Below are 288,358 nucleotides of genomic sequence, written 5' to 3'. Positions count from 1 at the left end.
TATTGCATATCTTAAAAAAAAATCAGTCCCACATCTTTTTGAAATCCCATGAATATCTAGGATGTAGGGAAGACATAAATTAACTTTTTGAAAGTTTTGGATCCTGTCACAACAAGCCCTGACATATGGGGTTTTAAGTATCAAACCCAAGCGGCTTCACCACACACTACATCATGGTAGGTTTGATTATACAGCTCAACACCACCACCCACAGACTCAGAATATTAGAAGAGGGCGTCTAAGTGAGGTGGTCATGAGACACAGTGGGACCCAAGGGGCTTCCGGGTAGGAGGCCCTCAGCAGGACCGGGAGCGGAACTCGTGGTCATGACTCAGTGTGACCCACTTATGATTTATTGAAGACTTTAAAATGAAAAGTGGCGGTGCTGAGGCTGAGGGCTTTACTTGCGTTTTATAATCCTTGCAAATCCTGTTAGCTATCTCCCTGGCACAAATGAATGCAGAACATACTAAGAGATGTGATTTAAGTTGTCCAAAGTCCTAAGACCACTAAACTAGACAACTGGGACTCACCCCCATAGCACCGAACTCAAACCACCCTTAACTGTGGTTTCCTGCCCACTGGGTTATTCCCACGGGATAATTCCATGAACATCTCCCCACAAAGTTCCAACGTACCATATGACCAGCTGGATGTAGCCAGCAGGCCAACTGTGAAACCTCCAGACGTCCAGGCTAACACAAAAGGTGTCTTGATTCATCTGTGCCAAGACTTAGTATGGAGCAATATGGCACTGGACTATTTGGGCAGACCTCTCTGTAGGCTGACTCACCGTCTTAGTCACAGACTTGCACACTATGTACTTACGGTCTGGTTTCAAGTACAGGCAGACATGTTTACTTATTGTTGTATGTACTTAAAAGTTTTCCATAATGAAAGGCAGGGCTGGCTACTGAAAAGAAAGCTGCTGGCACTCCCATGTCACCTGGGACTTGGCAGCCAAACTCCTCTCTTAAGCAGTGAGTGAAGTTAGTCAGAGGACATCGGCAAGCCTCAGATGTCAACAGCACTCTGCGTTTTGCAAAGTAGTTTCATGGAGGTGTGTCTGTTATGGCAGGTGCTCTGTGCTGGCCAGGCCACAGAGGAGTTTCAGCCATGTTTGCCTTTAGTGGGTACCAAGGACTGTGATAGACTTTGAGTGTAGCCACTGGGAATACAAGAAACCTTCCTTTTGCATTTTGAACACCTTATTTAAGGGTTGTTCCTGAAACTGAGTCAGGACTCATCAGAAGTCCTGCTGAAAGACAGGGGGCCAGTTTCCAGTGGTCACTTTCTGGCTTGTTTTGTTGTTTGCTTAGAAACTTGATCATTGAAAATAGTTCAGCTTTGTTTCTTCTTTTTAATCTAGATTCCTGGATAAGAGCATGTTGAGTCTGTGAAGCAAATGGACCTATGAGAACAGCCATTAAGTCTCAGTAGCACATGGCCTGTTATTAATCTGACCTACATGTTTTGTGAAAACTTGTCTCCAGAAAGTATGTAAGAGGTGGAATGATCTGGATGTGGGTGCCACTCATTGGTTCATGGTCTCCTGCAGTCTACAGCCTGATTTTCTTTAAAAATGTTGGGTAGTAACATCCAAGTAGTTAGTCCAAGGTGGGAAACAGGATAGTATAGTGAATGATTTGCAGAGAGTTAGATTTGAATTCCAGCTCCACTGCTTCCTCAATGTGCCTCTTTGGGGTAGTGACTTAGCCTCTCCTCATCTTAGCTGGTCCACTGTGAGTGGGAAAGATGCAGATTGTTAAAAATAATAAGCCCCAGATGATCAGGAGTGGCTCAGGTCTTTAGTCCCAGTACCTGGCAGGCAGACCTCTGGGTTGGAGGCCAGCCTGGTCTACACGGTGACTACAGAGTGAGTTCCAGAACAACCAGAGCTACACAGAGAATCTCTGTCTTGGAAAACCAATCATCATCATCATCATCATCAACAACAACAACAACAACAGACCCCATTTGGATTCAAGAAAGCAACAGAAGAAAGGCTTTGGTCCTTTCTTTGTGACAGGCATTGTGGTATGTCCTACAGAAGGCACAAACTATCCAGTAACTAACAGAAGATGCAGATCCAGACAGGGAGACGTGTGAGGGGCCTCTGGTGTGAAAGAAAGAAAGAAAGAAAGAAAGAAAGAAAGAAAGAAAGAAAGAAAGAGGAAAGAAAGAAAGAAAGAAAGAAAGAAAGAAAGAAAGAAAGAGGAAAGAAAGAAAGAAAGAAAGAAAGAAAGAAAGAAAGAAAGAAAGAAAGAAAGAAAGGAAGGAAGGAAGGAAGGAAGGAAGGAAGGAAGGAAGGAAGGAAGGAAGGAAGAACTCAGGCACTACAGCAATTCCCTGGCCAGTCGTTGACTATTGAGTAGGCTGTCCTGAAGTTTTTAAAGCAAAAATAAGTAAACAAAACCCCAAAATATTTTGGTCTTTACACATACAAGTTAAATCAGATTTTTAAAAAAGTGATTTTAGTATGGAACAATCCCACCCCCCATGTGTGTATATGTGTGTGTGCTCTCTGTGTCTGTCTGTCTCTCTTTGTACACTCTTCCCTCTCTTTCTGTGTGTTTGTGTGTGTATGTATGGTCTCTGTCTGTCTGTGGTCTCTCTGTCTCTCTCTGTCTGCCTCTGCCTCTCTCTGTGTATAGGTATATGTCTATCCTCTCTCCTCTTCCCCTCATTTCTCTCTTTGTGTGTAGATTTGAAGTAGAACACAGCAGTTGGGCAGGGACCTGGAGAAGGAGGCAGATGAGTTAAAACATCTAGATCCAAAACTTGGTTTTTATTCCTAAGCAGTGGCTTGCATGAAGGAATCTGGCAGCACACAGCATAGCTCAGAGAATGACAATAATTGCCTTCAGCAAATGACACCTGAACTCTTAATACCAGTTAGGCCAGGAAGGAGGGACTTTCTGTCTGCTGAGAAGTGACATGGGAGCACAGCCTCTCAGAACATTGTAATCTAGTAACCCCATGAGCAGGGGATGATGCCTTGGGTCGCTGGTCTCACCATTGAATGGCTCCCATAGAGTCCAGCAAGTAAGGAGTTCCTCACTAGACTTGTGTGGGAAGCCACATGTGCCGTTGCAGGGTGGGGCTGGCTACCGCTGGCCACCACGCATACATAGGCAGTAAAGTTTTTTCTGCCAAGATGAGGTTTTGAGAATTAACCAAAATTAACCAATCAGATGAGAGACAAGTTAACCAGTCAGATGAGAGACAAGTTAACCAATCAGATGAGAGACAAGTTAACCAATCAGATGTGGGCATGCAAATGAGGTGGTAAGCATAACCCATGCACAACCAATCCGGGTGTGAGACACGCCTCTCCAAGGCCTATATAAGCAGCACCAGTTCTGGGCTTGGGGTCTCTTCGCCTCTGCAATCAAGCTTTCCTAATAAACGTGTGCAGAAGGATCCTATTGCAGCATCGTTCTTGCTGGTGAGTCAGGCGCACGCAAGAGACTTGTAAATTCATATGAGATTGATCACTTTATGCTTTAAGGGTGTGATTAAGAACATTCATGTTGTTGTACACCCCCCACCCCGTTCATCTCCAAACAATGTCTCCTACCTTAACAGAGGTCTGTACCTATTAAACAATCACTCCACTTTGCCCTCCCGCTAGCCATGCTGACCTCTCTTCTGCCTTCTGCCTCTCTGGATTTGACTCCCCCAGCTACCTCATGTAGTAGAGTCACCAGTATTTGACCTTCTGTGATTGGCCTGTTTCATTAGCATAAAGCTCTCACTAGAGTTTATTTTTTCTGAGACTTCACAGATTGACTTATAGCAATACTGGGATAGCTTAGATGTTCAAAACCCTACTCTCTGACACTGTAATACATGAAGATCTTGTGTCAGGAGACTCAGAATATGTTAGTATACCACCATATAAAGTGACTCAGCCAGAAAAAAAATCCCAGCATAGATGGAGAAGGTGGACACAAAATCTACCACTAGCAGAAGAGACATTGGCATTTGATATCTGTTAAGAGAGAGGAGAGTCAGTTTTCTTTAGTGATGATATAGATTTATCACACACTGGGGCAGCCTCCCAAGATGAGGTGGGCAACAAAACCTGATCTAAGTGAGAAAAGAAGATGGGGAAGGAGGAGAGGAGGAGGAGGAGGAGGAAAGGAAATCTCAAAGTTGGGTGGGAAGGTGAAGATTGTGGTAGTTGAAAGTATTGAGTGTATTTAAAATACCTTGTAAAACATGTTCAAGTGTTCAAAGAATATGAGTCTCTCTCTCTGTCTCTCTCTGTCTCTGTCTCTCTCACACACACACGGAGACAGAGAGAGAGAGGGAGAGAGAAGGAGAGAGAGAGAGGAGAGAGAGAAGGAGAGAGAGAGAGAGAGAGAGAGAGAGAGAGAGAGAGAGAGAGAGAGAGAGAGAGATCCAGTAACATGCATGGCTGCTCTGGATGGAATACAAACATGGCCTTAGTACATACCTTTAATCTCAAACAATGAAAGTAAAGTTAGTTTGTAGAAGGAAGCACCCATGTTTGAAAGTGATAGCTAACTGAGTGGCATACAAAGCGATAAATCAGAGAAAGATTTACCAGACTAGGATATGCCCAACTCTCATGAGACCAGATAGGAAAGAGAGGCAACTTAAGAAAGAGCAGTACAGAGAGAGGAAGAGTTTTACCAGGAGAGTTTTACAGAAACAGGCTGAAGAAAGAACAAGCTACATACAGGTAAAGACAGAATGGGCCAGAGAATGAGAAGGATCCAGAAGGTTAAAAGCGATTGTTAGAGCTAGTTTGAGGTCAAGCAGGGCAATTCAGTGAGAAGCAGAAAGAAGCCAGCTTGAATCAGTCAGTTTGAAAAGGAATTTTGAGCCAGAACAGCTGAGTTGAACCAGAGTTCTGAGTTAGAGCTCAGAAAGAACTAGAAAGGGTAAGCTTATTGAGCTGTAAGTCTCAGAGGCTGAAAATATTCTAGGCCTAGATTAGATTTTACAGAGACTAGAAGCTTCCAGAACTAAACCTAAATTAGCAGATAGAGGCAGTAAGTCTCCAAGATGAGATATCAGGAGAATAAAAGCTACTCACACACACACACACACACACACACACACACACACACACACCAGCAACATCTACATTGTGTGTAAAAGCTTGCTGAGTCTTCTTGTCAATGATTTGCATGTTGTCCATCATCCACAATAGATTCCTTCACAGAAGGACCAGCTGTAGTTTGCTGTCTTCTTATGACCCACCCTTCTCCCTCTCCAGCATAGTTTAGTAGATGCATTGGTTTCTGGATGCATATCCCTAAGTGCCAAATACTGTGGACTTTGAGATTCCTCTGTTTTTCAAGTAGGATAACAAACACACAAGAATCATTTTAAGATAATCTCAATCTCTACTTATATTAAAGCTGTGCTGTAGCTTGAATCTGTTGTATTCTCTAATGGCTCCTGTTAAAGGGCTAGTTTCCAGCTTGGGACTGTTCAGAGTGAGTGGAAACTTTAAGACATGGAGCCTACTGGGAGAGAGTCTTGTCACTGAGAGCTTGCCCTTGAGAGTACTGTGAGATTCTAACTTCTTCCTCCTCCTTTTCACACCTTGATCATAAGAAAAAGAACCTTGCTCTCCACATACCTCCTCTATGAAGTGCTGCCTCCTCCGACCATGGGCTGAAACTTTCCAAACTATGAACTACATACACTTTTCCTCTTTATACATTTCTTATGTCAGGTATTTTGTTGCAATAACAGAGATTTGACTGATACAAACAAAAGCAGCTTGCATCTTAATATTTTTGTACTACAATTAATGACATAATATTTTGTACTCCAATTACTTGACTGATTTATACATAGTTCTCTTCTCTCTAAAAACTTTTATGAGTAGCTCCAGATGGTTAGAAACCACTTGACACGATAACCTTATTAAAAACGTCACTTCTCATCAGTAGTTTAATTTCCTGGAGAGACATTGGCTTTAAATCTTTCCCCCCTTTCTTAAAATTTAATTCATTTGAAAATACTTCTCAAAGGGCTAGAGAAACAAAAGAGCCGTTAAGAGCACTATGGCTCTTGTAGAGGACTGTAGAGGACCCAGGTTCAATTCCTGTCACCTACCTGGTGGTTCATCACCATCCATAACTCCAGTTCCAGGGGACCCAATGGTATGCTTGTATGCTCGTGATACTCATACATACATTCAGGCAGAACACTCAGACACAAATATTTAAATAAAATAAATAGACACAAATATTAATGGAATGCTTCTCTTTTTAACTTTTTAATTTCTTAAAATCTGCTAGATATTATAAGATAGATATAGGGCCTGTTTTTGTAATGTCTAATGTGTTTAGTGTTGGATTTTGATTTGCAGGGCTCCTTTCAGGTTCAAATAATCATCTAGTGTTAAATTCATAGAATAATAAGACAATTATGTATTGGTAATCTTTTAAAAAAATTTTTTTTTGACACAAGGGACAGGATTCCCAAGGGGGTGGCTTAGCCAGCTGGTTTTCTTGCTGAATCACTGGATAGTGGAAATCCTATTGTCTGGTCTGATTTTAGATTTGCAGTTCCAGAAGTTTCTGTGCTGGTACCCCATGGGATACTCCCTGAGGAAGCGAATAAGATAGGCTCATATTAACTTATGAGAGAATGGTGGGTAAATATGCCTGTTGGTTTATTAATTTTAATGGGACATTTCTTCCCAGTCACTAAAATATTCATTTTTTTTAATCACCTAATGAGTCCTTCCAGTACTAGGGTGCTTGAGAGACTGAATTCACAGTCAGAGAGCTGCTAAGTGAAGGGAAGATTGAAGTGAGTTTATGTAAAAGGTTCCAAGGGCTTTCTTATCCTTGCTGTGGGGACAGCAGGGGTACATTTAGGCCCTGCAGGCACCTCTAAGAGACATGATCCTGTTGTGACTGACGCTGCGGGTCTTTATCACTAACTTTTCTGAGTACCCATTTCCGGTTGGGCTGTTACTCCACCGAGTGACACATTTCTCATCAGCTATAATAATATCAAGGTCAAGTTGAAGTGAGGTCATACTGCCTCTTCAAAGTGGCATTATTTCTCATATAATCTGGGATGACTTATGGCCACTGGCCACTCTCAGAGTTATTATAGATGGCCCTGATCACATTGTTCTCTTTGCCTCCACTTATCTGTCATTGCATCCAAAAAGGAGGGAGGTAGCTAACGTGGCTTAGGAACAGAGCTCTTACTTAGACACCATGGAGCCCTGCATTCCACACTTAGCCCTGAAGAAATAAATAAATAAAACAAGAAAAGCAGCCAGGCATGGTGGCGCACACCTTTGATCCCAGCACTTGGGAGGCAGAGGCAGGCGGATTTCTGAGTTCGAGGTCAGCCTGGTCTACAGAGTGAGTTCCAGGACAGCCAGAGCTACACAGAGAAACCCTGTCTCAAAAAAACAAACAAACAAACAAACAAAACAAAACAAAAAAACAAGAAAAGCATTCCATTTTGTTAGAACACAATATTATCCATTAGTAATCTGTGGGCTTTTCTGCTTTCTTTAATTAGGTTTCTAATTCCTTCATTTATTATACCCACCTCTGCTATATTATTCTATGGACTATGTTCTTGAGAGGTGCTTGGAACTAAAGTCAGTTGGGAATTTAGCTTCAAGCAACCAGAGAAAGAAAGTCTAGTTCTTAACCATGGCCTGACAGCTACAGGTTTATTTAAAACAAAGGAATATCAACTATTCCCCAGTTTTTACTTTATCCCTTTCTCAGTGGCCCTTCGTAGTTCTGCTGGGCCTGTCTCCTTGGAGCTGGGTGCCCACTTTCTGCCTCTTCCCACGCGCCTACTCTAGAGAGCCAATGTCTCCTGGGACACACGCGAGTTCTATCCATCTCAGGGTAATGTTAGGTTTTGCACAGCTACATGGAATTACGTTTCTTTTGAATATGAACTTCTAACAGTGACTCTGGGCCTTGGATCATATTGTCATTCTGCTAGCCTACATGCAGACTAGAAGCACTCTATAGTTCCTTCCCAAGAAGCAGGCCCTGACCAGGCGCCACCCTGGTCATCACTATTGATGTTGCTTATCTGGCGCAAGTGAACATGCTGGCTAGGGGTGTTTTCACTTCCCATTTAAGACTTCTGGGTGTGGTGTGGTGTGTGTGTTTAAAAAAAATAAAAAACAAAAACGATATCTAGTAGATTTTTAAATGGACAAGATGCATCTTTGATGATTACAGTCTTTGGATCCAGAAGAGCAAATGCTATCGAGTGGAATTTATGTCTTGGAAAGGGAGCAGATGCTATAATGAATTTTTAAGTTAGCAATTTGTTTAGTCTCCAGAGGCCCTGGCAATGTGCTAAGGTTATGGGGCGGGGGCGGGGAGTGTAAAAAAAAAAAAAAAGTACCTGCAGAGAGGAATTTCTCAGTCAGAACTGATGTTTTAAAGTAGCAATGTGTTAATGCTTAAAAAGAACCCCTGTGTGCATTTGTCATCAGCTTCCCTGTTTGCAGCTGGGTCTGATGAATGAGATTGTACCAGCTTGCCGTTCTCCAGCCTCCAGCGTTCATTATTTATATGCTTCCCAACTGAGCCCATGGCACACTCTTAAATCAAAGACTTAGTTTTGCTGGAAGTTCAGCCTCATGCCTGAATGGAAGTATGAGTCAACTGTGGCCAGGCTCCATTTTATTTATGAATACTTAGCCGTTTAGCTTCAAGCCAGAAACAAATACAGTGATTTTCAGTGATTTCTGGGGTTTGTTCCTTGAGAGTGAACCTTTAGGTGACCAGTGTTTGATTAAATATCCAGAGAAGGCAGACTTCTTCTTCTTCTTCTTCTTCTTCTTCTTTTGCAATGTCAAATGAAGAAATGTCATAGAAAAGATGATTATAAACTCGAAGGTAAATTGAATAGTTCATGAATTTCTATGATCTTATCGCAGAGAAATTTGAGTTTGAGAGACAAGCTCCATAGTCTGACAGGCTCCACCAAGAGGCTAATGAAGCCCTGACCTAAATTCAAATGGAGTTGCTATGGGTTGAACCAAATTTCTTGTGGAAATTCAAATCTCAAATTGATGATATTTGGAGAGGACCTTTGAGTGACAGATCATGGGCGGGGCAAGCATGATGAGATGAAAAGCTTTAGAAGAAGAGGAGGAATATGCTTGCCTCGTTCTTGCTATGTACACCCTCTGCTGTGTGATACACAGCACACGGATCCAGCCCCTTGATATTGGACTCCTAAGACTCTAGAACTAAAACATAAACTTATTTTTGTTAAACATTACACAGCACCAGATATTCTGTTAGACTTAGTCAACAGTCCTATGGACATAGAAAAGCATAGTTTTCCAAGGACCAAGAAGAGGTGTAGAATCATGCTCTTGGGCAGGCTGAAGAACTGATACCACATTTGAAAGACTCTGTGAAGGCCTCACGTGGCCCAGCTCAGGCCTCTGGTGACAAATCAGCTTGACTCATATTGGTATCCGAACTATGGATAGTGCTTGGTGACCAATTGACTTTTGGTGTTTGTTTTCTGCAAGACAGGGTTTCTATGTACAGCTGAGGCTATCCTGGAACTCACTGTGTAGACCAGGCTAGCCTCAAACTCACAGTTTGCTCACTTGCTCCTTCTTCCCAAGCGCTGCGGATTAAAGGCTCATGCCTTTAAAGACTGCCTGTCTGCCATGACCAATTTCATTTATTCTCTGGGATCTTCCTCATTATCCTGATGTCCTCAGGAGTTACTTACTTGTGGTTAGAAACACATCCACTCATTTTTTCCCCACTCCTTCCTGTCACCCAGGTCTTTTGGCCTCCCTGAGGACGATTCTTGGCAGTGTCAACTCCACACTGTGGTATTTTAATCTGCTGTGGGGGTAGGGTGGGCTTCTCTATGCCCTCCAGTTGTATGGTTGAGCTCTAGGTTTTTAATCACTAAGACCAAAGGAATTTAAGGGAGGAAGGGTTATAGTTCGGCTCACACCTTCAGGGGAGACAGTCCTGCATGGCAGAGAAGGTGTGGCAGAGTTCACAGTGTGAAGGGCGTGAAGCTTTGATTCCTCACATCTGGGGAGACCAGGAAGTGGAGAGCCTGGAATGATGGTGCTCAGCTGCCGTGCTCCATTCGATCCTTATCCAATCGCCCACATTCCCTCTCAGGTTTCCTTAGGAACTCCCTCAAAGACCTACCCAGAGAACTCTAGGAGATTCTAAGTCCAGTTGACTTGTCAATTGAAATGTATCATCATATCTTCTCTCCATCATGATCAAAGACCAGAACCTTGGGGCTGGGGAGATGATTCAGTTGGTAAAATGCTTGCTTTGGGCCTGGGTTTAAGTCTAATGACCCACATAAACAGCTGGGCATGGTGACATAGTTAGTCACATGCTCCCAGGGCCGGAGAAGCAGAGATCAGCAGCTGTTTGGGGCTCACTGAACAGTCAGCCTAGCATTTTGGGCAAGGCCCAGATCCCAGTGAAATTTTTTCTCAAATTTTTGTTTCTGGACAAAAATAAAAAGAAAGAAAGAAAAGTATCATAACCAAGAAAAAGGAACAAAATCTGAGGTTGATTTTCGTCTCCGTGTACTCACACACCCAAACTATCTACCAACCATGAAAAATAAGACCCTTCTTTGTGATTCTCCTGAGTTACAGTTGAATACTGTGAAAAAGAAAGGCTGAAGAAACTTTAAGGTAGGACATGCAGAATTTAATCCTCCAGAAGTAACCCCAGAAGCATCATCTATCCATCTATGTCTGTCAAGTAGTCATCTATGTTTGTATCACCTATCCATCTATCATATTTGTAACTATATAAATATCTATCATCTATGTATTTATGTATTTATGTCTCTATCTTGGCTGCCCTTGAGGAGGATCAGATTCTGTTCCCTGAACTCTATCATCTACCTATTATCTATATTCTATCTATCTATCTATCTATCTATCTATCTATCTATCTATCTATAATCTATCTATCTTAGATCTATCTATCTTAGATCTATCTATCTATCTATCTTAGATCTATCTATCTTAGATCTATCTATCTATCTATCTTAGATCTATCTATCTATCTTAGATCTATCTATCTTAGATCTATCTATCTATCTTAGATCTATCTATCTATCTTAGATCTATCTATCTATCTTAGATCTATCTATCTTAGATCTATCTATCTATCTTAGATCTATCTATCTTAGATCTATCTATCTTAGATCTATCTATCTTAGATCTATCTATCTATCTATCTTAGATCTATCTATCTTAGATCTATCTATCTTAGATCTATCTATCTTAGATCTATCTATCTATCTTAGATCTATCTATCTATCTTAGATCTATCTATCTTAGATCTATCTATCTATCTTAGATCTATCTATCTTAGATCTATCTATCTTAGATCTATCTATCTTAGATCTATCTATCTATCTTAGATCTATCTATCTATCTTAGATCTATCTATCTTAGATCTATCTATCTATCTTAGATCTATCTATCTATCTTAGATCTATCTATCTATCTTAGATCTATCTATCTTAGATCTATCTATCTATCTTAGATCTATCTATCTTAGATCTATCTATCTATCTATCTTAGATCTATCTATCTTAGATCTATCTATCTTAGATCTATCTATCTATCTGTCTATCTATCTATCTTAGATCTATCTATCTTAGATCTATCTATCTATCTTAGATCTATCTATCTATCTATCATCTATCACCTTTTTGCATCCACTTTCAAGTTCTATTACTTGACTTAATAATATCTTATAGGCACATGTACATGGATGTGAGTCATTTTAAGCAGGCACATTATATGGTATTCTGTATATAATTTTATCAACTAGTCATCCACTCAGTCAGTTTGATAATACAGTATTACATTTAAAAGCAGCATTGGATAAGAAGATTCTATCACAATAACAACTTTATACTCACCCAAATCACATCTGTAGTGTTCAGCAGATTCCACTCTGACTGCTTTCTGCTCTGAGGACTCCATTTAGTGGTGAAGGTAAGAAAGGACCTTTAAAAGAGGTCCTGTTTGTGCCTCTTCTCTTCCTTCCTGTGGATCATTTGTGTGTTTTAATTCTAGATTCATTCAAGTTATTCAAATGTAGTCTAGAGCCCAAGTTCTGTTCCAAAGTATGCCTGGAATTTTGCAACTTTCTAATTCACACCAAGAACAATAGGGATGCAAATCCTTGCTAATAGCTAACACCCTGAATGTCTGTCCTACTTGAGGCAGTCAGTGCTAATCCTTTGGGTTACAGTTGGAGCAGAGCTGGGGTAAATGACCTTTCCAGTCCTTTCTCCCTGTGGTGCCTTCACTGCTGGTTCTTCCTAAGGGCAGATAGAGGAGGCAGTCATACTCTGTCTTTTGATGTACTGTGCCATGTTCTGAGGTCCGCATGAGAGAATTAATATCCAGTGGCCTCATGCTGTTCAGCTTGACCTGGGCACCCACCCTCTTGCAAAGACTTCTCAGAATTAACGACATTGTTCTTCACAGCCCACCTGCAGGCCATGCCCACCCACCCTAGACCTTCCATATTGTTTGCGTCTCTGGGTCCTTCTGTATTTCCTCACATCTAACCCAGTTTCATAGCCCTCTTAATTTCCTAAGCTCCCACCCATCTTGCACTTTGGAACTTAATGGCCTGTCATAGCACACTCTCACATGCTTCTCATAGTCACAGTCACTGCTCTGATGGTCCTTGCCTTTTGCTGGGTCTCCCTGAAGCCTGGGTGCTTCTACAGTTGTGCCTGTCCCTACAGTCATCTCCATTGGAGCTGTTTGATCACTATAAAGACCCCATCTTCCAAAGCCACTGTGGTTGTGCTTTCTCTGCTGCACGAAGCATTCTCTTCTAAGATACAATGTTGCCCTATTGTCCTCTTGTCACAGGGTCTTCTTCTCACTATCACTTGTGACAGCACAGCTGCTTCATGCCCCCATGCAGAGGGTCCTAGGACTCCTCTGTGCAACTCTGCTTACATGGCCTCATCAAGTCTCATCATTTTCACTGTCATTAGCATCCCAGCTCAAGACCATTATGCCCAAATGTGACTCTTCCTTCTTGTAGTTTTCCTGAGCTCCATAGACCCAACCTAGACAGTTTGTCCTTCAACAATCGATGTTCAAAGAAGAAACCAATGGGGGAAACTAGAAAAATAACTGGAGATGACCTCATGTACTTCCCCTAGTGTCTCTGCATTAAGGACTAATAGATTCCATTGGTTCGGAGAAGAGTCTCAAGGCATAAACATAAAAATATGAAATGCTTTTATTTGTTTTATTGTTTTACTTGGTTGGAAATACCCTTAACATGATCTTAGGCCAATTCCATAATTATGCAATCATTTTCAGTTGGTAAAACTTAATTCTCCTCAGTCTAATGCTTCCATCCTTAAATTTGTCTTCTTCCTGTGTGCTGGGAAAATCTAGAGCTACGACCTGACAGCCACTTGGGTAGAGAGGTAATGTGATCTGTCTCGAGATTCCAATTTCCACTCCAGTTTAGAGAGGCAGAGATGAGGTACAGGGGGCCTGATGGTCTCTTTAAGAGAAAACCTGACTCACCTCTTCAGATGCTCTGTGGATACTTTCCCTTGACAGTGCTGACTTTCACCTTCTTGATGGTCCCTCCAAAGGCTATCTCTGAGGCAACCCTCACGCCCCACCTTTCTATTGAGGTACCTGTTTCCCCACCAAATCTAAAGCAGATTCTGTGATCTCCCTTCACAAGCGCTGAGCACTGTAGAGAACAGAGAAGCCATGGGGCCCCAAGTCATCTCTTTTCCTATTAGCTTGTGTCAATAGAGTATCTGGCTTAAGAACATTCTAGATCAGAAGTGATTCTACAGTTTCTACTATACCACACATTTGGGAGCAACTGCCATGCCCTCCCAGGAAGCTTTGCTTCTCCATTCAGAGCCTCCACTGGGCCCAGGGTGAACATTTAGTTCAGGAACAAGAAATTGTTCTCCTCCTCCTCCTGAGGGAAGCTTGTTGACTCCATTGCAGGTTCTTCTTGGAGCTTTCTGCTAGTCAGAGAAAATCTTCCATACCCAAGAAAGTAGTGTCTTACCTCTGCCATGATTTCTCTTCAAGGCTGACAGCCTGCTTCCTCTAGGGATCCTTCGGCTATGGCAGTAAGAAGGAGAAATGGGACTGTAGGTAGTAGCTGTGCTCCGCCTGGAATATCCTATGGGAGACATCCCTGGTCACAAGGCTCTGTGGCTCGGACTGTCTTCAGAATGTGGGGTCATGTGGGCCTTTGATTTAACTGCAATCATTCTGTCTAGATATACCCTGCAAACTCTGGTTTCACACATTTCTTTCTCTTGGGGTTGCTCATCTGTTTGGCCCACATAGGTGTTGGGTAGGCGAGTACTGGCTGCTAGAGGTTCTGTGTACGGGATGGCTTTGCTTCGGGTGCCTTGGGGATGTGCAGTTCTGCTTGCCTCTCCTTGGCTCTTGAGATCAGTCACTGATAGGCATGGAGGAACACCAGGATAGACCAGAGCTGTGCATTTGGAGACACTGTCAAGTTGTAGCCTCTGGCATTCTGATGACCAAGGAAACGCTCATGGTAAACCTGAAGCCCATGATCTATGACTGGGGAAAGTATGTCCTCTTTAATGGAAGGTTCTGTGAAGTTGTCTGTCAGTGAGCATTGGTGGGTGGTGAGGAGAGCAGAGACAGAGAGAAGGAAGGAGAGAGAGAGGGAGAGAGAGAGAGAGAGAGAGAGAGAGTGTTAATTTACCACTCATAGACATTCCACTTCATATAGCTTGTTCTGCGTGTGTGAGATCTTCTCTGTCTTTTTTTGCATGGAAAACTCCTTCCTACTCAAAGTCCACTATTACCTCCTTATGGGGCATTGGGCTATGCAAAGACAGGCTGGTCTCCAGTCGAGCTGGGATGCTCAACCCCCCAGGACCCGGTGGTGATAATTCGCCTACATGGGATGGAAGGAGTTCTCTCATGCTCTTGGAACTCTGGCTCCTGCCTAAGTTACCGCCCCCCACAGCCTCCACAAGAGAAGCATGGCTAGAAGTCATGTAGACAATGTCCCAAGCTTCTGACCTTCAGGCTAAACTCCTCCCCAGTTACCTAGCAACAGAAAAGATAGCAGCATACTTTAAAAGGGGCTGTTTGGCTCTCTCTCACTCCTCTCACTCCTCTTGCTACCTTGCTCTTACTCCTTTCTCCTCTCTCTCCTCTCTTCTCTTTGTTCTCTCTTCCTCTCTCTCTCCCTCTTACTCTCTAGCCTTTCTTCTCTCTCTTTCTACCTTCTCTCTTTCTCCCTGCTTTTCTACAATAAAGCTCTAAAACCATAGACTGTCTCTGTTCAGCTACTCAGGCTCTCGCCTGTGTGGGAACCTCTCTTCCCTATGCCCTCTCTCCCATAACCCTGGGGCTACAGGGTATAACTCAGGGGCCCCTTTTGGTTTTGGGGGCTGCCCCTTGTCCACCTCCTGTCGAGTGGGTCAGAAGCTTGGATGCCCACCCGGGGCTGAGTGGAAAGCGTCTGGCAGCCACCTCTGTCTAGGAGGTACTCTGGCCCAACATGGGCTATCACCCCCCCCCCACCGCCCCCGCTTCCCCAGCCCCTTTTTAGTTCCCACACCTCCTGACTATTGACTTGTAGGTAGCTTTATAAATAAGGTACTATTGTTTCCAGGGCAATTTTCAGTTACATGGCAACTGTTTCTTCCTTTTCATTAAAAAAAAAATTATGCCAAGCAGTGGTGGCACACACCTTTAATCCCAGCACTTGGGAGACAAAGGCAGGCGGATTTCTGAGTTCAGGCCAGCCTGGTCTACAGAATGAGTTCCAGGACAGCCTGAGAGAAACCCCGTCTTGAAAAAAATATTAATAATAATATAAAAATCAATTTATTAAATATCTATCTTAAATTCTTTTTATTCTGACTAAGTCACAAATAAAATTGTCACACAGGTAGTTTAAGGAACACACTCAAACATGGTCACAACCCCAACATTCCTTTCTTCATTTATTTTTCAGCCCTTCATTTTACTTAAAAAAAAAAACAAAACTATACTTTTAGAGCACTTGTTACCCAGAAGACAGATCTAAAAGCCTTTCAGATTCACCACTGAATCAATAAAATGCTTTTACTTTTTCTCAAATACTGCGAAACTTGGCAAAAGAAGAAAATCTAATTAATTTAATTTTTTCATCTGCTCAATAAGAATGCACAGATAGAAAAGGATGAGGGGGAAAAGCCATTAGTGGAGCTTTAGAATTTGTGAGTTGAGACAGCCTGAATTAGCTTGAGAGAGCATCAGAGGCTAAGACTTGAGATGGCTTAGGCTCCGTGAGTGTTTAAACCGAATAGTTATTTTCTAAGTAGCTTGAAGCCACTTTTGTTTTCCTTTATTCGTATTGCTGCTTGGTTGGTGGTCAGTTGGGTGTGGATTTGCCTAGTGCAAGGCAGGCACGTGTGGGATAGCCTGTGGTTCAAGGCAGGCATGTGTGGGATAGCCTATGGTTCAAGGCAGGCACATGTGGGATAGCCTATGGTTCAAGGCTGTGGTTCAAGGCAGGCATGTGTGGGACAGCCTGTGGTTCAAGGCAGGCACATGTGGGATAGCCTGTGGTTCAAGGTAGGCATGTGTGGGATAGCCTGTGGTTCTGGAGAACAAGGACGCAAAGATGGAAGGCTCAGATGTGTGGAGCTGAAATGGAGGGTAGGCTCAGGATCACTTTGTCCTCAGATTCACGGATAATGGTGACTAGCTGGTGCCGGGGAGTTAAAGCCGCTGTACTTGTTTTGGGAAAGAGAGAGGGTAAAGTTTAAGGCCTCAGGGAAAACATGCTGCTTGCTTAAGCCACAGAGTTAGACATTCTCAGTACCACCTTCTGGGGACCCCGACCCAGTGGGAGTGGTCCTCTGCTCAGCACAAGTACACCATCTCTGTTCATCACTGTCACCATGCGCAGCCAGGGCAGTCCTTATCATTTCCGTTTCTGTAGTGAACTAAAGGAGGGTGGTGGGTTACTGAAAGGGAGTCGCCAGGCCAGTGATGGTTACAGTGTAGATTTGTCTAATGGTGACACCAGGGTGTCCAGTCACTGAGCTGTACTGTCTAAGGTGCAGGGGTGAAGAATGGAGATGCTAGGACCCACTACAACACGAGGGCCTCTCTTACTGCGGTTCCCACGGAGTGCATCTCAGCACACGGACTCTAGGAAGCTGTAAAAACTCAGCAGGGAGCAGAGGTGCTCAGTCTATAGATTGCCTCTGAGCACATAGTCTCAGCTTTAGGGTGGAAAGGTGCTATGCGAGCATGGTGACTTGGGGTGGATTTCAATATGTGGCAGAAGCAGAGATCTGGGTTGACAGCTGCATCCTGACAGTCTGTCAGCCATCCTAAGCCAGTGTTACAGAGTCTGTGCTCCGGAGAGGCCTGTCTGAGTTTCAGTAGTCAGGGAGTCCAAACACTGACCTGTTCCGTCATGGGTTTTTGTTGTGGTTGTTGCTCTTGCTGTTGTTGTTGTGATGTGGGGTTTTTTGTTTTTTGTTTTTTAAAATCAGGATCCAGCAATAGTTCATCTTAAGTAGACACCATATATTCTCATTGTATGTCCTTTGTTATCCAGGGACAGAACTACACTGTAGTTTCAGATACTCTCTTTAGAGGACCATGATGGGTCTCTTTGCTTAAGTGAAAATTTAAAAAATGCTTTGAAAATATTGGTGCTATTGAAATGTATATATTTCATAAAATAAACTCTCAGCTATTTTATGACTATTACTTAAAAGTGTAGCTCGATCAAAGAAAAGTAGAATGGATTGCAAGGTTGTGTGTATGGGAACACAGTGAAACTCTTTTACTTTGTGACTTAGGGTTTTAATTGTTCCTTTGCATAGAGGGTTCAAGAGCACTATCAGGAAACATTCGGCTTCCTAAGTCACAGGTTTCCTGTAGAAAAAAAATACCTGTTAACCTTTATTTTTATTTTATGTGTTAGGTATGCTGGCTAGTTCTATCACAACTTGACACAAGCTATTGCCATCGGAGAAGAGGGAAACTTCAGTGGAGAAATGGCCCTTACCAGACTGACCTGTGGGCAAGCCTGTGGCATGATTTCCTAATTGGTGATTTATGTGGATGACCCAGCCCTTTGTACAGTCTGAGACCTATGACTACACTCACTACTTGGAGAAGCTGAGTCACTTCTTTCAGACTTGTTTTCCATGTAGAAATGTGGAAATTTATACAGATACTTATATTTAAATATGTACTTATAATAGTACATCCTTCATTGGAATGCTGTAGATTAAATAAAATAAGAGAAAACCTTATCATTATTCTACTTCCGGTACCTTAAAATGGTGCCCAGCAATTCATAGCTAGTAAGTATTTGCTGAATAAGTGAATGATGGAACGTATAGTACAGATAAAGAGACTAAAACTGATGTATAAAAAACATAAGTTTGCATCTATTTCTGGAACCTTCTCTTATTCTGCCATTCTCTCTGTTCTTGGAGCGCCTCCAGATCAGGCAGGCCAGTAGCATTGTGCGCATGCTCAAGCGTCAGTTCTTCAGGAAAGATTCGTTTTTAGATTGTATAACATACGATGCACGCTATAGCTAATACATCTTCTGCATCTCTGTGTATTTGTTCTACATATGGCTCATGTTCTCACCACAACTTATTTCAAGGCAGCTACCTATAGCATTATCTCTGAATGAGGACGCCATTTGACTAGACTGTGAGGCGAGACTAGACTAGAGACACTTCAAGACTATTCGCCGAGCAGCCTAAAAGTAGCTCAGTTTATTTTTATTCCACTTTTTCCCCCCTTCATTTGGATACAACAGTATTCAGAGAGCTCATTTGTGCGTATGCCTCCTTTTTACGTCATGAACTTTTTTTTTTTTTATAAAGAGAATGAAGGCTCAGAGAAAGGAAATAAGAAACACAGACTACTTTTGCCAGTAGGGAGTCTCTAATCCAAGAAGAAAGACAGACCACAAAAATGCATGACCCACTTAGTGAGTGAGTATACGCTGGATAGAGTTACCGCATCCCCACACACTGGGAGAGAGAGCAGAATATGTCTGTCTGCTGAGTCCCTAAATCAAGGTGTAGAGAGTCGAGCTGATTGGTGCCTTGAGTTGGAGCCACACCTACTAGGAAGGCCTGTTGATCTTAAGTTGCAGACTCAGGTCACAGGCTTAACAGCATCTGAGAAACAGGAATCTGCCCCTTTCAAGCACCTTTGCCAAGAATAACCATGCTATGATATAATACATCAATTCCAGGGGGGGGGGGGGAATCAGCCATTGTTGATGCGGGCAGAAGCGACTCCTGTGTGACTGGTCCAGCAGCGAGCAGTGTTGCGGAAACTCTGGCATTTCCTGTCCTTTCCATGAAGGATCAAGAAACACTTTGTGGGAATTTTTGCTATTGTGGTTTTGGAGTCTGGGTCTCATGGCCCACGTTTTTCTATGGAGAGAATGAAGCCACGGCGACAGGGCAGAAGGAGTGAGGTAGGTTAGAGGGGGACTTAGCTTCAGTGCTTAGAATCACTTCTAATTGGCTCTGTAGCTCCCGAAGCTGTATCAGAGCACGCTCGGTTCTGAGTGATGTAACCTGTTTCTAACTGCTGCAGCCTTGACACTAACATCTGACCCACATAGGTGTGCTGGGTACACCTAGTTCCAGATAACTCAACAATATGCTTAGATCACCTTGCCTCACTCAGCCTCCTGCCTCAGCCTTTCCCTTCCTTCAAGAGGACTCTGACAGCCAGGAGACCAATCAGCAGCCGGTCTGCAGATGCAGCTTTCTCTGTTACCAGATTCTCACACTCATCACCACTGTGCACCTGCCTCTGTGATCGCCGAGTCTGGTGCTGGCTGTCCAGAGACAACCCTAACAGTCTCCAGCCTGTGGGAAATAGTCAAATTAGCCAAAGCCAAAGCGACTTATCCCCTGCCCCTCCAGACCCTCCCCTGGACCTAAAGCTCTCTGGCCCTCAGCCCCCATCCGTCTACACCGTGGTGGACTCTGGTACTTTCTGGGACAGCTGTTGTCAGGAGCCATCCTTTCAGAGCAACCACCCTGTAATAGGGTCTCCTTGTTCCTCAGATTTTCTACCACTACACTGTATTTGAAAACAATTGGGAACTGGTCTCTTCTAAGCCCTCTTAGCTATGGTGGGAACTCGGAAATATGAGAATTAGGAACTATGGGAGAAAATGTCTTGGTTGCGAGGACTCTTAGCTTTGCTTTGCTGGGAAGACTTCCCCCCAACCCCCACCCCCATGTTTTTTGAAGAACAGCTTCTTGTGGGGTCAGTGTTGTCCTCAAATGATACCACGCCTGACAAGACCTTCAATTTCGGAATCCATGTCTATCTGTCATAGGTTTTCCTCTGACCTTGTTCTAGATTCCCATGAGGAGAAGAAGTCTAGACAGCTCACTACAGACTTGAATTGGCTTACTTTAGGTCTCCCTAAGCAGTTTAGGCAGACCACAGAGAAAACCTGACTTCAGAGCTCAGACAATGGGAATGGGAAGATCAGGAGAACTACCAACCCCTGTCACCTAAGGCATTTCTTGGTAATAATTCAAAAAATAAGTAAAATGTTCTTAAAGAATCGTGTAATTATTGTGAACTATTTGGCTCCCAAACAAGTTTGCTTGGTCAAGTAGCCACTTACTGGAGAGCAAAGAATAAAATGGAAATTTAGAATCGTATTACACCCAATCTCCCAGGAAGAGTTACAAATTGATGACTTCTGAAAGTGCAAAGCAAATTCAGATAAAAGCCACACCCACTGCTGGCATTAAAACTACTTTAGAGTGTGTGGAAAGCTGAGTCCTGGAAATTACTTCACAGTGAGCAATTATTTCTGAGACATTTTTGAAACTCATGGACAGCTAACAGTTCTGAAAAGAAATAGCATGTGTGTTCAGCAGTGTGGACACACATTTATCTTTCCATCCACGTTATTCTTTGTTATTTTCATCAGTTGTGAAAGCTTTCTTCGTATTAGCTTATAATACTTTGTTATCTTTATACCAAATAATTTCATTTTGAGAGGTGCTAATGTGAATGGTACTATGTTTGAAGTGACGTTTTTCACCTATTCACTCCTGGTTTCTGGCAAAGTGACTGACTTTTACACTGTTAACTTTGCATCATACCATCTTGCTATAAATGCTTATGGTTACATCATAAATGCTTATTGGTTACGTCAGGTTTTCAGTTGGTTCTTTAGATTTTTTTCTTTAGGTCAAAAATTTTATCTTTAGGTAAAAGATATCTATGGTTTGGATATTAGTTAACTGTGAGCATGTTTGAAAAGCTTGGTTCCCTGGATGGTAGTGTTGGGAAATTCTGTGGAACCTTTGAGGAGCAGAGCCCAGAGCATGTCCTTAGGTCAAGGGCAAGGGGTTATTGTCCTTAGGTCTGGGGACATTGTAGAAGACACTGTGAGGTGTCAGCCTTCCTCTCTCCCCAGTCCTGGCTCAAGATGTAACTGCTTGCCCTACCCCGTGTTCCCAACCATAGAAGCCCCACGCAAGCCTCACCAATTCTGAACCAATACAAGCGCATTGCCCTCGAACACCCAAAGTTGCAAACTAAATAAACCTTTTCTCTTAATAAAGGAAGCTGTCTCCCCATGCATCTCATTTAGTAATGCACGCTGACTCATACAAAGCTCACATTTTCCATGGACAAAGCCAGTGTTATTTCTTCCTTCACAGTAAGCATTTGCTCAGCGTTTATTTTTCTAGTCTGATTGCATTAGCTCAAACTCCCAGTACTATGTTAAGAGGGAATATCTTTATCTGATTCTTGATTTTAGAAGACCAGCTTCAAGTTTCTCATCATTAAATGTGAGTCAGCTGGGGAGCTAGAGAGGGGGCTCTGTGGTTAAGAGCACTTGAATGTTCTTCCAAGAGGTCCTGGGTTCAATTCCCAGCAACCACGTGGTGGCTCACAACCATCAATTATAGGATCTGATTCCCCCTTCTGATGTGCATGAAGAGAGAGCACTTACATACATAAAATACATGAGTAAATATATCTTTTTTAAAAGACTAGGTAAAATTTAAAAAGTGTAAGTCAGTTATGGGTTTCTATAAATGGTCCCCTCTGTTCTCTATTCTCAGTTTATTGGGAAATCTTTTTCTTATTGTGAATAGGTAATGTATTTTTACATGTTTTAATTAATTAATTTATTTGTAATAATAATTTATTGATTGTGACTTTTCTTCTTTAGTCTATTGAGATGCTGAGTTGTGTTAACCGGTTTTCAAGCGTTGAGCCTGATTTGCACGCCCGGGATAAGTCCCACTTGGAAGAGTGTGTAGGGCTTTTATACACTGCTTGGGTTAATTTGCTGATATTTGTTCAGGATTTCTGCACAATGCTTTTGAGTGATGTTAGTCTGTAGTTTCACTTTTCTGCCATTTTGGCCTGCTGTAGCAAAATATTATGACATAGGTAGTTAGCAAACGACAGGTGTTTCTTTTTCAGAGCTCTGGGATATATGGAACCTAAGCTCGTGCTGGCAACAGAGTCACCATCTAATGATCACCGTTTCCTGGTCCATACATAGCACCTTTTGTTCTGAAGTGAAGACTAGGAATTAAACTCCCTTGGGCATTTTTCCTAAGGATCCCAGTCCATCCAAGAGGCTCTGCCTTCATGACCTACTTGTTTACCAAAGGTCTCCCCTTAAACATGTAACAGTGGGACTAGCTTTTGACATGTAAATTTGGGGAGACACAAACATTCAAACCAAAGCACAGTTTTTGTATTGTGTTGTCTGGTCTTGATATTAGAAACTACTGTTGTTCATGGAACCCTGGGCTCTAGGACCCTTCCCCATGATACCAGAATCTGTGTGTGCTCATGTCTCTCATGTAGAATGACACAGAATTTTCAGATAGCCTTTATATATCCTCTTTGATGCTTTAGATTGTCTCTGGATTACTTATAATACTTAGTACAATATAAATGCTATACAGCATAGTTAACAGTGTATAACAGCATGCAAAGAGTCACTACACTGAATCGTTTAGGAAGTAGCAGTGAGTTGAGTAAAAGGAGCCCCTGTGTTTGGTACCATGAACTTTTCTCAAGTATTTTAAATTAGTGATTGGTTGAATCTGCAGATGTGGAACCTGGGAATGTAGAGGCTGAGGGTACTCCCTTCAGCTCAGAGGAGGTTAGAGTTCTTCCTTAAATGCTTTCTAGAATTCACCAGCAAACCCTGAGTCTGCTGTGTGTGCATGCGAACATGTGTCTGTGTGTTTATATGTGTGTCTCTGTATGTGTGTGGTATGTGTATGTATGTGTGTGATGTGTGTATATGTTGTGTGTCTCTCTGTGTTGTAGTGTGTATATATCTGTTTGAGGTGTGTGTATGTGTGTGTTTGTGTGTATGTGCATGGTGTGTGTGTCTCTGTGTGGTGTGTGTGTATGTATCTCTGTGTCTGTATGTGCATGTGTATTTGTGTGTGTATGTGTGTTGTGATATGTGTCTGAGTGTTATGTATGTATGTGTGTGTCTGTGTGTACATGTATGTGCATGAGTATATATGTGTGTGTATATGTGTGTTTCTCTGTGTGTATGTGTGTATGTCTTTGTGTATGTGAGTGTGTGTGTGTGTGTTTGGAAGGTTATTGATAACTGATTAGTTTAAATCTGTTCTCTTGCAGACTTGGGTTTATTCAGATTTGATGTCTTCTTGAGTGAATTATCAAAAGTATGTACTTAAGGTTCTTTCCATCTATTGAAGTTGTAGATAGTGGGCAGAGTAGATTAAAGGTGTTTGCCACCAGGTCTGAAGATCTGGGTCCAGTTCTTCAGATCCACACGGTAGAGAGAAGAGACATGTACAAATTGTCCTTGGACTTTCACATGCAGGTTGCGGTACACGCAGACGCAAGAGCACTTGCATGTAGAAACACAGATGTATTTTTCATCTGTGAATATTAAGTTGTTGATCATACTCCTTTATTAGTCCTTTAATGGCCATGAGATCTCTTGATTCACTTTATTTCTGGATGGTTGTTGGTAATTAATCCACCAGGTGGTGCTCTGAAACCAAATTGACTTCAGTCCTAATTTGAAGAATATGTCACCTGGGATAATACTCAACCTATCAACTATTATCAAACTGGAAAACAGTATATGACAAACTAGCCTTTATATTTAAAATATGTATGTTCTGTAATTATGTCAAATATGTTTGTTAGAAACATTTTAAGATAAAAAAATTACATTGCTTTTGTGTTTCTTAGTATGTGAAATCAAGAGAATATCAGTGGCTGTTGATACAAAGACCATCTATACTGACTGTCCTCTTCCTGATTCTTAGTGCCTCGGGCTGGTCCCTATCAGAGCTCACAGTTTGCTGTGTGTTGGGAGAGGCCCTGGGATGCTATGACCAATTCAAGGAATGTGTTAGCTACTTGTTTGGACTTACCTGGCAAGAATCACTTTAAAAGAAGAACGCTTTACTTCAGTGTACAATTCTCGGGATAAAGATCACCATGGCGGGGAAGACATGGAGGCGGGAGCATGAGAGGTCAGAAAGAAGAAAGTGGGGAGGGGAAGGGAGATCGAGAATGTGAGAGTACTGGGGGATTGGGGAGAGAGAGAAGAGGGACAGGGAGGGAGAAGTAGCTGGTGCCCCCTCCCATTTATTCAATCTAGGACTGCAGCCCATTTAGGGTGTTTTTTTCCACCTCAGTTATCCTAATCTAGAAGTTACTTCACAGATGATATACCCAGAGATCTGTCTCCTATGTGGTTCTAGTCCCAGTCAAGTTAACAGTATTAATTAACCTTCACACTGGTTAACCTGGTTTCATCAAACCCCCTGATTCTGTTCCATTCTTTCGTGTTACAGTCTCTTCTCTTGGCTCAATGCCTTCCTCTGTGGGTCCCTCTGAGGCTGTTGGACCTCATCTGAGGCTGTGTGCTCTGGCCTGCTCATCCAGTACTCTGCTTTCTTCTTGTCTTCCTTGAAGTAGGATTCATAGATAGGTGTAACCATTTCCCACTTTATCCATTAGAGGGGAACAGAAGGGGAATGCACGGGGGTGGGGGTGGGGGAAGGGGCCTGTGTTCTCAGAGATTTGGCATTAAATAAATTGTAATTATAACAGCGGCCCATGGGACTACAGTGCCAGTATCTTTGGAGTCAAATTGTCCTGAGTTCAAGTTCTGGCTGCTCTGGTTGTAACCATTGTGATTTGGATAAAGCTAGATGGTGTCTTTGGATTTCAGTGTTCTCTCCTATATGATGGGATAATCCCCACTTTGCATGATTGTTCTGGGGAGTGAGAGAAGTCACCTGCTGAAGGTGTCTCAGTTACCAGAGTGCCCATCAGTCAGGGCCCTTCTGCTCTTCTTCCTTATTCCTTTGCTTCACCTTGTCTTCAGTGCCAGGGACAGTGGCCCCCAAGTGCCACCCCTGCCTCACAAGCTGCTCTGTTACTTCCCAGGGACCACACCTTTATCTCTACTGTATTGGCCAATATGATGGTTAGCGACAATCATCAACTGGACAGAATTTAGGATTACCTGGGAAATGGGTCTCTGAATAGACCTATGGGGGTCATCTTGATTACATTACCTAATATGTAAAGACCCATGTACTGGGTGGTTTTGAGTGTCAGCTTGATTCAAGCTGGAGTTGTCACAGAGAAAGGAGCCTCCCTTGAGGAAATGCCTCCATGAGATCCAGCTGTAAGGCATTTTCTCAATTAGTGATGAAGGTGGGAGGGCCCATTGTGGGTGGTGCCATCCCTGGGCTGATAGTTCTGGGTTCTATAAGAAAACAAGCTGAGCAAGCCAGGGGCAGCAAGCAAGCCAGTAAGTAACATTGCTCCATGGCCTCTGCATCAGCTCCTGCTTCTTGACCTGCTTGAGTTCCAGTTCTGACTTCCTTTGATGATGAACAGCAATGTGGAAAATGTAAGCTGAATAAACCCTTTCCTCCCCAACTTGGTCATGATTTGTGTGTGTGTGTGTGTGCAGGAATAGAAATCCTGACTAAGACAACCCATATTAATAGTGGGCAATATCTGGGCTTATGTAAGTGGAGAACATAAGCTGAACACCAGCAGGCATTCAGAGATCTCCTCTAAAGTGACCAGCTGCTTCATATCCAGCTGCTGTCACATCCCCCACAATGACGGAGTGGGAGCTAAGATCAGCCCTTTACCCTTAAGTTGTTTTTGTTCATGACAAAAACAGAAAAAAAAACCCAAACCCCAATATGGTTAATATCGCATTGTTTATAACAGAGAGCCTGAGGCAGGCTAAATAAAAGAGTTTACAACTGAGGATTGAGTCTAAGATCAGAGAGTCCGTTGGATCAGGCGAGGGACTTGTGACATCACACCATAGCAGAAGCATACTGGGAACAAATCCATCACTGAGTGAGAAAACAGAAGGAGACTCAAAAGCCAGCTCAGGTTTTTATACCGCTCACTCCCAAAGCCAATATTCTTTCCAAAGGCAGGGTGTATAGTCACCTAAGTGTATAGTCACCTAAGTGTATAGTCACCTAAGTGTATAGTCACCTAAGTGTATAGTCACCTAAGTGTATAGTCAGTCACCTAAGTGTTTCCCATGATGCACTACCAGTGAGAGGTCCCATCAGCTCCTACATCTCCATAATAAAGACAAAAGTCCAAGTCCAAGGCAAAGTTTTGTGAGGCATTGCAACCATATGCAGAACATATATACCCTCATTGATTCCAGCTCCATATCGCCCTGTGTGCTATGCTACTTGGCCAACTACCTGCTGTGGCTTTCAGTACCAATCAGTGGCCACTTGCTTACTTCTCAAATGGTTACTGTGATGGTTTGTATATGCTCAACCCAGGGAGTGGCACTATTAGAAGGTGTGGCCCTGTTCAAGTAGGTGTGGCTTTTTGGAGTAGGCATAGCCCTGTGGGTGTGGACTTTAATACCCTTGTCCTAGCTACCTGGAAGTCAGTATTCTGCTAGCAGCCTTCAGATGAAGATGTAGAACTTTCAGCTCCTCCTGTACCATGTCTGCCCAAATGCTGCTATGCTCCTGCCTTGATGACAATGGACTGAACTTCTGAACCTGTAAACCAGCCCCAATTAAATGTTGTCCTTCTAATAGTTGCCTTGGTCATGGTATCCACAGCAGTAAAACCCTAAGACAGTTGCAATCCCTACAGCATGGCCTCTGGCTATACCTACTTCACTCCCTACCCAAGGAGATCCCTATTCTTGCTGCCCAGTTAACCAGCCTCTACTCCCAGACAATTGCCCACGTATTTTAATACTTTTAGCCTCTAAATCACATGTGCAAATCACATACACCTTTTTTGTATGAGGAGTCAAGACGTTTTTGTTAAAATTTAGCCTCACATTTTTAAGGAGAAAATTCTTTGCTTTCAGTAATAGCCACATTTTAATAGGACTTTTGCAAATGCCCCCCACTTTATCAGTGATGGAAATGGCCTTGAAAATCTACTGCCCTGTGTAAATATTGTTTATAGTTACAGATACAGAAATGTAATTATCAGCATTTGGTCAGCTTTGGGGTTCTGGGAAACTTGATTCTTTTTTTTTTTTTTTTTTTTGAACATATGAAGCTGTTTAATTAGGTTAACAATTTAGAAGACCAGTTTGTGAGGATACATCCTGTTTGTCAGGGAAAACTGAGATCGCAGGTAGCCCTGGAGCTGAGGAACACCTTTAATCTTTGACAAAATCTGCGAGTCCACAGCTTTCTGATCAGCCTTTCGCTGCTCTGTAATCTCGTATTTCTTAACTATGTTTTATTTGGGCTGCTCTTAAGCCCAATTGGTCAGCCCTAGGGTCATGGTATTATGGCTCACCTAACCCTTGGCGGCTTCTCTTCCTCCTACACCTTCTTCCTTGGCATCATTCTCCTCCGACCCCAAGCCTGAGAAACCTAAGCTCCACCTTTTGGCCCAGATATTGGCTGTTGGCATCTTTATTTACCAATCAGAAAAAACTTGGGAGAAGGGGCACAGGTCTACATGAAGATTCCAGGTCTTGGGGGTCGGCACTTAACATTACAATAGACAGCAAGGCCAAACCTCAACACCCCTCAACCACACTATTCTCTTCCCTGCCTTTGCATCACAACTTGTCAAAGTGAAACTTGATTCTTAATGTAGATTATGTTTACAAAGTAACTCTGCTCTTAAAAGTAGCTACAGATATTTGACTGATGGAAGAAAATGGCCATAGTTTCCTGTGGTCCTGATGTTACAGTGTGCTGTGTATTACTGATGGATGAGTGGTGGCACCCCTGAGCAGGTGGTCCTGGTGGTACAAGAAAGTAAGGTGAGCAAGCCATGAGGAGCAAGCCAGTAAGCAGCATCCCTCTCTACTCTCCACGACAGTTCCTACCTCCAGGGCTTAATACTACTTCTAGCTCGTGCCTTGGCTTCGCTCCTGGTGGACTGTGATTAAGAGTTTAGACCACCTTCTCCACAAGTTATTTTGGTTTTGATCTTTATCATGGCAATAGAAAACAAACTAGGACATTTCCCCTAATCTTGTGTAAGGTTTTCCTGACCTCGTTGACCATGCACAGAGCACTAAGTCTTGAATGCACTGCTTAATCTGTGACTAATCCTTTAACTATTCATCCTTCAATCCTTTTTCTGGTAGAACCTTCTGTTTTTTCCAAAAGGAACTGATTCTAAAAGATTTCCAGGGAGACCTATATTGATTCGAAGGAAATATTTTCAGAGAAAACTGTGATAATTTACTCCTAAGAGCCTCATAATTCCATAGCCTAAGAGTTCCTGGAAAATGGAGTGAGCAGTTCCATATTCCTCAGTGTGACACACTCATCCAGCCATCACCTTCACACAGGACCCATGCCAATATGGACACACAACACCGTCCGTCCATCCATCCATTTATTTATTTATTTATTTATTTATTTATTTATCCCTACCAATTTTCATGTTTGTGATTTCCAGGCAGGAGGTAAGAGGATTGAGTCACACTTGGTTCTATTTCACTTGGCACTTGGCAAGTTGATTGATATATTGCCTACTTGAATGTCTCAAAGGACCCAGGGGATCTAAAATGCAGACTCCCACTCCTCTCCTACTACCCCCACCCCCATCCTCCTCTTCTTTCTTCTTGTTTTGGCATGTCCAAAGTGAACTAGATTTCTCCAGCACAAACGTTATGACGATGAGTTCCTACTCTTACTCAGTGGTGGGCTATGTCTTTCATTTAACTGCCTACAATGTATCTGTCCATCTGAGGCCTGTGAAGTTAAGTAAAGAGGAAGAGCTGAGGATGCAGAGCCTGTCCTCAGGAAGAAAGGAATAATAAAAGGTATAAATGTGTTTACTATAGTTAAATTATTGTTTCACATAAATATGATGTGCATTTATACATAATATATAATTTTCATACAAACATTACATCTAATTATATTTTTGTGTTTAGAAAATTGACTATATATGAAATGGTATTAAATACGTTTATGGGGCTTGTGGTTAAGGTGGAGAGATAAATTTTATGTATAGAAGTCTTCCCTGATTATGGTTTCATGCCCCATGATTTCTGTTGCTGTTCTTTAAAAGTATTAAATGGGAGATTCCAGAAGTAAAGCAGAGAGACCATGTTTACATAACTTTTATTTCAGCAAATTATATCTATTTTGACATTAGCCATTATTAATTTCTTACCATGATTAATTTATAAACTTTATCATAGGCAAGTATAGAAAATACCATAAAATGTACAGGATCTGATACTATCTCCAGTTTCATATCTCCTGTGTATAAGTGCAGACTACTGTATATTCTGTAACTGGGAACAGCTCTTTGGGGATAGAACGTGCATGACTATGTAGTAAATAGTATGGTTTTGAAGGCTAAGATTGTCATAAGGAAGCTGGTTTCACTATCAGCTGTCTTTCACAGAGGACCTTTCTACAAAAGCAAAACAGCCTGAGGGGACAAATAACTGGAAACTCTCAAAGAAATCCAGAGAGGAAATCTCTGTGTCCATGGCGTGGAAAATTCCATTCTGATACAGAAGGCAAAACTATCTACAGGGGCTGTCCATTGGTAGACAGCCATTGTTGGACTAGCTAGACTACAGCCTATAAGCCACTCTAATAGATCCATAAAGATATATATGGACTTAATAAATATTAAATTATATATTAATACACACACACATTAATGGAAAATTCAAGAGTCCAGTAGGAGTTCAGTCCATGAGGCTGGATGAATCAACAGGTTTTTAGTATACACTGGAATCCCAAAGAGGTAGGCTCTAATGCCAGTCAAGGAATGGACTTGTCAGCAAGATCCAGGGCAAGCAGACAATGAGCGGGAGCTTCCCTCTTCCATGTCCTTTATGTAGGCTGCCAGCAAAGGGTGTGACCCAGATTTAAGGTGGATCTCCCTACCTGGAAAGATCCAAATTAAAGGTGGTTCTTCCTCCCTCACTCACAGATGCACACAACTCCTTGGGTTTTAGTTAGTTACAGATGTAGTTGAATTGACCACAAGAATAACCAAGAGAGGCTATCACAGCGTGTTGGAAGTCACCATGGAACCTCTCCTGGTTCCTCTGTCTATGTGACTTCTTCAGCCTTTGAGCTCCATGACACATTTGTATGTCCCTTCCCGGGGACAGTCTTCTTATTTTTCAGAACATTTGATATACTTCTTTATACGGTGCATCAGGTAACAGCATGGTTGCAATTGTCTTACACTTTTATTAAAGAAAACTTTCCTCCAAACTCTCTGAATATCTTGGTAACTCCTCTCTTCCCTCTTTTCAAGTCCCATGAGCTTCTCTAGCTACACAGTGAGGCCTTTTCGACAGCTGGGCTGGGAGACATGGGATATCTTTGGGGTTTTTTTGTTGTTTGTTTGTTTTTTGGTTTGTTCTGTTTGTTTTGTTTTCAGGAAGCTTCCATCCCCACTTAGGGGTACTTGATACATCATAGCTGATCAATGAACCCCTGGTAGATTTTTCATTAGGTCCCAGCGGCCCCTGAGAAAGAGAGCTCATTTCTGTATCCTGCCCTGGACACTGGCTAATGTAGCAAATGAGACGAGGGAATAATCCTTACTTACCAAATGATGTGGGAGCAACCGGTGGCACCTGCCCACCATCATTTGTGACTTGGGGCAAGTGTGGGTGGAGGATTATGACTGCACAGATGTATGGGACTGTAGGTTCTCACGATTGCAACATAAAAAGCTACCGATAGCCCCAAATCACTACCTCATCTCTTTATTTGTCTAAAATAATTATGGAGGAAATTCCCTTCTAGGCCATTTTAAAAAGTAAAGCAGATCTGTTAAGAAAGCTATAATTGTAAAGTGTGTTTACTCTCACTTTATTTTTTACCATTATGTGTGAACAAGAATGAGACAAACTTAAATTAGAGTGTAATTCTCATCCAATTTGACCTTTTAAAATTGTATTTTTTGCTACAACTATCATCTCAAATAATAAACTTGGATCATACATTTTTTTTCCCTCAGAGGATCTGTGTTTTCAAAATTGCTAGATTTTTGCTGCTCTGTTTTCAAGATTAAAATTAGTTACTAATTTAAGATTAAGGGGCTGATTGCTCTTCTATGAATTACAGTTTACTCTGAGGAATGTGCAGAAGTGTTCATTTTCTAGGTCTTTTTCACCATTATATAATGAAGTCAGTACTAAGGACTGGAAACTCTGGTATAGATTGAGGGCATTGTGGACCATTCTTCTAAAAATCCAGGTCCTTGTGTTTGTCTGCAGTCAGGTTTGCTATCGCCAGCTTCAGAATCTGCTACAAAGTGGCCAGAAAAGGTTGAAGCCCAGGATGAACCGCAACATGGAAGAACTGGTTTGCAAACTAGGGCCTTGTACCTTGGCAGGCCATCCTGCTTGGTGATGCTCAGAAGCAACAAGGTGGCCTCAAAACTCAGGAGGCACAGCAGGAGAGAGAGCTCAGTGGTTAAAAGAAATGTCTGCATCCAAGAGGACCCAGGGGAGACTCCGAGTACCCATAGGGCAGCTTATAACCATTTGTCACAGAGTCCCAGGGGATCTGACACCCTCTTCTGACTTCCACAACACTGCCTGCACATGGTGTGCAGACACACATGGAGACAAAAATACATTTTTAAAGAGACAGAGGGGGACTGGAGAGATGGCTCAGAGGTTAAGAGAACTGTCTGCTGTTCCAGAGGTCCTAAGTTCAATTCCCAGCAACCACATGGTGGCTCACAACCATCTATGATCAGATCTGGTGCCCTCTTCTGCCCTGTAGGATATTATGTATACATAATAAATAAATAAATAAATAGATCTTTTAAAAAAAGACAAGGAAATAAACTAGCAATCTAGAAACAAGTGCTAAGGGGGAATGAGAGTAAATCTGTACAAGGTGCTTTCTATCTTGAAGCAAATGAGTGGTCAATTGGTGGCTAGATTTCTCTGGTCATTTTTCATAGTACAACTTCTTATACCAAGGCCCAGCCTGTCTCTCACCATGTCAGGGTTTGAGGAAGACCCTTGCCCCAGCACTAGGTTAGGTGCTTTAGCATTTTCTCTTCTCGTAAGTCCAATGACTTAAATATGTTGGTAGGAAATTTACTGAACTCGTAGAAACAAATGGGTGACTATAGACTCTCCGAGAGATGGGAGCGGTGTGTCGAAGACGGTGCCATCGCCAACATTAACAACGGAGGACACGGTTCCTGGCTTTAAGGAGACCGAAAGCTTTTAGGAAATTGGAATGTGATCTCAAGACAATAAAATATCACATTTAGCGGAATTAAATCAAAGCCAATGAAGAAATAACTGATGCAAATACAAGTTAATTCTGAAAGTGTTGGCTCAAGGCATCGATAGTTAACAGTTAAGTTGCTTAGTGAAGATAAAGCCACTAGCTTCAGAGTGAGGCTACAATCTATAGACAGTTGGGAATTTTCAACGACAAAGATATTGTGGCACTTTTGTTTAAAATTCTCCTCTCCCCGGGTTTTCTTTCAGGGCTGGGACAGCCATTACCTCTGAGTAGAAAATCTCCTACTTCATCATATCTACATGTACATATCTGTAGCATTAACTTTCTGAGCTGAAATTCTGGCAGAGAGGTACAGCCCATGATTATAGGCATCCTTTAGTATTTTTTGGTGACTGGTTCTAGGATCCTTGAAGATACCCAAATCTGTGGATACACAAGCCCTCTGAATAAGAGTGTTTACACTAACCTACAGCCCTCCTCCAAACTGCCCCTATCTTCCAAGTCATCTCAAGATTACAAATGAAACAGGAATGTGATGTGAATGGGTGCTGTGCCCTGTTTCAAGGGAATGATAATGTCAATACAGAAGATAACACACTTGAACTCTTAAGTTTCTTTGGCACTCACCTTCCTTGATGATGAAGGCAGATCCTTCCACACTCACTACTCTTCCATCATGAGGAATCATGGGTAAACCTAAGCGAGTAAGCATATCTCAGTTCTTGGCCCGGATCTGCCAAGTTATATTTATTTTTAGTAATTATATAAAATAATGTACAATAATAAAAATCAAGAAAACTAAAAATGGGCTTCCATAAAGGCAAGAGAAATGAAAAATGAGCACTCCATTAGTTATCCTCCTATATTTCCATCTCACAGGTGCTCTGTATTTTATCTAATGACTGGATCATAGCATGAATACGTTTCAAATGAAATCTGTAACAGAGCATATTCATCAAGTATCCACAGTTTCTCCCAAGACTCCCACCTGTGTTACGGAAACAGCCACACTCCTCACAAAGAAATAACAGGTCTAGGTAAAGATCCACACTGGACTGGATGCTTCATTAGTCTTGAAAATATTGAGGATCATTCTTCAAGGGGGGGCTGAGTAGTGAGTACCTTTGGTCTTGTCTTACCAAGAGAATTCTCAATTCCTGTATCCATGCCTGTGGTTCTGTTCAGTCATAAACAGTCTTAGGAGTCAGGAAGATTACAGGATGAGAAAGCCACCCCTTCCCTGTGAGATAATCTAGAGAAGACCCAGAGAAGACAAACAACAAGACTGTCAATGCTCTTTCTTGATTATATTTCATGTATAGCTACAATCCCTTGTTAGGCAGCTTTTTGTTGCTGGATCTGGGCCAAAAACAAAACAAAACAAAACAAAAACAAAAATGAACAAAGGAAAAAAAAACAGAAAAACACAAGTAAGACCTAGTTCAGTAAGGAATATAATTTTTAATTTCCATTGGCAAAGTGACTCCTTAATTATAGAGTCTCTGTGAAGGGCAAATTGTTTCCAGATAACACATGTGTGTTTTAGAAATGCAACCACGTGTGTATTAGTTATCCCACAGGCATATGGAGTAGCCTGGCATGATTCTTGAAAGAACTTTACATTTCCTGTGCTGAGGGTCCACCCCTAGGCCTCTAGGCCGATGCCATATTTAAATGCTTTTAATAAAAACTTACCAGGGCAAATGCTTAGTAACTGTGGACAGAGATCTAGATTTGCCATCCTCCCTCCCTCCCTCCCTCCCTCCCTCCCTCCCTCCCTCCCTCCCTCCCTCCCTCCTTCCCTCCCTCCCTCCCTCCTTCTCTCCTTTTCTTCCCATTTTCCTTCCCTTCCTTCCTTTAACAAGGCCTTGCTATATATATCTTGAACTTGCAAGCACTGCCTTGCCTGCTTTGGTGCCATTTCTGAATATCTTAAAACATTGATCTTCGGGCTGGTGAGATGGCTCAGCGGGTAAGAGCACCCGACTGCTCTTCCAAAGGTCTGAAGTTCAAATCCCATCAACCACATGGTGGCTCACAACCATCCGTAATGAGATCTGACACCCTCTTCTGGAGGGTCTGAGGACAGCTACAGTGTACTTACATGTAATAAATAAATAAATCTTAAAAAAAGAAAAAAACAAACAACAACAACAACAAAAAAAACATTGATCTTCTGTATCTAAACGCTGCATCCTTCTTACTAATGGTGTTCCCACAGCCACTATTAAGATTGATTTAAGCCAGATGTTGAGGCATACACTTGTAATCCTAGCATTGAGGAGGCAAATGTAAACTGATCTGAGCTCAATGCCAGCCTGGTCTATATAGCTCCAGATCAACCAGGGCTAGATAGTGGATTTCTGTTCTAGAAATATTAGGTACTTCTTTTAATTTATTGACCCCCTTATATGTTTATTGACCACATCTGCAGTGCTTCTGCTTTCTGATTATGTCAGATTTGTTGGGTCCAAAGTATTTCCATATTATTATGAAAGCCAAGAGTAGTTGTGGTGGAGATGGATAAAATCGGGCTTTTGCAGGTTAGCCGAGTGCTATACCAATTGACTACAGTTCTGGGCCCAAAGTCAACTTTTAATGATCCTTTCTCTGAGTATTCAAAATGTACTAGAGATTTTCCTGGGTACTTGGACTATCAGTAAAGCAATATACATCAGGTTTAACTGACCTAAGAGCATCTTACTTGATTGAATTAATGAAAATTATAAGCAATTAAAAGTTTGTATTACTTTAGCATAAAAATCACTTAATTAATATATCGTTTATTAGTTCTCATTAAGCCTTTGTTAATTAAGTCAGATGAGAAAGTTAAATTAAAAAGATAAATGATTTCCTAAAGGGAATAAAATTGTGATTTCAAGCATCTTCGACATTGCTTTGCTTGGAAGCGCACCATTGCACAGTTGAGCAGGGACCTGGAGCAGGAGGATGAAGGATGCTTATACAGGTGGAGCCTTACGACCGCTTTAGAGGATTACTTCCAGGCATGGCTCCTCTGTTCCTCTTTCTTCTATTCCAGTAGAAATAGCTACTCAGGTTCTTGATTGAGAATTTGACACACTCAGACAGCTAATGTTTATAGATTATCTCTAGTATGTAGGACAATTTATTTGGCAGGGAGATGAGTATTTATCTGAACAAAAATAAGCTTCTTTGAGAATTTGATGGAATCTGCAGACTTCATCCAATAGAACAATAACTACTTGGTTACACATTTATCACCACCCCAGACTTATTCTTGCTCACACTCAGAAATCATGTAGACCTCTCTCCCTGAGCTCCACCCATTAAGGCCCTTTGTTTTGTGGACCCCGTACTCTACTGAAGCCATTCAAGCTAGGAAGACTGTCCTTGGGCTTGTCATCTGACCTCTCTGGGTCCATGCCTTTGTTGAAGGAGAGTATAGATGAAAGCCTTCTATTTCTGTAAGTGTGCCAGTCTGTGATGGATGGCTACAGATGATCCTGTCTGCTTGTATAATCTCTTTCTGTCACCTACATTTGTTCAGGTGGTGGTGCCAGGAGTAAGAAATACTGGCACGAAATATTAGAGGAATTATCTAGAATGTAGAAATTACACCAGCGTCTTAATAAGAAAGGAATGTGGCAATCTAGGTGACAAAATGGTCCCAGAGAGTACATGGTGACTGTGAAGGTCGGGGTTTAGTTCAGCGTCTCTTAACCTCCTGTCCACAACTCTTTCTACCATGCTGTAGTGTCCGTGGAGAGTTATCCTTCACTAATGCCCACACCTGGGTTATAGTAGATTAATGATTCTATTTTGAAGTGCTGCCAAATATCAATTATTGTCTTAGCAAATGGAGAGATTTGCCTCTAACTAGAGGTATCACTAATGAAAATGTTTATATACTGGGTTCCTTGGTATAAAGACAATTATACAACAAGGTAGATCAAGGAGCCAGCAAGTGCTTCTCACCTGTAGCAATGATCTTGGTGTTATGAGTTGGACTGTCTTCCAAAATTCATAGTCCAATCCTGCAGAATGTGATTGTAAGATCTTAAAAGAACAACCTACTTAGGGATAGAGCCTCTCTCAGTGGAATGGACCCTTCTACATCAGTCAACAATCAAGCAAATACCCACAGATCAGTCTGGTCAAGGCACTCCCTCAATTGAGACTCCTTTGTCAGGTTACATTAGGCTGTGCCATATTGACATCATGGCTCAAAGACATGAAAAATATCAGTTTCCACAGTATATGTCATTATACCTCCTTCCTTTTGTCTTAAAAAGGGTATAAAGGCTGTTTTTGTGTGTCCAGCTGTGAGGCATTTTCTCAATTAGTAATGGGGGGTGGGCATTGTGGGTGATGCCATCCCTAGCTGGCAGTCCCGGGTTCTATAAGAAAGCAAGCTGAGCAAGCCAGGGGCAGCAAGCCAGTAAGTAACATCCCTCCATAGCTTCTGCATCAATTCCTATCTCCAGGTTCCTACCCTGTATGACTTCCAGGCCTGACTTCCTTTGGTGATGAACAGCAATGTGGAAAGTGTAAGCTGAATAAACCCTTTCCTCCACAACTTGCTTCTTGGCCATGATGTTTTGTGCAGGAACACAAACCCTGACTAGGACAAAGGGTTGTGGGATTTTCAAAAGCAGCTGTCAGTGAGGTTTGGAGAGATTCACACATGCACATTGGTGGGGGAATCTAAAACGAGGCTGAGTGCTTGGAACACAATCTGCCAGTTCCTCAAAAACGTCGAATGTAGAATTATCATGTGACTGAGATATTCCACGCAGATATGCTCCATGAGAATAGAAATATGTGTTTATAAAAATAACTTGCACATGATTATATGTTATTATTCATATCTTGCATTCTTATTCACAATGGCAAAATATTATGGATACAACCCAGACGTGTATCAACTGGTGAATAGTTAGATAAGATGTGATATGTATCACACACTGGAATTTTCAGCTGCAGAAAGGGAGTAAGGTGTGATAAGTTGCCATAAAAGGATAAACCTAAAACACAGTGTGCTAAGTGAAAGAAGCCAGCCACGAAGGGGGATTATGGTATGCAGTCATCCGTATGGGATGTATAGATTAGACAAATCAATAGAGAAAAGAAGGAGATCATTGGTTGGTCATGAATAGGGAATTGAATGTTGTAGGAGGTCATAGCTAAAAGACACAGATGGCATCTCGGGCTGATGGGGTTATCCTTTTAGCTGAAGTTAATGTCTACATAGCAATATGAATATAGCAACAACCGCATACTTGACCACTTTAAAGGAGTCGGTTTTACACTATGATAATTATGTTTTAATTTTTAAAACTTTCCGGAAGAGAAAATACTTGTTTAAAAGAATGGTGTGGTGGTGTGAATAAGAATGGTCCCCAAAGGCTCACAGATTTGAATGCTTGGTCACCAGGGAGTGGCACTATTTGAAAAAGATTAGGCCTTGTTGGAGAAAGTATGTCATTGGGATGGACTTTGAGGTTTAAAAAGCCACAGTGTGGCTCTCTCTTCCTGCTGCCTGCAGATCTGGATGTAGAACTCTCAGCTGTTTCTCCTGCACCATGTCTGCCTGTACAAGGTCATGCTTCCTGCTGTGACAACAGTGGACTGATTAAACCTCTGAAACTCTAAGCCAGCCCTAATTAAATGCTTTCCTTTATAAGAGCCCTGTGCTCATGGTGTCCCCTCACAGCAGTAGAACACTGCCTAAGACAAACAGCAAGTTCCCGGTTTTGATAGTGCACACAGAAACTGTGCAAGATACTCACTGTGTTTACCTGTATTTAGAGGGACTTCCAGCAGAAGAAGAACTGAGCACATGGGAGACTTGTGAGAAAATGAGATTTCTTTCAAAAACATAAAATTTAATATTTAATGTGATTTGTAGCTTTAATATTTTAGATTGAAATTTAAGCCATAGGGGAGTATTGTGTTATTAAAATTTTAGAATAGAAGGTATGTATCCTGTATTTGGGGATTCTCTTATGTGGTAACAAAGAGTAAATGCAGATCTCACCTTCTATGCAACGTTCTAACACTGGGCTTCATGTCTAGCCTCTCCATCCTTTCTCACCGTTTTTTAAATCAAATTCTTGCTAACTTGACTAGAGCCTCATCTCAGCTTCCTCCAGAGCTGAGGTTATGGTTGTGTCTCACCGCACTGGTTACATTAGAATATTATCACAGTTAGTTTGGTCTCCTACATATGAGAAATTGAGTACACATATGTACTTTTTGTTTTAAGAATATTTGATTAATTTATAAGTTGTAATTAGTGTTAATTTCTTTTATGACCTATAGTGCTTGATTTACATCCTGAAGAAGACTTTCTTAGAAATGCAGGAGTTTTCTAACACTGGCTCTACTTCTCTCTTTCTTTCTTTCTTTCTTTCTTTCTTTCTTTCTTTCTTTCTTTCTCCCCTTACATTGAAGAGAAACAAGTCTATGTCATACATATCTAAATATGCATATATATATATATATATATATATATATATATATGTGTGTGTGTGTGTGTGTGTGAATATGTGTATACATAGACATGTAAACACCCATATATGCAGACAGATAAGTAAAGCAAAATACTTTCACATAATATTCATAAAATTTTTAGGGTTACTCAGAGAAACGGGAGATATATATGTTTGTATATGCACAGATATACACATAGATATTATCTCATAGTAATTATGAATATTTTAACACTTTAGGATTATCACTTAAAAAATACAATGTGTTCCTATTTGCATGAAACATCATACATGTTTTACCCAAGTAGCAATTCTGTCTGGTCTGGGAGCCAAATGAAACCAAATCTTCAGCTTACAGTCTATGTCTCCATCTGAAAACTTGTTGGCAAGCTCCTGGTTCTGAGCATCTCACCCTGTTTGTCTCCACATCCGTCATGTGACAGCTGAATGGCTGAGTTCCAGTGCAGGCAGTTGGATTTCAACCTGTGAGGCTAGCAATTACCTAAGTCCACGGCGCGGTGATGGAGGCCCTCGCTAGGATATCCCACTGTGACTGGGCCAAGTATGTACTGAACTCCACTTCCACTTAAGCCAGACTTTCGGGTACTTCTGGCCTTTCCTGCACCATGCAAACAATGAAAAGTAACGAGGGAAAGTCATCAGAGAGAGAGAGAGAGGTTGGTTAATGAAAGGCTCACTTTTGCAATGCTTATGATATATATATTTAGTGATATCTAAGTTTTAGGGTGTAATACATTTGGTGCATGTATGCATCCTCTATGTATCTTAGAGAGCCAATGAGATGGTTCAGCAGGTAAAAGTGCTTGCCACCAAATCTGAAGAGCAGAGTTTAATCCCCACGACCCATGTGGTAGAAAAAGAAAACCAACTTCCACAAGTTGTCCTCTGATTTCCATATGTGTGCTGAGGTGTGCACATGTCTCCCACCAAACAAACAAGTGAAAATCTAACATGTAATTTTCAGGTGTGCGTATCCTATATGTGTGTGTATGTGCAGTTGGGGGAGTTTGTGTGTTCATGTATACAAAGGCCAGACTACCATGGTTTTGTGCAGATAGAGTCTTGAAGAGCCTAGAACTAACAATTTAGCGAGATTAATTGGCCAGTGAGCTCCAGAGAGGCTCCTGTTCTCACGTCCACAGTACTCCTTATTACAGATGCTCAACACCATGCTGAGGATACAAACTCAGGCCATAAGGCTCACGTCACAAGCACAGTACTGGCTGGGTCATCAGATCAGCCCCCAAACACGTAACGCATGACACTTATGACCTAGATAATTTTTTGGAAAGTTATATGTGTGTGAGTAAATATTTTAAATATGTGGGAGTCAATTTATAAACAGTATCTATAATACTCTGTTACTCAGTAAGTCTTACCATTAGAAATAACTAAATGTCAGAATGGGATACAGCTCATTGTTGGCGTGTTTGGGCAGCATGTGCAAGGCCCTGGTTTCGATTCCCCCTCTCAAATGTAAAACAACACAAAACAAGACGGTGTCATGTAAAGATATGATATAAAAAGATCACATTTACTGAGTGGGTGTTTTTTTATAAGCAGTGCGAGAGTACATGTCCTAGAATTTAACCCACTGAAATATGTACCCTTCTTTTTCATAGTATGATAATGAAGGCTGTGCCTCTTTAAATGCCCCACTGGGCTCATGCCCTTACTGACACAAACAGTATTTGAGTTAAAGCTGTGAGTCTCAATATTAAATAATTCCACCACATTTCACATTACTTTTATTTATTTACTTTTACTGTCTTTTGGGAGTGTGTACTGTATGTGTCTATATGTGTATACATGTGCAATTGCGTGTGGAGGCCAGAGGTTAGCATCTCCTACTATTGCTCTTACCTTAACTTTTGAGATGGTGTCTCTCGCTGGTCCCTGATTGGCTACCTGTCTCTCACTGGTTGCTGATCGGCTACCCAGGTGGGCCATGGAGTTCCAGGGATGCCTCTGTCTTGATCGCCCCATGTCGCACACGACCTGCCCCAGCTTTTATGGAAGCGTCAGGCATCTGAACTCCCACCATGTTTGCACAGTAGATACTTTCCTGACTGAACCACCCCCCCAGCCCTTGAGTATCTTTAGAAGAAAATTGTTCAGCAACTACTTTAGTAAAGGCAAACAAAATAACCAGTCAAAAATCTTCCAAATATAACTATATTTCCTGATTTAAAAATATTCCCAGTACCCACAGTTGCATATTGTGACAGCCCTGTGACTCTACCATAAGCAAGGCATACTCTTGGTGCTAGAAGATACCAAGGGGGCAAACGATCCTCTTGGGGGAACTCATTTCGTTTGTGGATGAAAATCCCTTCAAAACAGGCAGAGTGATTTGTGTAGGTGTATTTAAAATGGTTTCATCATATCACCATAAACTTACTGGCGAATGTCCTGAGCAGTGTGGTCAGTCCATTCTAAGTATTCTAAGTGTGATTGGATGGATCAAAACACAAATTTGGAATTCCAAGGAATGAACATGTGGATAGCAAAATCAGATTAATGGCCATTTTTAAACCGATAAACATAATATATCTGATTTGCACATCCTAACTGTATGATAATGTTTACATGTGACTCACTCTAGTCCATTTAAATAAGTAATGTTATTTATGCAAATCACTGAGGACATCAACTGGCCCAAAGAAAATATGTTAGCATGTTAATGTAACCACTTCCTTCTATAAATTTAATAAAGACACTAGTTAGGAATCATTATATCCAAAGCTATGCTGGACTGTCTGAGAAAATATATCTGTTTAATTTAAATATAAATGTAGCTCATGATTTTAAAGTCTGGAGAGTTAACTTCCATTCTAACAAAATATACATTTGGGTTTCAATCCTGTGAGAAGCAAGAAGAATACTCCCTAAAAGATTATAACATCCTCTTTACCTTGAGGAGTTTATAGCTTTTTGTCATAATTTCTGAATAAAACTGTGTGAGAAGCAGTCTTTTGCTGTTACTAAACTTGGAGGCCGTCACTCAGTGAGACAGAGTGGAAGCTGAACTCTTATTGAGTGGGTGGAGCTTTGGGCCAGCAGTGAATGGAAGTCTTCCTTCCAGGAAAAATGTTTAATTCAACTTGAGCCTTAGGAAACTTGCCTAAGACAAACAAGGGCTTGACAGGTCTATCACCTCCTAGGATCGGGGAAACTGAATGAGAAGTCAAGATCCAAAGTCCCATGTCAGGTGGGACTCAGGTCTGAGAAGAGCTGGGACTGGTAATATGGTCTCGATGAATCTCATCTTCAGAGACCTTGGAAAGCTTTGCTCTTTCAAATTCACTAAATTTCTATTTATTTTTGCCCCTTTTTGCATTCCTTCAGATGAAACCTAAGTACCCTGTGTGTCAGGTAAGTTATGCACACAGTACTAAACACTGAGTACTACACACTGAGTACTATACACTGAGTATTATACACTGGGTACTACACACTGAGTACTACACACTGAGTACTATACACTGAGTACTATACACTGAGTATTATACACTGGGTACTACACACTGAGTACTACACACTGAGTACTATACACTTTCTCCAGACCTTAGTTTTTAAGACAGGACTGCATTTTCAGCCCACACTGGCCTCAGACTCACAACTGCCCTGTCTCCATCTCTGAGTGCTGGATAGTACAAGAAACTGCTTAAACAAATATAGAGAACAAAATAAAATTAAGTTTTTCAGTATACACACACACACACATATATATATATAGAGAGAGAGGCTGATTCTCTCTCTCAGAAGTCATTAATAATTGCCTGCAGCTCTTCAACTAGGGATGGGTCTTGTAAGATATTCCCCAGCTGGCTCTGCCATTGTTCAAGTCTTTTTAGGCAGCCATACTGTTGAGGTTTTCTGGGTTGAAGATTCCCTGTCTTGTATAGAAGACATGATCTCACAGTAGAAATCCTGGCCCTCTGGCTTTTACAGTCTTCTTGGTGCCCACAAAGTGAATCAGAACTTCCTGAGCACAGCAAAATGTTGCCTCTGCTCCATCTCCAGTTGCGTCTCTGTGTTTCAGCCAACTCTAACTACACACTGTTGCTTTCCAATACCATGCCATCCATGCTTAAGTTTAACTGTCTTGCCCTGCTTAGGACACACTTCTTTGTCTCAGACTCACGTGTACATTACCAAGACTTAACCCAAGCGTCCCTTATTCGTGATGAGCACCCTACATCTTTGTCACTGTGGCAAGAGGGTAACTGTGTGTCCATTTCCCTCTGGGTATCCATGCCCTCTTCTTTCTGAGTGCTGCAATCAGAAGCATTTCAGCACAGCGCCCACCATCTCTTCCTGCATTGGTTTCTATTCCTCTTGGCTGTCTCTCCTCCGCTGTGGGCTCCTCAGGAGCAGAGTACAGGTTAGCTGTGAACTATTTTAAGTCATGGCTGGGCTGATGCTCCATAAATATATATTGAAGTAAATGTTGAATAGATCTATGGGTAAGTGGATGGTTGTGAGGAGGGGAGGGGAGGGGATGGCTGACTCGGCCTGGCTGGTTATCTAGAGTTCTACTCAATTAAATGTGACAGTGCGGTGTAAACATCATGAGATGATCTCACAGCATCTCGCAAGCTAAGACTCAAACCCAGATCTTCCAACTCAGCACTGGTTCCTGCCTGCAATATGCTACCTAAATTCAAGACGCTGGATCTGGGGACATAGCTCACTGGCAGAGCCATCACCTAGAGCATGCAAGATGCTCAGTTCAATATCTACTGCAAAATATAATATGTAAGTAAAATAATAATAAAGCTAAAATGGCAAATTTTAAAACATTGCATAACAGGTCAGTAATACAGTTTGTTCAGGTTATTAAGCTGGGTCTTTTTAATTGGGAGAGACAAAGAATCTCTTCCTTCAGTACATTTAATTACCTTTTGCTTGCTTAGGGCCCTTTCCTGTCTCATAATGAAAGGGTTCATTAAATTTTAGTTGCAGCTGTCCTTGGTTTTATTAGTAAAATGTTAATATAGGTATCGTCCAAACCCAAGCTAATACAAAAATTTGCTTCATTTTGAGTTTATTTCATGAAAATTTTCTCTCCCCACTTCCTCTATGCTGCCTTCTTAGTGGTAACGGAAATGTCAGGACGCTGGATTCAGAGATCCTGGCCAGATGTTGCCTTCTTCATAGCATCCTTTTCTAGTTTTCTATAGCCCACTCCAGGGAGCACCCTTGGTAGGCGCTTCCATTACCCTATCTACAAATCGAAAGTAATTGTATCTGCTTCCCAGCAATGCTTGAACACCACATGAGAATCCACCCTATGAGGTTCAGCACGCAGTAGATATGATAAACGTGTCAGGTCTTCCTTCTGTGAATTCAACTCATTACAAAATGGACCTTTGAGTTCGTCGGTGCAATTAGATCAGCTCAAAGCACAAATCTTGTCTTGCAAAGCATCCTGGGATTTCTTTCCCCAATAGATGAGATCACACTCATCCTTCCCACAGCTGCCTCCATTCTAAGGAATTCCTGACTGCTCCTTACTCCCCCCCACACCCCCCACCCCCAGGCACGTGCAGGGATAAAATGCCTCGCAATGATGTTTAGTGGGTTGTCATGTTTACAGACTTCAAATGGAAAAAGACCCTCTCTTAGGGTTTCAGGTTGTCACCACGGAAATGAGGAAGTTGATTACGGAAAAGTCGCGTCCCCTCAGCATACTCTCACCGTGCTCCACGTCTGCGGGTGAGGGTCCGACAGAGAATGAGAACTAAACCTCATTTTGCCTCACTTTGTGCTGAGATCAGAATGCCTCCTTTCCCGGCGCTCTCTGGGTACAGGAGACTTCCGACTTGATTATGTAGTCTTCCCAGAGCCTGCTATTAGAGTCTAATATAGGTAACATTTCATCTTTAGTTGCACATATGCAATTAAAAAAGACATCTACATTTTTGCGTGTGCTTCTAGAGACTAGACAACTATCAATTTTGAAGTCAAGGGCGTCTGTGCTATTTTATACAGAAGAGGGAGTCTCATAAGTGCAGCAACAAAGGGAACCCATACCAGAGGTCTGGGAAGCATTGTGCTCCCTATTCGATCCTCACAGTGGCCCTGGTGACCCCCTGAGTCAAGCATTGCAAAACTCATTTTACAAGTTTGACAGAGACAACAAGACAACTGGGCTCCACAAAAGTTAGTGTTTGGCCAGAACGCTCTTACACTCTAAACGGCAAAACAAGGATCCAGTTCCAACTTTACTTTTTCTTTCTGTTCCCTCTCCTCCTTTCCGCTTCCTTCCCCCTCCTCTCCTCTCCCTTCCCCTCCCCCTCTCTTCCATTCCCTTCCTTCCTCTCTTGCCCACCCTCTTCTCCTCCCCTTCTGTCCCTTCCCATCTTTTCTATGCACATGCTAAGCAAGCACTCTACCGTTGTGCTATGTCTCCAGGCCCCAACCCCCCACTTATAGTGATATCAACATTTTGCCATAAAAATTCAAACACACAACTATGGATTCAGGTAAGCTGGACTGAGGCCCGAAAACTTAAATTTGAACCAAGCATCTCACAAGTGCAGGTACACTATGACAATACAACAAATTCAGACACATGAACCTGTCCACATAAAGTGAGGACATTTTATGTGGAAGAGATGATAATTATAAAATTTCTCTTTTGGCAGAGCTTATATTTGCTCGTAATAAATAGTTTAAAAATAGAATTTAAGGGCTAAAGAGACCACAATATTTTAATTAATAACTAGACATAGCAGGCTTACTAAGTTGTTTCATAATCTCATGCCCAAGGTATTAGAACAACTCTGTCCCCCTCCCCCAACCAACATTTGATACAGGAACATTAGGGGCATGTGGTTATAATCTCAGCCTTCCCCTGCTGAGGCAGGAGGATCACTATAAATTCAAAACCAGCCTAGTTTACAAAGTGTGTTGTAGTCTACTCAGGGCTGTATAGTAAGGACCTGGTATGTGTGTGTGAGAGAGAGAGAGAGAGAGAAATATGAATATATTGTGTATGAAGTAAAAGACTCATTAATACTGAAAATTAATAAAATGGGAATAAATTCAGACTATTTTCCCTCTGCCCCCCAAGTAAGAACTTCTTTGCCCTGTGTGTTCCTGCTAACACCTGACTGTCTTACCAAAAAGTAAGCATTAACTTTTGCAATTGGAATAACTTTCTTAAGCTTAATAAAAATAGATCCCCCTGCTTGGGTATGGTAAATGATATTTTACTTAGTGACCTGGCCAGTGTACGTGTGTGTGTGTGTGTGTGTGTATGAGAGAAAGAGAGAGTGAGAGAGAGAGAGAGATCACACTTTACATGGTTGTTAGAGTAACAGTTTCTATTTCGATTTTATTTTACTTCTGAAGAACCAAGTGTAGTTCTATTACAAAAATCCACATTTTATTTTAAAACATTTTTATTTTACTTATTTTTGTGTATATGCCTTGTACACAAATGAGTGTGGAGATCAGAAAACAACTTGTGGGTTGGTTCTCTCTCTCCACCATGTGGATTTGAAGGACTGAACCCAAATCATCAGACTTGGCAGCAAGCACCTTTATTCACTGAACCGTATTGTCGGCCCCAAATCAACACTTCTGATTTGACTTTTTGGCCTGGTCTTTACTTGATAACAAGTTACCTTTGTTGCTTAGTGATTTAGGTTCTCTTAGAATTTTAGGACTTGGCAGAAAGAGTGGACACACCACGTCATCTTCCTGTCTGTCTGCTAATACCGTGTCTGTTTTCCCTTGGGGGGGGGGGGTCTCTGAGTCATTCTTACAAAAGCCATCTGTTATGTCCAATATGAGAAAGTGATTAGTCCTAAGTTCACAGTTATGTCCCTGGCCCACACACACATATCTATAACACAAAAGTGTGCAGAATAGTTCAGAAATGCAGAGCTGAAAGAACGGAAGAGAAAGTTCTGGATTAAAGCATTGTGTCCCAGAGATGAACAATTAAGAGACCCACAGTCCGTGTCACCTAAGTAACATATATGTAAACTGTGTATGGTCTGACCCATTTGGCTTCACAATTTCTGAAAGAAACTCATCTTGGTTCTTCCACAGAATCTCTTAATACATCAGCAAGGAGAACACTGGAACCCAAGGACCAGAGTCATTCAGTCGCTGCCTGGGTTCCCAGATTGGGACCAGCCAGTAGTACTCTTTCTACAGAGTCCATGCATGTTGATAGCTTAGAGCCTTTTGTGGCTCGGGGAAGATTGACCTCTTCAGCTCTGCCCTGCAGTGCGTTTTCCTTATGCATTAAATGACTCTGTATTCTTTCTTCTAGATCAGAGAAGGATCAAGCAGCATTTTTATATCCCAGATCCAGGAGAGCTCTTAGAGATGCTCAGAGCTTATCCTGCTGAGGAGGCCACTTGGAAGCACCTGGCCGGGCATCGAGCATGGGTGAACACACAAGGAGATGGCTGTTGCTAAATTCTTGAGGCCTCCTCCACAGAGATCAGGGCGCAGCCTTGATTTAATGTAACTTTCTAAAACTGTGCCCCCCTACCCCCCAACTGTTTGCTCAAACCTCTATCCCATCATCTCATCTCATTAAGAACACAGATGAAATCTGACGGTTATTATGTTGCTTTTCTTTGAGTGACAGGTTCAAGGTTTAGTTGTTAACATGGTATCACATCATATCAGAAAACTTTCTCAATAGATTTGTTAGTAATAAAGTAAGCTATAAAAGTTATGGCTGAAAGGATTTCCATAAAAACTACTATAGCGTTTTTATAGCATACAAATGGGTTTTGAAAATGACTATCTGTAAATTATGCGGCTTTCTATTTTTAAGTCTTCCTTCTCTCCCTATTTCTGCATTTTCATGATTCTTTTCATAACAGATAAGTTCTTTTTAAATGTCTAATTGAATTTTAATTCTACATAAAATTGTGCACACTGAAAGCTCTTTGCCTGAAATTTAATACATATCCTCTGTTTTACCTGGCAATTGCATACAAATGGAGCCCCCCTTTGTGGAGACTACAAATCCCATCAGCACCTGGGGCTGTATTGGTTTGGCTATGGTACACACAGCAGAAAATATTCAGCTGAGCTTAGTCAGCACACAACATCCCAAGAGAAGTTAAGTAGCTACTGCTAGTGGCATTTTTTTAAAAGTACAAATGGACACATAAGAGAGAGCCCAGATGAGCTTTCCCTCTCTGCCTGAGACATTGTTGCCAATACTGTTCACACGGTGAGACATTGTTGTCAATATTGTTCACACGGTTTCCATGGTGTGGAGAAGCAGAGAGACTGAGTTGGTGCTCTGTTTCTCCTTTTCACTCAGTCTGGGACACCAGCTCACTGGCCAATCACCTTAAAGACAGTCCTTTCCTCTTTAGTTAAACCTTTTAGGAATATCCTTATAGATTTGTCCAGAGATGCATTTCCACGGTAATTCCAAATCGGGCTGACAATGAGTATGAACCCTCCCTGTCTTGGGCAGATCCTTACTCTGCGAATATGAGGTAACCCCACATTTCATTCTTCAATAGCTGTATTCTGAGAGTGAAACAACAGGATTCTCTTAAGTTCTTATTGCACTCTATTGGTTTAAACAAACAAAGGTAGGGCCAGCGCATAGGCTCAGCAGATAAAGGCTCCTGCCGCCCAGTCTGAAGACCTAATCCCAACCCTCAGGCACACGTGATAGGAGAAAAACAACTCCTGCAAGTTATCCTCTGACCAACACATGCTCTGAGGTACAGGTACATCAACACACGCACATACACACACACGCACATACACACACACACACTATATAAATAAAATAAACAATAAGAATCCATGTAAAAGAAGAACAAATGCAAACTGTAAAGGAATTACAAATACAGATTGCTTTCAAGTTAGTTTTTTTTTTTTTTTTTAAGGAAAATTCTGGAACTTAGTCTCAGCATAACTTTTCAAACAAGTGGGAAAATTTGTTCATGTCCTTTCTGTCTGCTCCAAAATCTTATTCCGTTGTTTCTAAATCCAACTGTATCTTCAGTCTATCTCTTATGCTCTGCTTTGAGAAATAGTCATAGCCAGGATTTTTAGAACAATAATATGTAAACAATTCTTCCTGTGCACAAAGTTCTTGATAAAGTATAGGATTGCAATCAATATATGTGTTCTATGATGTAGGTACGAAGGCAATATGGACAGAGAGAGAGCAGTGACTGCCAATGTGGACTTTAACCCAAATGACCCAAGGTCAGAAGCTATAAACCCTGATACTATCTATAAACAACTTCTCATTGGTCATCTCTAGGCAGGATGTTACAAAGTACATAATAGCAGAAATGTATTTAATAATAGATTGAATCTTTCTCAAGCAACTCTGAACAGGTCAGCCATAAAACAATCAAAACCAATAAGAAATTACAAATACGGCAAATGGTTCATTTTGTCCCCTTTTAAGCACAGAATCAATTCTGATTCATTTCTTTGTGATCATCCTGTTCTTTCATGGTTCTTTTTCCCTCTGCCCTGACCTAAAGACTTACAAGCTTGACATCATTCTTTCATCACAGGTAGAAAGCTTGATCATTAAAGTTGCAAGTTGAGAAGCTATTGATGTTAAATAAAAAGTTTTGATGACAACGCCCCAGAGGGATTTGGACGTTTTATCGTCTTGGCCTTACATATTTGAACACTTGGGAAGAATTCAGCGCAAGGCACCCCTGACAGGCTTGTGTATTTAGAGGATCCTAAGACCTCACCAAGGTGTTTTCTCCTTTCAGGTCTCACGGTTGTTTTTCACAAGATAGTGATTCAACTCTCCCTGCCCTGGTCTCTGGATGTTAAAGTGATAGCTTCTCTAAGCTAAATCCAATATTCAGTGAAATTAGAGATGCCTGTGGATTGCTAAGGAAGCATGGTCCAGACTGTGGCATAGCCTCACCATTTCTTACTTTTTTTGTTTTATGAAATTAAGTGGATTTCCTTTATTTAATTGCCAGTTCTTAGGATATAGAGGTCCCTTTTCTATAACTGGAAAGCCTGGCTCTGTGTGCAATACCTAGCAATTTGCAAATACTCACTAAAGAGCCTGGTGTAGTCTAGTCTTCCTACCTAACGAAGAAACGTGTTCAACTATGGGCCTCTGAGATGGTTCTTCATATCTTCTGCTTACATCTTTCCAGGTCCTGTACAGTCCCCCCCCCCCTTCTTCCCATCCTTTCTACAGTGGATCTATTGAATTCTTACTTCAGGCCTTGCTCTGAGTATTGAGAGTTAAAAATCATTCTCTTCCCTTGCTCAATGGATTAATAAGAATTATCTAGAATTGTCAAATTTACAGAAGCAGAATACATAGAATATAGCTGTCAAGGTCTGGGAACAGGGGCGTGTTATTGTTAAACGGACACAGGATGTCAAGGCAAATGGAGAGTCATTCTGTAGATGAATAATGGTGGTGTTCCCACAGCATGTCATTGAAGTCACTTAAACGTGGCTGCAATGGTAACTTTCATTATATATAGTACATGTATGCAACATGTATCTCCAACAGAAAGGCAGAGGACTGAGTCTATAAGAGGTAACGTGGAGCACCATGGGACATTGAGCACCACGTGACACGGAGCACCCCAGGTAGAGTCAAAATGCAAATTAGCCCCTTCCTTGTGGGCAGGAGTCTTTCCCAGTGGATGGAAAAACAGAGCTTCGGGGTGAGCGAGGGGATTGATGGAGAGAAGAGCGAACACCAGGCACAAGATGGGCACTCTGAAGAGCTGGATAGGAATCTTCGGCACACCAGGGATTCACCGCAAAGCTGTTCGGTAACTGTAGAAAGGAAGTAATGCGACCAATGTGTGTCCCATTTATCATTTGTGTGTGTGTGTGTGTGTGTGTGTGTGTGTGATTGTGTCTGTGTGTTCGACTGTCCTTTCTTCTATTGGTTTCTCTCATCAGTCTCTAGTCTATCTTCCTTCTGGAAGTGCATGGAAACAAATGTCTTCCTTCTTCACTGGGGCTCTTCAAATTCACACTCTTATACCCTGGCTGAACTGTCAATCTCCCTGGTAAATCTGGCTCCTGCCGTTAATGGAACTAGTGGCTCCTGATTACAGTCCCCCAGAGTAATGTAGGAACCTCAGAATAGTGTATGATCTAGATATTGTACTGGAACCCCAAGGGCACTGACTGGCTCACATTGAATTTGTTGTCAACTAAAATTTCTTGCCCTCAGCTTTCCCACGTGTAATATCAATAAATCAGAAGGCCTTTCTCATATCTATTTTTGCTCCACTGATTTTTGTTTTGTTTTGTTTAAATGTAAGTTTAGCAAGAAAAACAACAACAACAACAAAATACCCTTTGTTTCAGCTGTGCCACTGACCCATCAAACAACCTCTTCAAGAAGAAACTGACCCACCGGGAGCCACCTGCTTCTTCTGCTGTAAGTGCCCACGATCATCTCAGAGGGATCTGTATTGGACGCTCCTGTTCCCTGACAACTCAAGCATTTCTATATTGGCAGCTCATCTCAACAGTACTTTCCTTACCTCCATACTTTATTATTTCTCTGTTCAGTTCATTGTGCTACAACTGAGTCCCCCACCGTGCCCCACAAACAATGAGATGATCAATAATCAGTGTCCCTAGGATGATGTCTTAACATCTAGTCCAGAAAATGGCCTTAGGTTGACTTCAGCTTGTTTTTTTTCATTACAATGAAAATGAATATTAATTGGTCTGCAGGAGTCAGTTCCTGTCCTTAACCAATTAGCTAATTGCAAAGAAATGACCTTGCAATCCCGGCTTCAGAAGAACGCAGTATGCTGGACCGATGCCATAGCAGAAGAACATCAGTGACATACTAATAATTCCACGGAAGGCGCCGGTAGCTAGATGTCATTTCTCAGGAAGTTCATGCAGTGTAGGGTTAACCCAAAGCACAGGAGAGCGCATCTGGAACGCCATCATAATCGGAGGCAACCAGGTGGGCTGCATGCACTGTGGGGTGGGTTCTGGAAGCTCTGAGACGGCTGGAGCTTTTCCTTAGTTGGTGATTGAAGACTTACGGGATGAGCATCGATGCCAGGTTTCAAGACGTTGGTTCACTGCTTGATGAAGAAGCGTGGAGAGCAGAATTGGATAAAGAAGTTCATTCCAGGTATTTCTGCCTTTGGAGGCATTTCCTACGTTTCTAGGATTTTCTAAAAGAGGACACATGAGAGATAATAAATAAATAAATAAATAAATAAATAAATAAATAAATAAATAAATCTTCTTCTGAGGCAATCAATAGCCACTAAAAATGACGAATAACTCCTTAACCCAGACACAGAGTGTAAACTTGAAATACGAGGCCAACACAATCACCTTTCATCTCCACGCTACAGACAGCTCCCAGCTCCTGTAGAACGTGATGCTTTACTTGGGCACTATACGTAGGCTTTTAGGTATAGAGAAACTTTAACATTGAAAGACTATTGCCATACTTTATCTTAAAAGCTTAATAAATTAATACCATTACAACACAAAGGATCAGCTAAAGGCCCTTGTCCCCAAGCCTGACCACATAGATTTGATCACTGGAGTCCAAATGATGGAAGGAGAGAACTCACTCCCTCAAGATCTCCCATGTATACACATGTTCCCCTGTAATTAAATAAGTATAAAAAATTTGTTAAAACCTTAGAGTATCTACCTAAGAAGATTGGAGATATAAAATAGAGTCATTTTTCACTAGTTTTACTAAAATAATACAACTAAGGAGGAAGAGGAAGAAGAGGAAAAAGGGGCTAATTTGCATTTTGACTACCTGGGGTGCTCCGTGTCAGGTGACACTTGGTGTCACATGGTGCTCAATGGCCCATGATGCTCCATGTTACCTCTTACAGACTCTCTTCTCTTTTGCCTCCTCTTCTCCCTCCTCCTCCTCCTCTTCCTCTTCCTACTTCTCTTCCTCCTCCTCTTCCTCTTCTCCCTCCTCCTCCTCTCCCTCCTCCTCCTCTCCCTCCTTCTCTTCTTCCTCCTCCTCCTCCTCTTCCTCCGCTTCTTCCTCCTCCTCCTCTTCCTCCTTCTCCTTCTTTGCCTTCTTCTTCATTTCTTTGTGTGCACACATGTCTACCCAGGATGTGTGAGGATCCGATGTTTGGAGGGTTAGACCACGTGATAGCCTAGCCATATAATTAATTAAGACAGGGTCTCTCACTCAAACCCATTGGCAAGCTTGCTTTGGGGATCCCTATGGGTCTTCCTGCCTTCAGAGGCTGTGACTAGAGATGGCCACCACTGCTCATCTGATATCGACATAAGTCTGAAGTGACCAAACTCTAGTCCCCATGCTTTCCTTGCAAGCACTTTAGCTGCTGGGCCATCTGTCTCCCCAGTCTGGCTTTGGGATGATCTAAAGGCTCAAAACTATCTTCAAGGGCTGGAGAAGACTCAGGAGTTAAAAGACTTGAGAGGGATCAGATCCCAACATCCATTTAAAAACAGAATGACCCACATAAGATAAACTCAACTCCAAGCAAGGTGGAGACAGGAGGATTGCTGGGGTTTGCTGGCTAGCACTGCAGCGAAGGGAAAGAAGGCTCAGGTTCACCAAGAGATCCTTCTGGCATACACCACATTCAAATAAATATTTTTTTAAAGCAGTCATCTTCAGAAGAATCTTTTTTTTTCTTTTTCTTAGTAAATATTTCTTTGTTTAATGGTTGGTGGCTCTAGGTCAAATTGAACCCAGCAAACTTTTTCACTCAATACATACATACATACATACATACATACATACATACATACATACATTCTACCCTAGTCTAAAATGGAGAGGAATCTGAAAGCAGGCAAGTGGGACCCACATGTGCCTGCAGTCTCTCAGAGCATATGCTCACAGAATAAGGTACAAACCGAGGTAACTGCATGGGTGGGTAAATGCTCACACTGTGTGCCAGTCCCCCTCTTTCCCGTTAACACCATCTTCGTTGAACCGGGTCTCAACTCTATCTCCTCTCCACACCCACAGCCTGAATCAGTCTTGAATACTCACAGTACCCAAGCTCCCACTCATGTCTCCTCCGCCCAGCTTCCTGCATGGCATTAGAGCTATCCTTCTAAAACAGCTCTTACTTTGACAGCTGCCCACTTGAAATTTTCAATGGCTTCTCTTCATCCCTTCCAAATAGCATCCTACTGTCTTTGAAGAGCAAACCGGCCCCTTTGCCTTGCATGAGTGGGTCTCTGCAGCCCTGCCTCTATTCTCCCAGACAGATTGTTCACAGTTGTATAGCAGCACAACCCGGCCACATTTTAAACCTCCTCTCTTTCTCTCCTGCCTGAAATTCTTGTCACTGCCCCTCACACCCTGAGCTCTCCTCCACTGTAAAGCAAGAATAACCACTCCTGCTTTGCATGCGTGCTTTATGTGATGCTAAACATTTATGATAGCCTATAACTTACCACTCGGTTCTATCTGCTTCTCTTTATTAGCCTAAGGGATGAATGGCTTTCTGGGATGAAAATGCCAAGATAAAACTGAAATATAAGGAAAGGGATTGAGTCAACAGAGAAGGCTGAGGTAGCTATCCAGACATGCCTCATTTAGACCTCAGTGAACTAAAGTGTAGGCTGGAGTCTTCCTAGTCCTTTCAACTAATCAAAACAATTTCTTCCCTTCTGGCTGACAGTGGCTTTATGTTGCTCTCAGTTTTCACTTTGTATTATTTTAACAAAAAGGAAGACATGCGCTAATTTATTACATTTAACTAATTACTTTAAGGATATGTTTATTTTGTGTGTGTGTGTGTGTGTGTGTGTGTGTGTGTGTGTGTGTGTGCACTCACCATGGTGTAGCATGGGGAGGTTTGAGCACAGCCTGTGGCTTAGCTCCATGTGGGTTCTGGGGTTTTACTAAGCTCAGGTTTTCTGTCTTGGTGTCAAGTGCTCTTACCTTTTGAGCCACAAAGGAGAAAACTGTAAGAACCCCAAGTTAATACTGTCAGCACAAAGAATTTGACATTCAGAAAGTTGAAGAATTTATTATTTTCCCTGTGAAGACCACATGATGAAAAGAATATTTCATAAAACGTTACACTGTGAAGAGAGAGAGAAAAAGAAAAGACTGCTTCTACTCTGCATCGTTTCTTTTTGTTGTTGTTGTTGTTGTTTTTGTTTTTTGAGACAGGGTTTCTCTGTGTAGCCCTGGCTGTCCTGGAACTCACTTTGTAGACCAGGCTGGCCTCGAACTCAGAAATCTTCCTGCCTCTGCCTCACGAGTGCTGGGATCAAAGGTGTGCACCACCACTGCCCGGCTTTTGCAATGTTTCTTGCTGATAAGATGGAGCTCCTACAGGGTAGACAGGTTAGCGTTTGCTGTCATGGCAAAGGAAAGGAGAGATTCTCAAGGGACCTTGCCTGCTCTGACTCGGACACTATCCACACTCCCGGGGCCGCTCTGCAATGTCTCAGTCCACCAAGTTCAAAGTCCGTGGCATTTTCACCTTTCTGAAGGAAAGTCTGAATGATGTAATGGGCAAGATGGTGACACCCCCCCCCCAGGAAAATCAGGTCCTGACTCCAATTCTGATGCTAGAAAGTTGGGTTGTTTGTTTGTTTGTTTGTTTTAGTGTAGATGGTGATATCTAAGAAATATTTTAGAAGTTGATTTGCAAGACATCTGTTCTTTACACATCTTAACACCATGTCCCCATTCTGAGCCCTTCTTTGCCTAAGTCAGATGGAGATCCACCCTGTTCTCCAGGAGAGGACAATCCTATGATTTGTGTGCCTCCGCGGGTCCTGGATGCTGTGATAAGAGCAAACTTCACTGCAGAGTCATATGTTAGTCAGTGCAAACAAATAGGTGGCAATGGTCCCATCGTTGATATAGAACTGAAATTCCTTCAGTCTAGTGACGTGGTAGCTGTGGTAAAGTGTAACATATTACTCATGCATTAGTGGGATGGTTTTGTAAATACATCCACTGCCTGCCTGTCGTGTTAAAGCATTGCACAGTTGCATATAGTATGCAATACCTGACAATAACAGATAAAACAATACTGCTTTGTATATTCACTATATCATACCTTGTATTATTTTAGAGTGAACGCCATCTACTTGCTAGAAAAAGAAAAAATAAAAGAAAGTTATTGTCACAGGCTATGTGTGTGCGTGTGTGTGTGTGTGTGTGTGTATGTGTGTGTGCCACCACAGGAGTGGCCTGCTAATTCTCATTCCCCAAATTGCAATCTTGTAAGTTTGTCTTGTGTCTAGATTAATCTTGGGTTGTTTATTCTTCCCAGCCAGGAGAGCACAGGCTGCCCCATACTACAGTCATCTACCCCAGGTCTCTGCAGAAGGGTATACAATTCTGGTCACTGTGGCAAAATTACCTAAATGATGCATCTCTCAACACATGACTCCAGGGTTAATCAAGTCATCTGTGTGCCACGGACTGTATGGCTTCAATAAACATGCCATTCATTAAGTGCGTCTCGGGGAAACTCCCAAAGTTAGATGTGTTCGCTCAATCGGTTGGTTTGTCCAGGTCATTTTTTCTTAAGGTCATAAGGATGCTTACTGTGATTTTCAAGGACAATATTTATCTATGGGTATAAGTTCTTTTTCCAGCAAGACTGGATGTTACAGTTAATCCCATTTCACAGATTACAGTTTAGGAACAGAGTGTCTTGGTCATCCTCTCTCTGGAGGCTGGCTCTTCAGAGTCTAGCTGGCCCACTTTGTATGTAAACCTTGGCAAAGTTTTCCTTGGCATATGTTTTACACGTGTGCTGCTAATGTGGGTGCTGCCATCCAGTTTGAAGGTGCAGGGGCCAACTGGGTGGGGGTTGGGTGTGGGTGTGGAATCACGGGAGGGGTGGGGGTGGAGGGATATCTCAGTGAGCTAATTGTCCCATCCACACGAGTAGAGTGTGATGCTTCAATGAGGACATTGGTTTTCTGTAGTCAGGGGGCGGGTGCTTCTCCCCCGGACAATTTTCCATGATGGATTCTGCTGACGGCAGTTGTTCTTAGCTGCGCTTCTGTATTTTTGCATAGACCACCTCTGACATCGCAATGATTCTTTTAGGAAATATTAAGGAGGAGGACTGTGGTTCAGTGATAAAGCAGTCTCTTTATCACGCACAAGACCCCAAGTTTGCTCCCTACCACCAAAGAGAAGAAAAGAGACGAGGGAGATTAATATCGTTGAAATAAATGCCCCCTCAATTTGGTCCCGAACTCTTTAAAGGCCTCTTGTAAAAATCTGACTACATTTTATACACGTGTTGATATTGTTTTTAAGTCAAATCTGTTCTTCCTCACTTTCCCTACCTGTTTTGTGCTCAGATATCGCTTGCTGGGGAAGGCTAAATAAGCCTACTCTGTGCAAGGGGTTATTTTTAAAGCTTGCATCTTCCTTACCGTAGCACTAACTGCCAGGGAAATCAAACGCATAATACAGAAGTATCCCCGCGAGTTCCCATCCAGGCCCTGGCTCCTTGTGTTTTCCCCTTATGTTGGTTTGTTCTCCATAAAAGTCCCTCACGATGACCCAGAAGAGGTCTTGAGACAGTAAGCACAGTCATGTCAAATGGCCACTCAGGTTTTTTAATATAATTTTTTTTCTTTGGGGTGTATCTTTCCAACCTCATCTGCTGGCTCCCTTATTAACTAGATCTGTCAATGTCATTCTGTTTACTCAGCTAACTCCAAGGCTACAGGCCCTGCTCATCACTTGCTGTGAGTATTCATTTCGCTTTGCTAAAACCAATCCTGATTTATAGTAGAAATAAGGGACTCACAGGGCTGTTCATCTACTCTTTGAAATTATAAGCTCATCTGTCATGCCAGCACAATACCTATTTATTTTGACTTTTTATCCATTGGCTCTGCCTTTGCTCTACATACAGATTCCAACTACCAGCAGTGAGGGGACAAGCACACAGCTCTGCACTATCACTTGAACAGCCTAAGCTGGCTCACAGACGTGCTAGAGACCACAACGCAGGTGAACTTGGGAATCATGGTTCTGACACAAAATGAATTTCAGGACTAGCCAGTAAGCAATGGAGTTGAGGGTTTATTATTATTATCATCATCATCATCATCATTATTATTATTATTATTATTATTATTAAAGATAAAGAGAATCCTGGTCAGGAAAAGGGTGTGGGCTTCTCACCCACATTTAAAGAGTCACAGTTTATTAACAGACATGTCAGTAGATACTTTACACACAGATGCCTGTGTGTGGGCCTCTCTGGGGAAAACTGTATGGAACTGTCTTAGTATTGTACACACCATTTTGATGGCTTGAAGGCTACACCTCAAAATATGCCCAAGAAACTTTGGCCCTTTCTCTCTCCATCTCTCTGTCTCTCTCTCTTGATAAGTAAATTATACGGAGGCTCCAGGAGTGTTTTCCATGGAATCACAATCAGAAGCCACTAGGATTACCCAGCAGGGTTTGGACGTGACCTTCTACTGTAAGGGAGGTTTCTGGTGACATTCCAGGAAACTGCTGGGGAAGAAAGGCTTCCAGCGGGTGCTAACTGTGTTGGAATTCTTGCCTCTTGCCTGTCCAGAGTTTTAGCCAGACTCCTGGGGTTAAGAGGCCCTTTTTCTTCCCAGGTCCCTGTAATTTCTCCCTGCCTTTTTATCATCTCTCACAACAACCACTGTTCTTTAGCTCTGACAATGAAACTCATGTTCTGGGAGTCAAGAAACTGGTGTCCAGGGAGAAGGACTCGAAGCCATCTAAGTTCCCTCCTCCCCTTTCCTTCGCCACAGTCGTGGGAGGTCCCACAGCAGCAGGCAGTACATGCAGAGAGTCACCTTCACATACCTGCCTCCTCCTGCCCCTCCAGCATGCTCCAGACACGTTCCCTAAGAATAGTTCCAGGAACATGTACTCTGTGAAGACATGAAGTGATAGGTTAGAAAGAAGGAAAAGAGAAATTAATACCCGTGAGAACTATCCACCAAGAATGACGGGGCACCATATACACCTATCCAACAACCTCTTCTCAATGGTCAGTAACTCTGAGAGCATGCCATAGCATTTGCCTAGGTTCCCAGCTGCCTGCAGTCACTGCTGGATTAGACTACTTCCTTCACTGTTTCTTGCCCTGTAACTCTGTCCCTCCCTACTACATCTATCAGTGCTTCCTGTCCATCAAAGCTACTTACTCTTTAAATCCTTATTACAGGATCCTGGGGTGGGGTGGGAGTCTCAGACCAAGGTGTGTGACAATGGAGAAGAGAAAACCCTCTGCCAGAATTAGTGCAAATCAGGTTACTTAGCTCGAATGAGCACAGAGTCCATGCTATGTGGCACTCACTCAAGACTGTTTTCTGAATAACTATTATTACTTGTATAGCTTCCAGCAGTCGAATAGCGGAAGTTAGCATTCATACAATGAGACTTTAATACGGTGTAGTTAAGATCACACTGGAAGTGGGAGAAACTTTCTATGGATATCTGAGATGAGCCACCAGCCCTGCCAGGTAAGAGTGGATAGTTGGTAAGTCCCTTGACACTTAGACACCTAGGAGTTCCATGACTCCTAGAACACAAGTTTGATTGTCAGAGCTAAAGAACAGTGGAGGTTGTGAGAGATGATGGAGAGATGAGATGGAGGAGGGGTTGGGGGAGTTTTATCGATGAGGAACATTAGACAGGGGGCCTGAGAAAGGACATTTCACAAACGAGAGTGTGGAGAAGCAATGGGGAGGGGAGATGCAAAGCTGACTGGGGAGGAGGACAATAGGGGGAACAGGAAGAAATGGCTTGGGTGAGGTGGGACGAACCACGGGGTCACTTTAAGGGAAACTGGCCTCATCCAGCAGATGATGGGAAGAGATTGTTAGACCAAAGATTCCAAAGTAAAGGTTAGTGCCATCATAGCATGACACTAGCAAATCCTGCTTCTCCTTCGACCTGGAGTAACTGGTGAATTCAAGGTTATTCTTTGAATTGAACATAGTGGCTCAGGCCTGCAATCCAAGCACTTAGGAAGCCAAAGGAAGACAATTCTGAGTTCTAGAGGGTACCCAAGACTCCATCTCTAGAAAGAGAGGAGAGGGCTCCCAGTTCAGTCTAAGTGGAGCTGTAGAAGCAGTTAAATATGTGACATAATATCTCTATTTTCATCCTAGAGTGTGGCAATAGCAACTAAGATTTCTCTAGGAGCTTTGCACTGTTGGAAGTGTTTATGCTAATCATGCAAGCCTTCATCTCTCATGGCCCTCATCTGCACAAAGGCAACAGCATCGCATTATACTAGTGAAAGGCTATTTTAAAACAGTGTTTTAGGTAGCCACCTCACAAAGTAGTCAAATAGAAGAATTAACTTATTTGCCCTTCCTAGAACAGTGCCTAGGTGTAGCTGGCACTCAGAAGTATTGTTGTTCTTGTTGGGTGTTCTCTGTGCTTTAAGCAGAGCATACACAAAGGGGAAAGGGTGACTTTGGATCAGGTCTCCTATATACCTGACGTGTGGCATTATTGAATAGCTTGGTATTCACCTGTAGTCACTGGTAGCCAGGGGTTCCCAGTGGGAACAAAGCTATACTAAAGGTAGACACTTATGCCTCTCCCTGTAACTATCAAGTAACTGTGGCAATAGGTGTCCGTTTAAATAAGCTTGGCCCAGGTAGTGGCACTATTAGGAGGTGTGGCCTTGTTGGAGGAGGTGTGTCACTGTGGGGATGGGCTTTAAGACCCACTACCTAGCTGCCTGGAAGCCAGGAAACCACTCATTTGTTTGCCTTCAGAACAAGATGTAGAGCTCACAGCTTCTCCAGTGCCATGCCTGCCTGGATGCTGCCATGCTTCCCACCATGATAACAGACTGGACCTCAGAACCAATAAGCCAGCTCCAATTAAATGTTGTCCTTTTTCAGAGTTGCTTTGGTCATGGTGTCTCTTCACAGCAATGGAAACCCCAGCTAAGACAATAAGTCCCAGCCCCGTTGCACCTCTTCTGTTGCTGTTAATATCCATCCTCTGTGAACTAGGCAACAGCTTGGAAATAGTAACCCTTTGGAGTTCTATGATGTGTGAGTCCTGGAAACCTGACTAGGGGTATGAGGAAATGAAGAACAGAGAGAGAGACAGAGAGATAGAGACAGAGAGAGAGAGACAGAGACAGAGACAGAGACAGAAAGACAGACAGAGAGAGAGAGAGAGACAGAGACAGAGAGAGAGAGACACACACACAGAGAGACAGAGAGAGAGACAGAGACAGAGAGACAGGCAGACAGAGAGAGACAGAGACAGAGAGACAGGCAGACAGAGAGAGACAGAGACAGAGAGAGAGACACACACACAGAGAGAGACAGAGAGAGAGAGACTAGCATCTTAGCATGTTTATTATATAAGTTGACAGGGAGGTGGGCTTATTGCATACAGCTGAGCAAGTGGGTGGGGTTATGGCATATGGATAGGCAAGGAGTCAAGATTATTACGTACAGCTCAACAAAGAGGCAGGTTTAGCTAGTCTCAGTTCCCTCCATCACTCTGTTGCCTAGGATATTTTTTTTCAGAATAATAATGACTATCTAAGCTTAGAGCATTTATATTGTATACAGTTGGGTGTCACCCACCCTTGAAGCATCTAGAAATCTCCAGAGCAAAGAGCAGGAATTCTTTGGCAGAGCCCAGGTGAGGTGTTGTCTGGTTACACCTGTGTAAAGCTGGTTGCCATTATGATGCCAGTAATAAAGTATGAACAGAGAGGGTGTGAAGCTGAGCCCATGGCAACCCATCTCTTGCCCCATCAGCACCTATAATGTGCCCTAGATTAAGTCCAGCCTAGAGGTTTCAAGACAATGGAGGGCCACAACTTCTAGGAAGACTCAATTCAAAACCGTGTAATGGGACGTGTAAGTCCACATACTCCCAAGACTGGAGTCTTTATTCTCTGCCTCCTAGTCTATTCTTGATTCCCTTTGCCCCGGCTCTGCACCACAGCAGGGAAAGCATGCACTAGAGCAGGGGGGATAGGATTCTACAGAAAGTGAGCATCCGGAATCTCTGATGGGAGCAACACAAAATGTGTTGGCATTTTAATAAAAATTGAACTGGCTGACTGCGTTGCTCTGTTGGACCTGAGGCATGGGAGCCACCGATGACAGAATGAAAATAGCTATTTTGTAGATTATAGTTACTAGAAGAAATACTTAGCCTACCTTAAGTGTTCTGGGGGCAGAAAACAGTTGGAGACTACTTATTTAGAAGGGAATTAATATCACATTTAAATTGTGCTCAAAGTTTTAAAATTGTCTGGCAAGTGAAAAGAATATACTACAATTTTGAGACAAAGAAATACATTTTGTGCTTTTAGAAGAATCAACACTGTCATTTTCTTTGTAATCTAGAATCTTGTTCAAAATCACTGGTCACTAAGACCCTGAAATATTATAATGATCTAGCTGAATCAATACAACTGAACAAAATATATGCCATCCTTTTAAAATGCAAACCACTAAAGATATTTACATTTAAGAAAAATTCAGGAAAATATCTTTATCTATCTAACACACACACACACACACACACACACACACACACACACACACACACTGATGTTATTTAAATTCTGGTTTAAATTAGTATCCTAAAAAGGAAGGTAAAAGTAGTTTGAGATCAAGTGAACAATTAACTAAAGGACCTGCTTCTTCATCCCCTCTCTTTAAATAGATAACCAGGGCAAAAATATCCTGAGAAATTAGGAAGTGTTGATGTTATGATAGCAAATGTAGAAAGATAAAATTTAATGTATACTTAAATCATATGGATGATATCAAACTTTAGAATGCAAGATTTCCCATAGTTGTTGTTCTTTTACATCTTTTGATTTGTTTTGTGTGTATTAGTGCTTTGTTTTGCATATCTATGCACCACATGTAAACCGGACATGTTCTAGCCAGTAGACGGCACTGGATCCCCTCTAGCTGAAGTTAGAGATTGTATGAGCAACCATGTGGGTGCTGGAAACCGAACCTAGATCCTCTGGAAGAGCAGCAAGTGCTCTAACCACTGAGCCGTCTCCCCAGCACCTCATTATTGTTTCTACTAAAAGAAATCTTCAAGTCTGTAAGTTTCTTGTTAAAAGCTCTTATGTCAGGTGTGTTTCCAAATTCATAATTTAAATATAATATATATCCTATAAGCAATATCACACATTAACAATGTTCTATAACAACAAGCACCCTTATTTCACCTAAGGGAAGAACCCTGTAACAGATACATTAAGATTTATTCAGCCATTGTGTTAAAATTCACGCTAACTGACATAAGTAGAGGCCCTGAATGGTCTTTGCATTTCAGGCTATGCTCTGCCACCAGAATTCAGGTCATGTTGAGTTTCACTGCTGGATGCATTAGGAAAGCTGGTGAGAGCTTTTTCGACTTCAAAATTGCAGATGCAGGTTTGTGGCCTCTATCACCATCATCTTTGTATAACGCAGGCTTGGATCACACAGGGGAGATTTTACCTGAAGAGCAACTGCCCTCAGCAGCCTTAGGATTGTTTTCTGAGAGACCGTTTGTTTTGCCCATTTGCTAATCTGCTGTGACTCTCAAGACGTGGCCACCGTCTGGACAGGTAAGCTGAGTTTTAAACATTACTGCTCCAAGAACAGTTTGAAAGATGACCATGATTAGTTTGCTTTGTTGTCTTAAATGCTATCCATCATCCTTGAGACCCACACTTAGCAGATTTGCAGCTTAATCTTGCTTTGGGTGTGGCATCTTCAAATATGCAAATAAAATACTCAAAGCCTTGGCCTGGGCTTTCCTGTGGTCTGGAGGACATAGGAGAGATGGTAAATATTTTTGGATGATGGTTGCTGAAGCAGAGGCATTTAAAATACATAAATGTGCAGAAAGTTCATTCCTGAGACAAACTTTTATAAACTGTGAAACTTCCCTTTCAAGTTACTAGTGCTTCTGGTATAGACCGTCATGTAGAAATAGCTGTTTCATTGATCCAATTTTTAATATAATTCACCAGAGAATAATTTTCTGATGTTTAAGAGTCCTTCACTTTGGGGAGATACAGGCACTCAGGACTGTCTGGAGCCGTGTGCCTTGAGTGTAGCTTTTTTTTCTTCTTCTTCTTCTATGTATAAGAGTCAGAAGTGAATAGAAAATGAAGCAAGATTTTGCAATTAACAATGTCTGAAGAAACACTTCAGTTCTATCCGCTGCCTAGAGAACTGTACTGGCTCTTAGGAAATCACACCAACTCAAAGGAGACTATGGCAGAATGAAACCATCAATCAAATTTGATATTATCCACTTGATATCGTTGTGAGTTTTAAATGGGGACTTTGTGCACTTGGAAGTGAAATCTGCAGGCAAAGACATGGGCAGGCAATGGGAGCCTTCCCTCCCCCCAGCCCAAGAGGAGAGTGTGCTTTTAGAAATGACATTTGGAGTGAGCTATTTTCTGACCTCATCAGAGCCAGGGTAGTCCGCTATCCTAGGTGACTGGCTAGCCAGTGTCCTGATTGCAGTGTTTTAGATGAGCAATGCTCATTGATAAGAACACTGACGTTTGGCAAGTGGGGTATCACTAACACTGACTTAAAAAAAAACTAACTTAAAAAAAAACCACTACAACTTATTCCCCCCAAAACTGTTTCTTTATCTGTGGCTCATGAATGATGCTGCCAGTAATGGCAGTGTTTAATAAGATTTGATTACAATGCTGTGAAGAAAAGTCCCATGCTCCTGGGATCCCAAAGCACCAGAGAGGGAGGAAGATGGGGCGACTGTGAATATTACTCCACCTCCTTACCTTCTCCTAAAGAAAACAAAACCTCTGCTACAGTCGGTCTCCCTCTCCCGGGAGCTGGCTCTCTGTTTTCACTCAGATTAAAACAAGAATCTCTAAATGACAACATTTGCTCACCTGTCAAACCTCCCTCAACAAGCATCAGGTCACATGACATGACTGGGTGTATCAGCAATATCCTCTCCAGTGAGACTCATCTGAAGGACAAATTGTGTGCTCTATAAAGCACCCATGAGGACTTGCGTTCTAAGACCGTTATTTTGGATTATAACATGTTCCACGATGGAGTATTAAGGTTGGCTTGGCACTCTACTTAGTTCCTTTTTTAGAATATGCCTGTGCATTTTCAACTTTTATTTGTTATGAATATTTCAAGCATGGAATTACAGAGAGAGGTTAAATGAACCCTCGGGCCTCCATCTGTCAGCTACACAACCGTCCATTCATGGCCTCTTGTTTCATCTAACTCAACCTCAACCCTGACCCAGTCCTCCACTGGATTTAACCTGTACAAAGCTTAGCATTATTCCTAACTGACAAGGGCATATAGAAAAGGCATGTGTGTAATGCTATTTTTTAAGAGCAATAAATTAGAAAATCATAAATTACAAAGATTAATGCTGGAAGTCCCTAAGGATATAGGCACGTAGAACTCCTGCGCCTCTTTGCTGGGAGAATAAACACCAAGTGAATATCTACTGTCATATTCCTCAACAGATGAATGGGTAAGCAAAATATTGGTTGTGCATATGATAGAATGATATGAGGTCTCAACCGATGCCACATGTAAATGAACCACAAAAATACTGTCACTGAGCAATCTCACTTCCAAAAATTAGCCTCAAAAAACGCAACCCAAAGCATATACTCACAAAATATGTGTGCAATAATATTTACAATGTCTCTCTGATAATCTCCCCCAATGGAAAGGCACTCAATTGCTCATGGATAGAAAAGCGAGGTTTTTGTTAAGATGAAACACTCCAATAGAATAATAAAGAAACTATGGAAGAAAGAGCTACTAACCTATACACAACATAGATGGGTCTGAAGAGCATTCTTGGGCATACTCATTAAGATGGCTGTGATTAATGAATATAATAATGAGAATTAGTAAGGGACAGGAAAGTCAAAACCCCCATGTATTGCTGGCAGGAGTATAAGATGACACATGTTGGAAAACAGTGTGACAGTTTCTTCTAAAGTGCCACATATACTTCCCTTATTGTTTTTCTAGTGGACTATCCAGGAAGAGTGAAGAAACATATGCTCAGAAGTTGTACATACAAATGTTCATAGAAGTGTCATTTACAGTTACTGAAAAAGATCACCGAAAATATTCCTCAGCAGACGAATGGAAGAGAGAAACATGGGCTGTGCATAGGATAAAGTTATTACTGGGCTATAAGAAGGAATGAGGTCTCTATCAACACCACATGGAAATGAGCCACAAAAATATCATGAAATGCGAAGGAGCCCTGCTTTAAAAGCATATACCGTACAGTCACTCTGTATAACACATCCAGAAAAGGCAAACATAAAGAGATAGAAAATAGATTACAGTCTGCCTGGGTTGGCAGTGGGAATGGGCATTTGGGTTTTTTGGGTTTTTGGGGTTTTTTGTTTTGTTTTGTTTTGTTTTTCAAACTGAGACTGTGGCAGGCCCCCTTTGGGATAATGAAAGGATCCTAATCAAGGCAATGGTTTCACATGTTAGTAAATTCCCTGAAAGGCCTTGAATCTACTTCGAATGGGCGAATGGAAAGATGGCTCAGTGGTTAAGAGCACTGACTGTTCTTTCCAAGGTCCTGAGTTCAATTCCCAGCAACCACATGGTGGCTCACAACCATGAAGTTGTGATTAGATGCCCTCTTCTGGTGTATCTGAAGACAGCTACAATGTACTCATGTACATAAAACAGAATGGGTGAATCTACTCACATGTTAGGAGATAAAAATGGTTAGAAGAATCTATACATAATGCTCTCTGCCAGCTCAACCTGAGCTTCAAGCAGCCCACCAAGCTGGCCAGGCTAAGTGAGGTGCTGGGCAGGCAGGACTATTTCACAGAGACAGTGCATGCAGGTGTATGTGGAATCTATGGACGATACCAGCTTCTCTATCATCCGAAACGCCAGAGGCCTGTTGAAGAGGGTGATGTGCTTGCCCTGTTGGAGTCAGAAAGAGAGGCTCAGAGGCTGTGCTGACCTTGCTGCTGGGTCCTGGACCTCTACTACTTAGCCCACGGGATAATCTGCAACTGTTAAATAAAACATTTGTATTTTTGTTGTTGTTTGAAAAGAATCTACACATATGATGAAAATGAACTCTGCACACAGGTACAAACACAGCATGTATGTACAATTAAAATCTTAATAAGCCAGGCAAGGTGGTGCATGCCTTTAATCCCAGTACTCTGGAGGCAGAGGCAGGAGGATTTCTGAGTTTGAGGCCAGTCTGGTCTACAAAGTGAGTCCCAGGACAGCCAGGGATATACAGAGAAACCCTGTCTCAAAAAAAAAAAAAAAAAAAAAAAGATTAAAATCTTAATAAACTGTATGACTTGGACTAATATACCTATTTCCTGGTTTTGATATTGTGTTAGAGCTATTTTAAGATTCTCTCTCAATAATAAAACAAAAAAAGGATGTTTCATTGATGTCCTGGCTAGTTTTTAGGTCAAGTTGACACAAGTTAGACTCATCTGAAAGAAGAGAACCTCAACTGAGAAAATGTCTCCATAAGATCCAGCTGTAGTACTTCATTAATTCCTGCTCCCCTGGTTAAATACCCCAGTTCCTAACAAGGTGTCTATGTTTGTTTTTACTTTATATGATTGGTATTATCAATTCCAGGTTTCTCAGATGGCCTAAAACACAGTAGGAAGTAGAACCCAGGGAGAAGCTGAGAAATGGCTTGCCTCTCATTTCCATACCATGTAAGGAAATGCCATAATTTATATGGTGTGTGTGTGTGTGTGTGTGTGTGTGCATGTGCACATGTACTTAAAGGCTGCATAAATTTTAAATAAAAATATCATAAATTCAGTTATTTTCCTTGTTCATTTACATATATATATATAATATAGCATGCAGTATCCACCACGAGCTAAGCTTCAAACACTACCAAAAACTTGAGATATTGAAACACTAGGAAAGTGATATAGAGTAAAAGAGATAAACCCCAGAATTGTAATTTTCATTCTACTGGAAGAAGGCAACTATGCACATGTCAAGTAGATGCATTCACATACATATACATGCATGCATACATATCACCATCTACCAGCGGGTGGTAAGTCTTTCAGAGAACAAAGAAAGCAACTCAAGGAAGATAGGGAATGAAGAGTGGAAAGAGGGTGCCATTTACTCTCAGGAGATTGTGGAAAGATGATGTCATCAAGAAGGCAGTCTGTCACAGGAAAACCTTGAATGCTTTCCCCACCCTCTGCTGGCACAGTTCTCTGAAGGTCCACGAGAAACCTTGCTGGTCAATTTTTGGCAACTTGACTCAAGCTAGAGTTATCTGGGAAGAAGGACCCTAATCTGAAAATTGTTTGCATAACATTAACCTCTAGGTGTGTCTGTCAGGGCTTTCTTTCTAATTCATGATTGAAATGGGAGGGCCTAGCCCATTGTGGGCGGTGTCATTCCTAGTCAGGTGGTCGGGGATGTATGCAACAACAATCTGAGCAGACCACAGAGAGCAAGCCAGCATGCAGCACACGTCTGTGGCCCCTGCATCAGCTCCTGCCTCCAGGTTTCTATCCTGTTTCAGTTCCTGCCCCAACGTCCCACAACGATCACAGCTGTGATTGAGTCACGTAAACCAAATAAACTCCTTCCTTCCCAAGATGCTGCTGGCCTTTTTCACAGCATTGAAAGTCAACTAAGACAGAAAAGAATGCTGATGTGTCAGGAGGAGATAGGTGGTAGAAACAATTTGTTGATTTTTATTATGAGAGAGAATAAAAATATAGGAGGCAAGAACGGTGAGAGAAAGCAGTTCGAGCTGATTTTAAGGACCAACAGGTTCTGCTCGGGGCTGTTGAACCAAGAGATGAATGTACAGACGTCGGTGTCAGAGAGAGTTGTAGAGGTGGCCTGCCGGAAGCCTGCTTGGTTAAAGAAATGAGTAACTCGGCTGTGTTTGAGTTTCCTCTAAGAAGTAAATGGTTTTTGTGTGGTTTTCTTTTTCATTATTTTAGGGGGATGGGCAGGGATTAAGGAACAGGGGCCCTCCCTTGCTGGGCACTTTTCCAGTGAGCTATATCCCTAGCCTTTAAATTTTTTTCTGTTTTTTGTTTGTTTGTTTGTTTGCTTGTTTGTTTTAAGACAGGTTAGCCTTAAACTCTTTGGTAAGCCTGGGCAGACTTCAAATTTGCAATTCTGAAACCTTTATCTCTTGAATTATTCTCTGTGTGTGTGTCCCCATGTGTGTGTCCCCATGTGTTCTCAAGTGTGAGTTTGAGACAAAGTCTCTTTATGTCCCCTGGCTGTCCTAGAACTTATCCCAGTCCTGGCTTTTTGTACACAAACTTTTAAATTATTGTTGAGATTCAATAACATTGAAATTAGCATCCATCAAAAATCACACTGCTGGATAAAAACAGAAAAAGGTTTAGGCAAAGCTCAACTATACAGCCCAAGTTGGACTTGCACTCATGATTTTCTGCCTTAACCTTAGGAGTTCTGGAACTAGAGACACACACAGATTAATTTTTGACAAAAAAAGAATTTGATTATAGATGAACAAAGACTAAACTTCTCAAAATTGGCTAATCTTAATTTTATTAGAACACAAACATCTTAAAATAATAGCAAGTGTTACTTAACTTAGAGCAGCCTGACACATGTATGGGAACACAGACACACAAACACACACACATACACACACAGCTTATAGCATCCATGTCTCTCTAGTCTACTTTAAAAAGCTGAGTTAAAATGAAAACACATGAGATTAAATGAGCAGTGACCCTCTTTTCTGACATCCACTTATATTGTGCTTGTTTCTATATTTAGAAATTCATTCCAGATCTCTTGATTATTTTAACTTTTTAAAGATGTCAAATTATACTGTTTTTCCCCTTTTCAATTAAATTCAGCTAATACACAATAAATCTTAATCTGGGCATGTCCATATAAGGAATTTATGTATTTTCATAATAACGGACATTTTAGGGACTATAAAAATTCATTTATTTTAGGTGGATTAAAAGTCAGTTTAGCCATTTAAAAATGGTAATGCAACGTATTCTGTAACAAAAAAAATACTCTATCTTTCCTTGTATTTTCATAGCTATCATTTAATTTTAGGTCCAATTTTTATAAAACCTCATAAATCTACAAGAATCTGTTTACCTGCCAGCCTTATCCGGATGTGATTCACAAATGTGTCAAGAAAAACCTAATAAATCTTTTATTAGTGTGTATTAATATTCTAATTGCAACTTAAGTAACAGAGGAAAGAGGCTGCTTTCAACGGACTGGAATGTTTTAATTCGGTGTTTCAAATTAGCGATGCATTGTGCCTGTTATAATGGCTTTACACTCAGAACATCTATAATGTGAAAAGCAAGCCTTGTGGGCATCAACCAGCAACAACTGTGTCTTTGCTCTTTTAACATTTCTTATTGTCTGCCTGCCTCCCTCTCTTTCTTCAACCCTCTCTCCCTTCCTCTCTCTCTTCCTTCTCCCAGGCTAGCTTGCTATGTAGCCTAAGCTGGCTTTGAACTCCTTATCCTGCCTCAGTCTTCTGACAGCTGAGATTTTAAGTGCCATCATACCCTTGAGATAACTTCATTCTGTTATATCTCAACCTGCTCTGACCTCTACACAGGAAATTCAGAAACTAGACACCTACCCACGAATGCCAGCTGACTTCAAGAGACCCTAAACCAGCCCCTTGTGCAGAACAGTAGCCAGGGTGGCTCTGGACTCCCACATGGGCCTCTCACTTGTGACTGTTCTCTGTGGCATACTACTGCTACATACATTGGATGAAAATGAAAATCACTCCTTGGGGAATGGCTTTGAATAGCATGGCTTATTATTTCTGGAAAGTGCTTAAAGTGACTGTTAACAGTAATTACCAAAAGGAGGCAAAGCTTCCCTCTTGCAGAAGATGTGATATTTCTCACAGTTCTGTGCCTTGCTGTCTCACCAACATTAATTACCCTACCGTGGGAATTCTTAAACAGCAATGACCTACTTGGCTTGCCTGCCTCCCTGTCTTGTATTTCTTGTACTTAACTTTAGTGGCTTGGTTTTACTTTGGTTTACTGTTTCCTGAGACATGGTCTGGTTGGTTTAGGCTCACGTTGGAATTCTGCCTTAGTTTCCCAAGTGCTGATTGAGTGACAGATGTTTAGCCCTACCTTTTGTAAATTTAGTTGTCCTGTGCACTCAGTCTCCAGCTGATCTGTAGTTGCATGAAACAGTCTTGTTTGAAGTGCTGTCTTCATTATATAGAATACTGGCTTTGATAGTCTTCTGGAAAGTCTTTCTCTGGTGGTGGTGGTGGGGTGAGTTTCAGTACAGAAGCTTCCATCCAAAAATCCTTCCAAGTTGGAAGCCTTGACTTTGGAAGGGGAGAGAGTTAGAAGAGATTAAAAGAAAATATACATCAAAATATACAATATACAATATACATCAAATATATAATACACATCAAAAGTTGGATTCATATTAAAATTGATATATTTTAGTTTTAAGTTGCAAAACTTGTCAGTATACAACCTGTCCTCATATTTAGTCCTGACTTCTTTCTTTTTTAGAAATTGAGATATAATCCTGATCTATATATATATATATGTGTGTGTGTATATATATATGTATGTAGATATATATACACATATATATATCTACATACACACACACACACATCTTCCATTTAATCATTTATTCCTGACCTTTGCTCATAGGGAAATAAAAGCCTACCTGCCCCTGTTCACCCATTTACCTTGTCTTAATATCCACATCTCAGAATGACATGACCTGAGAGTCTGTTTCCTTAAACACATCTTTAAAAATATAAACTCATATAAAGATAGTAAAGAAGCCACAAGTAGGAAGGAAACGCCTGCTGTGTTTAAACCAATAAAGTTTCCACAATGCTTAAAGTCTCCATGTAAATCAATGGAAACACAAACTACCCAAGCAAAGGGGTAGGTGAAAGAGATCAATGGATGTTCATTGAAGAAGAAACAATGATGGCCAATAGGCTTTTAAAAAGACAGCCAGTCTCACTGATAAACTAGGAACTTTAAAGTACCTCCACAGTGAAATGTCACGCCCACCCGGCTGGCAGAGATTTTTCCACGGGCTTCATTCTCTGTTGCTGGAAGTCTTAGTGTAACCGTTTGAAAGACTATTTACAATAGAGTTTAACTAGGTCATCCCCTTTGACTTAGTAACTCCGCCCCTAGGTATACACCTCAGAACACTCTCACACACGTGCAGCAGGAACACATTTGAGAGCACTCAGAGCAGCCCAGCTCAAGTCAAGCATGCATTTCCTTTGACATTCCTGGCACTGGGGGGAGGTGGGGTGTGGTGAAGACAGCACTGGGTGGTCATGGGAAACTCATACCATACTGGCTGCTGAGACCTGGGATCTCTCAGAGACCTCTGGGAGACATGAGGCACAACGTTCCTGTCTCCTGACCCCCTAACCCATCCCTAGGTCCCTTAGATACAATGTATCAATCGCATCAATCCATTTATTGCTTTGGGAGTAAATCAAAATGTAAGGAATCTTCAATAAATATGTTCTCATCCATCAAGTCCTTATGATCTTGCCTTTCTAATGGTTTCTTGTATAAAATTAACTTAAAAATAGTAATGGTATTCTTTTAATTGATCTTCAGGGTTTCATTCCTACTACTCTCTGTATTTCCAGTAGCAGCCCATTCTCCCTAGAACTGCGCAGCTCTTGGGTATGATTTGGCAGTACCTTACCTTTAGTTCCCTAAAGGTAAATGCTCCTCCTACTAAACTGTGATTCCCTCAAAGTACCTGTCTTGCTTATGTTATAGTGGGTCACACATTCATGCCAGATGCCAGGAAACCGAGGCGAGGAAGAAACCTATGTCCGTGCTCCTTCCCAGGCTAGGTTGTCTGAAGAAAGATAGCAACAGTGCACTCATATACATAAAATAAATAAATAAATCTAAAAAAGAGAAAAGAAGGAAGGAAGGAAGGAAGGAAGGAAGGAAGGAAGGAAGGAAGGAAGGAAGGAAGAAAAAGATGGAAGGAAGGGAAGAAAGAAAGAGAGAAAGGTTGCTAGGAATTGAACTCAGGACCTCAGGAAGAGCACTGACTGCTCTTAGCCGCTGAGCATCATTCCAGCCCCCTCTTTCTTTCTTTCTTTCTTTCTTTCTTTCTTTCTTTCTTTCTTTCTTTCTTTCTTAAAAAGAACTTTACACTGCAGATATGTCATGAATATTAAATGAAATTGCACGAGAAAGTCCGTGGCTACATGACCCCAAGATGCCCCGTTCAAAAACAGCAATGTGCTTCCGTCCTGCCCTTTCCTCCGAGCTCCTCGCCTTTCAAAAGGAGGTTAAACAAGATCAGATGCCCTTTTTTTCTGCAGAAGGAAATTAGAATTGTATTTCTCAGTGTCCTGTTAAGAGGTTGGTTCCTGGAGTGTGGGAATAGCGGAAGTGAGGTTCCAAAGTAAATTAGAGAGAAGAGCATCCTTCGGGCAGAATGGCCACCTGAGCCTTGGGTGCCCCACCTTCTAACCTCTGCAACTGCACCCAATCCCAAGCCCTCCCCATTCCTCAGCACCATTTTACTGCGTCTCTAGGAATGGATTCGGACTTTGCAGGCATTTGGAGGTTTAGATGGTATCATCTTCACCCACATTGTGGTGGAAGTAGCATCACTCTGATGCCCTGGGCATTGGGCGTTGTGTTTCCCAGGGAAAGAAGAGAAGTGTGCCTAGACAGCAGGGGGACAAATGGGCCGGCTGGGTATACTGTGGCATCTCAGGCGACACAAGGGAGAGTGTGGCCACCTCTTCCAACTTGACCACCCTGATCTCAGGCTCTGGGAGGCTGCTACCCCCTCCGGCTCCCACCCAAGTCCTTCCACAGGTGGGAGTGGACCGCCATGGTTTAATTCCATTCTCCAGCTCAGAGCCAACTGCGTGGTGTCCTGAGTCAGACACTCGGCCAGGGAGCGCGTGTCCTGCGGGGGCGGCAGCAGGTCCGGGTGACGCCAGGGAGCCAGGGGCGGCGAGGTCACGCGTGAAGACCACGCCAGCCCAGCCCACGTGTGCGCCAGATTTAAAAGTTGGTGGCGCGCGGAGATGGTCACTTTGGTGTCTGAGCTCAGCAAGAGGAGGCGCACAGGACACGCTGAGGGACAGCTAAAACACCCGCACAACACAGGGTACCAGGTCCCCAGTCCAGAGCCGCTTGGAGGGAAGGAGATGTCGCGAGCAGCGGGTCACCGTCCAGGGCTGTCCGCAGGACAATTGGCTGCTGCAACCGCATCTCCTCTCCTGTCACTGCTGCTGCTGCTCGCCTGCTGTGCAGACGCTTGCAAAGGTAAGATGCCGCCCTCCCCCACCCCCATCCCCCCAACCACTACCACCTCACGGGACCCCCTCAGGCTGCCACTGCACCGATTTCTCTCCTCTACCTTCCTTGCTTCTTCTCTGGGCTTCTAGAATCCACTTTCCACTGAAGCCAGGATCTGGCCCAGGACTGCAGACGTCTCCGGCTGAGGAAGGTGCAGGGCGGGCTGCAGACTCCATAACGGGAGTTTAAAAAAATTAAAAACATTTTCCCTTTCATTGCAGTTATTGGAGGGACTGATGGTTGAAACAAAGGTTCGCTGCTCCCCTTGCTGAGGCAAGATAAAGTTGTGCTGCACTGCACCTCCTGGGAGGCGGGCTGTTGAGTTACAAAGTGGAGCAGAGACCCGGGCTTACAGGTTTTCAGGATTAGAGTTCTCATCACAGAAAGTTGAAGGAAGCACTTGAGGCTAATCCGGGTTTCCAGTGATGGGCACTTAAAGCTGGCAAGGCAGGTGGGATTTGATGGCAACAGGGACCTCCCGAATGTGGCTCCCAGGAAACAAGAAAAGCAAGACCAGGGAGGGAGGTCCAGATGAGTGGCAGAGCAAATTGTATCCTTTGATTCTGTCAAGGACATTTAGTTACCAGGTAACCTGGTTGGGGGCGGGGGGGGGGGGCTGTCATTCCTGCTTTCTGAGGGTCCTTTAAATTCTAAACACTACCTTGTTACAAATGTGAATTCTCCGATTGCTGCCCAGGTCAGTAGGCTGTTCATTTTTTAGAAATGTTGAGGATTTAAAACATCACAAACCGCAGAGAACTGTGGAAGCTCATAGATGAGCCAGCCCTCAATTAGAGCTGGACAGAGACGAGTATTCTTTTCCTGGCCTGTCTTTGTTGCCTTCATTTCATCATTTTAATTTTTGTTCCTGAGACATTGAAGGAGAACAGGCTCCCTTGTCTGAAAGCCTGTTCAAAAGAGACGGTGGCAGGGACAGTATGATAGCCCATCTGATAAAGGTGCCTACTACCAAGCATGAAGACCAAAGTTTAAGGCTGGGTGTGGTGGCGCACACCTTTAATCCCAGCACGTGGAAGGCAGAGGCAGATGGATCTCTGTGAGTTCCAGGCCAGCTTGGTCTACAAAGTGAGTCCAGGACAGTCAGGGTTACACAGAGAAACCCTGTCTCAAAAGAGAGAGAGAGAGAGAGAGAGAGAGAGAGAGAGAGAGAGAGAGAGAGAGAGAGAGAGAGAGAAGAAAGAAAAAACAAAGAAAAGAAAAGAGAACTTGAGCTCAATGCCCAGGGCTCACAGTTGTCCTCTGAAATAAAGAAAAAACAAATTGCAAGGTGGCAACCACACAGTAGCATATTATTCTTGTGTAGTAGTGATTCACCATGATTTATACAAGCTAAATTATCCTTTTCTCTTTTAAATACTTCATTAGAAATATTAGAATGATAATTTCATTTACCTTCTTAAGGAAGAAAATAATTATAAGGGTTCTTTGTTTTCTTTTTAAAGAATTCAGATGCAACTCTTTGAATATCATTAAAATTCTTTATTGTGATCATAAAAAAATAAAAAGAAGTCAGGTTTATTTACTATATTGCTAAGAGATCAGCAGCCAGGCAATAGTAGATAACTCCCTGTAGCCAGATAGCCATAGTCTTTATTTGTATTTATTTATTTAAGATATATGGGTGTTTTGTCTGCATGTATGCCTGTGCATTACCTGTGTGCCTGGTGACCAAGGAGGTCAGAAGAGGGTGTGGCATCCCTTGGGACTAGAGTTCCAGCTGGTTGTGAGCCCTGAGAAGTAAACCCAGGCCCTTTGGAAGAATTCACAGTGCTCTTAGCCATGGAACCAACCCTGGTAACTACAGCTATAAAGATTGTTTTGTTAGGGGGGAAAACTATGTTTTCTATGCAGGTTGCATGCAAGTGGCTTGTGATAGCTACTGCAGCTATAGGAAATGACTGACTTGGATAACTGAGTGGTCCATAGGTTCCTAAAAAAATAGATGAGCCTTTAGTTTTATTTCCAAAAGAGCAAATCCGCTGGCTAAGTCACATCACATCATAAGTAACCTTGGTATTATTCAAACAAAAGGCTCCCTTCACTCTCAGGAAGTGCCCTGGCTGCGCATTTCTGTCTTCATTCCCTTTCAGACATGAAAAAAACAAATTTCATTAAAAAAAAATGTAGTGAGGTCAGGCAGAGGGGGGGGGGGGAATCAATAGCCAGTGTAATCTGCATTAGTCCCCAACGTGGGGGTGGGGGCATGCATGGCATACACATAAGTAAAAGTTGGCGGTGATCTAACAAGAGTGATCAGTACATAGGTGTATCTAGCTATATCTAAAAATGACACAAACAAATGTCATAAAACCAGAAGAAAACAAGTGTCGGAAAAAGTATCATCTTTAGCAAAAAACAAAACAGAGCAAAACAAAACAGGAGCAGAGTACATGAGGACAGAGATGGTAAGATGATAAAGAGAAGCCAGACTTGCAGGGTGGAAACACTTCACTCAGAGAACATGTTTGAAGAGGGAAATTTCTCATAAAGAGGAACACATTTTGGGTGTCTGCCAGTCATTCGACTATGCCTGCAGCGGTAAGAGATCACAGCCAAGACTGATTTAAAGCATGTCTTCCCTGCTTAGTGCTTTCATTCATTGACTGATTGGAAACCTTCAATTAGTAGTAACTGATTCTCAGATGCTAACTCTTCAGGGAAGGGTTTGGGAGATCGCTGGTGCCACCTTCACAATAATCAGGTCTGTTTTCTTACATAGCTCATAAGTAGAAACAGCTCACTAAAGGTGAGTGGAAGCTTCCATTTTAGTGACCTAGGGGAGAACAGTGGTGTTGTTTTGGGGAATATGGATAGCAGTACAAATACTGATTTCTTCAAGCGAGGTGTAAGGCCTGCATGCAAGGTGACATGGGTTGAGTGTGCCTTCCAAAGCCTGTGCTTTCGGATCTTGGTTCTCAGTGTGATAACTCTGAGAGATAATGAAACCTTGAGAAGTGGGGTTAGTGGGACATAGGTGGAAGACTGGGGACACTGCCCTCAGAAGGGATTAAAGGTGTTCCCTTGGAACTCTGGTTCCTTGGAGAGTGGGTTGTTTAAAGCTGAGATTGGTTCCTCCCTGCCCTTTGGCTTGGTCTCTCATTACACAATTGTTCTAGCTGGTTCTCTATCCACCCACAAGGCCCTCACCAAAGGTTGGAGCTTAGACCTTCAGTTTCCAAAACTGTGAACTAAATAAATCTCCTTTCTTTACAACTTAACCCAGCAGAAACCAGACTATGCCACCAGGTGGCTTAACAAGAACACTGTATCGACTCTAGTAAACAGTCAGAAAAAGGGAGAGAAAAGGCCATGTTCCTGTGTTAGGGTTCAGTTCAATGACCATGGATTTCTATCAACTATAGCAAACCATTTTGATGTGGGGGTTCATCATATCCCAAGACTGTGCTTCTGTGTCTTGCAGAAGGGCCACAAGAGCACCCCCTCCCTTTTTATTTTGATATTAGTGGTTAGAACTGTTAAACACAATGGCAAATTCTAAGTGGCTCCTGGATACTTAGGGTTTGGAAGGAGTCATCCTCCCAGTGGAAGTATGGGCCAGTGAGGACTGGCTCTAATGCGGAACAGCTGAGTTGGAGACTTCATTTTTGTCCTGGGGTGGAGAAGAGTTGGGACCATAACACTGCATTCTTTAAACAGAAATGCCAGCTTTGGGGAATTAGCTGAGAGATTAAAGGCATTTGCTGCTCATGCAGAGGACCTGGGTTCTGTTTCCGAGCAACCACATGGGATCCTGTAGCTGTCTGTGACTCCAATTCCACGGGATCTGATGGCCTCTTCAGGCACAAGACCTGTGCAGAGTGCACCTGTACACATGCAGACAAATACTCAAACATAAAACGAAGATAAGTAAGTGACAGAAATGCCTGTCACATGGAATCTCAGAATCAGTAAGATCTCCAAGTACTTGACATGAAGATTTAAAATCACAGATTAATCCTTTCGCGCAAGCAGAAAGGGCTCAGAATGCGTGACTCATCAGGCAACTGTGGCCTGGCGTGAATGATTGTGATATGGTGAGCAATTTATCACTTAAGAGTGTGAAGGACTTTTCCATAAAAGAGGGTTCCATAAAAGGGGGTTCTTAACAGGGGGTCCCACCAGGTTCTGAACTTAACCAGCTCTTTATATAATGCTTCTAAGTTGTTTGTAAATCTCACCACCACAGAAAGGGCTGCCGTTGCTAGTGAAAAGTCTTATATGTGTATGGCCCTTGGTTTGAGTCCTAGGGCACACAGGCATGCACACATGTGATCTGTGCACACATGCACCCACAAACACACACCACAGCATAATTAGGTCAATAACACAGAAAATGTCATTAATTACTATAACTTAAATAATAATAGGAAAAGCCTGCTAGAACTTGAGCCAATATTGAGTATAAAGTAGAAGACTTAAGGAAAATAGGACTCATCCGAATTTATAGTCAGTCAAAGATGTTTGGCAATATTCATTGAAGCCAAGCACAGAGGTACACATCTGTAATTACAGCACTCAAGAAACTGAGGCAGGAGGATTGTGATTTGTGGGCAGCTTGGGAGACATAGTGACTCTGTCTCTAAAATAAAACAAAACTAATCACATGGTTTTTGCTACCCATTTACTTAGGTAGCCTTAGGCAAATCAGCTTGCTTCTGTTTTCTTCTCATGAGTTAGAAATAATAATAATAAGAATAATATTTCTCTGGGAAGTTTGGCATGAGGATTAAGGACATTATGAATTTGAATTGCTTATCATAGCTTTGCATATATTATTGCATTGTTTCCTCTTTCAGGCAAATTGAATAAAAAAGCAGCTATGAGCATTCAAATGAGTTTTTATGTAAAGATAAGGGCAATTCATTCTTGAGAGTATTATCTCCACTATGTTACTGGGACGTTTTTGTTAAACATGACTTTTTATATAAGGTCAAATGTTGAATTAGCTTGGTAGTAATTTATAGCAAAAAAAAAAAAAAAAAAAAAAAAAAAAGACAACCAGAATCTGAAAAGGAATTGCATAGAAATAATTAATTTGAAAAAGAAACATAATATAATAACATTAATGTATATTCAAAACTTTATTTTTAGGTGTGCCAATATCACCTCAAAGATTGCAGCCAGAACAAGAACTACAATTGTGGAATGAGGTAAGTTACTCTTCCAAAAAGTAGGAAAAACTTCCATCTTCTTTAAGATTATTACGGTAAAGTGAAATGTTGTGATTGAACTTTGGGGGAACTAATTTTACCAACATTGTGGTATCATAATTGTTAAGAGTGTTTTATTAAAATAAAAAGTAAAAAACACCTATAATTCTAGCACTTAGGAAGCTGAGATGGGAAGAGTCCTGTAAGTTTGAGACTAAACTGAGGTACATAATGATATATAGATATACAATTCACATATTCATATGTGTATGAATCTATATGTTCCAAGATCCTATCTCAGGTAATACTAAAAGAGAAAAGGAAAGATAAAATGAAGTAAAACAGTAAATGGTAAGAATTAAAAGGCAGAAGCAAACTTTAAAACGGGGTAATTATAATAAATGTGAACATGCTAAAATACACCACTTAAAGACATAGATTCTCATTTGCATTTGTGTTCTAGCTGTTAATGACTCAGGAATAACCACCTATTAAGACTCACACCTAAGAGCTGAAGGTGCACCTTGTGAACAAATGCTTGCTTGCCTAGCATTTGTGAGGCCCTAGTTGAATCTCTAGGTACCCCTTCCATCATGCACACACACATACACACACACACGCACACGCAAAGAACCACACACATCATGGGTAGTGATTAAGATATGGAAGAATGGAAATGATATATAAAGCAAATATGAACTGAAAGAAAACTGGTGTGGTAGTCCTAATAGCTAATAAAATAAAATTCAGACATGCAAGCTATCAAAACTGACAGTTAACCATTTACATACATATAAAAGATGGACAAGAAGATGTAGCCATCATTATTAATGCATACCAATGAGTTAGCCTCAAGTTCTACCAGCCTAACAAGTGGTAGAAAATCATGGGGAAAGTAAGCATTAAAGAACAGAACATGTTAGGTTAGAAAGTAAGGTTTCGTATACATTTCATAAATTCTAGTAGAGTTTCCCAATTATAATGCAATACAATAAGAAAATAGCAAATTCATGACTTAAGCTTCCCATTTGTTTGGGAGATAAGTAACATTTATGACAAATAGCCCTTAAACAAACAGGAAATTAGAATTTAATGGTAAAAACATTAAAATCAAAATTAGTAGGCTATAGCTAAGACTGCAGAGAACATTATACTTCATTATAAAAGCACAAAAGTGTAAGATGTGTGCAAGGCTACCTGTGCTTCAGAAGGTGGCCTACACCTATGCACACACCAGCAGCACTGGAAGAGTGCATGCTCGTGGGAGGGAAAAGAGTTGGGAGGTGGGGGATGGGAGGGAATGCAGTAGCTTTGATCAATATACACACACACACACACACACACACACACACACACACACACACACACACACGTTAGTTCTTAAATGCCCTGAATTAAAATTTTTTCTTATGTCATCCGCCTACCTAGCTAAGTACCTTCTCTACTTTTTCTGTCTTCCTAAAAGTTTTGTTAATCTTCCATTGCAAGCGTAATCAAAGACTTTAACCAAGTTCGTTTGAGATCAGCAACAATCTTTTCTTCCACTTCACTGTGACAGTGAAGACTTGCATTAAGTTTCTTGTGGTTGCAATGCTTGAACTGATACAAGAGTTCACAAGACTTTTGTCTGTAGTGCCAATATATAAGAATCGGTGACATTTCTTTTCACTAGAAGAAAGTAACATAACAATATAGTTTAAAACATAATTGGCTTTCTGAATCCATGAGTTAGCTGTATGTCTGCAGATTCAACCAACTATGGATTGAAAAAATTTAGCAGTGAAAAAAAACGTATCTTTCCTAAGTCTATACAGACTCTTTCAGTTGTTATTTCCCAAACAATATACTGTAATGACTATTTACATAATAGTCACATTGCATTAAGTGTTACAAATAGTTTAGAGGATATAAGTTTAAAGGATATAAGAGGATATGGCTTATACTCAAGTATAAGTATACACTGCTTTGTTTGAGGAACATAAGCACCTATAGATTTTAGGGTTCTCAGGGGTGCTGGAACTCATCCCTACAGATACTGAGAGACAATTGTGTATCACCCACAATGACTATAAAAGGCAATAAATAGTAAAAATACACAGTACATAAAGGAAGGAAAAAGTAAATGTTAATAAAAGATAACCACGTGACTAGATGGAGAGATCTTTTATTATTATTGTTTTTTACACTCCAAATTTTATTCTCCCACCCCATAGCCCCCCCTGACTGTTCCACATCCTATACCTCTTCCCCGAGGATGTCCCCACCCCTAACCCCACCTGCTCTCTAAACTCCCTGGGGCCTCCAGTCTCTTGAGGGTTAGGTGCATCTTCTCTGACTCAGCCCAGACTTGGCACTCTTCTGCTGTATGTGTGTTGGGGGCCACATATCAGCTGGTGTATGCTGCATGTTTGGTCAATGGAACAATAGTGTATTGGGTGGGGGTTGTTGTTTTTAAGAACGTCTGTCGTGTGTGTGTGTGTGTGTGTGTGTGTGTGTGTGTGTGTGTGTGAGACAGGGTCTCTCACTGGGATCTGGGGTTCACAAACAAGACTTGACAGGATGATTGGTGAGCCCATGATGCTGCCCATCTCTGTTTCCCCAATACTGATTTCAAATATGGTGGCTTTTTATGTGAGTGTTGGGGATCCAGCTCATGACCTCAGCCTTGTGTGGCAAGGACTCAGAATAATTCATCTGATATGATAAGAGTACCAAACCTTCCTCAAATTAATCAAACCAAAGCCCATGACATCAGCATGTTTTTATTTAGAATAATTCCACTTACTATATATGTGTGTGTGTGTGTGTGTGTGTGTGTGTGTGTGTGTACATATATGAAACATATGTACTTAACCTAACACTGTCTTGAAAAACTAAATCTCTAAATTTACTAAGATGCCCTCTGGATTTCGAGGACATCTTAAATACAAGGAGAGAACTATCTGTCCCAGTTTACAAAGACTACTTATAAAACTGCAGTAGTTTACAGTTTGAAAATTCAGATAATGACACAAAAATAAAGGCATGAAGTGATGGAATAAAACTTAGAGCATGGATAATCCACCTTTGACAGTCACAAGCCCAGGTAGCTTCTACTGCAACCCTGTGTGCAGTCTTTGCTTGCTCTGCCCACCCTGCAGGCACTGGCTTCCCAGAACCACCACCACCACCACCACCACCACCACCACCACCACCACCACCACCACCACCACCACCATGGAGAGCATCACGCAAATGTTGGAGGAAGTGAAGTGGTAGGAATTTATTCCCTCAGCATGGCTGACGGCAACCTATTCTACACTGCCTCTCAGCCTCCCCAGACAGATGAATCCCCAGCCAGTCATGGTGACATTCCCTTACCAGAGTCCTTCTCATCTCGGTTTCAACAAACACCCTGCACTGAAGCCTCTTCAGTTTCCCCCTCTTCCTTTTCCGTTTGCTTATTTATTTATTGCAGCACTAGGGATTCAAACCCCCCCCCCAGCATTAGGCATGCTAGTCATGTGTTCTACTCCTGAGTTGGAGCCCCAGCTATATCATTTTCTAAAAGTCTGTTTCGGGGGGGGGGTAGAGGGGGAGCGAGCCCAGAGGCAGAATGGACACACACATAAACAACACTGTGAGGCAAAGAAGGAAAAGAACAGGCTGAAACCGACTCACTGAATCGAGAGACACGAAACCCACATTGTATACAAAGGCAATATAAGGGGAATTAAAGATCCAAATCTAAAAGGTAAATCATAGAGGACTAGGAGGGAAGTACCTTCCTGAGTGAAGATCAGGGGACAACATCTCAAACAGAACTTCAAGTGCTCCAGCACCACCTGTCCTGGGAAGAGAGCCCCAGGGAGTTTTCCACAGGCAGAGGACTGAACACTGTGTGAGGAGACTGGCGGCGGTGACCTTCTTCATAGTAGAAAGGATTACACGGGATCCAGCTGTGTGTCCATCCCTGGGAAGTAGTTAGGCAACCCATTGCCATATACAGTCTAGAAGGCTGTGTCGCTTCTAGGATGGGTAGAAGTTACACATTAGATGCACACAGCACCATGGATAAATCTCTACATAGCATAATAAGTGAAAAATGAAGGAAAAGTCTTAAGGGTGCAGACAGAACAGATTTTACAAGAACATACAAAAATAAAAGGCACACATCAAATAGAAGACAACATAGAGTTGTCTATGAGAGGATGGTGGTGGATAATAAGTGGTAGTATTACAAACAAGGCTAAAGGTTATTGTGCACTTCAAGCTGAGAATATTCTTTGTGCCTCGGCCACCCCACCCACAAAGTACATAAGGGAAAAAAACCTGAATAGATGGTAAGTACCAGATACCAAACATTCTTTAACAGCGCAGGTATTCATGGGGTCTATTAGAAGGGTCTCTGCTTCAGCAGATCACCAAAGGACATGGGGGAAAACAAAAGGCAAGGTGAATAATTGGAATAGCTCATACTAATGTACAATATGGAAGATATTTTAGCTTGAAATGATCTCTTCCTGTGAAGAGCTTTGAAAAATATTTTAGATCATAATGCTAGGAATGAATCGTGACAACATTGTCCTTCTTTTATAGGAAACAATATTTTAAGAAATTAACCTGCTGGCTAAGTGTGGTCGCATACATTATTGTGTCAATACTTAAGAGGCAATTTCAAAGCTAGCCTGGGCTACATAGTACAGTCCTGTGTTGCTCCCTGCAAACAAAACAAAATCCTAACAACAAGTGAACAGTAGGCAACCTGCTAAGCACAAAAAAGGCAGCATTTCTTTTTTCCTGCTGGAGAGTTTTTTTTCCCAATTTTTAACTGGTATTTACTTCATTTATATTTCAAATGGTATCCAGAAAGTCCCCTATACCACCCCCCCAACTCCGCTACCCACCCACTCCCACTTCTTCACCCTGGTGTTTCCCCTGTACTGGGGCATATAAAGTTTGCAAGACCAAGGGGCCTCTCTTCCCAATGATGACCGACTAGGTCTGCTACATATGCAGCTAGAGACACGAGCTCTAGGGGTACTGGTTAGTTCATATTGTTCTTCCACCTATAGGGTTGCAGACCCCTTCAGCTCCTTGGGTACTTTCTCTAGCTCCTCCATTGGGGGCCCTGTGTTCCATCCAATAGCTGACTTCTGTGTTTGCCAGGCATTGGCCTAGCCTCACAAGAGACAGCTATATCAGGGTCCTTTCAGCAAAATCTTGCTGGCGTATGCAATAGTGTCTGGGTTTGGTGGCTGATTATGGGATGGAACCCTGGGTGGGGCAGTCTCTGGATGGTCCATCCTTTCGTCTCAGCTCCAAACTTTGTCTCTGTTCTAAGAAGGGGTGAAGTGTCCACACTTTGGTCTTCATTCTTCTTAAGTTTCATGTGCTTTGCAAATTATATCTTAGATGTTCCAACTGTTAATAAGAACACAAGCTCCACTATGTTCATAGCAGCCTTATTTATAATAGCCAGAAGCTGGAAAGAACCCAGATGTCACTCAACAGAGGAATGGATACAGAAAATGTGGTACATTTACACAATGGAGTACTACTCAGCTATTAAAAACAATGAATTTATGAAATTCCTAGGCAAATGGATGGATCTGGAGGGTATCACTCTGAGTGAGGTATCCCAATCACAAAAGAACTCACATGATATATACTCACTGATAAGTGGATATTAGCCCAAAAACTTAGAATACCCAAGATACAATTTGCAAAACACTGCTGGAGGGTTTTACATGACAGAGTGGCCCAGATACTGGACACATGTGATTTTCCAGCCATGTGTAGAGGCCTGTTCACTTCAAACAGACTCACCAACGGACCGTGCAGAGGTCTGAAAAGCCATTAGTGGCCCTAGAAATCACTGGAGCCCTCAGCTGAGGAAAGCTGGCAAGTGTTTATAGAAACAGTGAGGGAGTGAATGGGGCTGCTGTCCCCTTCCCAGTGAATGAGAACAAAGACCAGAGGCTTTACAACGATCTCCTAATTGGGTTAGTGAAATCTCCGATGTTTTTATTGAAGCAGCTGAAGGCATTGATCAGTTAGCAGAGCTCCCTGTTCTTGGACACCGGCCACCTCACATATATGGACAGCTTGGTTTGTAGGAAGGAGAGTTACTATGAAAACATTGGCCTCCTTTGATAGGAAAAGATGTTTAAAGAAGTTAACAGGCTAGCCACGCGTGGTAGCAATGCAGTTGCAGTACCAGTCTTACCCAGCAGTGCCCTTGCATGTGCAATGGCTTCAGGTCTCTCTGTTCCTTGGCAGAAGGCATTTCTTCCCAGCCTACTAAAGCAAACACTTAGAGATGATGGTGTTCTCTACCAGTCAGTGTTCATGGCTTCAGAGAGCATAGCCTTGTCATCTTACCCTCAGTTAACTTCTCTTGTTACATTGTTACTTCCCAAAAAGTCCAATTCAATTCAAGAACTTTTACTTAAGGTTGGTTCTGGTCAAATTCAATACAATGTAACATGTAACTTTTGACTCAAAAAGTCTCTCTCCCTCTCCCCATCCCACCCCGTGTGTGTGTGTGTGTGTGTGTGTGTGTGTGTGTGTGTGTGTGTGTGTAGAAGTAGGAGCAGGTACAGGGCACACAGGATAAGTGGAATTTCTAAACGTTCCTTACATTCTTGGGATATGCAGAGATGGCGGGTCCCATGGGCTGTAGGGGACAGACATGAGGTAATGCTTTTCTGCACTAGCTCATGTCCTTGATGTTCTCTAAGCTAAAGAACCGTATATTTTGGGATGTTCTCAACTCGGAAGCAACAAGGAGCTTAAGAAGTTACAATTGACTCAACATAACTCCTCTCAATCTGGCCTGAGAATACAGCTTCAATTAAATAGACCAATAAAGAATGCTAACACTGGAAGAGGCTCTGTAATGCTATGCCATCAAAAGGATTTGGTTAAAACTGTTCTGGGCACGCAAGTATCACTAAGTATATTTTTAAGGACATCAAAGAAGTGTATGCCACAACACTGTAGACACACAGCTTAGGGCTTAACTTTCCAGCCTAGCTTTTTATGACTACTATAAATCTTTGCTTGTATTTTATTGTTTGTTTGTTTTTGTTGTTTTTGGTTTTTTGTTTTGTTTTGTTTTGTTTTGTTTTGTTTTGTTTTGTTTTGTTTTGTTTTGTTTTGTTTTGAGACAGGGTTTCTCTGTATAGCCCTGGCTGTCCTGGAACTCACTTTATAGGCCAGGCTGGCCTCCAACTCAGAAATCTGCCTGCCTCTGCCTCCCGAGTGCTGGGATTAAAGGCGTGCGCCACCACGCCCAGCTTTATTGTTTATGACAGTCTCACTACATAGTCCAGGCTGGTCTAGAACTTGCGATCCTCCTGCCTCAGCCTCTCAAGTGCTGGGATAATAGGCTTGTGTCATGGCATCCAGCTGATACAGCTGTGTCCTACAGTGTAGTCCTACAGTCTACCATTTTCTCTTTAGGATAAAGGCTGAGAACAGCCGGCTGCCAAGCATAGTTGTGTAAGCATTCATTAGGAGATGAATATCTATGCTTATTCTGTCCTAAGATTTTTTTCCTTCATGCTGGGTGTCATTCAGTTATCAGGTTAAGTGAGGTGACATTAGAGTCCTGTCTGATGAGTAATTGTACAGCAACCAATGGCACTCCTTTATTTTAAGACCATTTGGGGTGGGGGTCATGTTCTCTGGCTGAATGAGTTCAGAGCACTTACCTTTACACCAGTGTCTGAGGAAATCTTCACACACCCTGATTGTCTTTACCAGCTATTAGTGGGGACATATATTCCAATGGCTGGGGGTGGGGGTGTGAGTCTTGGACAAATCACAAGTCTAGGACTTCCTTCTCTTCCTTTGGTCTTTCGCATCCCTCCCTCCTTCCTTCTCCCTTTCCCTCTTCTCTTTCACCCTTTCCTTTCTACAGGATTTCACTATGCATCACAGCCTTGAATCTACTATGTAGTCCAACCTGGCATCTAACTTAGAGCAATCCCCTGCCTCAGAGTTGGGACAATGGGCATCTACAAGCATGATCAGTACCCAGGACTTTCTTATAAGTTTCTGGAGTCTGCTCTTCTCTGAACTTAGGGCTCAAGGCTGCCGTGACTCTTTGATTGCTATCTGTATGGAATGCCTCTGTAAAGTCTATTTTTCTGGTTTGGGCTCTTTTCTCTTTCTAGGATGTAACTGATATTTTTGTTTTCTACAGATTCATGAAGCTTGTGCGTCCTTTCTGTCCATTGATTCCAGGCCTCAGGTAATTCAATCTGGATGGGTTTCATGACAATGTAGGCATTTCTTGGTGCATAAAAATCTCCATTTCTCCCTTTGAACTTTTCTTGAACTCACTAAGACTTGTCACATATTAGATGCTACTGCGTTATCTCCATGTAATATCAGTGCGATAGGCCTGTGCTTTAGAAGGCTAGCTTTTCCATCTTTAAGTAAAATAAATTTATTTTTGGAAACTGTGAACTATTCAAATGCTAATTTTTAAGATCAAATTTTGTTTTAAAAAATACAATACCCAATAACTGTGTGGTTTTGCACCAGAACCAAGTTTTCTAGACCTGCTCAGGCAGTGGCCCTGGGTCTTCACAGAGCAGAAGCCGACCCACAGGAGTGTAGCAGACCAGTGTGCTGGCAGATGAGACAAAAGGCTGAACTGTGTGTTCCCAGTTTCCTGCTTCCAGGATGTCCAGGAAGCAGTTCACTTCTCTTCCCACGGGAGTGGGGAGGACTGAGGGCTAGCATTGCTCCTGCACAGGGGAAGATGGGGAGGACTGAGGGCTAGCATTGCTCCTGCACAGGGGAAGGTGGGGAGGACTGAGAGCTAGCATTGCTCCTGCACAGGGGAAGGTGGGGAGGACTGAGGGCTAGCATTGCTCCTGCACAGGGGAAGGTGGGGAGGACTGAGGGCTAGCATTGCTCCTGCACAGGGGAAGGTGGGGAGGACTGAGGGCTAGCATTGCTCCTGCACAGGGGAAGGTGGGGAGGACTGAGGGCTAGCATTGCTCCTGCACAGGGAGAGATGGGGAGGACTGAGGGCTAGCATTGCTCCTGCACAGGGAGAGATGAGGAGCAGGAAAGATGGTGTCATCTTCATTCACTGATGCTTCCACCTGCAGCTCTGAGCGCAAGGATGCAGAGTTCACCTTAGCAACTTTACTTTCTTAGTCAGCTCTGCCAGGAACCCGGAGAGAAACGTATGTGCCTCAAATACACCCTCTGGCCGAGGCCAAGTGACTTTTCCTATGGTCTCCTGATGGGGTCAGAGTCGGGGAAGCACAGGAGTAGCCCTGTGTAATGCCTTTCCTAGCTGTAGAGGTTCCCCTGCCAGAAGTTAGAGGCACTTGCTTAGGGAGAGGAGAGGGAAGCAAGATCTTTTTGGGCACTATTTCAAATCCATTCTTTAAACCCCGATTTCTGCTGTAGTTACTTTCTCATTGCTGTGATAACAACATCCCAAGGAAAGCAACTTGAGTGGAGAAAGGTTTATGCTTGACTCACCATTCGGGAATACTGTCTCATCATGGCAGGAGGCTGGCGGGTCACACTGCATCAGCACACAGGAAGCAGATAATGGCAGGAAGTGACTCCAGGCTACAAAGCCTCATGGCCCACCTGCCGGGTGGGACCCTCTTCCTCCAATAAAAACTCCACTGCCTAAAGGCTCCACAGACTCCACAAACTCAGAACCAAGTGTTCAGTGAGTCTCTGGGAGACATACTCAAACCACAAGAAGCACCTTCAGATGTATGTCATGGGGATATTAGCAAGTAAGCCTTTGTGTTGAACTTAAGATTCAGGAACAGCTTCAGAACCATTTTTATATCCATAATACCCACTGTATTCCTTTAAAAAAAACTTACTTAAACTCTATCAATATAAATTAACTTTAAAAATATTCTTTTTCTACTTATGGTGTGTGTGTGGTACCTGCATGTATATGTGTGTGCATGTGTCTGGGACAGGAAAGGAACACGCTGTACATGTGTGCCCATGCATGTGAAGGCTCAATACTGATGACAGACATCATCTTCCATCACTCTCCTGCCTTATTTGCTGGGGCAGGATTCTCAATCAAACACAAATCTTGCCTATGAGGCCAGTCTTGCTAGCCAGCTTGCTCTAGGGTTTCCCTGTCTCCACCTTATGAGGTTGGAATGAGGCTGACACACTCGCCTAGCATCTATGTGAGTTCTAGGATCCAAACTCTGGTCCCCTCGTTTATGCAACAAGCCCTTTAAACACCGGGCCAGCTCCCTAGCTTCACAAACTAACTCTTTGTTGAACCTCATTTCTGTGTGGCTTTTTATAAAGAGCCTGGCATATATATGTACTATCCCTGTCTTTCACATGTAAAATGTATATTTCAATATATTCTGAGGCTTTAAATATCACTAACTGTTTATGAAGTGATATTTTATTAATTGCACAACTATCAGGTAGTGCTTCCAGATACTTTTGTCAAATAAAAAAGTAAAAATCTTTAAGGTCCATTAATATGGGATAAATTATTACCTGTCCCATATATGAAAGTCTTTAAAGAATTGTTGAGAATAATTGCTTCTTATAAAGAAAAGCTAGGAAAGTACATTTATTTTGAAATGTTCCCAAAGGTCAGTGTTCTTGCCAAACCTCATTCAGCCCAGTCAGTTTCCTAAGGTGAAACAACCTATGTATATAGTATAGTCCTCTTCAATATACAAGCATAGTCCTCTTCAATATACAAGTATAGTCCTCTTCAATATACAAGTATAGTCCTCTTCAATATACAAGTATAGTCCTCTTCAATTGAGATGCATCTTTGACATGGAACATAGCCAACTACCTTTTGGTTGTTGTTGTTACTTTGGATTTTGTGGCATTTCTATATGGGCTATTTGAGGGGAAAAACAAACAAACAAACAAAATCAAAAGGAGTTAGGAGTTTTTATTACCAGATTGTCATAGATCTACCTGAAGGGGCCAAGTAGGGAAGAACTTACCAGACTCGGTACTTTATTCAGCCCCTCTTAGCTGCTGGCTGGGCCTCAGTGGTAGAGCATTAACCAGCACGTACATACGAGATACCCCAAGACCATGAAACAACTGAGAAATAGTCAACTATACATCAGTGGACAGTGATGAGCCCTCCAAAGCATCTTCATGGGTAGAAGGCCTGGCTCCCAGGCCACTCTCTGTCAACTATAATCTCTTAAGGTACTGGAGAAGTCACCATCTTGTAGGCCCTCACTTCCTCTCTACAAAAGAGCAGCATGCCCTGTCCTATGTGCCTTGTGTTTTAAGAACAGAATGGAAATTGTGTACAGGAAAGTATTTTGTAACGCGTTGAAACTCCATGTATACATGGTTCATCTTGTACTATCAATATATATCCCAACAAGTTGTCTGGAAGACAAATAGATGGGAGGGAGGAGACAAAACCAGACCTCTGTGGAGGAAGGATCTGAAGGGTACTGCATGGTAGCTCCAACTTTGTTTCTCACCTCAGCCATCCTAAGTAGGTGTGGAACGATCTTCTCTTACAGCTTCTGAATCGAGAGTACCCGCAGTGGTAAATTAAACCAAAGGGCTTGTCCTGCCCTTAATCCGGTCAGGAACTTCCTGCAGTGACATCACCCCTGATTTCTGGCTAAAGAAACTAAAGTTTTGAGAGATTAAGTAACCACTGTAGAAAGGGAGTAGCAATGGGATCCACACTTCTGATCTCAGGCTGTTCACCTTCTCAGCCCATGCTTTAACACTATTCACATTGCCTCTCTGTGCCCCGGCTTCTCATTACTTCAGAAATGAACTTATTAAGGAACCATTGGCTCACAGCAGACTCTGCTAGGTCCTGTGCAAAGCTGGGTTTGCCCTTGCTTGTCCATTTGAGCCACTCCCTACCACGCCCAACTGACTGCCAACCACAGGATTCCTGCCCTAATTCTGCCCTCTGATGCTCTGACAAACCTGATCCTGGGGTGTGCAGTCAGCAGCCTGCAAAGGGTGGAACTCAGACTAGCACCACACACGGGCTTCTTGTCCTTCAATCCCCATTGTTTGAGAGCAATTGCAGGATTTTCAAATTAGCCAGTAATGAGTAATGTTCAGTGAAGCTCACAGCTTTGGCATGCACATGCATTTCCCTACAAGCCAGGAGACTAATCCCTAGCTGGCACTGCCCAGGTTGTCTTAGTCATAGAGTTCCATGGTGTCTCTGTGAGTGTTGAGAACTGTGTAAGTGGGCCACAGTGTAACCTCAACTGCCTCAACTGCTGCATAGCTGCTGCAGAGAAAGATTTGTTTGGTTGTTTGTTTTATGTGTGCTCAAGTTTATGTGCGAGTGTGTGTGTGTGTGTGTGTGTGTGTGTGTGTGTGTGTGTGTATGTGTGGTCTATGTACACGGGAATGCATGCCCATGTTCACCCGAGCAGACACCAGAGGAAGACATGAGGCATCTTCCTCCATTGCCTTCCACCTTGTTTTCTGAGTCGAGAATCCCACAGAACCCAGAGTTTGCCATTGTGTCTAGACTGACCCAACAGCCATCTCCTAGTATCTACCTGTCTCCATCCCAGTGCTGGAGTAACATACTCATGTAGCTATGCAAGACTTTTATGTAGGGGCTGGGGATTTGAACTCGAGTTCTCTTGCTATCTCAGCCAACTTTGCCACCTGCCCAGCCATCACCTTGGCCCGAGGATGTTTTAGATCGATCTGAGAGCAATCAAGAGGACTCCTGCAGAGTTTCACAGTACTGCAGCAAGACACCTTTGCAGTGCTGATAGGCTATCCTTGTGCTTCCAACATCTGGAATCTCACCCCCTGTGCAGATATAGTGCAAAGTGAAACATAGCCCATGTGTTCTCTTGTCTGCCTTAGGCATCTGTTGCACTGAGGGAGCTTTGCCGTATAGTGATGGAGATTTCCCAGAAGCCTCAGGTAAGGCTCTGCTTAAGTCCTGTAGGCAGTCCACCAACCAAATGACTTGAAGTTCCTTCTTGAAATGTACACAATTTAGGAAGGCTGTCAGCACTAGCTACAGGACACACTGACTGGAAATAAGAAGCGGATACTTCCGTTTCTCTGTTAGGATAGTATTGGTGGAGTTCATACTCAGCTAACTGGGAAATCACACGTCTCCTGCAAGCATGAAATGTGGTCTGATAGAGGAAATTTATCATCATACTGTTTTAATTTTTCTCACACGTGTATATAATTGGGGACAAGAATGAAACTAAGTTGCTACATTTTTATGGTCTGCACTTAGGACATGATATTTTGTTGTGGCCTAGGACCTAAGAATAGAAAAATATAGCTGGGGAGAGCACTTGGCTGGGATGTGAGGCCTGAGGTTTTGTTCTGGCACTGGGAAAAATAACCAAGCAAACAAACCAACAAGCAAACAAGCCAACAAGGAGGAAGGACAAACTGGCCAACCGCACTGTCAGTGTTGGTTTGAAAGTTCTGTTTGTGTCTGTGTCCAGGTTTCTGACTGGAATTATTTGATTCTTCCGGGAGAATGGTTTGTCCTAGGTGAAGCCTGGGTGGGAGAGGGAGACATCACATACCATTAGACTTCAGGTTCTAGCCTGTGCCTTGGTTGAACGAACTTTAAACCTCCCTTGCTAAAGGTGAAGTCTTAAGTTCTGAATGATGTTATTTCATCAGCATCTCAAACACATCCTGTGACTGCTGATCCACTCCAGCTTCCACAGAGAGCGACCCAAAGAAGGACGCTTGGATAGTTTGAAGGCAAATTACTCTTCCTAGTGATGATGTTCCCCCAAGATGTAATTTTCCCTAATTAAGATAAAACAAATAACAGTAAAAATTATCCACCGTCTTTCTTTGGTGCTGAGAGCAAATGAGATTTAAAAAAAAAAGATATGACTCCTATAAGCCACAGACTTATGGCAGAAAAAAAAAACTCATGGCCTTATTTAGTGATGACAATTAAAAATATTTTACTGTTTACTCTTTAGTTGTTTACTCTGCATACTCCATTGTGTGACTGTAGTGTAACTTCCTGTCCCACCACTATTAAACATTAATAATCCTTCCAACTATTTTCTTATTAATAAATTTGTAGAAAAGATCACTGTCCACTTTTAATCAGTTCTTCCATTGATTTTTGAGCAACGGATGCTTAAGCAATTTTAGTCCTGTGTTTGAAATATAACATATGTGTCGTTTTACATTTTTACATAATTCATAATATATTGTGAATTTCAAAGTATGTAACATGAAGTTTTATAATGTATAATAATATATATCTCTTCACTAGGAACAAAGTGAGAAAGATAATACTAAGAGGGTAAGGTGATTTTCCTGAATATATATAGACTAGCCAGAATAAAGAAAGCCATAGATCTTTTATGGATAACTCACTCTTCCTGTCTTAACAGTTCTTATTTCACTATTCAAAGACACAGAAGTTGGGAAATTCAAATGTTGTGGTAAGTAGTCACAAGTATGTGTCTAAGAGAAAACTCATTTTTTAAAAAAGATTTATCTAGCACGTAGTAAGACCAAACTCATATATTTTACTCTATAAATTATGTCTGGGTCTGATGGTGTAGCCCAGTGTTTCATTCTTCAGTACCACGTGGAGGAAAATAAGTTTATATGTGAATTGAAATGAAATGAAAATTAATATTTATTATATAATTACTTTACATGTCAGTATCTACATGTGCCTTATATTCACTCGCTCACAATTATTTATTTCCTAGTGTGTTTCAAACACAACTCTAAATGTTTGAAATATGGTAATAAATAAGTAAAAACCATGTAAAGAAAATCCATCCTTTATCAATTTGTATTCAATGACAAAATAAGTCTAAGAACAAATGAATAGAGTAGAGCAAATTATTTAGGGTGATATTAATATAAGAGAAAATTAGTCTCATCTGGCAATTATTTCAAAAGACAAGTATCAGTGCGAACTGGAAATATCACCTTCTATTCTTGTTCATTATCATGAGGTAGATGTTCATTATGAGAGTTTCTATCAGAGTAATGAGAAATGTGTAGCCCGGTTTTAATTCACATCAAATGCACGTGGCCTCTTTCAGTGGTAGTTTTTGGTTTGTTTGGTTTTGGTTTCCTTTCCTTTCCTTTCCTTTCCTTTCCTTTCCTTTCCTTTCCTTTTCTCTTCTCTTCTCTCTTCTCTTCTCTTCTCTTCTCTCTTCTCTTCTCCTCTCCTCTCCTCCTCTCCCCTCCCCTCCCCTCCCCCTCCCCTCCCTTCCCTTCCCTTCCCTTTCCTTTCTTTATCTTTTTATTCACTTTACATCCCGATTGCTGCCCCCATCACTCTCTCCCACAATCCCTCCCCCAGCCCCTTCCTCTTCTCCTCTGAGAGGGTGAAGTGCCCCCCCATCCCTCCACCCTGGTACATTAAGTCTGTGTGGGGCGAGGAGTACCCTCTCCCACTGAGGCCAGCCAGCTAGAAGAACATAAATATCCCACAGATAGGCAACAGCTTTTAAGATAGCCTCCCACCAGCCCCCCTCGCCCCCTCGCCCCATCCACACCCCCCACTGCACTTGTTCAGGACTCACATTAACTCATATGTTCAAGCTGCACAGCTGCTACATATGTGTGTGTATGGGGGGGTGGGGCTAGGTCTAGCCCTCGTGCGCTCTTTGGTTGGTAGTTCAGTCTCTGGGAGCCTCGAGGGTCCAGGTTAGTTGACTCTGTTGTTCTTTCTGTGGAGGTCCTAGCCTCCTAGTGACCACATTTCTTCCTCTTATTCTTCCATAAGAGTCCCCAAGCTCCATCCACTGTTTGGCTGTGGGTGTCTGCATCTGTCTGAGTCAGCTGCTGGGTGGAGCCTCTCAGAGGACAACATGCTCCTGTCTGCAAGGATAACAGAGTCTCATTACTAGTGTCAGAGATTGGTAGTTGCCCATGGCATGGATGTCAAGTGGGGCCGGTTATTGTTTGGTCATTCCCTCTGTCTCTGCTCCACTTCCCATCCCTGTATTACTTGTAGACAGAATAAATTTGGGGTTGAGAGTTTTGTGGGTGGGTTTGGTGTCTCTATCACTCCACTGGAGTTTCTTGCCTGGTGACCTCGTCAGGTTCCATATCCCCACTTCTATGAATCTCAGCTAAGGTTACCTCCATTAATTCTTGGGGCCTCCCTTATCTCAGGTCCCTGTCTCACCCTGGAGATGCCCCTCACCTCCCCGTCCCTGTCACTTGCAGATTCTCATGGACATCTGGCCATCCTTCCTGACCCACACCTGATCCTGAACACCCTCCCCCCACACACACACACACTCCCTTTCCCTTCTCCCACCCAGACCCCTCCCTCTATTTTCCTCCTATAACCATTTTGTTCCCCTCTTTATCCTTGCTTGGACTTTCTTTCTTGTTTAGCTTCTTTGGGTCTGTTGAGTATAGCATGGTTATTCTGTATTTTATAGCTAATATCCACTTATAAGTGAACACATACTATGCATGTCCTTTTCTTTTTTTTTTTTTTTTTGCATGGACTTAAAACATACAAACTGGCTAGGGCTGAGGTGTAGAAGCAGACCCCTCACCTAGCATAAGCAAGGACCCGGGGTTTGATCTTCTGCACTGGAAAATATTAATAAATATGGAATTTATTTTTTGACCATAATATTCCTTTTAAGCTTGTGATCCACTACTAGGTGCAGTTTAGAGAATGAAAAGGAAAGTGTGTTTTAAAACATGTATGTGGAAAGGTAAATGAAAATTTAAACTCCACTCTAAGTGCGTGCCTCATGGGATAATCCTACATATGAACAGATGGAAGTTTTAAACAAGATTAGCTACATACCAAACACAAGTTGTATTCATGAACAGATAACCATTATCTAGGGCTAAAACTCACCCATCTGTTAAATGAATTTAATATTAGCAAGGAGGCTCAGCTCAACTTAGACCTTAAGAGAGCCACTCTGTCAGGTAGCTGTGTCTCAGGTGTGCGCTCATTTTCTCCTGCGTGACATCTCATTTTTAGAAAGTGCGTCTTCGTTACCTTTTTTGCTACTAGAGCGCATTGTCATCTTTGTGTCCCCTGTTGTCTTGCTCCTGGTCCATTTTAAATGTTTAATTTATGAAGGAGATTTCCAGGCATGTGTGCTAGAAGCATCCAGATAACAATGTTTGTAAGGGAAAACTGATACTTGCAAGTGGCCTTGGTCTGGACCGGGGATTATTTTGAGTAAGTGTAGACATTGACAGATGGCTTTTTGCCTTCCAGAGAGGTGACCTGGGGCTGCACCTGTTGCAGTTGTAACAGATCCGAGGCCTTCAGCAAAGTGCTTCTCCAAATAATGGGCCACTGCTTAGTGTATGACTAGCCATCTGTCCTACCCCTTGATTTATTCACTTTAAAGGGCTCTCAATGGGCTTTCTTAGATAATACCTTTCATTTCCTTTTCTTGTCCTTTGACCTGGGGTGAGAATAGTGGGTAGAAACAGACAGACAGACAGACAGACAGACAGGAAGCCATCTTAACGCCCAATGCTGAGGAGCCCCCGTGCTCATCGTGTGTGTTCATGTCCTCCCAGTCCTCTGTTGTGCATCCGTTGCTGCAGCTCGTCCCTCAACTGCATGAGAGAAGAATGAAGAGATTCAAAGTGAGTGTATGTCATACCAACTGCATGCTGGCTTTGCCACTCTGCGGCAGCCCTTTCTGCTAACCACAGCTGTTATTAGCTGTTATTACAATCCTTTGTAAGATTATCCCTCTTCAGCTGGGCGGTGGTGGCGCACGCCTTTAATCCCAGCACTTGGTAGGCAGAGGCAGGCAGATTTCTGAGTTCGAGGTCTACAAAGTGAGTTCCAGGACAGCCAGGGCTATACAGAGAAACCCAGTCTCGAAAAACCAAAAACCAACCAACCAAACAAACATATTACCCCTCTTCAGGGTGAGGCCCTTGCATTCGTACTCAGTGTTAGCTTCCTGTCACAATGACAGTAAGTCGGAGAAAATGACTTAAAAGGAGTATTTGGGTTCAACACATTAGCGATTGCAACCTTTGGTCAACTTGATAACTGGATTACCTTGGGCGGTAAAGCAGAGAAGCACACAGAGTGTCCAGTTAAACAAAGTATCACAGCCTATGACAAAGAAGACGAGAGAGGAGACAAAGTGAGGTACTGTCCCCGATCTTCAAGTGTAACGTCCTCCTCAGAAAGATTCTGCTACCTCCCAACAGCACGGTTAACCTGCTTAAGCGCATCCTGCTGTCTCTCTCCCTCTCCATGCTCTGATCCGAGCTAGCGCAAGCCCTTCACACTGAGGAAAACTGGGCTTCCGTGCCCTCTGAGACCCTCTAACCGAGAAAACGTGGTCTTGCTTTAAGAAAAAGGGAGCAGCTGGATGTTAGGTAGGAATGGGAAATCCAGTCGAGGACAATTTATCACCCCTGAATCCTGTTGACAAATAGCTAGGGTGGCATTTTTTTTTTTGTCCAAGTGTTAAAACATTGATTAAAAATAAGGATTTGTAAATATACATATCATAAAACAAATGTCAACATTTCATTTTTTCCCATGGCTAACAAAACTAGGACCTAGGCCTAGCACCAACCTGTAAGGTAAAAGCTAGCACAAACATAACCAACAACTGCATTTGCAGTGTCACATCAAAATAATCCTCATGCTCTTAGTGTTGAAAATCCTGGGTAACATTTTCAAGCGAGCCATCACATTTTTGATCTAGCGTTGCCATCTTTGATTTACTGGGAAGTCTCCTGGACTTTCACGAGTTCTGCTACCTCAAGAGAAGGGAAAGTCGCAGTGGTTAAAGAAGGTTCCATGAGCTGTCTAGGATGAGAGGTGACAGTTCACTGACCCTTAGTCTAGGGAAGACACACACACACACACACACACACATACTCTTCATTGTGATATTCCCTTTATGGCTTAATGATGGCTACTTCATTATTAAACTGTTACCACTACTCAGGTCTGGTGTTCCCTTAACCTTGATGCTGTATTTTTTACTCTTCTTAAATCATGTTTGTTTGTAAGCACACAGTTAGATAAGTAAACATCCTACAATGTATTTTTATGATCATGATTTCCCCCTCCCCCAAAGTCTTCCTATTTTAGCTTCAATTGAATACAGCTATCTGCTGTTATCTTAAAGAGAAATCTAAGAAGGGATTTAATAGCACTTTAAATTTATAGAACTTCCAAAGCGAGGTTATAGCTCAGTGCAGAGCATTAGCCTGACATGTGTGTGTGGGAGGACCTAAGTTAAGTTTCTAGTACCACTCACCCCCAAAATGGTAGAATTCCCACAACAAAGAAGAAAGTCAGTTGACCTGAAATTAATTTTCTAGAAATAAATTCATCCTTATAAAGCTTTATTTTATTTCCACCATGTCTATATTAGCCAGTGATAATTATTTTGACTATGTTATTTCAGTCTCACTATTTACACAAAGACTGAGTAAGAGAAAGACTGAGTCATATTTATTCTTAGGACTAATTTGGCACATGGTCACCATTTTCTGTCTTGAGGAAGACTATTGTAGTTGCAGGGGGTATCTGAAGTCTTGGGACCCGATGTAGGCACAGAACAGGCTAAATGAAGGTAAACCCTGAAGACATTTTCCCATAAGGGAATATCCTTAGGAAATGCTGGGAGCAAAGAATGCAAGAGATAAATGGAAAAACCAACAATAACAACACCAACACCAACTACATTAGACGCTGGCTGTGATGGCCAAGATCATTAATTTTAAAATATAGTTTTCTAGTGGGATATCTTAACTCTGAAAGAAAAAAACTTGGACTTTAATGCATTCAAACATTTTTGAATATTGTTCATTGGATACATTCCCTTTCAGCTCGCCTTTCCAAATTCTTTCAGGTATTGACACTTCTGCCTCTGATGAAAACACCCTGAAAACCTTTGTCTTGGTTTGACTTTAAGTAATTAGTATATTTTGATTTTCACTGTGTTCTTTTTTTCTCTTGAATATACACAGGAACTGTTTTTAGACAAGGGCCTAAACATGTAGTTTCTGTGTATACATTTTAAACATCAATGCTTCAATCGTAAGTAATTTGAGGGGTATAGTAAAAATAAGAATTAAGTACAGATTTTGAGAGTAAAAGCTATATGTTCTATTAAGTAAAGATTTATGAACTTAAATAGATATCAGAGGCATTTAGTAGATTAAAGAATATGACCATACTTAAGGAAGTTTTGAAAACAGTTTGACTGATAAATTTAATGCTCCCCATGAGTTATTAATGCACACAGGAAGCTACAAGTCAACACTATAGACACAATAAAGTGTTGAATATTCTTTCCATGAAGTTTAGAATGATCTGCTTGACCAATACTACATAATACGCTTGTTATAAACACATGGTTGTTCCTATTTAGCATTCTTGTCATTGAAGCTCTACACATACAATAATATCAGAAAAATGTCTTCTGACAAATTGACTAAATATACATTGGCCAAAGTTGTCCCTCAGTTTCCACTCACTGTATCCTCGCTTTAACAGCAACCCCAGATTATATTTTCTTTGTTCATATGTGACCACATCCAACAGATTATTTTATTCTATCAAGATGTCAAAAAGGGACTTTGAAGCATAATAACCCTGACATTATCTTTCTACCTACTGATGAACACGCATACAACTGACAACAGTTGTTAAAACAGAATCTATAATAGTAATGGAAATATTTTAGATGCACCATTCTGGGGAATACTGGTAGCTGTTAAGATGATTTAGATGTAAACACAATGATTCTCTCCTGACACGAGTCTTTGGGAATAGCTAAAAGTAATATCGAGCCTCACTCACCGCATCCTTAAGAAGGATTCGCCCTTGTTCTGGTGTCGCTTAATTTGTTATGTCATCCTTATTTCTTCCAGGCAGAATACCAGAGTCCTTCCGTGGGTCAAAGTAAGGGATACTTTTTATTCAGGGTACGTACATACACTATTTTATGATCAATAAATATGGAAATTGGCAAAGCATTTCATTGTATGCTCATTGAATTGACTCGAGCTTTAATGAAGCCTTGCTGTGGCCTCACGCTCATTTGACATTAAGTGTCTCGATGTGGTTTCACTTCCTCCACTACCCTGTTGTTTAACCACAGCGCCTCTAATCTCCCTTTTACTACCCCTGCATATGACTACTCCGATATTCATCTACTTCACAGTCTAATTTTGTGATATTTTGTACATGGGAAACAAATTTTTTAGTGCTACTTCACAAGTCCAAGGAGTCGACTACTAAGGTTTTGATTGAATAGGTTGCAAGAGTTATTCCTGTGCTGAAAAGCTCTTAAAATGAAATGATGATAAAAAGCTACCAAGAGAGATAGCTTTGTGACTGTGTTTATCATTTTGCATTTGTGTATGAAATCTGTTTCTAAACAGCTATGGGTTCTTTGCAATATTTACTTTCTTAACACATAGCCAGGAAAGTTACACATTTAGTCAATGGACTCAGCAATCATTTACTGAAGCTCCGATTGGTGCTAAGCAAGATACCAATGGATGGGAGTAAAAGAACAAGGAGTAAGAGCACATACTACTCTTACAGAGGGTCCATTCAGTTCCCAGCACCTGCTCCAGGCAGCTCACAGTCTGCAGCTCCATCTCCAGGGGATCTGGAGCTCTCGTCAGGCCTCTGTGGGCACTTGCATCCATATGCATACACCAACATACAGATATATCCATAACTTAAGGTAAAATAAAATACTTTAAAAAATAGAGTTCAGCTTCTATACTCTAGTACTCTATAGCCTGATTTAACAAAGAGACAGATAAAAAGCTAAGATCAGTCATCCCTTGGTACATGGGGGATTGTTTTAAAAACCCCAAATCTGAGGTTGCTCAAGTCCTTTATATTAAATGATGTGGTATCTGTGTAAAACCAACCACATCCTTTGTAAGTTATCTTTAGACGAGATTTGAGGCCAACACTTTAGCTGGAGAAAGGAGGTAATACAAAGATGGCATTATGTGAATCGAAAATTAAACAAGACATATTTAACATTTAGCTGAACATTTTCAGCTTTATACTCAAGTCCCATGTGGCGATCCTGTGGTAGGATTTACATTAGCAGATTGGAGAATGGGTTGTACTGGATTTCAGAACTAGGTTGATGGCAGGAATATGTAAATCAGAGAGGTCATGACTTCAGAAAGTTAACTTTGGGCCATTTTAAGATGAAACTTGAGAACAATTGTTATCAATGTTGGTTCCCTATAAGCAAAACAGAATAGTTTCTAATTCATCTTGATCCTAGCGGCTTTAGCAGTGCTTCAGTACTTGGTAGAAATACACATTTTCAGGCTCCACCTCAGCCTTAGTAAATCAGAAACTGCAGCTGTGGGGTCCAATGAGCCCGCTTCTGTTGTGCCCAAGGCCTGTCAGGTGACCTGGATGTACATCAAGAAAACTCTTCTTTGTATCAGCAGACTTCTTTGTATGGCATCTACCTCACATCATAAGTTACAACCATTTCTTTCTAATTTATTATTTCGCAGCCACGCAACGGGAAGAGGTCAACAAGTTTCATTTAAAATGGTATGTGCTTACACACAAAAAAAAATCAGTAAATAAATATGAAGCAGCATGTGTTTCACAACTGAAATCAACTTGGAAGTTTCCATTGGTCATAAACTAAACCACACTCAAATATGCTTCTAGTGTCCCATTGCTTATATGCACTAACATTATATACAAATACTACAATTGTAGGAGCAAAGCAGGCTTCAGGAAATGGGAAGCACTGGTATTTTAGGGCTAGATTTGCTTTGATCCTAATATTCCTTGGTCTGTGACATGCTCATAGTCATCCGAAGTGATTTTGGCGATGACAACCTCGTCATCAGTTACTGAGCACATTGTCACCGATTTCACTCTGTGCCATAAGTCAGCGTCCACTGGAATGGGCCAGGATTCCCTGGCATACTGGCTTCTGTCTTCCAAATAACTCAGACTCAAAAAAAATCTTTATAAATAAGTGGATGGGGGTGCAGCTCAGTTGGTAGAGTGGTGCCCCAGCATGCCCCAAATGGCACACAGCCAGTCTCAGGCCAGGAGGAGCTACATGAGACCCTGTCTCAAAATGTGGCAGCAGGAGGACCAATGCTGGAGAGATGGTTCAGAGGTCAAGGGTGTTTGCTGTTCATGCAGATACTCTGAATCTTATTCTTCCACTTCCACAGGCAGGTCACAATTGCCACAATTAAGACTAGCTCCTGAGAATCCAACAGTCTCAGACCTACACAGGCACCCACATAGCGCCCGGCGCATATACAGGAGCACGCGCCCGAGCGCACACGCACACACACACACACACACACACACACACACTTAAAAATTTAAGAAGGGTAAAGCATAAATTTCTTAAAGCAAAAAGAAAATATGGGTGTCTGAAAAAAATAAAACGTATTTCATCCAGATTATCCTAGAAAGACGGCAAAACTATAAATAAACAAAGATGAAAATGAAAAGACAGACATTAAAACAACTTTAGAAGTGCAAATCACCAAAAAGTTTGCAAACACTCACAAAGTGAAATGGAATCTGACCTATTTGGTATGAACTTTTCTCTGAAGTTGAGAAAATATAACTTTATGATCTATTCCCTAGGTTAGGGTCTATTCAGTCTACTTTGAGCAGGATTTCATTTACTTTGTTAATAGACAAGTCATTTCCTCCTTGACTTGGTCATCTGATTACCTAAGGTCTTTATCCTGATAACATATTTATTAAGAAAATAAGTATAATATATAGATGCTGTAATGGCAGATGTACAAGTAAATAAACAGGGAAAACTTTTTGATAGCTCTTATTTTATTCAGATATCAATTTCATTACACGTGGCCCAAGAACATTCAAATGAGAACTCAAACAGTCAAACAAAAATCCAATATAAAAGATCAGTCCTCTGGCCTTGTCAGGCATCAATGGGAGGAGAGGTCCTTGGTCCTATGAAGGCTCAATTTATGCCCCAGTGTAGGGGAATGAAGGGCAGGGAGGCTAGAGTGGGTAGGTGGGTGGAGGAACATCCTCACAGAAGCAGGGGGAGGGAGGGAAGGGGGGGGAGAACCGGGTAAGGGGATAACACTTGAAATGTAAATAAAATTTAAAAATAAGTATATTTTAAAAAGAAGATCAGTCCTAACTTTATAGCCAGGGATTCGACATTTGCTAATGAGATAGAAAAGCACAGCCACACCCAGTGACCACCCAGCCATTCAGCATGGATTCCTCAACTGTGAGCTCTTTGAAGCCTCTGGTCTCATTTTTGACACTTTCTTTTTCACATCTGAATGGTTGAAAGGAGTTCAGCAGGGGTTGGGGAATCCAGCTTAACCTTGGTACAGAGCCAAAATGTGGCCAGTTGTGGCTTAGAGAAAGCCACAATAGTATTCACCCATGCTGGGGCTTTCTCCACCCATGCTGGGGCCTTCTCCGCAAGCTTTCGGGTGAACTGGACCACGGTCTAAGGTGGAAGTAGGAAAATCTTCCAACACTTGTAATGCTTATTGGTATTGATGAGCTTTAGAAAATGACTTTTATATTATTAAATACTATAACGTATTGAGACATGCAGATGTGTAGAATAAATGTCCAGATTTATTCTACAGGTACAGAATATATGTACATATTCATAGCATCACATATATGTGAATCTAATTCATTTTTTTTTCTTTTTTGCAGGATGTGAAATGATCTTTCATTGAAAACTCTGCTATGGGATATAAAATGTACTCAAATTTTGTTCTCACAAATGATCCCTCCTAAATTTACTCTCTTGCAAACCCCTGTATTGTAACATTCTCTGCGATGGTTGAGATTATAAATGTTTAATTTGTTGAAAATAAAACAGCATCTTGAAATGTATTGCTACAATGGTCGATTGCGCACAGCAAAACTGTACCTGAAGATGCTCCAAAGGTGCCCACACCTCTGAATGGTGTTGGAATATATATATTTTAAAGCATTTACTAACATCACTAGTAGAGAGTTGGGTGAACTATTTTAGCTTATCCAATTTGGATTGTGTCAATGATAAAACCATCAGCTTTTCTAAGTATCAGAATGTAGATTGTCACGATGGTACACACCTGTAATTGAAGCATTGGGGTGCTGAGCCAAGATAAAGGTAGGTTCCAGGCTAGCCTGGGCTGTGTAGCAAGGCTCTATCTAAAAACACAAATGAAACAACTTCAGATTGCTACAAATATGTCAGAAGACTCTGCCTGGCGATTAGTAGTAGTTAGCTTATCTGTAATTGTTTCACCTTGCAATCGGTGAAAAGCAGCCAACCTTGTTCAGTACCAGGAAGAAAATAACCTTACCAGGAGCTGACAGGAACCATACTTAGGGAACTTAAATAACACATTTCATAAAGGAAGTTCTTGAATTACTCTTCTCACCAAGCCCTGGGAATGACATAGACTGAGAAGAAGCTGAGAAAAAAAAAAAGTCACAATCTTGCTTTAAAAGTGAATTGTGTTGGCAGAATGGGCCTCAGAATGGCAAGGCTCCCCTATTCCACAGTCACGAATGCATGGGGCAGCGTCAGCTGTCTGTACACAGTAACTCTATTAGCCTGGATTTTAAAATTATTTCTTTCCATTAATATACATCCCATCTTGTGGTACTTCATACATCTTTATAATTGTCCTTGTTCATATTACCCCTATTGTCCCTGCTAACCCTTTTTGGTTCCCTTCTCCCAGCCAAATAATCTGTCTTCTGATTTTATGTCATATGTGATAGGTATATCAATACAAATTCTACATATGAGAAAAGAACATGCAATATTTTGCCCCTCCCATTACCTTCATTTGTCAAAATAAGAAAAGTTAAATATTATTAGGCATCAGAGTCTCTTTTAAAAATCCAGAAAGACGGGCTGGAGAGATGGCTCAGCAGTTAAGAGCACTGACTGCTCTTCCGGAGGTCCTGAGTTCAATTCCTGGCAATCACATGGTTCTCCAAACTGTCTGTAATGGGATCTGATGCCCTCTTCTGCTGTGTCTGAAGAGAGTGGTAGTGCATTCACATACATGAAATAAATCTTAAAAAGAAAAAAAAAAACTAGAAGAAAAAACCCAGACAGTCATGAATTGCTTGTGTATTTTAAGAATCTTCACATAAAATCAGGGCAGGGAGGAAAGTAGAAATACCCATACAGTTGAAAACACTGCAGTGTTTTTGCTGGGCAGGGCCACACACAAACGCTATGGGATGCTTGGAGTGCAGAATCCATATTAAATACTAACTGATCACTGCGGATGAATCGCTCCTTTGCTGAACCCAAGTTTAAAATTGTGTTACTTAGTACATTTTTTTTTTCTTCTTGTTTTAAGATCCTTTCCAGGATATTTCTGGGACTGCTTACATGGTAGTTTCTCCGTGTTCCTAGAAAATACATCCTAGGAAATTCCTTGTCTTAAACACAGTGGAACCCAAATGTCTACTTCTTATAAGCCCGAGCTCCTAAAGTGGGTAGGGTTCTTTCTTTTAGTGATTTTGGTTTTGTTTTGATTTTGTTTCTTTGAAACAGGGTCTCAATTTGTAGCCCAGGCTGACCTCTGCTCACAGGTTCCTTCCGCAGCCACCTGAGGTAGATCACAGGTGTGTGGTGGCAGGTCCTGACGCTTATGGTCTTGTTGGGAATCAGACGGAAAATTTCGGTCCAAGCTCCAGAGGGAACAGGAGAAAATGTACACACACACACTTGAGGCTAGTGCTTAGATGCCCCTTAAAATTCTATCTTTAGCCAAGCAGTAGTGGCCCATGCCTTTAATCTCAGCACTTGAGAGGCAGAGGCAGGTAGATTCCTGTGAGTCAAGGTCAGCCTGCTCTACAAAGCACATTCCAGGACAGTCAGGGCTACACAAAGAAATCCTATCTCGAAAAACCAAAACTAAGTAAATAAGCAAACAAATAAACAATAAGTCTATCTCTAAACAGACAGTGGGTCCAGGTTAAGAACTCCTCTGTAGTGCTGGCCACCCAAGGAATTTATATTTTTCTCTATGAATACTGGATTCAACCTTGCCTTGTCTTGGACATGGCAGTAGTAGACGAGAAGATGGAGCGCAACAGGAGCATCATGTGACTAACAAAGAGAGACACTGCTAAAGTCAGATGCCCCAGAACTTGATGCACAAGGGCCCATAGACCCAGGAACTAAACCTCAGCGTTGCCTGGCAACTGAGCTACCGTTGCACATGCGCAGAGGTCCTGTTCGCTCTTGGTCTGCCCCTGGAGCGTTAGAGACCACTAGCCAGAGCTGGCTGGTTCCCTCTGCCAGCCTGGAGGAAGTTTGAGGCCCTGATCCCAGTGAGGGGCACAAGAGAACATCATGCAGGTGAGGGTCAGGCCTTAGGGTGACCTTGGAGTCCTGAGCTGGATCAGCCAGCTAGCTCCAATCTCAGGGATGTGAATGGAGTGGTGTGGGCCGTCCGCAGGGGTGGGTTCTAAGATTTGTTCTTGGTAGGTGCTATTTTGTGCGTCTCTGTCTAGTTTTAAGAGAATGTCGTTTGGCGATATTCTTGAGTCTCATGTGAAGCTGAAAGAAACACTTAGTGGTTCAGTATCGCCTTTTACCCCTGAGTCCTGGAAATCCAAATGCTGTGCTATTTTTGAATTATGATTGGCCAAAGGGGATTCAATTGCGTTCATTTATGTTCTTTTAAAAGCAGGTTCGGGGTGGGTGGTGTCCATCGATGTGAAATGTCTCAGGGGTTTAAGGTGCTTGCTGCTGAGCCTAAAAAGCTGAGTTCGATCCATGGCACCTACAAAGCAGTAAGTGAGAACTCTTCAGGTTATCTTCCGAGCTACACACACACACACACACACACACACACACATGCGAGAGCGCAAACAATTTTCATTTTAAATAGAAAAGTTAAATTACAGCTCGACATTTCAAGACTTTGGTCTGGGTAATTTCACAGGGTGATGATGTTTTTTTTATTTATGAATTCTTTATCTTTGAAATTAGCTTATTTATTTGTATGGGCATTTTGTTTGCACGAATGTCTGTATACCACATGGTACCCACGGAGTTCTGAAGAGGACGTTGGATCCCCTGGAACTGAAGTTTTACAGATGGTTGTAAATCAGCACTTCGGTGCTGGGAATTGAACTCCGGTTCTCCTTTAAGAGCAGTGAGTGCTTGTAAAGGCGGCCCCTCGAGCGCTTTATAATAAAGTTTTAATTTAGAAAAATAAGAATCTCCTCCCTCCCTTCCTGTCCCTGCCCCCTTCCTCCGTTTCTCCCAGGAAAATCCTCACTTCCTGACAGAAGAAATAGCTTTCCTCTTCCCTGCTCCCTAGTGAAGGGAATCGGGTTTTTCTTGGTTTGTATATGAACTTTGGGTGGTTGGGTAGGTCATACAATTTATTAAGCTATTGAAAGCGCAATTCACATGTCTTTGGGTCCTTTCACGTTGGGCTGGGTGTTAGCAGGCACATTTGTACAGCTAGCCCGGCCCTGCAGTCTGTCTTGCATTGCATCTGCCTTTCAGGAATTCTGCTGAAGTGGAGCCAGCAGGAAGCAACAGATCACTGACCTAATAATTAATAGTATGATTACTATTAATAATAGTAATACTATTACTATTGCTCCTTGATTTATTCAGCAGGCATTTCTGAGGCTTTAAACATGGGCCTGTTCTCCAAGAGTGTATTTGAGAGGACAATAAAGATAACACACAGCCAGGCAGAAATACTGTCACCATTTGTGAAAATAGACTGTGGGTTCTATCTCTACTAGGTAACATTTTATAAATAATTCTAAAAGCCAAGGTTAGCACCCCCTCGAATACTGTTACATTAAGTCACATTGGAATGAAGTCTAGATCAGTTCAATACGAGCAGTTGAGTAGGTTGAACACATCTGTAAGAATATACTCTGATGACTCCCAAGAAGAGTCAAGAAAAACCCACCTTCGGATGCAGTTCAGTGCATAAGGGCGGCTCTTTTACGTCAACAACAGTCTTGGACACAACAGCCAAGACTGGGTTGGTTGGAGTGAAGTGGTAGAATTGGCTATGACTCTTATTTCTTTTCAGTCATCTCATTCAGGAGTTCTAAAGGAAAGAAAGTACCAGGTGATCGTGAAATGCAGAAAGTGTTCTTAAAAGGTGATTGTTGGACACTGTGGTGTGGCTCAGTGGTCTTGCGCGCGCTCGACTGGCCAGGAAGAACGACGCTGCAACAGGATCCTTCTGCACACGTTTATTGGGAGAGCTTGATTGTAGAGGCGAAAAGACTTCGAGCCCAGAACTGATGCTGCTTTTATAGGCCTAGGAGGGGCGTGTCTCACACCCGGATTGGTTATGCACTAAGCCTCATTTGCATGTTCCTCACCTGATTGGCTACTCTCTCTCAGTACCTTACAGAACCTCATTATCATACCTCATTTGCATGTCTCACATCTGATTGGTTATACTCTCAGTACCTTACAGAACCTCATTATCATGCCTGGGCCAGGCAGTGTCTTTGCAAAAAACTTTACTGCATATGTACACATTGGTTGTTTGTCCAATCTTATGCGTGGTGGCCAGCAGTAGTCAGTGCCACTCAGCAACGGCACATGTGGCTTCCCACACAGTGGGTGAAGGTGCCTGCTACCTGGCCCCAGTGATGCAAGTCTTTGGACCTGAGATGGATCCCTGAGGACCATGTAAGATAATGCCCCATGTATCTCACAGCACATGTGACCCACCCTTAATTTACACACACACACACTGAGAGAGAGAGAGAGAGAGAGAGAGAGAGAGAGAGAGAGAGAGAGAGAGAGAGAGAAAGTCTAAATATCAAGAAAAAAGATACTAGAATTGTTGTTAACAGTTACTTAGGTCAATATATCCTACTGAATAAAAATGTCTAGAGTGGGAACTGTAGCAGAAGCTTCTAGAAGGTCATCTAAGAGAATGAAAGGGAGCCCCTACAAGTGTCAGATGTGACCCAATAGGAAGAAAAATTTACATCAGAATCAAGGGGAAAATGGAAAAGCATGGAACCTTAAGGTGCCTAGGACCTCAGAACAGGCAGGTCTGATCCGACGGTAGACGACGAGATGCTAAGAGCCCAAACCTCTTCAGCATAAGAATTATTTTGAGCTGGTACTGCAAGAGAAGCTCTGAAAACCAAGAAATCATTCTTTTGAGAGAGAAATTGACATCCATAAAGAAATCTCCACTTGTGGTACATTAGCCGTTGTGTGTGTGTAGCAGAAAGCTGATTCTAATTCACCGAGGGATGATGCCTACTGAGGTACCCACCTGGGCATGAACAAACTCCTCCTCCCTGTTGGCTAACCTCGCCCTAGAAATCAACTCCTTGGAACATCTCTTTGTTTCAGCGGAAGACAGTGAGTAAACCTGAGCTTGAGCCCGCCTTTTGAGATTTGCTCATTGTGATATTCATCTTAACAAATTTCTGTTTTACTGCATTATATTCCAGAATTTGTGTCGCTCCCTACCCCCACCCACCTCCCCCGCCACCCTCCATCCCTGTTTTGCAATCTTCAAAGCCAGTTTTACCACCAAAGATTTACACATGTGCAGTTTGGTCTTGGGTACAATGTGCAGAGTAAGTGAGAACTGGAGCCTATGATGTACCCAAGGATAGGAGACAAGCAGGAGGTTGGAGTGGGACCTCTGTGTGGGGAATCCAAAGCAGGTTGTCCTTACAATTAGTGGTCAGGAACCAAACCTGCCCCTCAGGTAGTGTTAGCCCATGGCAGCTTTCCCATGGACTTATAATAACATTTTATGTTCAGTCTTTACAAATTCCCACCAATCAGTTTTCAAAGACAGCATGCAGAAAGACCAGGGGCGGCACAGTCATGAGCCATGAGGACAATGACTTACAGAGATTTCCAGGATTAGGGTGGATGGAAGCCAGCTATGAAACAATAGTGCTCATTGTAATCCAAAAACATCTACAGGAAGGAGTTGAAGAAAGACCATAAAATTTCTATAAAAATGTTTCTACACGGTAACAATAAAGAAAAAAAAAACCACAACTCTCCTATTTATCTTAACACCAGAAAGAACAGAATACAGAGGAACAAACTAACAAGGCTGAAGACTTACATGAACAAACGTATAAAACGGTGCTTAAACAAAGAAGGCAGAAAAAGTGAAAATACGCCCATACCGGGCATGGGGAAACTCCTTTTGCCTAGCTGGAAAGCTTGGATTTGAAAACAAATGCTTGCTGCCTTCACTAAGAAAAAAAGATACAAAAGCAACTAAAGGGGAGCAATGAGTTTGGTAATAACTTGGAATGGAACTGAAGTGATATATATCCCTCTGTCTCTGCCCAGCCCACAGCAATGGGAAAGATGATATGAAAGCAAAGAGATTCATATCTGAATGGCGATTTGATCGTGTGTCTGAGCCACTATGGTGGTTCTTGTGGGAGATGGAAAGCTGGAAAAGATGGTGGGGTGGGGGACAGCAGGCAGCTTGTGCTTTATTACGCTGTAGCTGAAATAAACCCTTCTCTTCCTGAATTCCTTGTGGTCGTCATGCTTATCACAGCAATAGAAGCCCGAGTAGCACAGCAAACATGTATGTGTCTACACCATGTGCATGCCAGTGCCCCTGGAACTCAGAAGGGGACAGTGGACCCCCACAACAGGAGTTCGGGATGATTGTGAGCCCACATTTTGGTGCTGGAAACCTAATCCAGGTTCTCAACATGAGTGGCAAATGCTCTTATATACGAAGCCATCTCCCTAAGGCCATTGTCTGAAATTTTAAGTTGCTACTTAATAAGAAATAATTTCTAACATGTCAGAAAAATGTGTTGCTTTTGACAATGAAATAAAACAGATTTGCAATAAAAGACCAAAACTTGTAAAAGGCCAAGTAGAACTTGTGAAAATTAAAAATAATCCATGGATAAGGTTTTTTTTAAAAAATATTAGTAAAATAGGAATAGGAAAATTTTAGAAAGAAGTTGAGGAATATTTGGATCTGAGAATTTTTCTAGAGTTATTAAAAGATACTATTCCATAGCTTCAAAATTCCCAGTGAGCCCATGCGAGACAAGTGAAATGAAGAACTTGATGCTTCATGGGGAAACCATAGATAAAAATCTTACAGTCTTTAGCATTTGGATTGGCTAACTGTGCAACAGAGAACATGCAGTTGCTGGTAGGATTTAGTTATATTTAAATTATTTTTTTAGTTTATCCACAGTCATGCCTTCTTTGTTTTGTTTTTGTTTCTTTCTCATTTTCACTTTTTGTTGTTGTAGTTTAGCTTTGTTTTTTGGGACTTTGTTTTTGTTTCTTTCTCATTTTCACTTTTTGTTGTTGCAGTTTAGCTTTGTTTTTTTAGGACTGGGTCTTGTTGTGTATGTTGGCATGGGTCTTACTAGCCAAGGCTGAACTTGAACACCTATCCTGAGTGGATCACAGTCTTTCATTGCTGCACCCAACCACACCCTCTTTTATTCCCCTCCCTTGAAATAGGGCCTCACCTGGATGGCCTGAAACTCACTATGAAGACTCCGCTGACTGTGGAGACCAGGCTGGCCTGGAACTCACAGAGACCTGCCTGCATTCCAGGACACATTTTCTCAATATGTAATTCTCTCTGTAGGACATTTCACAATATGGTAGCTTGCTATGAGGGTTCTTGAATCTGTGTGCCTCAAAAAAGAAACAAGTTCACCTGACAGTCTGGCACATAAAAAAGAAACAACATACTTTGGACATCGTGTGAACTGGGTTTGTCCACTGTAATCATCAATGTGTTTTTTGTGACTTAAAAGCTTACTTTCTCAATACTTTATATAGATGGTCTAAATTGATTTTTAAAATGTATTATTACTATATGTATGTGCATGGTGTGGGTGAGACATGTATGATAGTGTGAGTGTGTATGATAGTGTGAGTGGATAGCAGTCCTCTCTCTCTACCTTTATGTGGGATCTGGATCCTGCCTCAGGTCCCCAAGCTTGTGTGACAAGTTAGTGCCTTTACCAAATGAGCCATCTGGCCATCCTCTAAGATAATCTTTTTATAAACTTCTCTGTGATGCTGAGGACAGATGTGTCCTGTGAATCAAAGCATGTGGCCCCATTCTTGGTGGGAGAAGTAGGCTTGTTCCTGAAACCTCGGCTCCAGGAACAGCTTTGTATGTGCACGTTCCGCCGCCTGTCAGTCAGTTTTATCAGCCCATTTTACAATACATGACTATGCTAAAAGACTCTCTCTCTCTCTTTTTGGGGGATGGGGGTAGGATCCAAACGAAGATACAGAATGGAATGAAATTTTAAGGAATTTTGGCATTCTTCCTCCAAAAGAAGAACCAAAAGATGAAATTGAAGAGATGGTGTTGCGCTTACAGCAGGAGGCCATGGGTATGTGCGCATCTGGTGGGCTGCAGGAAGGGGATAGCGCACTGAAGGGAATAAAGTACACTTCATGAAATATGGGGGAGCGAACTGGCTATTATTTCATACAAACACTGCCCATCCACTCAGAATGAGGAGATTGCCAGGAAAATGGCCGATGTGTATGTTGAAAGGCACATGCCAATTACTAAAATGCAGAGATATGCTAGGAAGCCAGTGACACAGAGACACTCTAGGAACTCCGTGACATGTATCTACTATGTCCCTCTACTTTGGGATCACCCTTTCTTTGTCCTTTCTGTATGCTATCTTATTCACCAATCATTCCATGTACTCGGGGGAACCTACATTTATGGGATGGAATTGATCTTCCCCTTCGACTCTTGAAAGTGTCCTGCCAGTTTTGAGGGAATCAAAACTGCTAGCATTACAGTTTGTGTAACGTGTAACCATGTTTTAGCTGGTCACTACAGGTTTGCTAACGGTGCTGTTGATCTCCATTATCTATACTGTGGGGGTTTGTTTTGTTTAATTTCCTAGAAGTTGATTGTAAAGCAAAAATAATGTTTGGACAACTTGATTACCTAAGATTTCTGTTTTAGTTAAACCATATGAGAAGATGACACTGGCACAACTGAAAGAAGCAGAAGATGAATTTGATGAAGAAGACATAAAAGCTATTGAAATATATAGGTACAGCACTGCGGTACTGGGGCGGGGGGGGGGGTCTTTATGTGAGAACATGGCTGACAGGCTTACGAAGAATCTCCTTTATGCCATCACTTGCTTTTCTCTTGCTGCTTCCACGATTCTGCCGTTTGACAGATTGCCTCAGCTGTGTTAGCACGTGGGTATCTTTGGGTTCATCCTACTTGAAGTGTAGCTGACGTGCTGGACTTGGAACTTGCATCTTTAGTCACATTTGGGAAGCCGTCAGCCAGCAGTTCTGAAAACATGAGACTCTGTGTGTCTGCTGCTTTGGAGACTCTCACAATATAATGTTGACCTGCTGGACATCGGCGCTCTGGCCCTTTGGGCTGTGCTCACTCTTCATTCTCCTTTTAAATCAGTGCCTCTGGATTAATAATAGCAGTAGTCCAACCTTTTGGCTGATTCTTTCTTTTGGTTGCTTAAATTTGTGAAGCCCTCCAGTGGGTTTCTCAATTTAGCAAATTCTCTTTAATTTCCCTGGAGGGTTACTACCTACAGCACTTGTAATATGAAATGTGTAGGATTTTTTTTTTTCTTCTCAGGGGCTCAGATATTTGAACATCTGGTCTTTATTTGGTGATAATATTGAGGAGGGGTTGGGGAAGGAAACAGCCTTGCTGGGGAACTACATCACTGTTGGTGGGCTTTGAGAATTCCTAGTCCTGCCCTGCAAAGTAGAGAGAGGTGAGGGTGTGAGCTCTCAGCTTCCTGCTCTGGCTGTGTGGTGCTGTACCTCTTCACTAGGATGCACTCTCAACCCTGTGGAACCACAGGCCCAAATAAGTCCATCTGCTTATCAGCTGCCTGGGTGGTTACAATAGCTACCAAACACATTAACTTTGAAAGTATTGTAAGAGAAAAAATCAAGTCAGAAAAAAAAAAAAGGCTGTATAAGTAGAAAGGAAATTATTAGATACCAGCTCTTGATACAAATAGGAGGGAACAGTAAATGGAAGCAGGACTTATTTCTGTCAATCAAAAAGTTAACTGGGACTGGAGAGGTGGCTCAGTGGTTGAGAACGCTGGCTTATCTTCCAGAGGACCTGGCTTCCTAGCATGAACAAGGAGGCTCACAAGCATCTCCAGTTTCAGGGGCTCTGACCCCTTCTTCTGTCTTCCATAGAAGTACAAGTGGTACACAGATATACATGTAGGCAGAACACCCATACACATAAATAAAATAAAAATAAATTTTAAAGATGTTTTGAGTTATATCGTGGTGGTGGTCTCTCAACTGTTTTGTTTTTTGAGACAGGGGTTTTCTGTGTAGCCCTGGCTGTCCTGGAACTCAGAGGTCCACCTGCCTTCTCCTTTCAAGTGCTGAGATTAAAGGTGTGCTGGGCGGTTCCTTCACTTTTTGATCCATCTCCTGCAGCTCTCTTGAGCAGCTTTTTCCCAGGCAGTGACTGTGGCCTGGACAATTTGCATTAGGGCTACATCACCTTAGAATCCTGTGAACCAGGGATCTGTGTGGACCCCGCCCAGGGCACCTGTGGTCTGAGTACCAGAGATGGATACCTTGTGTTCTTCACTCTTCTCTCATTGGTTACAATTTAGTCTCACAAGCAGGCTTGCAAGTGTAGTCTTCCTGCAAGCTGCAAAAGAGGAATCTATAATGATACTCAGACTCTATCAAAGCCTGCGATAAGATAAAGAAGTGACAAATATCTTTTTCAAGAAATTAGGGACAAAAATGCCACTGGGTAGGTAGCCAGCTATGAAAAAGCAAGTGAATTAAACCCCGAGGTTCCCATAGCTAAAAGGAAGAAGAAAAGTCAAAATGTGCACATATCAGCAATAATGCTGTTTGTGTTTGTGGCAAATACACTAAACTGTCTTCTTTGACATGCCTTCCTCTTTCTCTTTCTCTTGATGCATGTTACAGTGGTGGAGGAGCTAAAAGCTAAAGCTAAAGCATTTCTCAGAGTTTAGTGCAGCACCAAGGATAATAAATGTGTTTTAGTTCTGCTAACACACACACTCACACACTCACACACACTCACAGGATATTTGAGCTCAGAGCTATATTAAATGAAGAAAAATACATAAGTACATAAATAAATAAGCCTAGAGCATCCATTTAAGTGGATCTAGAATTTCTGTCATAATTCTGGAGCCATTGCTCTGGCTTCCTTTTCTCATCTTCCTATCGTTGCTAGGGAGCCTGGTTCCTGGTGCCAGCAGTTGTCATTGTGCTTCAGAGTCTCAGAGTAATGTGATACTTGGGCCAACAATTGGAATCTAGATTCCCCAGTTTCTGGATTGCAGCAAAGAAAGCCTTGGCAGACCAGTTCTGCAGTGTTGTTCTGGGAGTCATTCCTGGTTGGCCAGCCTAAGGCCTACTTCTGAGCAAGTTTGCAAAGTGCTTAATTTCCCAGGTTAAGTACCTTTCTGCTTAAAATAGCCAGAGAGCTTTCTGTCTATGTAGTGAATCACAATTGACTTGATTGTTAAGTACAAAATGCAGGCCACTGAACACTGCCTCTTTCTGATGGCAGGACTAACGCCCATGCGTTAACCTTTCTAGTGAAAAAGCTAGGGAAAATGAGGGGGAGGGAGAAGTTGATAGTTGTACCAATAAGAAGGAACCTAGTAGCAGACCTAGCTCAGCCTTATTATTCTCTTTGGGTTTCATTGTGTTTGGCTTCATTGTTACGCAAAGTGACTTTTCCTACGGCTTGGGTCTAACATGCAAAATGAGGCCAGTGTGTTCTGAAGCTCGCCCGCCCCGAGGAGGTTTTGTTTGCTTTAATACAGTATGAGCAGGAGGTGATTACCACCATAGTTACCGGTCTCAAGAACAAGGGCCACACCGTGGCACATGGGCCACAAAGGTCAGGATCAAAAGCAGCAAGGGAAAAATACCCGACACAGCCTCTGTTGTGGTTCCTGTGGGAATGGACATGTGAGGCAGTAGTAAGCAGGCTTATGATTGGCCAGTTGAATCATTTAGGTGGGCTCTGGGTGAGGTCTGTTAGTCATCTGGTACTGGGTTCTAGGATGACTAGGGCAGGGAGCCTTATAAGAAAGAAATAAAACAGCACGCACAGAAAGAACACGGAGATTGACACCAGGCATGGTGGTACATGCCCACAGTTGCAAACACCTGAGAGGCTAAGGCGAGAGGATTAGTGCCAAGGAGTTTGAGACCAATCTCAGTGACATAGCCAGACCTTGCCACAAAAAAAAAAAAAAGAAAGAAAGAAAAGAAAAAAGAAAGAAAGAAGAGAAGAGAAGAGAAGAGAAGAGAAGAGAAGAGAAGAGAAGAGAAGAGAAGAGAAGAGAAGAGAAAAAGCAACTGAGGGTGTGCTTTCAGAGCTGGCTGGCTTGCATTTGAAGAAGGTGTTGTCTGGCAAGTGTTTGTTCTTTTTCTTGGAACCAGCTCCTTCGGGAACAAGTATTCCCAGAGGGATTAGCAAAGTTCTAGATTCCAGAACATCAATAATGCAGAAAATGAGGGTCAGTGAAATGGTTCAGTGGGCAGAGGTGTTTGTTGCCAATCCCTAGGGCCTGGGTCTGTTCCCTGGAACCCATCTGCTGGAAGGAGAGGACCAACTCCTGCAAGATATTGTCTGATTTCCATACATGTGCAATAGCATGCACAGGTATGCACATGCACACATGTGTGCATGCATGCACACACATATACACATGATAAAATGTAACCACTTTTAAAAGAATACAGAAAATAAGAAGATGGAGTCATATACAGAGAAACAAGAGGAAGTACCCTCGCAAACTTAAGTATAGAAACTTATAAGTGTATTGTAAACGACTTGAGGTTATTTAATAAATCCGAGCATGGCTTAGTCATCGAACTATGTAAATTTTGAGAGTTACTAACAAGGGTTTAGCATTCTATGTGGATGAATAAATAATAAAAGTGAATCAGTTCTCCATGTGCCACACGCATTGCCGAGAAGTTACCGTATTGCATTTCTTATTGCTGTGATAATATACCTGACAAAGGCAACCTAAGGGGGGAAAAAGTTGATTTTAGTTTTGAGGGCACAGTCTGTCATGGTAGGGACATCATGGCAGCAGGAACTTGAGGGAGTGGAAGCTCAGCTCGCTCCCTCCTTGCTAGGCAGCCTAGACCCCAACCCATGAAACAGTATCTCCTACATTCAGGACTCATCTTCACTCACCAAGGCCCACCCCAGCATGGGTTCAGCTCACAGAGCTGGGAACCCAAGCATACTGCACAGCCTGCAGGCAGCTCAGCAGGGATGAGAGCCTCCTCTCCTGTGTTCATCAGTCAATCTAAACCTCTTCCAGGTAGCTCAGCTTGGTTCTGCTTCTTCCAGGCAGCTGGTCTGGTCTGAGAGTCTTCTTTGAGGTGTTGCTTGTCTGAGTCTTCCTTGCAGTGTTTATTGCTTACTCTAGCAAGGAGGAGCCTAGTGACTCTGGTCAATTTCAGGAACTTCCTGAAGCTATCTGAGCTTTTCCACCTTTCTGCTTAAGGAGTCTCCCTGCAGGGTGAAATGATTCAATCTCCAGGAAACTGTTACACAACACTTAGTCTTAAGTAAAAATAAATTCAAAGTCAGTAATAAAGTTCTTACAATTGCTATACATAACATACAGTAGTGCCATTTCTCATACCAAAAGAGGTTATATGGTGTTCTATGTTCCTTAGGGGTTAGTCAGTCATTCACAGTGTTGATATGTATGGGCATCACATTTGTTACTCTAAATTATTATTGGGTATTGATTGACCACAAAAAACATACACTTTGAGGAAAGGGGAGATGGTTCAGTTGTTACAAATGCTTGCTGATGTTGCAGAGAACCTGGGTTCAGTTCCCCAGAAGCCCCATCAGAAGACTCAGAACTGCCAATAACTCTAATACAAGGGAATTAGAGGCCTTTTGGCCTCCTTAGGTATATGCAAGCACCTGGAACACAAACTCACAGACCGATAGACACACACACGGAGAGAGAGGACGGAAGAGAGAGAATAAATATACAAAAATAAAAGAATATAATGCTTCTGTAATATTTTTGTTTTACTTAGAGAAAAGCGGTTACAGGAATGGAAAGCACTTAAGAAGAAACAAAAATTTGGGGAATTGAGAGAAATTTCTGGAAATCAGTATGTGAATGAAGTCACAAATGCAGAAAAAGACCTGTGGGTTGTAATTCATCTCTATAGATCAAGGTAATTATCCAATACTTCAGAATGCTGGTGCTGTGATCTTTTAGAGACACTCCTAGCTTTAGGGTCTGTGATGAGGAATATTTAAGAAAAAGAAACATATATTCACACGAGTACATTATAGAATTTTTATCTTTAGGGATTAAATTAAGTATGCTAAAATATTTTCATTTCTAATCTGTGGAATGTCACATTTCTAAGAAAAATTATCTCGGCTTGGTAATTAAGATCTCCTGTATCTGTCCTCTTCTCTGTTTATCTGAGCTCAAACTCAGCCAAGGATAGTCTTGAACTCCTGACTCTCCTTCTGCCTCCCAGAGTCCGAGACTAGTGTGTAGCAACGCATGTGTTTAATGATGTACTGGGGATCAACCCCTGGACTTCATGCATGTTTGGCAAGTCTTTGGAGAAGGGAAACTGGGAACCCAGAAGAGACACGCAAACTAAAGCCCAGGGGTGTAGAGGAAAATGAAGGTGTATGTTTGGGGGTGGGAGGACAGGGTCAGCTCCGACCTCATCTGCTCAAGCACACCATGATAGTCTAGGGAAGGGTTGGAGGGTGGGTGGAACGGGAGTTCTGTGATGGATGAAGCAGGCAGCACTGGAAGGTTGGGATCCTGCTTTCAATCAGTTTTAAATTTTAGATGAGACACTGGGATCCAGGATGGGGAAGACTGTGGGTGAAATATGTTAGCGTCAGGAGAGTCAAAGAAGTGTGAGATGAGAAACATTAGACTAACCAGTGACAAGTGTAGGGTCCTTTCATTTCAGCCCAGGACTGCCCCAGACTCCCTATGCACGTCTTTTCATTATCATTTGTGTTCCTATGATCTTTCATCTAGGAACTGGCTCAAATTAATGCTAAATGGAATATAGTCTACCTAAATTAGGTACCAGACTCCCATGGTACTAGCTTCATTCCCAGGCAATAGTGGAATTTCCAGTAAAAACCAGAGGACTCTAATACAGTCCGTCTTTGTTAAAGGTCACAGCACAAGACACAAATATGCTTTTATATAAGAAGCAAAGATCTATATTGTGCAAAAGAGAGGTTTTATTTATTTTTCTAGCTTAAGAGGAGTGGTCTGTGTTTGAAGTGTACTGTGTATTCTCTCTTTAGTGTCCCAATGTGCTTGGTGGTTAACCAACATCTGAGTGTCCTAGCAAGAAAGTTTCCAGAAACCAAATTTGTTAAAGCCATCGTGAATAGCTGCATTGAACACTACCATGACAACTGTTTACCAACAATTTTTGTTTATAAAAATGGTCAGATAGAAGGCAAATTCATTGGAATTATAGAATGTGGAGGGATAAATCTCAAGCTAGAAGGTAATGGTGTTCATTTTTAAATACTTACAAAACTAACAAATGAAAACTTCTCTAGATGAACAAGTGTGAAAGTTTATTTCTTTGAAGTGAAGTTTTTCCCCTTAATTTTCTTCTACTTTTAAGATGTTAACAATTATTTTAGTGTGTATGATAGTCTGCCTACGGTATGTTTGTGTCCCTGTGTCAATGTTCATGCCCAGGGTCCACAGAAGCCAGAAACAGGTGCCGCAGTCCCTGGAACTGGAGTTCCAGCTTCCCGTGATCTGCCATGTGAGTGCTGGGACCGGGTCTCTGCAGCCATTTCTCCAGTCCCTATTCTATTCTCCAGAGTGATGTCCTCCTGTCATGCTTATTATATCATAGCACATTTCACTTAAAATTCTTAATGGTGTGTGTCTAGAATAACTTTAAAGTATAAATGATCCAGTGTAGAGTCCAGTCCATCTCTGCATCTCTTTCTCAGTTCTGTGTAATGTCTGCTCTAGCCAGGCTGGGCTTAGTCGCTACAGACCCCAGACAGCCCTTTGTGCTCACACTGTCTCCAATAGTCTTTCCTTTTTCCTACATTCCTCATCTTTATCTCCAGATGGTAGCTAGTTTTGTTGATTCCCTATGAGTCTTCAGCTCTGGAACAGGTGCAGAAAAACAGTTTTCTTTCAATTACTTTCTCTCCTATAGCATACAGCACTGGAGTTTATTTTTTTAACCTATTTTCTTCCTCCTAAAGTCATCCCTTTGTCTTTTCCATTCGTGGATACTGATGTTGAAACATTCACATTGTGTGCTGCTTAACTTTCATCCATCGCCACAGTTCTTATCATCTTGTGTAATAAAACTCTGGACCCATTAAACAGGAACCTTTCATTTTACCTTCCCTCCCTGTCTTAGTTAGGGTTTTACTGCTGTGAACAGACACCGTGACCAAGGCAACTTTTATAAGGACAACATTTAATTGGGGCTGGCTTACCAGTTCAGAGGTTCAGTCCATTATCATCAAGGTGGGAGCATGGTAGCTTCCAAGCAGGCATGGGGCAGGAAGAGCTGAGAGTTCTACATCTTCATCTGAAGGCCACTAGAAGACTGACTTCCAGTTAGCTAGGATGAGGGTCTTAAAGCCCACACCCACAGTGACACATGTACTCCAACAGGGCCACACCTACTCCAACAGGGCCATACCTCCAAATAGTGCCACTCTTTAGCCAAACATATTCAAACCACCACACTCCAACCCCTGGAAGCCAATCTACTTTTTGTCTTTATGAAGCTGATGATTTGAAACACGTTATATAAGTAGGGCAAGGCTGGGTTTTCCTCTTTTGTGCCTGCTTATAAGCATCGCTCAACACACTGTTGTCAAGGCTCATCCCTTACCTTTTTTAGGTCTGAACAACGACCCAATGTCTGCATAGGCCACATTGCAGACATACATCCTTCATCGATGGATACTTACATTGCTTTTACAGTTTGATTGTTATAAATCATGCTGCTAAAACATGGGTGTAAAGATTATATGTTCAGTAATTTTGGAAAAAACCCAAAATTATATTGCTAGGTCATATGGTTATTCTATTTATATTTTGAGGGATTGAATCATTTTATTATTCTTTAGCCATAATATATAAGTGACTATACATGTGTGTATTTAGCACTCATACTCATACACACACACACAAACACACACACATAGAAATGTAGGGATTGGTTATATTATAAATTTGAAACTATTCAGTAAATGGCAGTCTATCATCCTGAAACACTTTTTAAAGCTCAATTATAGTTTTCTAAATTTCTTCCTTTCATACCTTAATAAGTTTAAACTTTATCCTTCTCTCGTTAAATACAACTTGTGTTTTTGTCACTCCCTTTCTAAGAGGATGTGAGCCGATTGTTGTTTTTGAATGACAATTCTTCTATCCTCATGCCTATTAGTGAAAAACCTTGTTTTTGAATTTTTCACTTTTTAACTGTACGAGGAAGGTAGGTGTCTGTGGTGATGTTAACTGTCTACTTGACAAAAGTTAGTATCAACTGAGAGATGGACTTTGGCTATGTCTCTGAGGGGATTGCTTTCGTTATGTTGAGAGGGAGAGATGGAGGGTGGGAGGGAGGATCTGTCTATTGTGGGTGAGACCATTCCCAAGGCAGAGAGTGCTGGAGTATGTAAGAGTGGAGAAGCCAGCTGAGCACGTATGCACACATTCACTGCTCTTCCCTAACTGCAGACATATTGGACTATAACCTGAAACTGTGAGCTAAATAGACTCTTTCTCCCATAAGTTTCTTTTAGCAGAATATTTTATCACAACTGGAAAAGAGACAAAGGTTCTACCAATGATAGTATTGATTTCTCTTCTTATTGGCTTTTTATGAGAGTTCTCATTAACCCACGTATCTATCAGGTCTTAACATTGTTATGCTGGTGCGATTTTTGTCAAGCTGGTGAATATACAGTGTTATCTTTTTGTTCCTGGCAATATTAAGGATTGAACTTAGGGCCTTGTGCTTACTAGACATGTGATCTACCCTTGAGTTATAATGTCAGTGCTACAAATGATCCTGTCCCATTTAAATTTGGAATAGCAGTAGGATCAAGCATTCTTTCGTAGGTATTGGTCATTTGTTCTCTTGTTTATGCTTTGTCTTTCTCAGGTGAGCTACAGAAGTGTGTGGGGTTCTGCCCACTGCTTCCACAGCATCACTTGCGGGCTCTCGGAAGCTTACCGCTTCAGACTGCTCTTCTCTATGTATATGTATTTCTCAGGGGTGTATATGATGGAGCCCGAGATCTTTTCCACTGTGTTATACTTCCAGGCCAACATTGCTTTTCTCCCCCTTGATACAAAGTCTGGCTTCAGACTCTTAGGCTCAAACAGTCTTTCCTTTGTCTCTCAAACAGCTAAGGCTCTAGGTATGCATACCTGGGTCTAGGTATACATTTTAATTGTTAGGAAAAAGTTATATTAGGATAGTGAAATTTATTGGTCTTTTTATATTATACTTACCATGCTTCCCTTTAAAACCATTATACTTCCCTATAAAAACCCTATATTTTCTTTTAATAACTTTATTTTTAGCTTAGGTCTTAAATAACATTGTAATGAAATATTAAAAAGAAGGGATCTGATTTTATTCTGTTGCCCTAATGCCATTTACTGAAATTTCATTTCCCTCTGTTTTTACATCTATTTTTAAACTGTAAAATATGCATAATATGAACTCTCAATGCCTTAATCATCTTTTCCAACATATTCTATACATTTCTTTTTGAGAAGGGAATCTGGCCCACATTGGCCTTGAACTTGTGATCTCCTTGGCTTTAGCATCCCTAGTAGTAGACGTACAGACAGATGTGCTGCCCTGCCTTGCAACCTCTTTCCTTCTTGAGGCTAAATAATACATTTTAGTTATACATCCCTCTATAGGCAGACCATCAGGTTCCTTCTGTCTTTGGTCTACTATTAATGCTGCTACCATGAAAGGAGCTGACCCCTGCTGCAGTTCCTTGTCTCCACTCTCTGCTGATACCCAGAGCTGCAATTTACAGATTACACAGGAATTCTACTTTAAGTCTGTTGTTGTTTTAGAGATTGCCACACAGTTTCCCCCAGCAGCGGAACCACAGGATACTCATACAGGCACAGGCTATGAAAGGCTCTCAAGCCCGCAAGCCCCCTGGGCTCCTATCCACTCTGGTTAGTTTTTGGTTTTCGAAAATAGCCATCCTGGGGCATGGAATGAGGTGTTTTCTGTTTCTGCTGTAATTTTTAAGTGCCTCAATTTATTTCTGAGATCTCTTCTCTGTTCTACTAGGATTTTTGTTTTGTTTTGTTTTTGTCTATCCTTGCATTAATAGAACACTGTACTTATTGCTTCATAATAATGTAACTATTTCTAATAAAGTAGAATTTCATATACCTTATTATCAAGTTCTATCAAAAATCATATAGTTATTAGAATATTTATAGACTAGCTGTTAAAGTGTTAAAGTGAAAATCATATATTTAGTAGAATATTTATAGATTAGCTGTTCCTATTTTGGAATTTTGCTTTAAATTTATTTCAGTTTCCTTTACAAACATTCTGCTTATACAGAATTTAGTTAATAAACATAAGAGAATGATAGATTTCCATGGATAGGCATTTAGAGACATCAAATTGACTATTTTTGTTATTGATAGACTTATTTTGATAATTTATATTTTCCTCAAATTCTTCCATTAACAGCCTTACTCATTTTCAGATGTGTTGGTGTATGTCGCATCCCAATAGGCCCATTTTTTTAAAATACTGAATTTTAATCTTTATGAATTACTTAGTTATTCGCACCTGTACTGGATCTTGGTTTTGTGAGGATTTTACTTTGTGTTTGCCTATTTGATGCCCAGGGGATGATGGTATCTTGTCAGCTTGGTTGTGACACATGTGACTTCTTTGTTACTTGATTTCTTCCTTATCTTGTAAGCAAGCAGCTACTTGTTATTCAGAAGATCCAATCTGATTTCCTGCTCCTCTCTATTGCTTTTGCCTTCCTGGTTTTTTTTGTTTTTTTTTTTTTTGTTGTTGTTGTTGTTTTGTTTTTACCAAATTCTACTATTTTATCTCTTCTTTATGCTTCTCCTCAAGTTTACACCATTTTCTTCCTCCCTTCCTTTTCTCTCTCTCCTCTTCTTTTTTTATGTGGGGGGGGGGGGCTGGAACTTGTGGCAATCCTCCTGTTTCAGCTTCTTAGATGATAGGATTACAGCATGACCTACCACATTAGGATTATTAGTTTCTTGGTGTACACCTTTGACCTTCTTATTTTCAGTCATTTTAAGATAAATATTTCTACCCATTTCCCGTTAAGGACAACCTTGCCTGTGTAATTCTGATAGTATAACAGTTTGTCATTCATTTTAAATGCATTTTCAATTCCACATTATTATTATTATATTATTATTTACATTTCTCATGTGTGCCTGTGTGTGTGCGCGCGTGTCCATAGGATAACTTTCAGAAGTTCATTTTCTTCCTTCACCATGTGGATCTTAGGGCTGTCTCAGGTTGTCTGTCAGACTTGGTGGCACCTTGGTGGCAAGCAACTTTACCTGATGAGCCATCTCACCAGCCTTAATTTCCATGCTAATTTTAACAAAGTCAACTTCTGTTTCAATTTTTCCAAGATTTTCATCCAGTTTAATGATAGGTTTTTATCTATTGTAGAACTTGAATGGAAACTATCAGAAGTTGGAGCGATACAGAGTGACTTGGAAGAAAACCCCAAAAAGGGCATTGCAGATATGATGGTGTCTTCAATTAGAAACATCTCCATTTATGACAGCGATAGCTCTGGCAGTGACACTGAGGCTAAGTAGAACTTGTTAATAAATAGCTTTATAGTGTATCCATCGAATGCCTTATTTCCTGCTGACTTTAGCTACAAATGAATTGACCTCATTTTCATTCTTATGTAAGAAGTATAACCTACATGTCAATTGAAAAAATTTCAGGTATTTAAGAATATTGTCTCTTGCAAATATGAATATTTACTCCTTAATATTTTGTGACTTATTTTTTCTGACTCCTGTTGGACAAAACCCAACAAATACTTTAAGTCCTCTGTGTTGCCTAATCACTTCCAAAAAGACACATGGAAGGAAATAAATATGGCTTCATAAATAAAATTAAGACATTTTGTATGTGTGCACCATGTGTGTATAGGTGTGCATGCCTGTGAATGTGCATGTGATGGTCAGAGATCAGTTTTGGGTGTCTTCTTTAACTGCACTCTACCTTAATTTCTGAGAGAGAGCCCCTCACAGAGAAGCTGGACTGCCTGAGTGAGGAGTGCTCCCCTGTTCCATTATTCAATGCTTGCCTTCTACTTCCCTGTGCTGGCATCTCAGGCACACAACCACACCTGGCCTTGACACAGGTGTCGAGCATCTGGGCTGAGGTCTCATGTGTGCAGTTTACCAGGGGAGTCATCGCTACAGACCTTAAGTTGATATATATCTGTTTTCTAGAAAAATCATATCAAAGAAATAGCTACCTAGTTATATCATTTAATTCCTGAATTCTTGTTGAGGATACAAACAACTGTGGGAGGAAAGGAAGAGCCATATTGTAGTGAAGTCGGGCTGCAGCTCTGGGCTCTGTAATCCAGCTTGACATGAGCACTAGCTTTCCTTCCAAGTGAAACCAAGTGTCAAACATCTCCATCAATATAGTCCTGTCCTGTTATTTTAAATTTTATTTATTGTATGTGTATGGGTATTTTGTCTGCTTGTTACTCTGCACATCAGCTGTGCCTGGCACTCAAGGAGCCCAGAGGAGTGTATCAAATCCCCTGCGACTGGACTTACAGACAGGTGTGAGCTGCCAGGATGCTGCTGAGAATTGAATCCAGGTCCTCTGGAAGAGCAGTTGGTGATCTTAAATTTTGAGCCATTCCTTCATTCTCCCTCCCACCCTCCCTCCAACAGCTGTCCACTTATTTTTTAATGTTAAAATGAACAGGATAGCTAAAATAAAAGGTAAACTTTTCCTTTTTTACTGATCCACCAAAAGATAATAGTAAGGGTTTATCCACAGACATAGTTCTGAAGACTTAACATTTGTAATAACCGTATACCTGTTGTCAGGCAGTGGTGGCGCACGCCTTTAGTCCCAGCACTTGGGAGGCAGAGGCAGGCAGATTTCTGAGTTCAAAGCCAGCCTGGTCTACAAAGTGAGTTCCAGGATAGCCAGGGCTACACAGAGAAGCCCTGTCTCAAAAAACAAAAAAACAAAACAAAACAAAAAACCAACCAAACAAACAAAAGGATGGTTGTGTGTGATTCTAGCCTGTCATTTCATTAGAATATAGATATTTGTCAAGTCTGTGAGAAAACTGACATGTAATATTCTTCACTATATGAGTGGTTTGATAGGGCAGAAACAACAGTTTCTAATTGCTAATACTTAATAATTGTGCCTTATAAAAGTGGACACTTTCTATTTCATTCTAGTATTTTTTAACAATCCTTGACAAGTGCATGTTATTGAAATCTCTTTCTCTACTTACAGTATGGTATTAAAGTTTGCTCCTAGGGTTCCTGGCATTTCCAGAAAACTTGTTAGAAATGCATAATGTCTGACCGTAGGCAGACTAGTGGGGTTGACTTTTCACTCTAATGAATGCTTAGGTGGATGGTGTGTGCATTAGAACTCAGGAGCACTGTGCGGCAAATCCCTTAAAGCTTGAAGGTGTTTAACCTCACCCCACACGGGTTAGTTAGTCTACCCAAGTGGAAATGCCAGCTTCAGATCCAAGTCAGAACTGAATTCAAAGAACTCTGAAGAAGGAAGATGCTGCTTTAAGACAGGCTCTAGCTATGTAGCCAAGGCTAGCCTCAAATGGGGTTGTTTTAGCCTGTTCTTCCCTTTCTGGCTCTATCTCCACAGTGGTAGACCTGGGAGTGGGACCGTGGAGACGAGGAACACATGGAGAGTGCCTGACATTCATACTGCGTCCAAGAACTTGTTTTTAATGAGGCATGCTGAGCTCTCCTAGAAACTGGGTCAGCCTCCCATGGCATAGTCCGTTGCTCAACATGGACACAGATTAGGTTTAGCCCTGTCTCTGCTGATCTCTTAGTCCACCTACCCCCCAACCCCCACCCCCAAGAAGTATACCTAGCCTTCTTGCTGCTTGAATTTCCTTTCTCTGTGTCAAATGATTCAAGCTCAGACAGTACTTTCAGTCAGTCAAATCATAAGAAATAGTACATCCTGACCATGTCAAATGATGGGAAAGAAAGCGTGCTCTGATTTAGTTCAGCGCACCCCTGGCCAGCAGTGTCTTTCCTCCTGTTTGGTAAGTACTGAGTGATGCTGATAAATCTTCCCATGGATAACGTTATTGTCTCCCTTTAGACTCTAAAGTTTAGAGACACCTTCCATTTCTCTAGTTGATGCTGAAGACATAGTCACATCACATGAAATGAAATGGGGTAAAGGGGACAGAAAAGGACAGTACTGTCTAAGAACCCAAGAAGACATGGCATCAGAGATACAGAGGTAGGAGAACACAAGTTGGAGGCCAGCCTAGGCTACATATTGAGACTTGTCTCAGAATGAGCCAATAAGTGGAGATGTAGTTCAGGGATAGAATGCTTTGATCCTTAGTGAGCACACTCTTGAGCACACGTGTGTGACATGCCCTCGTGTGCACACACACACAGAGGAGGAAGCCGAGGAGGAGGTAGTTTCTGGCATCACATATTGGTAGTTATTTAGAAGGTGAGCTACTTGGTGCTCTTTGCTCCCTGCTTTGGACCTCACCCTGCACCATATACTGGTGGTATCTTCTTCTATTGCAGTGTTACACATATTACTCAAGCAGTGGCTTTCTCAACAGTGTTACATATTCTTCAATAGCATCTAGTGTTATCCACTCCTACACAGGTGGTAGATCTGTGTATTTAGAGTGACACACATTCTTAGATAGGCAGTAACTTTATTATAGTCACATGTTCTTATACAGAGAGTTGTTTTACCTATACTAGTGTTCCACATTCTTGTGGACACTGTTAAGACAATAGTACTGGTCACATGATCTTCCCCAATAAATTCCAGTTTATCTCTCCTTAATGATTTTATATAAATCTAAAGCTATTTCTTGACAATCTTCCTCCAATCATAGTTGGGGACCTAAACCTCTTCCTACCTAATCCCATTAACTTAGTCAATCAGTCACCTCAGGTATTGAAGTAAATGCCGTAAGCAAATAGTAAATAAAATAGTGTATCGTCTGGTAGCAGGGGAAATGGTTAAGATAGGACACAGAACATTAAACAAATATATGCAATTAATATATTATGGGGGAAACAGTAAATAAGAAACTGGGTACTGTGTAGACAGAGGAGTAGGAGTACTTAAATAACTTGCCAAGATCTTTTGACACTTGAAAGTTGAGGAGGCAGGCTTAAGAATAGGTACGGCAGCATCTAGGCAAAGGTTCTCAGCGCTGCCTCTGTCAAGGCCTGATGTGGGCAGAGATTAGCAAGGAATTGGAAAGATGTTTCTGGAATGTCACAGGAGCAAATGGCAGGCTGTGAAGTTGGAAGGCAGGCATGGGGCAGATCACATAAGGTATTATGGTCATGATTATGCACTCAGATGAACTGAAAATATGAGTTTTAGAAGGAACACTGTGACTGCTCTCATACGTAGGTTCTTCTTTTTCTTTTTTAAAGACAGGGTCCTGCTAAGATTACAAGTGTATACCACCATTAACTACTCACAGTAGCAAAATATTCTTGTTTTAAGAGGCATACTTGAGACAGCCAAGGGAAGACATCAAGTAGCTAACTGGACACGTGTATGAAAACTGAAGGAGAGGCTCAGTCTGCAGGCAAAATGTCTGAGTCACTGGAACCATTCCCAGGGAGCCAGTGGCAGACTGTAAAGTTGGACGACTGTCAGTCTCACCAACTAAAGCCACAGGTCTCCAATATTCTTATTCTTATATGGGTAATACTCTGACACTCAGGGAGATCACTTGACTTCCAGGGTTCCTCAGCTTAAGGCAATCAGTAACATTTTAAGCCTATACTTATGAATCCCATAATACCACATACATTACTGAAATTCCCTCTATTTTAAAAGGACTAGAAAGAATCTGAATAATAGAGCCATGGAATTGTAAAAAACTTGACAGTACTATTCTGCATGTCTGGATCTTCCAACTCACGAAAAAATACAATGAAACCAGGAGCGTTAGTGGCTGATGTGAACGTGGTATGAAGAGCAGACATCACTTTGCGACTAGTGGAATCTATGCAACTAGGGAAAGATTCTCAACAAAGAAGACAGTTGAAATCAAGGCAGGAAACTGAATTTTAAAAGTTGCTAAACAAAGCCGGGGGGGGGGGGTGGGGGATGGTGGCGCAAGCCTTTAATCCCAGCACTTGGGAGGCAGAGGCAGGCGGATTTCTGAGTTCAAGGCCAGCCTGGTCTACAAAGTGAGTTCCAGGACAGCCAGGGCTACACAGAGAAACCCTGTCTGGAAAAAAACAAACAAACAAAAAAAGTTGCTAAACAATACCATTCTGAATGCAATCGTGGTACACATACAGATATACAGTGGCTGAACCCCAACAGCACTGTAGCTCCTTAATTGGGCTTGAGGCCCACACAAGAAGGAAATCATTCCTGGTATTGGAAACCTGGCCAACTATCTGGTGCTGGTGCTGTCATGGAACTTGAAGGAGAACCTACAACTGCCATATTACTAATCCAGCAATTTCTAACTACATTCTAAATATTAATCCTTATACCCACAGATAAGTGTAAGTCTCACCCTTCATCAAAGAAACTTTTTCTAAACATACAGAGGCCATTTCAGAAAACCACATCAAAATGCAGAGGACAGGTGACTGTGTTGTTCAGCTAGAACACAGATCCTGTACCTAAGGCTCAGGAACATAGTGAGTCAAGAGGCAGAGAGAAGAAGACACAGAGGGAAGTTTGCTGTGACACTGTGTCTTCTACAAATGACAGAGAAGCTCCACCCATGAAGTCTCAACAATATGGCTGCCTAAATAAGACCCGAACAAGGAAGACACCAATGAGACATGCTAACAAGGAAGGGGTAAACCTTTGATACAAAACTACAGGCAACTAAGGAATGCTAAAATCAGGAAAAAGTCTACCCCAGAGAAGAGCCCTTAATTGGTTATCCAATATCAAGTGGCATTATACAAACCAAGTGGGCTGTATATATATATATATATTTGGGAATACATGTGCACCAATTAGAGAAATAGAGGCCACGAGTTTGAGGGAGAGCAAGGTGAATGGTTGGGAAGGAATGGAGGGAGAAAAGGGGAGGGGAAAATGATAGAATTATATTTTAATTTCAAAACTGAAAGTGGCCAACACTTGAGATGGGATTTACTTAGCAGGTAGTGTCAATACCTAGTGCCTCTCAATTGCTCTATGAACTGAGACTATTATCTGCAGTTTACATTTTTTTTTTTTTTACAGATGAATAACTTGAAGTTACATCATTTCACAGATGAATAACTTGATGAAAAGACAGTTGAAAAGAGAACCGGAAACACTTAGTTTAAATGACAACAAGGCACATGGTGTTTAAGGCCATGGTTTAGAATTGGGAACCTAGATTTAGGATTTATGAAACTATGAGGCAAAACTTTTGTTTACTGGAAACACAGTGTTAAAGTTGGGAAATTAAAAAAAACTTTTTTTTTTTAAATGAGGGAAAAGTCGTAAACTGAACCGTGGGAAATAGTCAGACAGTGACAGAGGACTGAGCAGAAAATCAAGGGATTATCAACAGGTCTTGGTAAATAATTAAACAGAGAATGTGAGCGAGGGAGGAGTCACAGGTGACTAAGAGGACAATGAAACCATTAAAGGGGGCAAAGGTCATTTTGATATATATATATATATATATATGTATATATATTATATATGTATATAGTGTGTATACACACACTAGAGGAACTATAATAGAAAAAGAGAATGAATAAAGCCAAAACATTTGACCCAGGGAAAGCATTCAAATTCATTTGGCTGCAACCTATTTACCAGCCTCAGTACCCTTACCTCCTGCCCCTTTTTTACTACCAGTGATCAAGACACTAACTTGTAGATGGCAGAAAAGCTCTTATTGGTTTTAAGCAATAAAACAAACACATTCACGAGTTTATTGATTACTTTAACTGAACTTTCCAAAGGAATCTAGCCCACATCGATTTCAGCGCTCATGCATCTAGGCTATATCACCATGTTTTAATCTGTTTTCTGGTTTTTCCCTTCGTGGTGCCTGCTCTTTCATTAGTCACACAAGAAAAGATTATTTTCTTTCAGTATCAGGTTCACTGGGAAACAATCTTCTTGGCAGTAATTGCCAGCCTGAGACAGAGAACCCAAGGTTTCCTCCTCCACAGTGTCCTGCCTGGACCACAAGGACAGAGTGGAGAATGGGTGGGTTCAAAGGACGTGAACCTAAGCGAGCAGCAGATGGATTAGGACAGCAGAAACTGTGCCTTTCGATGGCGAAACGGTACAAAGACTGCCAAGGAAAGATTCTCCTGGCAGGGTTCTGGCTACGTAGCCAGGAATTTGAGGATTCTCCTCCTAGTTCACATTGCTGGGGGGGGGGGGGGGGGATCGCAGCTAATTCCTAGTTTTGAAGTTGGTTTTTTTTTTTTTTCTTTCCTGAATATACACCAAGAACTTAATTCTTATTGAGACAAACATTACCTTGTAGACAGGATTTTTGGAGCTAAAGAGTATAGGTTTATTTATTGCCTTCTGTTTGCTGTACGAGTTGATTTTTAAAAGAAATTGCTATGAATTAGCTTCTTTCCCAGTAATTCGGGTGCAGTAGCTAAGAAACCAGTGTAAACTAGGGTCCTGGTTCATCCGTAGCGCCATGCTCATCTTTTGCAGTGCCTCCTGCCTTTTCATAAAAGGAGCAAACACATCCCGACCTTTTGCTTCCCTGGCTACAGCCGAGGTCACTTGGGTCGTCCAGGTCCATCTCGGGGAGCAGCCAGCCTAGCGTGTCTCTAGGAGCCGGGAAACCGAGTCCCAGGCATCCCACGAACCTCCAGGAGAGGAAACCGAGCACTGGGCTGGAGAAGTCTAACTTGGCGTAGGCCAAGCTCTCTGCTTTCCCGGGGACAGAGGCACCATTCCAGGCGGCGGCTCCCACTGGTTGGGAGCGCCGCATCCCGGGGAACCGCGAGCCGCCCAGGGCGCTGCGGGCGGCCGCACCCTCCGCTAGGCCCCGCCTCCCGGCCTGCGAAGGGAAGGGGGCCTCGGGGCATCCCGGCTTCCCTCGGCGGCCGTGGAACGAGCTCACGCCGGCCTGCAAGAGTGGGATTTCCTCGGGTGCCCGGGATCCCCAGGCGCGGCTTCGGGGCTGCCTAACGGGGAAAGTCGCATGCGCGCCCGGCGCGCTGAGGGAAGGCGGCCGCGAGGGGAGGGGCGAGTGCAGAGCCTGGCCGGCCGCGGAGCCCCGCGCCCACGACGCATGCGCCGGGAGGCAGCGCAATCACGGACTCGGCTGGCGGCTACCGGCTGGAGAGAGGAAACCCCGGACGGCGAGAGCGCGAAGGAAATCTGGCCGCCGCCGCGCACGCGCTCCCGGTGAGTGCGCCCCACCGGGTGGGCCTCGGCCCGGCGCGCGGCGGGCGGCTGGCCTGGGTGGCGCATGCGTGCTCCCGGGTTCCGTGGAGGAGGGGAAGGCCGGGAGGGGGAGGAGCGCGGCGGTAGCGGTGAATTTTGAGGGGTGGGTCGGGGGCGCGCACTCGCCGCCCCTGGTGCTGCCGGCTCCCGGAGCCGTGGCGTGTCCCGGCTGTCGCCGCTCGGCTGTCGCGAGCCGCCGCGGGCAGAGTCCCGGGCGGGGGAGGGAGGAAGCCGGAGCCTCAGGCACGGTGAGGACGCGGGAGGGCGCGGGGGGCAGTGTGTGGGACCGGGGCAGGGAACAGGGCGCGGGGCGCCAAGGGGGTGCGGGCCAGGCCGGGAGGCAGGAGCTGCGGCCGGGGTCCGGGGACGCGGAGAGCGCGGAGCTCTGGAGAGTCGCGCTCAGCCGGGCCTGCGCCAAGTGTCCCGGGGCCGCTGGGGGTTACCTGCAGGGCAGGGGGGCGCGGTGGGTCCCGCGGGCCCCGGGGGTTCCGGGGCCGCGTCGCGCTTGAGACTGGGCGCGGGGTTAGCGCGGGGCAGGCCGAGTCGGCCGCCGAGAGCGCTCGCGCCCGGGACCCGCTAGGCCTTGTGACCCACTTTATTCCTGTCACCACTCGGGCACGTTTGGAGCGGCGCCCAATGGGGCGCTGGGGCGGCCAGCTCCTCCGCGGAGCCCCCGCCCTCGCGGCGGCCGGCGCGCGCCGGGATCCGCAGTCCGAGCGGCGGCCGCCGCCGCCCAGGGCTGGTTCCGTTAATGGTCCTGGTTCCGGGGCTCGGGCCGCGGGCTGCTCTGGGCCCCGGGTGTCCGACTCGAGTCGCGTGCGCCGCGCCGGGCCGCGCTCTGCCTGTGGGGCTGGCCGTCCTGGATGTGGTCCTGGCTGTCCCGGTACCGGGAGTAGCGCCACGAAGTTTGTATCTTTGTGGGGTGTTTTCTGCCGCTGTGGAAGTCCGAGGTAGTCAGCAGAATCCTGAAAGATGAAGGAAGAGCTTTGGCCTCTGACCTGACAGATGACAGATCAGGCCGTGGTGTTTTGATATTGCAATGCCGAACCACACACTGCATGAAGCCTTTCTAGATGCTTTAAAAACAACAGACTCTGGTGTTTTCTATTGCAGTGAAAGAAAAGCACAAGAAGAAACTTTTACAGGCGTTGTTGATTGGACTAGGGCAACGATTCCCAAAATCACCAGCAAGGTAATTTCCCTTGATTGCATTGTTGTAGTTTTAAAAGCGACTAGAGAAAATTACAGACCATCCCCATTCATATCTGATTGAAAAAAAATGAATAGGCTGTAACTTAATTCGTGACTGTCTCTGAGTCCCACAGAACACTTGAAATCTGGTTTGTTTTAAAATCTTAGGAGAAAGAAACATGTGCCTAGGTTAGCTTGAAGAACTGGCAGGATCACCTGTGAAAAAAAGGACACAAAAAATTGTCATATAGTGAAAGAAAGCTGAATTGTGTCCTGTTGTATGTGTAACTATATATAATCTATATGTCCATATTTGTGCGTGTGTGTGTGTGTGTGTGTGTATATATATATATGTGTGTGTGTGTGTGTGTGTGTGTACACATATAGACTACATATAGCCTGTGTTGCTCGTCAATATGAGGAAGTCCTAGAATAAATACTAGAAAACCAATAGTTATGGGAAAGGGTGGAAAATGAAATGCTTTATGTGCTTATAGTCTTATTCTTTTAATGTTTTATGGATTTATAAACAGGTTTTATAGGGAATTTTGATCATTCTCTATTTTTTTCTCTTAATATTTGAAAAGTAAACTGGAGAAAGTTTAGGTGAACTTGATTGTTGTTTACATTTTACGATGCTGAAATCACAGGCAAATTCAAAACTTGCTAACCCTTGATGACTGCATTTGGCGTTAAAGTTGGAATGCGCTTCTTTGGTAGTATAGTGCCTCCTTTTTATATTTTTAAAAACTATAGTTTTATAGTTTTTTTTTCCTTTCGTCGATCCCTACCTCAATGTTTACATTCTGTTTACAATAATAATAAACCAGTTTATTTAGCTGAGTGACTTTTCTTGTGGGAAGCTATTATTTTCTTCAAGGAAGTCAGACATGAACCCCAGTGAAATATAAATATATGTATGTGTATTTGAGTGTGTGTGTGTGTGTGTCAGAGTGTCTGTGAGTATATATGTGTGAGTATATATGTGTGAGTATGTACATGTGTTGTGTATGTGATTATTTCTTAAGGAAAACAGAATTCAGAATTAAATGCAAGAAACCTAACCATTTGTGATAACAGATTGTGTAAACATATATTAATGATGTGTCTAGTTCTGCTGGCAGGCGTAATTTTGACAGCAAGGTTAAGGTTGAAAGGGTGTTGTGTGAGAGTGGATGCAATTTTAGGGAGGGAATACTCAAAAACTCCCTCTAGTGACAATAATATTCCATGGGGACTAGTTGCATGGGCACCAGTATTTTTTTATTTGGTAGGCCAGGATGTTTGTGCTGTTTCTGTTTGAGGCAGATATATGACAGTCACTCTAGTGCAAAGTGGCATTTAGTTTTCACTTGAATATCATGTATGTAGCTCTTTTCTAATCTTTTAACGTATGAATCCTGTAAGTGAAGGCTGTCTTCTGTTTTTGTTGTTAAGATAGAATCTCTTAGTGTAGTAACCCAGGCTGTTATGGAAATTACTGTGTAGTCTAGACTGGCCTTGAACTCATGATAATCCTCCTGCCTCAGCTTCCTGAGGACTAGAATCACAGGTATTTGCCACAACACTGGATATACATTTCTATCTATTTCTACCTCATGTCTTTCTTCAGAAATAACTGTTATCAATTGGATGACTAGCTTTCTGTATCTATTTCTGTGAATTTATGAATATATCTGCTTTAGCCTTAATTGATTTTTTTTTTTATGGTAAGGTTTTTGGAGGAGGGTATTGTGTTGGGAAGTCTTATTAGTATGTAGTCAGACTGGCCCATGGTGGAAGTATTGCTCAGCCGTTTGAGTGCTAGGGTTATGCTTAGCCAGTTACTGGGTTCCTGAATGATTGTTCTGTCTGTTTGCCTGCACTGTAAATCACACCCCACCCCACCCCCCAGGGTAGAAAGGACTTGGAGTATGTCAGAAAGTTTTAACGTGTGATAGTAATCTTAGGGAATAACCTCTCTACCCCTTACCTCTACAGCTATTGAAGGGCTAGTTGATATAGAAGCATTTGCAGTTTGGAGGGAGTTCAAACTGATGTGAATTCAGCCTAGAGACTTAGATTTTAACATTTTTATATAGGACTCTTAAGGGCCTAATTGTAGGGTTTCAAGAATGGGCCCCTGAGGGTGAATCTTAGCCTTGTAACTAGTTACAAAAGGAAAGAAGAGAAGAACCAGAGAGCTCAGGCTGGCATCTGAAGGAGCCAGCTGCCATCTGACAGCAGGCACCTCAGAGATGAATGCTGTGGACATGGATCTACTGCATAGATGCTTTCCGCCACGAAGAGCCTCTTTATTTGATCATTATAAACTAGTTACGTGTTGATTTCAAGATTGTTAGAAATATGGAATGAAGTATAGTTTGCCAGTGAACTGTTGTCCATGCTCAGCCATGTCAGACAGGTATTGTTACTATAGAAGAAGGTGGTCGGTCTCTTCCTGTCTCACTGTCTTCTCAGCACCACATGAAATGCCCCCTCTCCGTACCTTTCCTTATGCTGCTGGGTCAGCTAAAGTATTTATTTGCTCTGAATGTTTGCAGGGAGCAAATTATTTATAAAAGTTTCACATTTTATAGCCAAACTGTTCTGTGACTATTTCAGTACTTGCAGATCCATGAAGCTTCCCTTTGGAAATGTAATTGCCTTGTCGATAGCATATCACTAACACTGCAGTTTTTCTTTTCTGAGCTCAATTGCTGGTAGAGTTGTAAAAAATTACTCATCTAACACTTTCAAGTGTAAGAACAGTTTAATACTTACTAATTGGCTTAATTACATAATGGCATTTATAAGTTGCTTTACAACCATTTTTAATAACCCTGATATATGTAATTTCTATGAATTAAGTAGATAACGAAATTCTGCTTTCTGTATGAGTTACTCTGAAAATGTTAAATTACCTAAATAATCTATACTGACAATTTTAATTTTGAGTTATCACTTTTGTTGTATAATTCATGAAGAAATAATTCTGCTTATAATTTTAAGTTTGCCCTATCTACAAAAAGAAGTCATTGATAAAGAGTGAGTTTTTATTATTGCTTTCGATTTTTTAAAAGGACTATTTACTTTAAAATTCTATTTTGTTTGTATGGATGTTTTGCTTGCATGTATTTTTGTATACTGTATTGTGTGTATGGGGTTGGGGGTGGAGGCCAGAAGAATATCAGATACCCTGGGACTGGAGTTACAGATGGTTTTAAGTTGCCATGTGAGTATTGGGAATTGAATCTGGGTCCTCTGAAAGAGCAACCAGTGCTTTTAACCATTGAGCCATCTTTCCAGCCTCTAAAGGATTTTTTTTTTAAACAACAACAATGACAAACCCCCTGTATTTTAAATATTAATTTTTTTGGCAAAATCACTTTTATTTTTATATTGTGAGTACTGGAATCAAGGGGTGGACACCACCATGCCTACCAAACTCTGCTTTTTAGAAGAATTTTTATTTAATCTAATATTTAATTTTTAAATTTTTATTATAAATAGTAGAAAATAAAAGTAGAACTTGCTTCCCTTGTTGTTGTTGGTATTTGGATTATTTTGAGACAGACGACTTTGCTTTGTATATAGTCCAGGCCAGTCTCCAGGCACTTCATCCTCCAGCGCCAATTTCTCTGGTACTGGGATTCCAGGTGTAGGCCATACCTGCCTCTAAACATTTTTATATTTTGGAGATAAGAAGCACAAATAAGTTTGTACCTGTAGAGTAAGCCATTTGCCCACATAAGAATGTATCTTTTCTATTAAAATATAGTTTAATCTTAAGTAGTTGACTTACTTTCTTAATTTTCAACTCTCAGTTATAACTGTAGTACATCCCAGTATGGAAACTTGGGAAAAGCAGAAACAACAACAAAAAAAGCACAGATTAAGAATTTAAAATACTACTGAAAATCCTGTCACTCAGAAAAGCCATTGTTAGTCTTGTGGGGTATGTGAGGCTGTGCGCACTTAGAGCCATGACTGTGTAGACCTGTAGCATCCACCGCAATGCAGGCCATTCTCTTCCTTCAGCTCTTCAGCATACTTTCCTATCAGTGTGCTCTCCAGGGTACTGTGTGAATGTGCTTATTCTGATCCATGTTTTCAATACCACTTTGACTGTTGGACACAAAAGCTTTAATTTTTAAGATAATGAGAATTACAACTTGAAAATTTTTATAGCTTTTAAAAAAATATAATACAAGTAGAATGATACTGAATTTGTGTTGATAACCAAATTCAATAGATTTTATGCTTTTTTTTGTTGGAAAAATATGCTAGTCTGTATAATCAGTAGTAAGAATAATGAGGTAAAGTCTAAGATTTTTAAAGTTACTTTTTCAAAATTTATGTCTTGCTTTGAAATGTACTCACATTGCATTTTCTGAGCATAAGTCAGTTGGGTGTTTGATTTTCTTTGTGGTGCTGAGGATGAAACCTAGGGCCTGTCCCATACTAGGGTCACATGGTCTACTACCCAGCTACTTCACTGGCTAGTCATTGGTCTGCTGTGCTTGGTAGAAAACCAGTTTTTGGCCATGGGGCTATATATGATTATGCTGTGCTTTTCAAGGAATTGTTGTTTCCTTGAAGTCACTGTCAGAGTTGTCATGTGTCTTTTGTTTTTTTTAATCCTTTTAGTATCTGTAGAAAACACAGTGAGTCTAATATCCTTGTAACCTCTAGAGCAGTGGTTCTCAGCCTTCCTAATGCTGCGACCCTTTAATACAGTTCCTCATGGGGTGGTGACCCCAACCATAAAATTGTTTTCATTGCTACTCATAACTGTAATTTTGCTATTGTTATAAATTATAATGTAAACATCTGTGTTTTCTGGTGGTCTTAGGCGACCCCTGTGAAAGGGTTGTTTGGTCCCAAAAGGAGTGGCGGTGCCCAGGTTGAGACCCTCCACTCTATTATTCCTAGTACACTAATTTGAGTATTCTCTGTTCTTTAGCGGCCTAGCTAAACATTTATTAATTTACTGGATTCTCATAGCCAACCTCTAGTTTAACTGATTTCCTCTACTTTTTCTATTTTTAAAAGCCTCCTTTCTTCTCTGCTGCTTATTTGCTTTCTTTGGGTATAGTTTGTTTTCTCTAATTTCTCAAGCTAGAAGTTGAAGTCATTTGGTTTTTCATTGTAAGCATACTAGAAGTTCTGACTGCTTTAAATGTTTACTTCCAGATTTTTCTATTTTGGGGGGTGGAGTGAGATTCAGTTGTATTGTTGCTTGTTTGTTTTCCCTTCTTCAGGTTAGCTGCTAATCCCTGGGCTGAGGGCATCCTGTTTGTCACTCTTATGAGAATCTGGGACTTCAGACAAACATAACTGTGCCTAGCTTCTGGTGTCTCTGTGATCTGGGATTATTGAGAAGTTTGTTAGTTTCCAAATATTTGGAAGGTTTCCAGAGATATTTCTGTTAATCTAATTCCAGTGTGATGATTGTTTTAAATTCATTGAAGTTTGTTTTATAGGTCCAAATATGATCTTGGTAAATGTCTTATATGTATTTGAAAAGAATGTTGTTGGGTAAGGTGCTCTGTAAATACCAGTTAGGTCAAATTGGTTTGTTGTTTTATTTATGCCTTGTTTTAAAATGCATGTCAGACCTGGTATTTTCTGCCAGAGAGCATGTTAGCTTTTTCATTGCTGTAACAAAATACCTGAATGAAACAAGTTAAGGAAAGACTGATTTTTGTTTCAGAGTTTCAGCAACCTTAGTCAGTGGTTGACTGGCTCCACTGTTTAGGTTCTGAGGTGAAACAGAACTTGGTGAGAGAGGGCATGATAGAACATGGCTACTCAGCTAAGGATAGAAAAGACAGACAGGTCTGAACAGATTATAGTCCTCTCCAGTGACCTTTGAAAGTTTCTTACTTCCAATAATGCCATCAGATTAGGAATCTGTCAGTAAATTAATCCATCGATTAGGTCAGAGCTCTGCTGTCCTGATCATCTGTGTGGTTGGATCCACTAACTAGGGACCATGCCTTCAACAGCACAGCCTTTTGGTAGGCACATCACATCCAGACCATAACAGAATGCCCATCTTTTCAGGTAGGTGGAAATGATAGCCAAGCATCTTAAACTAAGGGGATGCTAAGAGATAGGCGATTGCTAGGTTATTGTTGTGGTCGTCCTTCAGCCATAGCCTCCTAAGAAGATAGATCACACCGCTTCCTGGGCCCTGTACAATTTTAAATTTCCTGGAGGAAATAGAAGCTAAGAACTCTGAATTCCTGTAGGCTGACAGTTTCAATACTCTAGCTGAGCATGAATACCCTCTCCTGGCTTCTCTGGTCTTCATCCATGTTCTGCAGGGACAGGTCGAAGCTTACCCTCTGGTCTGAGTCCAGATTGGAAAGTGCCCCAGTTAAGTGTAACTCTGGCAGTATGCAACTGCTAAAAGACCCCCACCTGCCTCTGTAGTCTTGTCCTCGTGCTGTCTCATGAATATGGTTTTCATAATTCCATTGCCCTTTCTAGTTCTCAAAAAGGACAGTGGTATACTGCAAGCTCTCTTGTATTTAGACATGAACATATTCCTGCTATTTAAAAAAATGTCTGGAATGTTTGATTTGGGGAAATCATTTTATTTTACTTAGTGTTTAGATATTAATGTTTTTAGATTTTAGTTTTAATACTTAAAAATTATTTGTTTTTAGATGTGTAATTTATACATCTTAAAACTCACTGAGTTGTGATAAATGTATATAAATAAAAGTCCAAACCAAGACACAGAATTCTCTTCACTCTTGAAAGTTTTTTGTTCTCTGACAACCACTGGTATATTCTGTTTGCTTGTTGTCCTTTTCTGTGAAGCAGAAGTGGAGGGAGGGTGTTGTTGGCCTTCTAGGCCTGTCTTTCACAGCACTCTCCTGTCACTAGCTCGCTCTTATTGCTGGATAGTGTTCTGTTGTGTGGGGTGTGCACACAGTGTGTCTACCCACTTATAAGTTGATAGAAATTGGATTGCTTCTAGTGCAGGATTATTTTAAGAACTGCCAAAATTTGTGCACATATATTTTCATTTCACTTGGGCAAATACCTGAGAATGTTATTACCAAGTTTCATAGCAGTTGTATGTTTGACTTTATAAGATACTGATGAGTTGTTTTCTAAAGTGACTGTGCACCTTTACAAATTCCTTACACCCATCTTTGACAGTTTCCTTTGCTCCTGATTTTGGTAGCCTACACTCAGGAATGTCAGTATAGTTGCATTGTAGCCATTTTAATGTATATGTGTGATTAGGTATCTTCAGGCTTTCATTTGCCTTTCTATAATTAATTACACGAAATGTATTTTCAACTGTATTTGATTGGTGTGTTTTCTTTTGTGGAGTATGTCCAAATTTTTATCATTTTCTTAAATGAAAAATTGTGTTATTTGCTTATTATTGAGGTTGAACGATATACTCTGACTTAAATGTATTCTTTTGGAAGGTTTTTGTCACATACTAGATAATAGAATTGTAGAAATTATCTCCCAACCTGTGACTTGCTTGCCTTTTTATATTTATCAGTGGTTTTGAAGAAAGTTTTAACTATGATGATATTTGATACATTAATTCATTTTACTTTGTTTTTTTTTCTGTTGTAGAGTGTTTGTTTGTTTGTTTGTTTGTTTGAAACAGGGTCTGTAGCCCTCATTGGTCTGGAACTTGCTAAGTAGACCAGGCTGGTCTCAAACTTACTGAGGCCTGCTTCCCTCTGCTTTCTGAGTGCTGGGATTAAAATTAAAAGCACACCCTAACCCTACCCCATGCTGGGCGATTTTTTTTTTCTTTAATGCTTCATGTTTTTGGTGTCTCAGCTAAGAACTACTTTATCTCGTATTTGTCACAGAAGTTTTAAGAGTTTTGTTTTTGTATTTAAGTCTGTCTGAATCAAGTTGATTTTATATAAACTATGTAGAAAAGAGTGATATTAAGAACTTCCCATATAATTACTCAGTTCTGTTATCATGATTGTACTTTATAATTATTTAAATTTATAGTTAGCAAGTAGCATTTCTCCAGAAAATAATAAAGCATTAATACCCAAGAAGCAAAGCAGAGTTCTTAGGAACCTTAGTGGAGGATTTTCAAGGACTTGTGTCAGGTTCTGCTGCATCAAATGAACAAACACAGAGCTGCATGGAGTAGCTAAATAGACCCATTCTGGTCAGAATTGGGTGGGAATCTTAACTGCTTTGAAAAGAGATTGTTGTGCTTATTTTCAGAACATTTGTGGGAAAATATAAAAAATTAACTATCATACTAGATGATAAAACTTCAGTGTATTACAAAAGTAATAATATATGCAGCTGCTCCTGTTAGTGTAGTAATTGTTAGACATGTGTGTGTAAATTTAAAGTAAAATTTGATAGTCAGTGTTTTTCTCTCATTAGCCCCACTCAAACGTTCAGTGAGATTGATCGCCTGAAACTGATTGCCTTTAGAATAGGAAGGAAGAAAGTCAACCGAAGACCGAGTCAGCTGAGGCCTTACTTTTATAACTGAGAGTCAATATACATAAGTTTTAATACATTCATTTTTAACTGATATACAAACCTTAAAGTTGTACATATTAATGGGTACCATGTAGTGTCCAATACGTGGGTACTTTACATAGTAATTAAATCAGAGGATATATATGTAGTCTTTAGTCTTTGTTTCTTTATGTGGAGACTTGAGATCCTTTTTGTAGCTTTTGGAATTAGTAGCACATAATTGCTCTCTGCAGTGATGCATACTGTGTACCCCGATGCTTCTCCCTGTCTGAACAGTGGATTGCTACCCCATAAATGAGCCTTTTTCTCTTCCCTGTTTCTTTAACTCACCCCAAGCTTTGGGTAACACTCTTGTAGTTGGAAGTATGAGATCAACTCTTTTAGATTCCGTGTAAGTGCGCTTGGCTAAATCCGGTACCACTCTATTATAACAGATGAAAGGGTCCTTTTGTTATGGCTGAGATATAGTCTATCAAATCTGTCTATCTTGTTGGTGGACATAATTATTTCTACTTATTGGTTAATATGGAACATATATATAGCAAGCATAGAAACATAGGTTTCTCTTCAACATGTCTGTAGTTCTTTTATACACAGTTGTGTAATTGATGGATTATGGTGAATGTTTTGAGGACTATCCATACTGTTTTCTATAATGACTGTACTAATATATGTTTTCAGCTCTATTATTGTTAACTCTTGTTAACTCTTGCTTTGATCTCCTATTTGGAATTTGAGAGTGTACTGCCTTGAAAAGTAAAGTTAGTCTAAACTTTTTGTGATTAATCTTAATTCAAGCACAGAGTGCTTACTGAAAGTACAGAAATTCAGTGCTTGTTAAATGAACTTAGGGCACAGTACAAACTTCTTTTTCAATAAACAGTTGATGCTTTGTTGCTTGCTGTGTCTCTAAGGATTAGTACGTGGTTTAAGAGTTTAATAGTAATTGTTTGACATTTAGTCCAAGTTAAATGTATACTATGATTACCAGCACTGAAACAGTCACTTTAATGATTATGGTTTAGTATTTGATGAGTCGGTGAGGCATAATTGGAATACCTGGTGCAAGGGCTTGCTTCATTCCGACTATTACCATTCTTCTCCCTGTGCATTGAAGCATCTCCTCTGTCTTGCCTTTAGGTCCTCTCTACTCATTCATTACCTTCTGTTAAAAGCCTTGAGAGTCTTCCCTAAAGATGTTAGTAGAGTGTTTTCTCTAGTTAGAAAAATAAATTGGAGTATTGTGTCAGTCATAAGGGGCTTGGCTTTATATACTCATAGACTCAATTCCTAAAATAGTTCCTGGCCATAGAATATATTTAGTAATAATTTGTGTGTGTATATATAATTATCCATGTTACTTTTTATTAGTATTAATACATTTATAGGCCTATGGTTTTCTCATGTCTTTGTCTGGTTCTATAGGGTAATTCTGATTTTCTAGAATGACTTTTCTTTTTGAAAAAAGTATCTTAAAGTCTCCTGTCTTCAGAGCTTTGAAAATTTGAGGAGGACTGGTAGATAATTCTTAGAAATAAACTGATCTGTCTGGCACTGGGTCTTCTTTGGTATAATCTACTTGTATTTCTTGATAAAATAATTTTGAGTTATGTCTCTGTCTGTTTACCTCTTACTAAGAAAATGACACTTCATTTCCTTTTTTTAAAATTTGTTATCAAGTTTTTTCATTTTATTAATAATTTTAAAGGCATTTTATTAGATATTTCCTTCATTTACATTTCAAATGCTATCCCCAAAGCCCCCATGTCCTCTCCCCCCCCCCCCCTCGCCCTGCTCCCCAACCCACCCACTCCTGCTTCCTGGCCCTGGCATTCCCCTGTACTGGGGCATATGATCTTCACAATACCAAGGGCCTCTCCTCCCATTGATGGCTGACGAGGCCATCCTCTGCTACATATGTAGCTAGAGACACAGCTCTGGGGGTGGGGGGGTACTGGTTACTTCATATTGTTGTTTCTCCTATAGGGTTGCAGATCCCTTTAGCTCTTTGGGTACTTTCTCTAGCTCCTTCATTAGGGGCCCTGTGTTCCATCCAATAGATGACTGTGAGCATCTACTTCTGTATTTGCCAGGCATTGGCGTAACCTTACAAGAGAGAGCTATGTCAGGTTCCTGTCAGCAAAATCTTGCTGGCATATGCAATAGTGTCTGTGTTTGGTGGTTGTATATGGGTTGGATCCCTGGGTGGGGCAGTCTCTGGATGGTTTTTCCTTCTGTCTCAGCTCCGAACTTTGTCTCTGTAACTCCTTCCATGGGTATTTTGTTCCCCATTCTAAGAAGGAGTGAAGTATCCACACTTTGGTCTTCCTTCTTCTTGAGTTTCATGTGTTTTGCAAATTGTATCTTGGATATTCTAAGTTTCTGGGCTAATATCCGCTTATCAGTGAGTGCATATCATGTGTGTTCTTTTGTGAATGGGTTACCTCATTCAGGATGATATCCTCTAGATCCATCCATTTGCCTAAGAATTTCATAAATTCATTGTTTTTAATTGCTGAGTAGTACTCCATTATACTGTCATTCTCTGCTGTTGTTGGCATCAGCTGCCATGTAACAGTCTACTTAGTTCTTTGAATGGCACCTGTGCTGTAATAATGGAATACTCACATTACCTAGACACTGCATTTTAAGTCTTCTGTTCCGCAAGAGGAGGATAACGGGAACTTATTTGCATTTCTTTATCTTAACCCTTTTCCTTCTCCAGTTTGATTTTTCTACCTTTTGACGAAGTCGATAACACATCTGATTTATTTTTATTTTACTTTTTAAGAATGCAAGCTTTTGGGCTGGAGCAATGACTTGTTGGTTAAGAGCACTGACTGCTCTTCCAAAGGTCCTGAGTTCAATTTCCAGCAACTACACAGTGACTCACAACCAACCATCTGTAATGAGATCTGATGCCCTCTTCTGGTGTGTCTGAAGACAACTACAGTGTACTCATATACATAAAATAAATAAATAAATATTTTTAAAAAAGAATGAAAGCATTCAGGCTTTGTCAATAAGTTGACTCTAAAAGCTGACCACAGAAACCCCCACTTAACCCCCATTTCTACCCTACAGCTCCTCCCCTTCCTCTCCCAGGTCCTTCTCCTAATATTGTGGATCATTTCCTTTTGTTTCATTAGACTTATAAAAGCTTTGTAAGAAAAAAAATATGTACATACAGACATATATACACATACATATTTTCTATTTAAAATTTATGTTGGTTGCTTTTGATAACTTTGTGGCTTTAATAAAAAGTCAGACTTAAGTTAGCCAATTTGCTAGTTTAAGATACATTCATTGAAGTCAGAGGGCTTTGTAATGGTTTTACAGAAGACATTGGTCCAGTTGGCTTCAGAAAGCTTGTTCTAGGAAGGTTGTCCTGACTGTTTATTATTGTAACAGAGTTGGAGATGAGAATCAGTGTGAATCTTTCAGTGTCTGTCAGGGCCCTGATGAGCAAAGGGTATGACCTAGGAGTTTGAAACCTGCCGAAGCCTTTGTTCAACCTAGAGAAGCATTTCCTTTGCTTTGGCAGAGGATAGCATCCTCCACCACACACTTAGACTATTGTCTAAAGACTGCTGTGGTCCCCAGAAAAGAAGGGGAGTTGCTCAATGACATCTATTTTCAAGATTTGTCCCCATTTGCTTCTCACAGTCCTCTGCCTAATGGCTGTAATCAGGAGCTTTGCACAACCTAAGAGGCTGGCAAGTCTTCTCTCAAGGCTGTCCTAGGTACAAAATGATTTGTAAGACTTAAATAAGAAATATGAGAAGAAATCAAAGAAAAAATGTAAGAAATGTTTTGAAAAATGTTGAGCTGAACAAAAACTTAATGAGCAGGGACAATGCAGTGTCTTTTAAGGGCACTGGAACTGGTTCTCTTAGTTCTCTGGTGTGTGTGCGCAAGTGTGATGTGTGTGTGGAGGTATGCATGTGCTATGGGGTGTGTGTGTGTGTGTGTGTGTGTGTGTGTGTGTGTGTGTGTGTGTGTGTGTGGAGGTAAGCATGAGCTGAGGCACATTGGAAGGTCAGACAGTAACTGGGTGTTGGTCTTTGCTGAGACATCTTGTATTAGACAGGTTTTTTATTTGCTTCTAGACCAGCTGACCCTTGAACTTCTAGAGATTTTCTTGTCTCATCTACCATTTCACCATAGGAGCACTGCGATTCATAATCCAGATACACCATTGCACCCAGCTTTATGTGGGTTCTGAGGGTTGAGATGCAGGTCCTCATACTTGTGTGGCGAGCGAGCACTAGGGTCTCCCCGGCCCAGTTCTTTACCTTAATCTCCCAGCCACAGTATGAGATAGCTTAATTTTTGTAATTTGTAGATGGCCAGCATGTTCAAGTGTGCTGGTAGATTCAGTCTGTTGACTTGTTTTCTGCTTCATAGATGGTGTCCTCCAAACTGCTTTTCACGCGGAGGAAGGAAGAGCCAGGCTCCTTCAGCACCTTTTCTAAGGGTACTAACCGCATGCAGCACTCACCTCCCAGAGGCCTACACTGTAACACTGTCTGTCACGTGGGGTTAAGCTGCCACAGAAGAATTTTGTGGGGACACATTTAGACCATAGTACTGGTATAATTCTTTGAAATCTGAAGCAAAGTGAATACAGCCACCCTTTCCTTTTATTTGTTTGTTGTTTTGTCTGGTGTTGAAGGTGTTAACCTCCTGGCTTAGCCTCCCAGGTACTGGATTATAAATGTACACCAGTCTGGCTCCAGCAGTCTTAACTTTTAAGCATCTCATAGAGGAAGAACTCAAGAAATATTCAGAATTCTTAATACCCTATAAAGAAAAATGTTGGCATTTTTTGTCTCTTGTTTGATATTGTCTGAGAAACTCTATCCCTTTCTCTTTGCCATGTTTATCCTAAACAACATATGTTTTCTCATGGCTATCTCTTATGGTGTAGATTTGTGTAACCGTGCAGTCAAGGCATAACACTAGTCTACTAGATCTCTCAGACTAGGTCATAACTCAGTGATATGCTGTTACCTCTTTGCTTTTGACTCCTTTTTTGTCTCCCTTTCCTCTTACTGTTATATCTTGTAGGCTTCAATTTTTCAAAACCTACTTTAATAAGGGTTCCCAAATGCTTCAACACCCCTGCCCCTTCCTAGCCCACTGTCCAAAGGCAGGGGAGAAAAGATGGTAAATAGGACAAGGGGATGTGGACCTGGTTAGAAGTAGTTCTTTGGGCTGATTCCAGTCTCCATTGTCAGGATATCAAAAGTCCAGTTCACCAAAAACGAATCAGCCCCAGTAGAAACAGCCAGGTCTCTGCTGAATCAGCAGGAGTCAGCAGCAGCAACCAGAACCTGCCAGGTCTCTGCTGAGTCAGCAGCAGCAGCCAGAACCAGCAGGAACACCAGGTAAAGTTCTCTGCCTCGCCTCTCTCCGTGAAGTATAAGATCGGGGAAGAAGTGGGACTAGCGGAGCATTGCGTGGCCAGCAGTGCAAGCGCTCTGGCACTGTCTGTAGAGTTCTGTTTATACTATCGCCAAACATGACATGTCCTCTCCTGGCTCTTCTGCATCACATGACACAATGAGAAATTTCCACTTTATATCTTGTTACTGTACCCTTTCTTCTTGTTATCAGCATGGTATCTGTGCCTCAGGTTTCCTCTTTTAAAGTTGAAACCAGCTTCCAGAGTTCCTTGAGCACAGTCTATATCAGGAATTATGTTTGATAGTATGATCTAGATCTGACATGTTTTCAAACCTGTGACTGTATTTGGGAAATGAGCCTCTCCTGAATTGAGGAGATAACCGTGACTCCTACCAGATGACTTATATTGCCCTTACCTCCAGCTTTGTTTCACTTTCTACTCTGTAGCTTTTCCTTCATACTCTTTTTTATTTTTTTTATTTTTTTTTTATTTTTTATTTTTTATTTTTTTGGTTTTTCGAGACAGGGTTTCTCTGTGTAGCCCTGGCTGTCCTGGCACTCACTTTGTAGACCAGGCTGGCCTCGAACTCAGAAATCCGCCTGCCTCTGCCTCCCGAGTGCTGGGATTAAAGGCGTGCACCACCACACCCGGCTTCTTTTTTATTTTTAATTAACATTGTATTCTTATTGCAATCCCCTTTCCCTCCTCTCCTCCAAGTCCCACTCTCACAAACTCTTCCCCTCAGTACCCTCTCCCCTCTCTCCTCAAAGAAGAGGAAGCACCCCATGGGTACCAACCTACCCTGACGCACCAGATTGCATCAGGACTAAGTGCTAAGTGCATCCTCTCCCACGGAGACCAGACAAAACAGTCCACCTAGGGAAGGGGACCCACTGGCAGGCAACAGTTATAGTCAGCCCCTGCTCCAATTGCCAGGGACCCGCATGAAGACCAAGCTATACATTTGGGGTCTTGGTCCTCTGTGAGCCCCCACAGGCCCACAGGTTAATTGATTCTAGCTATTCTTGTGGTGTCCTTGACCCTTCTGCCTCCCTCAATCCTCCCAACCCCCAACTCTTCTACAGACTTCCCGAAACTCTGCTTACTGTTTGGCTGTGGGTCTCTGCCTCTGTTTCATCAGCTGCTGGGTGGAGCCTCTCAGAAGACAATTATGTTAGGCTCCTGTCTGCAGATGTAGCAGAGGGTCATTAATAGTGTCGGGGTTGGTTCTCTCCCATGGGATGGTTCTCAAGTTGGGCCATTCAGTGGTTGGCCATTCCCTCAGTCTCTGTTTCATCTTTATCCCTGCACATTTTGTAAGCAGGATGGATTTTGGGTCAAAGGTTTTATGAGTGGGTTGGTGCCCCATTCCTTCCACTGGACTTCCTACCTGGCTACAGGAGGTGGCCACTTTGGTTTTCATGTCCCCAGCTGCTAGGAGTCTCAGCCAGGGTCATTCCCATAGACTCCTTGGAGTATCCCATGTCCCAGGTCACCTGCATATTCCAGAGATGCCCCTTCCCCACACTGATTTCTGCCCTCTCTCCCAGCCCTATCTTCCCCACACCCACTTCTACTTTTCCCACACCTGTTCCCTACCCCCACTCCCTTCCCATCCTCCTTTCTCCACCCATTTACTTCCCTCCCCCTGCCTCCAGTGACAATTTCCCCTTCTGAGTGAGATTCAAGCATCCTCCCTTGGGCCCTCCTTGTTACTTAGCTTCTTTGGATCTGTGGATTATAGCATGGTTATCCTGTTCTTTATGGCTAACATCCACTTATAAGTGAGTACACACCATGGGTGTCTTTCTGAGTTTGGGTTACCTAACTCAGGATGATACTTTCAAGTTCCATCCATTTGCCTGCAAATTTCATGATATCTTTGTTTTTAATAGCTGAGTAGTATTCCATTGTGTAAATGCATATTTTTTTATCCCATTCTTTTGTTGAGGGACATCTGGGTTGTTTCAGGTTTCTGACTATTACAAATAAAGCTGCTATGAACATAGTTGAGCAAGTGTCCCAGTTTTCTGAGAAACCACCGCATTGATTTCCAAAATGGTTGTACAAGTTTGCACACCCACCAGCAATGGAGAAGTGTTCCCCTTGCTCCACATCCTCACCAGCATGTGCTGTCACTTGAGTTTTTTGATCTTAGACATTCTGATGTGTTTTAAGGTGGGATCTCAGAATCGTTTTGATCTGTATTGTCGTGATGTTTAAGGACACTGATGAACGTTTCTCTAAGTGCTTGTCTGCCACTAGAGGTTGCTGTTGAGAGTTCTGTTTAGCTCTGCTCCACATGGGTTACCTGGTTTTTGTTGTTATTTTTATTCTTATTTTGTTATGTCGTTATTTTGTTTGGTTTTTTGACTTTTAAGAGTCTTTTGTGGAATGAAAGCTTTCAGTTTTTGTGGATCGTGTATTTGTATTTGAAGTCATGCTGAAGAATTACACCAAGTTGTAGGTCCCTATGGTTTTTCCCGTTTATAGATCGGTGGTCTGCATTTAAATACATGATCTATCTGGAGGCTGGAGAGATGGTTCAGAGGCTGGGAACACTCCCTGCTCTTCCAGAGGACTGGAATTTAATGCCCTGCACTTACTTTGAGTGGCTTAACAGCTCTGCATCCAGCTCCAGGGATGATTCTCCTGGCTACAGGTATATGGCTTTACCTCCCACCCTAGCCCCACCCCCACCCCCAATGTAGATGTATTTTGAGTTTCTTGTATAAAGGTTGAAGATCAGGTAAGGGGTCCCTTGATGAGGTTTCTTTTAATTGCCTATGATTTTATGCCACATTTTCTATAGTATTATTGTTGAAAGGTTATCCTTCTCCAGTAGGCTGCTTATTTGTTTTCAATACTGTTGTCTGCTTTTGTGTCAGGCTTAATCTGTTTGCTTACTATATCTTTTCCTCTGCCAATCCCAGACAGTCTTGATTTACTACAGTAACATAATCTTGAAATCAAGTTGGAGTGACTTCTGTCACTTATTCTTTTCTTCAAAATTGAATTTAGCTATCCTATGCCTTTCCATTTGGAATCCTGTGTATATCTAAAAATACATCTTAATTGGCATTTTGATTGGGTTGTATTAAATTTGCATACTACTCAGCTTTTTTTCTTTTACATAGTTTTATAAAAAAACTTTGAAAACATGGGGCTGGAAAGATGGCTCAGTGGTTACTAGCACTTGCTCAACTCTCACAGGACCCAGGCCAGGGTCTCAACATCCACATGGTGAATCTGTAACTTTAATCCCAGGGGATCTGGCACCGTCTTCTGGCAGCCATAGGCACTGCACACATATGGTACACATATTACATACATGCAAGCAAAATATCCATATAAAAATAAATTTGGAAAATAATAAACTTTTAATATAGAAGGCTTGTTCATATTTTACTAATTATAACTAATTATTTGTTTTTTGAGAGATTGTTAATAGTAGATTTTTTTATTCCTTTCTTTGTAGTCTTTTAAAAATTATTACTTGGGTGTGTATATAGTCACTGGAATAGTACTTAATAGACAGCACACAGGGATGCGGTGAAGGTGGAATTAATATGTAAAGTACTCAATACAGTGCTTTGAACAGAGTAAAGTCCTTGGTAACTACCAAATTAGCAGTTGAAAGGGTTGCGCTCCCCTCCCCCGTTTGTTCCCACGATGAACCCTGAGGCTAAGTTGTTCAGTTTATCCATTTGCCCCAAGGCAGCTCTTCATCCAGGGCAGTCCTCTAGTCTGCCAGTGTTGACTCTCCCTAAAATTTCTCTGGGGAGTTTGCTCAGAGTCTCCTTCCCAGTGCATAGCACTATAGTCAAGGGTGAGAGCCCGAAGAGTCAGACTTTTAGTCCTGCGTAACTGAGGGCAATTTGCTTCACATTCTCCTTTATTTCCTGATTTTTCCCTTTTGACTTTCTTTTCTTGCCTACCTCACCTACCCTCCCCCCCCCAAAAAAAAAAACCAGGTACACACGCACGCACACACGCACGCACACACACACTCTGAAAATTGCCCTGTACTTCTTTAATTTTACACGGCTATACAGATGCTCTGTTCTTGCTGATGCTTGGCTTTGGAATGTACTGTTCCTCTCTGGACAAAACCATAGTTTTGTCTCTAACACATTTCCTTTCTTTCCTAGGTTTTAGGGCATACCTATGTGTACATGTATGCCCATTCTGTAGGATACTTTGTATTGCTTCATTTGTATTGCTCTCTTGGTTTCTCTCTACACTGTGATGGGCCTTTAGCTTTTTAACCCTTTGAAGTTCCCCTACACTGAAAGCTAGATACTGATGAGATCGGCATTCCCAATTTCTGTCAGATTGGAGCACCCTACTATGTTCCGTCTTTTTAAATAGTAATAATGGAGTTGCTGTAATACTTGGGTCTGGTTTGCAACTGCTCGTGTTCATGTACTTACTTTTCATTTTGGGTAAAACCCAGAAGCTGACCTTGTCAGATTACGGGATACGTGCCTTTGGAAGCTTCCGCAGGCACTCTGGTCAGTCTTAACAACTGTATGGACTTCACTCGGTATCTTCAGTCTTCTCTCTGAGCTCAGAGGCATGCTTTTTTTTTTTTTTTTTTTTTCTTACTTGTAATATGGTGGGATTTTAGTGTCCTTGTGAACTTAGACCAAATGTTATAAACGTATTTGGGGCATAGTCTGCTACTTTTCTTTGTAGCCTTCCTTATTAAAAATCTTTAAAATTTTCATGTTTATATATAAGGAAGCAGAGAATGACCTATAAGATAAACCACAGCTCAAGCTATGCACATAGATGGGGTGACCCCCAAACAGCGAAGCAGAAGCTTTAAACATTGGAACTTGCATGGGGACCACCACCCCCAGAAGGCTAACTGAGGGTCTGTGATCCGAACCTAAAGTCATAGTCCCAGGGGGCCTTACGAGAGCCTCAAGTCCTGGGGCAATGTTTGGAGTGTCTAGAATACAGGGCAAATTTTCTTGACATACAAAGAAAAAGGAAATTGTGCCACAAAATAGAGTGATAAGAAGGACCTTAAACAAGCCTTGAGTTAAAGCTAAGCACTTGATATAAGTGGAAAATGGGGGTTAGGGTTTGCTTCTAGTATTTGAAAATCGAATGAGATTTAGAATATGAATCAAATGGAATTTCAGAACTGAAAAATGTAACATGTGTAGTATAAATTCACTATATGGGTTCAGCATATAGAGATGACAGAAAGAGTAAGTGAATGTGAAGAGAATCAGTAGACTTCTCCAGACTGTGTTGTGTACATCAAGGTCAGCTTTCTAACGAAGATTCATGTTGAGATCTGCAGTCAGGCACAGCTTTCTGCTTGAGAAGTAGTGTGCACTCTGAACATCTGCATGGTCCTCACACAGTTGCTTCTTAGTGGCTGCAAAGATCAGTGTGTGTAGCTTGAGCCTTATCTGCCTGTCACACTACAGATTCAGAGGTAGCCTTGACTTGCCATTGTTTCATACTGAGTCACTTAAGACTAAGATAAAGTAATCACACACACACACACACACACACACACACACACACACACACACACACACACACAGATATAAAAAGTATAATAACATGGATATTAAAAGTATAATATAAAAAGTAATCATATATGTAGTGTGTAGTTTAAGTCAGATTTTAATGTATATGAGTACACTGTAGCTGTCTTCAGACACACCAGAAGAGGGCATCAGATCCCATTGCAGATGGTTGTGAGCCACCATGTGGTTGCTGGGAATTGAACTCAGGACCCCTGGAAAAGCAGTCAGTGCTCCTAACTGCTAAATCATCTCTCCAGCCCTAAGTCTTATAGCTTAATAAGTGTTAATTTTGTCTTAAGTACAAATAAGTGTAGTAGTTATTTTAGTAAAAAGAAAATATTTTATGGCCTATGTTTTCTAAATAGTCTGTGGTCAGAGTGTTTGAGTTAGTCAGATGGTTGTGAATGTGCTTGGTCTACTTAGTTGTACAAAAGTGACTTGGCAGTTAACAGGTTTTAATAATTCAAAACAACTGTCCTTTAAAAAAATTAATTAATTTTATATCCCTACTGAAGTTTCCCCTCCTTCTTCTCTTTCCAGTCCCTTCCCCCTCCCACATTTCCCTTCCCTCAAATCTACTCCTCCTCTTCAGAAAAGGGCAAGCCTCCCATGGACATCAACCAGCCATGGCATATCCAATTGTTGCTGTAAGACTGGGCACATCCTATCCTATTAAAGCTAGATGAGGCAGCCCAGTAAGTATCAGAAGTCAGAGACAGCTCTTGCTCTCAATGTGAGGAGTCCCACAGGAAGACCAAGCTACACAACTGTAATGTGTAGAGGGCCTAGGTCAGTCTCAGGCAGGCTTCCTGGTTGATGGTTCAGTCTCTCTGAGCCCCTGTGAGCCCAGGTTAGCTAGCTGATTCTGTGTTGTGTCCTTGACAGGTCCCCCACCCCCACCCCTCCTACAATCCTTTCTCCTCCTCTTCTACAGGATTTCCAAAACTGTCTAGTGTCTGGATGTAGCTTTCTGCATTTGTTTCTATCACAGTTGTCCTTTTAATGAAGTAATTATACTGCAAGAACCCCAGAACTATTCAAGCCTCGAAAAGGAGATTATTTATTTTGGGTGACATTTTAAGTATAGTCTCATTGATGGGATGGATAAAAAGAAATATTCATTATTAAGTTATTAAGTTAAGTGTGTGTTAGTTTGTTTTAGCAGCCCTGTGAAAATGCTGTGTGGTGTGGTATGTGCTTCTTTAATTTTCACTTGCAACATGGAGTTGTGTATCTGTGGTTTTTTTTCTTATGCAGAGTTACTGAAGGTCATTTTCATGCAAATATGCAATGTACATTGAGTAAATATATACATATATATGTATATATTGCATGTTTACACACACACACACACACTTACACTTGTCTATATCTCTCATGAGCAAGTTCTAAGCCTTGTGTTTTAGTAGTATTGTTACAAAATCAGATTTCTTAATAGATCCCTTAAAGATTTGTGCTACTAATGAAAAGCTATACTTTTAAGCTGCTACAGTTTTTTTTTTTTCCCTCTCAAATTTTTTGAGACCTAAGGGATTCACACACATTTGGCTTTTTAAGTTAATGGATTTTAAAAAACAAAAACAAAATCTGTGGTTTTAGTTATGTTTGATATCTGTTTCTTACTTTGAAGTCACATTGCATCATTTTTAATGTGCATTTAGAAATTATGTCATATTTTTAACATGGTATAGCAACAAGGTAGTTTTATAGAAAAGAAAAGAGGTTCTCATATTTATTTGGATACTATACAGAGAGCGTATATAATATTTGTAAAAATGTATCATTTGAATTGTTGAAATGGTCTTCTATTAAGAGAACTTGATACTTTTTTTTTAGTTTTGTTTAATAATGTTTAGAAATGATTCATTCTCTAACACTTGGTAAGTTAGAGCTGTAGTGTAGTGGAGCCGGAAGCATCTGGGCACCACTACAAGGCGGGCCTCAGAACCTGGCTTGGCACTGGCGTGGTTTTAAAGAGTATTGAGGTTCCTCTCATTGCCAGTTAAACTGTAGCACTACTGTTGATTAAGGTTTGTATCAGCAAATAAAAGGTTTATGGTACCAAATTTAACAAGCTGAATTCTAAAGTAGGTCATGAATCTATAGTCTGTTGGGTTAGAAAAATACAGTTTTAATCTGTAAATTATTATAGCAAGCTTATAGTCTTAGTCTTTAACTTAAGGTTTTTCATTTGTTCTTCAGTAATTAGTATTAATTAAATCAAGTTAAAAGAATTACTCCCCTGTAAACAATATGAATAATACATAAGAAAGTAACTTTTTGGTTTTTTTTTTCTGGAATAAATAATATATATTTTATCTTCTTTTTTACATGTAGGTAGAGATGTAGTATTAGACACCTAATTTATAATAGGATAAAAAGAATACTTTGGTTTTATCGGTTTTATAACTATAAGAAGAATGCATGTTTTTGCATTATGGAGGAAATTTTAGAATGTACTGACGAGAATATGAACACCATTATTCATTAAATACTTAAGAAGCCATCATATGCTATAACTTTGTTTTTAGGTTTTGATGCCACTATAAGTACAATTGGATATATAATATTTATCTAGCTTTGTGTTAAGTAATATTGCAATGAGTATAAAACTCTGGATGCTTCTCTGATTGCTTATTTCCCAAAAATGAAACTATTGGGTCAAAAGATCTGTACATTTCAGACTATTTATGTGTCTCAAGCATCCCCCAACATCTTTAAAAGTCAGAGTCTGGTATGTAGCCCAGGCTATCCTTGAACTTACTAGTAGCTGAGGGAAGATGACTTTAAACTTCGAATCCTCCTGCCTTCCTTCCTGAGTGCTAGTTTTACAAACATGCATTATCGTGCCTGGATTATTTGGTGTGTCACTAAACCAGGGTTTCCTGCTTGATAGGCAAGCACTCTACCAACTGAACAGCTTTCCTTTATGAAGAGCAAATTCCTGGCTCATTTGCTAGAGTACTGAGGAGAAAGCCTATCAGTCAGCAGAACTTGAGGTGGCTGGTGACACTGCACGCATCATCAGTCAGGAAGTAGATGGGGAGAAAGCACTTGGCTCAGCTGCCTTTGTTCATCCTTCATTACAGCCAGGGGCCCTAGCCCAAGGAGCAGTGCTGCTCAGTCACAGTGGGGCTGGTACCCCAGTTGGCCAAGTAGATTCCCTCCCCTCCAGGCGCATCCTCCAGGGTTCCCACCTGGGTGAGGCTGTGCCCTGTGAAGGTCACAGTGCAGCCATGGTGGACTCTCCTTGGTTTTTCTGCCTCCCTCTGGAGTGCAGAAGATCAGTGAAGGAGGCGATGTTCAGTGAGCACAATAAAGAGAGTGCTTATTAAAAACAGATGCTCACGCTTGCAGCGTAGACCCACTGCATAAACTCACTTAGGTTCTTCGGAAGAGTTTGAGGAGAAAAGATGTCAACTCTTCAGGGTTTGATAGAGTCAGTAAAGCCAGTTTGGGTCTTTGTTTCTCTTAGTGAGTAGTTTTTGATTATTGGATTAGTGTGTTTGTATGCTCAGATATTTATATGTTCATTTATTTATGTGTTCAGATTCTCTTCATGTGTAAGTCTTGGTAAGTTGTGTATTTGTGGGGGTTTATCCAGCTTTTTTGTTTGTTTGTTTGTCTTGTTTGGTGGTGTTACAGTAATGTCTTGCAGTCCTGTTTCTGTGGCTTCAGTTGAATTTTCTTCTATTTCTCATTTGACTTATCTGAATCTATGTAATAAAATTGAGGGCATATCAATTTATTTGATATATTTTTAAAAAGGCTTAGCTTTTTTGATTTTGGGGGTGGGTCTTATTCTGATTGGTCTTATTTCCTTTCTTCTGTAGACTGTGGACTTGATTGTTTTTCTTTCTGGTTCTTTGAGGTTTCTTAATTTTCATTTTTCAGAGCTGGTTGTTAGACCCAAGGCTGAGTGTGTATCAAAGCAAGTGCCCATCACAGAGCTGTGCTCTAGATGTGGTGGGTTTTATTGTGGGTGTTTAAATGTTGCTCTGAATGGCTCTACCCATGCATTCTGATATGTGCTGTTTGTCTCAGAACTCTTAATAACGCGTTCTCACGCCCGGCCAGGAAGAACACAGCAAACCAGAATCTTCTGCGGCAAAACTTTATTGCTTACATCTTCAGGAGCAAGAGTGTAAGAAGCAAGACAGGAAATGGCGAAACCCCATCCCTTTTTAAGGAGAATTATCCTCCACCTAGGACGTATTACTCCCTGATTGGCTGCAGCCCATCGGCCCAGTTGTCATCACGGGAAAGGCAGAACACATGGTGGGAAAACTGCCCCTGCATGTGTGCAGACTATGTTTACCACTTAGAACACAGCTGTCAGTGCCATCTTATAATGGCAAATGTGAGGGCGGCTCCTCACAGATCCCCCTTTTCTTTTAATAAGAGCAATAGGCCACCCATATTAATGAGAGTGGAGATAGAGGTCAAATCCCCAGTGTGCAGGTAAAGGAGCCGTACACATAACCTCCTCCCAGGCTCATCACCCAGAGGGGTCCTGGTCTGGTCCCGTGTTGTTTTTCCTGGGGGAAGGACACTTGAACACTCAACCTTCTTGAAAGATGACATGTCTCCCTAGAATAGGCTCATATATGCCGCAGAGCCCTTCTACTGCAGTGCTTAGCCGTGCAACTCTCTCGGGCTGCTGAAGCACACTCACTCTATCCCGTGCAATGAGACTAGCCTCGTGGGGTTTAAGAGCTGAGTGGCCAGCGACCTATTGCTTAAGCATAGATAACTATATATCAGGGGAAGCACCATGTTCTAGTCCTGCAAGCGCCTGGGCAATAACCACCTTGTCTCTCCTAGTTTGGGCCTTAAGCTTACAGACCAACCAAAGAAGCAACACTAATCCACAGCGAAGTGTATCTCCAAATAATCTCACCCCCACCCATTCTTTAAAGAAGGAAAATGCTGAGGAGATCCAATTGGGTAATCCTTTGATCAGGGACAGGTCCAAGCGCTTGGAGTTGACCTGAATGATGGCAAGTCTCAATTCCCGAAGGGTCTGTTCAAATTCAGCCGTCCAATTCTGTAACATATACTGAGAAAGACCTTTTAACAAATTAGCTGCCCTAGTAAATTTCTCATACTGAATGGAAGTAACGCACAATCCCGGAAACTTTTATTCACATCCCAGCCACTTCTAAAAGATTTACTGCATTGACCACATAACAGGAATCTGACACAATATTAAGGGGTTCTAAAAAGGTTTTTAAAACTTCTAAAACCACTAAACATTCTACCACTTGAGGTGAATTTTCATTATATTGTTTGGATACCACTTTACCATTAGCCACATAGGCACCTATACCAGTTTTTGATCCATCAGTATATACCACAATCCCATTTTTAAGTGGGTTTCTTACTGTTATTTGTGGAAACACAACAGATTGATTTTGGACAAACTGTAAAAGTGGATGTTTTGGATAATGGTTATCTATTTGTCCTGAAAAGGAGGTAACTAAAACTGCCCAATCATTAGATATTAGGTGATATGGGCTCTGTCCTTCCTTGCTCTTGACGTCCTAACCCTTTTCCTTACAACCAAATAGGCAGAATCATTTCTGGAGGAGCCCATTTTCTTTATCTCAGGTCCTGCAAATTTCTCCCTGGTATTATCAGGGAGGAGCAGCAGCTGAGCCATCCTATCTCCTTTGCTAATAGAAAAAACGCCCTTGGGGCTTGAGCACAGGACCTGTATTTCAGGGGAATGTTGACAATCCATAACTCCAGGGTGGACTACTAAGCCCTGCAAGGTGAGTGAACCCCGGCCGAGAATAAGGCCCATGGTTCCAGGGGGCAAGGATGGTATAGGCTCCACCCTTGTGGGTCTTCCTGGGTCGTCTCTCTGACTGCGGAGGAAGGAGTCTGCCCTTTATATCCCTCACAGAGCGACACTGGTCGGCTCTATGATAACCCTTGCCACACTTAGAGCAAAGAGTGAGGGTCCCCCCCTGTTTATCTGGAGCTCTGCAATCTTTCTTAAGATGCCCAGGCTTCCTGCAGTTAAAACATGTCCTCCGATCATTTCTGCCCATGGAGCATTTTTGGGATTGAAGGATGGCAGCCGCTAAGCCTGCATTGGTGAGAGGTCCCCCAAGCTCCCGACAAACCCTGAGCCAGTCTTGTAAACCTTTGTTCTTTCTTGGGGCTATGGCTGCTCGGCATTCCTGCGTGGCTTGCTCATAAATGAGTTGTTCTACCAGAGGTGCGGCTTGCTCTGAATCTCCAAAAATACGCCCTGCTGCCTCTGTCATTCTGGCCACAAAATCTGAGAAGGACTCTTGTGCACCTTGAGTAATCTTGGTCAACTGCCCACTTGCCTCTCCCTTCTTAGGTAGTGCTTTCCATGCCTTAACAGCAGCAGCTGAGATCTGAGCATATGCTCCCCAATGATAATTTGTCTGGTTAGCAGCGTGTTGTCCCTGACCTGTAAGTAATTCAAAAGTCCACGTTCTCTGATCCCCTTTCATGGTGGCATTGGCCCTTGCCTGCGTCTGGCAGGAGTCCTGCCACAAGGCTTTCCACTCAAGATACATTCCCATACTGGGGGCTACAGCTTTTACTACCGTCTGCCAATCACCAGGAGTCATAGCGTGATTCGCAAGCCTTTCCACTTGTGCTATAGTGAAATTAGCACTGACTCCATAGTTACGGACCGACTCGGCAAGCTCTTTAATCTGTATATACGCTACCGGAGCGTGGACACGCCCACCCTCGGCTCCTTCAAAGACCGGAAATGCCTGTTGTATTTTCCTTTGTTCCTCCTTTGGAATGAACGAGTCTGTGCATTGCCTCTCTGTCCATTGCCTCTCTGCGCAGGGCTGATGCACTACGCAGGGCGGGGGCTCAGCATAGGGTGGAGGTGCACTATGACCTTGAAGCCGACTGCCAAGAGGCCAAGCAGCAAGCTGGCCTTTGCCAGCCGCTTTTGGCTTTTTCCTTGACCGATTAGCTCGCATTTTATCTGGCTGGCACTTTTCTCTCTCATAACGAGCTGTTTCCTCCTCCAAGTCTGTTTCTTCAGAGAAGCTAAATTTTTTATCTGATTCAGAGCTACTAAGAACTAGCTCCCCGAGCCCATCCAGCGATGAGCACAGGCTCCTTCTCCTAGAGACCTCCGCTAATTGATCTTTCTTCTTTTCCCTTTTCCCTCTTTTCCTTCTAATCTCTCTCCAGGTATTCCTACCTGACCTTAACTTTTCCTCGGGTTCAAGACCCTTGGAAAGGCCTGTATACTTATTTTGTGCACCATGTTTCCTCTTTGCTCCTACTCTCTCTCCCCGCTTTACTTCTGATAGATTGTCTTGAATTTCGTCCAGAATCCGCCCTGCCTTAACCACTTGTTGACATGTGAAAAGGAACAAAAGGGCTTCTAACACTAGACAAAGTTCAAGGCCAAACATACCTTGTAAAGCTATTTCCCACTTTACTTCTGATAGACTGTCTTGAATTTCGTTAGAAAGTTCAAGGCCAGGCTTACCTCGTAAAGCTATACTCACTGGTACTCTCGTTCCCCAGCTGAAAAGTTCTGAATTCATGCAGTTGAATCCTTCTTAACAGTCTGCTTTACGGGAACCTTTATTACCGCGACCCGCAGTTCTGGTTCTGGAATGAGGGATCTTCCTTGCGCCGGTGAAACTCCCGTCCCGAGTTTCCTCCCGGGTTTTTTCTTCCCGGATTTTTTCTCGTCCCGGAATTTCTCGTCCCGGAATTTCTCGTCCCGGAATTTCTCGTCCCAGGTCTTCTCGTCCCGTCCCGGGTCTCAGCACCAATTCTTAATAACGCGTTCTCACGCCCGGCCAGGAAGAACACAGCAAACCAGAATCTTCTGCGGCAAAACTTTATTGCTTACATCTTCAGGAGCAAGAGTGTAAGAAGCAAGACAGGAAATGGCGAAACCCCATCCCTTTTTAAGGAGAATTATCCTCCACCTAGGACGTATTACTCCCTGATTGGCTGCAGCCCATCGGCCCAGTTGTCATCACGGGAAAGGCAGAACACATGGTGGGAAAACTGCCCCTGCATGTGTGCAGACTATGTTTACCACTTAGAACACAGCTGTCAGTGCCATCTTATAATGGCAAATGTGAGGGCGGCTCCTCACACAGAACACTTGATAATTTCCCTCTGGATTTGGTTGTTAGCCTTTCAGTTTTGTAATAGTGTACTGTTAAGTTTGCACATTTAAAATTTCTGCTTTTATTCTATTGTGATTAGAAAGCATACTTCCGACTAAAGATTGTTAAAACTTGTTTTATGATCTAACATGTGACCTATTGTACAGATTTTCTCAGCACATTTGAGAATAGTGTACATTCTGTGGTTTTTGCATGAACTATTCTTTCATATACGTTTGGTCTATAATGTAAGTCTGCTTTTATTTTCAGCAGGATGATCTGTCTGTTGTTTTATCTCCCTTCACTCTGCTTCTTAGATTTAGATGCTTATTGGTGGGAGTATGCATCTGTACTTGCTGTAGCTTTTGCGTGACATGATCCAGGTGTATATGTATGTGTAGATACATATATATTCTTCTCTCATGATAGGTTTTTATTAAAGTCTATTTTGTGTAGTATAGGTATGAGCACATATGCCCTGGGTTTGTTTGCTTCCTGACCTGTGTGGAAGGTCTCAGTCCTTTGAGTTGTAGCCTGTGAGTACCTTTAAACCCACAGAGTCGTATTGATGTTGTGTGTTGCATCTTATTCTGAGCTCATTCAGCTTCTCCCTTCCCCTTGAGAACATAATTCTTAACATTAGTATACTTCCTTGTTTCCACCTCACCAGCTCTTATCTTCCTCTTTCCTTGCCGGTTTTCTCTGCGTTTATAATTTCCTATTGTAATTACTGTGCTCTCACTGTTTTCTCTTTCTTTCTATGTGTAGGTAGAACTGCCTCTTGTTGCCATGGGTATTACATAAAACGTAGCAATCTCTGTAAGCTGGAAACTTGAATTGCATGCAGACATTTGAATCATTTACTCTTTCTCCCACTTTGTGTTCCCGATGTCACCCCTTACATTTACTTATAGTGTGTGTTCCTTAGGATACTTGTGTAATTCTTAAAAATACTTGTGGTTCAATTTCTGTAGAGAATTAAAAGTGATTTATCTTATTTTTTGTTCTTTTTTCCTTTCTTTTATTAAGTTTTATTAGATTTTTTTCATATATTATGATTTCCTGTCCCTCAGCTTCTCCAAGATATCCTGCTGCCCCAACACACACCTTCCTTCCCATTAGAATCCACACCCTTTTTGCAAACAGACATCTAAAGAATAATGATAAATAAGATAAAACAAAAACAAACAGAATAGAACAAACGAAACGGAAGAAAAATAGCCAAGGAAAAAGCACAAGATACATATGAAGACACAGAGACACAACATTTGTACACACAAGACTCCCCTAAAAACACCAAACTAGAAGCCATAATATATATATGCTAAAGACCTATAAGATTAAAAGAAAGTCTTATCAAAACTTTATGAGACAGAGAACTTTCAATAATGCCACTGAGTTTATTCTCTGTTGGCCATCTTCTGCTGGGCATGAGGCCTGCCCTTAGAGTGCTTTATGTCCTAGAATCCAGCGGAGAGAACTGGTTTCTCACTATGAGTAGATATAGACTGGACTTGGCTTCTGGGTCAAGAATGGGGTGGGGGTTGTGTCTGCTTCTCTCAGCTCTGGGACCTCATCTGAGCAGACTTGTACTTATATTTGATTTTTCCCTAGGTGCCTGGCCTTGGTTATAGTTTTAAAACTATTTTCTTTTTATGTAATCAGTTTATAGAATTTAGTTTTTGTTACACATTTTTGTAAAAAAGTTCTAAATTTTGCTAAATTAGTTAAAATGTTTTTGCGATAAAATTGTATATAAGTTGGACAAATTTTACTTTTGTTTTTTTAAAACAGAGTTCTGATGGTCAGTCACACAGAAGACGGCCTTGCGTCTGTGGGTGTTGGAGACTCCATTCTAAAGATATAAAAAGTGAAAGAGGTAAAGGCGACCTATAATGCTTCATTGCATTCATTTTTTTCTAGGAAAAAAATGTGTAAAAGAACTTAGAGATTACTTGACATACTTATTTGAGGAAAGCGTTATTTAAAACTTTTTGTTTCCGTGTTAACGCAGAATATTTGCTATTCAGTAATTACTGTTTATCTATTACTTTAATTAATGATTACATAATGATTAGTAGAACTGAAGCTATCCATGCCTCATGAAGATTGCATTTTCAAGGAAAGCAAGCATTAGTACTATCAAGAGAATTAAAATTGATACTAGAGATGGGTGATGGCTTTCATCAGGTAGTCAGAGAAGGCCATATTGAAAGTCATTTTAGTTGTGAGTAAAATGGCAGGTGCTAAGCCGTGTAGCTCAGAAAGAGAAAAGAAGCTGCCCTGGCAGCAGGGACAGCAGGGACTGGGATGCTTGAAGAGCAGGATATAAATGTGCCTGGAGCATGCATGCCCTAGGAAGTGCAGAGCATACATGAAGATCAGCTTGCAAGAGACATGAGTAGAGCAGGCAGCTGGAAGGAAGTCAGGGCTCTGAGTAAATGTATTAGATTTTAGAGACTTTGAAAACCTGTACAGTATGGTGACTGGAGGGATGGCTCACTGGGCAAAGTGCTTGCTGTACAAACATGAGGACCACCTGAGTTCAGATCCCGTGCTCCCTGCTGAAAAAAGCTGTGTGGCATTGTGTATCTCTAACCCCAGCACTAAGTCATGGCGACAGGTGCATCCCCAGAACTCCCTGGTTTACACGCAGGCATGTACATGCAGGTACATGTGCATATGCATACATACATACACTGTGTGCACATAGACATCTACACAAGCTATAGAGAAGTCAGAAAGGCTTTGGGAGACAGAATGTGGTGGCACATGCCTTTTTGCGAGGTGGAGATAGAGAATCCAGCCTGGGCCATGTGATAACCTGTCACAAAAAAAGAAAAAAAGGAAGGAAGGAAGGAAGAATGAATTTAAGGCTCTGGAATTGGAAATCTGGACTAAGATAATAGATTTAGGCATAAAGATTTGGCATAAAGAAGTACTTAAAAGTTCTCCTTCAGTTACCTAGAAAGTGTGTTCAGCCCTAGTACAGACTAATGTTTATATAGGAGAAGCAACAGTCATTAAACTGAATAGGAAAGCTAGAAATGTTCTGTCATGGAAGTTTAGAGAAGAAATCATTAAGTCCGTACAGAGCGATCACTTACAGCACACCCACCAAGGATCTTATAGAATCAGGGAAGCAGGCCCTGCATGTAGCCGTGCAGTACTTATGATTACAAATGGCACTTTCAGTGGACGGTGCAGGAGTGCAAACCTAAGAATGGTGAGAGAATGAGGACACCTAGACAGCTGCCTGCTACCTCATCAATGGGATAGTGCCTGACACAAGCTACTGAAAGACAGACTTCTTGATTATTTTGGATTCTGGGTTCAGTAGATCATGGTTATTTGCTTTTGGGTTTCTGGGCTCATTGTGAGATGGAACATTAGGGCCGCAGGAACATGAAGCAGAGGAGGGAGCAGGATACAGGAGGAGGGGACAAGATACAGCCACCTGTATATTGCCATCATTGACCTACTCTTGCCTCGCGTCTTACCTTTTATCACCTCCCAATAATACCTTCTTATATGGGTCTGTCAAATGACTAATCTGTTTAGTATGTCAGAGCCTGTAGGATTCTGGTGACTCTGGCTCTGCCTTGCATGTACTTCCAGAGACTGGCATCATTAATCTCTTAGATATCTAGATGATCTCAACCATTCACAGGGCTGCCTAAGACCATCTCCCATATCAGGTATTTATTTAATGATTCATAACAGTAGCAGAATTGCAGTTATGAGGTAGCAACAAAATAATTTTATGGATGGGGTCACCACAACATGAGGAGCTATATTAAAGGGTCACAGCATTAGGAAGGCTGAAAACCACTGTCTTAGATGTTTCAATCCAGTAAAGTTAACCAACACTAACCAGTCTCAGCTAAATAAAAAGAAATAAGCTTACAAATAATACTTCATAAGGGCAAGAGAATGGGAGAAAAATAATAGCAACAAAAATTTTGCACCTTGAAAAGCAAAAGAAGTGTAGTTTCTTAAGCTAGAAGTGGAAGGTCTGAGACACTTCTTGTGTCAGAGAGCCTCTAAAGTTGTCATGACTTGAGAGCACTCTCTGATTTCTAGAAATGAAAGTGGTGGTGATGTTGAAACAGAATAATTTGCTGCAGATATTCTTAAAGAGACCAGAGAGAAGCAACTTTTTAAAAGAATGAAAGTTCCAGTTTGGTTTGTAGTTCCAGTCACCAGCCCCTTGGTATCATTGTTTGTGTTAAGCCTGAGCATTATGGTGGTAAAGCTACTGACTTTGTGATAGCCAGGACGCAGAAAGGCAGACGGGATGCTAGGGTACTGATACCCTGATTTCTCTAACATTCCTACAACTTCTCAGGAGTCCCTTTGCCTGGGAACTGAGCCTTCAACACCTGAGATTTGGCTGTGGGCCATCATTAGAGTTTACACTATGGCACCTAGGGAAGAGAAAACACTGTAGCCAGAAACCCAGGGAATCATCAGGGTCAGAGTGAGTGCTGAGCCCTGGAGGGCAGCACTGTTGTTGGGCATAAATAACAAATAGACACCGTGAGAATAGATGAGAGAGTTCTGGAGGAAACAGTTGGAAAATGGTAGGATATATAATGTGTATGAAGATACAGAAAGTGTATTTAGATAGTTATGAGTTTGTAGTAAATCAGTACAAAACTAGATAAACTACAAAGAAAAAAACATCCTTTAGATATGTTTCTCTTGCTGTGATAAAGTACTATACCAGGGTAACTTGTAAAAGAGTGTGTTTTATCAGGTTTATAGTTCCAGAGAATTAGAATTCATAGTGGCTGAAGAAAAGAGCTGAGAGCTCACATTTCAAACCACAAGCAGGAGACAGCACATCGGTGATGGCAGGAAGCTCTTTAAGACACAAAGCTTGACTGTGTGACCCCTTCCTCCAACGCTAGTACCTCCTCATCTTTCCCAAATAGTGGTACTAACTGGGGATCAAGTATTCAAACACAAGAACCTGTGGTAGACTTTCTCTCTCAAACTACCATAGCTACTAACTCAGGAAAATACTCAGGAGGGGAGATCAAATGTAGCATGCTAGAACGTTGAGGCTTAGCTTTGAATTGCAATTACAGCTGAAAAATGCAAACTTTAGAATTATAATATTGGAGAGTTGGGAGGGGGTATATGTTTATAAAGTAAGAAAGAAAAAAAAATCCTCAAGGTTGGAAAGATTGCTCTGCAGTTGTCTTAGTTAGGGTTTCTATTGCTGTGATTAGAAATATGACCAGAAGCAACTCAGGGAAATCAAGGCAGAAACTAGAGGCAGGAACTGAAGCAGAGGCCATAGAGGAATGCTGTTTACTGGCTTGCTCCACATGGCTTGCTCAGACTGCTTTCTTACATATCCTAGTACCTACTGCCTAAGGGTGGGTATCAACTGGAGCATCCTACATTAATCACTAAGAAAATACACCTAGAAGTATACACACAGGCCAATCTAATTTCTCCATCAGGGTTCCCTCTTCTTAGATAACTGTATCTCCTGTCTAATTGACCAAAAATAAGTAAACAACCAGACAGGGAAGCAAATCGGATAATTGGCTACTCTTCCAGGGAATCCAGATTCAGTACCCCCACCCCATTGACTAGTGGCTTACATTCACCTGTAATTTCAGTCCCAGGGGATTTTGTGTTCTTTTTGGCCTCTGTGGACACTTTATTCATGTGATGCATATACATATAAGCAGGTGAAAGACCTATATACATAAAAGGAGATGAATCAATTAAAAACTTAAAAATCCCATGCTCCCCAAGATGCCTAAAATCCAGACACTTTAGAGATCCAAAAAGGCTTATTTAAGTACATTGGGGCAATCAATAAATTATAACTACCTAAGCACTGTACCTATAAACAAAAGAGTCAAAAGTAACAAAGATGTTCCCAGTAGCAGAGTTTATTGCTGAAAGAGAATGAGCAGTGGAGGGCTTCTGATTTTGTAGTAACTTTCCTAAAACCACTTTACAGTAAACTTCATATCTGCACTTACATGTGGAAGACCAAATTGTAAAATATAAGAGTGGCAATAAGGACACTGTAGTTTTCCTAGGAAAAGGAAAAAGAATATGACAGTAGCTAAAGAAGATTGGTGGGTCAAGAAAAGTAGGGTTTTGTTTTATTTTATTGGTCTTTTTCAGCTAAGAAGTAGTGGTTGATGAACTGAGTTAATGTATTGATCAGTGGCAGGAGTTGGAAAGAAGGCCTGTGGTGGGTGACAGTGGATGGGGTTCAGAAAGATGAATAATTCCATTAATAATACTGCAGGTTATTTTAAAACAGAATCCTTCTTATGCGAAGGATTCTATTCCAGAAGTGGAATAGAGACCATCTCTGAGACCATCTCTCCTCGTGTGTACTGTTGTGTATGAAGTCAAGGAAGAGCTACACTGCCATCTAACCTGCTGGTACAACCCCTTGGTTTAATGCTGTCTGCCCTTCCCTGGTTTTAAAGGAGTGTTTACACACCAGTACCTGTGCCTCAGTACCCTGTCAATTATGAAACAGTAGCGTGATACAGACTCACCTGCTGAATCTGTGACTTGGATGCAAGGGGCTTATGTAAAGGAACATTTAATTCCTAGCTTTAACTTGATCCTTTTGTAGTTTGGTAAACTGGTAAATTTCATTTAAGTAATTGCAATTGATCCCTAAAAGACACATTGCCTATCCTTCTGGTCTATTAATGTCAATACTTTGTAAAAAAAAATAAATAAACTTTATTCCACATGAGTAGTCTGTATACTTGGAATTTCTCTTGAGCTTGTGTAGGGACATAGTATAATGTCTAAAATGGAGTATTCCTGATGAGCAAGTGTAACATGGCATGCCATTTTGGATTAGAAGCCTGAATTACTAGGTGTTTTCTGTGTTTCTTTATTATCACAGTGTTCTGTTAGACACTCTTCAAAAGGTTTGCTCTGGAGATATTTAATCCTACTCATTTCCTTTCCTTTATTTTTCTCTTAAATAAGATGTATCTATCAATTGGCTGGAAAAGTAGAAAGAAGATCTTGAGCAAGTGTGGTCCTAATTTGAGTGTATTGGCTGTGAGTACAGTTACAAGCTGAGTAACAACTTTGTTGAAAATCACTGTTGACAGTAGTAGAGAATAGCCTAGTAGTGAGCCAGTCAATCTTCTAGGCCATTTTGATTCATCCATTTTATACATCGTCAGAAGTGTCCTTCCTAGATAGGTTTATCCCACTATCACCACCCCTTGTTTGTCCTATTTTCTCCTTTTTGACAATTAAGCATGCTGATGACACATAACTAACACATATGGCACAGATTTGGCCCCTTAGTTTTGCAACTCTATTTGTATAAACTGTCTCCAATGTTCTTCTCATTTTAGTGATAGAGCCAGCATCTGTCATCACCATTGCTCAGTCTTCTGATCTAGAAAGGTGACTTAGGTAAACCCAAAGGTTCTGTAAATGTGTGTTCCCTCTTATGATGTTAACTTAGACACGTAGAGTCACAGTGGTCTGTCATGATATTGATCCTGCCATTATCTTGTAAGCACTCTTAGTCTCCTGAGTCCTATTTTGTTGGCTTAAGCACATAGGCAATGCAACATCATTTTTCTTTTTTTTAAATTCTTTAAAAAATATTTATTTTTATTTATGAGTACACTGTAGCTATCTTCAGACATAGCAGTAGATCCCATTACAGATGGTTGTAAACCACCATGTGGTTGCTGGGAATTGAACTCAGGACCTCTGGAAGAGTAGTCAGTGTTCTTAACCACTGAGCCATCTCTCCAGCCCGCAACATCATTTTTCAAGGGCTTGTTTCTCTTCCTCTTATGAAGGGTACATATGAAAACAGTGATAGAATTTCTTAGACTCTCCTGTGAAAATATCTTTAAAATTTTCTGGTTTAATAGAGTTACACATTATAATATTTTCTAAATTCTAAATAAAGGAAATAATAATATAAAACTTTTACACCTCAAAACTTGGGATGTTTATAAATAGTGCCATCTGTTATTCAATATTTAATTCATGGCTTGATGAAACTGCTTTATATGGAATTTTAGTCTTGTGACTCAATTTGAAAGCAGCACATTTTAATTACTTCAATGTAGAGACAGTATGAGACATTTTATGATACTTATTTTCTCTGATTGGTTTGCCATCTCCTTAACATTCCTATAACATGCCTATGAGGAAAATAAGCTCTAGGTTTTCTCAAATGCAGTTTTGTCCTGGCTCATGGCCTGTGCAGCTATCGGCTGCCATTCTGCTTCTCAGAGTCCACTCAGCCTGTGTGTCCTCTAGTCCACTGCTTCTCAGACTTTAGTGTCATAGAAGTCAGTGAGGATCTTGTGGAAATGTGGGTTCAGAGTCAGCCAGGAGTTCTTCCCTGACCATGAGGATGCTTCCTGCCTCTGCGCCTTGTTTTCAGGAACATGAATCCTGACGCCTTACTTCAGGCTTCCTTTTGTACTGTTCACAGACATACTTGGTTGCTTCTTGTCTGGGTGATAACCACTGGGCAGTATAGCTTCATTGTGTATTTTGTTTTCATTGTTTAGATATCTGTTTCCTTGATCAGTATAGATTTCTGCCTATAGAACTGAGCCTCTCATCCTTAGAGGTACAAGGAATATGTACTGTTTAGCAGAAAATAAAATCTCAACAAATATTTGTTAGACCATATTATTGCAGCCAGTTTGTAGTTACGTAGTCAAAGCATATACTGAAGATTAAAAATGATATTTTATTGCTTTATAGAAATATAATTTGAATTTTCCATATATCTTTTAGAAGAAAAAAAAGCTTAAAATATTCCCCATCCAAAGATATTTGCTTGAAAATAATATACCAGCTTCATTTGAAATCTGCATAGTAACAATAGTATTCTCAAGATAATGTTGTAGAAGTGTTTTAGAAAACTAATAACCATTAATGTTTTCTTTTCTCACAAGGAGAAGTACAAATGTCTACCACAAGACGAAAACATAATGTGTTATGGTGTTTACCGTAAGCTGTAGTAAAATGAGCTCAATTGTTGACAGGTATGTTTTTAAAATCATTATTAGAATAGTGATTCTTATAATTCCAAGTGGGTGGTTTAATACAGTGACATAATTTCATACTGGTTTTATATAGATTTTCAGTAAAAAGTGAAGGCCATTTTGAAATAAGATATTTAAACTAAATAAATTCTTGTTTAGCCTGATATATACATATAGCTGAGTATCACTGCCTTCAGAGTTCATGTGTGGAAAACTTAAAATATAGTTAACTGTAATTAAACTTTGTTAGAAAGTAAGTTAATGGTTCCCGAGCTTGTTTCCTTGATCACCTGGGACGCAGGCGCGTGTGCGTGGACTCGCCTGTGGCTTTGCTGCTGTGCTCACCAGTCCTGCTCAGCCTTTCTCTGTCTTTTCTCTTGTAGAGATGACAGTAGTATTTTTGATGGATTGGTGGAAGAAGATGACAAGGACAAAGCAAAAAGGTAGTTAGCTATGAAATAGAAAACAATAAATAAATATAGTAGTTATATTTATTTATAATAATATGATACCTACATGTATATTATTAGGTGTAGGTTATAAATTATCTCCTGACCTTTTGAAAAGTAAGCTTAAATAAATTAGTCATGTCCAAATTAAACACTGTATGAAACTATTTGTATAGTTAGATTGTTTTTAAAAAATGACATATTTGAGCCAGGCGTGGCCGTGCACGCCTTTAATCCCAGCACTTGGGAGGCAGAGGCAGGTGGATTTCTGAGTTCGAGGCCAGCCTGGTCTACAGAGTGAGTTCCAGGACAGCCCGGGCTACACAGAGAAACCCTGTCTCGAAAAACAAAACAAACAAATAAACAAAAAAAACCCCAACAACTACATATTTAATTTCTTTTTCTTCATAGAGTATCTAGAAACAAATCAGAAAAGAAACGTAGAGATCAGTTCAATGTCCTCATTAAGGAGCTGGGGTCTATGCTTCCTGGTAACGCGAGAAAGATGGACAAGTCTACTGTTCTACAGAAGAGCATTGATTTTTTGCGCAAACATAAAGGTAAAGTGCTGACTTTGTAAAATGAGTATATTTTTATAGGACTCTTCCCCACTTAAAACATAATGAGTTATATGATGTTTAAGATAAAATGATATCTAGTGTGTTCCTTCTTTCATTCAACAAACATTTGGTGAGTTCTGTATTCTATGTCCTTAGGAAGTTAGAGTGATTGTCTTGGCTCTCAGCGTAAGCCTGGGGAGACAGATGTGCTAACATATAACTAAACTACAAATGAGTAGTGTCTATAAACTGTAAGCTAAGAAGCACATTTTGTCTTGATCTTTTATCATAAAGGAAAGAATGTTTTAGGTGTACAAATAGGTAATTTTTTAAACCTAGTCTTCTTTTTAGGTTAAGTAAGTGAAATAGTGTTTTTACACAAAGAGATACTATGTACAAAATCAGAAAAGCAAAGAGACATGATTGTAACTGAGCATATTTGTGTTAGAAGTGTATAGGTGTATTTGAGAGTTGGGTCATGTAAGGTCCAGACCATTTTAAAGGGTCATTTCAGTGTATGGCTAGGGAATAAACACTATACCTCAAATTACTTGTTAATCAAAGAAAATTATCTCGATTGAAATTATCTCGATTGAATCACTCATGAAAAGAAACTGTTAAAGTTTTTGATAATTAGGTAGCAGAGATACTAAACTGTAAGAACTAGAGAAGGATGTATGCTTTTTAGCTGAAGTGAAACTACAGTTCTTAGGCGCACAGATGCTAACTGCTGCCTCTGTCGTTTTCCTTTCACTCCTTGTAATCCACTGCTACGCTGTCCTGTGTACCAATACTCTCTGCATTTTTTTTTCATTAATTTCATTACTGACATTACCCACCCATCCCCAATACAGCAAAGGTTGTTGTTCTTCTTTAATCTCTTTAGAGTTAGAACTGGCAGTCTAGATCTGCCCGCTTGCTGCTGACTTTCTTCTTCTATGGCTTCCATCTTCTCTGCTGCTCCCCTTCCTGTCCGGTACCCTCTCTTTTCCTTCCTGCTCTCTAAATGGGACGTTTCTCAAGGCTTATCCTTGTTTTCTTATTTTGTCAACCCCCTTCCTGTGAGTACCTCTTTGTATTAACTGTAGCTGCTATGCATCTGTATTCAACTACTAATGAATCTTATTTTCAGATGCAAAAATTCTACCTTTGTATTCCTAGTTAACTTACTGGATACCATTTTCCATGTCTCCAAACTCATCTCCTCTAAAATGTATTCATTTTGTCATGTCAGTTCCTCCTAACCTGGCCTTTCCATTTTTGTACCATTTGATTAGATTCCCAGGGCTCCACCATGAAAATACTTGGGGATGTTTCATTTACGTTAGCATCTCCCACACCTCCACCCTCTCTGCGGCTTACTCTTTTGTAAGTGTGTCAGTTCCTTACACTGATCTTCTGCTGTCTTGAGCTCCCTTTGTTTCCTTGGCACACTCAGTGAAGTCAGTTCCTTAAACCTTGTAGGAGCTCGGGAAATGATTGTTGAATGAAATAAAGTGAGATGCATACATTTCTGTCGCCTGACAATATAATATTCATTTTGCCGTTAACTAGGTTTGTCCCCAAAATTGGATGTATAATTCTCACAAAATGAAATTAGTGGTAAATTCCAGAGACATTTTAAAAGTATTTGTTTATCTAAAATAGACTTGTATTAACTAAATCTTAGTGAATTTGTGTCTGTAATTGTATATATAGTTGACAGCAATTTGAAGACCATAACTGTATTTCACAGAATTAGTAGCTGTACTTTTTAGTTACTTGTTGTAGTTCAGTGGAGTCACTTGTAATATGCCAAATTTGGTATGTAAATATGAAATATTTAACTATCTGGTAACAAAATATTAAAATAATACAATCCATACTTTTCATTACAAAGTAAGGTAGTGTACAACCTGTCGTATTGATCTCTAATTTGGTTGTTACAGTCTACATATAAAAAGAAAAAACAAAGCTGGGCAGTGGTGGCGCACGCCTTTGATCCCAGCACTTGGGAGGCAGAGGCAGGCAGATTTCTGAGTTTGAGGCCAGCCTGGTCTACAAAGTGATTTCCAGGACAGCCAGGGCTACAAAGAGAAACCCTGTCTCGAAAAAACAACCCCCCCCCCCAAAAAAAAAAGAAAGAAAGAAAGAAAAGAAAAGAAAAGAAAAGAAAAGAAAAGAAAAAGCAGCAGCAACAACAACGTTAAGGTGTTGTGGTCCTCTTCTATGGTAATTACTAATTCTATTAGTAATGAAGAGTTTACACACTTGGAAGCTGAGGCAGGAGGATCATAAGTTTGAAGCCAGCCTGAGATACATAGTAAGACCCTGTTTTTTAAAAGAAAAGAAAACGTATTTGTTAAGCAAATAGTTCATATTTCATTATTTATTATAATATTCCAATAACTAAATCTATTCGCTGTAGCAAAATGAAATAGCAATATGGCAAAAGGCATGTGCCAGGGACCCCGGAGGCTTTGGGAGGCTCCATATTATTACAAACATTAGAAAAGAAGACACTGACCAAAGTCACTCTGCAAGTGATTATTACTGAGATGTTTCTGCCCCAAATTTTTAATTTAGTCTCCTGGATTAACTAATATAAAGCAGCTGAGATTAGGAGGAATCTTCCCATTGTAGCTTTCCTTGGAGCTGACGATCTCTACTCTAGATATAGCTAGTTGAATGATGAAAAAGATGAGGTAAAAAGTTTCTTCAGAATCTTTGGAATAATCTTGTAATCTGCTTGTTTTTATATGCTAATTTTGTTAACCTGGAAGCAAATTTAGGCTTATCAGTCAGAGTGTATCAAAGCCCTCCCTATCCTTTCTCCCCAATAAAAACCCCAAAGAAATGTTACTAAATTATCCAGACCAATTCCTAGAAGATAACATTTCACATTTTCAGAGCCTGGCCTCCTTTTAAGGGAATCAATATCTCGCACCTGTTTGTTACCATGGAGTAGGAAGAACAGGCGGCTTGTAGTGTGCTGTGCTCCCCCAATGGTTAGAGTATGCCACTAACGTGTCAATCTGTTTACAGAGACCACTGCACAGTCAGATGCTAGTGAGATTCGACAGGACTGGAAACCCACATTCCTTAGTAATGAAGAGTTTACACAGTTAATGTTAGAGGTATGTTCAGATTTAATTTTTGAAAGTTTTCTTTTTTTAAAAATTTAACAGTAATTAATTTTAGTATAGCTCTAGCAGTATTACTAATATTGAAAAGTCTTAATCCAGTGTAATGTAATTAGCCCTGCTTGTGTATAATTAACAGTTGATCAAGTATTGTAAGCAGATAATGCCATGTCATAAAGTAATACCTACTTTCTCTATTTTCGTTATTTGAAAATTGCATATAATTCAGAAACATATAGTTACCGCGTCCTCAACCTGAGATATCGACATACTGCATTCTAACAAAGCATTGCATGTGTTCTCACATCCCACACTGTTAGGAGTTGTATCTGTTCTCCTCTAGCTGCGCTGCTGTGTCATGCATAGTAACATGGACTGTGGAGCTGTGAACAACAGAACATTGCCAGTGTCCTAGAGGAGACAGCCCAGTGAGCAGGCCCCAGTGAGAGCTCCTGAGGCTACTTCATAGATGATCTTCTGCTGTGTCATGGCATGCAGACATGCTAGATAGGAGCTCTCAGGGACACTTTTATGGGAACACTAATTTTGTTTTGGTGGCTTCATCACCTAATCACCTTCTAGCCACCTCCCCCAGGACAGCAATGGGAAGTTAGGTTTTGACATAAATTCTGTAGGACACAGCCAAAAATGAACATAGATGGTAATAAATGGTGTAGTTTTCAAATGAAAATATGTGTTGAAAGGTAATTATTCTGTTAGTAGACACTTTTAAAAGGAAGCAAGTGATGTTCTATGACAGAATTGCTTTTAAGAATAGTTGAGAATAGTTTTTGCTTATATATAGGGTGTAACATCTTCCTGTCATATATACAACACACAGAAGTCTTGGAACATGCATCCCTAATAGCTTTACTTTTCTACTTTTTAATCTTTTCCTGGATAGAATAATGTAGTTTCATTTATGTACAGAAACCAGTCAGAACTCAGTATGAAGTGTCATGAAAACTTACAATAGCAAACAGGTGGTTTACTTTGTTGGTAAAAAAAAAAAGTCATAAAAGCACTGAGCCCAGTACTCAAGAGGGTAAGAGAGAGGGATTGGGGTGCATCAGGGGTGTTGTAGCTAACCTGGACAGCATGTGGAGAAATCAGTACATCTAAGAAGTGAAATTGTTAAGCAAATAATTTTTCTGCATCATGTATGTGAATATAATAGCTCTATCTCAATGGCTTATTTTTTTTTAATATTAACTAGGGTCAGAAGCAAGGTAAAACAGGTTTTAGTAAGTACTGTGGGGTGTAACAATTAGTAAAGGTTAAAGTTTGTATATGTATAATGGAAGCATTTAAAATTGAAGGATAAATACTTTCCATTAACTCATGGAATTCTCATAACTGGTTGTTTTAAGAAGGTGTTCCAAAAAAATGGACAATTTTCTAGGCAGATACCAGGTACCAAAGTTAAATCAGGATCAGATTAACGATCTAAAATAGCCCCATATCCCCTAAAGAAATAGAAGCAGTCATTAATAGTCTCCCAAACAAAAAAAAAGCCCAGGACCAGATGGGTTTAGTGCAGAGTTCTATCAGACCTTCAAAGAAGACCTAATTCCAACTCTTCTCAAACTATTCCACAAAATAGAAGCAGAAGGTACCCTACCCAGTTCGTTCTATAAGCCAATATTACTCAGATACCTAAACCACACAAAGATCCAACAAAGAAAGAGAACTTCAGACCAATTTCCCTTATGAATATCAATGCAAAAATACTCAATAAAACCCTCGCAAACCGAATCCAAGAACACATCAAAACGATCATCCATCACGACCAAGTAGGCTTCATCCCAGGGATACAAGGATGGTTCAATATATGGACATCCATCAACATAATCCACTATATAAACAAATTCAAAGACAAAAACCACATGATAATCTCATTAGATGCTGAGAAAGTATTCGACAAAGTCCAACACCCCTTCATGATAAAAGTCTTGGAAAGATCAGGAATTCAAGGCCCATACTTAAACATAATAAAAGCTATATACAGCAAACCAGTAGCCAACATCAAACAAAATTGTGAGAAACTGGAAGCAATCCCACTAAGATCAGGGACTAGACAAGGCTGCCCACTCTCTCCCTATCTATTCAGTATAGTACTCAAAGTCCTAGCCAGAGCAATTAGACAACAAAAGGAGATCAAGGGGATACAAATTGGAAAGGAAGAAGTAAAAATATCACTTTTTGCAGATGATATGATAGTATATATAAGTGACCCCAAAAATTCCACCAGAGAACTCCTAAGCCTGATAAACAACTTCAGTGAAGTAGCTGGATATAAAATTAACTCAAACAAATCAGTGGCCTTTCTCTACACAAAGGATAAACAGGCTGAGAAAGAAATTAGGGAAACAACACCCTTCACAAAAGTCACAAATAATATAAAATACCTTGGTGTGACTCTAACTAAGGAAGTGAAAGATCTGTACGATAAGAACTTCAAGTTTCTGAAGAAAGAAATTGTAGAAAATCTCGGAAGATGGAAAGATCTCCCATGCTCATGGATTGGCAGGATTAATATAGTCATAATGGCTGTCTTGCTGAAAGCAATCTACACAATCCATGCAATCCCCATCAAAATTCCAACTCAATTCTTTACAGAGTTAGAAAGGGCAATTTGCAAATTCATCTGGAATAACAAAAATCCTAGGATAGCAAAAACTGTTCTCAACAATAAAAGAACCTCTGGGGGAATCACCATGCCTGACCTCAAGCTGTACTACAGAGCAATTGTGATAAAAACTGCATGGTACTGGTACAGTGACAGACAGGTAAATCCATGGAATAGAATTGAAGACCCAGAAATGAACCCACACACCTATGGTCACTTGATCTTTGCAAGGGAGCTAAAACCATCCAGTGGAAAGAAGACAGCATTTTCAACAAATGGTGCTGGCTCAACTGGTGGTTAGCACTGTAGAAGAATGTGAATCTATCCACACTTATCTCCTTGTACAAAGCTCAAGTCCAAGTGGATCAAGGACCACCACATAAAACCAGAGACACTGAAACTTATAGAAGAGAAAGTGGGGAAGAGCCTTGAACATATGGGCACAGGGGGAATTTTTTAAAATAGAACACCAATGGCTTATGTTCTAAGATCAAGAATTGACAAATGGGACCTCATAAAATTGCAAAGCTTCTGTAAGGCAAAGGACACTATCAGTAAGACCAAAAGGCCACCAACAGATTGGGAAAAGATCTTTACCAATCCTAAATCCAATAGGGGGCTAAAATCAAATATATATAAAGAGCTCAAAAAGTTGGACTCCAGAAAACCAAATAACCCTATTAAAAAATGGGATACAGAGCTAAACAAAGAATTCTCAACTGAGGAATACCGAGTGGCTGAGAAACACCTAAAAGAAATGTTCAACATCCTTAATTATCAAGGAAATGTAAATCAAAACAACCCTGAGATTCCACCTCACACCAGTCAGAATGGCTAAGATCAAAAACTCAGGTGACAGCAAATGCTGGCGAGGATGCAGAGAAAAAGGAACACTCCTCCATTGCTGGTGGGATTGCAAGCTGGTACAACCACTCTGGAAATCAGTTTGGCGGTTCCTCAGAAAATTGGACATAGTTCTACTGGAAGATCCAGTAATACTACTCCTGGGCATATACCCTGAAGATGCTCCAACATGTAATAAGGGCACATGCTCCACTATGTTCATAGCAGCCTTATTTATAATAGCCAGAAACTGGAAACAACCCAGATGTCCCTCAACAGAGGAATGGATACAGAAAATGCAGTACATTTACACAATGGAGTACTACTCAGCTATTAAAAACAATGAATTCATGAAATTCTTAGACAAATGGATGGATCTGGAGGATATCATACTGAGTGAGGTAACTCAATCACAAAAGAACACACAATATGCACCCACTGATAAGTGGATAGTAGCCCAGAAGCTCAGAATCCTTCTTAGAAGGGGGAACAAAATACCCATGGAAGGAGTTACAAAGACAAAGTTTGGAACAGAGACTGAAGGAACAACCATCCAGAGACTGCCCTACTTGGGGATCCATCCCATAAGCAACCACCAAACCTAGACACTATGGCAGATGCCAATGAGAGCCTGCTGACAGGAGCCTGATATAGCTGTCTCCTGAGAGGCTCTGCCAGTGCTTGGCAAATACAGAAGTGGATGCTCTCAATTATCCATTGGACGGAGCACAAGGTCCCCAATGAAGGAGCTAGAGAAAGTACCTAAGGATCTGAAGGGGTCTGAAGCCCCATAGGAGCAACATCAGTATGAAGTAACCAGTACCCCCCCCCCCCCAGAGCTCCTTGGAACTAAACCACCAGTCAAAGAAAATACATGGTAGAACTTGTGGCTCTAGCTGTATATGTAGCAGAGGATGGCCTAGTTGGCCATCAATGGGAGGAGAGGCCCTTGGTCCTGTGAAGGTTCTATGCCCCAGTATAGGAGAATGCCAGGGCCAGGAATGGGAGTGGGTGGGTTGGGGAGCAGGGGGAGGGGATAGGGGATTTTCAGAGGAGAAACTAGGAAAAGGGATAACATTTGAAATGTAAATAAAGAAAATATCTAATAGGAAAAGAGAAGGTGTTCTGAAAAAGGAAGTCTAGGAGCAGGTTTGTCAGGAACCCTATATATGTTGTAAAGGTAGATCGTGCTTCTCCTGGGACTACAAGATTACCATGCCCTCAGCCGCTATTAGGGACACTGCCTCTGAGATGAGCAATGTCATGAGACTAGCTCTCTGTGTAAGGTGCAGTATTCATTTTATTAGTTTTTTTCTTTCTCTTAATAGAAGTGTGACCCTGTACAAAAGTATCTCTTTAAATATGTGTTTGTAAAAAGGATATACACAAGCTAGTCTCTATAACAAGAAAAAAAATTCATTCATCTTTATGTTATAATCCTAGTGCAGTATACTACATACAGACACAGGTAGATTTCAATGAAAAACAAATAAATAAAAATGTTCTGGTGATGTTAAAGCATTATAAGAACATAGAAAATATATTTAAAAACTTGAAAATGTAAGTTAATTCTTTCATAATTGTCATTGGATTTTAGATTCACATAACTGAAAAATGTATTTACTTTTAATATGTACAGAATATTTTAAATTTTTTATTACTGCTTATTTACTTGTATGTCTATGAGTACATTCTTGCCCCAGCACACATGTGGAGAGCAGAGAACAACTTGGGAATTGGTTGTCTCCTTTCACCATGTGCTTCTAAACATTGCACTCAAGCTGCAGGCCTGGTAGCAAGCACCTTTACCCACTGAGCGTCTTGGTAGCCCAGATATGTTAAAGTTTTTGTATGTATTGAGTAGATGTATTTTCTAACACTAATAGGCCAAGATGAAGAATTTGTATATAGGTATACATCTTAAATCCTTAATCCAGATGTTTGCATACATGTGATTTTACATACCTCAAGTCTCTGTTTTCTGATTGAATATTAAAATTTTAATCAGAACAGAACTGGATTTATTTATAAAAATAGTCTGTTTTTATTTAGGCAAAGTCAAATACTGACTGGCAAGACTATAATGAAATTGTGTTACTCTTAGGTAATCAATCATACTGATTATAGATGAGGAAACAGGCCCTTCCCATTTTCAGCTGAATTTCAGATGTGGGCTTTATCTTAACATGTTGGCATTGTTGCCACAGGTGCTTAGACCATCTACTGAACATGTTAGTGTTGTTGGTAGGAGTTTAGGCCATGTAGCTCAACTTGTTCTTTACTGACCATGCCCAGAGAAAGCTTGTTTACCCCCAAAGGCTAACTAACGTCCTAACTAGAGCCAGGTCTTAATCCTCACTTGTGTTGCCTCTCTCCATTCTTGGAATGCACCTGTGCCTTCTCTCTCTCATCTCTGTTGCATGAGGAGTAATTGACTGGAGGACTGGGGAGTAGGTGAGGCAGGACAGAAGTAGTTTTGTTAAAGTCCTCTCTGGTTATACATTTCTGCTCCTTGGCAGCATCATAGTTTCCCCTACAGTCTACAAAACAAGGGCTCACACTGTGTCAGCCTCTTTGCTAAAGACGCACAGGGAACTTATGTCCTGTTCCCTGTAATTAACATTCTAATCTTCCTCAGACTAATCACTGTTTACCAAGAAGATATATCTAGGTGAAAGGCAGGGAGTTCAAAGTAATCAATAGTTTTTCTTTGTTCATAGAGTAAGAGGACAGGCTTATCACACATGGGATATTCTGCCATATATCTCTTAATCACCCTTCTCAAGGAACTTCTCTTCCTCTCCTCAGAAGATTTCCACAACTTGGCAAGCTGTTGAAGCTTTTCTCCAAAAGAGAAAAGAGCAGTAGAAGTGGGCTAAATTACTAGAGTTTTCATTGCAGTTCATTGTCTTCAAAGAGAGATAGATACCCTGTGGATTCTAGCAGTGTCTTAACAGCAAATATCATCATCATAGTGAAAGATTATTTGCTTTCAAAGTTGACGGTCTTTTCATGTGAGAAAGCATAGTTTTTTTTCTTTGCATGAATTTGACTCTGCACAGTAGCAATCAAAAAATTACTGATTAAATTGTAATGAGGTGATACTGGAAGAGTTGGCTTCAATTGTAGATTTCAAACCCCCCGTTATTTAAAAATAGATTTGTTTGAGTTGTTCTAAAAAATAAGTAATTATTCAAAATAAGTTTTCTCTGGGACCCATCTCTCTCTCTAGGTAGTAGTAGAGAAGAGGTGAAAAAGAATATCTTTTATTCTACATCCAGCAGTTAGAGACTGGGGATATAGATTTGAGACAGAGCTCTTACTTAGGATTTTTGAGGCCCTGCATTCATTTGTTATCACTACAAACAGCTATAATAGTAATAAATTGAGCTGGACATGGTGGGCCACCAGAGTTCAAGGCCAGTCTAAGCTATGGAAGCTATTGCAAGACAAGCTTACACACACACACACACACCACCAACAACAACAACAAAAATAAAGTGCAGCTTGGAGTGGCTGCTTTGACTCCTGTTCCCATTCTTTATGTGTCACACTTCACAAGGATGACAGAGACATTCACAGTTCTTACCAAAGGCAGTGAGCTTCTAAGAGAGCTGTGTAGCTAAAGAAATTACTTTCAAATTGTATTCTTGATCTTTCTCTCCTTTAGCCTACAGATGTTACCCTTTCCTTTAGTGTTTTTGGTTTTCAGTATGTTCTTTGGTACATGAGTCCTTTAAAACAATTGCCCTTCCTTCTTTACTCTGTTGTCAGGTTTATGAACAGGTTGTAATGGCCTCTTATTATCTATTTGTTTTAAATTCATTGTAAGTGACTTGACTTCCTGTTAGCATTACTCTGAAAAATCACAGGATTTGCTCATTTTCTTGTGTCTTGTCCTTTCTGGTCTCTGGCCTTCCCCCCCTCTTCCTTATTCAGCTGTGCTCCACACAATTTTCTGCCTTTGTCGTTTCTCTGGCTCTTTTCTGTCTCTTCATGCTCCTATTTCTTTGAAGCTTTATCTTTGGCCTGTTTCTTTACTGAAGGTCTCACCTCTTGAGCTCCCACTGCTGTGATGGCTGAGGTTGTCAGAAAGCATGCTGGATCTTCTCCTGAAGATAGTTGTATTTCTTAGCATGTGCTCAGTCCTTTCCTTTTCCTCCTACTGCTGATTTCATTTTGTCTCATTACTTTTATGATTATCCCAAGGCAGGTTTTCTTAACTGAATTCTGTTTTATATAAAACCTTCTGTTGACTTCCTTTTATGTACAGAATAAAGATACCTTTACCAAGAGTTTATAGGCTTTATAAGATTCAGCCTCAGCTTAGTTTGGGGGGCTTAATCTCTGTCCCTTCATTCTGTTCCTTTGTTACTTTCCTATACTTCAGGCACACACTGCTCTGTGTGTGCTTTGTGAGATGTTAGCTTTTCCAGATCCACTGTACTGTACTTACTACAGAGCATATCATACGGTGTGTGTATGCAGCTGTAAAGGCAGACATTGATTTCTTACCTTTAGAAACCAGCTTCCAGTAGATAGCCAGAGTAATAATTTTCCTTCAGAAATATCAAAAGAATCACAAAAATTAGTATACTGACAGCAATTTTTACTGTTGCCATTTTGACTGTACTCTGAATTGTTCCACAATATGTCCTTTGTCATTTATCTTGTTTCTGTCCAAGAAAGTGCTTTGTTCTTTTCCCTTAACTGACCATTATGTTTAATTTCAGGCTCTTGATGGTTTTTTTTTAGCGATCATGACAGATGGAAGTATAATATATGTATCTGAGAGTGTAACTTCGTTACTTGAACATTTACCAGTAAGTATGAAAACCCTATAATCTCTATTATTTAATGTCTATATCACATACTAGAATTCACTAGGAAGTAGACTTGAGAGTGATATTTGAACAGTGGTTGAAGGGTTGGGGCACAAATTCCAGTTGTGTCTTTATTAGTGTTGCTGTTTCTCAAACTAGTCCTAAGTTCTTCATTCTTAGCACCTAGTAATTTAACCTGCTGTTCTTCCCTTTCCATTTTAATGCCAGATTTGCAGTGTTTGCCTTTTAGCCTGATGAAAATATATCAAACAAAATGAAAAGAAAATCTTCTAACCAAATTTCTACTGAGATACTTCTTACTATTAGCAGAATTAATGAATAATTTTCTCAAAAGAGTGACTTACAAAGACTAAAAATAGTGGATGCAGAACTTGTGTGTAGTGTGAGTTGCAGTGGGTATCCTGGGCTGCAGATCTGTGGCTCAGTGATGCTTAGCATGGGTTAGAACCCTAGCTAGGAGTGAAGGAAGGACAGACACACAGACATGTACAGTACATGTACATTTCTGTTCCTGCTTCCTCCACAACTTGGAACCCAAATACATTACTAGGGGAGCGATTAGCTAGTCTTGGTTGATTCCTTTAGTCGAGCAGTTGGTCTCAGGCTGAAACTATCCAGGAAGAGGAAGCTGAGGTTACTAATGTTTGTACATGTGAATCGATCCTTTACAAACACTCAGACTCCAGAGGAAAGCATTGCCATTCCTCTTCAGCCTGGCCCATACCTATAACAGATTTGCCAACTGCCTGTGGCCCAGGTCCATGTCAAAATACACATTTCCTAGGGTTTCACTCATTGAGAGCTTTTTCTGCTTCCTCAGCAAATGAAGAATTAGAAGGACATTGAAAATGTCTGATTGACATGGTAAATACTTTAATCGTGTGTTTGCTTTTTTACTCAACCCATAATTATTGAACATTCATTCTGTATTGAGCACTAGGCTAAGTGCTATCTACAATTAAAGGTTTTTGAAATGATTTGAAAATTTTATATAACGTGTATTTATCTAAGATGGGCTTCTGATATAAAAAAGTCCGGTGTTTTTCAATTACTTCTGAAATGTTCATTGTGTAAAAATTTACAACAGTGCAAAGTAAACCAATATGTAAATATTTCTTTTTAAGAATATGAAAAAAAAACAAAAAACAAAGCAGACAGACAAAAATCAGCATTCCCTTCCCTCTGATTTCTCTGCTACTCATTACCTGAATATATAGAGAATGGACTCTACGTTTAAAATGCCAGACAGTACAAGGAAAACTGTGTACTGAAAATCAGGCAGTAAGCATTGTACTCTCTTTTTATTATTATTAAAGTTTTATTGGTATGTATGTATGTATGTATGTATGTATGTATGTATGTATGTATGTATGTGTTTATATGCCATTTCCTTATGGGTACCCACCAAGGCAGAGAAAGGAGCTGGAGTTACAAGTTGTTTCGAGCTGCCTGATGTGGGTGGTGGGAACTGAACTCAGGTCAGGACTCTGGAATAGCAGCAGTAAGTGCTCCTAGCTGCTGTGCCAGCTATCTAGCCCTGTGTACTTGTTTCTAGAAGTGGCTTGACTTTACTGCTTTTCTAAGGGCTTTCTTCTGAAAAGTTCAAATAAAGCCCAATTTTAAAGAATGAGATGCAAGTAAAGCATGAGACTGCAGTGATATATAAGTGATATATAAGACTGCAGTGATGTATAAGTGATTTCCCATGGACAGAGAGAAGATTGGATCAGGTGGATATTCTCCCTGTTCATGCCATTTTACTCGTATGTTACTGCAGTCTCATGCTTTACTCGCAAATCACTTTTTAAATTTAGGCTTTATTTGAACTTTTCAGAAGTCTTTTAAACAATATTTGCATAGTAAGAAAGCCTAGTGAACAGGGGAGGGAATGCTAACAGCCTGGAATGTAGTCTGATTGGTAGAACACTTGCCTAGCGTGCACACGACCCTTTGTTCCCTCTCCAGCTTTTCAAAATCAACAGCAATAAAATGTCGGGTAACAAAAGAACAGTAAGACTTTATAAGATTAAGAGAATGATTGATTGAAAGTGAGTATAGTTATGTGCTTTAATATTATTTTGGTTGTTTTGTTTTGTTTTACAGAAGTATTGTACAATGCTAAAGCTAGGAACTCATATCTCCTTATTTGTAAGAATACTGGCTAGTTTTTCAGAAGTTCTCAGTAATTATTTATTGAATGAATAAAAATGAATTAGGTAGTTGGCCATCTTAATGATTCCCTTTAATATGTTTCCTGGGCCTTGAGAGATAGCTAATTAGTGAAGAGCCCTTGATGTTCTCGCAGAGGACGCAGGCTTCTCAGCACTCACACCAGGTGGAGTTCTGGGGGTCAGCAGTGCACACATGTGGTGCTCATACATAGAGCTTGGAACACACACACCCATTGAATAAGTAATAAATAAAACTTAAATGCTTTCCTAATTTCAGAAGAGAGCATCAGATTTTCAGAACTAGTGTTATAGACAGTTGTGAGCTGCTGTGTGGACACGGGGAATTGAATCTGATCCTGTGGAAGAGCAGCCAGTGAGTGCTCTTAACCCACTGCTGGTGGATCTTTTGTGTGGAATAGTTGAATTACATTTTGAAGTGGACAGCCTGGCAGGTCTAATGATACCATGTATTCAGTGTTAGTAGTAACCACTCAGGGCACCTTTACTTGCCCTGCCTTTCTGCTTTTTTTTTTTTTAAAGATTTATTTGTTATTATATCTAAGTACACTGTAGCTGTCTTCAGATGCACCAGAAGAGGTGCATCAGATCTCATTACGGATGGTTGTGAGCCATCATGTGGTTGCTGGGATTTGAACTCAGGACCTTCGGAAGAGCAGTAGGTGCTCTTAACCACTGAGCCATCTCTCCAGCCCACCTTTCTGCTTTTTAAAAAGCTTCTATCCTTTTGAACCAATTTTAGATTTACAGAGAAGGGCACCAGGTATCTCTTTCTTATGAAAATAATTGCAGGAGTGAAAGAATCCAGAGAGCTGGTGTTTTCTTTTCTTCCATTTGAGTTGTACTTGATAACTGCGGGAACCTGTTGTACGTGTTCACTGAGGGAACATAATGCCTGTGACTTTTTTAATGTCAAAATGTGTTACTTTAAGTGCAGTGATCAACAGAACATGAAAAATAGTGGTTAATGGAAAGTTTGACACTGCATGAAGCAGTGGTGAGCACTACTTGTGATTGTACTCTTGCCTCTTCATTTCTGTTTTCATCTTTGAGGACGCAGCTGATGCCTGTGTATAGATAGAAGAACAAGATTAGATAACTGCAATCATCCTGTGGTGAAATAAAACTAGAAAATGCTGTTGGTTAAGAAGAAACAGAAACCTACTTCTCAGCTGACATTTTAGTTATTTCAGATTTATTTTTTTATCAAGACTATGTTGTACTTTCTGACCTGTGCTTAAATTCTAATTCTTATACTTTTTCAGTATAAGATAGCTTTCTAGCATCTTGTTATTCAAATGCAAAAAAAGTTCTTCGTTCTTTTAGCAGTAATGGCTTTCTACTTTTCCAGAAGATTTCCTCATTAAAATACAGATGTGGTTTTAAGCTATTATCAAATGACTCCTTGGTCCCAGATAATTTTCTTTATTTATACCGGTTATATCTAAGGTACAGAGTTTAGTGTACCTTGATTGGCAGGGAAGAAGATACAGGTGTAAAAGACATGACCATTTTCATCATTATGGGGCAAGATATATACATTTAAAGAACAAATACTCCCCTTTGGCCATAAGCATGAGCCATCAGTTCTAAAGGAATTCATTTGTATCTGTGGTTTTGTATTTGTAGTCTGGCTGTTTTGAAGGATGTGATTTTTTTGAATTTTTTTTTATATTTAATAGCACATTTCTCCCTCCTTTCTCTTCCTTTAATCCTCCCAATGTCCCTGCTTACTCCATTTCAAATTGATGACTTCCTTTTCTTTGATTGCTATTGTTATACACATATACATAAATATATAAATACAACTTGCTAAATCACCTTAGTGTTTGTCTTAGTCGGCTCAGGAAGCAGGAGCTGACACAGAGGCCATGGAGGGATGTTATTTACTGGCTTGCTTCCCTTGGCTTGCTCAGCTTGCTTTCTTATAGAACCCAAGGCTACCAGCCCAGGGATGGCTCCACCCACAATGGGCCCTCCCTCCCTTGATCACTAACTGAGAAAATGCCTTACAGCTGGGTCTCATGGAGGCATTTCCTCAAGGGAGGCTCCTTCGTCTGTGATAACTCCAGCTTGTGTCAAGTTGCCCACAAAGCCAGTGTTGTTTGTGTGTATATTATCTTAGGGCTAACGTTTTGGTATTGAATATCAGTTACTGGGCTCATCCCTGTGAAAGACTAACTCTCATTCTCTTGATAGTCAGTAGAGTTTATAGTTCTCTTTTAGATGTAGGGTTCTATGAGAGTCCCCCATTTCATATTAGCATATCTATTGGTGGTGTCATTGTATAGGTCTTGTTTAGGCAGCAATAATGTGACTATGTCATTGATACAGCTTTCTTGTCATTCTATGAGACACAGTGTCACAGCTGACTTCCTGGTCCTCTGCTCTTACAGTCTTTGAGTCCTTTCTTCTGAGTTGCCCCCTGAGCCTTAGGTGCAGGGTCCTGTTGTAGATAGATCCATTGTGGTTGGGCACATTACCATGAATTGTCGCCTGCATCTTGACACTTTTCTTTATGATCTCTGTCTGCTGCTGCGGAGACGATTTTTTTGGTGAGGGGAGAGAGCTACTTACGTGTATACAGGGATAAGTTTTAGGATGCAGTTAAGTAGTGTACTGGTCTAGTGAAGTGATTACAGTAGGCTCTCCAGTACGACCCATGGCCTCACTAGCTGAGAGTACTTGGCTAGGTTTTCAGTACCAGGCTTGCTTTATGGAAGGAAATGATCTGAGTTGGTCTTGGAAAAATGCAAGATAGAGATGTGGAGTTTGCCAAAGCTACTCCACTTCATATAGTAGAGAAGACTTTGACCATAGAGAAAAGCAGAAGTCATAGAAACACACGGAGGGTGGGAAATCACCCTTTCTCCCATGACTCGCCTTTGTTCCTTACTAGTTTGTTTTAAGCAGAAGCTATTCAGATATAATCTCTACAGGTGTAAAATATAAGCAAAAGGAAAGTACAGCTGCTTTGCCCCCACAGCTCGGCCCTCTGTCCTGTAATTAGTTAGAACAGTTTGGAAAGTGAGAAGCCCAGCGGGATGGCTGGCCTCAGTGGGAATGGTGAGGTTGCTGACGTCTCGCTGTCACTGCTACTTAAGGACAGGGGCATCACACTCTGTGAGTCCGCAGCCATCACCTGTCAAGACAACAACTGTTGATTGGTAGATAATAAACAGCTATAATAATGATAATTACATGCTGGCTGCCCATCTTATACAGGGCTTTGGCAGTGTGGTACAGAATAGATGCATGGAAAAGGTGAAATAAAAATGGGAGGAGAATGGTGTCAGATCTCCTTCACGTAGCTTGTCATTGTTACTGTTTTTGTGTACGATGTCACCATTTAACAGTTGTTTGCATAAATTACAAGGCTGTGGCTTAGAGCCTATAATTTTGTTAAATTTCTCAGTTCCATTATATTTTACAATGCTCAAATTTGGTGAAACTAAGGTTTTTGCATTCTATGTCTGGCTTTCAGGATCACATCGCTCATGAATATGATAGCTGGTATGTTAGCCTCACCAAGTTCTCAATCTCATCTCTTAATATGAAATTTGTAGCTTGACTTTATTGATCTTATGGGTAATTCAAGATTAAGTGCATGTCCTCTGTTACTTAATAGCTATTAGATGTGTTGGAGATGAATGTCTCTCAAAGTGCTGTTGTATAATTTTGTTTTTTTTTTTATTTTTCAGTCTGATCTTGTGGATCAAAGTATATTTAATTTTATCCCAGAGGGAGAACATTCAGAGGTTTATAAGATACTCTCTACTCATCTGCTGGAAAGTGACTCATTAACCCCTGAGTACTTAAAATGTAAGTAGGCCCTACTCAGCAGAGATGCCAGTCTTATATTTGGCAAGCATTATTCTTTACTTCTCTTAGTTTATGAAGACTATAACATGTTTAACTAAATTAAAATAGCACTATTTCATGAACTCTATTAAGTGCTTTTAAAATTGGTGTGTGTGTGTGTGTGTGTGTGTATGTGTGTGCGTGTATATGTGTATGTGTGTATATGTGTGTGCATGTGTGTGTATGTGTGTGTATGTGTGTGTATATGTGTGTGTATGTATATATATATATATATATATATATATATATATGAATTGTGTTCATTTTAAGATTCCAGATCTATTCCAATGTACAATGAGGTCTTATCTTGTTTGTTATAAGAAATTGATCACAATTATGCCACAAAACTGTAATGTATAAAAAGATGGAAATTAGCCATATTTTAAATGAAATCTTATTATATTTAATGAAGTAATCTTTGCTGAATGTTTAATATGATTTCTAGAGCACCAAATATAAAATAATTAATAATTTAAAAATGTTCCTGTCATCAATTAACACAAAGCATCAAGTAGTGAGAAGTTTCTGTAGGTCGGGCTAGTGGTTGACTGGAACTTTGGCTGCCTTCACTCTTGCTGTACTGGTTACCGTCACAGTCTCTTCCACACTAAGCACAGTGACAGGGGACACATTTTTGGGGGGTTCATGGTTTAGAGATGCCTCAGGTGCTGAGGAGGACTTGATAGAGCAGAGCTGTTTACAACATGACAGCTGGGAAAGCAGAAAGAGGACAGAAGGGCTTAGGGACATATCTGCCATGGCCTGTTTCCTCCAGGCTACTGTCCTCCTGTGGTTTATAGAGCCTCCCATGGTAGCACTACTAGCTATGGTCCTTTGTTTCGACAGTGTTGAATTGCTCGCCTAGAATGCACATGCTGGGCTCAGTCCCCCCAAACTAAACAAAACAAAGTATGTGTGTCTAAATTTAGTGTATATATATATATACATCATTGTTTTTGTGTGCCCATTAGTTATTAGATTGTGTTTTTTTATTATTTTTAATTAGCTTTAAATTTTATCTTATCTGGTAATAGTGATATTAATCAGGTTAAAAACTCTATGTGTCCTCAGATTCTATATTAAGAACTAAGATACATATTCTTACATAAATATGTACATGTGTATATCCATGTTAACGGATATTCTTTCAGAAGGGATTATAAAAAGTTAGACATGGCTGGGCGGTGGTGGCGCACACCTTTAATCCCAGCACTTGGGAGGCAGAGGCAGGCAGATTTCTGAGTTCGAGGCCAGCCTGGTCTACAGAGTGAGTTCCAGGACAGCCAGGGTACACAGGGAAACCGTCTCAACACCGCCCCCCCCCCAAATGTTAGACATGGAGAAAAGTTACTTGGAGCCTGTATATAATTGTTTACAGTCAGATTTGCTTTACACTGGTCCTTAGACCATTCTAATACAGTACTTAGAAGAAAGATTTGGGCTGGATTTAATATAGAAATCAATTTTATAGCTTTAGGCAGTATTTGAAGTCACAGAATGAATGGTGTTACCTGAGGCAAATGTGTAGAAAAAGGAGAAGTAGAAAGTTGGCACTCAGAAAAAAAAAAAAGAAAGAAAGTTGCCACTCAGGTCCCAAAGTACAAGGAGTAGAGCTGGTTTCAGGGACTCTCAGTAAGCAGAACTGCTTGGAAAACTGCCTAAAGCTTCTGCTAGGAAAATAGACCCCCTGCTTTCAGGTTAGAGGAGTCTTAGCTCAGTGGCTTGCAGATGGCCTTGGAAAGACTGGTACACAACAGAGCTCCTTCCCCGGGAAGGAGGAGTCCAGGAGTTAAAATGCAAGGTACTTTGCCTAGAAAATGTAGTAGGCTATTTTAGCTGTAATGGCATTGAGTTGGTACAGATAATGTGTTTGTGAAGGAGATGAGGCAGAGTTATAAAGGACCTGTGTTCATCCTGTGCTGTTTAGTTTTTATTCTTTACACAATAGAGAGCCAATGAAGGCCATTTGGGTGGTTTGTAGTTGGAAGGGGAAAATCAAGGTTGAGAATTTTGAAAAAGGCAACTATATAGTTAACACTAGAAGTAATGATAGAGGAAAAAACATGATTGGTAAGTGGGTAGATCCAGTAGAGCACATTTTAAGACTAGCTAGAAAGAATGAGAAAAAACCACCTGAGTGGTTTTTACAGTATCAGTGTCAGTAATATTTGGGAGGGACATAGCTCTGGAGGTGAGAGGGCAGTAAAGAAATGAAGACACAGAAACTAGGGTGCATTTAAAATGGATGGAGTGAGTTCTCTGGTCCTGTAACTAGATTAGCATGAAAAATGCTTGGGGAAATGATGGAAGACCTGATGAGATTTAAAATTGTAGGCAGTAAAGAACCACAGAGTTTGCAGTTCCTAAAGGGTGAGTAGCAAGTGACATGGCCCTGTCCTAAAGAAAATGAGAGGCTACTCTTCAAGGTAAAGATGGGAACAGCTGTTAGTTGTAACACTGGGAAGCCTGAAGCAAGGCAGCTACATAGTCCAGGCTAGACTGTTACCAAGAGACCCCACCAAACCCAGCAGTGACAGGAAAGAAAGGGAGGCCTTAGCTTTAAATAAAGGACAGTGCTAGCTTTAAAGGAGAACAAAATATTTTTGTGAAATTAGAATGAAAAATGGGATGGGAGAAGAAATGAAACGGAGATTGGCTGTCAGCCTGTGCTGGCTGCAGGCATCTGCTGCAGTCATCTGCTGTTAGTGGGTACTTCCGTGGGAGAAAGTGACTGAGAATTCACACAACTTTTTATCACTTATTCCAGCAAAAAATCAGTTAGAATTCTGTTGTCACATGCTTCGAGGAACAATAGACCCAAAGGAGCCATCCACCTATGAATATGTGAGATTTATAGGAAATTTTAAATCTTTAACCAGTGGTAAGTTAAAATGTTTCTTTTATAATGTGTTTTAACTGGCTGTTTTTATTTTTCCAAGCTCTTAGATGCTTAAATATCAGTAACGACATGTCTCCTTGCTGTTTTAGTATCAACTTCAACACACAATGGTTTTGAAGGAACTATACAACGCACACATAGGCCTTCTTATGAAGATAGAGTTTGTTTTGTAGCTACTGTCAGATTAGCTACACCTCAGTTCATCAAGGTATGCTTCTGATTTTAATTGCTCTAGTGCATTCCAGTTCATGATATGAGATTTGGTCTTGTGAGATTTTTGTTATCTTTAGAAGGTTGAAACTTTTACGAACATTGAAATAGTAGTGGCCATTGAGTTACTAAATATGTATGAACTTCATATTTTTACCACAGTTATCTTAGTGTATTCTTTGCAGGTATCCCATGGCAGTATATCACCATTTTCCTGCTTTTGTACAGAGTTTAATGTGTGGTTTAATGTGTGTAGTTTACTATCAGGAAAGAAGTCTGAAAAAAAAAATCCAGATGAATTAAAAAGAAAAAAAAAAGAATGTGCTTTACTGGGTATAACTTGCTATTTGGTTCTTTTTTGATTAATTTTTTTAATGTGTATGGATGTTTTGTCTGCGTGCATATTTATGTATCACGTGCATGCCGGGGAGCCAGAGGAGGGCCTGCCTGAGACTGGAGTTACATACAGTTGTCAGTTACCATGTTAGAACTGAACCAAAGTCCGCCTGGAGAGGCCGAGCCATCGCTCTAGCCAACCCCTGCTCTTTGAGTTTTAAATTACACATTTTTATTTCTTGTATCCATAAGCACGTGTTTAGTAGGGAAGTAGAAAAGTGAACTGCCTCAGTCCCTAGAGACAGGAAAGAAGCCAGGGTGACATTTAAATTTGGGTGACAGCGTAGTATAGAACAGCGCCTGAGTTAACAGTTAGAAGACTATAGTCTTGCACTCCCCGTTAGCTCTTAGGAAAGTGGAGGGCTGATACATGTTTTATTTCATGTAATTCTTACTCTTCTGAGATAGATGCTATTATAATATTTTATATTTAAGGAAGCAAACTTAGGGAAATTACTTGCTGAAAGTCTCATCTAGTAAGTGAGACTTGATTGGAATTATTTTTCTTTTAAAGCCCTGGCTTTTATCTTTACTGAAGAACATGCAAGGAGAGAGGAGGGAGTGTCATGGATTGCTTCGTATAACAGAAACTAGGTTTCATGTATATGAGTGGAAAAATAGTCAGAACTCATGTTAGAAACCGAAAGCAGGGGCCAGGCATGAAACTTGTTCTGTCTGTGGCTTTTCTCCATGAAGAGATTTCAGCATGAGAAACCATAGAAGAGTTAGGGAAGTTGGGTGCTCATATTTGAGTATTACCAAGGTGATGGTAATGGCTGACCCCTGAAGAGAAGAGAGATGGAAGGATGGGAAGATAGCTGAGGTGCGCCGGTGGTGAGGTGAGTCAGTGAGGTAAGATGTAAACTCCATCTCTAAAGCTAGGGGAGATGGGGTGGACTCGAAAACACCTAGAAGGTCACATTAGAAGTATTTATAGGCTAGAGAGATGGCTCACTGGTTAAGAACACTTACTATTCTTACAAAGAGCTTAGCATTCATGGATGGTGGCTCACCACCTGTTGTAACTCCATGTGTAGGGGATCCAGTACCCTCACCTGCCCTCCTCAGGCACTCATGTGGCATGCAAGCAGAAACACATACATACACATAAATAAAAACAAATCTTGATTAAAAGGAAACATTTAATTTGGCTACTTTGATTATTAAAGAATGTGTTGATTCTAGACTCTGGTGTACAGAAGTGAGGCCATTGATGAGATGGGAAGTTGTGAGCTATGAAAAGTATGGCAGTTGGCTTAAACACTGTGAAGTAGGAGGTGTGGACCAGAGGAAGGACATGGGTATCTAAGTAGGCTCTTAGGCACGTGAATGAGTGAGAATGCTCACTGTAACTACTGACCTTAGGCCGGCTGGTGTCTGCCAGGTGCTGCTGTTTTGTCTGTTTTTATATCGGGTGATTAGGAGAATTGTTGGGGATCAAACTTAGGACTTCACAACTTCCAGACTAGCATTTTGTATCACCAGCTGGCTACACTTGTGTTTAATACTAAAATCTAAAATGTATAAAAATTTGTCTAGATGAAAGTGAATTTTATAATGGCCTATGCTAAGAATATTTAATGTTTTCACGACACAGAAAATTACTTCTAAATTATACTTGTTAATTTGTTTGTAGGAAATGTGTACTGTTGAAGAACCAAATGAAGAGTTTACATCTAGACACAGTTTAGAATGGAAGTTTCTATTTTTAGATCACAGGTAACATTACCTTTAAATTTCACCAAAAAAAATGTAATTCTGGACAGTAATGGACTCGAGGAACATAATGATTTTTGAAATTCATTATCCATTTTTGAAAAAATAAAACCCATTCTCCAAATGAATGTTGTCTGTAGTGTAACTAGTGGAACATTATAATACTGATATGTATTATTACTGTATAATTTAGGGCACCACCAATAATAGGCTATTTGCCATTTGAAGTCTTGGGAACATCAGGCTATGATTACTATCATGTGGATGACCTAGAAAATCTGGCAAAATGTCACGAGCACTGTAAGTAGATCTTAATGTTTCTGTTGAGAACTGTTTAAAAACACAGAAGTAGACGCTTTGTTCTAGTAATGAAAGACACAGAAAAGATTTAGAGTTATTTTTATAAATGTATACAGAAGGTACAGGTTTATATTGACCTTGGTCTTACACATAAAGGAAAATCTTATAGTATATTTTAAAAGTACATAAAGTTTCCCAAACCAATTTAACTACAAAACCCAATTTTTGCTTAACATCAGTTAAAGTACTTTAGAACCTAACATTTGAAATAGTTTGGGGAAAATAGTTTGAGAAACTTTACTAAACAATTATTTCAAACAATTATGTTGTTCTGATTTCTGGTTAATTAAAGCTTTACAATTAAAAGGCCTCAGAGATGTCATATGTGACAGTATCTTTGGGGAAAGTGTTATTGTTAATTGCTGCTTCATATGTGTTAAGTATCTTGGCCAGTTAACAGTATGACTTTCAGTATATGGAACTTATTATGAATGAAAAATTTGTGTAAAATCAGCAATAACTGACTATAAAATTGGAATCTGGGAGTTCTAGTTATTTAGGGGATCTTAAACTGGTTCTTAAAAAAAATCTTTGTAGTTTATACATATTTCTGGAAGCCAGAAAATAATTATATCTATATAAAGAGTTAAAAATAAATGCCAGCTTTTATTTTATAAAAAAAAATTGAGATTTTTTTCATAGCTAAGTACAGATCAAAGAAAAATATTTGTTTCTTTCTCTTCTTTTTATTTTTTTATTTTTAGTAATGCAATATGGAAAAGGCAAATCGTGTTACTATAGATTCCTGACCAAAGGCCAGCAGTGGATATGGCTTCAGACTCATTATTATATTACTTACCATCAGTGGAATTCAAGGCCAGAGTTCATTGTTTGTACTCACACTGTAGTAAGGTAATAACTGGAAGAACATTTGTAAGGTGTACTAATAGTCAAAGAGAATTTTTATGTGATTTTTTTTAAATGAGTGATAGTGATCTTGCCCAAGTTTTAATACTTAATACTTTTGAATATTAAGCTTACTTAATATGTGGAAATATGATGTAGGTAGTATATAAATATATAAGGCCTGACATGAGTATTGTGCTATATAGCAAAAGTTGTACCAGCATTCAAATGCCAGTGCACTTCCCGCAAAGCAAAAACCAGACTAGTGTGCCCATCATTCGTCCGTCATTTAGTTTCTCTTCATTTAAATGCTTTGCTCCTACTGATCATTTATAGATGACCTAATTTGTAGAATACAGATTGAATTTAGGCATTGTCTTAGTCAGGGTTTCTATTCCTGCACAAACATCATGACCAAGAAGCAGTTGGGGAGGAAAGGGTTTATTCAGCTTACACTTCCATACTGTTGTTCATCACCAAAGGATGCAGGACTGGGACTCAAGCAGGTCAGGGAGCAGGAGCTGATGCAGAGGCCATGGAGGGATGTTCTTTACTGGCTTGCTTCCCCTGGCTTGCTCAGCCTGCTCTCTTACAGAACCAAGACTACCAGCCCAGAGATGTTCCCACCCACAAGGGGACCTCCCCGCCTTGATCACTAATTGAGAAAATGCCTTACAGTTGGATCTCATGGAGGCATTTCCTCAACTGAAGCTCCCTTCTCTGTGGTGACTCCAGCTGTGTCAAGTAGACACAGAACCAGCCAGTGCAGGCATTAAGCTGTAGATATGTATTAGGGTTATGGAGCACATACAGAAAGTACAAATTACTGATGGTTAAGTGAGATTCCTAACAAACACCAATTAATTGCATCTCTGCAGTATTTTAAATGAATGACCAAACATTTAAAATTTGGTTCTTTCCATTTGTAGTTATGCAGAAGTTAGGGCTGAAAGACGGCGAGAACTTGGCATTGAAGAGTCTCTTCCTGAGACAGCTGCTGACAAAGTATGTTTCTTACAGTCTCTTTTTTAAATATCTCATTTTCCAATAATTTATGAGAGAGATTTGATTATCCTTTATAATTTTTATTTTGAATTTACTATTTAAAACCTCATTTACATCTAAAAAAGGAATCAAAGATTTTTGCTATTTAAAAGTTAATTAGGAGAGAGAAAATTGGAATTAGCAGATTAATCGGGATGAGTAGGTAATGAGGCAGGTTTTGGTTAAAAAAACGTGGATGCTTGAATTAAGATGATTGACTTTAAGATGTGACGGAGAATTAGTGGCTGCAGACGAGTGGAAGACTTTAACCAGGCAGCACTAAGGAGGGGCTCCCCGGGCTGGGCTTGAGGAGCACTGATTATGGGGGATACTAAGCCAGACGTCACCACAGTCACAAACCATGTGACACAGAGGTTTGTTCACTCCAAACCTCGAGCTTAGGGAGTGCAGCGTTAGCAGGGGACTCAGAGTCTGGAGACAGACGCCCCCACTTCTATGGGACCTACAAGGAGGTTGGTGAGGTCTTATGTTTCCAACAGATGAGGAGAGAAGTATTCAGAGCCAGGGTAGAAAATGCCTGGTGATTTGTTTATCATGGACTTTGAAGATGGGCGGAAGGTTCTAGAGGCTGAGAAGCAGTGAGAGGTGTGTTCAACAAGACAGGCTGGGAAAAGCTGCACGTTACTGAAGGAGGAGATGAGACACTGGGGCCATGCCCTCCACCCCAGAGTGAGAAACTGTGAGATCGGGTGTTTTGCATTTACACATACTAACATGTATGCAAGCAGTCATGTTTCACCCTGAAATAAAGATGCATACTTGGTTCTTGTTCACTACTGCATGTAGAAAGACTTTAAGGGGACACTGATTCTATCTTAAGTGTGTGGTGGGTGAGGAAGCACTAGTATATATGTTATACCCGAGGTAGCGTTTTGCTTTTGGTTATGGTGAAATAAGTGTTCTCATCTCTGTAAGGCAAGACTGTCAGTCGAGAGAAGGACCACAACAGTTTAAGTACAGTAGGAAAGGCTTGAGACAATTTTCGAGAATAGGGAAATGAGCCCCTTAGTACACTTGGGCAATTCTGCTGACTAGAATTGAGCATACTTACCTGAAGTAAGTGGCTATTGTAGGCCACCCTTGAGCCTGTGAGCTATAGTATAGGAACAGGAAGCATGGTTTAAGTTGTCATTTTAGTCTATACTGCTTATACATGCTACAGTGTTTACTGTTCCAAAGCAGAGACAGAGTGACTGAGGTAGGTTTAAGGAAAGGGTCATGGGAAGATAATAGGAACGGATAGGGCAGTGGGTAGGTAGTTCATGTACAGAGTGACATCTGGGGAAATGGCAAAATGGAAGATTTGGAGCAAGTGGTGACTTCCTAAGATTTTACAGAACTTCGTGAAATAAAGCACTATCTTTATTCTGTTACTTACTTTGTAAAACTGTGTGATAAAATGACAATTTTAATGGTTTTAGAGCACACTTGAGCATTGTAGCATTTCCAGTGTTACACAGCTGTCACTCCTGCCCACGCACAGAATGTCCTCATCCTCCTAACCGTGAACTCTGAAACAACTTTCTGTCCTTGCCCTCCAGCTCTTTTCAACTAAGGGTTGGTTTGTTTGTTTTTGATTTGCTGCTCTGAGTACTGTGAACAAACTCATACAGTATTTGTTCCTTTGTGGTTGGCTAATTTTATTTGGTATGATATTCTCAGGGTTCATTAAGTTATAACTTGTATCAGATTTCCCTTTATTTTGGGGCTGAGTAATAGTCTGCCATGGGTGTATCCTCTTATTAGTCTGAGAAATACTGGGTTGTCTTCACCTTTTATTTGCAAAAAATAGTGTGAACATAGGTAGACATACAGATTAGTTTCCACTTCTCTTTGGATGTTTACTAAGAATAGAATACTGGATCATATGGTAGGTTACTCTTTGTTAAAGTGAGGAAAACTACCACACTATTCTCTGTAGAGGCCATACCATTTTTACAATCCCATTGCTAAGCCATAAGAATTCCTGTTTCTTCTCATCTTTACCACACTGAATGCTTTCTGAGAAGTAGGGGGTTTTGTTGTTGTTGATTTGTTTTGTTTTGATTACATACAGGGTCTCACTATGTAGTACTCAGTAGCCAGGAACCCAGTTATGTAGACTAGGCTGGCTTCAAAGAGAGATTGTCCACCCAAGTGTCTGCCGTGGGTTGTTTGGTCCTAGCCATGCTAATAGAACATGAGGTAGCATGACTGGTTTTGATTTGTATTTCCCTGGATAGTAAGTTTGAATAATATATCTGGTGAGGGTTTTATATCCTCTTTGGAGAAGTATTTATTTTCCTTCTACCTTCTTTATTTTCTTACTTAAATACTCATTCATTACTCTTTTTTTTATTTTTAATTTTTGTTTGTTTGTTTGGTTGGTTGGTTGGGTTTTTTTTGTTGTTGTTGTTGTTTTTTGTTGTTTTGGTTTCTCTGTAGCCCTGACTGTCCTGGAACTCACTCTGTAGACCAGGCTGGCCTCGAACTCAGAAATCCGCCTGCCTCTGCCTCCCGAGTGCTGGGATTAAAGGCTTGGGCCACCATTGCCCGGCTATTTTTAATTTTTTTGATAGGGTCACATATGGCCCAAGCTGTCCTTGGACTGATTATGTACCCAAGGATAACCTTGAACTCCTGACCACCCTGCCTCTGCGTCCCAAGTGGCTTTTGATGTGCCACCATGTCCACCTTGTTCTCTTTTTGTTTTGGGTTTTGTTCTTTCTTGACAGGGAATTTTGCTGTGTTGCTCCGGCTGAGCTCAGATGATCCTCTTAATAGCCTTTGCAATGTTGTGTTTAAAGGTGCAGGCCAACTAGGTACAGTTGTTCATGCCCATAATCTTAGCTTTTTAGAAACTGAGGCAGGAGGATTGTCACTGGGTCATGGTTTGTAGTGTGAGACTTTGTCTCAGCAAGAAACAAAAGTGCATCTCTTCACATGCAATGTGTCTGTTTCCATCTTTATAATTGAGTTTTTGTAGAGAGTTTTATATCCTAGATATTAAGTACTGATCAGATACTGATGTATTAATACCTCCTCTCATTCTTGTGGGTTGCTTTTATTCTGTTGGCATTGTCTTTTGATGCATAAATGTTTTTAACTTTATGAATTCCAGTTTACTGGTATTCTAATGTCATAAAACCATTTCCTTTGGTTTCTTTAAGAGTTTTATAGTTTTAGCTCATAATATTTGATCTACTTTGAGTTAAATTTTTGAACTTAATACAAAAGTCTAACCTGAGTCTTCTTATTTTTTAAATAGAGAATGAAAACAAACTATTAAATAATATTTTTTCCTAATTAGTACACATACATACACATACTTTTTAGCCTTATTTTAGGCAAAAACTAAGAATGATTGAATCTCTCTCTCTCTTTCTCTCTCTCTCTCTCTCTCAATTGTACACCCCAGTCTAGCTGTCCCTTGTACTTTGGGGGATTCCAGCTGTTCCTGCCTCCCATCTTGCCACAAAAGTTTTGGGATTACAAAGGCATGCTACTGCACCCAGCTGTGGGTGGGCTCTGGGAATTCAAATGTAGGTCCTTTATGGTTTAATGGCAAATGCTTTTACACACTAGCTGCCTCTACAGCCCTGATAAAACTGTACTGAGACCTCTACATTGAGCACTAAGAAAGCATTTATGTTCCTCTTATCTCCTTAGAGCCAAGATTCTGGGTCTGACAATCGTATCAACACAGTGAGTCTCAAGGAAGCACTGGAAAGGTTTGATCACAGCCCAACTCCTTCTGCCTCCTCTAGAAGCTCACGAAAGTCATCTCACACCGCAGTCTCAGACCCTTCCTGTGAGTGCCTCAGCTGAAAACAAGCATGTTTCAAAGAGGTCTTCTCAGTTACTTGTGTTGCTGACATCAGTACTTTTGTCAAGCACATCTTCAAATGATAATCTTTTCCAGTTTTGAAGTAAAGCTTCCATTGAGAAGCAAATTATCTTTAGAAAAGAGTTAAAGTGATGAAAGGATGATATGTAGGTGGTAATGCTCTACTTAAATTATTCCTTAAACAGAGAAAATTCTACCTTTCATTGTAAAACCATGTAAATAAGATTTATGAGTGTTTTGACTGCATGTGATCTGTGCACCAAGTGTGCCCGGTCCCCATGGAGGTCAAAAGAGGTTTTCACACCCCGTGGAACTAGAGTTATGGATGGTTGTCAGGGAAACGCTGGGCCGTTTGTTAGTGTGTGTGGGAGTTAGGAAGCCTGTCCCTTGAGGGTGCTGAGGATGATGAGAAACTGTGCTTCAAGTTTTACTATCTCACATGGTTGCTTTGTCCTTTACAAAGGCGTTAAAATTGTAGGCATGGATTTAGTTTTTATCTAATAACAAAAAACTAACTCAGTTTGTCTATTCCTTGGAGCATATGTTGAGATCAGTCATTCATACTGTAAGTACTAATTCTGGTCTCTGTTGACTGTCTTTAGCCACACCGACAAAGATCCCTACTGATACTAGCACTCCTCCCAGACAGCATTTGCCAGCTCATGAAAAGATGACACAGCGGAGGTCGTCCTTCAGCAGTCAGGTACGCCTTTAGCGAACTGCACAGCCTTGCAGGAGCCACAGGTGTGCTCACAGATGTCTGCGGTACCCTTTCAGGAAGGATCAATCTTTTGCTGACATAGGACACTCAAAATCTTTTCCATATTTGAAGTAAAATGCTAGACTTTTGTTTCTAATTGTGAAACAGTGCTAAGTGAGAGCTACTATTCAGTTTTAGTTGCCTTCAGTTCAGTCACTCAACTTTTCATGGAGTGTACATCCAAGGGCCTGAGCTGGGCCCCATGGGAAAGAGAAGAGAAGAGAAGAGTAGAAAGGGCAGCTCACTTTGTACTCAACAAAGTGAGGTTGATTGTCAGTGAGTGATAAGCACATCATATTGTATTGTGGTGGAAGTACTCGAAGACGAGTGTGAGCGTCACCTCATTGTCATCTTTTATTTTGCTTCTAGTCCATAAACTCCCAGTCAGTTGGTCCATCATTAACACAGCCAGCGATGTCTCAAGCTGCAAATTTACCAATTCCACAAGGCATGTCACAGGTATTTTTGTTTGTTTTAGTTGAGCATTTACAAATGATAATTGCATTTAAGCAAATATAGTTTTATACATATGTATATATAAATACATATAAAGGCAGTGAATCTGGACGTATTTAGAATATGTAGTGACATTTTTGTTATTTGCAATGATTTTGGTGGACCCTTACTAGAAAGAATCACAGATAAATGATGGTTTTATATCTTCTTGCTTACTGTGCTGTAACATCTTATATATAACAACAGCCTACAGGTATGATAATCTTAAACATGAAATATACTAGTTCATTTTGTCCCTCCTTATGGATATTGGAAGACTTGAGTAACTATATATTCTGTATTGATTCATTTATTTGCACACGGGCTATTTATTTAGTTCTGTGTATATATTGAGTTACACATATTGGATGCTGACAGTATTTGCATATCTGTACTAACAAGCTACTTGATCTAAAAGAATAACATAACTAAAATACCATGTTAATTTAGTCTACACACATGATTTGGAGCCTTAAATGCAGCTTAAGTGGAAAAGGCCAAGTATGGTAGTGTCTACCTGTGTGTGGGAGGTTGAAGCAGAAAAATCAGGAGTTCAAGGTTATCCTCAACTATATAGTAAATTCACAATCAGCCTGAACTACATGAGAACCTCAAAAAAAAAAAAAGAAGGAAAGGTGTTTAGAAATGTAAGATGGCCTTAGTCCAAAGAAGGTGTGAATGCTGAAATTGGCAAGAGGAAAGGAATTCTCAAAGCATTACTGTGTACCTTCGTGTGATTTATGGCTCATTCAACATTTCAGAAATGTTAAGAACACTACTAAATAGTAATAAATATAGTGGGAAATCTTCTATTTTATGTGGCACTAAATCCTGATTTTTAGCCAACTAACCTATTAAAAGCTCTGTAACAGTACTCTTACTAAATATTAAATTTAACCTTTACATCTTATTTTAAAGAATTGACAGAATTTTTATGTAATATGTAGACATTTAATACTATTTGTTCCTTAATCTCAGGGTGTCACTTCAGGATGTTATTAGCAATAACATCTTTATAGAGGTGTTTTCTTGAGATGTATACTGTGTCAAACCCACAGCTAAGCATTCAGTGTTCTGTTCTCATTCAGCATGCACTTTACTCAGTTGTTCTTGTTATCCTGTACTCTCTGCTTGTTTCTATTTTTTCTGGTTTGTATTTAATTAGAAATGCTTCAAATTGTGACAACATTTACATATAAAAATAACTTTAGTGACAATAAAATATATGTATGACCTAAAAATAAATACAACATTTTAACTAGCATTTTAAAAAGGCATGAGAAAGTTGAAGGTACTAACTTTATAATGTTTCTTAAGCCTAATGGAATGTAATATCAGATGGTCATTGCCATCTTCAAAAGTCGCTGTTTTATGCTTTAAAAAGTAATACTCAGAAGTCAGAGATGATGGTGCAATACCTGGGAGGCAGAGGCAGAGGCAGGAGGATCACCACAAGTGTAAAGCCAACCTGGTCTCTGAAAGAGAGTTCCAATCCAGCCAAGGCTACAGAGCAAAGCCATTTTCAAAGAACAAAACAAAACAAAACAAAAAACCTGAAGTAATATTCAGTCTCCTTGGCACAACTTTACAAAGAGCTAGCTCATTTAGCACAACCTTTCTGAAGGTAGCCGTGGAAGGGTAAGGTGGGCATTGCGACTCACTGCAGAAAGGTGAAAGTAGGTGTTCCGTGACGTGAACCGCTCTGCTGTCACACAGAACAGAAGAAGTAAGTGAGCAGTGTCATCAAGTGTGTCTACATTGTAGCTCATTGACTACACATAAAAACCAGAAGACTGAAAACCCTCAATGTAGAGGAATTCATTCATGATTTCTTAGAATTGCTTAGCCTTTAAAAACTAAAGTTTAAACTGGTCTAAGGATAGTATAGATAAAAGGTATAATATGTTTTTCAGAATAGCACCAGAATAAAATATTGGTTGTCAGTCAGATGAAGATGAGTGATTTTGATATGTGGGGAGGAAGGAGGATGCTAGGAACTGAAACTTGGGTTCTTGAACATTCTGGGCAAACACTATACATAAGCCCACAAGCCCTTTCTTTTTACTTTTTATTTTAAGACAGGGCCATAAAATGTTGCCTAGGCTAACCTTGAACTCACTGTTTGTCCAAGGTAGGTCTTGAATTAGTGATCCTCCTGCCTAACTTTGGATAATTCTGCTGATGTACACAAAGAGGGGACTCTCGAGATGACAGAATTTGGTATGGATTCAGTCCAGGTCCGGGTACATTCTCATCTGGTAAAATGTCCAAGTGAAGTGAGCAACTGAAGAACTCATTCTACTAAATTCTTAAGCTACAATAGAAGTTCGGGTTGTTTTTCTTTTTTCTTTTCTTTTTTGACAGGGGCTCACTCTAGCCCTGGCTGACCTAGAACTTTCTAGCCTTGACATCACAGAGATCCGCCTGCCTCTGCCTCCCCAGTGCTAAGAATAAAGGAATGTGCCATCACACCTCCACACACGCACACCGTCTAAATGTAATTTGTTCTTGTAATCAGTCAAGAGTGAGTCAGAACTGACTCTTCCAAGTTGTCTTCTGACCTACACACACATTCAGTGGCATGTGCCCTTACCAGGATGTAAATTGTAACTTAAAAAAAAAGGGACAAGAGCAGAGGCCGAACTCGGGATCTGACAAGATGGCCGGGCTGCCCCGCAGGATCATCAAGGAAACCCAGCGTTTGCTGGCAGAACCAGTTCCTGGCATTAAAGCAGAACCAGATGAGAGCAACGCCCGTTATTTTCATGTGGTCATTGCTGGCCCCCAGGATTCCCCCTTTGAGGGAGGGACTTTTAAACTTGAACTATTCCTTCCAGAAGAATACCCAATGGCAGCACCTAAAGTACGTTTCATGACCAAAATTTATCATCCTAATGTAGACAAGTTGGGAAGAATATGTTTAGATATTTTGAAAGATAAGTGGTCCCCAGCACTGCAGATCCGCACAGTTCTGCTATCAATCCAGGCTTTGTTAAGTGCTCCTAATCCAGATGATCCATTAGCAAATGATGTAGCCGAGCAATGGAAGACCAACGAAGCCCAAGCCATAGAAACAGCGAGAGCATGGACTAGGCTATATGCCATGAACAATATTTAAGTCGATCAGATCATCGAGTGTACACCACTTCTCCTGTTCTGCCAAGACTTCTTCCTTTTTTTGTTTGCATTTAATGGACACAGTCTTAGAAACATTACAGAATAAAAGCCCAGGCATCTTCATCTTTGGTGATTACATGCACATTAGCAAATCTGTCTTGTCCTGATTCACTGTTGTAAAGCATGAGCAGAGGCTAGAAGTACCATCCTGGTTGCTGAGAGATGCTGAGAAGCAGGACTCTCTGCTTTGACTCCTTCCCCATCATGGTTAAAGTACAAGGCACTGTGAATGAAGGTAGTTGTCAGGGTTAGCTGCCAGGGGTATGGGTGTTATTTTATTTTTAGGGGGAAAGTAGTTTTATTTTAATTTTATGGCCCCCTTCCCCCTCCCCCCTCTTAAAGGATCTAATTGCAGTGGTTAAATGCAGCTAACCAGTTTTTTTAGAATATGCTCTCTAGCCAAGTCTAACTTTAGACGCTGTAGATGGACAAGCTTGATTGTCTGAACCAAAATGGGAACATTAAATAAACATCACAGCCCTCACTAATAACATTGTGACTTTGCTGTCAAGTGTAGATTCTCCACCCCCACCCCCACCCCCACCCCGAAAAGACGAAGAAAAAGCTTGTGACCATTTTGTATGGCTTGTCTGGAAACTTCTGTAAATCTTATGTTTTAGTAAAATATTTTTTGTTATTCTAAAAAAAAAAAAAAAAAAAAAAAAAAAGGAAGGGGGTAAAAACTGAAAATGTGAGAACAACCACTAATGTAAGTCAGAGGGAGGACACGTGTACCAGGAGGGGCTCACCTGGCTAGAAACTGCTAGTCACTGCAGTGCCATAGACAGGAAGATACCCACTGGCACTTGTGGTGGAAGAGAGGCGAGCACCTTCCTTTGCAGTTCGCCCAGTGGCCTCTGCGCTGTTGCCGTGGGTCTGCAGGCAGAGACTGGTTCTGAGAGCAGAGATGGAGTGTGGGGAGGAGCTCTCGCCTGACTCCGCTGCTCGTTTCTCACACCGCACAGCTAAAGTGTGTTGTACTCTCTTTCCATGTGCTGCTTCAGTTTCAGTTTTCAGCTCAGTTAGGAGCCATGCAGCATCTAAAAGACCAGCTAGAGCAGCGGACACGGATGATAGAGGCAAATATTCATCGGCAGCAAGAAGAACTAAGGAAAATTCAAGAGCAACTTCAGATGGTCCATGGTCAAGGGCTACAGGTAACTTATTCTGTCTGAGCACAGAGAGAATCTCTTTCACATTTTGAGTTCCTAAAAATTGGCTTTTTTTTTTTTTTTTTTTTTTTTTTTTTTGGTGAAAAGTCAGAGGCAAGAGGTCTTTTTACCCCAGTTCTGTAAATATTGGCTACCTGCTTAATAATATCGAGCCTCTAAAAACACTCATGCTAAGAACACTTCTATCAGATCACTAGTTTTTAGACTAATGAACTCGAAATTTTAATAAGTTCAAGTCCATAATATAAAATTGTATTTTATAGAACACCTAAGGTAGAGAGTTTATAATAGTTTTAGTAAAATGCCAATAGATATGATTCCTATTACTTGACTAAGACACTTACTACTTAGCCAACAGGGCCATCTAGGGCACTAGGGCTTTGCCGAAGGGAAACTAGTTGAGCATGGCTTCTGTACACAGTTGCAAAGGATACAAAGCTGGCAGCAGCAGCCCTCTGAGGAGCACTGAGGAACACAGTTGATGTGTGTGAGAGTGAAAGAAGTGAACGTGTAGCTTCATGTTTTATTGCTACTATCACCGTTCACATGAAATGTTCTAATGACTTATTACTAGACTGTTAAACTTCATTTTGATTGGTTTCTTTCAGTAGTCTCCCTTTTTTTGTTGTCTTGTTTCTTGTTTTTGGTTGTTTGTTTTTTGGGGTTTTTTGTTTGTTTGTTTTTGTTTTTAACTGTAAAGCATTTTTATACTGGAAATGTAGCTCATTGGTAAAATGCTTGTAGCCCTAAGTTTGATTCCCAGTATGCCCCCCCAATGTAATTAAAATTATTTGTGTGTGTGCGTGTACGTGTGTGTGTGTGTGTGTGTATGTGTGTGTGTGCATATATGTGCCATGGAGTATATGCGGGGTTCAGAAGATAACTTTTGAGAATCTGTTCTTCACTATGATATCCAGGAACCAACCACAGGCTGTCAGACTTATGCAGCAAACACTTGTACCTATTGAGCCTTCTTGCCTGCCAAAGAAATTTCATTAAAATGTGATCTTTGTTTTCAAAGATGTTTTTGCAGCAATCAAACCCTGGATTGAATTTTGGTTCTGTTCAACTTTCCTCTGGAAATTCTAATATCCAGCAACTCACACCTGTAAATATGCAAGGCCAGGTTGTCCCTGCTAACCAGGTTCAGAGTGGACATATCAGCACAGGCCAGCACATGATACAGCAACAGACTTTACAAAGTACATCAACTCAGGTAATTGACTAAAATATCTAGTTAAAAAAGGCTGTGTTGTACCAGCCTTTATTTTTTTATAAAAATTAGAGCATAAACTATTGATGGTTAAAAATTTTATAGAATATGTTACTGTTAAATATTTTTATATTTGATAGTTTTGTGATTTGTTTAAGGACTTAGTTAAGTAATTGTACCAAGTTCTTGTAGCTCGCATACTTTCCGTATGTAAAGTCATTGACTTGCCAAAGAGGCTGAGTAGCAAACACTGAATAGACTGTTGGGGAAGCAGGGGCAGTTTACTCAGTCTGTAGGTTGCTGGCAGCTCATTACTGGATATCTGTGACTCCATTTGAAAATCATGAGTGTGTGACTGTCACTGACTTGCTTTTAACCAACAACGTTGTGTGTATTTTACCTAGCTATGAAGATGCTTCTTTTAAAGTCTTAGTTTGCCTTCCATCAAGGACTCCAGGCTAAGTCTGTTAGTACAAATCAGTGTCATTTCTCTCTGAATCATGTATGTTGCTGTCTCTCCTGCTCTGCCACCATTACTAAGTGGTGAGTAGTAGAGGCGTGGTCTCCTGTAACTGTTAGGTAATTTCCATACGATCTTTTCTAGCAGAGTCAACAGAGTGTAATGAGTGGACACAGTCAGCAGACGTCTCTTCCAAGTCAGACACCGAGCACTCTCACAGCCCCACTGTACAATACGATGGTGATTTCCCAGCCTGCAGCTGGGAGCATGGTCCAGATTCCATCCAGTATGCCACAGAACAGTACCCAGAGTGCTACAGTCACTACGTTCACTCAGGACAGACAGATAAGGTAGTTGTCATACTTCATTTGTTATTTGCAGATATGTAAATTGATTGATTAAAAACCTAGGGCTGGAGAGATGGCTCAGCATTTATGAGCACTGACTGCTCTTTCGGAGGTTCTGAGTTTAGGTCCCAGTAACCACATGGTGGCTCACAACCATCATTAATGGAATCTGATGCCCTCTCTTGTATATCTGAAGACAGCTACAGTCTACTCATGTACATAAACTAAATAAAATAAATATTTTTTTAAAAAAAGGACAGGCGGTGGTGGTGCACGCATTTAATCCCAGCACTTGGGAGGCAGAGGCAGAGGCAGAGGCAGGCGGGTTTGTGAGTTCGAGGCCAGCCTGGTCTACAGAGTGAGTTCCAGGACAGCCAGGGCTACACAGAGAAACCCTGTCTCGATAAACCAAAAATAAATAAATAAATATTTTTTTAAAAAAAGTGAAACTAGATGGTCTGGAAGGAGGCTTGGCACTGCAGAGCCCTTGAAGCTCTTCTAGAGCTGAGTTTGGTCCCAGCTCTGGCTCTGGGGTCTCATGACCTCTTCTGGCCTCCCCCATGCCTGCGTGGATGTGGCAGACACAGCAAAAGAAAGTCATAGAAGTAAGTAAATAAAAATATACATTTAGGGGCTGGCTCTCTAAGCCAGGAATAGAGAGCTCACCTTGCATGGGCAGGCCCTCAGTTCAATCCTTTGCATTATGCTTTTTTCCAAAACCAACAATTTATTTTTTAACCATAAAATTTTAATTTGTTGCTTACTATATATAGACAGCTTTTATAAGTTGAAATAAATGCCATATCTGTCATTAAAGACTTAACAGAATAATGTTACATTTTATTTTTCATTCCAAACTGGACTGTCAGAGAAGCCACACTGCAGTGCACTGTCACCCAAAGCTGTTACAGGCTGTGACAGCACAGTCGGCCAAGGCTGTTACAGGCTGTGCACAGCACAGTCGGCCAAGGCTGTTACAGGCTGTGCACAGCACAGTCGGCCAAGGCTGTTACAGGCTGTGCACAGCACAGTCGGCCAAGGCTGTTACAGGCTGTGCACAGCACAGTCGGCCAAGGCTGTTACAGGCTGTGCACAGCACAGTCGGCCAAGGCTGTTACAGGCTGTGCACAGGTGTGCCTTGGGTCTTCTTAGTAAAGGTGGCAAGAGAGCAGCAGGAGGAGAGCTTATCTTTCTGCTCAAAGTTTAAAACTGTATGTTAGTATCTTCCTTTACTTCCCCATATCTCAGATGAGAAAATGTGTGTTGTTAATAGTTTGGCCAAGTGCTACAGCAGAGAAGGTGGCTATGAACTCGTGGTTTCAGAGCTTAGATGCCTAAATAGATGTAACTATTAAAGAAAAAAGGCATTTGGGTCTTGAATGAGAAGTCCAGATAGCTGAATTAAAACAAATCTTTGCATAATTACAGTTTACTGGGAAGGCTTTTTTAAACAATAGGATTTCTGTGGTCTTAAATACATGATATAAAATAGTATCATGGGTTGTTTGTTTGTTTTTTGGTTTTTCGAGACAGGGTTTCACTGTATAGCCCTGGCTGTCCTGGAACTCACTTTGTAGACCAGGCTGACCTCGAGCTCAGAAATTCGCCTGCCTCTGCCTCCCAAGTGCTGGGCTTAAAGGTGTGTGTCACCACTGCCCAGCCTAGTTTCATGTTTTTGTTTCCTTTACAAGTATGCTGCTGCTTACATATTTTGCAGTTGTACTGAGCAATATGATTTTTTTTAAATAACAATTATGTCCAGGCCCAGGAAGCTACAGGATTATATAGGCAATGAGAATAGAGACTGTTGTTGTTTGGAGCCCGCCTGCCTCCCCTTTTCAGCTTGTGTGATATGTGATATGAAAGCCCTTCATCTTGAGAATGAGTATTTTTAAAAGTTGTGTTTTGGCTCTGATATCCCCTGAAAAAAAGTCTTTTAAAATTAGTGTTGGTGCTGTGCTGTGCAAACACTCTACCACTATGTAACATCTTTTGCCTCCAAGGACAGTCTCTGAAAACTAAGAGCATATGCTTTTATAACATAATGAACCATGTCACTGGGCAGTAGCTGAGATAAATATTGCACTGACAGACTGAGTTGTCCTTTTGACTCTATTTTGTTTTCTCTCACAGATTTTCTCAAGGTCAGCAACTTGTGACCAAATTAGTGACTGCTCCTGTAGCTTGTGGGGCCGTCATGGTACCAAGTACCATGCTTATGGGTCAGGTGGTGACTGCCTATCCTACCTTCGCCACACAACAGCAGCAGGCACAGACATTATCGGTAACACAACAGCAGCAGCAGCAGCAGCAGCAGCCACCACAGCAACAGCAACAACAACAGCAGAGTTCCCAGGAACAGCAGCTTCCTTCAGTTCAGCAGCCAGCTCAGGCCCAGCTGGGCCAGCCACCACAGCAGTTCTTACAGGTAACCCCCATGAAGAGGCTGCCCTGAGGGGGTTGCTCTGTTATAATCAGATAAGCTGTTAGATGAATAGGTTTGTAAGGCTCTGGGAAATTCTTAAACACTTTCTGTGGGGTTTCAATATCTAAAGAACCAGATAACAGTGAGATTGGCTGTTTTACCTTTTCTTCAGTCTTAGAAAGCTTTTAGACTTTAAAGTCTTGCCTAGCCATACTCCATTCTCTGAACTTCTGGATAGTGATCGACTTCCTACTCATGTCAGGTCACTTACTGAGCCTATTTTCCCTCCAGAACTTAATAAAAAGAGCTATTTTTTTTTCTTACATACCATCAAACTGTACTTACTGGGCAGGTACATCAAGAACGATCCCTTTTAGCCTAGGAGTTACCTTACTTAACTGATCAAATTTTATTCAACTGTGGTTTTGTTTTGTTGGGTTCCTACCTGGCCTGGAACTCAGAGATTCTCCTGCCTCGAGGCACCACCAAGCCAGCTTATTAGAATTTTCTTGTTAGAAATTAATGTCAAAGGTGAAGTCCAGTGTAGATGCAATATAGGTTTTCATTAGAACTTGAGCTCTAAATTCAGGGTGTCCTTAATTGAGTCATGGCTTCACCATATACATGTGAGCTTTGGCATAGCACTTTAACTCGTCAAACCTCATTAATACATTGGGCATAATAATAGTTCATACTTCATGCCTTTTTAAAAGAAAGCATGTAAATTGCTAAATATACTGTACGGTATGTAGCCAGCTGGCAGAGATGACTGTAATCCTGGAAAATGTAGTAAGACATTTGTATTCATGACAAAACCCACCCAGATACCATGTGGATAAATCATACAGAATGCCTATCCTTAGGTCCAGAGGAAAGTCCCCTGGATGGCAATCCTCAGCAAGGAGCCAGTAGAACTAGTTAGTTCCTAGACTCCAGTGCTGGGGAGTCTGCTGGGGTTTCTGCTGGAGTCCATCTGGGCTAAATGAAATATTGCCTCCTCATACCCACAGTTTTCATAGGGCTTAAGTCTGAAGTACTGCAATTAATAACTGGGTTAGCTATTATTACAAATAATAAAACCAGCCGTAGACTATTCTTTAGGTGACTATAATACATGTTTGATATATATAGATATATATCCTGTGAGAATTAAACAGAAACTTAAAATGTGATAGGCCTTAAGGTCTCAGTGTTCTAGATCTATCAAAGATGACAGGCCCTTAAAAAGAATGAACATTTGGGGCCATGGACGTGGCTTAATAAGTAAAGTGCTTCCTGCTGAGCCTGATGTCCTGAGCTCAATCTCCAAGTCCCACGTGGTAGAAGAAATTGTTCTCTTATCTCCACATATGAACCCTGGCAGGTGCACACACAAACACAATGAATAAATGTTTAAAAATATTTTTAATACAAATGAACAGTCTCTTCTTCCCTGCCCCCACCACAAAAACGCACCCTTCAAACAAAAGAGCCATAAAGATACTAGATATTAGATATTAGATGCAATGCTTTCCCTAAACACATTTTATAGACGACACATAATTTCACTTTTCTAATGAGCTTCTTTGAAATTGTACTTGTGTTGTGGTCAGGGAATTAAATAGTATAAATCCCTTTGTCTTACTAAGACTTATTCTAGTAACAGATCAAGATGAAAACTCGTAAAGGTCCTTGGCAGGTTTTCTTGTCTTAGGTTTGAAGACTGTCCTTGTGTTCATAGGCAGACTTGGAGATGTCAGGCCCCCACGTTAGCTTCAGTTCAAACAAGTTGTAGCAAGTGTGTTATGTCCCAGAAGTACTTTCCTTGAAAACTCTCCCATCTTCTCAGCTAGTCCGTTTTTGTGTACCAGTTACATACAGATGAACAGACAGCCAGAAGTTAAAGCATGATGGACAAACAGTCGTAAAATTGAGACTTTGAAGGTCATACAGGAAATGAAGCACCCACTGTGTCTGGTTCTTGCTGGGGAGTGCTCCTGCTTTATTCTGTTACCTCATACAGCCACACAGGACCCAGCCTCCAGCTGTGTCCTCCTTTTTCTGTAGTGTTAGTAAAAGTGACTGCTATGCTGAGTTTGTACAAAGTGAAAAGGCCAAGGCTGAGAGAAGTGGACAGCTTGACCAAGTCATGCATCTACAAATGGAATAGCTCAAGTTAACCCAAGTCTGCGTAAGGCCTGTGCTTGCTGTCTGACTTTACGGTGTGTGGAGGCTAGCAGTTGGTCAGCCTCAGGTGGTGTTCCTCAGTCTACCTTAGTTTTTTTGTTTTTTTTGGTTTTTTTTTTTTTTGAAACAGGATCTGTAGTGAGAATTTTGGTTTCCTTAAAAACACAGAATACATTTTCATTGTAATCTCGGGTATGGGATATGGGGCTGCTTCAAACTGTCCCCAGCAGCTGACGGTGATTTGCCTCGTCCTCTAGCAGGGCTGTGATTTGACCTGCTGCAGATAGGGTCTATGATTGTGTGACATTTGAAATTCTGGGGACTTTTCAGAGGGTATTTAAATGCTAGGGCCCCTGAGAGGTGGGTTGTTGGTTGGTTGCTGTTGAAGTTTGTTAAGTAGTTGTGCATAAAGAAGAAAGAAGGGCGGCGCCATCTTCAGCTCCAGATAGCCGGCCACCTTCCTGGTGAGAGCACGGGGGTCTGCCAGGCCTGAGAGGTTTGTGGCACAGGCGCCGGCGGGAGCCTTCTTGGCTCCGGGACTCCGCGGAGGGCAGGCTGCACGGGTGACCGTGTGGAATACAGAGTGCCAGCCGTTTCTGGGACGGGCGAGAGTCGCAGAGCTTCTGGGCGGCGTCATCTTCAGCTCCAGACAGCCGGCCACCTTCCTGGTGAGAGCACGGGGGTCTGCCAGGCCTGAGAGGTTTGTGGCACAGGCGCCGGCGGGAGCCTTCTTGGCTCCGGGACTCCGCGGAGGGCAGGCTGCACGGGTGACCGTGTGGAATACAGAGTGCCAGCCGTTTCTGGGACGGGCGAGAGTCGCAGAGCTTCTGGGCGGCGCCATCTTCAGCTCCAGACAGCCGGCCACCTTCCTGGTGAGAGCACGGGGGTCTGCCCGGCCTGAGAGGTTTGTGGCACAGGCGCCGGCGGGAGCCTTCTTGGCTCCGGGACTCCGCGGAGGGCAGGCTGCACGGGTGACCGTGTGGAATACAGAGTGCCAGCCGTTTCTGGGACCGGCGAGAGTCGCAGAGCTTCTGGGCGGCGCCATCTTCAGCTCCAGACAACCAGCCACCTTCCCGGCAAGAGCCACAGAGCTTCTGAGGCAGCGCCATCCTCAGCTCCAGACGGCCGGCCTCCTTCCGGACAAGAGCCACAGAGCTTCTCAGGCGGCGACATCTTCGACTCCAGACAACTGGCCACCTTCCTGGCCAAAGCAACACAGCTTCTGGGAAAGATCCTGTTTTGGGCCTTCACCTTCAGCCAGGAGGAGGTCCAAACACCAGATAACTGTACACCTTCCCTGAAAGAGGAGAGCTTGCCTACAGAGACTGCTCTGACCACTGAAACTCAGAGAAGAGAGCTTGTCTCCCACGCCTGCTGATAGAGGGTAACAAAATCAACAGAGGAACAATCTCTTAACAAAGACAACTATAACAACTAACTCCAGAGATTGCCAGATGGCGAAAGGTAAACGTAAGAATCCTACTAACAAAAGCCAGGACCACTCACCATCATCAGAACCCAGAACGCCCACTTCGCCCAATCCAGGACACCCTAACACACCTGAAAAGGTAGGCCTGGATTTAAAAGCATATCTCATGATGATGGTAGAGGACATAAAGAAGGAATTCAATAACTCACTTAAAGAAATACAGGAGAACACTGCTAAAGAGTTACAAGTCCTTAAAGAAAAACAGGAAAACACTGCTAAAGAGTTACAAGTCCTTAAAGAAAAACAGGAAAACACAACCAAACAGGTAGAAGTCCTTATAGAAAAACAGGAAAACACATCCAAACAGGTGAGGGAAATGAACAAAACCATACTAGACCTAAAAAGGGAAGTAGACACAATAAAGAAAACCCAAAGTGAGGCGACGCTGGAGATAGAAACCCTAGGAAAGAAATCTGGAACCATAGATGCCAGCATCAGCAACAGAATACAAGAGATGGAAGAGAGAATCTCAGGTGCAGAAGACTCCATAGAGAACATCGGCACAACAATCAAAGAAAATGGAAAATGCAAAAAGATCCTAACTCAAAACATCCAGGAAATCCAGGACACAATGAGAAGACCAAACCTACGGATAATAGGAGTGGATGAGAATGAAGATTTTCAACTCAAAGGACCAGCAAACATCTTCAACAAAATTATTGAAGAAAACTTCCCAAATCTAAAGAAAGAGATGCCCATGAACATACAAGAAGCCTACAGAACTCCAAATAGACTGGACCAGAAAAGAAATTCCTCCCGACACATAATAATCAGAACACCAAATGCACTAAATAAAGATAGAATACTAAAAGCAGTAAGGGAAAAAGGTCAAGTAACATATAAAGGCAAGCCTATCAGAATTACACCAGATTTTTCACCAGAGACTATGAAAGCCAGAAGAGCCTGGACAGATGTTATACAGACACTAAGAGAACACAAATGCCAGCCCAGGCTACTATACCCAGCCAAACTCTCAATTACCATAGATGGAGAAACCAAAGTATTCCACGACAAAACTAAATTCACCCATTATCTCTCCACGAATCCAGCTCTTCAAAGGATAATAACAGAAAAAAACCAATACAAGGACGGGAACCACGCCCTAGAAAAAACAAGAAGATAATCCCTCAACAAACTAAAAGAAGACAGCCACAAGAACAGAATGCCAACTTTAACAACAAAAATAACAGGAAGCAACAATTACCTTTCCTTAATATCTCTTAATATCAATGGACTCAATTCCCCAATAAAAAGACATAGACTAACAGACTGGCTACACAAACAGGACCCAACATTCTGCTGCTTACAGGAAACCCATCTCAGGGAAAAAGACAGACACTACCTCAGAGTGAAAGGCTGGAAAACAATTTTCCAAGCAAATGGTCTGAAGAAACAGGCTGGAGTAGCCATTCTAATATCGGATAAAATCGACTTCCAACCCAAAGTTATCAAAAAAGACAAGGAGGGACACTTCATACTCATCAAAGGTAAAATCCTCCAAGAGGAACTCTCAATTCTGAATATCTACGCTCCAAATGCAAGGGCAGCCACATTCATTAAAGACACTTTAGTAAAGCTCAAAGCACACATTGCACCTCACACAATAATAGTGGGAGACCTCAACACACCACTTTCATCAATGGACAGATCGTGGAAACAGAAACTAAACAGGGACACAGTGAAACTAACAGAAGTTATGAAACAAATGGACCTGAGAGATATCTACAGAATATTTAATCCTAAAACAAAAGGATATACCTTCTTCTCAGCACCTCACGGGACCTTCTCCAAAATTGACCATATAATTGGTCACAAAATAGGCCTCAACAGATACAAAAATATTGAAATTGTACCATGTATCCTATCAGACCACCATGGCCTAAGACTGATCTTCAATAACAACATTAAGAATGGAAAGCCAACATTCACGTGGAAACTGAACAACACTCTTCTCAATGATACCTTGGTCAAGGAAGGAATAAAGAAAGAAATTAAAGACTTTTTAGAGTTTAATGAAAATGAAGCCACAACGTACCCAAACCTTTGGGACACAATGAAAGCATTTCTAAGAGGGAAACTCATAGCTCTGAGTACCTCCAAGAAGAAACGGGAGAGAGCACATACTAGCAGCTTGACAACACATCTAAAAGCTCTAGAAAAAAAGGAAGCAAATTCACCCAAGAGGAGTAGACGGCAGGAAATAATCAAACTCAGGGGTGAAATTAACCAAGTGGAAACAAGAAGAACTATTCAAAGAATTAACCAAACGAGGAGTTGGTTCTTTGAGAAAATCAACAAGATAGATAAGCCCTTAGCTAGACTCACTAGAGGGCAAAGGGACAAAATCCTAATCAACAAAATCAGAAATGAAAAGGGAGACATAACAACAGATCCTGAAGAAATCCAAAACACCATCAGATCCTTCTACAAAAGCTTATACTCAACAAAACTGGAAAACCTGGACGAAATGGACAAATTTCTGGACAGATACCAGGTACCAAAGTTGAATCAGGATCAAGTTGACCTTCTAAACAGTCCCATATCCCCTAAAGAAATAGAAGCAGTTATTAATAGTCTCCCAGCCAAAAAAAGCCCAGGACCAGATGGGTTTAGTGCAGAGTTCTATCAGACCTTCAAAGAAGATCTAATTCCAGTTCTGCACAAACTATTTCACAAGATAGAAGTAGAAGGTACTCTACCCAACTCATTTTATGAAGCCACTATTACTCTGATACCTAAACCACAGAAAGATCCAACAAAGATAGAGAACTTCAGACCAATTTCTCTTATGAATATCGATGCAAAAATCCTTAATAAAATTCTCGCTAACCGAATCCAAGAACACATTAAAGAAATCATCCATCCTGACCAAGTAGGTTTTATTCCAGGGATGCAGGGATGGTTTAATATACGAAAATCCATCAATGTAATCCATTATATAAACAAACTCAAAGACAAAAACCACATGATCATCTCGTTAGATGCAGAAAAAGCATTTGACAAGATCCAACACCCATTCATGATAAAAGTTTTGGAAAGATCAGGAATTCAAGGCCCATACCTAAACATAATAAAAGCAATCTACAGCAAACCAGTAGCCAACATCAAAGTAAATGGAGAGAAGCTGGAAGCAATCCCACTAAAATCAGGGACTAGACAAGGTTGCCCACTTTCTCCCTACCTTTTCAACATAGTACTTGAAGTATTAGCCAGAGCAATTCGACAACAAAAGGAGATCAAGGGGATACAAATTGGAAAAGAGGAAGTCAAAATATCACTTTTTGCAGATGATATGATAGTATATATAAGTGACCCTAAAAATTCCACCAGAGAACTCCTAAACCTGATAAACAGCTTTGGTGAAGTAGCTGGATATAAAATTAACTCAAACAAGTCAATGGCCTTTCTCTACACAAAGAATAAACAGGCTGAGAAAGAAATTAGGGAAACAACACCCTTCTCAATAGTCACAAATAATATAAAATATCTCGGCGTGACTCTAACTAAGGAAGTAAAAGATCTGTATGATAAAAACTTCAAGCCTCTGAAGAAAGAAATTAAAGAAGATCTCAGAAGATGGAAAGATCTCCCATGCTCATGGATTGGCAGGATCAACATTGTAAAAATGGCTATCTTGCCAAAAGCAATCTACAGATTCAATGCAATCCCCATCAAAATTCCAACTCAATTCTTCAACGAATTAGAAGGAGCAATTTGCAAATTCATCTGGAATAACAAAAAACCTAGGATAGCAAAAACTCTTCTCAAGGATAAAAGAACCTCTGGTGGAATCACCATGCCTGACCTAAAGCTTTACTACAGGGCAATTGTGATAAAACTGCATGGTACTGGTATAGAGACAGACAAGTAGACCAATGGAATAGAATTGAAGACCCAGAAATGAACCCACACACCTATGGTCACTTGATCTTCGACAAGGGAGCTAAAACCATCCAGTGGAAGAAAGACAGCATTTTCAACAATTGGTGTTGGCACAACTGGTTGTTATCATGTAGAAGAATGCGAATCGATCCATACTTATCTCCTTGTACTAAGGTCAAATCTAAGTGGATCAAGGAACTTCACATAAAACCAGAGACACTGAAACTTATAGAGGAGAAAGTGGGGAAAAGCCTTGAAGATATGGGTACAGGGGAAAAATTCCTGAACAGAACAGCAATGGCTTGCTCTGTAAGATCGAGAATTGACAAATGGGACCTAATGAAACTCCAAAGTTTCTGCAAGGCAAAAGACACCGTCAATAAGACAAAAAGACCACCAACAGATTGGGAAAGGATCTTTACCTATCCTAAATCAGATAGGGGACTAATATCCAACATATATAAAGAACTCAAGAAGGTGGACTTCAGAAAATCAAATAACCCCATTAAAAAATGGGGCTCAGAACTGAACAAAGAATTCTCACCTGAGGAATACCGAATGGCAGAGAAGCACCTGAAAAAATGCTCAACATCCTTAATCATCAGGGAAATGCAAATCAAAACAACCCTGAGATTCCACCTCACACCAGTCAGAATGGCTAAGATCAAAAATTCAGGTGACAGCAGATGCTGGCGTGGATGTGGAGAAAGAGGAACACTCCTCCATTGTTGGTGGGATTGCAGGCTTGTACAACCACTCTGGAAATCAGTCTGGCGGTTCCTCAGAAAACTGGATATAGTACTACCGGAGGATCCAGCAATACCTCTGCTGGGCATATATCCAGAAGATGCTGCAACTGGTAAGAAGGACACATGCTCCACTATGTTCATAGCAGCCTTATTTATAATAGCCAGAAGCTGGAAGGAACCCAGATGCCCTTCAACAGAGGAATGGATACAGAAAATGTGGTACATCTACACAATGGAGTACTACTCAGCTATTAAAAAGAATGAATTTATGAAATTCCTAGCCAAATGGATGGACCTGGAGGGCATCATCCTGAGTGAGGTAACACATTCACAAAGGAACTCACACAATATGTACTCACTGATAAGTGGATATTAGCCCAAAACCTAAGATACCCAAGATATAAGATACAATTTCCTAAACACATGAAACTCAAGAAAAATGAAGACTGAAGTGTGAACACTATGCCCCTCCTTAGAAGTGGGAACAAAACACCCTTGGAAGGAGTTACAGAGACAAAGTTTGGAGCTGAGATAAAAGGATGGACCATGTAGACACTAGCATATCCGGGGATCCATCCCATAATCAGCTTCCAAATGCTGACACCATTGCATACACTAGCAAGATTATGATGAAAGGACCCTGATATAGCTGTCTCTTGTCAGAGTATGCCTGGGCCTAGCAAACATAGAAGTGGATGCTCACGGTCGGCTATTGGATGGATCACATGGCCCCCAATGAAGGAGCTAGAGAAAGTACCAAAGAAGCTAAAGGGATCTGCAACCCTATAGGTGGAACAACATTATGAACTAACCAGTACCCCGGAGCTCTTGACTCTAGCTGCATATGCATCAAAAGATGGCCTAGTCGGCCATCACTGGAAAGAGAGGCCCATTGGACACGCAAACTTTATATGCCCCAGTACAGGGGAACGCCAGGGCCATAAAAGGGGAGTGGGTGGGTAGGGGAGAGGGGGTGGGTGGCTATGGGGGACTTTTGGTATAGCATTGCAAATGTAAATGAGCGAAATACCTAATAAAAAATGGGGAAAAAAAAAAAAGGAAAAAAAAAAAAAAAAAGAAGAAAGAAGAAATTAGCTATCCTGATGGTGAAGATCAAACTTGCCCTAAGGAACCCAGCACCCCTAATTAGCACAAAGTGGTCTAATAACATTGCCTTCTATTCCCTGACTTTATCCAGGGATATTCCTTTCTTTTCTATCCTTTTCTCTCTAGTGTTAGGGCATTGAAAGGGTGGAAAAAGTGGAGAAGGGTGGAAGAAAGAAGAACCCACAAAGTAGCAAATGCCCTCTACAAGGGTCTCATGAGACCGTGGTTTATTCACTAGGTTAGGTTGGTTGGCTGGTGAGCCTCGGAAATCCTGTCTCTATCTCTCACACTGGGAGTACAATTGATTCTTTACCAACAGGCAGACTTGTGTGCACTGTCAGTCTGACCAGGCAGTGTTCGTGTCCTATCCAGACACAGCTGTGCTCTAGTTTACTGCTTAGAATTTGGGCCTGTAGGAAATAAAAATATGTGGCTTGTCTCAAGACAGATTATACTTTGTACCATGAAATTCCCATCAAGAATTCCTCAAAAAAGTCAAATCTTACGTGTTCAGAAAGAAGGCAAGGTTTTTGTTTTCCAAAAATAGTTTTTAGATTAGCAAACAGAATGAGAGTTTAAAGCCCTGTGTCTGTGGGCTGTGGGCAGTGTGAACTGACGAGTGTGAAGGCAGGAAGCCAGACTGCATCATCCTTTTTGTTTTTAGACATCTAGGTTGCTCCACGGGAATCCTTCGACACAGCTCATCCTCTCTGCTGCCTTTCCACTACAACAGAGCACTTTCCCTCCTTCGCACCACCAGCAACACCAGCCTCAGCAGCAACAGCAGCTTCCTCGGCACAGGACTGACAGCCTGACTGACCCTTCCAAGGTCCAGCCACAGTAGCACACACACTTCCTCTCTGACATGCGAGAGGAAGGGGATGGCCAGAAAGAATCGCTCAGTTGGCATGCGGTCAGAAGTTGAACAGTTTCACGAGGGTGGTCTTGAGTGTTCAGTCCCTTGATGAGACGGTAGGGAAGTGCTGCCCAGTGCTTCAGATGTCCATTAAATACCAGCCAGTGGGAAATGGTCATAGGGACACAGCCAATTCTGACAGTTTCTTTGCCCAGGTATTTTTTGATAGAAAGAGTATATTGCCAAATGCTAACAAGCTCAGCTATCAACCAGATCTTTACTGAATCCGAAGAGCACTAACAGTGTTGGTAGCTTTAGTGGGTCTGTGCCTGCATCAAATATTACAGAGGGCACACCACTGCCAGGGGTTTGCTTAGAATGCCATGAAGATAGTCCAGTAGTTAATAGTCCCCACCCCAAACTCCTCTCCCTGTTCAGACAATGATGGAACCGTGATGACTTTGAGAATGTTGTGCAGGTTTGAATTCACTGTGTACAGATGCTGTAGTGTCTCTGTGTCTGGATGGAGGAGAGAAAGCCACTTTGATACAGAAAGCATTATCTGTCCCTCACAGGTATGAGTGCATTTCATTAGGTTTGACACCATGTACAAACTGATAACAACCTCTCTTTTTTCATTTTGTTTACAACACAGTAGTGTTCTCGTTACTTTTCCAGGGCACAAGTCTTTTTGTCCGTGCTTTGGCTGTGATGTCACAGTTTGTTCAGTGAGGTAACAATGTGCTGCTGGGAATGGATTTTTTTTAAGGTTAAATTATTGCTACATTTCCACTTACTCAGAAATATCCCTTATTTCATTATTTTTCAATTATGTTTGAGAGAATTGCACTGCTTTATTATTTTAGATGGTTGGTTGAGAGTTTAATCACATATTTTGATATATTTCATAGTTGGAATATTTATGTAAATGGTTTTCAACAAGCCTGAAAGTAATTTCAAGAATGTTTCAGTTGTAAGAGTAAAGTTTGCACACAAAACATTTTAGGCACTTTTTTAACATTCTCAGAGGTGGGAATTTTAACTTTTAGGATTTGTTGGAATCTTTTTATTATCTTTAAAAATTTCAATGCTTCTTTTAGTCAGAAATGATTCAGGGTTATTTGAGGGGAAAAAACCCATAGTGCCTTGATTTTAATTCAGGTGATAACTCACCATCTTGAATTCATTGTCTGGTTTCAGTAGCAGTTTTGAAACCTTAGTACATTTTTAGCAGCAGTGTCATTCTCAAGTCCCCATGAGGACTGCTGCGTCTCTTGGGCTGCCTGACAGCGTCACAGCTGGGAATGGGATCCCAAAATCGTTTCCTGTTTGCATCTTCCTCTAAAGCTAAGTAACTCTTTTAGGAATTACCAGTAAATACTTGCTCAGAGACAAGGGACAAGTTGTCTTTAATTTTCATTGCAGCACTAGAATAATGTAACTCACATGCTTTTTAAACATTAAGATTTCATTTGGCAATATCATTCTCTACAGGTAATAAACTCCAACAAAGCTACATACATTTTAAAAGGCATTTTTTTAGATTTTATGGTACTAATAATGAGTTTTTCAATTAAAGAACAAAAGATCAGTAGGATATAGAATATCAAGTATTACTGAGAAAAGGGAGGATAAGTGTGGCACATTAGAATTGACCTTAAAAGGAAAGTATGTGATGGTGAGGTGCTAAACTGGTTTCAGCAGTGCAGATAACCTAAGGCAGAGTTGCTAGATCAGGGCTTGGGGAACTCGGAGTCAGCTATCTGTCTCTAGCTTTGCTCTCATCATCAGTAAGTGTGTCTTTGTTTTCCTGTTTACCTGACTGCAATTAAGTTAGCAAGTTAGTGATAAAAAGAAAACAACCAAAGAAAATTGGTACCTACTCTTCTGCATAAGAAGTGTGTCTAGATACCAGTCAGTAACTCACATATCACAGAGTTCTTCTAGCTGACATTCATACGAATACCAGAAATAGTTGTGAGAATACACATTTATGCAAGTTTGTGCACACGTGACGAAATCAATGTAAGTCGAGCACCCACATTGCTTTTCTCCCTTCCACATTGCCTTCTTCTCTTTGGCCATTCCATGTCCTCGGAGTCGGAGCTGTGCCTCGTTTATCTTTTTGCATCACATAGCGATAAGAATTTAGCTACAGGAGATACAACATGCTAGTTATGTAATGCCTGCTGTTCTTCACAGTTCATCTCCCTGCTTAAAAGTAGCAGTTGATAAGAAACTCTAGCTGCTAAGGCTGCTGTCCACACGGAGATGCATGCTGGGCAACAGTTGTCAGCACTAGCTGCCTCTTAGCTCCTTAATTCTTGGTTCCTTTGGATGGCAAACTGTCTTTGTCTGCTCCCCACACGACTCCAGTATTCTGAAGAAAGTTCATCTTTTGCCTGTTCATTTCTGTAGCCAAAGCTGACTGAAACCCCAAATCTAAATCATGAAAAGATACCAAAAAGAAACACTTCTCAGCTTCTTAGAAACCTTAACTTCTCTTGCTGTATTTCATGGATTTGATTTTCTTTGAAATTTTTGATTCTGGGCAGCGCCTTTTAATTAAGAAATTGTTAGGATGAAGGTCAAACAGGTTCTCATTGCCCTGCAGGTACCTTGCTCTGGACTGCTTCTGTATGGGGTGACTTGGGGTTGCTGAACACACAGGATTAGAACAGTAAACACAAAGCTGCCCTTGAGGCTGGCGTTAAACCAGAGCCTCAATATTGAAAATATCAAGTCCTCTTTCCTTCCTTAGAGACGAGACTGTGAGAGGAAAGCAACTGTGGTAGGTGGGCTTGCTTGCACATGAGCACCAAGACCATTCCCCAAGCTCTATCCTCAGGGTAGCATTTAGAGTGCTGTGTTCTGCTGTCACATAGACATGGCTTAGGGATGTAGCACTAATAAAAGAATGCCCGTGCTTTTGAATAGTTGTGATAGCAAACTCTAGGCTAACTAGCAAGTGTTTGAATTCTGTGTGCTGTATAGTAGTTGGTCATTGCCTTAAAGCAGTCTCTTGGAAGTTGGGAGCACTGAAGCAGTCCAACCATATATGGGCATCACGTTGAGGGAGATGAGCCTTGTTCAAGCCTTAGAAAGGACCCTTAGTCTACACAGGTAGATTCTTTTCACTTGGATATTACTGTGTTTAAAATGTTTCCACTATGTTGAGGCAGTTTTTTAAAGTGGAACACAGATAGGATTTTTAGTATTTCTTTTTTTGTTTCTTTGGTGATTAAAGGTTTGTTGGTAGACATTTGTGTAAAAGTTGTTCAAGCCTATCATCTTTCCAGTACTTGTGGTCCTGTTCTTAGTACCAGAGTCCACAATGGAAAGTGTAAACACTGGATATTAATATTGCTGAGGGTGCATAGCCAGGTGTGAGCTGACTGGAACTTCTCAGTGGTGAAGAAACAGCACAACGGCACTTGCCATTTTCATAGTGATTGCATAAAGAGACCTTCTAAGTTTGTCTGGATTGAGTGAACACTCTTCTAAGAGGAGCTTCTCAAGTAAATGCAAAGGAAAAGAGTTGACTATTTTTATAGCATATTTAATATATTTGTATATAACTATGAGTGTAGTAGGAACCCTCCACATGCCTCCCACTTTTCTAATTCCCTCCCCTTCTGCCGTAGCCCTAGTCCAGCCTCATCCGCATGGGTAATGTGCCTACTGTCAGCCTACCTACCAAAAGATAGTGCTGCTGCTTTCTGAGACAGGTGAGATCAGACTCTCATGCCTGGGGATCCTTATGGGAGGAATAGCACACACTTAGAACAACATACCACAGTTTAAGAGCATCATTTTGAAAGGTAATAAGCACTTTATTGCAATTATTCATTTAGATAAAGTTTGTATCTTAGGCATTAACCGTTTTTAAAGGATCCCTAATCATCACTTAGGTGAAATGATAAACGACACATTTCTGAGAAATGTTCAGGTCCAGTGAACCGTAGCAGGTTTATGGGAATGATTTCAAGGTAGCCAAATAAACTCTGACTTTTGTTTTGAATGTGGTGGAGTCAGGAGATTGTAGATGTGTAGTTTGATTTAAACACTATTGTAAACCTATCTTGCCTATTGTGTGGACACCAAAAGAGACCAATGAGCCTGTTTATTTTCAGAGGTCTAGGAATATGCATCTGTCTGAGTAGATATACAGAACTAATCTATAAACGGTTGGTAGTAATATTTTAGGATACAGTAACTTCAAGAATTATTGAGTGTTTTAAATGTGCCCTGAAATGTTGGCATGTCATTTCAGCGTTCCCATTTGAGTTGCTCTTGTAATATTTTTGCACAAAAAGGACTGAGAAAAGACTGCTTTGGTTGAAGAAAACTATAATTTGGTCTTATTTTAATGTCTCCTGTGGAAACACTGGAGGTAAATTTGTTGGCATAGTTACTAATTCAGGATATTTAAAACAGTGTTGAACAGCTCATCAGAAATTAAGCAAACTTATATATTTAAAAATTAAAAATCTTTTTTTCCATGTGACTGTTTTGCATATTTTTTCCGTTGTCATACCACACTACATTCCTTGGTTTTTTTTCTGAAATAATAATTTGTGAAAGATTTGAGTATTCAACAATATTTTTTAAGACGCCTGGGTTTTCCCAGGAAAATGTCCTAGTGAAGTAAGTTATAGCTATATATAGTTTGTGGAGACTATTGAGATTCCATCAACACCACCAGCAAACACTGAGGTGCTGAACCAAGAGACAATCATAATAGTAAGTATTTACAGGACTTAGGAGAGGCTGCAAGGAACACTTGTTCCCAAAGCAGTTCTCTGGGTCTCCTAAATAAAATGGCTGTGTATTTAGATTTCTACATTGTGTAGTTGGTGATTTATTTAATTTATTGCATCATTTTCTTGTCGTTGGAGAACTTGCTCTTGTTTGGGGCAGTCACTACCCTACCCTCTAGTGACTCCCCACTGACAGATCATTGGGATCCATTGTGCATCACGATGGTGATGGAGGGTGAACCTGAATGTCCCTGCACTTCCCTCCTGCTCTGAATTCATTTAAGAAAAGAACATTAAAAGCTAACTCCTTTTAGCTCTGGTCACATAGTGTCACTTGTTGCCTTCTCTGATTCATGGGCACTTTTTATACATTCGTTTCCCCAACACAGTCAAAAAGGCCAGTAAGACAGAACCAAGGGCACATGTTGCCTCTGTTGCCCATTTGGGGAAATGCTAGCAAAGTAATATCTATTAATGACTGTCGTCACTACATCCATATATAGAAGTCCTTCTATATAGTTGAACAGTGTATGCACACTGAAAACTTTGAAAAGTTGGCTGTCTTTTAGATCCTCCATAGTCCAGTAAAGTGGTGCTTGAACATAGGGAGTCTAGTTGTGTGAGGATCCTTCCTGCTCACGTGACCAAAGTGGGCTATGGTCCTCCTTTAGCACGGTTGCGGCTCTGGAGTCCCACAGTCAGGGTCTAACACACATAGGGATCCCCTGGAGAGCAGTTATTAAAATACTGTCAGACACAAACTGGGTTTATTACTTAAGAGGCATCTAACTCTGAGGGGCATAAATTCAAAATATACCATTTTTAGATGTTTGCTTTTAAATCAGTGAAAACAAACTGTGACATCGCTTTAAGAAATGACTTTTCAAATGTTTTGAGTTGGCCTGTACTGGTTCACATTTATTGCTGACAATGGTTTGAAGAGTACTACAAAGCTTATTTAAAAAAAAAAAAAAAAAAGAAAGAAGGAAAGAAAGAAAGAAAGAAAAAGTTAAGTTGATTTCAAGCAAAGACATTGCCTTCAAAAAGTCCCTTACTAATAAGCAAGGGGTATGTCAGCCAGAACTGGAATTTACACCATTCTAAAATTATTTTGAAATCTATTTTACTGTGGTTTAAGTTGGGAAAAGCTCCAGTATAGCACTTTCATATTCACCCTGTGTAAAGATTAAAGCCCAAAGACAAATTAATGCTGTATTAAAACCAGTTAGTGCAAAAACTATAAATATAAGTTTTATCTTTGTAAACTCTGTTAAATCAGTTGGTAGTTGTACAAACATGCACCAGATTTCTCTTAAGTTCCGTGTGGTCTTGCTGTGCTGTTCCTGACATTGCTGTCCTTACTGCTTGGTTCTGGGTTTAAACTAAAACAAGAATAAGCAGAGCGCATCCCTTGCAGCTCCAAAAGAGGGGCACGATATGGCTGTGTATCTCCAGATGAGAATTCCTCCCCTCCTAAAGCAAACATTGAATTGAGACTTACACTCTTTCAGGTGTTTACCCCTTTGCCAAAACTAGAAATATGAAGGATTATGAGTGATTTCAATGGTGCTATATTAGGTTCCCTGGTTTTCATAAGCTATGTTTGGAAATACAGCACTGAATAAAATGCAGACTCTTGCTACCAGCTGCATATTGCCGTTGTAATTGGGTCCAGTACAATTGGATATACTTGTTTATCAAAGTTACCCTTTGAAGAAGTAAAACTGGTACACCAGCATGCCTTCACTCAGGCCTCCTGCTGTATGACATGCACAGCTTTAACGTAAAATCACAACAAACCATCATAATGCTCTTTTCTCTAGACCCTTGTAATGTATTCAGAACCTAAAACTACAGCAAAAGAGCCAAGCAGTAGCAATGTTTGTTTTTTTTTTTTTTTGTAAATGTAAAAATAATTAGCTCTAGACCTGTTTCCTTTGATTTAAAAATAAAGAATGCCTCAGTGCTGCTCTCAGTGTCACCTGCTTATGTGGCACATATGTGTAAGAGTCCCATTTTGGATTTATAGAACAACTATTAAATGTTTTTAAATCTGTCAGTGACATTTTCCTTTCTTTATTCAACACTGGGGCCTGATTGTGTCAACAATGTTTACCTTATACCTTCCACTTTCTCTAAGCAACGATGTCCTGCTGCTACAAGACTTCTTCCTCCAAGACTGGTTCCCCATCCCCATCTCTGGCTGGGGCTCGGCAGCTTACAGCTGCTTTCTACACTTACCTCGTCTCTCACCAGTCTACAAGGTGTAGTATGGGGACATGGCTTACAATTTTTTAAAAGTGTTTTAACTCATGGGCATTGTTTTTCTATTGTCTAATCTTGTATTTTTATTGAGTTTAAAAACTCCTTAAAAGCTCGCAGAAATGACTTCTTCAATTTTTTTCTACTGCCTAACAATACTTGGAAAGAAGAGCTAACAACTAAAATAACCTTGAACCGTTTTCAGAAGAACATTAGGAGACTTAGCTGGGTTTTCCACATCTCTTCAAATACAGATTACATTGTGGGCATTTGTCATCTCAGTAAATATGAATTATTCCATCATGTCCCACACAGGGAATGCTTGGACATTTCTATAGAGGAACTGGCCTTCACATTTAAACCTTAGTCTAAGAAAGAAATCATAAAGTATTTTGTATGTAACACACGAGGAAAACGAGTACTAGTTATACCTTTTATTTACATTGTTTGTTACAATGCTTATTCAATATAGAAAAATATGAATACATTCATAGTATTCTCTTTTAATTTGGTAAGTCCATGTTGTCAAATATTGACTATTTTTATATTGGGTGTCCTACCCAATTAAAAAAAATAAGAGGGAGAATGGGCCTAGCCAGCAACTCTTATCATTTGTTATTGATACAATCCTAATTCCCAAAGACAAGATAAAATTGCTGATTACTGGCTCAGGAATATGGTTTTAAAAGTGGAAGTCATTCATTCTTTTCCCCAAGGAAATGCTTAAGGTATACATTAAACCCCCAGTGACCAAGGAGAAAACGTGTTTATAAGGGGGTCATGCTACAAGAAAACTCAATGGTCAGCCTCACTTCAGTGGACGCGTATATCAAGCAGAAGTGGAGGCTGAGGTGTCAACATAATTAAGCTAGAGAGAACCCACACTTAGGAGTCAAACCTTTTTAAAAATCTTTACAAATAAAATCAATGATTATATCTTTTGGGCATAATAATTAAGTGGGTCAAACTTACAAATCAATGCTACAAAATACAGTGTTTCCCATTACTTTTAGTTGTAATGTACACTATGTACAGAAAAGAGTTGCCTATCTTAAGCTGAATACTGAAGAACAGCTTGTTAAAAACCAGACTCTGGACTTATAAACAGGGCAGAAAATGCAAACGCCAAAAATACGATGCCTCCGATGATTGTCACTGGAAAAGAGAGAGAGAAGGGAGTCAGTGTTGCTTCCACTGTGACATCAACAGTTCCCGAAGCTTTCCTCTTCCCTTATAACAGACCTTTTCTCTGGGCACTGCTTGTAGAAAGAGAAGTTAAAGCAAAGTTGGCAAGCAGCAGTTGGACTGTAGCAGTCATCACCTTAACCCCCCCACCCCGGTCTCTCGAGGGCCCGGAGATGGCACAGCATGGAAAAAGTGCTGTGGCCAAGCCTGCTATCAGTGCCCACAAGCTCGGACCCCAGCCCATTTTAAATGTTGAAAATGTTCAAGCCTCACACAGGGTCTGCTTATCAAATACTTCAGGCCAAACTTCTACAAGTTTTTCACTGGCTTACAAAACAAACAAGTGTGACCATATTTTAGATAAGCTTGTGATTTTCTCATTTGTACACATAGGAAAAGAAGTCAGTGCACAGTAACAATGTGTCAAATATTGACAAGGCCTAGATCAGGCACAGAGATCAAGTGGTCTCTGGAAAAATGATAAGAGCTAGCATTCTATTACCCTCCATGATTTTCAAGCATTAGAACAGATGATACTTGCATTTTCATGGGAAAAAAAAATGAGACCTTACCAGTTCGGACAGAGATCTTTTGCGCTATCATCCTTCCTCCAATTACTGCCAATCCAGTACATAAGCAGTGTCCCACTGTGCCACCCACTGCTACACCATAAGGGTCCTGGAAGCAGATGTAGCTTGTGTTAGCTTGTTAAGTTGGAGATGGTGTTTGAGAATGGCCAGTGTTAAATAGAACTAGCTATGGGCTCTGAACCATCCAGGCATACTGTTGAGTTTATTACACAGAAGATGGCTGCTTCAGGGAATGTGGACAGCACAGGATGGACCTGAGTTATAAGTCTCGTGTGGCACAGAACTGCTGTGCTTCCTGAGAGCAGGAATCCTAACCCTTGACCCTCGAGCTTTTAGCTGAGGGTGAGGACTAAATACTGCTAAAATAAACAAGGAGCCTTCACAGAAGAAGATGACCCTTAAGGGTAGCTAAGACCCCACGTATATTTGGGAAGGAAGAACAACAGAACGTTTCAAAGTTTCTACAGAGAGACAAGGAGGCCCTGGAGAGGAGTCCTTGAAGAGTAGTAAGTCAGGAAAGGTAGGAGCCCGGGATGGAGGTGTAGGGCTGTAGGCTGCCACTTAACTCCTGTGCCAGAGGCCAAGGTTCAATGTCTACCTACAGGACCCCCCCACCCCCCATTGGCTGGTTTTAGCACAAGCCGATTCCTGCTTTCAAAGTTTAATGGAGACAATGAACTAGTTGGGAGTAAGCCCAAGGAGAAATAACAACTCTGGTAAGAAATCGTGCTGACTGGACTGGGGTAGGAGGAGATGAAGACAAGAGAAAAGCAGATGGATGGGGAGGGACATGGGATACTGTGAAAGCTATCAGGTGTGACAACCAAGTAACCGAGAAGATGTTATAAAAAAGATGGGGACCAACTACCAGGTAGTTGGCCTCAATAAGTCTCAGCACTGATAAACGTCTCTGATGTCCTATCTTTCCTGGTGCTGTGGTAAAACTGGAAAAGGCACATAAAGGTTAGGTGTGCTTGGGTTCACAGCTCAAGAGTACAGTTCATCACCGAGGAAGAGCCATGAAAACAGGAACTTGGGGCCGCTGGCCACTGGCATCCAGTTAGGGAGCAGATGGTAATGAATGCTTGTGTTGAGCTCACCTGTATACAGTCCAGGGTCCTAGGCCAGGGGATGGTGCCCCCAGCACATAAGTGAGATCTCTACCATAACCTAGTCAGCATAGATCTCAAGTTGAACCCTACTCTGTAAGGTAGGCAACTGGGCGGTAGAGCAGTTCTTTTTACCAACCACAATAATGTTTCTGAACTTTGGGAAGTTAAGAGTTTGGGACAGAAGGACCAAGCAAGGAATTTCATTTCCCCCTTAAAGTCAGAGTGGAGGTAGCAATGCAGAAAATCCCCAGAAAACTGAACTGGGAGCAAGGCAAAGACGCATGTTATAAGGGCTGAGGGTAGATGCTGGGATCCAGGAGTGCAGTGTGGCTAACTGGGAAGAAGGCGGCTGAGCAGCAGGTCAGCAGCCAGCTGCTGGGAAGTTCAAAGGCAACATATATACAGTCTGAACCTGAGACTGTACTACTGCCACAAACTGCTACTTCAGAAGATGCTTCATTCCATCTGAAAATAAATGGTACTAGAAAAAAAAATTCACTGGGTTAAATAAAGTTATTTTAATAAAGATCCTTCAAAAGCAAAACAGCATGATTCATAAAAAGATTAATGTTAAAGGAACAGAACCAGACAGTTTAAGAGGTCTTTAAGCTCTGCTAGTGTCGGTGGCATGGAAGGGTGCCTAGCCCATGAGTGCTGGGCTGGGGGCTGGACAGGCCTGTGCACTGCTGCATCCCATCTGCAGACAGAAACTCACAAAATGGGGAACTGCAGGGCAGTGCCCCACCCGCTGACCCTGGCAGGACCTCCTCCACCACAGGGCCTCATTTTCAAGGTCCAATTCTGGAATTCTAATGGAAAAACAGAAATGAAGGCAGGGCACAGCCATTAAGGAGAATTTTTCAAGTTTGTTTTATGAGAATCAAATGGGAGAGTAGAGAGTACCACACCCACCCACCCCCCCCCGCTTTTTTTATTTTTTCCATCTCCAAATAAAGCATTTTTAAGGTTCTCCGACAAAACCTTTCCCTATAACTTGCCTGAAATGCTTCCTATTTTAAACTGTAGAACTATGTGAGGAACTTCTCCAAGGATTTAAATGTCTGTGCACTAATATAACTGACACAGACTTAAGATCAAGAGCGTGCAGTTCCTCAGGACACTGGCATCTGTGAAAATGACCTGACAGCTCTCAGGAGAGGACGGCGATCCATCCCCACCCCAACAGCAAACCAAGAGAATCTTTTAAATCCATGTACCCAAAGGCAAGGGAGAGACAAGCTCACTTCGGGCCCTAACATAAGGCACCCCACCTCTCTAAGCTCTTATCTGCTCAATCAGGGCTGGACAGTGTCCTCTAACTTAAACTGCTGCATCAGTGCTAGAGCTGCGGTGGACCAGAAATGCTCTCCAAAAGCAAGACTTGGAGCAGTCCCAAGGTGAGCACTCTGATGTCCTTGGTTTTTCTGTGAGCAACCCTCTAGGTCAGTGAGAACTTAGCAGGTAAAAGGACTTGGAAACCCTCTCTGCACCATTAAAGCAGTGTTGACAAATGAGTGATCCAAGAGCTGCTCAGATGTAATGATGAACAAATCCCCCGTGACACAAAATCTGCTGCTGGGTTTTTTGTTTTTGTTTTTGTGGGTTTTTTTTTTCTTTGTTTTTAAGACAGTCTTAGTATGAGATCAGCATTTACAAGACTCCCCAGTGCTAGGATAATGTGATATACTAATTTATATTCCCAATAAGCATGCAGAAGTCATGAGCAGAAAAGTAAGCAACAAAGACACCAGCTACAGCAAAACACAGTAAAAGAACTCAACAAGACAAAAAAACGAAAAGAAAAATTAAATTTGGGTTCAAGAACTAGAGACACAGAGAAAACGCAGGAGGCTAATTCTAGGTCATAAAATGAACAGATGTGTCCTGTGGCCCCTGACCGACCCCTGGAAGGGAGCAACTGAAACTCTGGTCTTGATATAGACGTGGTCCAATACACTCACCTCTCTAGCTGCCAGGACAATGGTAGTGAGTTGAGAGCGATCGCCCCATTCTGCCAAGAACGTTAATGTGAGCGCTTGAACAAAAATGGGTGAAATAAAATGTAACCACTTTTTCTGAGGTATTGCTGTGCTTGTACCAGTTTCAACATCTGGCCCATTTAAGAGTTTGGTTCGTTGGAACTGAAACAAATGAAAAATACCATTAACCCAAGTAAGCCTATGAATATAGCATAAAGTCACTTTTAAAACATATGGCATATTCTCCAAAGAAAATACACTGTATCCTCCGACTGCCCTTTAGCCACCAGCCTCATACACTGTCAATTTTCCCACTCATCGGCAAATAGTATTTGGATGCTTCAGAAACATGCAGAATAGTTCCCACGATTCCAACATCTGCCATCAACCTAAAAAGCTGACTATCTGGTGGACACCTCCCTCCCTGCCAGTCACAGTAACCCACACTCAGCCACAGTACAGTAGGAGTGGAAAGTAACTAAGCTATCCGCATGCACACAACACTTTACAACTTACTTCTTCATCCTTCTTCTTTAACTCTGCTTGGACTTCTTCTAGCTCCTCCTGACCCTCATCTGGGCTCATCTTCAAACCTTCCCGAAGCATTCTAATGCCAAAAATGGCGAAGAGTGCAGTTGAAACATAGTATGTATACACCCTGGGGATGACTGTTGTGGCATAGCCAAACAAAACTGTAAGGAAATGCCAACAGTGTTAACAGTGCTTCTACCACAGACCAAAGAGAGTTACAGTAAGAAATCATAATTTACAGTGTTGAAGGAAAACTGGTTCATATTAGACACATCAAATATGTAATGACCTGAAATACTTCTGGCTCTTTCTTTCCACACCAACTTTAGAATGGCATTCCAAGACAGGCATGGCCTCATTTCCATGGTATATGCATCTGCTATAGGACATTTCTTAATATGCTGACTGGTTCTCCACTCAAACTCAACTAATGGCTGGCTTCCCTTACATCTGTGCTAGGCACAACACTTGAGCTAGACAGACTGTGATGTCCTCTAAGAATGCCAACATTTTATAAACTGGAAGCCACACTCTACTCCATAAGTAGATGTTTCTTTGTCACAGATATCAAAAGATCAAGGGGGACAACATAATTCACACTCCTCCTTTTTAACTATGTAAATTTAGTACATTTTATGAAACAATACTAAAAATTCCTTATAGGTATGTGTAGACGCACCAATATGACATATATTTTCTATCTCTTATCTTCTGAAAGGGCCAAGAAACAGACATTTTACTAACAAAGAGCATTATGGTGAACTTTCTAAAAGCCATGAAGCAAGCACAGAATGTACCTACAGGATCTTATTACTAGAAGTTGAGCAGAACAAGAACCTGCCACAAGAACAAGGCAGCCAGCCAGACAGGATCCCACAGAGTGGTCTGGACAATGTAGTCAACAAACAGCTGGAGAAAGCTCATGCGCATAAGAGCGAGAGGAAGGAGTGGACAAGGCCAGCGGTCACTTAGGTCTGGAACACATGCCAGAATTAGGAAGCTAGAATTTTGAATGCATCAAGGGAAAATATGCAAGAATTACACTAAATCTCTGGGGAAATGTTGGTAAAGAGCAAGGTATATACTGTATTTCAGTATCTCCTCACAGGCAGGATATTAGCTGCAGGAGAAGACTAAGTAAGAAAATTCTGTACTGGGTAAGCCACATGAATGAGGAAAAGAAATATGAATGCCACATGATTTCATGGGATATTCTTCTGCAGACATGACACCATTGCAGCGCCTAGCCAAGATTAGGTAACTTGAGCTCACCCATGCAGAAACATTCCACACGAAAAGGGGAAGGCCATGGGATATGAGAGAGGGCATGACATTATTCTCTAAAACATGTGGCTATCATAAAGCATAATAAAAGTCTAAGTAGTATTTCAGATTTAAAAATAGAAAATCAAACATCTGATCTTGTATGGACATTGTACAGGTGGAAACAGGGACCACAAAGTCCCCAAAAAAGAAAAGTATGGTAGTCAGTCTGTCTGTCTGTCTGTCTATCACTTCCTAATATAGATATAAATTATATGTGTATAAGTACACATTATTTACCTAGATACAGAAATAATATATAAACATACTCAAATTTTTTACACAGATTGTAACCCAAATGCTAAAGGAGTCAGGGAAGGTAGTAATAGTAGGTGCATCTAGCAAGAAAGGTATACAGTATTCATTATACTTTTTTATCTGTATGGCTTTATGTATTTAAAATTACTTCCATAGAAGTTTGGGGGAAATGGCTCAATGGGTAACATATTATTGCAAGCATGAGGATCTGAATTCGAATAAACTCAAGAAGCAGCCATAGCTGCACACATCTATAATCTTAGCGCCCATATGGGACAAGGGGAATGGGAGTCAGAGGCAGGAGAATGGCTAGCTGGGATCATATATATACACAGTGGTAAAAAAGAGACCCTCTCTCAAGTGAAAGGCAAAGACCAACAAGTCCTCTAGACCTGCACACAGGCACTGTCCACTCACACAAGCCCACACATATACAATAGAAAAAGGAAATAAAACTACTGCCTTAAAAAATTAAGCGTTGGAATTCAATGTAGAAAGCCTTTTGAAATCCCCTAAATTTATTCTTTTTCTCTTCAGATACACTATCCTCCCAACCCACACAGAACCTATGCTGAAGCCCTCCAGTAAGTGCCTGAATACCCAGATACCTCCAAGCCCATGACACTTCTGTCTTGAGGCCCAGAGCACAGAGGCACACATACAATCTGCTTTAGGTTCCTGCCTCAGGAATCCGCATCTACATCCTTTGCACACTTGCTCTCCAGGTGCCAGTGGTTAAGTGTAGCAATGTTACTGAAACACAACTGTGTTACCATGCCAGCCCTGAACATCAAGGTGACTACTAAGTGATGGTGCAGCATATAATGGAGGTCCCACTGAACAAGGATCATTTGTGTTCAGGGAGATGAAATGAGAGCGATTCCACCATACCGAGGCCAGTGTGTGGTATAAACTTAGGAACTGTGTTGCCCTGGGGCTTCCCATTTGGTACTATAGTATGCAGCTGGCTGCAGACAGCTGAGCAGCCCTATCTCAAAAAAAAAGAAAAAGAAAAGAAAAAAAAAAGACAAAAAGTAAATAAATAAAACCTTTCCTGGCGCTCAAACACTTAAGTCACAGCAGTTTACTCAAGTTAATATTAATATTTCAGTTTTCTCCACCATTGTTAAATATAACAGTTAGGGTACTTAAAATTATGTATTAAGACTACCATGCATCAAAGCAGTAACTTGATACATTTCAGTAAAGCTCTGTTTGATACACTTGATGGTTAACAAGAGTAACACAACCACCTTACTGAGCTGGCAGTCACTCCATAGGTCAGTAAAGGCAACTTTCATCCCATCATTCTTTTTGGTTTGGTTTGGTTTTTGTTTTTTTCGAGACAGGGTTTCTCTGTGTAGCCCTGGCTGTCCTGGAACTCACTCTGTAGACCAGGCTAGCCTCAAACTCAGAAATCCGCCTGCCTCTGCCTCCCAAGTGCTGGAATTAAAGGAGTGCGCCACCACGCCCGGCGTAAATTATTTTTAAAAGTGTTTTTGCTTTTATACAGTATACCAGAAATGAGATATTTTCAACTCCTTAAGTTTACATAACTTAAGATAACATCAGATAAAGTATACAAAGATGCGGAGGTCCTAATAGGGCAATCAGACCCTGCCCATGGCCAGTAGAATGGGAGAGGGCAAGAGAAGAACAGCAGAGAGCAGAGTGAGGCGAAGGACCAGGCACACATCACATCAGCTGGGAGAACTGATGGAGCAGTGGAGCAGTGATGCTGCATTGTGCAGCACAGAACAGGGGCATTCTGACGTGCTGATGTGAAATCACCAGCAGCATCAGCAGTGCCCTCCTGACAGCGGTCAAACAGCACATCCCACGTGAAATCACCAGTTTTGACTCTTTTTCTTATAATATTACTTCTTTTAAATATATGATACATAAATAAAAATGTATATCTTTATATGAAATATAAGTATATATGAAGGGGCCACTGTTAACTTCTCCCAAGTCACTCACACCCTCTCTACACCCCCAACTTCATTTTTTGTTTTAGTTAAAGAATCATCAAGACCATATACTCCTAGGTAGAAAGCCCTCTCCTAGAAAATGGCTGACCTACCAAAAGCTACACTCTTAGAGAAAATGGCCTCTCTCTCCACAGGTCCTGAGTTTGGGATCGGGAGGACGACGAGCCCCTTCCTGGTTTACATGAGTGAATACTGACAGATTTGATCTTGCCTGGCCACCAAGCTGCTGTGTGCTCATGAGTGCAGGGGTCTGTCATATCCAGGAAACACTCTACTGTAAGAAGACCTCAGGCTCGTACAATCTTTAATCCCCTCTCTGTAACACATTACTTATAAAGAGAAAATTAGTTTCAAATTATTCTAAATATCTAAAATACTTTTATGTTTATAAAAACACAAGCTTTAATTAAGGCAAATAGTAATACAATTAAGAAGACTAAAGGATGCTGTATTCCACATAAGCAGGGTAAGAAAAAGCTTAATGACAAAAACTGAAAGCTGATTCTCTGCTGCTACCTCTTGCCTTTCAGGAAGAAAACATGCAATTTGCTATGGCCTGTTGAATACTATTTCTAAAATTGCAAATATAAATAAGCTTATCTGGACTGAAGAAAAAGAAAACAAAAACAAAAACCACTGAAGGAGAATAAAATTAAGGACTTAAGAATCAAAGCTAGAGCTGGCTCAGTGGCTAAGAGCACTTGCTGCTCTTGCAGGCACTTGCTGCTCTTGCAGAGGCCTGGTTTCAGTCCCCACCCCAGCTGATGGCTCACTACCATCTGAAATCCTCTTTCTGTACTCTGCAGGTACCAGGCATAATATATGATGCACCTACATACAAGCAGGCAAAACACTCATACACAGAATAAATCAATCCAACATACAAAAATTAAGGATAAAAACTACCAGTGAATAAATGATGAGAATATGTATTTGGTTCTGGCTCTGAATAACTAAAAATTCCACCTAAGTAAAATCTGGGTTTTAATAATGTGATACCCTGAAACCACTTGCTGTTGTTTACTTAATTCTGTGGATAAGCAGTTTCCAATGTACCTGGATGGATGATTCAAACCACACATATGCTTTCCCCCAATCACTGTGCTCCCGGTCAAGTGCCCTTACCCGACAAGCATGTCATCAAGGCCAAGGCCAGCATGGCCCCGGCCAGCACAGTCAGCCGGTTATAGCGCATCGCCATGATGGCAGCTATGAAAAACGTCTTGTCGCCGAGTTCGGACACTATGATGACTGATATGGCAGCCACAAACGCATGGATAAATCCCAGATTCGTCTGGGCAGCTGCATCTTCTTTGTTGGTATGAACTGGGGCGACTGGTGTCAATCCTTTCTGAAAATCAAAAACCAAATACAAATTTTAACTCATTTAATTAATATTCTTTTATTTTAAATAATAGTTTTTATTATTATTATTATTATTATTGGTGGTAGTAGTGGTCTTTCCAGTGATTTACTGCTTTATCTAGATGCCATTAGTAATTACAGTAGTCCAGAGTAATTCAGCTCTCTATACAAAGTAATTCAGAAGAGTGTATTACATCTAGATAGCCTAAGCTCGTGTTACAATCAATTCATTGTTCTCTCATTCAAGTTTCACTAGTAATTTAGGTAGAAGACTTGGTGTGTTTATCAAGCATTCACTGACACTATAAAGGACTAAGTAGGGGGCTGGAGAGATGGCTCAGCAGTTAATAGAACACTGACTGTTCTTCTAGAGGTCCTGAGTTCAATTCCCAGCAACCACATGGTGGCTCAGAACCATCTGTAATGGGATCTGATGCCCTCTTCTGGTGTGTCTGAAGACAGCGACAGTGTACTCATATACATACAATAATTAAATATGTATCTTTAATTTTTTTTAAATCTTAAAAAAAAGGGGGGGGGGGGACTAAGTAGAATCCAGGGAGCTCTCAGAGGCTACAGAGGCGGCTTTAGCTAAGACAAGGTTTAATATAGCTACATGTGCAGATGCTCTATGATGAACTCTAAAAATATCCTGAAATGTCATTTGGTAAAAAGGCAAACCAGTCTTGGTGGGTATTAACATGAAAATATGACAAAACTTAACTGGCCTCCCCAAAGTTCACTGGAACGTTCTGAAGCTCTGCCCTGTAAGAAGGCACTGATCTCTGAAAATCATCTGAAATGAAGAGATTCTAAAATATGGATTGGCAAGCTAGCAGAGGCCAATCCAGCAAGTTTATAATTTAAAGAGATTATAAAAAATAAAAGAAGGGGGGAAGAGAGAGTGGAAGAGGAAAAAGCCACAAAGAAGACTGTATAGCAAAGATTTTCTGTGGCGAGGACAGATGTGACCTGTGAAATCTAATATACTTAGCTCCTGGCTCATTACTAAGAAACCTCACTGGCTGGAACTCTAAGGTCAGAGGAGACACCAGCAAGGTGGTGGGGTATATGTTTCATAACTGGGAAAGTTATGTGGCTTTCCTTATAATATAGGTAACATCTTCAATTTTTATTGTGTATATTATTCATTAACATGACATAAACTTGACTTCAAACACTACAGGAATTCATTAACATGACATAAACTTGACTTCAAACACTACTATTCTAAGAAATCAAGAATGAAGTATGCCTGAAGAATACAGTAAAGAAAGACGTGGAAGAGATGGCTCAGTGTTCTTGATGAGAACTCAAGCTGGGTCCTCAGCATCTACACAAGGCATAAAACAGTAGATACCCTGTCTGACTTAGGGCTTTACTTCTGTGAACAGACACCATGACCAAGGCAACTCTTTTTTTTTTCCAGTAATAGTTTACATACAGCAATAATGTATTCTGAAATGTTCATTTAGTTTGAGACACAACTCATGTCTCATTAGTAAAAGGTCAGCCATCTCACCTCAAATACCAGAATGTACAACAGTTACAGCATAGTAAAAATTCTACCTACTTTTGATAAAATCTAGTTTAGTTAAAATAGTTTCATTCATTCTTTACAGTTATACAGATTTGAGTACACTATGTGAATTGTTACACTGTAGCTATCTCTCTGCACACCATGTGATCACAGAATCATTAATGGTTACTTCTGAAATTGAACTGACAGTTTCACTCATGCAGTAAAGCAAAGCAGGCTGGGTAAACATATTCATTGGCAACCATATTACTGTGAATTTCACAGCCACATGATTAATTATGACATTAGATGGATTCATAAGAACTAATGTTTTGCATAAATACCAATTTCTCCCTGTTTATTTTATAATGTAAAACTGATTGAAAACAGCAATATATCATATAGTTTCTATCTGTAGTGTTATTTTAAGACAGGCGATAATTAAAGGACAATGGGATGGATGCTACTTAAATACATGTAAAACACACTGTACAAATATACTTGGCTTTACCATTTATTCGTACATAACAAGAGTGCCTCCCAAAATGATCAGTGAGGACAAAGTGTACTATCAAATATGGTTTCCAGAACAAAACCCCTCTAACAAGAATCAAATTTACAAAATTTTTCAACCTTTAAAGTTTTCTTTGAAATAAAGTCCCTATACAGCAGTAGTGTTTAACACCAGCTTTTCCTATATTTTTCCTTCCAGCTCTTTTAAACAGACGTCACGAGGGAAGACCCGGAATGGCGTTTAGGACTTTGGGCTCCACTGGATTCTGTGCTGTCAGTCTTTGAATCTCTCTTCTCTGTGTTGCTGCTCACTGGCGTAGGGATCTGAGACAGCCGGGCTGAAGTGCTGTCTTCGCGGCTTTTCCTAGGGCTAGGGTTGTAATTAAAAGGTGTCACTCTGGCAGCAACAGTCCCACTAGGTGAACTGTGTTTGCTGGAGCAACTAGAACTGAAAGGGGTACACCCTGCTATACACGTCCCACCAGTCTCTGCTGCAGGGACAGGGTTACTCTGTCTGGTTTTGCCTCAGTTCCTTTCTGTTCTGGGGCCTCTACCTGAATAAAGGAGTTCAGACAGTTTTCCAGACCCACAGTTTACACAGGACTGCCATTGCCCACACTTTGTTTTCCACCAAGGCAACTCTTACAAGGACAACATTTAATTGGGGTTGGCTTACAGGTTCAGAGGTTCAGTCCATGATCTTCAAGGTCAGAGCATGGTAGTGTCCAGACAGACATGGCACCAGAAGATGTCAGAGTTCTATGTCTTCATCCAAAGGAAGCCAGGAACAGACTGCCTCCCATGTGGCTAGGAGGAAGGTCTCAAAGCCCATCCTCACAGTAACACACTTTCTCCAATAAGGCCACACCTCCTCATAGTGCACTCCCTAGGCCAAACACATATAAACCATCACATACCCTCTCCTGGCTTCCACAGGCACGCATGCGGCACACACTCACAACCACATAGATATAGATAGATACACACACACACACACACACACACACACACACAAGCATTCTAAGGGTAAGTCCAGCAGATGGCTCACTGAGTTAAAGGTACTCGCTGCCACACTTGATTACCTAAGTTTGATGCTCAAGATTCATGGTGGAAGGAGAGAACCAACTCCTACAAGCCACCTTCTGATCTCTGTATATATTTGCATGTCTATACACACACACACAAAATAACAAGTGAAAACAAAAGAATGCAACGAAATAAAGCAAGCACAATCCTCCATAGTCTCAAAACTTTCCATATAGAAGACAAGAAAAACCACATCTATAGCTCTTTCCACTTATTAAGCCAGTCCTGGGTGGATAAAAACAAAGTATCAGGATTTTGTGAAGACAGAGATGTTTAAGAATTAAGCATTGTAACTGTCCCATTTGGGACTGAGCCACCCACAGTCACTAATTCTGACTGGTTCGGATACCTGTAGTGGCCTCTGACTTCTGGGGAATGTTTCCTTACGAGTACTGAGCTGCACTTAACTACAGATGACAGGGTGAGCACTGACAAGTACAGACCAACGACACTAACTGGACTCAGCAGGTTCCGTGTATAATCATACATATGTGTGTTGTGTGTGTGTGTGTGTATACACATACATAATGTACATATAACAATGTATAAATTTGAGAGGACCCTAGTGGAGTCAGAAGGGGTAAAGCGGGAGGGGGAAATTATGCAAATACAGTATACTTCTGTGTGGTAGTTAAAATAGGCTTTGCACCGAAAAATTCCTATTTTAATTCTTGGCCACAGGGAGTGACACTATTAGGAGGTATGGCCTTATTAGAGAAAGTGTGGCCTTCTTGAAGGGAGTGTGTCATTGTGTAGGCGAGCTTTGAGGTCTCTTATACTCAGACTCCACACAGTGTAGATGAGAGACCCCTTCTGACTGCCTGTGGAGGACAGTCTCCTTCTGTTGCCTTCAGCTCCTTCTCTGGCACCACGTATGCCTGGACGCTGCCATGCTTCCACAATGATGACAATGGACTGAACCCTTGAAACTGTACACCAGTCCCAATTAAATGTGTTTGTTTATAAGAGTTGCCTTGGTAAGACGGGCAGTGGTGGCGCATGCCTTTAATCCCAGCACTCAAAGGCAGAGGTAGGTGGATTTCTGAGTTTGAGGACAGCCTGGTCTACAGAGTTGAATTTCAGGACAGCCAGGGCTACACAGAGAAACCCTGTCATGAAAAGCCAAAAAAAAAAAAAAAAAAAAGAGTTTCCTTGGTAGTGGTGTCTCTTCACAACAATAAAACACTGACTACTCCTACATGAAATTCTCAATCTTTAAAAAAATGAAATGTTGATTAGATCAGAAAAGAACGTTAGCATTTATCTACTGATCACCATGGAAGGACTGGCTCCTTGGTCTGGTAAAGCTTCACTGACTCAGGAGAGTGGCTAAATCCACAGCTCTGGAATCAGACTGTCCGGGTTCACATCCAAAGCATTACCAATACACCCTTCCTCCATCATCTGCCAACAAAGGCAGCCACGCCCCCAAACTGTTAAAGCGTTTCAGGTGAGTCAAGTCCTCAGGCCGGGGTCTATATATAGCAACACTCAGATCCTGTAACACACAACCGAACCAGCTCACTAGACTTTCGGTAATGAACTACTTCATGTTACTCCACTGAGGAACTGGAGAGAGAATATGCTATGTCTAGATAAACCCTTACTTCTATCTACTCAATTTCAATACTTTCTATCTAATCACACTAGTTCCTAAAATAGATCTTCTTTCTCCCAAAGAAGCCAGCAGAACAGAACTTAATGTAAAACACCAGAAGCTAAAAAAAAAGGAAGAAAGAAAGGAAGAAAGAACCTCATGATAGTTTAAATTTCCCATTTTAAAAAATAAAAAACTGGCAAAATTATTTGAGAAAGCAAGGATGCAACATTAATATGTAAGCAGCATTTTTAAAAATTGCCAAGAAATACCATCTTCTTCATACTATCTTTGAAGTGGCATGTTATACGCTGATTCCTCCCCCGTGGCTCAGTCAAGGGCAGTGCAGCTTGAGAACTCACGGAGCTTCTGCTGACCACAGCCTCAGCCAGTCAGAATTCCCTTCCCAGCGTTCTCCATTATGCTCCATTTGCCCAGACTCCTCAAACCCTTTTTATCCTCAGCCCTTGACATCTAGCCGCATGGACACCATGATAATGTGTCATAGAAGGGTTGAGAGCAACAAAGGTGAGGACAGGGACACCGGGAAGCTGACAGTTCTGTGGTAGAAACATATATCAATGAAATGCTAATAATGAAGAGACAAAGCAATGGAATGTCTAACCGACTGGGACCAGGACCTGTTAACATTCATATAAAACATGCTGGCTGGAGAGGCAGCTCAGCAGTGAAGGCACTGACTTCCAAATCTACCAACCTGAGTTTTAACCCTAGGTCCCTCACAGTGAAAATAGAACTGACTTCCACACGGTGTCCTTTGATCACCACATGTGTCCTGAGGCACACATAAACACACAGACAAATAAATGTAATTTTAAAAACTCAAGATTATGGAGTTATAAAAATAAGAATAAGAATGTTCGAGCTGGGCGTGGTGGCGCACACCTTTAATCCCAGCACTTGGGAGGCAGAGGCAGGCGGATTTCTGAGTTCGAGGCCAGCCTGGTCTACAAAGTGAGTTCCAGGACAGCCAGGGCTACACAGAGAAACCCTGTCTAGAAAAACCAGAAAAAAGTTCTACAAATACTAATATTGAAAAACTATTAAAATGCTTTAGATAAAATACTTATATATGATATTATCATATATATGGGGGGAAGGAAGTTATATATGTGATTCTAAATGCACCCTGAAACAGTGGACATTTCCAGAGAAAGGATCAAAATCAGGTTAGATGAGCCACTTTCCCTTAAGAACCAACTACATTCCAGCTCTGTAGACTGCATAGTTCCTGTGGTAATTACAACTCTGCTGCTATAACTTCAGAGAAGCAGCTGTCAAATACTTTATGAAACAGCATGGCTCTGTTCCAAAGGAACTTTACTTAAAACACCAGCCAACCAGTGGTATTCTGGTGTGTGGGGCCACAAATTAGGATAAGAGATGGCAAAGCAGTACTTCCCATCACACAGTCAGAATTCTGTTCCTTCTAGATTTTTGCCATCATGCACCCAAGTATGGATACCTTGTATCCTTCAAAGACTTCTGTGAACAAATTTTTTTTCTCTTGTGTGTGCACATTCTTATGAGAGAAGGTGCCCACAGGATCCAGAAGAGAGTGTTGGATCCCTTGGAGCTAAAGTTACAAGTAGCTGTGAGCTACCCTACATGGGTGCTTAGAACCAAACTTGAATTCTTCACCTTCTCTTAACACCTGAGTCATCTCTCTAGCCCCATCCCATGCCTGCCGACCTGACCTGCTGCTCTAACAGCAGATCAGTTCCTCGTGGCATCCCACCAAGAAGTCTATGCTCTGCGTTCACTCACTCAAAGGTCAGGGAGCTCATACCTGCGGCACACAGCCTTTGCCTGAACAAATGCAGTGTGCGCTGTGAGGTTCTTTCTCAAGATCCAAAGGATCCAGGACTAGAATGGCTAACCAGAAAGTTTTACACAGTGTGTGCTTTCTGCCTGATCCTGACCAACAATGACACATAGAGCTTGTTTGTCTCAGACAGTAAGCCACTGGATGAATGCTTGTGGACTGAAAAACTGTACCGCAAATTGAAAGTGTACCTGCTAATGATAACCTAACTCAAGAAGAAAGCCCCTAAAAGATTCTGAATGGAAGATAAACATCGATGAGGCACTGTAGCTAACAACCAGGGCAGTGGGGGATATCTGCTTCTGGGCCTATCAAAAGTTGAACTGCCGAAGAGCAATGGTGAAACTAACCAGAAGGAAAATACATGCACATGACAGAAAGAAAAAAAAAAAGTCAATAGATCTTAGGAAGTGCAGGGTTCACTTAAGGATTGTGGTAAGACTTTTGGGGGAGGGTGGGTTGGGGAGTCTGGCTGCCTGATAACGTCATGCTCCTAAAAGCTATGGGGAAAAGAAAAATCAAAGCAAGGAGTGTGTTCTAAACATGTTCAATCAGAGGTGACAAGTAGTTTCATATGAAGGTTTCTAAGACAAGTGTCAGAAGTGGTTCACAGATGTGGCTAGGTCAGACTCTGGGTACAGACCTGGTGCCAGTAGCCTAAATTAGCCAAGGCTGTTTGCAAGTGGATGAGAGTCCCAGGGGAGAAGGCAAACAGTTAAAGCTCACAAAAAATTAACCTGACAGCTGTGAACCAGAAATGGAGAGAGCACAACAGAAAATCTCAACACTGCCCCATCCCCAGGTTACCCAGGACTTGCAAAGTTCATGCCCCTGAACTTGACTCCAGTCTACACTCAGGGGAAAGTTCTAGCTAGGTCCTTCCCTCTGCCTCTTTCACAGCATACCTAGAGTCGTGGACTCACCTGCCTTTTCATTTCTATTCCCAGGTGCTTTTCTCTTTGTTCTGAGAATGGCTATTTGATGGTTTGTATGTGCTTGGGCCAGGGAGTGGCACTAGTAGGTGTAGCCTTGTTGGAGTGGATGTGTCACTGTGGCTGTGGGCTTTAATACCCTAGTCCTAGCTGCCTGGAAGTAGAATTCTGCTAACAGCCTTCAGATCAAGATGCAGAACTCTCAGCTCCTCTTGCCCCATGTCACCATTCCCTCCTTGATGATAACGGACTGAACCTGTGAACCTGTAAGTCAGCCACAATTTAATGGTAAGAGCTGCCTTGGTCATGGTGTCTGTTCACAGCAGAACCCTAAGACAGGCTATACTTTTAACCCTTGAGTGGCAATGCTGCTGAGTGTTCAAAAGGAGGTAGCTCACTTAAGGATGCCTCATGGTATTCACCTACTGGTCTACAAATTTGCACCTGAAACCACAATATTTAAAATATGGAAGTATAAATCTTTTCCCAAATCTCTAGCTCTTCTCTCAAACATCTAGGGCATCATGCTTGCCCAACTATGCATAATCTAATAGAAATATCTTATTCCTATAGCTTTTCCTTGCTACCCTAACCATATACAAAGCTAGAAGAAGGTTGAGTTGTCTTACTGTTCAAGTTAAATTACAGTCATATTCTTTTTTATACAAACCCTGGGGTTGGGAGGCGCCTCAGAGCTAAGAAGCCTGAAGAAGAGGAATATTTTCAGAAATCCATCCCGCAGTATTAGCTGCATGCTTCTGGGTTCCTAGAGACACAGGATGTTACTTTGTAGAATGTAACAGCCATACAGCCATGCTCTAATGGACTGGTTTGCTTAGTGAAGCTATTTTCTGGTCCAGTGAAAATAACTGTACAGCTCTCCCCACAGCTCTCCAATGCACCACTGTTGTCTTGGTTTCTATAGCCAGCGGACGAGCTCATGAGATTGTGAGTTTTATGGATATCTTTAGCTGGGCTCAGTCTCCCCACCTGTGCACACTAAGTATGGTGTTGCAACACAGGCGATTTTCAGATGTGGTTATCATTTATAACCAGCTGCCTTAAGTAACAGATTACCTGAGATAACGTAAGCAGCACATGCAATCATTCAAAAGGCCATAAGGCCAAGGTGGAGGCTTTCTTACAAAGCACAAAGTACACTGGCCAAAGGATGTTGAGGCCATGCCTGAGAGAAGATAACTAACTTAGCAGGTCAGTCTCCACAACTGTCAAATCCCTCTTTAAGAGAGGAACTTGGGATATAATATGATACCTTAGAAAGCCTAGTTAGTGGTGGGGGGTAAAGGAAGAAGGGAGGAAAGCAGACAGAAAGGAAAAGGCTGACTGAGCTGTGACAGTAGACTGTTGATTATTATACTAAACGTCAGTTACTAAGTGGGTCCCTGAGTTACTAAGTAGATGCCAGTCATTTTCACATAATTTCACTTGATTGGCAGAACCCTAGAGGCTGTGATCCTAATTGAACCTGAGGTGTTTGGCTTAAAATTTTAAGAGAGCAGGTAGTCATGTCAAATGAAGACAGAAAAAGAGCTCTGGACTTAGATATTGGTCAGGTTACAAGTGTGCTTCAAACTGATGGGCTGGAGGCCTGTAGAGAAGGCTCCGCAGGTAAGAGTCCTAGCTGCTTAGAGTTCTTTACAGATAAATAAGTCTCAAAAAGGACACAAGAGCAAGGAGGGAACTCAGATGACGGAAGATTAAAGCAAAGATTAGCTAACAGGTAACTCTGCAGTAGGAGTGGGTTTTAAAGCAGCAGAACCGAAACTAACTGGGCCAAGTAGTATTAATACAGCCCTCATTTATTCTTTCCCTTCCAAAACTAGGAGAAACTCTATGTGGAACTAAAGGAAGCAATGGGCGGGGAGAGAAGGAAGAAGCAAAGGCAGAATGCACTGGAGGTCAGAGGAGAGCAGAGGAGGGAAGGGCTGGGATTGTGGCTCAACGACTCTGGCTTAGTCCACAACACTGCCCCTCCTACCAAAAACAAAGAGGAGGAGGAGGAGGAGGAGGAGGAAGAAGAGGAAGAGGAAGAGGAGGAGGAGGAGGAATGGAAAGGATGACAGTTTGATCCGAAACGTGAAAAAGACAGAATGAGCACAGAAGCCAATACGCTGGAAGGAGTGCAGTTTCAACTCAGTTACAAATTATACCACAAAAAGACACGAGATCCTAGAGGGTCTGCTCAGAGTATCCCAGAACCACCACTATGTCAGTATGTTAATATGTAACACACAAACTGCATTTGGAGAACAGGATCAGCAACCTGTACTTAACAAAAACTCTTTGCAGAGGGCTGAGGAGATGGCTCAGTCCGCAGTCTTTGCTGCAGCCTAAGCCTAGAGCCTCAGTGTTCTTCCAACAAGATGGCAAGTAGACAGGAGAACCCCCAGAAGCCTGCAGGACAACCAGCATACCACACACAGCATAAAACGAGAGACCCTGCCTCAAAAGGTGGATGGTGGGGACCCAAGACAAACAACAGTTGCCCTCTCACTCCATACACATATCATGACACACTTGTGCCCATTCTCTCATATTATATACACAGACACACACACACACACACACTCCTACACGTAAGTCCTCATTTAGGAAACTGTTTCTTGGAGACCAGGTCTCACTACATAGCCTTGGATGCACTCAATTTGAAGCCTCCTGTGCTGAGATTGTAGTGTGTGTCACCCACCACACCATTATCAAGAAGAAATGACAACAAAGAAAGATGCAATTCCCATCTAGCTGTATAGTTTAAGGAACACAAACTCACTGTATTCTCCCCTTACTCATGATGAAACCAGGAAGGATGCTTGCTTTGAAACAAAATCTATAGCTTGCCACCAATAGACTGATTCCATCCCCCTCAAAATGTATATGTTGCTTAATAAGAGATTATAAAGCAAAAGGTATCATCATGTTCGTAAATATAAAATTTGAAACAATGCTTAGAATTAGCCAAGCCTCAACAGTATTGGCAAAGTCAGAACAAGTCTTTTCAGAAAATATTGAAATATGCAAAAAAGGAGAAAACAAAACAAGAAGCCATCTAACTTACAACAATGGCCCTGCAGACAAACCCAGTTTTAAAAGATCACAGTGATTAGAGACTGAGGCAAAAGTAGCATCTTGCTATGGAACTGGGTCTATAATAAAGTTCTAAGTACCAACATAGCCCAGGTTAACATAAGACTCAGGCCCGTGGTTATAGGTGTATGCCACCATGACCTGATAAAGCATTTTACTACAAGTTTTCATTACAATGTCTAAGTCCTCCTGGGTGATTTCACTGACCTAACATATTATTTTATTTTTACTAATATTACATTTGACTCCTATTAGAGTAAATATGTAACAAGTACATATTCATAAGACTATTTTCGATTAACATTTAGCAACTCTGTTTTATGAACTTTACCATTCTATATATTTACATATTTAAAGCAGATTACTTAATTTTACTGATTTTTCTTAAGTGTTCTTTTGATGACATGATAACACCAAATAAATGGAGTACCAAAAGCTTCATTTCATGCAGAGGTCTTTACAGCTCAAAGCATCAATCACAATCACAAAAGGCTGAGATCTGGGTGCTGAAGAAGACACCTTCTGTGTTTAATGCAGTTTAATGAAAATGGGAACACGATGGCTTCTGTGGCGGTGCCTCACAGTGAGTAAGCCAAGAACAGCAGCAAGAGGAGAGTGAGAACTAGAACCTCGGCAGGACCAGATAACAGGACTGGGCAGGCCTACCAACACTGCTCCTCGGCCAGATTAGCTCTAACGTCAGAATATATAGGATCTATATTCTGCCCAGGGAAGAAATAGGAAAAAAACAAGACCAAACTCAGGTCACCATCTGCAGCATAAAAACTGTAGTTTACTCATGACTGTATGTTCAAAGGAAATGCCACTGCTCCTGCCTCAAATTCCCAAGGACTGGGACAACTGTACATCACCACCGGCCTTCTTTGTAACTAGATTATAAAGACGAAGAACACTCAACACACAGCGAGCCCTGTCTGAAAATTCAGCCACCTCCTTAACCCAGTAAGATATAACCACTTGTCTGCACTGTCTCTTCTACCAGATGCCTGTTGATGAAAGCAGGATCCCCCTTTAGTTTCACAGTTCACTCTCAATGCGGTGGCCTCCAAAGGCTAAATTTAGATATCCCATCCTTTTAAACCATCCACTGCTCATAGTTGCAAAGTCAGCTGAAACCCAGATACTCAACAAATCCGAATCACTTTATATTGTTGTTAAACTGTATTTTGATCATGTATATCAATGCATAGAAACAAGAGATATTTTTATTAAGTGGTTTAAGAAACACGGAAGAAAAAAAATTTATGTATATCACTACATAGAAACGAGATATTTTTATTAAGTGGTTTAAGAAACATGGAAGAAAAAATTTTTTTCACTGTAAAACTTTTTTCACTTTGTGAAAAGTTATACAAAAACATAAAATGTTTTTATTTACAGTGTTTTGCTATTAAGTGTAAACTGTCAATTCCTAATGGAAAAGAACCATCAAAATATATGAAAATATTAAAACAAAAAACCATAGTGTCTGCACCAGCAAGTCCTCCAACCCCTTAATTGTAAAGATAAGAATCTGTAAGACACTTCACTGAGGCCACACATACTGTCTTAACCACTGGGACGTTTACTTAACATGGTTACATTTTCTCCAGCATCCCAGAAAGGACTGCAAATCTAGCTGTATCTACCAGTATTTCTGTCTCAAAAATTACAATATGACTACAACCCCTATGAAATGCCTAAAAAGTTATATACTCGTAAACTGCACTCTGGCCCCTAGGGCTGTTTCACTCCCAGTGGTGACTGTTTTAAAGCAACCTTCTGATGCAGAGCTATGTGGGAGTTGCTCAATGACAACTCAGCAGTTCAGAGCAGAGACAGACCATGCCTGAATGGCAGCAAGGGTTGACAGAGGGAGAATGGGCAGAGAAGCCCCGTCCACCCAATGCCTCTACGCCAAAAATCTAGAGCCCTGGGATCTGATGGTGAATGGCTCCTGCTTCACATGTGCCACCTGGTCTGCACTACCATCAGATGGCCATTTATCTCTCTAGTGAAACAGGTCTGATCTGCCCCCACACACACCATGTGTGTGTGTGTGTGTGTGTGTGTGTGTGTGTGTGTCAAACTTTACAAGAGTTCTAGAATTAACAACTAAATAATCAGTTGCAGTTCAATTTTCTAAGCTAAAATCAATAAATGAACAAAATCACAGGTAGCAGATAATAAAAGCTGAGTTTTTCTTCATCTAGTAAATCCTTTAGCAAGTAAAAGGCGGCTGGATATATACTCTTAAAAAAAGTTTTTTCCCTGCTTGAGTTCATTTTATAGTTTTTTCCATAAAAGTATTTAAAACCTGATAGGAACTGAAATGTAAAAATCTTAGAATTTTCTCATAGAAAATTCAGCCGGGCGTGGTGGTTGCACGCCTTTAATCCCAGCACTCGGGAGGCAGAGGCAGGCGGATTTCTGAGTTTGAGGCCAGCCTGGTCTACAAAGTGAGTTCCAGGACAGCCAGGGTTATACAGAGAAACCTGTCTCAAAAAAAAAGAAGAAAAATTACTTAGCAAATGCCAAAACATACACGGTCTTAGGAAAGAGATAAAAAAAAAGAGTATGCTATAACAATGTTCTCAGGGCTTCAACACACTGAAGAGCAGACAGAAACCAAGTCAGAAGCAAGAGTGTAAAAATAGATAAACATAAAAACCCTCAAAAGAGGAGTGGGCTGGGCATCACGAGAAAAGGCTTACATCAATGTGTTAGCCATCAACACTAAACCCATTACAACAAATGGCTAGCAGGGGGGTGGGTTTTCAAGCAAACTCAAGGACTGCAGACAGCACCTGGCAGGGTGAGAAGCAGGGATCTGGTTTCCAGCTCTGGGTCTGCCAAGAATCAGGTTTTCCGAACCACCACTCTTCTCAGACCTGCACTGCCCCATCCACAAGCAGGAAATGTCACCTGCTCTGCCCGCTTAACAGCTCTCACTAAATCTTACCGTCACTATAACTAAATCTCCTAACAGGTGCTGACTGACCTGACCTCTTCCTGAGTACTTCCAGTAAGGAGAATTTTTCCTTAGTTCTCCTCAAGACCATTGCTACATTCGGGACAGGTGATTCTTAGAAAGTACTTGCTGTGTAAAACCAAACTCAGAATCACAGAAATTCCCATCTCCTGATACTACATAGAAAAACAAAATACTGGAAAGGCCAAAGGGTAACATGAACTGTGAAGAAAGGAAAGCGCCCAGGACTCAGGGAGTGCTCTTCTAACCAGGGCATCCTGGGAAGGGCTCCGGAAGGTTCTGCTGGCTCTTGAAGATGGGAAGGGTCCTGAACCACAGGCCCCATGCCTGGATTCTGTTCTAAGGTCTTTGCTCAGGGGAAAATGGCAGTGAGCAGAGGTCAGGTTTCAGTTCTGGAAGCCACTGGTTTAGAACACAGCGAGGCAGTGGTGGGTCCCTAAAAGACCTGGGGTTTAGCTGGAACGGCATGGTGATGGGAAAATGAATATCTATCCTGCGGTCACCCTGATCTGTACTCAAGTCAGGACAGCCATTCTCTTGGAGGGCAGATAAAGACAGAAGTAGGAAAGGGAATGCCAAAATGGACCCTACTAAGAGACTAAAAAAACTCCAGAATGTAGGAGTCAAAATTGGAAATAGAGAGTCCAACTCAGAGGAAAGTAACATAGAAAGGAGAAATTCTACGAACATAGATTAAAAGGTTAATTTCTATCTATCTGGTAATGGTTAAAGAAACTTATGAGGCTCTAGTTTACCTATAAATGGAGTTTTGGAATCCCTCACTATAGAGCGCTCTACCTTTGGGCACAAGTCTCTGCATTCAAGGGCAACTTCCTTCATGCCAAAACACGTTTTTTTGTTTTTTTTTTTTTTTTAAGGGAGGGTGGCAACGCATAATCTCTAGACACTGTATCTGGCAAGAACCACAGGGTGTGCCGAGCTGAATTCGGGTGAGCATCTCTGGTTGGGTTGCTTCAACAATGGCTGATACTTCCAACAATGTGATGCTACTTCGAGAGAGACAAGTCTCCCAGCGGCTCTGTACTAAAAACTTTCTACTTGGGATGATGATTTCCAGTCTTTTCAGTATGGCCCATGTGATCAGCAGAAGGCAGAATCCAGAGCAAGCCTGTCGGTACCAGGGATCTAGAGGACCTCTGGGGAGCCCCGGTTGGGGCCCTCACTTTCCCTTCCCCCAAGCAGCCAGGCCAGGCCAGGCCGCGCCTAAGAAAGCCGTCTTGTCACCCTCCTCCCAGCGAGCGGAGCAGGGGCCGGCTCCCCTCCCCCAGCCTCTTCGGAAAGAGGGCGGCGCCGCCAGCGCGGGAGCCTGGTACCCGACTGCGGGCTCCGCGGCCTCAGCCCGCCCCATCCCCACCAGCCCGGGCTCTCACCTCGGCCCGGGCCGGCTCGAGGCCCTGCACCGCCGCGGGCTGCGGCTGCAGCTGCTGGGCGGGCGCCGGCGGCTCCTGGTTCCGATGGCTCAGGTCTTCCTCCGGGCCGGCGCGGACCCCGGCCGGGGCCCAGAGCAACTGAAGCAGCAAGAGCACGAGCAGCCTTCGCGTCGGCGCCCGGCCGCTCCCCCGGGCCGCGGCCGCCATCCCGCCCGCCCAGCCGGCACCGCGCTGCGGCAGGAAGAAGTGCAGGCGAAGGGAAGCGTCGAGCCCGGCGTGCCGGCAGGCGCCTCCGTCAGGCCTGGCTGCCGCTCAGGGGGCAGCCCTGCAGCACGCGGGACGCGGGGACCGGACCGGGACGGACCGGCGGCGGGAGCTCCGGAGCAGCTGGGCAGCAGAAGCCACACACTCCTCCAACTGCCTCCGCGGCCCAACTCCTCCGGCCCGCCCCCTGGCCAACACGACCTCCCATTGGCCCGACGTCAGCCCGGCGTCGTGACGTTTCCGGCAGGTTGAGGTGCGGCTCGCTCACTGGTCCTATTGGACCCGGCGCGCCGGGCCAGGTAGCTGGAGCTGCTTGATGGACTCTCCCTGCGTCCTCTCGGGTCCCACCAGAGACCCCCTTATTGGCCCTGGAGAGGTCAGGCTGCCAGGCTCCTACCAGTACTTCCTCAAGAGCCTTAGGTCTTTAAGGCCTAAGCCGCCGCCACCTCCACTTCTATTAAATGTCAAGTGAGTCCCAGCCCCGCTACCTACGTGGCAGGAACTGCCACACCTTTAAGTTACGATCCACCCACCCTCACCACGTCCCTGGACCGCCTACACAGAATGTTCTTTGGGGGTCCATATGCTGGGGTTTTTTGAAGGTTCTGAAGTAAGATTCGGAAGTAAAAGATGAGAACGTCCAAGCTTGATTTTAAAACATTGTTGAATAGCCGCAGACCAAAAGTCATCACTGCCCTGGCTCAGGATGCCTTATCCTGAAATAGGATATCCTGAAAAGGTTTGGAGTTGAGTGGTTAGGGTTTCTGTGGGATGGAGGCCTTGAGTAGGCAAAAGTAGAAGACAGGAAAGAATGGTTAGTTAGGCGTTAGACTAGGGCTGGATTTTTTTTTTTTTTTCTAAAGAAAAGCTGAGATACCGTACGCGCGCGCGCACACACACACACACACACACACACACACACCACAAATTGCTAACCATGTGCCAGGCACTAATCTAAATCCTACTCCTGTTTCACAAGCCATTCTTGCAACCTCTCCTTAGCCTACTCAGCATTGCTCCTTACAGAACCCTTCAAGCTATAGCTTATTTATGCTCCCAGTATTGTGAGATAACCAAGATGCTTCCTACACATAGTTTGGGGTGCAGTTGTTGTACCTCCAAGTTCATTCCTGGAGTGTAAATGTCCTGAGCCCTCAGAATACAACATGACAGGGATCAGAAGTCTAGACTCCTTCAGCCACCTCCTTTTTCTGCAAAGATTTGCCTTGCTCAAAAGGGCCTGCAGAGGAGATAGGAGTGTCAAGTGGAGAGAATAAAAGAAGCAGCCCAGTAGATGGAGGCAGAAGAGTTAGGTGTCACGGATCCTTGAGTTCTGCTAGGGACCAGGTTTATTATTTTTTTTCCTGGCGTTCTCTAGTCTATGATCATCTCAGAGAAAGGCCTCCTGGCTAAATTCTAGTTACCCCACATAAAGCAAAGAAAAAGCAAATGGCTCAAGGGCTACAGCTGCAGGAGACTGAGATGCTGATTGCAATGTTCCAGTGGCTCTGGAGCAAGACAGGAAATCTGTTCAACAGAAGATGTTAGGCAATGGGGCTCTAAAGCTCTGTCCCCAGAAGGGAGCTGGCATGGCAGTGTTACAGGAGCAGAGTCTGAAGAGAGTGTGGTTTTCGCAGCGCCTCCATGTTGCCCACCTCCCTGGCCTCACTGGGGCTCTGCCAAGTGAACTCCAGGCATCAGATTCCAAAGTGAGTAACTCTTTGTGTTCCACACAGGGCTCCATCTCCTGAGGCTGTGCTTGGCTCCAAATCAAAGCTAGAGCTAGCTTTAACTTAGACCTCGAGGACTCGGAACCTTTATCCTTCTAGTCTTGAATAGTGACAAGCTCTCTTTGAAAAAGAAAAAAATCAAACAAAACCAAAAGGAAAAAAAATAGGTTAAATTTCTTTTTAATTGTGTGTTTTGAAGTGCCCAGGAGTGACTTTAGACCTTGTGCCTATCAGGAAAGTTCTCTGCTACTGGGCTACGGCTACAGCCCTATTGGCATCCTTTGTTGAAAAACAACAGAAGCTGTTTACATGATCCATAACTACTAAGGGTCTAGGAGACCTAGAAATTCCAATTAAGCTTTCTGGCATTGTCCTACGTAAACAAGTGTCACTGAAGTATAAGCACTAGCAATCATCTTACAGTAAGAACTACTACTGCATGGGTATTGCAGTGTGTGTGTGGTATGTGGGCTGGGGATGAAACCAAGGACTAAGTATGTGCTAAGCAGAAATTCTGTCACAGGGCCACCCCTATCAACCTTTTAAGGTGTTTTTTTTTTATACCTGTATTGTGTTTATTTCCCATTAGTGTAACAAAGACCAGAGATAACTTATAAAGGATCAGTTTGTGTTTGCTCACAGTGTTGGAAATTTCAGACCATACTCCATTGATCCTGTTGTCTGGGGACTTGTGGTGAGGCAGCACAAGATGGTGGAGCACATGGGATAAGAAAATGGCTCACAGCCAGGTGTGGTGGCACATGCCTTTAATCCCAGCACTTGGGAGGCAGAGGCAGGTGGATTTCTGAGTTTGAGACCAGTCTGGTCTATAGAGTGAGTTCCAGGACAGCCAGGACTACACAGAGAAACCCTGTCTCGAAAAACAATAAATAAATGAATAAATAAATAAATATTTTAAAAAAGGAAAATGGCTCACCTCATAGCTGGAAATTTAAAAAAAAAAAGGCTAGAGTTTTATCACTTTAGAAAATATTTTTGTTGTTTTTACTCAGGAGTCAGAGGCAGGCAGATTTCTGAGTTAGAGGCCAGCCTGGTCTACAAAGTGATTTCCAGGACAGCCAGGGCTATACAGAGAAACCCTGTCTCGAAAAACCAAAATAAATAAATAAATAAATAAATAAATAAATAAATAAATACAATGTAACTTAATAATTTCTCTGTCCACTCCCTCTAGTTTCCTCCCAACACACCTACCTCAAAATATCGTTTTTTCTCTTAAATATAATCCACTGAGTCCAGTTAGTGTTGCCTGTATGCATATGGATAAGAAGCCGTCTGCTGAGGCATGGGCAGCACACCAGTAGCCATGTGTACATGACAAACCTATGGCCAATATCATGCTAATGGTAAAAATCTAAAGTTTTCCCATGAAAACCAGAACAAGACAAGGCTGCCCACTCTCTCCACCCCTAGTCAACATAGTGCTTGAAGTTTAAGTTAGAGCTATAAGGCAAGAGAAAGAAACAAGTGGGAGCGGGGTCAGGGTGTGTGTTTGTAGAAAATATGATTCTGTACATAAGAGATCCTAAAGACACTCTCTTCTCTCTCTCTCTCTCTCTCTCTCTCTCTCTCTCTCTCTCTCTCTCTCTCTCTCTCTTTCACACACACACACACACACATACACACACACACCTAGGAGTAAACCGAATGAAGGAAATGAAAGACCTCTACAATGAGAACTTTGAAGACACTGAAGAAATGAATTAAGGAAGACACTAGATGATAGAAAGACCCTTCCCACGCTACCCCCTCTGAGAGCATGTTCCCAGTCAGAGACCTCTCTGTAGGCCACAGCTCTTAAAGTTTCTAGTCCCTCCCAACATCACTAAGTTGGGCAGCACTCAGATCCAAGTGTATAGCATACCTCTTAATGGCCCTCAAGGCTTTCCTATGCTGAAATTAAAGCTTCTATCTGCGTAGCTCCAGCATCCAACACTAAGGAGTCTGGGGCTCTTACTGTCATTCTGTTGGTAGCAATCTGTTTATTCTGACCTGGGCAGAATAGTCCTGAGTAACCTCACAAGATGGTACCAACCTCCTTTTAAAGTTTTCACAAATGAGAAATTTAGAGCAAGGACCTATCCATAAACTCCGCTGTGGGGGGTTGGTCTGGTGCTGCTTGTATTTAAATGCTATACCCCAAAATTTGGTTACTCCAATCTTCACATATACCAGCTTTTGTTATGTAAACCTTGCCTCTCAACTTATCCCTGATTGGTTAATAAAGGTGCCTAAAGCCTGTAGCTGGGCGGAAGAGGGGTAGGCGGGGCTTCAGATACTGGGCTTAGGGGTCTCAGGCAGAGTCCATAGAAGAGAAAGGAGGAGAAAGAAGTTGCCATGGGGTAGGTGGATCATGTGAACATGGCCACGAGGGCCAGTCTCGAAGGGCCAGGAGGAGCGCCCAGGGGGAACATGGCAAGTGATATCTGGGGGTTGTTGACAGAGAGGTAGACAAACTAGTGTAGAGGGTTGATATCAGCCTAGCTGTAATGGTTTAAGGCTCATTATAAATCTGAATGTTTCCATCTGTCAGGAGGATGGCCTCCCTCCACCGTAGGTTTTATGGGAAGAACTCTTTCCTCACCTCCTAATCTGCATCTCTGGTGATATAGAATTAATTGAGACAGGAAAACTGGGCATACTGGACTCCTCCCACTCTGTTGTTCCTCTTGGGAGTTGCAGCCTGAAGGAAAAGATGGCATCTGCTGCCTGGGTCAGACCTCGTGCTGTCTTCTACTGAATGAGGAAAGCTCTTGAATCTGGAGGCCATTATCCCAGCCCACCTGGCTACCACATTTAAAATAAATAATTACATACATACATACATACATACATACATACATACATACATACATGTAAATAGCCCTGTCACAGTAATCCCCAGGATCCATTTAGTGAAAAGAGAAAACCAACTTCCCCAAAATTGTTCTATGCCCGCAGCCATGAGAGCGCGCATGCGCACTAGCTACTCCCTCAAATCTGGCCTCCTATCTGTCCTACTCCTTGTTTCCATGCTGAAGTTTCTGGAAGTAAGGAAACAGCATAGCTCCGGCAACCCAGAATCAGCCCCAGATGAACTAAAAGTCATTTTGTTTGCTTGTTTCTTTAAACACTCCATGGAATAAAGACTGGTTAGAGAAGATACCAGGTAGACAAAAAAATGAGAAAGAAAAAGAGTGGGAAGCGGAACCTGGAAATGTCACAGTGAGTCAGTTAAAGATCATCCCAAATTAAAAAGGAGACACATGGCAAACTGGAGCATAAGAAGATGACAAAGGGCAATTTCAAAATGCCTGACCTCATCTCTTTCCCGCCCACCTCCTAGGAGAAATAAAGCCTGGTACGAATAAATGCTGAGTTCCCCGAAACAGTGGATAAACGTGTAGAACCTCGCAGAGAAGTCCAGCCGGCCCCGAAAAACTTCAAACGAGACTGAGTATAACTCAGAAAGGTTCTGTGCATTAAGTGCAACTCAGAAGTAATTCATGGAATTTCCTGGAGCTCTCCCTAAGAACGCAGGCTGGCAATGCTCATCCTCACTTGTGCAATTGTTTGCGCTTCCACTCTCAGGATGTTTCAAACAATGTGTGGGCAAAAGGGACTTCTGCTTGCCCATCAAACTCTGTTCTTCCTCTTCCTCCTTCAGCCTTCCATACGAGTGAACAGAACCAGCTTCCATGCCTTTGAGTACCTACCATGAACTCAAACTCCACATCTAATTCACCAGCAAGTTTGGCTCTCTCTACTTCTATAACTGATCCTAAATGTCAGTTTTTCAAAAGAGGCGTCATTTCTCATGGCACTGTTAAAAAATCCTATTATTTGGTCTCCTTGCTTCTGTTTGTTTGGTTGGCTGGTTTGGTTGTTTGCTTGTTTGTTTTGTAGCTGTTCACATTTGTTTGGTTTTGTTTCTTGAGAGTGTTATGTGTAGCCCAGGCTGGTCTCCAACTCCTGATCTTCTTGCTTTTACTTCCCAAGGGGGAAGATTACAGGTGTATGCTGCTACACTCGGCTCTTTCAAGTTTACAATCTGAGGAGCAGCCAGAATGAATTTTAAAAATGAAATAAGTCATTGTATTCACCTGCTTAAAATTCTCTAGTGAGGATTGTGGCGTTGGGTTGGCTGGTAGATGTGATTGTTACATAACCTGAGACTGGATTCCCCAGAATCAAGGTAAAGGCAGGACATAGCATGTGTCTGTCTGCTCAGCACTCCTGCAGTAGGAGTGGCAGGCAAAGGCAAGAGAATCACTCAGAAGCTCACAGGCCATCTAGCCTGGAGTCACAGTAGCAAGCAACAACGGACATCTGTCTGGAGTTGTCCTGTGACCTGCACATACGTCCACATCACACACACACATAAATAAAAACCCTCTAATGACATCTAAATACACGTAGGATAAAGACCAAAGTCCCTGCCTCTGGAAGAGAGATTATGCAACCCCGCCTTCTTTCGTGAGCTCTTCTTTGCCATCTCCACGTCATGGGCCACACCCAGTCAGACTCGCTTCTGCTTCAGAACCTTTGACCTTGCTGCTTCTGTGTTTAGAACATCTTTGTATCTCACCTGTAGGAACTTAAAGGAAGGAAATGGATTTGAATGAACCATCTGATACAGGTCTGTGTTCTTCTGTTGTGATTCATTGCTGTAATAGGGAGCATGGCCTCAAGTCTATCAAACACTGCATATGTTTGGTGGGGGGGAGAAGTCAGAGATCCAAACTCTTATGCAAAATTTCCATCTTTTTTAAAAAAATAGTTGGCAATTGTTTTAAGCCGGAACTACATCTATATAGTTCTAAAATGAATGCCAAGCAACATTAACATCTATTAGAAAGGGCTTCCTTCAGAAAAGCTGGTTTAGTACCAATCCAGCCAACTCATGGAGAGCAGGGACCAAGGTTTCTTCTAGCTTTGTTGAGGAGAGCTCTTGGTACCACGTCAAGGATATTGGCAAGAATTTGACATTAGGCAAGGATAAGAAAGTAGGCTCAAGATTTTTATCTTCTTGATAAGTCCCAGAATACCACGGGACCTTGGATTATGCCCTGCTCCTTGACTACTTTGTGTATGCCTTGGAACTGACCATATTCCTTGCACGCACCTAGAATGATATAAAAGCATCTTGGGAAAGAGTAAACCAGCATCAGCCCTCCTGGAGTCATACTTGCTGGAGGATTGTCTGATTGATTGTCTTTTCTTTCTTTAATCCTCACTCCCTCCCTCGAGACCCTGTGGACTGCGTAGGCTCGGCCACATGGCACCACGGCTTGAGTATGAGAGGCTCCGTGAAGCACCCTGCAGGAAAAGGAAGCACGCCCAAAGGAAAACATAGGAAGTCTGGGCCAGCGCTGAGTAAGCGTAGAGTGCTTTCTGTACATATGCTTAGGTGATATGCTGGACTCTAGAGGAGCGAAGAGAAGTCAGGAGCAGCTTACCCAGTTTCTGCTTTCTTATAGAAATTTCTCCTGGTTCCCTGAGGAAGGTACGATAAGTTTACAGACATGGGAGAAGGTGGGAGAGAGGAAAAAAGGGTACTCACTATACACCACATGGTCCTGAAAAAAATTCTCATAGATGCTTTTAGCCTTTGGGCTTTAATTAGAGATAGTTTAGACCCCAGACTAGAGAGGGAGAAGTGGGTTTCAGAAAAGCAGTCCTCCCCACTGTCCAGGGAAGCTTTGGCAACAGAGAAGGAATGTAAAATAAGCTGTTCCAGAGCTTGCCGAGGGTCAAGAGGAGGTCAGGAGACGCCCTGCTTCCTCTCTGGTTCCCACAGGGAGACTGCCTCATTCTGGTTTGGGGTCCCTTTGGTTGGTGCTCTGTGTTTCATATTCAAAAGAAAAAAATGCTTAAAACTTTTTCTGCTGGATCAATTTGCGTTCAGCAGGTGGCAAGGTGCTCCTTTCTTGGAATTAAAGCTAAAAATAAAAAATAAAAATTTGTCTATTTATTCTAAATATGGAAATATGTATAGCTACTTCACGTTTGTTTCTGACTTGTCTTAAAAGTATAAGTATGTTCTGCGTGTCTTGGTTATAGACTATTGTTTTATAAGTTATTGGGTATGTTTCAAAAATGTAACATTGGTGACAGAAAGTTGGCTTAGAACTGGTAACCCAGGGTTGGAGTCATTCAGAGCAGCAACACATGGCAGGAGCCAGCCCAGGAAAACAGGGTTCTAAAGATACCTCTAAATTGGGATAATAACTTATGTAACTGCTGTCCTAGAAGCAAGATTTATAAAAGACAGGATTTAAGACAATGTTTCTTTAATGAGGTATTAAAAGACACAGTGCCATGTCATGCATCCATACACAAGAATGGGCAACCAACTTTGTAACGTGAAAATAATGCACTTGGTATTGATTTTAGAGAGACTGAATTACTTACCCTGCTAAAAATTGGTTTTGTCCTCCAAATTTATGGTTATGCTCTGATATTGCAAAAGAAACTTTTTGGTTTTTGGTTTTTACATATATATATGTATATATACCTAATGGTACACTGGCAGTTTACAATTCAATCACAAGCTCAAGATTTTAATTCCCCTTTGGTTGTCCTCTGAATATGAACTTAAAGATGCTTCTCAGCATTCAATCTGTGTATGTAGCCCCTTCTGGATTGAGGAAAAATGTTCTGTGCCCTTTAACCCAAACCGATAGCTTTTACTAGGTCTCAAAGGCATGAGTCTACTCCTGTTGTCAAACAGACCACTGTTAACTATATTTCTAAGTTGCATGTCCTAAAGGACAGAAACTTATGAAACGAGCCCATAAAACTCTTTAAAAGAAGCAGTTACATAAAAAAGTGGGTGGAATAGTTGTATACTTCACTACAAAATTTTATTTTGAATTTTTGACCTTAAATGCTAAGGAACTCTCTTCTGCTGAGTGTCTATGTCACCCTACAACTCGGAGTACTTATGTCTAGGTGAAATGGAAGGATCCACTTACTGGCGTATGACATGAGTCTGATCAGGTATTAATATGGGGAAGAGGGCACGTTTGTGGTTTTTCCGCAGGGTGCTGAAGGAGCATGGTGGCTGCCAGAGTGATTGGTGCAACATGCTGATTCAGGGACAAAGAATGATGCTGACTGTGAGTTTGCTGAGTGCCCTGACAATGGTAATGAGGAAGCTATACTGGGCACATGTTCCTACTCTACCACTGATACATCCAGCAGTGTGATCCACATGGGAGATTCTTATGACCAGTAAGAAAACTCCATTTCTTGGATCTCCTTGGACAAGGGAGCCAACTTATAAGACCATAACTTTCAATGCACTTGGTAACGGGATTCCCATTTGCTTTGTGAAGAATAGTATGAATAATGGGTGTATTTCTGTGTTTACTCAAATTTGGAAGAAAAACGTTTTACAAACTGTAACCGAAAGCATAGAAATGGGTGTGCCTAAATAGTATGAGGGATCTGCCCCTGACCCTTGTGACATGCGACCTTGAGAATCTGAACCCACAGAGAATGTGAAACTAGCATTTAACAAAAGTGTTAGATGGAAAGAATATTATAATCAACCCTCAATGTGGTTTAATGTTTCCAATAATATGCAAATTATTGATTGGACTGGGATTCAATCAAATATTGAACAAAAGGAGATGTCCGTAGATCTCTGGTGGAATGTTTAGGGTCACTTATATATACTATCATATCATCTGCAAAAAGTGATATTTTTACTTCTTCCTTTCCAATTTGTATCCCCTTGATCTCCTTTTGTTGTCTAATTGCTCTGGCTAGGACTTCAAGTACAATGTTGAATAGGCAGGGAGAAAGTTGGCAGCCTTGTCTAGGCCCTGATTTTAGTGGGATTGCTTCCAGCTTGTCACCATTTACTTTGATGTTGGCTACTGGTTTGCTGTAGATTGCTTTTATCATGTTTAGGTATGGGCCTTGAATTCCTGATCTTTCCAAGACTTTTATCATGAATGGGTGTTGGGTTTTGTCAAATGCTTTCTCAGCATCTAACGAGATGATCATGTGGTTTTTGTCTTTGAGTTTGTTTATATAATGGATTACATTGATGGATTTTCATATATTAAACCATCCCTGCATCCCTGGAATAAAACCTACTTGGTCAGGATGGATGATTGTTTTTGATTGTTTTGATGTGTTCTTGGATTTGGTTAGCAAGAATTTTATTGAGTATTTTTGCATCCATATTCATAAGGGAAATTGGTTTGAAGTTCTCTATCTTTGTTGGATCTTTCTGTGGTTTAGGTATCAAAGTAATTGTGGCTTCATAGAATGAGTTGGGTAGAGTACCTTCTACTTCTATTTTGTGGAATAGTTTGTGCAGAACTGGGATTAGATCTTCTTTGAAGGTCTGATAGAACTCGGCACTAAACCCATCTGGTCCTGGGCTTTTTTTGGTTGGGAGACCATTAATGACTCCTTCTATTTCTTTAGGGGATATGGGACTGTTTAGATCGTTAACTTGATCCTGGTTTAACTTTGGTACCTGGTATCTGTCTAGAAATTTGTCCATTTCGTCCAGGTTTTCCAGTTTTGTTGAGTATAGCCTTTTGTAGAAGGATCTGATGGTGTTTTGGATTTCTTCAGGATCTGTTGTTATGTCTCCCTTTTCATTTCTGATTTTGTTAATTAGGATGCTGTCCCTGTGCCCTCTAGTGAGTCTGGCTAAGGGTTTATCTATCTTGTTGATTTTCTCAAAGAACCAGCTCCTCGTTTGGTTGATTCTTTGAATAGTTCTTCTTGTTTCCACTTGGTTGATTTTGCCCCTGAGTTTGATTATTTCCTGCCGTCTACTCCTCTTGGGTGAATTTGTTTCCTTTTTTTCTAGAGCTTTTAGGTGTGTTGTCAAGCTGCTAGTGTGTGCTCTCTCTAGTTTCTTTTTAGAGGCACTCAGAGCTATGAGTTTCCCTCTTAGAAATGCTTTCATAGTGTCCCATAAGTTTGGGTATGTTGTGGCTTCATTTTCATTAAACTCTAAAAAGTCTTTAATTTCTGTCTTTATTTCTTCCTGACCAAGTTATCCTTGAGAAGAGTGTTGTTCATTTTCCATGTGAATGTTGGCTCTCCATTATTTATGTTGTTATTGAAGATCAGCCTTAGTCCATGGTGGTCTGATAGGATGCATGGGACAATTTCAATATTTTTGTATCTGTTGAGGCCTGTTTTGTGACCAATTATATGGTTAATTTTGGAGAAGGTCCCATGAGGTGCTGAGAAGAAGGTATATCCTTTTGTTTTAGGATAAAATGTTCTGTAGATATCTATTAAGTCCATTTGTTTCATAACTTCTGTTAGTTTCACTGTGTCCCTGTTTAGTTTCTGTTTTCACGATCTGTCCATTGATGAAAGTGGTATGTTGAAGTCTCCCATTATTATTGTGTGAGGTGCAATGTGTGCTTTGAACTTTACTAAAGTGTCTTTAATGAATGTGGCTGCCCTTGCATTTGGAGCATAGATATTCAAAATTGAGAGTTCCTCTTGGAAGATTTTACCTTTGATGAGTATGAAGTGTCCCTCCTTGTCTTTTTTGATAACTTTGGGTTGGAAGTCGATTTTATTCGATATTAGAATGGCTACTCCAGCCTGTTTCTTCAGACCATTTGCTTGGAAAATTGCTTTCCAGCCTTTCACTCTGAGGTAGTGTCTGTCTTTTTCCTTGAGATGGGTTTCCTGTAAGCAGCAGACTGTTGGGTCCTGTTTGTGTAGCCAGTCTGTTAGTCTATGTCTTTTTATTGGGGAATTGAGTCCATTGATATTAAGAGATATTAAGGAACAGTAATTGTTGCTTCCTTTTATTTTTGTTGTTAGAGTTGGCATTCTGTTCTTGTGGTTGTCTTCTTTTTGGGTTGTTGAGTGATTACTTTCTTGCTTTTTCTAGGGCGTGATTTCTGTCCTTGTATTTTTTTTTTTTCTGTTATTATCCCTTGAAGGGCTGGATTCATGGAAAGATAATGTGTGAATTTGGTTTTGTCGTGGAAATCTTTGGTTTCTCCATCAATGATAATTGAGAGTTTGGCTGGGTATAGTAGCCTGGGCTGGCATTTGTGTTCTCTTAAGGTCAGTATAACGTCTGTCCAGGATCTTCTGGCTTTCATAGTCTCTGGTGAAAAGTCTGGTGCAATTCTGATAGGCCTGCCTTTATATGTTACTTGACCTTTTTCCCTTACTGCTTTTAATATTCTATCTTTATTTAGTGCATTTGTTGTTCTGATTATTATGTGTCAGGAGGAATTTCTTTTCTGGTCCAGTCTATTTGGAGTTCTGTAGGCTTCTTGTATGTTCATGGTCATCTCTTTCTTTAGGTTTGGGAAGTTTTCTTCTATAATTTTGTTGAAGATATTTACTGGCCCTTTAAGTTGAAAATCTTCACTCTCATCTACTCCTATTATCCATAGGTTTGGTCTTCTCATTGTGTCCTGGATTTCCTGGATGTTTTGAGTTAGGATCTTTTTGCACTTTGCATTTTCTTTGATTGTTGTACCAATGTTCTCTATGGAATCTAATGCACCTGAGATTCTCTCTTCCATCTCTTGTATTCTGTTGCTGATGCTCGCATCTATGGTTCCAGATTTCTTTCCTAGGGCTTTTATCTCCAGCATTGCCTCACTTTGTGTTTTCTTTATTGTGTCTACTTCCCTTTTTAGGTTTAGTATGGTTTTGTTCATTTCCATCACCTGTTTGGATAGGTTTTCCTGTTTTTCTTTAAGGACTTGTAACTCTTTAGCAGTGTTCTCCTGTATTTCTTTAAGTGAGTTACTAAAGAGGTCTTATGATCCCGTGGCGGGTGTTGTGGGTAGCTGGCGAGTGTCAGCAGACTCTGTGCCCTAGCTACCCCGGTGCTGGCCGGACCGGAAGGGCGTCTTCTTTTCCTTTAATCCTTACTCTCTCCCTCAAGGTCCTGTTGACTGACTGAGTGGACTTGGTCACTTTGTGCTGTCATTCTTGGGGTATGGCACTTACCTTCATGCCTCAGTGTGTCCTCCAGACTAGCTCCTAAATTCCAGGCTGCAGGATGCATGTCTGGTTGTTAAAGTAGGAACAGAATGATACATTTTATGAGACTTCCCCACAGTGCACCTGTTTATGTCTTATTGCTAGGGAAGCTGGGAAATGTAGTCTTTCTGTCAGGATATTTTAGTACAGAAACTAAGGGGAGTAAGTCTACTGGGGTCAGAAATTAATAGTCTATGTCAAAGTAACAATATCAGTCAGGGTTCTCCACAGACCCAGAACAAATCTGAACTTTTTAAGGCTGGAAACTGAAACAAGACTTTATGTTATGATCCTGAAGCAAAATTCCTTTTTCCCAAAAGACCTCAGATTTTGTTCTCAAGACATTCAACCAATTTGTTGAAACCATCTGTTTGAACTCATTCACCAAAGATGGTCTCCTATTAGCGTCAACTGACTGCAGATGTTAATTATATCTATTAAATATTTTAAAAGCAAGCTAGTTTAGTGTTTAAACAACAAGAAAGGTTGACACATAAAATTCATCATCACAGGAGTTCAAAATTTTAATTTGTAAAATTTGTTTAGAGATTTGTTAAATCATTTTATGTGTACATCTGCGTGCCTGAGTATATGTGTACCATGTACATGCAGCTGCCTATGGAGGCCAGAAGAGGGCGTCAGATCCCCGGTACTGGAGTAATTGGTAGCTGTGAGCTGCTGAATGTGGGTGCTGGGAGTCAAATTCAGGTCGTCTGTAAGAGCAGTAAGTACTCTTAACCATGGAAACACCAATTCAAAAATTTTAAAAACACTATGGCAAAAGAGTGCCTGTCTGTGGGCTGCATTTGACTTTCATCCTGCCTGTTTGTAATCTTTATATGGTTGAGCAAGCAGGTTATCTCCTGATAGGCTTACACTGTGAATACCCTGTAACTCTACACCCTGCATAGAACCAGAATCTCACGCAGCATAACAGGAGCTCTGCAGTGAAGACACCAAGTACTGCCTCATTTCTGTGCCTGAGCTCAAGTAGACAGTCCCGATTCTCTTTGGGTTTTGTTAGGGTTTTTTTTTTTTTTATTTCTAATCACTCTGGCGATGGATCGGAGACCACCTAAAACAAAAAAATAAAATAAAATAAAATAAACCTTTTCTCTGTGACCATTCTCTAAATTCTTTTGTTTGTAAAAGCCAGACTTCTGGTGCTATCTAATAATTTAGAGAATTGGTAGAAGGATGGAGGAGATAATTAACTGGGGCCCACAAAAAGCCACAGCCTTTTCAACCTGTAATTACCAGTCATGCATGCACACTGTCCCACTCCACAGAGGAATTTGACTTCTACTCAGATCTCAGTTGTCTTTTAGTGTTGGCCTTGAAACATCCTGAAAAATGGAGACAGGCGTGGAGCTGTTTTGTCACAGATCTACACGCAGGCATGCTTTTCTCTTTCTGGTATCTGTTGTAATTGTCTTCCCTAACTGTAAAGCTTCATGCACGACATCTTTTGTCGTAATACTGCACATGCCTGCATGTTTCTTTGAGTCAGTTTGATCAGTTTAAGTACTAGATAAAGGACTAAAACAGGCTCATGTTCATTAACTTTGATAAATAAAAAGTCCTACAATTAATTGGTTTTATTCAACAGCCATCATAGAAAAATCAAAACAAGTGCAATTCAATACATCTGTGTTAGCTCCAGAAAGCAAACGTGATTTGTCTGCTTGAAGTTCTGTTTCCTATTATCTCATTTTCAAATGCAAGTCATCTTTATTGTGATTTTTTGTCTCTACTGAAAAGTCCATTAAGAGTAACTCTTGTGAGACTATGCCGGGGCCTAGCAAACACAGAAGTGGATGCTCACAGTCAGCTATTGGATGGATCACAGGACCCCCAATGGAGGAGCTAGAGAAAGTACCCAAGGAGCTAAAGGGAACTGCAACCCTATAGGTGGAACAACATTATGAACTAACCAGTACCCCGGAGCTCTTGACTCTAGCTGCATATGTATCAAAAGATGGCCTAGTCGGCCATCACTGGAAAGAGAGGCCCATTGGACACGCAAACTTTATATGCCCCAGTACAGGGGAACGCCAGGGCCAAAAAGGGGGAGTGGGTGGGTAGGGGATTGGGGGGGGGGTGGGTATGGGGGACTTTTGGGATAGCATTGAAAATGTAAACGAGGAAAATACCTAATAATAATAAAAAAAGAGTAATTTATTTTATATATTTGTGCGTATGTGTGTTTAAGTTTTCAGGTATGTCTGTGTATCATGTGTGTGCTGATGCCATGGAGCCAGAAGAGGACGTCGGATCCCCTGGGGCTGGAGTTATGGGTAGTGGTAAGTACTGTGAATGGAATCTATGTCCTCTGCTAGAGCAGCAAGCACTCTAACTGATGAATCATCTTTCTAGTACCTGAGAGTCATCATCTCTAAGGAAACATGGGTCACATAATAGCAGTCACCTGTCTGTTCTTTGGGGAAAAAATAACAAAATAGTACTGCATCCTTGAAAATTATAGAAATTATAGAATATTGATCCAATGGACCTGCTATAACTGAATTTGTGAATGGATTTTTATCCAGATAAACTTGGTTTGTTCGTTTTGTTTTTTGTTTTGTTTTGTTTTGTTTTGTTTTGTTTTGTTTTATGGCACCGCCATAGCCTTAACAAAAATGATACCCTGTAGGCTTAGATTTTTTTCAAAACCTACTTTATTTAGGATTCTTAAACTCTTTAATCTCCCTTCTAGCCCACCAAACAGAGGTGGGGGGGGGGGAGAAGGGAATAGGAAAAGGGGGTTGTGACTCTGTTTAGGTGTAGCTCCTGGGGACGATTACATTCTTCATTATCAGGATACCAGCAGTTCCATTCAATAGCAAACACCGAATCAGTAGTGGCAGCTCAATCTAACAGAAACAGCAACCTAATCAGCAGAAGTCAGCAGAAGCAGCTGGAATACCGTGAGAAGCTCTTTGGTGGGTTTCTATCTATGAAGTGAAGACCAGAGAAGAAAAGACCAGCAAAGAAGCAAAGGGTTGCACCATGTAGCAGCAACGCAAGAGCATCCTCTCGCTGTTTGCAGGGCTCCATTCATATTCCTTCTAAACATCTTGAGAGTTTTCAGCAAAACAGCACATGTCCTCTGACAAGACATCATCCAGAAAAACATCATGTGACACAGCTAACTTGTTAAAAAAACAAGAAATTTCCATTTCACTAGTCATTGAAGAGAGCGCCCTTATTTTTTTTCCTGATGGCAACTTTGGCACAAATGTAAACACTTACTTTATGGCTAATTATCCCCCTATTGTTTTCCTTTTAAGATAGACAAAATACCCACTAAATGGTTTCATATGGAATATTTTAAGAGCATGCATTCTCTTGCATGTCTTGCTCTTTTCCTACGCCTCCTCAACATTTATAGTAAGCATTGTCTTCCTTTATGACTTAAGAAAACATAATGTCACCCTTGCCTGAGGTTAGAGCTAGCTGTATAATTTGCTAAGCTTAGTGCAAAAGAAAAATGTGGGCATCCTTCTCAAAAGGCAGGAATGGGTTGCAGTAAAAGACGCTACTGTGAGGGGGGGAAATACTGATTCATGAGAAACACATACACTTAAAAGTTGCCCAAATACTATTTTATGGAATAAATGGTCTATCAATAATCTTAGTGAGGTATTACATTTCTTTTCGGCTCATGTTATAGTTAGGATTTTATCGCTATGAAGAGATGCCATGACCAGGGCAACTCTGAAGGAAAACATTTAATTGGGCTGGCTTACAATTCAGAGGTGTAGTCTATTATCATTATGGCAGGAAGCATGACAGCATGCAGGCAGGCATGGTGCTGAAGAGGTAGCTGAGAGGTCTACATCTTGATCGACAGGCAGCAGAAAGAGAGAACCACTGGTCCTGGCTTGAGTATTTTAAACCTCAAAGCCCACCCCCAGTGACACACTTCATCCAATAAGGTCACACCTACTCCAATAAGACCACACCTCCTAGTCCTTCCAAATAATGCCACTCCATAAGAACCTGTAGAGGCTACATTTCATTCAAACCACCACAACTCACTTTGCTGAAAATTCATAAAAAACTATGCTTTCTATTTTCAATAGATATGAAATTCCTATCATTTAATTTCTTTCTTCAGTAGATGTGACTGAAAGCCATGCTGGTTACTCTTGACAAATGCAAGATCACTCTTTGTAGTCTTTCATTTTAAAAAGGCTCTTTCTGTTGGCCCAAGTGATATTAGAGTATTTATAGACTGTGATACCACTGAGGTCAGTCCCCTCCCCCAGCACACCCTCTCTCCACTCTCTCCTTCTTGCTTCCTGACTCCCAACCTCCACTTTCTTTCTTTTTTTTCCAGTACTGAGAATAGAACCTGGAGCCCCATGTATGCCTGGTAAGCACTCTACCATTAACGGCATTTCCGAGCCCCTACTTCCAATTTCTGATTAATTCTTTCAAACCGAAATTTTAGTATTTCTATAGTTGTTGGTTCTCATGGGAAAACAAATTCTAGGCAGATTTAAACTCTTTATTCAAATTCATTTTGTATCAGTATGGATTTAATTTTAAGTATAAGTACATACAATGCCATGTTTATGTTTCTGCTAAAATGAAGAAACATAAATGTTTCTTTAAAATTATGGAAGCTGAAGGTGCTATCATGGTTTGCATACAATCCAAAAGGTCTGTTTGTGTATTCTGCCATTGCTTCTGCAATTACAAAGAAAAAAAATTAAAATTGTCTTCTTTGTAAGCAGCTGGTTCTTTATATAAAGCTAATGAATGCTGAAGAGTGAGCTCAGCAGGACAAGCCCTTGCTGCTCTTGCAGAAGATTTCAATTTGGTTCCCAGCACCCACATCAGGTGGCTCACAGTTGCACGTAACTCCAGCAAATCCTTGGCGTTAACTCAAAGAAACAGTCTATAAATCAGCACCTTCCTTTCCACCACAGTTCTCCTGTCAGAGGCAGGAGTCCTCCCCCATACCTTTCTTTCTGCGTTACACGTTAGAGATGTCAGACATTTGGTTTAACACATACATTGCTGCTCTTTCGTGTCACACCAGGAACATGTAGACTTGGGAACTAGTATTCCTTTACTGAAAGACACTGAAGTGATCGAGAGAGGTACACAACCTATTGGAACTGCTTATGGGATCCAGGAGGAGGTAACACCATTAGTGCCTCCTGTTCCCACTCCACAAAAGTGCCCTTGGGTAAACTTCCTGAGTGTGGGGAGAGTCAGCCTGGGTTTTCCTTCTCTTCAGAGACTACTGGTGACTTTCCAGTTGCCCCTTTTGCCCCTTAAGAGAAGTTCTTTCCAAGACCCAAGATGAAAAAATAGCTTTTTTTTTCTTACCTTACAAAGGTGACTTTGTAATATTATGTTGGATCACCCTATGAAATACCGATGAGTAGGAAATCTAAGTCGAACATCCACTGTGTGGAGGGAAAGAGCTAAAGACAGAGAGTAAGAGCTATACCGTTACAACTGTTAGCTTTCCGGTTGACACGTTGGAGAGCTCGCACTCTGCCAAGGAGCAGAGAGGATCTTTCTTGTGTTACTTGTTTGAATGCTCTGTGGAGTCATGCAACAGGCCTGGCTACCCTAAGGCAGGTTAATGACTCTTTCTTCTGTAGACAGGTATGCTCCTCAACTGCCTGGGCCACGCAGGAAGAGCTTCACATCTTCAAAGGCGTTAAAAATGTCCCTAGCCTCTGTGCAGGGGTGAGTGCATGTGTGTGTGTGTGTACGTGTGTGGGAGGGTCCCTCATTACTTGTCACGGGGCATGCCAAGCTAGTTGGCCCGTGAGTTTCTGGGGATTCTCAAGTTTCCACCCCCCATCTTGTCCTAGGAGTACTGGGATTATAGACACCCTACCTCAGTTGCTTTTTGTGTGTTTTGGGTTCCCAAATTCAAATCCTCACACTGACAAGAGCTGTGCCCACTGAGCCAGCACCCTTCAAATGCCTTTCTGATCTTTGAATATCAGAGTGTATTCTATGAATGCCAAAAATTACGTATGGCAAGTCGCATGTTACTCATTTCTTCTGACACACCCTCAGACACTTCTGCTTCTAAGCAGTCACATCCTATGCAAGACCTTGCAGGAGGTGCAATTCAGGGAGTGGAATGAAATAAATAAATATATATATATATATATATATATATATATTTAAATCTCATGTCCTTCCTTGAAAAAAAAAACCAGAAACAAAACCTAACCACTTGCGGATCTGAAGTTGTTCTCCTCAGAGGGGAAAGCACTGAAGCACATTAAACCCTGATGATGAATGGAGGAAACTCTGTCTAGTCTGGTGTGCTTTGTAACTCTAGCACACAAAGAACATGCCTGGAGGATAAAAGTGCAACGCCGTGTAATGAACTCGGCAAGAACAAGGTCATCGGGGACACAGCTAAGTAACGTTTCAAATGAGGCACTCAGGGTGACTTTGGTAAGCTACAGTAAGTTGATAAGTTGGTTTTTTTTCTTTCTTAAATGTCTTAGATTCCAGGTTTCCTCCATCTACCCGCTTTTTAGCGTGCTCTCACCAAACATTCCTAGTAGAAGGTGTCTGGTGGGAAGGGAACCATTTCCCCTCTTTGCCTCTTCATCTCCTTTGCTTTATCCTCTGGTTCTATGAGTAACCTAAAATCTACCTAAACTTTCTCGCATGTCTTTTTTTTTAATTACATTTATGTATTTATTTGTGTGTGTACGCATGTGCTTGCATGGCGTGTAGAGACCAGAGGGACGCCATTCAGGGGTTGGCCCTGTCTTTCCACACAAGCTCAAGAGCAAGCACCTTTACCCTCTGAGCCATCTTGTGGCCTTGCTTCCACACCATAAGAGCAAAAATCATGAAAGGAAACCATATAGACAATTTTAGATGAGAAGCGAGCGAGACGCATTGGAGGTACAATCTGGTCACAAGTGTGTGGGAGGGAGAGATGAAGCAGTAGCTAACTCCTGGTGAGTTAAAACCCAACTTTTATAATCCTTCATGCTGGGCCAGAGCTGCACTAAAAACTGTCCTCGTAGCCCAGACACAAGCCACAATCCTACCCTCTTACTAGGTTACAGTGATTTCTCCAGTGGGGCTTGTTTTTAAACCTCAAACATCTTATACAATCTACAGGGCAGAAAGGTCATGACTGGGGTCAGTAGGCCACTGGGAGCAGGTCCCAAGGTCAGGAGCTAAGAAATCTCAAAATGCTGACCTTCTTTTGATTTAGTTTCTATGGGAACACATACTAAAGTTACAGGCTTCAAGTTAAAGACCCACTGTTCTCCTCGGCAGACATGGTTTAATGTCAACATTTGGAGAGGTTTCACTCAGTCTCCCACGAATGCTGCTTTCCTCTTATGAGAACCTGTTTTTAAAAAAATGTGGGTGCTATTATAGGTCTGCTGGTCCCTGCTGACAAAATACTTCTTTCGATTGTTCAGCTTTTATTCCTTTCTCAAAATGATTTCAAGAGTCTTAGTAGTCTAAACACCCAAACAATGACTGCTTTTTACATATCAATATAAACCACATTTAACCTTTTTTTTAAATTAAATTTACATGTACTTATTTCGGGGAGGGGCATGCCACAGCTCATATGTGGACGGCAGAGGACAACTTGTGGAAGGGAGCTGTCTCCTTCCACCGTGTGGGTCCTGGGACCAGGCCCTGGGATTACAGCTGTACTAGTCCATACCTGGCTTCTTACGTGGGCAGTGTGGATCCAATGCAGGTCTTCACACTTGCGGAGCGGGCACTTTCCCGACGAGCCGTCTTCTCAGCTCCCTCCCTGGGCAGCTCTTCATAATCCTGTTCTCATTTGAATGACTAAATCTTGCCTTGCCCCAAACTGACACATTTCATGCCTGAAATCTTCCTAGGAGAGATTTGCTATTAGAGAAAAAAAAATAGATGAAGTGTGTTCTACGCATTATTTATGGATTACTGTCATCTCCACTGTGTCTTGTCCATTTCTTAGAAAAACTTAGGTCAAACTAATTATAGAGAGAAGTTGAGGGGCTGGCAGGCTGCATCCTGTTGGGGGCCAGGTTGACATCTGTGGCACTTGTTATCACCGAGGACATGCAGATGTGCACCGTCTGAGCTGCAGCCTGAAGCCACGTAGATGTCTGTATGCCATGCTGGTGCCAGGAGCCTACAGTGTCTCCTGAGGCCACGGCTCCATGGAGCTGCTAAGGACCACTCCTGGCTCCATCTTCCTGATCTGGTTGGGGTCTGTGTTGATGACTGTGGCCTGTGTTGCCACCAAAGGCCCTGTGGATGTCTATGGGCCTTGCTGCTAATGGTCATATTGATGTGAATGATCTGTTGTTCCACCTGAGACCACATTGCTATCTGTAGTTCCAGCAGCCTCCGAAAGGCCCTGTCTGGGGCCATGCAACTACTGTGTTCTGTGCTGTCACTAGAAATCATGTGGAGGCTCCAAGATTCATGCTTCTACCGACTATACAGGGCAAAGAGGCTACGTTTGCTGTGACATTGGTGACTACAGACACACTTTGAGAGGAAAGGACCCGGAAGGCTTTGGGACAGCCTGTGTACCTACCCAAACCTCCCTACTCCAAAGTAACAGCCGAGACAGTCAGTCACCAAAGAGAACTCTTAAAGAGTGTGCCAGGGAAGCTGAAGCACAGCTCTCCACAATGGTGGCTTCTGGTGGGGGAGGAGAGGGGGAGGACTCAGTTCTATTGAAGGGGCAGGCCACTGGGAGTTCCACCATGCCACAGTGAGTGTATAGATAACACATAAATTAGACTTTCTTTTCTTATTTTTATTTTTCCTTTTTGGGGGGAGGTCACAAGAAGGGGCAGATGGTGTGCGTGATGTGAAATTCCCAGAAAATCAATAAAAGCATTACGTGTGCTAAAAAAAAGTCATACTAATTAATGAATCCACCCAGCCATAGTATTTGAGAGTGACATTTTCCTACACACAAACCAAACTGGATTTCTTTCTCCCCCCTACACACCCCTTTTTAAAAAACATTTTTTTTTTGGTATTCTCCCATATATTATGTCCCTCCACCCCCCTACCCCCAATCCACCCATCCCCACCAAACACCTGAGCAGAACAACATAAAGAAGAAACGGTATTTATCGCTACAGGTTTCTAAGCTCTCAGTTCACGGTGAGCTGGCTTTGTGGCTTTCAGGTCAGTATTGTGTAGCCGTTTCCTCCAGGATGGACATGATCGCTACTCTCTTGAATCAGAGCAGCTCATGAGATTGGTCTTATTAATGTTCCCTTATGGAGGAAGCAGGAAGCTCATACAACCCTTATAAGACCTCTCTCTCTTCCCCTCCCCTAAAGTTACAGAAGTGGTTAACAGAAACCAGGGGTCAGCTCCTTGGTACTACAGCTGCCTATAAAGTGCCCAGGTGACTCACCATCGATATTTCATGCATCATCTATGCTATAGAGCAGCATAGCGTAGCTTCGGTAGCATAGCTTCCTGTGAGCATCTGTGCTGTAAATGAGACTCTCTGGTGGTGTAGCCACCTATAAGCTACCCAAGGGACTTCCTGGTGCTAAAGCAGCCTTTGACGCAACCACTTATGCCCCGGTGAGCAACCACGAGAGACTTATCATCTACAAGGTCAGTAGCCGTGGACTGTCTCTAGGAGGTGGGAGGGAGGGATCATGGTGCAGCTATGGTCTTCCCAGGGTGGGAAGGCTTGCCATCTTCCGGTAGCAGCAGTTGTGTGGTCTGGGTGATAAGACATGCCACTGGGGGTTGGAAGGAGAGTTCAGATGGTGAAGTGCCCACATGCAAGCACGAGGACCTGAGTTTGATATGCAGAACCCATGTTAAAAAACAAAATCTGGGTGTGGGGTGTGTGCCTGTGATTCCAAAACTGGGGTGGGGGAGGGTTGGGGGGGAGGGGGAGAAAGAAAAAAGAGATACCCAGGGCTCTCTGAGAAGCTAGCATAGATGGGCAAGTTCCAGGCTAGACAGGGATCCTATCTCAAAAATAAAAAAAAAGATAGATGTCACCTGAAAAATGCTACCCTAGATCGTCCTCTGACTGTTATAGGCATGCACACGTGTGCCCATATGTGTATGTATATGTGTGTATGTATATATGTATGTGTGTGTATATATATATATATATATATATATATATATATATATATATACACACATACATATGACTGATTTTGAGCTGTCTGCTCAGTGAGGCAAGAGATCTTGTGGGGTGAGAACTACTCCTCTGACAGTGTGAACAAGGTTGCCTGTTGTAGTGATGTGCAGGGCAACTGGAGACTCCACGCTGAACTGCAGATTTGTTGGTTCCTGCTTAGTGTTCAGAGCACATGGGTACAGATGTTGGCGCAGCCCTCCAAAGCACAGGGGTTATGACAGTCAGTGGCTACATGCAGAGACGACAGAGTGATAGAGGTGAGGACTGCACCAGTCCTGGGTGAGGCCACTATCACTCCTCCCTGCAGGGTACACCGAGTGTATTTCTTTCCTGTAAGAGGTTGATTTGGGGTGATGTTTTCAGTGTGAAGTGTTACTGGGGGCTTGTGTTAATAAATTAGTTAGCTAGCTAGTTATTGGCTTTTGAGATGGGATTATCTCTGTGTAGCCCTGAATGTCCTGGAACTCACTCTGTAGACCAGGCTATCCTTGAACTCAGAGATCTGCCTGACTTTGCTGGGATCAAGTACTTAAACTCATGGTCTCCAGCTGTTGGTGATGTCTTGAGAGGCTATAGAACCTTTAATTGATAGAGGCTCATCAGTGGAAGGCAGGAATTGGGGCAGGCTTTGAGGCTGACTGTCAGGCCTGCTTCCTGTCTCCCCTGTCTCCTGATCTGCTACATGGCAATCTGGTATCTGCTGCTGTGTGTTTCCACCACTACAGAACTACCTGCCACTATGTCTTCCTCACCATGAAGGCTATCTCCCCTCAAGCTGTGAGCCCAAGAAACCTCTCACAGAGATGAGGAAATATAGGCTGGCTCACCTGATGCTTCACACTTCACACTTCACACCCAGCAGGGAGTTTTGCCTTGGGGTGTCAACTGCAGGGAGAGTCACATGCTTGGGCAAACCAAGCCTGTAAATTTGCAAGATTACTTATCTAGCCTAAGGCGCTATTGGCCAGAGGTAGCCCCCGTGAGGTCAGACAGCTTACTTACAGAAACTGACTGGATGGTGAAGGGTTAAATGGGGTGATGACGCTATCTGTACTACTGTGCCCAACACTGCTCTTTTGAAAGAACAACAAACACACAAGGGAGGAATCTTTTCAGGATGTATTGGACCCTGCTAACATTTTGTAAGTATCCTCTTAGCTGATGAATTCCAAGGCCAAATTCACACTTCCTTAGAACAAGACAGCCAGGGACCTTCAGAGAGCCTGCTCAGTCTGAGAGAAAAGATTTCACTATCCAGTGCTAGACTCTAAGTGTCTTAGAGATCTGGAGAGGCATTTGAGAAGAACAGCCGTTAAAGGGTTTCAAAACAGAAGCACTCTGCCTGGATTTAGGGGACACCCAGACGCCGTAGGGTTATGGAATGAATATCCCTGTGACAGGTGCAGGTTACTGAACTATAGTTATCAACAAGGGAGGCTTCTGGGTCCGCCCACTCCTACACAGATCACAGGCTATTGCCACCGCTGCTGTTTGCATGCCAGAGCTAGACTGTAAGTCTCTATGGCTGGAAACCTTGCGCCCTCTGGTTGAAGGTTCTGGATAAATCCATCTGACACTGAAATGGAAGGTTCCTCACTGGTGGCTGGCTTTCATAGTGCTGTAAGGTACTTAGCCAATTACTGAGTGAAACAACCATCCTGCTCAGCTGTGGACTGGCTCCACATACTAATGCCACCCACAAGCCAGGCAAGACGTGCGTGGCCCCAGGAGCAACAGCGGCACAACTGTCTGGGCACAAACAACTACCTTCCAGTTGGATTTAAGATCCACGCCAGAGAGAGAATCCAGGATTGAGACTTTAAGCCAAAACAAAAACGTGTGGCTGAGGAAAGTCATAGACTCAATGGGGAAGTTACTACTATTGTTTAGTTAATGAAATGTGTTGTGCCTGTGGTCTTCTAAACATTTATATTCCTGGCCATAAATTATCACTGCTGCTGGCCTTGGTCAGGGTAGCAGTTATTGCAAAATGTCGTAACTAGTCGCATTGCCTAGAAAAAGTGACTGCTGTTACTGTGGTAGAGTGGGTCAATGTTTAGCCTTCAATGGAAGAAAATAATTATATACCTTATCACCTCTCTAGGGCCCAAGGAACATGCGCATTGTAGGCATGGAAAGAATGTAGGAGCAAGATGTAATGGCATTGTGATGCTTTACCCAGTGAGTTGGATGTCCTCACTGCCATCTTGAATCAAAGCAACCGTAAGTACCCACATGAGATCCTTATCATGTTAGGCCTAGTAACATTCCCTCATGAGGGCCATAGGGAGGTTTCCCAAACTCATAGGTTCATAAGGCCATCCCTTTCCCAAGTTTATATAAAGGTTAAATAGTCAGTTGTGGGATGCAAAATATTTGTTTCTTTGTTTGAGACAGGGTTTCTCTGTGTAGCTCTGGCTGTCTTGGTACTCACTTTGTAGACCAGGCTGGCTTTGAACTCAGAGACCCACCTGCCTCTGCTTCCTGAGTGCTAGGATTAAAGGCATGCACCACCACGGCTGGCATAGTAGTTACTCATAAGTTGTTCAGGGGACTTTTCTATGATGCAAATACCATGGGTAGGACTTGGAAGTGGTATAGCTTCAAGCTGCCCAAGGGACTGGTGGTGTAGCTGCCACCCATGTACAATGGTTCACTGAGCAAGGTTTAGATGTAAGGATTTTTAGTCTGTTGGTACCTTTTCTATCTGGGGTGAATAAGTGTTTCTTTACATCTTCCTAGGAGAAGTCTCATGACAGCAAGCCAGAAACATCCTGGTGGCCGGGCATGCCAGAGGAAATGTACTCACTTCAAAGAAGGCAGGAAGCAGACAGAGTTGAGAAACTGCCAAGGGACAAACAAACAAAGATTGCCATAGAGAGCTTTGTCTTCAACAGACCCCACCTATTAAAAGTCCATTTGAACAGCTAGTAATTTAATCAATGGACTAACTTATGAGCCAATCATCTCTTTAAAAAACTGTATGTATGGTGTTATATGCCCTGGAACTGGAGTTACAGACAATTGTGAGCCATCAGGTGGATGCTAGGAATTGAACCTGGATCCTCTGGAAGAGCAACAAGTACTCTTAACTGCTGAGCCATCTCTCTAGCCTTCCAACCAACATTTAAAAGACCCGGTAGATACAAGCAACCCTCTAACACACAAACCTCTGGGAGATACTTATCTATCCTACCCATAAAAGTTTGCAGTAATAATCACACATAACACTAGAAATACCACACAAACACAACTTTGTGCAGACAAGAAACTCATGCTCACGCTAAAGAAGATGCTAGTGTGTGGGATGAGTTACAGCTGAAAACAAAGGCTACTTTCAGCACGTTGCTGTAGTAGCACAGCATCTGAGGTAGCTCAGCATCGCTTCCTCCTAACCTGACAGTGTTGCTGTCACATCCTAGGAGGTGAGAATTTGCACATCAAGCTGTTTCTGAGTCACCCACATGAAGAGTTTATAAACCTGTATGATACGCTCCCTTTTGGGAAATTTTCATAAACACAAAACACAGTGTTGATTTTGGACTCTTCAGATGTAGCATGGTTCTCAGGTATGTGGTACTGTTCAGACCCCATCCAACACCCACACTACTTTATTCACAGCCTCTCTCTCTCTCTCTCTCTCTCTCTCTCTCTCTCTCTCTCTCTCTCTCTCTCACACACACACACACACACACACACACACACACACACACACACACACACACACACACGCCCACTTTCTTATTTTCCTGAGAGAAGGTCTCATGCATCCCGTGCCGGTCTTGAACATGTTATATAGCCAAGGATGACCTTGGAATTCTGATCGTCCTGCCTCCATTTTCCAGTTCTGGGATTACAGGGATTCACAACTAGACCTGGTTTTATACAACACTGAGGTTCAAACTCAGGGACCCAGGCATGCTAGGCAAGTGCTTTAGGACCTGAGCCACAGCCCAGCTCTGTTGTGAGCCCTTCTCTAGTCCCTCTTTCACCTTCACTTACAGGTGATGTGCTTGGGCAAGGAAAAAGAGGAAGAGAGAGAGGAGAGTGTGCAAGGGACAGCCAAGGGCGGGGGTGTAGGCCCTGCAGCTCTCTCATATACTGCCAGGGCCCCACAGATGTACGCCACCATACAAACCCTCAGTTGAAACTATGTTACAGTAAAGCTTCATCCTAAAGCAACACACAACTTCCCTTTAGACTCTTTATTTAAAATCATGCCTGCCATTTGTATGGGAGTTAAGACCAAACTGCCACACAATATCCCTCCATCTCTTATGCTGGAAGCATTTTGTGCCTGAGGCCTAGTCCCAAAGATAGCAAATCCTAAATGATAAATGGTAAACCAAGATTTAAACCTTTTTTGTTTGTTTTTTGTTTGTTTGTTTTTTGGTTTTTCGAGACAGGGTTTCTCTGTATAGCCCTGGATGTCCTGGAACTCACTTTGTAGACCAGGCTGGCCTCGAACTCAGAAATCTGCCTGCCTCTGGCTCATGAAGCACAAGGTGCTAAAGAGGAGGTGAAGCAACTGGATGTTTTGAGGGGAGTTAGCAGATTCCATCCTGAAGAGAAGCTCATTAAACTCAGGAAAGAAACAATTCAGTGGCTTCAGGAATTTCCCAGAACTGAGTAGATTCACTAGGCTCCTCCTCCTCTGAAACACATAACGTGCCAAGCTGCTGAGAGACACTCAGACAAGCGAGGCTGACTGGAAGAAGCAGAGACCAGCTGAGCTACCTGGAGAGGACACCATCTGACCTGTTCAGCTGCCTGCAGGCTGTGCAGTGTGCTCTGGGTTCCCAGCTCTGTGAGCTGTCACCCATGCCGGGGTGGGCCTTGGTGAGGCAGGTGTCTTTGAGTCATTTCTGCTCCTGTAAGGAACCCCTCCTCCCATACTTCTGTCAGTAACTTGAAAAAACCTGATTAGCTCATCAAGTTAGATTTTGGTGGTACCCTTATTCCAGTGTATCATAGATTTCCTATCCAAGGCTAGGTTTGGTGGACATGCCTTTAACCCCAACATTTGGGATGTCTTACTCAGTAGGGTGTATGATATCTGTATTAACTGAGCAAGATGGAGGTTAGAGACACAGGCAGAGTGTGCAGGATACAAGAAGTGCTGGCTTCAGTCCACAGCACTGGACTGCACATACCGGCAATTCCAGCACTTGGGAGATTGAGACAGAAGGGTCCAAAGTGGAAGATCACCCTCTGATACATAATGACTTCAAGGCAGCCTGGCCTACATGAGACCCTGACTCAAGAGAAAAAGACAAAACAAATGAACAAGCAAACCAACCAACCAACCAACCAACCAACCAACCAACCAACCAACCAAAACCCCAAGTACCTTAGCTAGTAAGCAGTAAGCTCAAGTTTTTTCTCCTAGTGCCAGCAGCTGAATTCAGAGCCTCATCGACTTTAGGCAAGCCTTGAGGGTCCAACTACATCCCAGCCTAGAAATATTCCACTGTAGGAATGTGGAGGCTTTCCTGTTGCCGGGAAAATGGTATTTTCTTTCTTGCTTCAGTCTTTCACCCTATGCCTCTGCTTCCCATTGACCTGACTGGACACTTCCTTTAACATAAGCTACCTAAGGGATAGCTTTATTCCTTGCTATCCTTTGGACTTTCCCCACAGTTGAAACAGACCCAGGCATATGTAAACACTGTAAGGATAGAGAGAGACTGCTTCCTTCCATGTTACCCAGTCCAGGGCGTGCTGTATGCATACGTATAAAAATATTTTATTTCTCGATGTTTTCAGTACAAACATCAAAAAGAGAATTCCATCAAAGAAGTTTCTAAACTTATTATTAGGTTGGTTGCAGGGCAAGTGAGGGAGTGGGGCTATAACGGGAGATATCGGTGAGAAAAGGAAGAATGTTAACTCACTCCAACAAACTCTTTACTCCCTGGAACCACCGGTCTGATACTGTACATTCATATTATTTTCAGAGTTTCCTGTTTTTATTGGCATGTGACATTTATTAAAAACCTATGATCTCCCACAGCACTCAGTGCAGTTAACTGTTCCCACAGCTAGAGAGAGAGAGAGAGAGAGAGAGAGAGAGAGAGATAGAGAGAGAGAGAGAGAGAGAGAGACTGACTCAAGCATGCATGTATCCATGCACAGCTGTTTATACTGGTTAGTGCGGCCAGAAAGCAGTTTGGAGACACCCGTTTACTTGTTATCAGTTAGCTCTGTAAAGCTTGGCAGAAAGCCGATCCTGCAAGCCTAGGTCTGCTGGAATGTGTTCTCCAGGAATAACGCCTCGCTCGGTGAACACTGCTCGGCTGGCTCTGAAGTAGAACAAGGACCGTCAAACATTCCCGCAGAAAGTGTACTTTGGTCTCTGTCTCAGTGCCTCTAGGAATGGAATCTGTCACCTGGCTTTCTTCACCATAAAGCCCGCTTTAAAACAAAAATGGGAGGAACGCTTTCCTATGCTTTGGGTAGGAGACAAATGTGCTTCTGTAGAACTTGTGGTTGAAGAATGCGGACAAGGCTTGGCTGGAGAAGACATACGTCACCACCAGCCACCAGGTTAAGTTGTGGAGCCCAAAGGTGACAGCCATGGAGATGTAGATCATCAGCTCTGCTAGGTAGTTAGCTGAAGACACGTACTCGAACCAGTCTCCAAAGGGGATCCGGTGCTGGCAGTGGATGACCACACCTGAAACGGAAGGGCGATCACTTGTTACCGCTCCACTTCTAAGATCGCTGACAGAACCTCTACCGAGTATCTAATCCTGTCAACCCCCACTGCCCATCAATTGTAGCCAGGCAGGAGTGTTGCATGGCTTCAATTCTAGCAGTTGGGAGGGAGGCACACGCAGAAGGATCTCTCTGAGCTCTGAGGTCAGCCTGGTCTACCTAGTGAGTTCCAGGACAGCCAGGGCTACACTAGAATGACCTCCATCTCAAAGCAAAAACAGCAATGAGAAAAAAACCAACCAACCAACCAACCAAATAAAAACAAAACCAAAAATCAAATCGAAAAACCTAAAAAGCCCTCTGCTTGGGTTTCCCACCATTTCTCACAAGCACACTGCGTAACTTTACATAAACTGCTGAATCTCCCTGTGCCTCTGTTTCCTCACCCATACCCACGGAGAGTCAGCCCAGGCTAACTCAGAAGCCAAGTTTCTTTCCCTCAGCTGGGGTCACAGGACTCCATACACAAATGAGTTTTCCATCAAGTACATGTGTGCGGCGCCGTCCCCAGATCTGCCACCTCACTTTACAGCAGAGGATTGTGATTCAGGATGGTGTTTGTCAAAAGCGGGTATCTGGCTGGGCGGTGGTGGCGCACGCCTTTAATCCCAGCACTTGGGAGGCAGAGGCAGTGGATTTCTGAGTTCAAGGCCAGCCTGGTCTACAAAGTGAGTTCCAGGATAGCCAGGGCTATACAGAGAAACACTGTCTCGGAAAAAAAAAAAAAAAAGGGAGTATCTGGTATCGACAAGGGAAGGAAGGGATAGAGGAAGCAGCCCCTGAAGGCGAGAGGCCATTTGAGAAGCCCCGGAAGTCACCTCACCTTTTTTGTTTCTCCTGAGGTTGCTGAGGATGACGTGGCATTTATACTGATGGGCGGATGACCAGAAGAACATCACCATGCCCAGGATGTGGAACCACCGGGCTTGTATCAGTAGATTCTTCCCCAGAACATACACTACGGGAGTACGAGTTCTGTTAGCCAGTGCCACAGAGTTGCAGCGGTCAAAGAATTACATCACCATATTACCCTTGCCCAATGGCCTCCGGACAGCTAGAGCAGCTTCCCAGTCTCCGAAGCTCTGGTGGTCCCAGGCAGAGACCGTACTGACATCTTCCCTCAAACATTCTGCAAGCGCTTCTGGAGCAAACTCAGTCCACCCCCGGGTGACTTACGGTGGGGTCAGATTGCTTTGTGCATCTACGGCTGAGTCTTCTTGCTCACTTTTTCCCATCCAGAAAAAAATTCTCTAAAGAAACATCTCCCTGAGCTGCCACCCAGAGCCCGGCCAGGGAGATCCTCAATACAGAAAGCTGAGCTAACCCAGGCATGGTGGGTACATGCCTGTCAGCCTAGCACTTGGGAAGCTGAGGCAAGAGGATCACGAGTTCAAGGCCAGCCAAGTACATAGGAGTTCAAGGACAATTTGAACTACAAACCTGGGAGGGAGGAGGGAGGAGGGAGATGGAGAAGAAAGCATGCATACACTGCCCAGTTCTGGCTAGTAGAGAGATTTTCTGAGGTAAAGGGTAACTGGTCTCTCATAAAGAGAAGAGCAACACAACAAGGCCCTTTCTGGATCAGAGAGAACCCAGTCTGAGACGCTGTTCCCAAAGCAGCAGCTCCTGTAGCGAGGCCTTCCCTTTGATGTGGCACCAAGGAAGGAACGGAGACTGCAGAAGGACTCCCAGAGCAAGTCACTGGCACGAGAACAGCAAACAGAATCCTTACCATCATTAGCAGAACTGACTTCCTCGTCTTAACTGAAGAGATAAACACTGTCCACTGAACATCGGCCATAGCCAGGGGCCCTCAAGCTGAGGCAAAGCCCTAAAAAGCTGTTTGAGGTAACAGCACTGAGGGTCGTGGAGGCTAGTTAATGGCTGACAAGGATCCACCAAACTCACCTGTGGTGATTTCAGTTCCAAACTCGCCTCTTCTGGGCCACAGACACTCCTTTCTCTTACATAAGGGCCCTGTAAGATTGGTCTGCGCCCTTGACCACCGACACGGGTTCTGAGGCCAGACAAACCCAGTGGAGTGGACCCAGGCCCACAGACACTCAAACCTACAGGATTCCTACCAGATCCTACAGATGGCAAAGACAGCTTTCCCCACTGTGGAGGTGAGTTTTGATTTGCCTTTTTTGAGATCGGGCCTTGCTTTGTAGTCCTTGCTGGCCTGGAATACAGTACCTGGACAAAGCTAGCTTTGAACTTGAAGTGGTCCTCTTGCCTTTCTACCCTATGCACTGAGAGTATAGCTGTGAGCAACCTAACACCCCTGGCTGGCATACACACCCGCTGCGAGGCACTCTCCACTTAAACAACCCCCTCCCTCTTCGTGAAGCTGCTTCTTGTCTGCAGTGTTTGGTCTCAACGCTAAGCGGGAGTAACCAATACAGTCATTCTGCCCCAGTGACTCCAGGTGACCCCATGAGCAAAATGAAATGGAAGCAGTTTTATAGTGCTTAGGAAGATATTTTTGTGTGTTCCTCAGCTGCCTTTTTTGACTGTGGGAAGCCACATGTGCCATTGCAGAGTGGCACTGACTACTGCTGGCCACCATGCATAAGTTTGGACAAACAACCAATGTGTACATATGCAGTAAAGTTTTTTGCAAAGACACTGCCTGGCCCGGGCATGATAATGAGGCTTTGAGAGTATAACCAATCAGATGTGAGACATGCAAATGAGGTATGATAATGAGGCTCTGTGAGGTACAGAGAGAGAGAGTAGCCAATCAGATGAGGAGCATGCAAATGAGGCGTAGTGCATAACCAATCCGGGTGTGAGACACGCCTCTCCTAGGCCTATATAAGCAGCACCAGTTCTGGGCTCAGGGTCTCTTCGCCTCTGCAATCAAGCTCTCCCAATAAACGTGTGCAGAAGGATCCTGTTGCAGCGTCGTTACTGCTGGCCAGTCTGGCGCGTGCAAGATTTGACCATTTTTTTTCTTTTTTTATGAGGCAGAATGTAGAAGCTGGGCTCCAGCCACAGAAATAAATTCAGAAAAGTGATGTAAGGCCAACAGAAGCTGACAGAGAGAAAACTAATGGGCAACCAAGGAATCTGGAAAGTTCTCTGGCCAAATAACCCCAGATGATGGCTGTGCATCTGAACACCCAGGGGAGACCTGGGCGGGAAGCCTGATTTGATGAGTGATTACTATGGATTTTACGTGAGAGCTGTTCTCCGGAGGTTCAGGGATTTGAACCCTTAGGCTCCAGTTGGTGAGACTGTGGAGGTTTAGGAGGTGCAGCCTTGGAGGGAGCACAGCAGGTGAGCCTGGGACTATACAGCCTCTCCCTACTTGCAGTTTTCTCATTCTGCTTCCTAAACCTGGCTGAGACGTGAGCTCTCAGCTCCCTGCTCCTGGTGGTTCGCTGCCACGCCTAGCCTACCTGCTGGGATCGACTCTCAGCCCTCTGTCACTGTGAGCCAAGTTAAGGTCCTCCTTCTGGAAGCCATCTTGGTCATAGTGTTTTATCACAGCATCCAGAAAGTATCCAATACAATGAAATCTGGAGGGATTAGAAGAGCAGCTGCCTGAATAGCTGGAACGAATAACTAATTCACAAGTTGACGGGCTACCTGGTCAATAAGCCTACCTTTCAAATAATTCTTACAGCCCCGGGAAGTGTATTATAGCAACAGGGCAGACTTTAAGGAGCACTCTGAGACTGAAATCAAACCCAAAAAAAAAAAAAAAAAAAAAAAAAGGCTCAGTCACTGGTAGTTGGAAATACAGATCTTCATCTTAACTTATGATATAGGACATGGAAAAAAGGGTCCCAGAAGATCTGGGCTGAAAGCCCAAGGCTTCAAGATCAAGCTAGCCTCAGCACCAAAACAATCATTCCAATCACCAAAGAGGAGAAGAACTCTGTGTCATATGTACATATCGTCTTATGAAACCGAGAGTCAGACAGCGGTGTGCAGGTCCGTGTAAAACACCAACCAACCTCACTTCCTTCTCACACACAAACGTTTGCTTCCCTCTTCCTGGCTAGAGAGCACTTGGAAACCTTAAGGCAATCTCCATTTAGCACAACACTCGGTTTTCCTCTTCCCTCAGGCTGCCCCACATGAAGAAGGGCTTTGTCGAGAAGGCAGCCATCCCAAGAAAGAAAGTCAAGAGAACAGTTTGCATTCCTTCTTCAAATCCAAGCTACTTACCTCAAGCACCTCTGTCTCCTGGTCTGGGATTTAATCCCACAGAGTGACTTCTAGACAACGGGGCTGTGGGGAGGCCTCTTCCTTTGGTGGCCCTTTCTTCGGAGGCTCCCACCTGCTGTTCAGATCTCAGCTCTCCTTCCACCTCCCACAGTTTAACTTCATTCCTTAAACGGCCCCAGGAATGATTTGTACTGTCCTATTGTCACTGAAGGATCTGCTACGGATCCTAGGTGCTGTTCCTAGGTTTTAGTGGTCACGATGGTTAAGTATCTACCTGTTGACATGATGACTTTAGAACCTACTGCCAGGGCCACTTATGATGACTTTAGAACCTACTGGCAGGGCCACTTACCATTCTTATCATCCATGGGCACTTGGCTCAGTACAGTCAGGCCAACAAGCACATAGTAGACAAGCCCGAAACAGTACTGCACAACGTGAATGGCTGCATTAGAGAAGACACTGACGTAGAAGCACTCAAAG

The 288,358-nt window shown here is 41.6% G+C and overlaps 5 protein-coding genes, 4 long non-coding RNA genes and 2 pseudogenes across 23 annotated transcripts in view; 5 read left to right on the top strand and 6 right to left on the bottom strand.

Annotated features, from left to right (window-relative positions):
- Window positions 1–74,400: 74,400 nt before the first annotated feature.
- Nmu (neuromedin U) lies at window positions 74,401–104,683 on the top strand. The gene is made up of 10 exons (NM_019515.1): window positions 74,401–74,623; window positions 79,769–79,827; window positions 88,019–88,066; window positions 92,680–92,739; window positions 94,085–94,114; window positions 94,206–94,256; window positions 97,348–97,416; window positions 100,687–100,740; window positions 102,316–102,355; window positions 104,501–104,683. Exons 1-9 carry the CDS (start codon window positions 74,506–74,508, stop codon window positions 102,349–102,351), a joined length of 525 nt encoding a protein of 174 aa, NP_062388.1. The 5' UTR covers window positions 74,401–74,505; the 3' UTR covers window positions 102,352–102,355; window positions 104,501–104,683.
- Window positions 90,449–95,592, bottom strand: Gm34175. The gene is made up of 3 exons (XR_389299.2): window positions 95,361–95,592; window positions 91,302–91,456; window positions 90,449–90,691 (listed from the first exon to the last, which is right to left on the bottom strand). It is a non-coding gene; the product is annotated as a predicted gene, 34175 (long non-coding RNA).
- 4930432L08Rik (RIKEN cDNA 4930432L08 gene) lies at window positions 96,293–106,940 on the bottom strand. Its single transcript, NR_152115.1, has 6 exons — window positions 106,849–106,940; window positions 105,628–105,826; window positions 104,908–104,986; window positions 100,616–100,702; window positions 97,844–97,900; window positions 96,293–97,386 (listed from the first exon to the last, which is right to left on the bottom strand). It is a non-coding gene; the product is annotated as an RIKEN cDNA 4930432L08 gene (long non-coding RNA).
- Window positions 106,941–107,021: 81 nt separating this feature from the next.
- Pdcl2 (phosducin-like 2) lies at window positions 107,022–126,062 on the top strand. Of its 2 annotated transcripts, NM_023508.7 has the most exons (6): window positions 107,022–107,165; window positions 113,065–113,185; window positions 113,782–113,872; window positions 118,908–119,051; window positions 120,169–120,377; window positions 125,580–126,062. In NM_023508.7, the coding sequence occupies exons 1-6, from the start codon at window positions 107,160–107,162 to the stop codon at window positions 125,729–125,731; spliced, it is 723 nt and encodes a 240-aa protein (NP_075997.1). In that variant the 5' UTR covers window positions 107,022–107,159; the 3' UTR covers window positions 125,732–126,062. The 2 variants fall into 2 exon arrangements, with proteins under 2 accessions (NP_075997.1, NP_001297566.1); NM_001310637.1 differs by lacking the exon at window positions 113,065–113,185.
- A 6,512-nt stretch (window positions 126,063–132,574) lies between these two features.
- Clock (circadian locomotor output cycles kaput) lies at window positions 132,575–228,310 on the top strand. Of its 13 annotated transcripts, XM_030254101.1 has the most exons (24): window positions 132,575–133,523; window positions 134,676–134,754; window positions 151,144–151,312; window positions 164,135–164,219; window positions 171,289–171,378; window positions 171,762–171,821; window positions 172,239–172,387; window positions 175,412–175,503; window positions 183,715–183,804; window positions 189,716–189,836; window positions 192,643–192,756; window positions 192,864–192,982; window positions 195,017–195,099; window positions 195,290–195,396; window positions 196,161–196,308; window positions 197,232–197,307; window positions 201,016–201,157; window positions 201,796–201,896; window positions 202,323–202,412; window positions 206,630–206,782; window positions 207,819–208,013; window positions 208,615–208,820; window positions 210,951–211,245; window positions 221,300–228,310. In XM_030254101.1, exons 5-24 carry the CDS (start codon window positions 171,332–171,334, stop codon window positions 221,477–221,479), a joined length of 2,568 nt encoding a protein of 855 aa, XP_030109961.1. In that variant the 5' UTR covers window positions 132,575–133,523; window positions 134,676–134,754; window positions 151,144–151,312; window positions 164,135–164,219; window positions 171,289–171,331; the 3' UTR covers window positions 221,480–228,310. The 13 variants fall into 13 exon arrangements, 11 of the variants coding, with proteins under 11 accessions (XP_030109961.1, XP_017176138.1, XP_017176137.1 ...); XR_001784602.2 differs by lacking the exon at window positions 151,144–151,312 and having other exon boundaries at window positions 202,323–202,401; window positions 208,618–208,820; XR_001784601.2 differs by lacking the exon at window positions 151,144–151,312 and having other exon boundaries at window positions 202,323–202,401.
- On the bottom strand, window positions 132,651–133,302 carry Gm7467 (predicted gene 7467). The gene has a single exon (NR_152171.1). It is a non-coding gene; the product is annotated as a predicted gene 7467 (long non-coding RNA).
- On the top strand, window positions 205,081–206,293 carry Ube2n-ps1 (ubiquitin-conjugating enzyme E2N, pseudogene 1; annotated as a pseudogene).
- A 623-nt stretch (window positions 228,311–228,933) lies between the features above and the next one.
- Window positions 228,934–254,298, bottom strand: Tmem165 (transmembrane protein 165). Its single transcript, NM_011626.2, has 6 exons — window positions 253,826–254,298; window positions 238,608–238,833; window positions 233,896–234,071; window positions 233,362–233,541; window positions 230,271–230,376; window positions 228,934–229,668 (listed from the first exon to the last, which is right to left on the bottom strand). The coding sequence occupies exons 1-6, from the start codon at window positions 254,030–254,032 to the stop codon at window positions 229,592–229,594; spliced, it is 972 nt and encodes a 323-aa protein (NP_035756.2). The 5' UTR covers window positions 254,033–254,298; the 3' UTR covers window positions 228,934–229,591.
- Apc-ps1 (adenomatosis polyposis coli, pseudogene 1) lies at window positions 240,271–241,509 on the bottom strand (annotated as a pseudogene).
- Window positions 254,299–268,958: 14,660 nt separating the features above from the next.
- Gm33938 lies at window positions 268,959–279,918 on the top strand. Its single transcript, XR_880404.2, has 6 exons — window positions 268,959–269,126; window positions 271,166–271,201; window positions 272,448–272,535; window positions 273,146–273,264; window positions 279,084–279,202; window positions 279,722–279,918. It is a non-coding gene; the product is annotated as a predicted gene, 33938 (long non-coding RNA).
- Window positions 279,919–282,674: 2,756 nt separating this feature from the next.
- Srd5a3 (steroid 5 alpha-reductase 3) overlaps window positions 282,675–288,358 on the bottom strand; it is a 15,231-nt gene continuing 9,547 nt past the window's right edge. The window contains exons 4-6 of one of the 2 annotated variants that reach the window (NM_020611.4): window positions 288,228–288,358; window positions 284,520–284,654; window positions 282,675–283,655 (exon numbers count right to left, since the gene is read on the bottom strand). The exon at window positions 288,228–288,358 is cut by the window's right edge and continues 67 nt beyond it. In NM_020611.4, the coding sequence (NP_065636.2) occupies window positions 283,396–283,655; window positions 284,520–284,654; window positions 288,228–288,358 (526 nt within the window). In that variant the 3' untranslated portion in view covers window positions 282,675–283,395. The remainder of the gene's footprint in view (window positions 283,656–284,519; window positions 284,655–288,227) is intronic. The other variant, XM_006535162.1, reaches the window with a different exon arrangement.

This window comes from Mus musculus, chromosome 5 (assembly GCF_000001635.26).
Source record: "Mus musculus strain C57BL/6J chromosome 5, GRCm38.p6 C57BL/6J".
NCBI classification, from domain to species: Eukaryota; Metazoa; Chordata; class Mammalia; order Rodentia; family Muridae; genus Mus; species Mus musculus.
Note: the sequence above shows the minus strand (reverse complement) of the source record. Positions and strands in the feature narration are given on the sequence as shown.

What these genes read in the sequence shown, in the direction of transcription:
- Nmu (NM_019515.1), top strand. Translation starts at nt 74,506, where the DNA reads ATGTCGCGAGCAGCGGGTCACCGTCCAGGGCTGTCCGCAGGACAATTG. An exon ending in AGATTTCCCAGAAGCCTCAG is followed by an intron (nt 92,740 to 94,084) that starts GTAAGGCTCTGC and finishes TCTCTTCACTAG; the next exon opens with GAACAAAGTGAGAAAGATAA. An exon ending in AGGGATACTTTTTATTCAGG is followed by an intron (nt 100,741 to 102,315) that starts GTACGTACATAC and finishes ATTATTTCGCAG; the next exon opens with CCACGCAACGGGAAGAGGTC.
- Pdcl2 (NM_023508.7), top strand. An exon ending in CTTACAGCAGGAGGCCATGG is followed by an intron (nt 113,186 to 113,781) that starts GTATGTGCGCAT and finishes TTTCTGTTTTAG; the next exon opens with TTAAACCATATGAGAAGATG. An exon ending in GATAAATCTCAAGCTAGAAG is followed by an intron (nt 120,378 to 125,579) that starts GTAATGGTGTTC and finishes TATCTATTGTAG; the next exon opens with AACTTGAATGGAAACTATCA.
- Clock (XM_017320648.2), top strand. Translation starts at nt 171,332, where the DNA reads ATGGTGTTTACCGTAAGCTGTAGTAAAATGAGCTCAATTGTTGACAG. An exon ending in TTTTTTGCGCAAACATAAAG is followed by an intron (nt 172,388 to 175,411) that starts GTAAAGTGCTGA and finishes ATCTGTTTACAG; the next exon opens with AGACCACTGCACAGTCAGAT. An exon ending in CTACACCTCAGTTCATCAAG is followed by an intron (nt 192,983 to 195,016) that starts GTATGCTTCTGA and finishes ATTTGTTTGTAG; the next exon opens with GAAATGTGTACTGTTGAAGA.
- Tmem165 (NM_011626.2), bottom strand. Translation starts at nt 254,032, where the DNA reads ATGGCGGCCGCGGCCCGGGGGAGCGGCCGGGCGCCGACGCGAAGGCTG. An exon ending in TCGAGCCGGCCCGGGCCGAG is followed by an intron (nt 238,834 to 253,825) that starts GTGAGAGCCCGG and finishes TTTGATTTTCAG; the next exon opens with AAAGGATTGACACCAGTCGC. An exon ending in AAAGATCTCTGTCCGAACTG is followed by an intron (nt 229,669 to 230,270) that starts GTAAGGTCTCAT and finishes TCTCTTTTCCAG; the next exon opens with TGACAATCATCGGAGGCATC.